This window comes from Anabas testudineus, chromosome 3 (assembly GCF_900324465.2).
Source record: "Anabas testudineus chromosome 3, fAnaTes1.2, whole genome shotgun sequence".
Lineage (NCBI taxonomy): Eukaryota > Metazoa > Chordata > Actinopteri > Anabantiformes > Anabantidae > Anabas > Anabas testudineus.
This window is the reverse complement of record NC_046612.1, coordinates 24,856,304-25,144,661: the sequence shown is the minus strand read 5'-3', so window position 1 is coordinate 25,144,661 and position 288,358 is coordinate 24,856,304. Positions and strand designations below refer to the sequence as shown.

Below are 288,358 nucleotides of genomic sequence, written 5' to 3'. Positions count from 1 at the left end.
GGTCAAACCTTGAACATGAATGCTGGGCTTCCATAAAAAGGCTCACCCAGCTTTTGGCACCTTTAACTATGTATGTATTGATTACTCCTATCATAATTCCAATTAACCTCTCTTGTTTGGCCAGCAAACAAATCAACATACTCTCTCAAAGCTTTATCAAGCTCCATAAATACAGTGAGTCTGTGTTTGAGTTAATAGACTTAAAGTAGTAATTCCCCATTCCTACAGGTAATATGAAGAGCAAATAATTGTGAATCGGTAGCTTTAACGTAAGTCTCCTTCTCTGTGGCCTCATTTTTTTTTACATCCAGTGTTCATCCCTTTCTACCAGTTTTCTCTGTGTAGGATGTTATATCAGATTGGCGGGGCTTCTTAATTGTATTTCATCTTTGGTGACACCTGAGCAGAATATGTATTAGAAATGCTGTTTGGAATTAAATCAGATTCATGCACCCACTCAATACAATCGCTCAATTGAAGTGTGCTTTTTTTTATGAACCAACAGTATCACATTTCAGAAAGAACAAAAGGCCTCTTCGATTATGTTCCGCTGAGCTGCATTGACACTCCTTTAAGCCTTCCTCTTATATCACCGTCTGCTGTCTCTGCTGCTTTATTCAGTTCTTCTGTAAAAATGTATGTCTCACACTTCTTCCTCCTCTTGCTACTTTTAAAGGGACGCTGTCCTACTTACCTACCTTTTACTACTTCAGCACTGTTTTGTAATGCCCCTGTTTTCTCCAAGGAGCTGCTCTGTTCTACCTTTAACCCTGATCTACTGTTTTACCACATTTTTGGAAATATAAAGCAGTAGCTGAAAAAAGATCAGTGTGGAACAGACAGCGGCGTCCTTACTTCATGGTGTTCTGCATTCAGTGTGGATTATATTCGTGGCTTAGTGTCTCAACTACCTTCTTATCTTAATAATGTTACTGTTAATAATGTTGGAGGCAAAGACACTGGTTACAGGAGTCCTTCTTAAACTTTGACTTCTGAAGTAAACTAAGTTAGTTTGTGATATCACTTAGATTGGTTGATGTATAGAAATCGTAAACTTTTACCAAATAACTCAAAGGCAAGCGTTTTATAGATGCTCAGAATAACTGTAACTCCATTTCCATTCAAAACTAATAGCATCTGTGCTATTACATGCAAAAGACAGGACCTCCCCAGAGAGGAAGACTGGAGTGGTGCATGAGACAGCTGTAGGGCAAGGCTGAATTAACTGTTCAAAGGGTTTCATTTGGTGAGATGCACCACTGACGCACAATTAAAAACTGAAATGTTTAGGGCTCTACTTGTAGCGCTTGTAGGTGGAGCCCCAGTTCTAATTTCAATACCTTTAACTGTTCAGCCAACAATGTGATCACATTGTACAGTACATAGTACATGCTCTATCCCAAACCTTAAACAGCTTAGGATTAGGGTTAACTAATAAATACATCAAATGGCAGGGGATATTTCATTACAATTCTAGTGTGTGAAAACTTAATATCCAGGTGGCCCAGTGGGTTTGTAGTAGATCGCTATTATAGCTTAGAAAGAAGTCTAGCAGGCGTCATTTCATTGTCATTTACAATCTCTCCTCTGAACATGTCTTAACCCCCTCAATCTGGCCTCTCTGGCTTTATCTCCAAAACATCTGACCTGGTCTGTCCCTCTCATGGACTCATTCCTGATCTTCTCCATCCTCGTCACTCCCAAAGAGAAACTCAACGTCTTCATCTCTGCTACCTTCAGCTCTGCCTCCTGTCTTTTCCTCAGTGCCACTCTCTCTAAGCCGTACAACATCGCTGGTCTCACCACCGTCTTGAACACCTTTCCTTTCATTCTTGCTGATACTCTGTTTTTTCACACTCCAGCATTTTACTCCACCTGTTTCCATCCTGATTACAAACGCCTCTTCACCTCTTTTCCACACTCTCTGTTGCTCGGAACCGTTGACCTCAGGTACTTAAAGTCCTGCACTTTCCTTAACTCTGTCCCTTGTAACCTCACCGTTTCACTTGGTTCCATCTCATTCACACACATGTATTCTGTGTTCCTGCGGCTAACCTTCATTCCTCTGCTTTCCAGAGCATACCTCCACCTTTCTAGATTTTCCTTCACCTGCTCCCTGCTCTCGTCACATATCACACTTTCATCCGCGAACATCATAGTCCATGGAGGTGCCTGTCTAATCTCATCTGTCAGCCTGTCTATTACCAGAGCAAACAAGAAGGTGATCAGAGCCGATCCTTGATGCAGACCCACCTCCACCTTGAACTCCTTGGTTGTTTCTGATACATCCTTATATTTATTATATGTAAAGAAGTCAAAGCTATGAGAAATTGAAATTTTGTTTTTTTTTCACTACACACCAATTGCATGTGTTCTGGATTTGGTTTTCATTTCATTGCTAATATGTGTGTAAAAGCTTGTCTGTCTAAGCATTGCACCCTAGTCTCTGCTGCCTTTATCCTGGATGCACATCTCCTGGTTGTGAACCAGACACCCACTGGCTGTGGGATACTGTCCACTGGTCTTTGGGTCATCAAAGTTCTACTGAATTTATTTTTAGGTATGGTAGTGTTTTTACTGTGTCATGAATAAGTTTATAATCTGTGGTTGTAAAGATTTTCTCACTGTCAAACAAAGAGATGGGACATTAAATAAAAATATTAATACAAAATACCTGTAGGTTAATTCAGTCTTGCCAAAATACTTGGTAGTGAACAGGGTATACATGTATAAGATGCTTGTATACTTGTAAACAATGCTGCGTCACTATGTAGCAACATAGTTTTTCATTTTTTGCAATAAATATACTGTAGGACACTGCTCAGCTGAGTGGTACTATCAGGGACAGGAAGGTACATTGAAGGTGTAAGTCCAAATATGGATGGTGTGCAGCCTGTGTAAGCTGGAAAATTTGGAAATCCAATCCAGGATCAACAGAATAATCATGTGCGACAAGACATTACATGTTTCTGTGTTGATATATATTTATCAACATACTTTTCCCATCATTAAGACAAGAGGAAACAAGATAAAACCAATGTCTACATTTTCTAAATTTAGAGGCAGAAAGTTTCATGGCGAGGGGGTCAGAGTGGATTGTTGGGTAAACAAAACCCACAGGATGACTTCCTACCACTGGGGTCCACTAATTATGAAGACAGTATGTGTGTGATGTACAGTATGTGACATCAGGATGTCTGTAAGCAGACTTGATGTACTTCCCATTATCCTTCCACCTCTGATGTAATTCCCTCAATCCTCTAACAATTTTTGCAGAGTTGCTTGGACGGTATTGTTTTCATGGTGTAGTTTTTGACCAGGATACCGATTCACCAGTAACTGGCTCTTCCAGATCCAGGTGTATTCATACTAGATTCACTTGAAACACATTCACTGCATTGACTGCATTAAGTCAACCATGATTAAGTATTATTATTATTATTATTATTATAAATAAACGACAACATTTAAATACTATTTTTAGGCACTCCACCTACCACTTTAATGGTATGTCTGTAGGATCTTGGAGAACAGGAAATGAACATGATGATACATGATATTAAACAGTGATATGACCACTAGGGAAACAGTCAGTGTATATAACTAAAAAAAGGCAAATGTTCACTTTATGATCAGCCAGAACTACCTAGTGTAAGACATTTTAACCAGCTTTTCACATTTTCGAGCAAAGGTTTGGTATTTTCTAATATTTGGATGAAGCAAAGATAATTCCCCACAACAAGGACAATAAGCATCTACCCTAAACTAACACAACATTCCTTTTCATCATTTGAGAACAACAAACAGAGAAATCAGTATTTATTGTTGTGTATTCTTCCCCAGTTACAATTTTGTGCCTATGTAGTTTAACATCATTATCCTCACTTTAGTTTCCCGTTATTCCTTCCACAGATTCATCAGTCTTCACCGTCCTCTCTTACAGCATTATAAAATGTAATATCTCTTTTGTTGCCCTCTTTTAATGTTTTCCCTCGCTCTGCCCCTCACCCAACCCAGATTCTTCCCCGACCCTCCCTGCCCTAAGAGCTCTGAAGGGCACCCAGGTGCCCAAGAGGTCGCTGTAATGAGCGCTAATGAGCCCATTGACAGCCTCAGTACAGGCTGATTGGTGCTGCAGGCTCTCACCATGTGCTTTACAGAGCACTTCCTGGCACAGGCCACCAGCCTGCTGGATCTCTGCCCTGCCATGCCCTCCATATGAGCCTAATGTAGTTACAAGAGAGTAGGTGGTGAATCTTTGATGATCACACTGTAAGGGTCATGGATCTTTTGCTGCAAATATCAAATATCCTGTTCAATAATGTTTTTTTGCATTATATATCAAATTACTACTGTATGCACATAAAACAAGGATAGGTACAGGAATTAGAAACAAGACTATTGATTGCATTTTGCTTCCATTTGCTCTTATTTTTATGTGTCCACTTTTTGATTTTTAGAAACCAACCAATATCTATACTATAAAAGACGTCAAACTAAAAAAAACACATACAGAGGACCAAAAACTATCACATTTGTTTGTCACATAATTTTTTGTTTTGTTTTATTTTGGTCCAAATATTATGAGTTAAAATGTTAAATAAGCAATTAGGGAAGAGATTAGTTATTTGTATTTTAAATGGAGATTTCCAGCATGACCTAAATAAAACAGTACATTGTATATTTCCTAATTTAAATTTGCTTCTGTGAGTGTTTACTTACTTTGGTTTTAAGTAGGTAGATGAAAAATTGTCCGGTGCCAACTCTAGCTCATATGGCACACAAGGTGAGATCTGATGGTACTAAAGGCCACTCACATTACATCAGTTCCTCTTTAACCCCTTACACATTCAGACAAAAATATTCAAGCTGTCTTTCTGGAGAAATTTGTTTTGCTCTGGGGGTCAAAACTGTACTGAAGTCTAAAATTAATACACAGCGATAGGCTTTGTCAACAGAACATGAAGAATCCATTCTGAAAGTTACTGTACATTTTAGAAGAGACTGGAACTCTGTCACACTACTCCAAAAGCTACCTAGCTATTACTTTTTGTTAACTATATATTTGAATAGTTCAATTAAAAAGCTTGATACTAATGTAAGTACTAATAAAAAATAGAAAAGCAACCACCTAAAGCTCTCAACCCTTTCCTTTGTCTATAGTAATGCAATAATCTAACATAAGGGAGGTCTCGAACCATTCCCCTGTATCTCTAAATCCTACACTGTGACACCGTGTAGTGCAGCCGTGGACAGGCTTTTCACCCTGACAAATTAATGACATTCACATTAAGTGGACCCCTCTGTATGATGGCTTTGCCTATTTACACTGAACAAACAAAAAAGTAATATTGCTGCACCGACACTGCCTTGATCTCGGTAATAGAGGTGATGTGTTTAACATGATGCTTAAAATGCCCGGCATGAGAGAATAACACATACATCGTGGAAACACTATGCATATCAGTGCTAGTTTCAGAACAACAGTGGCAGATGAACCTAGTATTAATAATCTTTTGCTACTCTTGCACATCTACAAGATGATGTAGACTCAAGCAAAGTTTTTGTACATGTTAATTTACTGACGATCAATGAGAGGTCGGCACAGTGCTGATGTCCCTGAGGCAGAAAGATCGGTGGTTATGAAACTATTTTAAAAAAGGAGAAATCTTCTTCTGTAATCTGAAATACAGTACTACAAGGTAACAAAAAATGAAATAAGAAAATAAAAACTGAAGCAGCTGTTGAATAATTTTCCTGAATTTGGTCAGAATGAAAGAGATCATAAAACAGGGTCCATATGCAAAAAATCTTCAAGTTATGCTTCAACAGGTAAGCTGACCAACAGGCCAATGTCTTACAAATTTGGTGTATTCCCTGAAGTCTCACAAGCAAGGAATCCACTTTATTAGTACTTGTCAACGAGTCTAGTTCTGTGCTCTGAATCTGATTGCTCATGGATGTCCCACTGTAGTGCTTGTCAGATAAGGGATATTCCTCTCTCTCTCTGTCCCTCCACTCCTCCTCTCCTCCTGTCCTTCCTGTCATCTTTATGGCAGCAGGAGACATCTGGACGACTGTCACGGTTGACACGGTTGGATGACGAGCACTGACAAATCCCCACGGACCGCAGAAAACAGGAGGAGAAGACACTCATTGGTGATGATGGACTGTGTGTCTGTGTGTGCGCACTGGGACTACTGTATATGAGTTTGCAAGATGATGGTAAGATTAATGGTCCCTGTTAAAAGAATTTAAACAACCTTTAAATGTATATATGATCAAAGAAGCGTTATGGACACACTGTTGCAAACTGATTTCATGTGACGTTTTTGTAGTTTGAAGTTTTTACTTTTGGCAGAACCCACCTTGTTTCATGGGATGACTGGCACAGCTGGTGTTTCCCTGATTGACTCCTCTCCCTGCAGAAGTCCTTTCAGATTGAACTGGCTCAGTTTGCAGCACTCTGTTGGTGAAGCATACCTACCTATGCAACCTTAAAATAATGTTAAAGTTTCACTTGGTTCAAGTAGTGCAGGTGGTAACTGACTGTCATGTTTTCTCCTTAGGACTTACTGTAGCTGTATGTGCTACCTCCAGACACCATTCAGCATTACTGTATGAATTCATGCAAACTCAGTCCAGCTCAATTGTTGCTGACACCAGGTACATGAAGTGACAAGGGCACGCAGAAGATATATTCCAAAGAAAACAGCAAGACCACTTAAAAATTCACCAGATTTGTTTTTTGTACCAGTGGCAATAGGTTCAGAGCTGTCTGTGAATCAATATTCCTGGCTGCGAGTGTGGTTCCTGGACTTCGTACAGCGTGATTTTGTTAGTGTTTAGTGTACGGTTTATTCCTACTTTTCTTTTTTATTCTTCCACATTTATCTTGGTCAGGTTTGCTACAGAGGACCATGGTCTGCAAATGAATTTAACACAGGTTTTATCCCCAGAAGCAACAGAAACAACCATCTTCAGTTTTGCACCAAGCTTGGGACCAACACCTAGAGTGAACTTGGCTTTTGAAACCTCAGTGGCTGAAAATATTTTGGACAGTCTTGGGGTACAGGGTCAGGGTAGGTATAGGGTTAACCCTAACTCCAACCCATATAGTCAGGATAAGCTTAGCCTCTAAACACCAATCCTAGAGTTGGGTTTGTGTGTACTGAATTACAAACAAACTTGATAACACTTGCAAAAAAAAGTCCCCGGTTGATCTAGTAAGAGTGCACACTGAGGACTGTGTCTTTGAAATGAGCATCAAAGCGCACACTGTGGATTTTGCACGTTTGCTTTCATAAGTAGGCAAAGTAAAGCATTTTTTCCCAAGATTATTTGTGAAATACATGGAGAAAAAAATTGCAGATACACACGCAATGTGATTTATTAAACCTGAAAGCGATTTGCAGTGGCTGGGATTGTGTCTGAATTTAATACCTTTGAAAGGTCGGTGCAATCACCCCACACCAAATACTGTGCAAATGAGTTCCTGTGACCCTCGACCACAGGCTGAGCATTTAGCGCTGTACTTTTATTAATTACAGCAGATCACCGTGCCTTAAAATTTGGTGCATTCACAGTAAAATACAAAAACGTTTTTCCCACAGACAAACTTTTTGCGCCATAGATATGCTATATGCTCAACAAAACAAAATACAGTTGGTTCGGCTAGTGCTTGAGAGGGACTTAGTCCAAAAACCAATAAACAACTGCATTAAATAATACAATTTTTATCTATTTGTATCTATTCCAACTGTAAGCCATACTGTTTTTTAATTAACTTGATATGAGAGAGGATGTGTACATATGTGTGTTTGCGCTCACATTATGTCCCTGAAATGATCTGTCGACTCTGCTTTCTGTGCACCCAGGAAGCGCTGAATGAGGTCAAACATCACTTATGCGGTTGGTAGTTTGCTGAGCTAACTTTATATGAAGACTTTCTTCCTGTAATACTGAGATTTTGTTGCTGTAGCTCATCAAAGTGATTATTAGCCTCTGTCATTAACAGCTTTAATTCCTCTCGATTGAATTTCCTCTTGCTCTTAGACTGGTAACTCTCCAAACTCCCGGTGGTGGACAGCATTGCGTCAGAATACTGAATCCTCATTTGAATATTTTTGTCTACAGGACCTAAGGGCTGATTTACTAAAGGTTTGCATGTAAACTTGATACCATCTGCAAAAAAGCTTCAAACTAATCTACCAAGGTTAGGGTCTACTGGCTATAAATGGCACACACTGTGGATAGGACACAATGCAAATAGATAAACTGAGCACATGCAACCAGATTTATCATGCCTGAAAGTGATCTTGGTGGCTGTGATTGCCTCTGTATCTGCTTGTGAACAGTTAGTTGCTGTTATTCAGACAAGCAGGAGGCAAAGCAGAAATAAAAGAATGCATCAAATGTGTGTTTACCACCATCCATGTTTAAAATGATGTGTCATGCTACCTGAACCACTCTTTCACAATTTGAGTCACACGAGTCCTGGCATTGTAATCTTGGAATAGGATCGTGTCATCAGGGAAGAAAAAATCAATTAATGCAATAACCTGGTCAGTATATTCAGGTAGTCTGCTGACCTCACTCTTTGGAAACATAACATTGCTGAACGTGACTAACTGCAGCAGCCCCAGATCATAGCATTGCCCCCACAGGATTTTACGGTAAATACCAGGCATGATAAGGGCATTATTTCACCCACCTCTCTTCTGGCCCATCATGCTGAAACTGGACTCATCAGACCACATGACCTTCTTCCATTGGACAGTTCTTAACCCAGTTTTAGTAGTTTCAACAATCTCCTTAGATGTTTTCTTTGTTTGATTCATGCCAATAATTTGACCCTTCTGAAACAGATTAACATCTTTTCCATGACCACAGGATGTGTCTTCTGACATGGTTGTTTAAGAAATTAGAAGCTACTAACTGCATCAGTTAGGGTTAAATAACTTGTTGCCAACTGAAAAATAATTATCCATGGAGTAATTATTCAGTGGGAGGTTCTTACCTATTTGCTTAGTTAAATCCAGGACGTGACTTTCTTTTTAGATGGACAGTAACTGGTAACTAAATGTGTCAAAGAAATGCAGTGGAGTAAAATGTACATTATTTCCCTCTGAAATGTAGTCAAGTTAAAAGAAAAGTAACATATTCAAGTAGAATACAAATTCTTAAAAGTCAAATGAACTAGCAAGCATTAGTGACCAAGAGCTTTAGCTGCCATTGTGTTCTACTTAGGGTTAGGGTTAGGGCTAACCCTAGTTTTATCAAATTATCTCCCCAGACTGGCACAAATTTGACAATCCTACAACAATATATTAGCAGATAGTCATTTTTTATTGATCATTAAATTTAGTAAATATGTTTATATGTTGACAATGCACACTTTCATAGAGATTTACAGTTTGTTTGTACTCTGCGGTAAACAAACTATTTAAAAAAAAACTACTACTATTTCAATTCTAATGCTTTCTTTATTTACTGGCATACAGTTTGTGTTGTACATGAAGATTTTGTAATATCTGCAACAGGCTATTTTTTTTGTTTAGGCTGATCTATCAATTTATCAGCTGTTTTACTCTGATTACATTTTCTGTCTGCCATTAAATGTTAAATACCACTCCATGACATTGCAAGGTTGTCTTGCATTATAGTTTATTATGGTGCTTAATGTGACACATATTTATTCTTCTTCATTTTTTAGTCAAATGATATTTAAAATCTTATTCATGTAATTTTGTTTAAAAGCAAGAGTAAATGTAAAAACAAAATGATCCCAACTATAACAGTTCAGATAAAGTACTGAATAGGATATATGACTTTACACAGTGCATCTCTAAAATTGTGCTGTGTGTTGCTCTGGAGAGTTTGGCCTACATGAAAATCTGTTCTTACTAAACCCTGGTTAGGACCTGATTGCATTACGTGAATAAAGAAAATATTGCCATCCACAGTTTATTTTGTCTCTAGTCATATTTTGGTATGCGGGATGGGAGAGAGTTGTTAAATTTGCAAATATGTATTTTTATTGCTCAACCCGGTGGGAATAATGTGAATTCAGAAATAAAGTGGTGGAGGTGGAGCTGCTTTAGTGTGTCTGAATTAAAGCCTCCCCTTGTGGATTTACTGAAATACCCCTCAAAGAAACAGTGTTAGTCATTTATAGCTCTAGGCACAGAGTAATGCTGTATAAAGTTGCATTGTAATGACATATAGAAACAGTGATTACAGCCTAATTCAATTGCTCCCTAATCTCATTTCCATAATGGCCTTTATTTGGAACCTCAATTTATTGTTTTCCCAGAAATCATTATACAATTTAGCCCTTAAATCCATTTTGAATATGCGTGCCCACTGTAACAGCAGGCAAAGGAAAAGACGCACAAATAAATATCACACACACCGATATACAAAACAGCACCAGCACGTGTGAACATACAATATATACAGACAGACACACAGCAGAATCTCATTCAAGAAACTGCACATAGCCAGACACAGTCACAGAATCACACACACACACACACACACTGATGGCATTATGGTAATGGATAGGCGGGCCCAGCTGGTATATCTGGTGGCAGCAGTGTGAGAAAAGAGGAGGGTTATAATGTGCAAATATTAATGATCCTGGGTTTGGGACTTTGGACACGCATGCATCTTTGTGTGTGTATGTGTGTGTGCATGTACTGTATGTGGTCAAGTGCCAGAGGGTGGGATCCAACAGCCTGGATTTATTCACTGGGACCCCTCTCCCTAAGATGACTATCATGATCTGCCAGCTTCACTGAGCTCCTCTGATATGTCTATCCCTGGTGACACAGCTCGATCTGGGCTGCAGTGTTTGGCCAAGTCACCAAGATCACCATAAGTCCATGGCAGGCATCGGACCAACCCCGGTCTTAGAGCTCGAACGCTGCCTGTAACCCTGTAAAAAGCTTTATTTCACCATAACCCTCAGTCCCTGTGCGGGGGCTGAGCTGCTCTTCGAAGGGTATGTGTTGGGGATTTTCAGTGACTCTGGGATGAAAGATCATCTTGGTACTTTTTCCAGCGTCTTTGTGCATGACAGAGCTTGGAGTATGATATCTGCTGTGCAATGTCTACATGGATAACCTGCTCTCTCCTGCTCCGGGAGGTACTATGAGGCGCAATCATGCACGACTGATTCCTGTGCTTTCTTAAGAGGATATATAATACAGTTAACCTCTGCATACTTCTGCTGCTGAGAACCTTTTGAAAAAATTCTTCAACAGCAGCCACCAAGAAGGTACAGAATCAAGCAGAAACAAAAAGATAAAAAACAAGCTGAACAAAATGAAATAAAATAGAAACTGAAGCAAAAAGAACAGAAATAAAGTAGATATTATTAAAGTGAACTGTCATTAATTTCTATTAATGACGGTTCCCTTTAATATCTATTTCTTATCTTAGTATTTTACAATGATACAGGCAGAAATCCAATAAAAGAATCAAAGCCAGGTGATAAATAACGGGCTGTAACTTACAGTGGGAACATTTACTATTGTAGAAGACGTTTGATTTGTTCAGTATTTATTTTTATATGTTTGATTATGACGACTGTTGAAGTGCAAGCTTTGGAGGGCCCCAGGCTTAAACTAAGCTTACTTTCTCACCTCATGTGTATTGTTGTTTTACATCATAGCTATATTTTCAGCCTTATCTGGAAAAGGTCTGTGACCTTAGTCCGTGTGGTATGTCCCGCACCGGTGGTACCAGCCAAGTGCTGATTCCATTTCAGCTTACAAAGGGCATGCACTTAACAACTGTCCAGCCAAATGTGATTTGATCTGTTCCCGTCTCGGTCAATCTGAGAGAGAAAATCATTGTGTCTCAAAAAGATTCTAGTCTTAAATCGCAGTTGCTGCCAGTCAGTCTTTCTCACAAAGATTTATTGGAGCATGTTTGATATTCGGAACTCACATCGGCGACATGTGCTGTGACAACTAAGAGAGACGTACAGTAACTACAGCTTTATGTGAAATTTGCTTTATTTTACTAAGGTATTTCACCTCCAATTCCCTCTGCTGGCTCTGCAATCCACATTATTTGTGTCTCTCCATCCAGGAAATCCATCTCCATCTACACTGTTTTCATCTTTTTGTTCTTTTGCACTGTACAAGCTGCCAGTTGCTATTCGTGTTTGCTTTGTCACAAAGACATGCTTTTATGGCTTTTGCAGGCATGTCTACTGGCAGAACTTGTTACCAGCCACTCATTAAGTGAGTCTCCTCACTTAGTGTGAACTGTCCAGTCCTTGAAAGCCTCAGCTGGCTTTGTCTTAGGTGCCTCTGACTTTGGAAGTAGCAAAAAACTATTTGTAATGAGCGAGAGAGGTGTGAAAGTAATAAACGAATGCAGCCTTGATTACACTTTGTTTACCTGCAGTCTCTGTTTTTTGAATCACAAATATAGATGACTGCCCCCTGCTGGCATGGAGATTTCCCGTCATGTTGCAGAATGTTGGCTGTAGTCTTTGTACTGTGTTTAAATGCCACTTTCTCACCTATACAAAGACAACACCACAGTTGGCCTTCATCACCACCAGATCGCTGATGTCTGCTTGCTGTGTCTCTGCCCTTAAAGATGAACAGCAGAGCTGTACTGAAAAATAATAATTAAAAGAAAGGACAAATGCAGACCATTTTCAGGTCTGGTATGGACCCCTAAACATAACCCTGAAATGTAAAGTGATGTTACAATACACACACATTTGCGATGTTTAATGAATACCATTCAAGGTAAAATAGAGTGCGTTCACATTGTCCTCCAGCGTATTTGATCAGAGATGCTTACAATTAAACATCCTGGCACCTTGCACAGACACACTCACACACACACACACACACACACGGCACAGTGTCACAGACTCAGGCACCGCTTGGCCACCAGACGTGGGCCACAGTTGCTGCCGATTGGTTGGAGTTCTGTCAGATAGCCAAGCTCTAATGGAAACGCTACAATGCAGCCAAAGTATGGGAATCATTTCAGTGATAAAGTTATATGTTCAGCCTAGAACAACCAGTGGAGATAATGTTTGGCCTCATTATAATTCTCACCATGTTTAAACAGGCGGCCGCAGAACGCAAACAAAAGCAGATGAAATTTGAAAAGTATTATCAATATTGCAGATAGTGGATGCCCTTTCCAATCACAAGCTGCATATCTCTCACAGCAAATATATGGTTGAGTAGTTCATTCATTTCTATTAGGCCCCTTGTATGTTTCCCTGTGGCTCATATATATTTATGCAGAATTGATGAAAAGGCCAAACAAGCTGCCATTAGATATGGGTTGAATTCACTAGCCTGGCCACGCTAAAGGTACATTTAAAAGGCATTACTTTGCAGTGACGGATCTCTCTCTTTGTACTGCTCTTTTCCTGTGATCATTCCTCATGCAGTCCCTGCCACAAGCCAGCTTTTTGTTGCTTTATAGTGGTATGTGTATGCATAGATGTGAGTGTATGTGTAAGAAAAGGCAAAGAGGGGGGAAAAAGAAAAGAAAACTGCGTGGTAGCTGCATGAAGGCCTGCATATTCATCTGGTTTGGGTCATATATGTGTATCTGTATGCAGTATTTACCTATATACTGTACATCTGTGATTCTTTGCATATCCATTCATGTTTGTGTGTGTGTGTGTATGCATGCATGCATCTTGCTCTCCGCGCCACTCCATGTATTCTTCAGCTCTGTTAATAGCTGGCTGCTGGAGCAAAATAATTGTCATTTTCCAGCCAGTGGGTCTAAAGTCATACAACATAATGAAATGTATAAAAAAGAGGGGGAAATGGCAGACAGGAGGCATGCTAAATCAAATGTAGAGAGATCTGAATAATTTAGGGCACAGGAAGGCGAGAGAAGGAGGAGGAGGTGCAAATGGAAAGATGGTGAAAAGTATCATTTAGGTTGACAGCGCTATGTGCTAATGTGTGTGCATCTATGAGGGCAGTGCAATATCCAGGGTAATGGTGAATAGAGAAATAAAGAGTGATCACCGCTGGCTGTTAAGCAAGTACAAATTTTATTTGATGACTCTGTTCTCTGATTGATTGATCGACCTGTTCAGTCAACTGCCCTCCGTTACCCAGCTTATGTCGCCAGTGGTGCTCGCGTTTCACTGGCAGGTGTATCTGTAACTAACACATTAACTAACCAGGCCAGAGCACTCTCAGTGTCCTCTGACAGCCTGTCATTTAAGCTCCACAGCCAGAGAAAGGTAGAAAATAGTGGGGTGGGGAGGGAAAACAGAGGGAGGGAGAGGTGGGGATTAAGATGTGAAAGAGAAGATTAAGAAAGAGCCAAAGAGGAGGTGAAGAGGAAGAGTATGGGTAATGAAGGAGGCGTGGAGGGCCAGCGAGGACAGGGGAGGTTGACCTTGTGGGAGATGGCCCACACACACACACACACACACACACACACTCTCTCACTCTTTCTCTCTCTCTATCCCTTTACTGTAACCCTAAACATCACATCTATTCTAGCCCAAATCCTAAAATCAAGTCTTAATACTTCAACAACCCTATTCAAGTTGTGAGGACCGGCAAAAATGTCCTCACAACAATGGTATTGGAAAAAAAGAAACACACAATGTAATAAAGACATGTGTACACACACGCGCGCACACACTCCTAAATCCCTGATTACCATGTTGTACACCTGTCCAACATAATGATGGTATCTGGCACAAACTGCAGTTGTCTCTAGAAGAGGCACAAAGCACACTCGCACACACACACACACACACACACACACACACACACACACACACACACACACACACACACAATATGACCACGTATCAGTGCCCCACCTCCTCACTTTTTCAGCAAGGACATTGTCTGAATGTGTGTCCGTCTGAGTGCGTGTGCAGCGTGTTTAAATGTTACGTGTGTTTGTGTCTGTAGGGCCTGCAGAGGCCCGTCTAATGGAGACACAGTTTTATTGTGTATCAAGCGGGCAGGCAGACAAACGCTTGCCAGCTTTTCTGGAGCTGAGGTGGGCTGCAGCTGGTGATGAAGTGGAGCCAGCGTGTAGTCAAGGCTGACATATACCATCTACCGGTGACAGCAGCATCAGGGATACAGAGGCAGATACACGCACAGACACACACGCGCGATCACACTGAGGCGTACGTGGTCAGGCACGTGACCAACACAGAAGTCCTAAACACCAGAAAATAACGGGCAAGTTACGAAAGGTAGTCAGCTGATTGGTTGGTTCTCTCTCACGTCATTTAAATGGACCAAACTGAGTTTTTAGGAATATAACAAAAGCTGCTATATCTTATAACTTCATGATGGTACGGTAAATCTTAGAGAAAATATAGAGCTCAAATGTCCAGGCTGACACTGTATCATAATGATAAAGTGCTGTGCTGTGCATTAGTACTTGGTACTAACTGTATTATTGTATTCACTGGCTATAGGGACAGCTCACAGCACAGTAAATTTGCATTCAGTAAGTATTAGTAAGTTGTACTGGATATGGTTTTGGTTGCTTTCATCAATCCTACTGATCATACAGACCAAGAATAGATTGATTCCTAAAGCCAGTTACAAACTCCTGTGTTCTTTGAGTCCTGTGCTAAATGTATTCAAATGTGTATTACATGCAAATACAAGGCTTTAGCTGTCTGTGTTAATCAAGTGGCTTCTTCCTCAGTTAAAGCCTTTCAGAATAAAATGTTTCATAAAATGTTTCCCTGTTGAGTTACAGTACAAGATAAAGTTTTATTTAAAATACATGTAAATATATGCAATCATGGTATGGTTAAAAAAAACAAAAAAAACATAACCAGTGAAAAAAACACAACTAGCTTTAGATATTTAAATGATAATGTTGATACTAAATATATACTGTATGTATCTTGTTAAACCCAGAAAAACAACATTTCAATCATTTCTCAAAAATAAGAGTTCACTGAAATCATGTTTTTAAGATTGCTAGATAATTATTTTATGTACATTATCCTGATACATGATTAATCTGCTTCACTCAAACAACCCTTAACACAACAGAAGCCGTGCGTGCAAATTATAGTAACTTTTCAACATGAGGTTATTAATGGGATCAACAGTGTAAATAGCAGAGAAGGGAAGTTCCTCTAGTAAGGAGGAATTCAATATGATCATATGGATGCCATATCTCCAGGCCATCTGTCAAGCATGCCTACAGTACGACCATATACTGTACTCTACATTCAGCTCCTGCAGAGCTGCAGCCCACGTGCATGCTGTATCGCTACGAGACTGTAGCGCACACACACACAATTTAGTTCGGTTTTGGCGCAAACTCATTCTGAAATCACATTTGCTGCCACCTTGTAGACAAAAATGGAGCGATGCAGCTGGACCACAAAATCTGGTTTTGGTCCAATACCAAGTAATTCCAGGCTACAGTCAGTGACATTTTTTACTCTTGGAAGTAGCTAATGTGCAATGATATAAAAGAGAGGATGATGATTTATCAAGTTAAAGCATTATTAATAGGGTTTGTCTGAATATATTTTAATCACGACCTTTCTTTTTCCTATTCTCTGTTAATTATTCAATTATTCAATCAAAGGGTGTTAAAATAAAGTAAAGTACTACTGTACCTCACCGTGGCTTAGTGGTGCCTCTGGAATAATTTCCATTGGGTGGCTGCCATGTTTTACTAATTTAAGTTTATTTATTACATTTATCAGGTAGATCCAATTAAGGTTGCAACTTTTTTTTTTTTTTTATGTCAAGGAGACCTGGCCAAGATGGCAGCTGAAAACATGCACTGTATAAAACAGACACACACTAAGAGTGCTAATAAGTTATTTATAGTTACTGCTTTTCTTTGTCTGGTTTGTCTCAGTTTGAACAGCTTATTGACATATTTGTTTTGTTTATTGTCCAATTGCAGCTGTAGGAACTGAACTGTTTGGGTGGGACTGGTTGGAAGTGTAGTACTCCCTTAAAAAGTATCAGTGATCAGTGCATCCAGCAGTACTTGCACAGTGTTAATTGCAGTAGCTTTAGATTAAGTTAATTAAGTTATTGTGTGAATACAGTGGGGGGTATCTAATAATGATACAGCGAGTGGTTAAAACAACATCATATAAATATAACTTAACACCTCGGGACTCACTCTGTGGTCAGATGGACAGTGTTGCATCTTTCCACTGAACCCCTGCAGTCTTTACAGGTGGTGATAAATGAATATGTGCTGTACTCCCACACACAGGAGGCACTCTGTGTTAGGTGGTTCAACCCCCAGTGTTGTTGAGCAAGACGCTGGACCTCAAGTTGTTCCTGTGTGTGTGTGTGTGTCCTTTACTCGTAAGTTGCTTTATTTAAAAGCGTGTGCTGTAAATATAAAAATCCAACTCAAGTAAGCACATGTATTATAAACCTAGAAAAACTACAGGGGAATTGCACTCACAAGCTTCTCCGCTAAGTTCAAATTCACATTAGATAACTTGTTAAGACTTATCTTGAGAGCACTTTTATGCCCCAGATGCAATCTGGCAGCATTGTAACACGGCCAATGTCACCCACTGGGAATATCTAACAAGACAAACCAGTAATCAGCTTCACTATAAGGCAAACTGTCATTAGAAGCTACAGAGGTATCGGTTGGCTAAATTAAACAATAAAATTCATGTGATTGCGATTTGAATGTAGATGTGAAGAGTGTGGTTGCCTGTCATCCACTGCTCCTTGGGTGTTCCTGCAGATCAGTGAGAGGGAGAGAGAGAGGGAGGAGGAGAGGGAGAGGAGGGGGGAAGAGCAAAGCAAAGTCCTGTCCAAGAAGACGTATTATTGTCCAAGAAGTATTAGTTCTCTTTTTAATTTTAGCAAGACTAGGAAGTCGGAATTCAAATGAAAGAATCGGTTTCCATCCAGCTAATAGTAATCCATAATCCCACCGACGTGTCTAAAGCACAATGTGGTCGCTGTGATTAACGTTAATGCCTCCCCTACTCAATTTACTGAAATGTTGGAATGAACACATTTGGTTTGGAACCAATGCGCTGGCTTGTGTTTAAAAATGTGGATGGGTGGGGGTGGGGGGGTAGAGGGGTGGGGTGGTTGGACGGATGAGACAAAAGTGATGGAAACACTGTAAAAAAAAAAGTGAGAGAGGGGAAAGGAAAAGAGGAAGTTAGAAGAGAGAATACCGAGGATACAGAGGAGCTAGTGATGATATTGAGGTCGGGGGGGAGGAGGAAAGGAGAATGAAGATGAGATGGCTGAGAAGAAACAAAACAACTTCCTGGGTGAAAATTGGTCCACCCTGCTCTCATTTTAAAGCTATAGGCTGATGATTTTAATTTCTTCAAATGGCACACTTTGCGGACAGACAAGAAAAAAAAAAAAAGAGAGGGAGAGAATGAGAGCAAAAAAGAAAAGTGGTATTAGAATAATTAAACGCGAGAAGAGGGGTCGCAGTTTCATTTTCAGCAACACTTCAAATGAATTCCTGTAATGATCCTGAAACCTTGAAAAGGCAAAATCCAATCAAACAATATCTACTGGGCTTCATTTTCTGTGTTGGGGGAATGACCCCTCTTTGTCAAAGGGCGAGTCATGCAGAACGTGGGTCGCCGTAGACATACAAATGAAGCACGGACAATTTGGTCTAGTTAAAGCTATTATGCCTACAAGTGTGTGTGTATGTGTGTGTGTGTGTGTGTGTGTGTGTGATAATGTCAAATGTGTGTGCACATGCATAGGAGCGCAACATTGTGCGTGTGTGTGTGTGCCCGCTTGCATGTGTGGGAAAGAAAAGCGAACGATTATATGTGTGTTTGAGAGGGTTCGTGTGTGTGTGTGTGTGTATGTGTGTGTGAGCGCGCCCGCACACACCAAGTGCGCTGCAGCTTTAACACTTTGCGGCTTTGATATGACTCATTGTAAATGATGCCATGGAAGGTCAATTGTGGAGATCAAAATGGCTGTTGATGGAGGGGAAGGGAGAAAATGTGTCATGTTTTTCCCCCTCACTGCATACTGCTGCGGAGGCATTTTGATTTAAAACAATAAATGGATCTGCTCAGGGTTATTTCTCTCTGACTGGCGCCATCCAAAATAACACCCCTGGCCCATATTTCTTGGAGAAGCCTCATGCTTTGCACCCATTGTTTTTACTCCCTCCCCTACCTTTTGACCATTGGAGAGGTAATCAGGCATGAGTGCCGTGGATTAGGGCACGAGTGGATGAGCAGCTGCAATGCTCCAATGACCTTTTGTTACTCATTACTGGACCTCCAAAAAATAAGAAAGAAAAAAGAAAAGATGGGAAAGAGAGAGATGGAGAGAGAGATAAAAAGGAATCATAAAGGGAAATGCAAAAGAAGAGACCTCCTTCAAAATCTTGAGAGATATTCAGTTCAGTGACCATGATGTGTTATTGTCTGCCTCACCTAACCCAGAGCAGATGTTAAATGGACTGATTGACAGACAGACGTAATCTGCTCTAAGGGGAAATATTGGATGGTGATGGAACAGGAGAAGGAGCGTAAAAATTAGGAGAGAAGGTGAGGAAGTGAGAGAAGGTGACGTGAAAGAATGGTTCGGACAAAGTGGAAGGAAGGTAAAAAGTGGAGGGAGGGGAAGAGAGAGAGGAGAAGGAGTGTGGGGAAGGTATTTATGCATGTTTGACCTGCAGATCCTGCAGGTGTCTAGGCCCTGTACACACACACACACACACACACACTTACACACACACACATTACAACTGTGTGCACTCCTCAGTGCAAGGGAACAGTGCAAACATTACATGCGTTTGGCGAGACTCTCACGCCTGTTGTAAAGTGCAGCGGCAAGGCCAACTCTGGCACATACAGTCCATGCACATGAAAAGGACACACGCTGACACGCTCTCCAGGACTTCTGCCAAACATTAAAAAACAACTACTTAAAAATAGGGTGGCACTCTTCCTCTGATATCCATGCAGATGCTTTGAAACCTTAAAGCCCTCAATGCTAAAAGCAATTCAGATGTGAATATTGAGTGATTGAATGCATGCCAGAGAAGAGGAGGCGGAGGAGGTGGTGGTGGTGGTGGTGGAGGAGGAGGACCTCCGCACCACCACCACCGCCGCCGCTGCCACCACCACCACCGCCACCCCACCCCTCTCCCAATGAAATGATTTCTCCCACAATTAATGCAGTGCACCTGTGATGCTCGATAAAGAGTGCCGCGCTGTGCACAGGTGTGGAACATTAGTTCTGGGGGTGTTCCTTGAAAAAGACAAGCTTCTCCCTCTCTCCTCTGTAATAACACACTATGACACACACATTCACCAGTAGGCGTGCGCACACATCCGCACACACACACTCACACACACACAAACTTTCAGCATAGGAAAATATGTAAGGAGGGGTGATCAGGGAATAAGTGTGCTGATGCTGTGAGAAAAGTAAAAATATGTAAATGAACTTGGTGCCAAAGAATTAATCCTGTCATTCACAGTACTGCACCCATCAAAGCTGAAGTAACCAACTTTGAATGCGTACACGCATGTCTTCATGCAAGTCTACATCGCTGCCTGCGTCTGCATCCGTTTGGTTGTGCTGCTGTGAGCGTCTGGAAGCCTGTGTCTCTGAGATCTGCACTTAAACAACCTGACTCTTTGTCCAAAGAGAAAACGAAAAGCTAAGAACTCGCTCAGATGGCAGGAGATGAGAAAACTTAAAAGCAGACCCTTGAGATGAACTGAGTAACAGGCATATTAAACAAGTGCGTGCGAGTTAGAGGAGCAGCAATAAGACATGTAATAATAAGTAATCTGTTTGTCTTGCTAATGTCTGTTTTGATGCTCTTAGCTTAACCCAGTGTCAACAAGGTCATTAAGTAGCCAAACACAGTCCCAGATAATCCGTTAGAATTAACTATGTCTGCGTGTTCATGTTGAATATTCAACACAGAGTAAATAAAGCTTCAATGCACTGTGCTGCTGCAGTTCAGAACTGTAAAGCAGTGACAGACATATGTTGTTTGTAATGAATGCTGCTCACATAGATGAGGCAGCAGAGCTGAGTGGACATTGGCCAATGCCCACAAACTGGAGGAGATGCTATATGTCATGTGGAGGGTAGTGTCATTCTTGTGCCATTGGACCTGCCAGTGGACAGATATGACACCATGGATATAGATAATGTACTGTAACCCTTTGGGTACCTGGGTGCTTTAGGTAAAGTATAATTGGAGCCAAAAACTACACCACTACTAGTTTAACTGGATTTCTCACCGCTCAGCCGCTTGTGTTTTTGCACTGCTCTCACTCTATGGAGTTATGGCGTCATGTTCATGCCTAATTGCCTAATGTTTCATTTTTGCTATCTTTACCTTCATTGTAGACATTAAAAGAAGTGTGTTATACCACACTTCAACCAGTCTCCTTCAATGGACAGTTCTCATTTAGTGTGTTCATAGACAACACTGCTGGTCGGGACAAGTGAAAAATCAACAATATGATGAACTTGAGCCTTAACCCCAGCTGCATTAGTGTCAGGCCTCACAGATCAGACTGTGCCACACTGTGTGCACAGCCTTTCAGTGAATGTACCTTGAGTAAATAAATAAATAAATAAAGTGACAGCTTGTTATGCCAGCAAAATGTCCATGCTCTCTTTCAGTTTTTTATTCTGTTATATATATATGTGAGTGGTTTGGAACATATTTAGTGTAGATCAAATAGTAGTGTAGTAAATAGAGACTATTTGGTACAGAACCTAGTCCACTCCAGACTTCAATAACATTGCATAATGTGATGTACTTTCAAACTTGCAGTCATTTTGAAATCAGGGTTTTCACTGATAAGATCGCCTACGTTAAGACTGGGTCTGGGTGCAGCTGGTTCCTCATTTACCTGGAACCTAATTAATCCATTAATCGCTGGGATTGGTCACAAGTGAAGACACCTGCTACCCCACCTGGGTTTCTGTCAAATGCGACCATGTTTAGATACAAATCCACCAATGTCATTTCCAAAAGTCTTTCTGTTCCATGTTTTGATGTCTGAAGGGCTGAATTTCAGGGTGATTGCTTGTTAGACAGCCAAGTAAAAGAACATCTGAAGCCATTATGAGGAATTAAATGTGTTAACACCGTAGTGCAGCGAAGGCTGTCGCATCCCTTATTGAAATAATCAGTTAGAAAGCATTTGATGCTTTTATGTACGTTAAGCAAAGTACTATAACATTCTCTTTGGAGTTCTACTCTAAATTCAAGCAATCATTTTTAGAGCAGGTGTCACATTTTTCAAATGGAGAAATATCTCATTTGGGTATAAAACGCTTTATGTTTTCATAGCTGAAAATGAGTTTGGTGCCTCAGAGCTACATCATTAATTACGTACTTGACTCGAATCTGGATAAGTCACACTCTGACCTTGGGCTGTGGCAGTCCTGTTGTGACCTTTTTACCTCTCTGTGAGAACAAGGACCCACATACAGTCTTCCCACACTCATCTGGAAACATCATTGTCCTGTCCTCGCTTTTAGTTCCTAAGAAGAATGAGTGTATTGTTGCAGTCACGTCACATGGAAATAACCTGGAACAGCCTGACAGTTGAAAGAGAGACATTTACATTGTTCATATACTGAAAATGGTGACTAAATGCCAAGTTTTGGGCTTGTACAATGGCAAGATAAAGTATGTGAACCCTTTGGAATGTAATGCCTTTCTGCATTAATTTGTCATAAAATGTGATCTGATCTTCATCTAAGTCAAGAGTATTAACAAATATAATGTGACTAAAATAATAACACAAAAGAAATTCAGATCTTGCATGTGTTTGCTGAGAACAACTATAAAAATCTTATAGTAGTCACTTTTCAATTAGCATAATTGCAGTCTTGTTAAGGAAATTAGTTTGGAGGTGTGGACAAGAGCTACTTTTACAAAAAACACTGAAACCTTTTGAGTTTTCTCTGCAGAAGAAAATGCTTATGTGAGCCATGTCTCACCAAAAGAAGCTTTCATAGGATCTGTGACCAAGAATTGTTGATTTACATAAAGCTGGAAAGGGTTACAAAGTGATGTCAAAGACTCCAGTCTACAGTTAGGTAAACAATCTACAAATGGAGACACTTTGGGACGTTGGCTACTCTACCAAGAAGTGGGTGGCCAGTCAAAATGACCTTAAGAGCACAACAAACACTCATTAATGAGGTAAAGAAGCAACCCTGAGTGACAGCCAAAGATTTGAAGGCATCATTGGAACTGGCTGAAATCTGTGTTTATGAGTCTACAGTAGATAAAACATTGAACAGGGTGTCTATTGCAGGACACCATGAAGGAAGCTGCTGCTTACTAAAAAAATATTGCTGCATGCCTTAAGTGGACTGACAAAACTAAGATTGAACTATTTGGAAAGAACCCACAGCACTTCATCTGGCGTAAAAAGGGCACTGCATATGATCATAAAAACATAATCTCGATCATAAGTGTAGTGGAGGAAACATCATGATTTGGACCTGCTTTGCTGGATGAGGACCTAACCAGCTTGCAGTGATTGAGGGGAAGATGAATTTCCAAGTGTTTAAAAATTCTTCAGGATAATGTCTGTACGTCAGCTATGTAGAAGTTGTAGAAGTAGAGATCCTGTAGAACGACTTGATGTAATGCATGTCATGTGACAAGAAAGTTAAGTGTAACCATTTTTATGTAGTGCCTAAACCAAATCCAGGCATTTCTGGTCCTTATTCCAACCAAATCCCTCTCTTTCCACATTTTTAGGAACTTGCCTTTACACATGATTATTTGATCCAATGGAAATCCAAAATGATTTATTAGTGCTGCTTTAAATCTCTTGATACAGGTGCATTTGACATGCCTTCATCTCAACTAATGTCTACCGTACTTGCCCTTACTTTACAGAATTGTGTAGTTTCATGTAATACAAATTAAATAGTTAAATTGTCATGTCCTTTTCGAAAATTCTAAAAATCTAAAATTCACAAAGTAGCAGTTTCTTGGTAGGGAGACAAAATGTCTTGTTTTGTGGTCACAAAATCTTTCCAGTGGTGAGTGGTAATCTACCATCTTGAATCTCATTTTTAGAGTCACACGCCGAGTCGTGGCCTTCCTGTTAAGCATTATTGTCCTAAATTTTTCCATTTGAAATTTATGTAAAAGTTACAAGTGTGTTTACAATACAATCTATACATTAAAGGCTGCGTGTTGTAGCACATGCAAACATGTCTTTGATGTTCCCGCATCCTCCGATGGCACAAATAGAAAAAAAACACACAAAAAAAAAACCCAAACTTGAACCTGCGTCTCAGTTTTCTCGAGCTGTCTGATACATTTAAAATGCTAATATAAGTCTAAACTGATTAATAATTAAACAATTACGGTCATGAATCAATAACTTCTGCACATATTTTTCATTAGTAAATTGCACAGAGTAAACAAAGAAGCAGTATTACCAATTCAAATGTGGATAAGAAGGGGGTGGAGGGGGGGCATTCTAATCGTCCTAACTTTGATGAAAAATAAACATTCGAGACAGTCACTCAAACAGTAAGGCCTCTGGTACAATTTTCCAAAGTAGATCATGTTGTTGCTTTTGATACAGTTAGTTGGTTGATTATTCACGTAAACATGGCTGGAACATTTCTAATGAAGTAGTCCAATATGAGAAATGCATGATAAATCTGGTGTGTGTAGTCAATGTACAGAACATTTGGACAGATTTGATGCCCATCTGAGCCTCTTTAAAGTTGAACTGCTTTCCGTGGCAATCTGTCTCTAGTTTGAGGAACTCAGATACTGCAGTACAAAGGAGGGACTTCGACAGCAAGCTCAGGCACAACTGTTAATGCATCACATTAATGCCGTGACGGCTTGATTGACTTTTTTTTATTTTTGTTTTTGCTATGTTCTGTCCAAGGCTGCGTTCGCCGTAGTGAACATATATTTCTCTCTGCACTGCAAAATAAATAAATAAAAAAGAAAGGAAGGGCTGCTGTGCTCTTGTCTGTTTTGTCCATTAATGTCAAAGTGACACATTCATGGATTTTTTTTTTTTTTTGTTGTTGTCTGTGGTTCATCATGCACATGCATGTTAGTGTCTCTCGCTCTCTCTTTCTCTCCCAAATGCCAGCGTGGTAATAGCTAATGCCATGGCAGTAAGTGTAAAGCTGAGAAACAAGGATAAAAGCATAAACAAATCTGTGATAAGAAATATGACATGGCTATCAGCATGCAGAATAAGCCCAGCCCTGCGAGCACAGGCACCCAGATTAATGATAAATTACGAGGACCTAGGCTTGTTTATAGCACTCATTTTCCCTGCTGCACCTGCTCATATTCTCTTGGCCTAAAGCAGCCCCCTCTCTCTTTTTCTATTTTCTCTCTCCATCTCTCATACTCCTTCACCCCCCCCACCACCAACACACACACACATATTCCCCTTCCTTCCCCCCTTTTCTTTTTCTCTGAGTAGGTGCTTATTTAAAATGATCCTGTGTTTCTAAAGCACTCTGCCGAAACCGGTGGGACACCCCATGAAAACATAATCTGTGGGTGTATAATTGATGTCTTAAAGGAGTGGGGAGGGCAAGGAGAGAAAATATTAGGAGGGGATAAGTAAAAAAAAAAGGGGTAAGTAAAAGAGAAAAGGGGGGACGACAGAAGAGAGGCGGCAAGAGAGGTTTACTGTAAACGAGAGACAGAGAAAAATGTGAGCTAGAGTGAGCCGGAGATGGAATAAAAGGTGAGCAGAGAGAAATATGTTGATGCATAACAAAAGAGAGAGAGAGAGAGAGAGAGAAAGAGAAAGATAAAGCCAGAATGAGATGAGAGCAGTGGACAAGCACAGCAGGCTCCTGGTAGCAGCTCTTGTAATAATACACCACCCGGCATCAACGCAATGCTTAATTTTAATATTAATTACAAATATCTCTCCGCACAACAAGGAAATAATATGACAATCACTTTGGCCCCGAGTACTGTATTAAATGCAAAGTGGGGCTAAGGGTGAGAACAGTCAATATGGAGAACTAAAGTCTAAACCCCCCCCCCCCCCCACACACACACACCCTTTCCCACTGTCTCCCTCCCTCCTTCCTCCCTCACCTCATTACATGAAGTGTGAATGTTAATTCTAGTGGGTTTATTAGTTAGAATCAAGGAGGGAAAAAATGAGAAGAGGTTAGCATTTTTATTGTTCATTATAAGTGGCTCTCTGGTGATACCTGGGAATTTTTTATTTTTATTTTTTGGAGCAGGGTGTGTGTGTGTTTGAGGGTAGGGTGGGGTGGCACTGCTGTTAGGCCATTGCAGTGTGTGCGACTGTGTGTGTGTGTGTGTGTGTGCGTGTGAAGGTGGGGTGATAAAGGGGCACTGGGTGGGTGGTTTGGGAGAGGGGATACTACGAGTGGCTATTGTCTGATTCATAATTATATTTTTATTATGACTGAGCTTGGGGGCCCCTTCACACTGTACAAAGCAATTTCTGGTAGAGAGTGCTATGAGGGCAAAGTGTTTACATACCAAATTATAAGAATATACTGACAGCGTTTGGTTGTTAATAAGCCGTAATCACTTCCCCTAATTTAATCTGGTTGCTATGGTAAACAAATGACACTTGAGGCTGATGGTGGTGAAGGAGGAGGAGGAGGAGAGGAAGATGTGTGCCCAGCTGAAGGAGGAAGAGAAAAATAGCTGATGAAAGAAAACTGACATGCACACACACACACACACACACTCGTCTGACAAGACACCTGCTGTCCTCGGCGCACCGTTCCGAAGGTTGTGTGTGTGATCTAAGCATGAGAGGAGCGAGACTGTTCTTGTACATGCATGCATGTGTGTGTTGGTCGGAGACAGCTGCCTGTGTAGTCAGCAGAGCTGCTCTCCTCAGAAAGCAGAAAATTGAGCGGGAATTGGGCTAATTGTATGGAATGATTGATGCTAGCGGAAACTACAGTACATTAAAAAACACAAAAGCGCACGCATAAGTGTGCAGGCACACATAACGGGCGCACTCATGCAATCATGTACCCTTCGCACACGTGTGCAGACACAAGAGTGCGCACACACACACACACACACACATACACACACACACACGCTTCCTGTCTGCTGCTCATACCCATTCTTGCAAATCCTTTAAGAATCAGTTTTTCAGACATGCAGTAGTTAAGAGAGTGGTTGTTAGATACCCTTGCTTAATTTTATTTCCATGTCATTTTTATTTTGTTTTTCTGAAGGTATTGATGCCCCTGTAAAAAGTCTTCCTAAGTTTAAACATGGCCTCACTGATGGAGGGAGAAAGTGAGGATTGTCTTTCCAACAGCTTCTCCTATCTTTAGCTTTTATACCCTTGACCTGATCTATACATCTCCATAAACTTGTATCACAGAGGTCTACACGGACCTCATGGTTTGGTTTTAGTGAATTGTAGAACATTATGAACACAGACCAACACCTTTCTAAAGTCCAGTCTAGATGGTTTGCCACAGGTTGTTCTAGATATGCAATGAGGATATTTAAAGCAACCCTAATACTGTATACTCAATCACAATTTGAAATAGTGTAACTGAAAGATTTCACAAAATAAAATGTACAGTATAAATAAACCAAAGTCTTTCAAATCTTTCACTTCTTCATTATGAATTATGACAAATTGATAGTGGGCAGCAATGGCAGATGCATTAATTTCATAATTACAAAGAGCTATGAACTCAACTGTTTCTGCCGAATGAAAGTAAAACTCACTGTATTTTAGGTGTGAAGCACCTAAGTAAAAAAAAAAAACAAATGATGAAGTTATGTTACAATAGCCTGAGTGTCATCAAGATCATCGTAGGCACTAAATAAATGTACAAAGAAGCAGTATTACCAATGTAAATGTCTTTTGTAAAAATGATTGTTTTTCTTTGCAGGAACAGTGTGAAGGATCTTGGGTATGTTCCATGTGTGTTATTCATTAGAGCGGCCTGGTGACAAAAATGTAAATCGGGGTTTTTTGTTCCACCTGTGGAAGGTTTCATTTTGTGACAGCCAGGATTTAACAAACAGGTATGACAAAGAAAAAACTCTGTGGCCCTCAAACATTAGTGACCAAGAAATCCTCACTAAAGGCCCTATTCCACCAGAAGGTTCCTGGTATTTTTTCTTAACAGGAACTTGTCCACACAGAAACTGTGGTTAGAATTTCCACAACGGGGACCAAAGCCCCAGCAACACAAACCAAGTCAGGCTGCTGATGTTTGGTGCGATGTGTGAAATGATGTGCTGTAAAATCTGTGGCATTTAGTGCTGTAGAACCTGTCCCTTCAAAGAGCACTACCCCAAACTGGGAACTTACAGGTGGAGGAACTAAATTCCTCAAAATATTCCTGGTCTCCACGAAAAGTTCCTGCAGTCGAAGTGAACGTAACAGATGGTAGACCTTTTTTGGGTGAGTCCGGTAGTAGGAGTACATACATATCTATTGAAATATGGTGTGTGAAAATATATAAAGGGAAATTGTACTAAAAATTCACTGAGGTATATGAGGTGAAATAGTGTAACTGTGGCAAACTATGTGTAAACTGTACAAACATTAAACTATAATAGTATGAAAAGTTTTTTTTTTTATCACTGCACCAATCATCTATTAAATTCCCACAGTAAAGCACAACCTGAGAAGATATCCACTCATTTAACAATCAAATAAAAGGATACAGTATTTGTTTTTGATTAATGGCTGGATGAGTAAGAATCATAAGTTAAGATGACGTTTTGTTTAATATAGACAAGCAGTCAGCAAACACTGAGTTTAATTTAAACCGTTTTACAATATAATGACTATTTGTGTTAAACTGAGCATCACTGTATGATGCTGGCACACTAAGCAGTTGTTAATATGAATCCAAAGAAAAAATCTTTACACTTACAGCATGAGCACAGCAAAATGAAGACCTTAATTTGTCTGAGATCACGATCAGAAACGAGCACTTACCCAAGCATCAGTGAGCGGAGGTGCAGGTCAGCCAGGTGCAGGTCAGCCAGAGGAGAGACAGACAGGAAACAAAGGCCCCCAGCTGAACCGTGGATGTTACAATTATTGTATGTGGCATGTACACAAACCATTTGGTCACCAGTGTGCTCCTGTGATTGTTTTTCAGCCAGAAGCAGAGAGATATTTTAACATAGCGAAGGCAAAGTTCAATATCATTCATAAACTGTACTAACATGTACTACCCAAACTAGAAACTTTAGAAGTAAGTAAAAAATTGGTGAAGTTGCCCTTTAAAGGCTGTTAACAATTGTTTGTTGTTGACAGCTTTGGTATAGTTGCAGCTTTAAAATACATGATACATTGTCTGAGGTATTTATAGTTATTTTAACTGTAGAGCCAAGAGTTAACTATTGTTCTGTTTATGATATTAGAACTTTTATTTGCATCTTTTCTAGTCCTGTTTTATTGCTGAATCAGTTTTAACATGAGGAGTCCTCACTAGAAAGATTAATTTAGTGACACACACACACACACATTATTGTGGAGTTATTGTATTAGTTAATGTTTCAGCTAAGCTTCTGTAAATTCTTGTTTGTTCACTTTTAATCCATTTAAGGCGTTCTTAAATCAATTCATAGTTTTATAGTTACATAGTTCTTTTTTAAAGTTGTGTCTGAGAGATCTAATAACTTCTTATTGATAGAAAATTCAGTGGATTCAATTAGACAGTTTGTGGACAAATAAATGGAGCGCTGCTGCTTCGAGGTGTTTCCTAATGTGACTTTTTTCAGGGACAAACAGGCTTTAAAATCCTGGCGCAAAGAGATTTCAAGGCCAGTGATTAACAGGAGAAAGAAGACATGCAGTTAAATTTGACTTCACACATTGGTCCGACCTGATGAACAGTTTTATTTCTAAGACACAATATATCTCTCGGTGAAGACGTTGGGACGGCGATGACAACGAGCGTGGAGGAGGAAGATTGTGATTCCAGCCGCGTGCAGACCAGGAGTCACACACGCTAATAAGTAATCACACACACACCTAATGTGCACTATCTTTTGTCACCTCTCAAACTCGCTAACAGCACAACATGCTGGGCTGTTTACATTACACGAGACGCTGATTACTTAGAAATTCATCTCCATGCCGAATGATTGTTTATTAGGATGCGTGTTCACTGCCGTCAGATGGGCTGTCTGCTTGTGCATTCAGATATTAACACTTCACATTTTCGGCAAAAGTCCTAGTGGCCATGAATCAGGACCCTGTTTCTTCGTGGGGCTCTGCTACGCATGGCAGTAGAATCCATGTGATCTGCTCCAGTGGCTTTATCTCTTCAGTGGCGTCTCTCGCTGATGAAATTTGAAAACTCCACTTCTGCAGTCTAATCCAGCAAATAACACCGACCAAAGAGAAAAGGGTTGAATGGTTGACAATGGCTTTTAATTCAAAACCCTTTCAGAGGAGAAAATCCTTACCTGTCATTCTTTAGTCCGCGTTGCTACAGTACAGATGATTGCATGGCAGTAGTGTCTGTTGTTTACCATGATGTAAATCCACCCTTCTGCAAGCTATTTAATCAGTCAGTCTTTAATATTGCCTAACAAGATTCAACTTTTCTTGCAATAGGCACCGGTAGCCGGGATTTTAAAAAATAGTTTAATGGTACCTGCATGATTTGGGAATAAGGCTCGACACTTTACCGCCTTAGCAAGTTTGGCTCTATTGAAGAAGAGAGAGTGAAAGAGGAAAAACAGGGAGAAAGAGGGGACAGTCATCCTCGTGGCTCTGGTAATGGTTTTCTTATTCTCTCTATCTTCTCTTATAGATGCATATCAATACATATCGTAGCGTCTGCATTGAGCCTGCCACATCCAATATCGCCTGGACATTTTACATAATTATTATTTTCAGGAGTCACCGGGGTCTCATAGAAGGGAATGTAAGTGACAGGCATTTAAAATGGTTTTTAAATCATGCGGGATAACCAGGGCCTTTCAGAAATAATTGTGTCAAACTGCTTTTCACCTTTTTCGCCAATCAATATGCACACTTATTCATAGGCAGACGACTATCCATCAGAAGCCAGCGCTGCTCTTTAATATACATGCTTGCATTTTAATGGGCTACTTTCACAACAATATGGGAGACAACAATGAGTTCCTGTGTAACGTTCCCTGTAAAAAAAAAAAAAAAAAAAAAAATGATGATACAGCCTCTTTCACGTTAAGGCACAGCACAGGCTCACTTCTTCTTACGTGCATATGTGCTAAATACTCTCTCTCTCTGTCTCTCTCTCTCTCTCTCTTACACACACACACACATTTGCGTGTGCATGAGGTGTGCGCACACCCAGTCAGTTTGTTAAGTGGTGGCCCAAAGTCGATGTAATCACATTCACTTTGTTACACGGATCGGAAGTGATTTAAAACTAGATTTCATGCATGCTTTCATACTAATTCACTGGCTGGGATTTTTCATTTTGGCCTTAAAAAAGCTGAGAACAATCAAGAATTACTCCATTCTCCAATTAAGCTTCTAAACAGGACCAAGAGAGGGGGAATCTATTCATTTTCTTTTGATTAAAATTATCGCCACTTGCAAGGAGCTTTGGGGTTTATATATTAAATAATGCATCATTTCATAATTATATAGAATATATAGATTTTTTAAATAGGATACTGGGCAAAATGGTGACTTTAATTAGATCGGTGTGTAAGATATCTCGGGGGTATGATAAAACAATGTTAAATATCTCACAATGACTGTAAAATATGTTTCAACAGATAATGAAACACAAATAGGGTCTCGCTTTGCCATGGCTCCTATTTGTCGAAACATCCCCACATGCATTTTCAGAAAATTTCATAATTATATTGAAAAAAAAAATGATCAGGGGATAACGCAGCTAGGTGCTAAATATGATGCTGCCACCGCCCCCATCCACCACCTATTCTGAGGCATATATTATCATTCTATTACTATAAGAGCAAATTACTACAGAGAGTCGACCAAATCATGCACCGGGCGGGTGAGAAGAAAGCAAATTCGTAGTAGGAGACTCCCTTAAGATGCTGTGTTTAGTCTCCTGTCGCACAAACACACTCTCACACACACTCGCGCACTCCACGTTGTGAGCAAACAAACAGGCCTAGAAGGTCACGAGCAGAGTAATATCCACACAAACGTGAGATAAGGCCTAAGATTAGTAAAAGACCTAAAGAGCACTTGGCAGAGCGAGGGGGCGGGGGTGGAGGGGGGGGCAGAGGCACTATTACAATTAAAGCAGAATTAAAGATGCAGTAAAACAGCAACACTTTGCCAAGCAAACAATGCCTGCAGCCTCTTTCAAAATTACAGTGGGCTAATTTGAAATGAAGGACAAACAGTGGCTGTGTGTGTGTGTGTGTGTGTGTGTTTCCAGAACCTTCTATTATGACTGCAGCCGTACAGACCCCTTGTTTTGGTCTATATATAAAGTATGTAAATGTTGTCTGGCTGCAACAGTCAGAAGCCTCAATAGAAGTTGACAGCTGAATTATAACCACAGCCGAATCCATCAGTCTTTTGTTTTAACCGGAGAATGGAGCGTTTTTAAAACTCAACAAAGGCCTTTAATCAAATTCTCAAGGTTGTTGGCTTTAGCATTGTATTAGTTTAATAGTTTCTGCTGCACCATTGACGTTAATGACACATTCCTATGTAAATATAATGTGGCTCCCAGAAGCCATCAAAACATTTTAAGGTCCAATGAATACAGTTGCAGTATTTCTCTCCCCCCTTCTTCCCCATACAGAAATGTCTTTTTATTTAGCAATCTCCGCACAGTGCATGGTGATACAATAAAAGGAGGGGAGATTGATTAATGGAGACTTTAAGGTAGTGATGCGCAGCACTGATACAAATAACTGTGGAGAGACAGAGAGGGGAGAAGATTGTGCCTCCCTCCTTCTTCTTTCCTCATCCCCCTCACACACACACACACACACCCTTATCTACACATGACACACAAGCGAGCGCACACATGCACACACACACACACACACACACACACACACACACACACATTTTTAAAGAATTCACAAGTGCAAATCTAAATGTACAGTTTAGAGGCCTGTGGCACAGATTCATCACCCACAATGGAAAGATAATGAAACTGCTTATTTTCCCACTGTTTAGAGATATGTGGAAGCATTTAAGAGTAATATAGCAGAATACATTAAAAGCAGTATCACATTTTCAGAAGCCTCATAACATGTTACTGTCTACAGAGAAAAAAAAAAAAATCAGGACATCTCGGCCCATATCTTAAGTACAGGAGATTGGCCGCCTTTTGTATGTATAAATTGCTTAATCAACTCTTTGGTGGATCTGCTGTATTTAAGTGGTTGTTGGCAATTTTAAAAAAAAGGGGGAAAAAAAATCTGATATGTGCTTGAGTGCTGGCATTGAGATCACACCATGTATGCAAATATGCCTACATTCACAAAACTGAGCGAGAGAGAGAGATGTAGTGGAGATTTTTCATGCTAGACGTGTACATATTAGCTGAGAATCAGCATTTAATCACGACTTCATGTTTTGTTTTCTGGATTTTTGTGTTTTCCTTCATCCATTGTTTAATAGTTTCACAGACTAAAATTAACATTTGTATGTCACCTGTAATTGGTCCACACAACAACTCTGTTTCAAAGAGGCAACGCTGATGCTTCCATAGGATGAAATGTGCTTCATTTAGAGGTTTTCTACACAGCTGCCAAACTTTAAACAAATTTTTTTTATGCATAATATTCAATGTGTTTTTTGAAGTAGTTACGCAGCTGACTGTGAACTTACTGGTATTATTATAACATGTAAGCAGGATTTAATTATGTAGCTGGCAATTATTGTCATTTACATAAATCTATAACTGTTCTATGAAGTTAAAGACTTTGTAACTAGGAGTGTGTTGAAATATATATTCTATTTTCATCTGACATGGAGCGCAGTAGGAGAGGTAGAAAAGGGTAAGTAAATATATCTTATATGCATTACTTAGTGAGTTTAACATCAAAGATCATGACTGTTGTTTTGACTGTGGTTGAAGATGAGCTCACACACGCAAACAGTTCACTTACTTTTGTAAGACAGCGCAACAGTTTATGTATTCTAATTATATCAAACCTTTCAGCGTTTGAAACATCACATTTTGCATGAAAACACTGCACAAATAAAAGCCTCCTGTGCCTGTACGGTGAAGTAATTTGATCCTCACACGTGAGTCATTTTGTTAAAGCGCATGTAAACAGGAAAACGTAAATAATAATATGCGAAAATCACATACGCATCGACTGTAAACACATATGAAAAACGAAAACCATGTGTTAATGTTTTTAACATGTAAAGAAAAAAAATGTAGCATTGCATTCACTGTATCAGATAGGTACCGTGTTCTGAAAGTTGCCAGCCCTGAAAAAAAGTTCTTTATTGTTCAGCATGTAAAGCAGTTTAGATTATGTACAGATCATCGTGAATACAATTTGCTCATAATCCATTTAGAAAGTGCCTTATAATAGCATGTGAGCACCACTTGAAGGAAAGCACAACCAAATAAAAGATCAAGTGCATTTGAGCATTTCCATTACACACACACCCACACACACACACACACACACACACACACACTGACTCGTACACACATTGCACAGATTTCTCATGCATCGTCTTCCTGTGTGCTCTGGGCTGTAACATTTGCTTTCTTAGTCAAGGAGAACAATCTCATTTGCAGGGAAACAAATAAGAAAAAAAAAAAAGATGTAGCTGCGACAATACCTCAAATTCCTTCCTACTTATTTTTTCCACCCTTTTTTCTTCTTCTTTTTTAATTTACAATACAAAGTGTAAAAATAAACATTGAGGGCTCAATTTAGTGTGGTTTTCAGCCGTGGCACTTAATCCCCCCCCACCCCACCCCTCGTCATAACGTGCTGGAGGTTTTAGATTTTCCCCGGGGAAGTGGTTCTCATCTCGAGAGAGATAGGTGGGCAAAGGAGAAGGTTCTTTCGCATTTCACACTTTCACACAAACACACGCAGACGTTCAGTCTAACAGATTCTTATTAGCTATAAAGGTGTTGCAGAAACAAAACTGTGCACACGGAAACACACACAAACACAAGCCTGCCACACACCACCGTGGAGAAAGTGGGAAACGAGCAAAACTTTTACACGCAGACAAAAAAAAAAAAAAAAAAAGAGTTTGTTTGTTTGACAAGGATCTCCAACCCCAAAACAAGGCATTAAAAAGAAGAAAGCGGGACAAGAATAGGTGAAAGGGAGGAAGATGGAGCGCTGCTGCGCCGTGCCCCTGAGCCATGTGCGAGTCTTTAACCCTGTGCTTGCTGTCAGTCACTCTGCGAGGCGTTTAGATGGAGATGTTTTTTTCAGTTAGTGGGACCTCACAGATCAATTGCACAACTGAATTTCCCTGGTTTGTCTCTCCTGCTTTTAAAGAGGAAAGATTACAGTGAAGTCGGCGTTAGCGAGATCTAAATATGTTTATGTGCAATCACTAACCCTTGCGATTATGGTTCTTTACTTGTGACAAGCCTCCCACACTCACCTGAACGCAACACATCCCCACTGCGTAAGGGACGAGGTCCTCCTCGTCAGGCAGGTAGCTCGATGACGCTCGGCAGGAGGCACGGCAAGATTAAATCAACTGTCCCCGGCAGACGGGCCGAGAGGAAGAGCGAAGCAAAGACGGAGCAAAGTTATAGATAATCTTTTTACTTGCTGTTGAGTAAACATACAGTGTTTGTTAAGTCTGTTGCCACGGCCGAGCCAAGCAGCGAATGACGGATGCAACAGCGTTAGCTGGCTGATTAGAGCCCTATCTTCTTCAAAGTAGGGGGATTTTCACTGTGACATTTAAAGAACAAACACAATGCTCAGTTGGGTGGCATATTTGCCTATTGTTCCTCTTTAAGATAAAACTTCTGTCCATGTGGAAGTTTAAATCTTCTGTAGCTGTTGTATCTGAGTGGTTTTCTTTATGTCTGGGCGGCTCAGCGCCTCTATTTGTGTGCATGTGTTTCTATATAGCTCTCCACGACTGTACGTGTGTGTGTGTGCACGTGTGTGTGTGTGCCCATGTGTGTTCCTGCATATAAACCCTCATTCAGATAGACCTCGGTCCAACTTCAGCGGTGGCCCGTGGCCACATGGAGTGGTCTGATAGAGCACTGGAGTCTACGGGAGTCACACACACTGCTGTTGTATGGCGGGGCCTCTCTTATCGGAGCCGCCAGCACGGTAAGCTAGGATTAGCATCTAGATCTGCGAAGACTGGACGTCAGCACGGGGGGACAGTGTTGACAGAATGGAGGAGGGCGCAGGATGAGAAGTTGGAGATAGATGGGGCGGGTAGAATAGGTATAGCAGATAGAAGCAACGTTGTACTCACCAGCAGAGCAAGGAGCAACATTTGTGCTGTTCCCCTCTCACTAGTGTAAGCGCTTGATTTCTTTGCTCTTCCTGCTCTTTTAAGTCGCATTGTTCCCTTTCCTAGCACTTCTTTTGTCCCTGTGGACAAAGTGCATGCGAGCAGCATGCTTACTTGGACTGTTTTGGTGGTCTGATGTGGCGGATGCACTTCAAAACCACAGAAACATCACACTCATGAAGCAGGCTAAGTGGGCCCTGTTTTTGAAGTCTTTCTTTGAAATAAGCAAGGCAATCCCTTGGCCCAGGGATCATATTCTATTTACGTTCCGTTTGCCAATGACACAGGCAGTGCTGGCCAAATTCACAAAAGAAGATCCACATTGGAAAATCCGGCTAATCCCTGATTGAAAGTTCATGTGTTGGCTTCGATGGATAAGCTCTGGCAGATTTTCCCAGGAAAGAGGAGTAAAGGAAAAAAAAAAAAAAAAAAAAAAAAAAAAACGTTAACAAAACTAGGATCCTCTTTGGTTAAAAAGTGGACTCAGTGTCAGTGGCAGGCGAGCAAAGCTCATGTCCGCTTGTCAAGCGCTGCCTTTCATGTTCAAGGCCCGGTTGGTTCTCTTTTCTCGCCCTAAAGGGAGAGGTTATGTCGTTGTCTTCAGAAGTGGCCGGGGTTAGTTGGTTGTTCCAAAGGTTGACAAAGCAGACCAAGCAGTCAGGAATGATGGTACCTTTATTAAGCTCTTCTTTGTCTTCTTATTTTCCATTTATTGCTTCCTCAAATTCTCACCCACTTCTTTCATCTCTCGTGTTCCCAGTCTGTCTCTCCCTCTTTTCCTCTATCCTTCCCTCCCTCCTTCTTTCCCTGGCTGCCTCTAGCCTGCTGCCTCTCTCCTCTCTCTCTTCCAGGGGTGGTGGCTATGGCTAGAGAGCCTGCACAGATGGCAGGCCAGCTTGCCTTCAGGGGAAGGGCTCCACAGCTTAAACTTCTTCCATTTTTCCTCTTTTCTTCTTCTCTTTTCTTCAGCTCAAACTTTTGGCCTGCAACTTTTCACGTCTGGCGAGCCTTTATCTTGTGGTGCATGATGTGAGGGGGAAGGCAGGTTCGTTGGAAGGGGTGTGCGGATTTTGGGAATGTAGTGTTCAAAGATCAATGGGGGGGCATCAGTATCAGTGGAAACCCGACAGAGAGGCCAGTAGAGTGGCAGCAGTGGCCACTCTCTAGATGACAATCTGACAGTTGAAATTGACACATTTCAAACCTACAGTAAATCCCATCAGTCTCAGGAAAGTGATGCAGCTGACTGATAAACAGGAGGTGCTCGTAAAGGCTTCCTGCCCAGATTTCCACACCTACTGTTTTTTTGCTGCTTCTTAACCTGCTAAAGCTTCACTTAGACAACGGAACAAGCACAAGAATTATCTCAAGTCAGAGTTTCCTACTTTGTGTTAACAAGAATCCCAGGGCTCAGTGTCTTCTTGAGATGACCACTGTGATAATGGTGATATTACCTCTCGTTATCTCTCCACACGTGTCATTTCACACTTGAGTCAGTCTTAACAATGTTCCTCTAATAGCTTGCTCTACTTAAAGCCGTCACTGCCATAAGTGGTCTTGTTAGCAGTGGCCCTTTGCCTCTTCATGATATCAGCCCAACAACTTGACCCGCGTCAAGTGATCACCTGATAGCCACCGCTCTGCTTTAGGCCTCCTCCACATAAGCACAGCAGGACTCTTTAGACTCTCAGAACTTCTCACAGTGTACAGCAAATAATTTCAAAGTAATCCTACCTAAGATACTGTAATACTCCAGTAATTATATATCCTGAAATACGTAGAAGGGCATGTCAGAGAAATCAGAGTTTCCTGTTTGCTTGTAGGCCAAAGTTATTACCAGCTTTACCTACTCTAGCATGCATCCACCCATCTTTTTCCACTTATCTTCCTATTATTTCAATGTATAATATAATTACATTTCATCAATCACTACTTCACCACTAAAAAAATAAAGTGTAAACCTTTACACTACACTGAGATAGAATTTAAAATGTAGTTAAACATACAGAAATGTCACAGCTAAGACTAGTGATGACAGCTCACCGTTGAAGTCACAGTTACTTAAATCACACTTTCTAGCACTCACAAGTTTTATTTAGGTCTGCAGCAGTTGCACATAGCAGCTGTCAGAAGATACCATGGGAAGAAGTGTCAAGTAGAACATCTGACCCTTAATTAGAGGTCTTAAGGGGTCCAGAAGGCCACAGCTGAACCCAACCTGTAAAGGCCTAAATACAGTTTGAGCCAATCCTAAACAACCTGAACAAAGTCAACCTAAACCTGATAACATGAATTCAGTGGCAGGAAGGCAGGAGGCTCTATGTATTATTTAGATAAATTAGCAATCAGCCGTGATGGAACCGAGTCCTATGGCAGTAAAACTAGATTCAACCCAGTTAGATAGAGTAAACTGGAACCTAATCCAACTCTGGTACTAGGTAGCACACAAAAACGTACACTGTATATATGTAAGTAAATTAGATAGAAGTATACATGCCATACTCGTTTGAGTCCATGACTTGTTCTTCTCACCATCTGATTTGGTATTATTTCTGATCTATGGAAGGCATTATGAAGGTTTTCTATTTCATATGTTTTTCAGAGCTGTTTTGATCAATACAGCAGCTGTGTAAAAATGGATGCTTAGAGCCATTAGCTGTGGGGTGAATGTGAGAAAAAAGCCCTGCAGAGGAAGCCAACATAGAGTATAAGGAGATTTTGTTTCAGTTGTCCTGCTTTTGCAGGGGGAACATCTTAGGCCTAATAATAACAATCACACTTTTTTAGCAGTTTTCATTAATCTAACAGTGGTGAGCGTTGTCATTGTGCTGCAGATGAGGTTTTGTGTGAGAATTAACACTCACCTTGACCTGTGACTTGCACTCTCAATTACGCATAAAATCCTAATTATATAGAGAGATTATAACATTTTTAAATATGATTGCAGCATTTAATACACTTTAAAAGTTGTACATGCCGGTAGACGGGCTGTTTTATTTATTTATTTATTTTTTTTTTTTACAACGTTTCTAATTAAAGCTTAGAGAGGATTTGTCATCAGTGTGCTTTAAGCATGTCCTAATTCTCATTTTCATAAAACATCTGTGAAATAGTCTATATTTAACGCATGTGATGGCTATTTTATTTCACTTTTTCTGCCTGTCTTACAGACATCTTCATGCGCTGAATGTGTGTCGTCGGCACAGCCGTGGGACTCGAGAGCCCTTTTTCAGCATCGATGAGAGCAGGGAGGAAGCGAGCGCCCTGATATATGAGGGAAAGACAGACGTAGAGACAGAGATAAAGAAAGAGACAGACAGGGAAGAGGAGAGGAAAGGGGATGAAGGAGAGTTGAAAAATGAATCCGGACTATGTCGGAGAAATCAATTGAGAAACACACAGACGGGCAGCAAATTGGGTGTTAAGGCCCCTGTGTCCTCCTTCTTCTTAACAAGGAGCACTGAAGCATGAGGGTAAATAAAAGAGACATCTCTCACTTTGTATCTTTCTTAAGTTTTCTCACTTACACACACTCTTGCTCTTCCGGCTGCTCTGCTCCCACGTCTCACACTTCTGTGCATCTGTTAGTTTCCTGTGTTTTCCGTCTATTTCTCGCACAGCATCAATACGTTTATGCGCGATGATGTCAGCTGACAGGATGACAGGATGCTGCTATTGTTTGACTCCAGTCTCTACATGTGCACACATTACGCGTTGGTGCTATAGGGATATAATGTAATCTGAAAAGCATATCGTGTGTTTGTAGTTTTGGGCAAAGGCGACCACAGGTTGCGGCGGCGTAGGCCGCGTACTGTGTAGAACAATGCAAGCAGGCGAGCAGTCGGAGCTCGGAGGTATTCTGCAGGTGTCGCAGAGAAGGACCCTTCTGTAGCAGTGTGTCTTGGACCCGATCTCCACAAAGCTGCCTCTCCTGCTGCCAGATGGACCCATGCTTTTCCCCACACTCTTGCTCTCACAGCTAAGACCTAGGCTTTTCTCCCTCCTTTTTTTTTTCCCTCCCCCCTCCCTACAAAAGAAAAGCGCTTTGGCTGAAAGAAAACCACAGCTGAATTTTATGGTGCCGCTTCTTTTGCCAAGCTGATTTTACAATTCAAAGGGACAGAGTGCATGGAAATGCTGTTTTCGAGCTGTCGTCGCTATGCCTTTTTAGATGTAAGTTTGCATTGGCGGATATGTTTGCCACACTAATATTTCCCATCCCAGTGCAAAATCTTGATAATATCCGGAGCTGCGGAGAAACACAGCTCAGAGTGTGTTTGGAGTGTGCTTGGAGCAGATCTTCTGAAGTCTAATTCCTACAAGGCCTCAATAAGGTGACAACAGTGTCAGCGCTAAATGTGATCGCACTGTCTATAGACATCATGAGTTACACAACAGCGTGTGTGTGTCGTTGGTGGTAATGTGTATGCAAGTGAACGTGCCAACGCACACACAAATACTGGCACGCGTTCTTTGGCACATATATCACCAAGCACAAAATCCATTAAGTTTTAACAGCGCCCCGCACTTACCTTAAATAACTGAACGAGGTGCAACACAACTTCAGTCGCATGACCCTGATACCGCTACACCTCGCACTAAGCAGAGGGAGCGCTTACTTACTCCGGGGACAGAATTAACATCCAATTTCCCACTTCTCATTACAATTCAATAAAGGCAATCTGCTTTTACCTTTAGAGCAGTGTTTTGGGTGGATGCTTTCAGGGGGCCCCACTCCACTCTGAGCCCAATTAAGAACATTTAAACATATTAAAATCTCCCAAGCTCTTCACTGTCCTGATTACTGCTTAAATATAATCTGCTTTTATATCCTCTCTCTGCCTCTTTGACTCATTTTTCCTCTAAAATTATATCCATCAGTGATGATTTTTTTCTACAGGGGATTCAGGGTCGAGCGAGTAAGTGTCTCTACCTTTCACACAAAGACATTGAACTGCCTCTCACTCTCTCCCACACATTCTGCATGTTCTTTACAGTCAGTGACTTACTACAGAGGACACAAATACACCCATATACGTGACGGAGCCTCAGTTGTCCAACCTCAGCCTCTCAGACTTTTATTCTTACTCTGTATCAGCCCTTGTGAGGAGATATAGTGTGTCTAGAGATGTGCATGGATGATTATTGATGTGTGTACACGTTTCTAATGGAAAGGCTCCACCATTGCTGTTCTGTCACATCTATCACAACAAATCCACTTTGCTCATCTTCGTCCGATGGGAATGGCGATTGTAAAGTCCTGCTAAGTGCTGACACAAATGCACGTTAACCTCCATTTACATGATATTGAGAACATCCACTACCTTTTCGTCATTTTTTTGTTATTTGTTGCTTCTCATGACCTAGCAAACTTTGTTATCTACTGCATCTCACACCCCTTTGTTATTATCACTATTATGCTATTGATCTATTCCGTATTTTGGCACTGCGAATTGTATTCTACTGCTGAGACATCAAGAAGGTGTTATCTTACCTCTTATCTTATCTTAAGACATTCACTGAATCAGTGCTTGGAAGCCTCTTAGACTGGCAGTGCTGAGAAAGTGTGATCTTGTTAAACTCTGTGGCGATGTTTCTAGATCTTGTTTTCTTTGCATCGTTTGAATTTGCATTTGTGGCAGTGATCGTGTTCACTATCAGTGGTTTTCAGAGTTGTTCCTAAGCTTACGCAGTTATTATTATCATCATTATGTACAGTAGATTGAGGAATTGGCACCCAACCCAGTCCACTAGAGATTTTTGTCTCTTTTCAATGCAGTGCTGACTGAGGGCCATCAGGGCCATTCAGTGTTGGTTTTCAGCCTTGTTCCTTGGTATAACACATTTTTCTAAATTCTCTGAATGCTTTACTGATATTATGCACCATTGATAATGGAATCTCCAGATGCTTTGCAATTTTACACTGGGAAATCTTTTTCTCAATTCGTTCTACTATGAACTAGCATTTGCTGTCATAGTTTTTCATACAGTGCTGAAGCATCCTTACTTCTGAAAGACCTCTCTTTTATAACCATTCATGATGATGACCTGTTGCTATTTAACTTAATTCGCTGTAAGATGTTTTACACTTCGTTATTACATAACCTTTGAACTCTTTTCTCTCCCGTGTTACATGTTGCTCAGTCACAGTCACAACATCTCTCTGAGAATTTGTCTTGTTTCTATGTACTGTGCTGTTTATTGCCTACAAGCACTTAGCATTAAAAATTCTATATTATATTTTCATCCACAAAAGTAAAAAGTTATCAGAGCTAATGAGGGACAGCTTGTTGGCATGGCTGCTTTACACAATGTATTAAAAACACACTTTTAGGTAATAAGCCATGGTGGCGCAGTACCACTGAAAAAATCCAACAGCTCCTTCGATTTTGAATTCTGTGGCTCCCTCAAAGGTCAGAACTGTTAAGACAAATTGTTATTGGGTAATGTCATGAATTTGAAAAAAAATTGCACAGAAGTACTTTACTCCTGTGAATCCACTGATCACAGTTGTTGTTTTGAAAATGCCTTCAGACCTTTCTCTAAACATGCATGTAAGTGCAACATGTATATATGAATTCAGACTTTTGCAGGCATCCTATTATATCTCCTTTGATATCTTATTTTTAATTAAAACACTGAAATGTAGGACAATAGGGGTTTATAAACAACCAAAAACATTAAGGTACAGCAAATAAAACAAACTTTTGACTTACAATATGATCTACATGAATCAGATGAAAACAAATAGAGTTGATCATGATTGCATTTTAAACTGAGCTTTTCAAAGGTCACATTTACTCTAGAAACACTTACTAGGAAATTAGCCATTACTGTAACCCCACTGAGACCAAAAAGCACATTGTGCAGGTACATCTGCTCACTTAACGGCAGACGAAGTTCAGATTATGCACGTATAATTCAGAGCAGTGTGTAAGTCAGGCCTGTAAAAGGGGCATCTTAAATTAAACCATGCAAACTCCTGTGTCTCATTAATATTACAGGAACTATTCTTTGACTTCATTTCATTTCACTTGTCCGTCTGAGTGGGAACAAACATTGCAGGAAGGAAGAATTATGAGGTGTGCAAATCACATTTTAAGGTTCATTGTACCAAAGAACTCCTGAATTGTTTTAATCTTTCCTTCGCCGCTTCTTTTCGTGCCTTCCCTGAGCTTTGTAGAAGTATTTAATTTTTTCATGACCGTGCCTCTTTTATATGGTTTCAATTGTTTAGGCTTTTCAGGATTGCTTGCTAACAGGACAAGATTCAGCTTTGGTATCTGACTTAAAAAATCTGACAGTCAGAATTAAAATTAAATTGCTTTTTGCCACAGCATACAAGTCTACAGTGTAAATCGTTGGTTTCATGTTCTCTTTTGATAATTTTGTATTTTTTATATATATTTACACGAGGATTCAAATGTTTGGATTCACTTAGAACTGTCTTTGCTCAGAAGTTTATTTTATAACCCTTAAATTGTATCAGAAATACAGTGTAGAGATTCATGGTGTTGTAAATGGCTGCTGTAGTTTTTATTTCTTTATTTATTTTGTTATGTAGGCTACACACACATACAGATGTCCATCATCAGCAGTGCTCCTGTCCCACGTTGTGTTTGCTCAGGTAATTTAATAAATTTAAAAGGGAATTTAATCATTAGCAACCACTTTAGAAATTATATTAACAGCTGCAAATCTGAAATGTCTAAGTGACCCCAAATTCTTGACCAGTAGTGTATTTTTTATTTTTTTGCATGTGACATTTAACCTGTAACTCTGTTTTCTGGTGGCACTGTTGATGCAAAGTTAATAAAATAAGAAGACGAGAAGCTCAAACATATAATCAGTTGACTTTAGTTTGACATAAAAAGGACAATGTTGTAGACCGTGATGATTTATTCTGCATGCACTTCAACAATTGCAGGTTCATAAAAACCTGACTCCACACACTCTGGTACAGTGGGTGGTGGCAGCACCACCTGTAACACCTGTGGCAGTGGAAGGAGGAGAAGAAGTAGATCACGTTGCAGATTAAAGCCATGATTCTTCACAAAAAGGTTCAAGAAACATTACACCGCTATATTATACTGTAAAATATAGGAAGGTAGAAGAGTGAGGTTTGTTTCATGTTGTTAAAACTGCCAAAAAAATATTAGCTATCTGATAGTTGTTAGTTAGCTGACTTGTTTGCTAGCTTGTCAGCTAATGTTAGCCCTCCAAGCTAACTAGTTAGTAGCTAGTTGGCTTGTTGATGACTGGTACTGTACAATTCCATCAGCCAACATTAGCTGTATTTATGCTGGGATGATACAAGTTCAAATACATGTTCAATGTCATTTGATGTCACCATTTAAGTTAAATCACTGTGTCTGTCAAGCTTAAAGCTTCAAGTGAGATGTGGTGGCGCTTAAATTGGTATCACACTGTTTTTAATGGGAGCCACTTGCTTGGGGTTGTAGAGCTTTGCATTGTTTGTGCTCTAAAAGATGATAATAGATACTAGAAAAGGTACTAAAGAAATGAATGCTATTACACATATGTAGTAATTGAATAATGGAGTAATAGAGTTTCTGTTCATATTTTCTATTGTCATTTTCTCCTGCTCCAGACATACTGCTGTGCACGGCTACAGTAGCCAAAACAGGACAAGAAGCTCCCACTGGAGGTAGGAGTCAAACCCCGGTCCCTCACATGGAGGACGCTGATGTCCCCACTACACTATCCAGCCACTCTATACTTCTTCACAGAACTACTGTTTGCTGTATGGGTTTAGCTGACAGTCATATTTTAGCGTGCAATGAAGAAGAAGAAGTTTTGAAAGTTGGCTGCCGACATTTATCCATAATAATGTAAAATTCATAAACAAGGCTAATTTGACACTAATGTCCGATGAGATTTTGGTGATCAACGGTTAAGGTTACTGTGACCTTACACCCTTTGTGTGACCTTTTTTTTCATAATCTAATATTACCTATTATTATTTTTATATATTCGTTTTTTAACAACATTGAAAACATTTAAATCAATGTTCAAGCATCACACTTAATCAGTTAACTCAGCTCTGACTAGCCGTCAATCGACCTGCTTAACTTTGCTCTTCTGTTTTCTGCTATGCTTTGCCAAACAAGTATTCATTCAGTCATTATCAAATTACAGTAAATAAAAAGCTGTAAAATGTTCTAATCAAAATAAAATCATTGTAGTGAGGGTTTTGGTGGTAAGGGTGGTGATTATCACTCAGAAACTTTTAGAAATAAATATTTCACTGCCTGACTGTTGGGTGAGTCAAATTCATGGGAGGCGCCAATATGTCTCCATAAAAAGGTACATTATGAGGCATATTTCCTCCAAACTTACATACTGTAGCTATAATTCCATTTATTTTTTATTTGTTCATTTTCAAGTTTTAATATTTTATATACAGAATAGATCATGCATTTATTAGGGCATAGACAGAAAAGATGAAAGGACACCAACTGTGTAGCCACTTCGCCGTTACTCTCTGAATGTGGGATTTCCCAATCCTGACAGCATTTGCTCCTTCCTTCACCTCTCTGGGACCCATAATGGTCACAGTTGTGCTCCAAGCCCTCTAGTCTGTCGCTGTTCGACGCACTATCAGCACTCTGGTAACAAGATGCATTGTGTGTAGTGTCTGTGTGGAAAACTGATTATGTCTGCGTCTCTGCCTGTGTGAGCGTGATGCCACAGAACTTGCCGTGTTGTATTATCAAACTAATGCAAGTGTGATGTGTAATGTAAAGCCAGCTAGACACACTTATCCCCAACTGGACAGTGGTGTGGATTACTTAAAGTTACAGTAGATTGCTCTGAATGTTACAGTATGTCTAAACGACAATCAGGCCTCAGATTTTCCATCATTATTAAAAAAACTCTGTTAATGATGGAGATTCTCAATGAACTCCACCGCTGTTCCCGCCCTTCCCATCCATTTATCAAATGGGTTGAAGGAGGCAAGTAACCATGATTCGGTAATTTAAATTCTCTATCAGAGCGTTTGTTGACAACATTAACACTGGTAGGCATGTATGGTAGCTGGGATGTCATTGGAGATACTTAATACGTTTTCCCTTTTGGCAAACAAACAAATCTGTATATATCCCATAAGAAAAAAACCTGTAAAAATTATCACAAAAGCCAATGAGTTGACTAATGACACCAAGGAGGCAGCTTGTGTTTAAACATTTTACTCATCGTTATTAAAGACTTTTATTTCCTTGTGGCTTTTACTCTATATATCAAGACTGAGGTCATTGGCTCTCACATTAAAGATTCATAAAACCAGTTCTAGGGATATGGAGAATTTATGAAACACTCACTCTGCCTGCTTATTACTGTAAAATTGCTGATATGCCGGTGGGTGACGGTATACGAAAACAATGATACATTTTCCTGCATACAGAAGCCACTGAAGATGCAAAAGAGTTGCGCGGAGCACTCTGTAATGGAGGGCATCAGAGTAAGCGAATACGTATTTTGATGCTAATATCGCCAACCTGATGATGTCTCACACATAATACCAGTTTTACACTCCCTCTACCACCACTGCCTATGGTGGATCATTATGCATGGAAATGACTGGCATCTGAGAGAGCTTGTTTAAACTGGGAGAAAACAGAGAAGAGGCTATGCTGAAAAGACAGGAAAGGAAGGATGGCTTACATATATCTATATATATATTCTATATATATAAGGCTCAACTGTTTACTGTCAATGTGGTGTCGGAGGTGGGATATTCTGTCCTCTCACCGATATGGGAAATCTCTATTTCTAGTGATATTAAGATGGCCTGCTGCTGCTGCTGCTGTGTGTGTGTCCATTCCTGTGTCCTCCTACACACTTGTGTGTCAATGCATACTTTAGGTGTGTGTTCATCTTTGTTTCTGAGCATATTTGTGCCCATTGTGTGCGCGTGTGTGTAAAAATTAATCAAAGCGGGGGCGATGATGAACAGTTTCTGTAGAATTCTGTCAAAGGTTAAGAGCTAGTTATTTTTAAGAATGACATGAATCTCGGGGAGACAGTGATTGCCTAAATGACCACTGTAATTACCAATTACTTCTTGAAGCAGAGAATATATTCACGGCATGTAGCCAGCTAAATACAGACAGGCATTAGCCCATTTACGTACTAATGCACATAATTTAGATCCTGAAAAGGGCAGATGGGAACACAATGGAAGATATAATAGATACCATCTAATATCGTTCCAAAAAGAATATTGGATTCATAGGAGATGAATATTACTTTGTGTCAGATTGTTTTTCCATAAAACATTCAAAATACATTTCATCTTTCTTCGCTCTTGTTCTTGCTTTTCTCCCTCTCTCGTTCCCTTTTGTACGCTGCCACCGTCATGCTGTGATCGTTAACGAAGGGTACTGCAAAGGAGACTTTGTGTGGAGACACTTGCCTGTCTGGCAGGCTATTATCCCCCTTCTGCATTAAATGACAATGAGGGCTTGACACGTTTCACACAACTAGCCTGGCATCACACACTAGTTACCTGGCCTTGTCTGTGGCACATGGTTCAAAAGTTAAACTTTCACAGACTCCCCCCCCCCCACCCCTTACACACAAACAACAAAAGGGTCTCGAATCAGAGAGAATATACTGTATATTGTTCAGATTCAAACTTGATTTTTCTCTGTCACCCGAGACGAGGGAAGTCGGGGAGGTGATGGGGATGGGAAGAAAATAGGGAAGAGAGAAAAACAATGGCTGACAGGCCTGACTGGCGAAAGGATATTTACTAAATTAGACATAAACTGCAACACTCTGCATCTCCGCCAAGGAACTTGTAAAGTCTCATAAATAAGTAAAGCAAAATGACAGAGAGAGAGAGAGCGAGAGAGAGAGAGAGAGCACGCAAACAAAAGTGGTGTATGAGTTCTGACCGAAAGTGGTAGAGTACATACTGCATGTGTGCGCTTGTATGTGCTTCGGATGTTTTTGGGTTTGGAGGATAATGAGTTGTCGTTTTGCCGCTTTTCTCCACTCAACAACAACCTTTCCCCCTCTCTCTTACACTACATACTGCTTTCTTCCTCTCCACCCCCTAATTTCTAACTGTCACTCTTGTCACCTCTGCTCCTGTCAGTCTTACGAGTCCCTCCTTCGCAGCATAATAGGGGACACATATTTGCTCTGGATGTAATCTTGTCTGCGTTCTATCTGATAAATACTTGGAGGAGAAGCTGATTATTAGAGTTGGCGGTGGAGATCAAAGGGAGATGTGCCAAGAGAGGGGCAAGTGTTTTGAATTGAAACTTGGATCATATGAGTTCACCCTCTTCCCTCCTGCTCCCCCTCACCGCATTGCTCAATCGTTGCAAAGTCATGTCCGCGCCGGCCACGACCCGTTTGAAAGGGATTAGCTTATTCCATGTGGGGTTTTTCTTTAGCGCGTGCTGGCACTACATAGAAAGCAGATCCATGGAGGGGTGGGGGGGCCTTGGATTCACATTGTAATGATAGTAATAGCAATGGGGAAAAAACACACTCTCAGTTCTGAGCCACTGGAAAAGTGAGGCCCCTTCTCCACCAGTATATTATCCCACCCCCTTCATCCATGCACAGCCCCATCACAGAATGTGTCAGGATTTAAAACGGGACAGGATATTTTTAAGTAGCAAAAACAAAGTGTGTTGACTGTTTCTTTTTTTTTTCCTCCACTTGCTTCCTGTCATCTCTTGCCAAAGCTGTTTAGCGGCAGCATTGTCACTCCTCTCTTTGCCACTGGTTCCATACTCTCACTTCTTCTTCCTCATCTTTATCTTTAAACAATACCTGCGTTTTACAGTAGCAGCACTTTTTTAGCTGTGTCTTTATTTTCACTCCTCTATTTTTTTTTGGCATCATCACTTTTGTTGGCAGTTGTCGTCAATAGTTAATGCCTCAGTGAAAAGGGGTGACAAACAGCAAACCATTGAAAAACAGAGGTTTATTTGTTGGTGTTTATGCAGTGAAATTGTCTTTCTAAACCATGTGCACTAACCTTAAACTACAGTAGATGCCCTTTGGCGTGCAAAGTTCCAACGCAGCTGAATCTGAAGTCATCATTACCATGTTAAGTCAGGAGATTTTCTTTGTATCTTTTAAGGGCTCAATTGCACATTTCCATAGTCTGGACTGGTCCTTTTTGTTCTTTCAAGTCGTAAGCAAAACATTGGCTTTTAGATTAAAAGAAGTCAAAATTATAATCAGTAATCATATTTGTCACTATTATTCACCTTTTATCACTTTAACACTATTCACATCTGTAAACTTTCCTCATGCCAATAGAAAATTTGCATAGAATGCAAATACTGTGAGGAATGATATGATGACAAAAATGGTCAGTTCTCTGCTCCTTCTGGGAGGATTTTGTACTTTTACATTTTAAAACAATCCTACAAACTCTAATTTAGGAGCAAGTCACGTTCACTCACTCTTTTGTTCTTATTTTCAGGTTAGCTCCATAACATAAAAAAGTTTGATGTGATGTCAGTAACGATGCGGGTCCTCTTGCACACAAGTGCAACAGGTTCATTTCTGAATTTTAAAAAAGGAGATGTGCCATATTTGCTAGATTAGCTCATTAATGATAATTGATGGTAATTGATTAATGATAATTGATGATAATTGATTAATGATAATTGATTAACTGTTAAAGTATTTTTAAAGCAAAAATTCACGAGTTTTATCTGTGAATATTTTTTCACATTTCATATTATATCATATTATATTATATATGAATATTATATTAAGTATATATATATATATATATATATATATATATATATATATATATATATATATATATATATATATATATATAGATCTAATTGTAGATCAAATAAAACAATACTAATAACAATTCCAATCCAAAGAATGTTTTTTTTTTACACATTTTTGATTTTTTATAGACCACATACTGTATATTTTCCTCAAAGAAAATAATTGTTACATCCCTGGTGTGCTACTATGTTATGTTATGACACGTGACTATAGAGACTCCATTCAAAATAAACCATTAAAAATGAGTTGACTTATTATGAAAAAAACAAAACAAAAAGAAGGGCCTTTACATAAAGTATTTAAAAAATGAATCTAACCTTAACAGGGCTTCGGCTTTGTTAGTATCAACACAAATCCTTTGTGCCCTTTGTCCTGACCATAAATTGTTTTAATATGCATTTCTAATAATCCAGTAATTATAATGTGTGATTACATCACACATGTGACCTTTGCATTTGTACTTCTACACTTATCTGTGATGTTGGTGATCTAGGATTAGAGGCAGAATCTCTTTCTTATGACACCAGACAAGATAATGTCTAAGAAATACATGGAATATGCCTGAAAATGAATTAAAAACATCATTTTATTGCATTTTATCTACAAATCAGTAAAAAGTGAGAACACTGTTACCACTCAAATGCCATGGCTGTGAAGCCATGGCATTTGAATGACACATTGATGGCCACGGCTTGTACGTGGCATGCCAAGAGTCCAGAAGATAGAACCAGTCTGGATCGGTGCGGGCCAAGAGCTTAGTGGGGAGTCCACAAACTGCTCAAAGCTGACATTTGTGCCTCCAGGAGGTACACAAACAGGGATAGACAGACAGTCAGATCCAACTGGAGAGGAGGAGGGGGGGCAGCTGTCTTCATCTCTCCATCACTCTGATTTAATTGTTTTTCCATTGGAGATGTTGTACATAGATAACTCACTGTACATTATTTCTCCTCTGTTCTCTTCAGCAGAAGTCACATTTTGAGAGCAGGCCTTGTCTTCGGCTTTCTGGGGGGGGGGGGCGGGGGCAGCAGGTAAACTGCTGATGTGCTGTAGATGTTTGTTTTTTTGTTTTTCCTCCAGTAGCACTGCAGTTCATTTAATGGGCTCAGGTTCTTGTTAAATCATGCAGGCTGATTGCTTTTATGTACTATTGCACTGACTTTTCTATTCCACTACAAAATAAACAAAGTGTTTAAATATGGAGAGCGCAGGAAGAAGCGAAAGTTTTGCCTGAATGTTTGAACACGTACAATACTGAACGAGAACAAAAGGAGTGTATATTCCTCCAACCCCGAACCAATATCTTTAATGAGACCAGGAAACAGGGATTAATGAAGGAGTTTATGTTGTACTCTGGATCCTCAAGGTGTCTGATGTTACTTCAAACGTGGTTTTACTGAACGGGTTTAATACATGAACAAAGGAAGAGATATTAAAGCTGTAGTAGCTTTATTACGCAGTCATAAAAACTCATTCATACGTGCTGATTCGAAGAACTGACTAAATCTGTTCCTTAAGTGGACATTTGTTTCGCTGTTTTATCTGTTGGCATCCTGATGTCGTGAGTTAAATAAACGCCACTGTTGAAACAAATAAAAATATACGAACTCCTGCAATGCAGATTACCGTATGAACTAGCCTCAGCTCAAGACAGTGCTAAATGTCCACATGCTGTGTATAGCAGCACATGGCAACTGTTCCTAACTCATAGAGTCATTCTTAAAACATTCACTTAGATTCTGAAGGTATTTTTGAATCTTCATAGGCTCTACTATGTGGTTTAAAACAATTATTTCAAAATATAGTTTTAGTCTTAAGACAGGAAAAAAAAAACATCTCACTTTCTTTACGAAGCACAGCTGGACAATAGTATCAGTAAGTGATGAAGGAAGAGTAGCTGTGATAGACTGCTTAAAATTACAAGTAGCTGTAAGGACAAATGCACTGTAAACCATAAAACACATTTTCCAGCTTTGAAAGATGATATAATTTCCTGTTGCCAACTTTGTTTTTGTGGAGAAGAATTTGACATCCCTCATTGGCACTGGAACGCTCCTAGTGTTTAGGAAAGTGGAGAGATGTGTAAACATAAATGGCAATAAATTAATACTTTAAAATATTTTTTTAACTTCATACTTTACTGCCTGTCCAAAAAAAAAAGTCAACACCTAGATCTAACTAACCAAAAAGGTAAGAGCCTCCCATTAGAAAATAAAGACTGCATAGATGATTATTTTTTCAGCTGCCCAACAAGTTATTTGACCCTAACTGATGCAGTGAATAGCTTCTTATTTCTTAAGCAACATTATCTGAAGAAACATCCTGTCGTCGTGGAAAAGATTAATCTGTGATTACCCATCATGCCTAGTGTCTACCGTACAAGCCTGTGGGGGCAGTGCTATAATCTGGGGTTGCTGCAGTTGGTCAGGTCTAGATTCAGCATCGTTATGTGTCCAAAGAATGAGGTCAGCTGAATATACTGAATTATCAGGTTATTCCATCAATGGAGTTTTTCTTCCCTGGTGACACGGGTATATTCCAAGACGACAATGTCAGGATTCATCGTGTTCAAATTGTGAAAGAGTGGTTCAGTTAGCATGACTCATCATTTTCACATATGGATTGGCCACCACAGACCAGACCCTAACCCCACTGAGAATCTTTGGTATGTGCTGGGGAAGACTTTGGCCCGACTCTCCCATCATCATTACAAGATCTTAGTGAAAAATGTATGCAACTCTAGATGGGAATAAATGTGGTGACATTGCAGAAACTTATAGAAATGATGCCACGGTAAATGCGTGCTATAATCAAAGCTAAAGGCGAAATATTAGAGTGTGTGACATTTATTTGGACGGGCAGTGTATATATGGTATGTGCTACAAAAACAAATTTACGGGCCGTTCTTGTCGAAATCCTGTGTTCTCTTATGATGTCTCTTTGCTAAACGTAATAATCAGTTTAATATATTTTAAAAGTTCAGTAAATATTAAACTGCAACAGAGCTGAAGTGAATTCCCTAATATAGCTAAGAATCGTGCATGTCCACTGTGCTGGCTTAATGCGGTCTAACTGTGGACTGAGGGCTCAACAGAGTAAGATCTGTGAGATCAACAAAACTGTTCTGCATGGTGCCAACCAGCACTGATGACTTTCATGAGGATGCTTTCCAGCAAAATTAATGCAGTGCGCCATGCAAGTGATATGCATTCACTCGAACAAGGACTCTTTGTTTTATGATTTTGCTCACCATGTGTCACTGACTTTAATGCCTTATAAATACCATATATATAATAAATTGGTATTGTGCTGCCATATTTTTTATCATCTCTGAGCTTGTTTCTGGAACTTTTATCGTAAGAGGAAACGAGAGAAATGAAGAAAAGATGAAAAAGGCTTTTTTAGAGTAGGCTGATGGTAAATTCTGTTCATTTCACTCAGGGCACTTTGTGTTGATAGCTTACTGTGCACATAAGAAGCGTGCGGTGCTAGAAATAATTGTTCTTTTCATGGCAAGAAAGGCCATATCAATTAAGGGTAAATAGTCTCCTTAGTTATTACAGTACAGCTCAGTGGTGTTCTGTCAATTGTATGTGTCTCTGTTCTCCCTCTTTTCCCACTCTATGTGTGCAAACTGTATTTAAATGAAAAATACTCACAATGTATGCTTACTTGTGATTTTGTAATGGTAGTAGTGCATGCAAAAGGACGAGATGACGAATTTGAAAGCAGGAAAGTGCTCAAAGAAACAATTCATTTTCTACTTAAAACAGTTCTTTGTAGCTGGAATGCTTTAACCAATTATACAACAGCCTATTGAGGGTTGACTCTGAATCTTTATTTTCATTTTGCTCTGAAGCTTAGGCGTATACACTGTAGGCCTATTATTTCTCATTGCCTGGGGACTTGATCTTAAAAGGAAGCCGACATATTGTATAGAAAATAAGTAGCTGGAAATCACCAGGGAATAAAGCGATATGTTTGAAATAGCCACAAGTAGGTTTTGTCGTTGACCCAATGTGATCGGATTACATTCTCAAACATTTCCTGTAAAAATACATGTCACTTAGTAGATCATTTTTTTAATATTGAATGTGGGACCAAACATTGTTCTCTAAACATATTCTAATATATGCGCCACCACAATGCCACAGGCTCATTGTTTGATAGTCTACACTCTGTTTAATGTACATGCAACTAACTGTGTATCATAACTAGGACGTCAGCAACCTCAACTCAATCCACTGTATAATTGAGTCTCTGTACATGTAGCTTTAAACAAGTAGAAAAAGACGCAACTCATCTCTAAGCTCTCAGATAATTGTTAGCATCACTCAGAGCTGGGAGAACATTATTACCTGCATTAACGGATGAAGAGGAGTGATAGTGTTTCATGATGATAATGGCCTTTGACCCCACTTGGGTGCTGCTTTGTGGAGCTGGATCAAGATGAGTGTCTTTGATGACCAAGGAGGTGGATCTGAGAGATAATTAGATGAGACATGAAGAGGGTAGTTCTAAAATGCCACATGATGCACACGTGCCATTTTATAAAAAAAAAAAATGATTCATTGGGTTCAGTAAAAATAACAAATCACTGTGGACAGAACAAAAAACACAAGTTGAATTCATAAGCAATAAAACACACATGCTCAGTCCAGTGCACTCAAGGGTTTAAGTGGTGTAAAGTAACTAAGTATGTCTAATGATCACATTAAATCATCAGTATATAGATTACTTTTATCTTTGATACGTAAATATTTTTTTTAAAATTTACATTTGTACTTCACTTCATTGCTGAACCTTTACTTGAATCAGAGTATTTCTGTGCTGTGTTACTGCTTTTTACTTAAGTTAACAATCTGAGTGCTTCTTCCACCACTGCCTCCTTCAGTTATATCGGTACATAATATTTTGTGTATGAAGCATGAAGGAGAATTTAAAACATTTCAGCTATGCCATTCTCACTGTATTTAGTGAACTAAAATCTGAGATACAAGAACAGTGCATTACTTTGAAGGTCTACAACTGTATATACATTTCTAACTTTCTAGTCACTGCTATTCTGCTAGTAGGACACTGCAAAATATCAATTTGCTGAAATAATTGAGTAATTTTAAATCATCTTGCCTTTCAAAGATCGAGATCTGTTGAACACCTTCCATACACATCAGCCCTGCACTAGTATGTGCAAAGATGAGACAGTGACTGAAGTGTCCTGTGAAAAAGAAGGTCAGGGATTACAAGTGAACAAGACCTTGGTCTCATCACCACATTTCCGTCCTACTACGCACGCTGTAAGCATATGATTGACTGGTGCCAAATGTGGCCTTATGCTATTTGTCACTGTGCCAGCAGCAACATCCCCTGGTAGGCCCCAGAATGATGCATCGTCTTTGATACATTCTTAAGTACACATCAGACACAGTCAAATATTAATCTGTCATGCTTGCCAGCCAAACAACATCTGTCTCAAAACATGAACTAACATTCTTAGTTTTTCCTTTTTTTGGCTTGCAGGAATATACCCCTCCAACTTCAGAACATTCATCCACACAGCCATGCGTGAGTTTGTGCAGTTATTTACCAATTCATAAAAATTCAAATACTCAGAATAAAATGTATCAAACAGAAGAGCAACCATAAGCATGAAAACACATCAGATTTATTCTGCCTGCCTTGTTTACCGGTTCATGGAACACTGCATGCAAACAGAATGCAAATGCATTTGATTGAATCAGGTGATGCCGAGGTAATTGTATTTGGAGAAATGTCCAAGATTTTTTTTTTTCCATCATCAGTGGGGGGTTTTCTTTATGAAATCCATCTTAAACAAAAGCTATCATCGCTCCAGAGCTGTGTGATCTTCCTTTGTCACATGCGAATGTGGATGCGTCTTTAATTTCCTTTCAATTAAAAGTAAATATTCGCCTTTATTTTTTTCCTCCCACTGTGAAATCCAAACAAGAGGAGTCAACATGAGCAGACAGGTGAGGAATATTCATTTATATCTGCCTGCCGCTTTTTTTTTCCCTTTTTTTCATCGTTGATGCTGATGATGGGATTCAACAGGCAACACTGTGCCTATCAAACACACACACACACACACACACAAGCTTGTAACAAAAAAACAAAAACAAAAAAAAAACACAGAAAGCCTCCCTGCCGGCTTGTCTTGTTCAGAGTTGGATGAGGAAGACAAACAAACACCAAGTACAACACAACACAAACTTTACTTCATCATTAAACGACTGTTAATCCGCGTCTCCTGTAGCTACAGTTGCTTTGATCACAGCAAAATTGTTATGAAGACACAACTTTTTCCTTTCCTTCTTATTGTCTAGTTGCTCCTCCTTACTGATATCAATGCAGTGACAGAAGTATTGCTTATTGAGTGCCACTGCTGTGAATTCATTTATCTGTATCCATCTGCCCAGTGTGGTGGATGATAGCCACCACAAACTCACGTATTGGGAAGAAAACTCTACTTCCATTACGCTAAAAATGCAGTAATAAAGTGCAACAGTAATAAAGCTGAAACGTCTACCAAGACTGTCCTGAGTTGATACCAGTCTGTGCATTCAGCCAAGACTGGGTCAGATCAGGTCCCGAGTCTGCCCAGTCTGAGCAGATGGTCCGGTTTTGTTGCCACGGGTATTGTGTCCCACTACGCTCAATGGACTCTAAGTATAAGGGGAATCAGCTGTGTTTTGATGCAAGGACTGTTAACACAGCTCACCTGAGCTTCGTTCTGATGAAGGAACCGAAGCCAGGTTTATGTTTCCAAAGACTCTCGAAAAGTTGTATGATCACAACTTCCTGATTTTGGACTAATGTTCTGGGACAAAGGTTTGTTGTTGGATGTGCTGGATTCAAAGAACTGTACTTTTATGAGCTGCAGTCACAGCTCAGCAAAGCGGAGACAGTTGGGTGTTACTGTTTGTAATGCTGCTGACCACTGCTAATGCTGTTAAAGCTACTATTTTTCCTGCTGGGAATATTGCAACTTCATTGCTGCTGAACAAAATCCACTTCTTCAAAACCGAGTACAGATAATTTGTGTTTGTTTGTGTGTGTGTGTGTTTTTGTCACAAAAGCTGCTTCCAAAGTTGAAGCTGTAAGTAAAACAACATTACCTTCAATATTCTTATTCCCCATCAGGAAGGGCACTGGTTTACCTTAAGTAATACCGAGTGAAGGACTTGATTGAGTTTCACTGATGTCATTACTGGTGTCATTACGAGGTCACATTTCAGTGTGTAATATGATATAAATTTCGTTATCCCACTCCCTCTGTCTCTCTCTCCCTACCCTGTGCAAGGGGACTCCTATTTGTGCTTTTAAGCTACCCTGGTTCCTTGTGCTCCACACAACATGATGGATGGTGCCATCCTTTACAAATGTTTTATTGCGCCTGTCATTAGCCAAAAGTGGCACAGGCACACTGTAAGAATATGCATCTGTGTGAAACCACACACAATTCAATCTCATCATTTCCCCTCTCTTTCTTGCACTTACAGAGGTATGCAGCTGTTTGTGCAGACACACTCAAAGCTATACCATTAATCTATGCAATGCACCAGAGCAGTGCACCCAGCTGCCAAGAGATGGAGGGCTTCTATGTATGTATGTGCATTATAAAAGGTGCTGTATGATTAATCTGGGTGCACGCAGATGTTCACCTCCTTCTTCATGGATAAGTCACTGGGGTGTCCTATCTGTTCTTTAACAGGGAACTCTGACATTGACTTTACATAGGATATTCGGTACACTATTCATGGCGGCTACCCCACTGATGTCATCACTGGCCCAAAAATGCTTTCTCTTCATACTTGCTTTATTGCAAGTTGAACCATCTAATCTAATAAAACTTTAAAATATAAAGAGTGCACAGCTCTGAGTTGCAGTTCCATTATAATGTGAACCATCTTCTCCTTCTTAGTTTAGTGTCTTAGCATGTTGAAATGTACAACTGAGCTATTTCACTAGATAAATGAAAAATCTGACCCACTTGTGGCATTAGAAGTCACTTTGGCTAAAAGCCAAATCACTAAATGTAAATGTACTAGAAGAAAAGCCAAGGGATCACCAAAGTCGTTAGCCTTTATGCTCTGGAGGCTATAAATGTCCATCCAGTATTTGTTGAGATATTTCAGTCTTGACCAAAGTGTTGGACTTACTGACTGAATGTCCGGCACTGCTTAAAAGGTGACTCAGACAAAAACAGAAGTGCTAGAAAATATTTGCTAAACACAGATTAATGAAGTTTTTTATCCTTAATCTTGAATCTTAATTAATGCTTTATGACTTTTCCTTGGAACTTGATAAAAAGACAAACTTGAAGCAACATGAAAATGTCAGTCCAACGATGAAGAATGGTGGAGGGAAGCATTTTTATTTGGGGCTGCTTTGCTACCTCTAGACCTAAAGAGCTTGAATTCTCTAGTTTATCAGGTTGTCCAACAGGATAATTTCAGGGTGTCTGTCTGCATGCTGAAGCTCAGACGTTGGGTGATGCAGCAGGGCAATGACGCTAAACATTTAAAGAAATGTTCTACGCACTGGCTTCAGAGATAAAAAAGCCACCTTTTGGTGTGAGCCATTCAAAGCCCTGACCTCCATTTAGAGCTCCTGTGGAATAACTTCTTGTGACTTGTAATGATCAGATTACATTTCATGACCATTTTATGCAGTTAACCAGGAAATTGCGAATAGTTTATATTTGCCGCTGTATTTATTTGTATTTTTCACAAGGTGGTTTTATTCAGTTAAAATCAAAAACACCAAATTTTAATCATGGTTAATTATTAAGCTTAACCTTTTAAACTTGATAATTGTCAGCCACATTGTGTCATTCTCTAAAAGGTGTCATGCCACCTTTTGCAGACCTTTTCTTATGTTTTCTTGCAGGATGGCTGTTTATTGCAGATGCAGGCCACGGGGAAACTGGGAGAAAAGGTGAGTGGTGGTGCTGTTTTCTATATTTCTGTATCTCATAGTACATCTGTGCAGCTGCTAGTGCTATTGTCTTCATGGCTGTCTCCGCAAAGCCACACAACCCAGCCCCTCGCATGCCGCAACTTTCCCTCGAGTTTCCCCGTTGCCTATAGCTGTGCATCGTCATCCACCGTCTTGTTGCAGTAGCCCGAGGTGAGTTATAGAGTTAAAGTAGCCACCGCTTCTTCCTTTCAACTGCTTTGTTGTTTTGACCCTGCACCCTGAAGAATTTTTGGATAACAGATGTTTCCGTCCTGGATGTTTTTCAGGGAGTCCTCATGCAAAATGAATAAGGGCGGCACATTTTATTGAAGTATGATTTAAGAGGAGGGGGTTAGAAAATGGAGGACAAAGAGAAAAAAATGCATGCGAGAAAGAGAAGGGTCTTAAATCATAAATTATTTTACTCATATTCAGCCCTGCTGATGTACGTTGGAATGGTAAATAATGCATCAGTCTGGTGCATAATTAGGACAACAACGCTATTATTTTTCCTGACTCACACTCCCAGATAACTATGTAGCTGTTGTTTGATTCCCTTTCCACTTTAATGGTTGAAAAGGCCACCTGATTGATTGGTTAAAAAAAGCTCACTAAATGGCCTTTAAATGTGCTGTTGAATACGCGTATGCACCCTTTTCTTTTTTTTAGACTCATGCTCAGAACTAAACGATATAGGTTATCATGTGAATGCTCATTATCATTTAGACACCAAATAAGCAAAGTTAATGTGTCCTAGAACACAGGAGGCGCCCAGGTAATGTCTATAACCAGTGATGTACATGCACGTTGGCTTCACAGATTCATTATGGCCTGAACACCACCGCCACTGATACTAATGCAATGTGACAAAATGCAAAACACAGTTAAAAGTAAGGCGGGAAAAATAGGCAGAAAGAAAGAAGAGGATATTATTTAATATATGTGTCTGGAGTATGTGTGTGTGTATATATGCGCGTGTGTGTCTTCCTCTCTCGTCTTTCTTCACCAGGAGATAACACCTTTTGGAGAAACTGCCTTGAAGCATTATCCTCTAGACAGGATACATGGCTAATCTTCGGCTTTGAGCCATTACACTACATTTATCTGTGACCCCCTCTCTCTTTATATCATTACAGTTAAAGTCCATAAAAGTGTGTTTAGACAAAGATGAAGGCATTACCTGCTCAGAAACCCCAAGTGCTATTAGAGACTTAGGCCCCTGCCGATGTGCGCTGGATATTAAATATCCTTTATCTTAAACTCTCCCTCTCTCACACAGCTCTCTGGGTAAGCTGATATCTTACTCTGCCCTGCCTTATATTGCCATAGACGTAATAAATACACAGATATCAATGGGCCAAGTTTGTCCCAGTCCCAAACGATTATGTGAGGCATGCCCCCCGCCTCACCCCCCCCCCGCACCCTTTATGTAGTGGGAATAGCAGAAGAGGTTTTATTTATTTCTGTAGGAGGGTAAGAACAGATATAGTTACAGAGTCAGGCAGAGTGGAGAGTAGGTTATCTGCTAAACTGAAGTGGCAGGCCAAACCACCCAGACCTTCAGGCACACACACACACAGACAAGGACATACACATGCAGAAGGCGCACTGACACCTAGAAGATGCACATAATATTGTTTGTGATAAAAAGGTGCATAAGTGTGCATATGTGTACACATACATATTGCATGTCAGGAAAATGTGTGCACACACTTGCCATTGTGACCTTTGTGTAACATGCTGAATACACGTACAACCAAACCAAATTTTAGAAAAGGGAGGGACACGGGGTATGATGTCACTACAAAAGGACAAAGAGTTTAGTTTATTGTCTTAAGGACACTTGTGATGTACACTAAATTTTCCCCAGGAATGTGAGACTCTGAACAGGAAACTTCTCTCCAGGGCAGAGAAACTTGAGGATCAAATCTTTAACCTGTGATGTTATCACACTGGAGCACTTAAATTAAGGTTGTAGTTTGAGGATAGTTAATCAGGTTTAACTGAGCTGTTCAACACATTTTTGTCTGACCTTCCCATGCATTCATAAGTATACATTTGCTGTGGATGGGGAGTACTTTATGTGGGAAGGTTTTATGATTCACATTATTTACAATGAAAATGAACCCTAGGTTAATACGGTGTGTTTTGTACAAAAATCCTTCTGTAACTTTCTATGGAATACCTTGCATCTTGGGTTCATTGTGTCATTGTAAGATGTACATTTGCCCTATTGCCTAAACTTTTGGAATTGTATTGTTTTCTGCATTAATTTGTCATAAAGTGTGATCTGATCTTCATCTAAGAGAAGCGTATTAACAAATATAATGTGCTTGAATTAAAAAAGATTCTGATCATTCATGTCTTTACATATCAACCATCTTTTCATGTCAAAAACCTCATAGTGATGTGATAGTGATAGTGAGTGGAAAAAGTATGTGAACCCTTGGCAGCAATAACCTCAACCAGGCGCTTCCTGTAGTTGTGATGTAGTCATGTAATCATGATGTCTCCTCCACTATACTTTAAAGTTGAGATGATGTTTTAATGATGACATGCTGCGCCCTTTTTACACCAAATGTAGTGCTGTGTGTTCTTTCCAAATGGTTCAGTATAGTTTTTATCAGTCCACAAAAATTTAGCAAATTAAAAATCTCTTAGGCAAACTTCAGGTGTGCAGCATGTTCTTTTTAGTATGAGTGTTTGTTGTGCTCTTGGGGTCATTTTGACTGGCCTCCTACTTCTTAATAGAGTAGCACGGTCCCAAAGTGTGTCCATTTGTAGATTGATTGCCTAACTGTAGACTAGTGAATTTGTAAATTCTTTGACATCACTTTGTAACCCTTTCCAGTTTTATGTAAATCAACAGTTCTTGATCGTAGATCCCATGAAAGCTCTTTTTAGCCAGGCATGGTTGCTTAAGCATATTCTTCTTGTATGAAGTAAACTCAAAAAGTTTGGTTTTTGTCAGACATATTTACTTTGATCTGATCTCTACTTCGATCAGATCACATTTTATGACAAATCAATGCAGAAAATCATGAAATTCCACAAGGTTCCCGTTCGTTTTCTTGCTACTTTGTGTGACTCTTATTACATGCCTTCCTGTACTTAAATCTTCTATCTGCATTGTGCTGGCTTTGGGAAATAACAATATTCAAAAGGGGAAAGCAGATTTTTATAACATCAAATTGGTCAGAAACAGTGCAAATATTGTTAATGTTGTAGATGATTATCATAGCTTAAGTATCTACATAGATGAATAGAAGCCCATCATCAGCAAACCGCACTTTGATGGCATGTTGTGTTTGCTAATGCCTGTTTCTTCATTTAAAAGGTCAGCTGATCATTAGAAAGCCCTTAACAGTTATGTTACCATGGCTGACAACATGTATGTTTTCACAGAAGACGAGGACAGTTTCTAAGTGACTTCTATTGAACAGTAGTTTGCCTTGTTTCCAACTATTGCAGTGCTACTCAGTATCATATTTATAACTGGTAAACCGTGGCTGCAAGTTGATTTACTTAAACAGTCCTCTGATGAGCCCACCTGAGAGTCATTCAACATGTGATAATACCATACTGAAATTTGAAAAGATTTGCAGTCTTAATGACCCTTATAATATTTTCTCAATTAGCTTCTTACAAGGAGTGATTGTATTCTGCATAAAGTTTTATACCAGAATTAAAAGCCAGTCATTTCACATCAGATATTTCTGTATTTTAGTTTTTGGCTTTTCACTGGTTTTGTGGAGGCTGAGTCGGAAAAAAATAATGTCACATACTTTTATCCACCAATCAGGATTTAGCTATCGGGATTTACCACACAGTCCTGATGCAGCAGATTATCTGGGATTGTGAATGTTTAACTACTAATGAATAATACCTAAATATGTCTTTATCTGATTGTAGCTTCATAGGTTATGAAAATGTTGTGCAATAGAGGAATACTGAAGATTTGCTTGTAGGCTTCAGCATGCTTGGAATGACTTGCAGTAAGACATAAAGCATTTAATCCGAGGTTGAAAGCTGAAAGTGTTAATGCCTGTGCTCAATGGCCACGCTCAAAGGTGGTTCAAAAAGTCTGCCATCATAACCTCCTCCTGGCTGCATTCCACTACCTCTCTGATCTCTCTCCAAGATTTGTGTTTTTTTTTCTCAACAGTGCATATTTCTGGACAGCCCCTGCTCTAATGCATTCATATACACAAATAGTAAAGGAAATACAGGAAGGAAGTACTTTCACATCTCTGCACACCTGGCCAGTCGGACTCCCCTCAGATTCCTCTTGTTGTGAAGGGGGTGTCAGATGAATCATACTGTGGTATTGAATGTAGGAAGATTCATATAGATTTATTTTGTGAGAATTACATAATTGTGGATGGATCAACTCCAGACATTTGCTAACTGCAGTTAATAGGGATGTCCTGATCAACTGGTCTTGAGTACTCAAATAGTGGGTATCTCAATCACAAAGTCCACAAAAGCTAATTTTTATATACATAAGTAATCAATCTCAACCATTACATGAATTTATTGTTCGTTGTTGACTTGTATTTTTAATAAAATTAAGCTTTGTGCAAACATTCACTTATACTGGTTTAGGTGAGTAAAGGTGACTTCAGCAAGTTAATCGTATGGAAAGCAGCAAAAATGCAGCATAAACACAGAGGTTTATACATTACTGTAAAAGTACAGTATTCAATCTGATATTTTAGGTGATACTAAAATATGCCCAGATATGTGGACTGGACTTCTACAAGTAATATATTATCCAAGGTAGTTATGTAAAATATGTTTTTTTGTGTAAGGTGGGGGTTCATTGTGCACTAACACTGTCTTTCTTTTACCCTAATAAAACAGACAAAGCAGGCCCACTTTCTTCAGGTTTCCCATTCTTTTTCTCTTTAAGTGTTCACGTATGCTCCCACTCCCCCTTGCGCACCGAGTCACTTTCACAACTTTCATTACCTCTCTGAGGTCAGGCTGAGCTAGCTGGCAGGGGAGATGAGTGTCTATCTCCTAACTATAACCCGTCGTTCCCCAGAGTTTGGAGGTCAATGAGATTAACCTATAGCTCCTTTTTTCCTTCATTACGCACTCCAAATTACACCCACTTACAGACGGGAGAAAGAAAGAGGGACTCATATATGGGCTGATATCTATTTAAAATCTAATCCCTTTGGGTGAATTGCTCAGCCTTTCTATTTTTCTTATGTTTCTGCCTATTGCCTCCGGGCTCCACTGTGCCATAGTGCGTTGCGGCGCCATTCAGGAAGGTGCTATAACCTCGCCTCTGTTCATATTAACTTTAGATTCATCTGCAGTAATACAAAAGACACTTAAGATTATAACTCCCTATTTTCTGTTGTTATTGCTCAGTTAGGCATTAGAGCCTATTGCTCTGTTGCCACAAAGCTAACCATCCAATATGCCCTGAATATTTACTGTGGGTTCCTTTGGTTGTAGGAAGATGTTTTTTTTCTAAAGGAGAGATTGTATTCAGTGCATCGGTTCCATTTTTTTCATACTGAAATCCATCCATTCAGTTTCTTAACCGCTTGTCCACTCAAAGTGCTGGAGCCTGTCCCAGCTGTCACCGTGGGGGGGCGGGGTACACCCTGGACAGATCACCATTCCTTTGCAGGACAGACATATAGAGACAAGCAGTCACACATACAGCTATGGGCAATTTAGAGTCACCAAATAACCTAACATGCATGTCTCTGGAGGTGGGAGGATGCCTGAGTACCCAGAGAGAACCCACACAGACATGGGGAGAACATGCAAACTCCACACAGAAAGGCACCCTGTCGACCCGCGGATTTGGATCAGGGTCCTTCTTGCTGTAAGGTGACCTTTTGGAGGTTTGCCAACCACCAAATCACCATGGCGTATTTAATAATTTCTTAATTACCAAAATAGTTAGAAATGCACAGACTTCAGAGAAAACGATGTCCAGACCAAGGTGATTAAGACATAGTTTTGTGTTTCCTCTCTTTGTCTGGAGAACATCATTTGTTCCTTGTAGTCAACCACACAGAGACATTTCGTTATTGTTGACCTATTCTCTGTATACATGTGCTATAGCGTGCGGAACATCTGGACCTCACCGCTTTTTCACCACGCTATTTCTTGCTCTGTTTAATATTATGTATACAGTGGGTGGGGGAATGATGACTACTGCTAGTTGATGTATAATCTACCTTTGTTGCAGTTGCCTGTCATGATGATTCACATTCTTCAAAGTAATTTTTTACATTAAATTGTCCAACCCCTGTAGTTTAGTTTAAAACATATTTATTGAATGTATTTGACTGTACTCACAGACAGAACAGTCACAATACCATGCCCGTTAGTAGCAAGTCCAGCTGTGATGTGGTGAAGTGCATTTTGAAGTGCCCATATTAAACCCTTTTTGGGCTTTAAAACATGTCTCCAAAACATGCCTTTCCACTGTCATGCTGAAAAACTGTAGATTTTACTGAGTGGCAATGTGTGTGAACAGGCCCTCTCAAAAACCACCGGTCTTGCTGTGCAGCTAATGTGGCTACATTCAACAAGCTTACCCAGTAAACAATGAAGACAAAACCCTCTGTGTTAGTAACACTTACAGCTTCAAACTTTGAATGTGACCAAGGTGTGGGTCACAGAATGAGTTTATATTTGAGCTTCAGTCCTGAAATTAATCCAGCAGCCACAAACTGGTCACAACCGGACATACAGGCACAAGCACTGGACCTCTCCATGTAACACAAATAAATTCAGAGTTGGTCCGGAACCCGTCAGGATGGAGGAAAAAATGCTAAATTCAATTGTATCATCATCAGCAACCATACTGTTTGCCAGATCAACTAGAACAGACATTTTACGAATTGTAACTTTCAAGTGGACGTTAAAATTAAACATTATAGACCAAAGACAAATTTGATTATAGCAGCTAAGGGAAAAAGTTCTACCATGAGCTGTGGCACATTGCACACCTCGACTTAAATTGATCTTGTAGTTTTAATTATGTTAGGACCTTATCTATTCCTCTAAGCTGATAGTTTGGGGACCTATTATTATAAAATTTTCACTCTGGCCGAATATCTTGTCCTTGATCAGTCATTGCTTAAATTGCAGGGATTTTTCAGTAGTTTTTTTTTTTTTAGATATGTCTATTAAGACAGTGGCTTCCACCAACATGACTTATCATTACTAATATGGTTTAGGGATCAACCCAAATTGGAGGCTTCTATGAAATAAAACGAAGCAATGTTCATTATTATCTAACCAAAAAAATGTGTTTGTTGGTCAGCAAGTCTTGAGGTTGGTCAGCTGGAGGATAGTGTGACCGATAGAGCATCATTGTGGTGGGTGTGACAAAGTAGGCAGCAACCAGGCACATGTAACTTCCTGGTTATGAATAGCCTCTGTGGAAAGGTCAATGCCATGACAACCCCGTGATGGATGTCACCGATGTCCAATTAAATTCTTCTAAAAAAAGTGCCTTGGAGGCTCTTGTGTGTACTTATTAAATATAAAACAGCTAAATCAAAAGTCTGAGGGCCCGCTTCGCCATGCTTAATGCCGCCTAGGACAACCAAGAGCATTTTTTTCCCTCAATTATTCATGTTTTTGATGAGAGGGTCAATAAGGGGAAGAGCACTCGTTATGAATGTTTGGAACTAAGCACAAAGGTCACAACACACAAATACACACGCACACACAAAAAAAACACATCTTTACAGGCAACTTTTTCGCTCTTGTTTTCTCTTCGGATAAATAGAAGAGAGCAAAGAACAATCCTCCTGTGCTTTGAAGAATGCAAATATTTGTCACCAGGTTGTTGAAGCTTTCCGCGATCTATCTCTCTTTCTAGCTTGGTCGCCCGCTCTCTTACACACACACTTGCGCTCGTGCAAACACACAGGCCACTTTGAGGAAACTAGGACAGACAGTCAAGCCATGAATAAAAAGACGCACTTGTATTTGTTGTATTATTTGGGCTTTCTGAAAACTTCCAGTGCGTCCACGTGTGCATGTGCATATGCGGGTAGACATACACATGCCCACACATTTGCACCGGATATCCAGCTTTCTGATACCTTCCTTCAGTCCAAGAGTGAAAGTCTCTCACTTTTAAGCCTACCTTTGGTTGAACTTATGCTTCTCTTTTTTTCCCTATGTCTTGTGTATCCACTCTGAAATTATAGATGGGGATAATAATAATAATGTCATTTTGTACCGGAATCTTAGTCATTACCTGCAGTAAAGTGCTTCTAATTGATACCACCAGAGAGGTAATGATTACAATGCCCTCCAGGAACATATTATTGCAATATTAACCTTTGTATATACTTTTATGCAGAAGACTCTGGCACATTAAGGGATCTCTAAATCTTACTTGTGCGGTGTAATGCCATTACAAAAGAATGGATACTCGGAGGTGTGCCCTTTTCCTGATTAAGTGTGTCCAGGGGTTTGCAGCCATCTTCAGGAAATGGATGACATGGAAGTGCAATTTCCAATGTATCTCTCTACTCTTTTCTTTCTTTCACGTTTTCCTTTATAGTTCTGCACCACAACTAAGTCTTTCTTTCCCGTTACTTTGCCACGAGTGCATGAGCACCCAAGCATGTTTGTTTGTGTCTCATGTAACTATGTGCAAAACAGTAAGTGCTTGCATGTCATCATAGCTTGCATGCATTTGCCTGACGCATCCGACTGGTCATGAGTGTGCGCATTCCAGCGCGCATCCCAAACACTTGACCGGCACACTGCACAGCTGCTGTGCCACACTCGACTGGACTCCCCTCAAAAACAAGACTGCATCTTAAACCACAGGCTATTTTTGGACACAATGCGTTCACCATCAGAATTGGGCCACGCTGAAGTCTTGATCCTTACCATCAACCACACTGCTACATTCATCTCTTATAACATCATTACATGTAGTACTACTGTACATATGTGTAATCGTGCCCAAAGAGAAATAGAGAAAAGTGCCTACTATTACACCTCAGTGTGGTTTTTGGCTGTTAACCTGATGTTCATAAAAGAAAGGCTAGAAAAGCAGCAGCAGCAGTGAGCTGATATCTTGTGACCAAACCCTGTGAGCAGATAAATGAATCTTGGGTTAAAAGATCTTTCCGCAGCAAAGACCAGATTACTGCTGACAGAGGGCAAATGAAAACAAATTAATTCAGTGAGGAGTGTGGTTATGTGTCTGTTTGTGTGCATGCGTGTCTAAACTTATGACACAGACCTGGTGAAATTAGGATATGTGAATGCTCTGGCTTGGCCTCACACAGGATCCCACCCCCACACTCCACCCACATGCAGGGACAGGCTTCAGCCTCTAGTGGGTACTGTACAGATCACAGGTCTGATCATGTCAGGATTGCAGTGATGTAGTTGATCGTCTTTGAGACTTTGTAGGAGTTATTCCAGACATCGTGACAATTTGAAGTCATGATATAGTGAAAAAGTAAGTACAGTTGTGGATATTCAGATACCACCAGTTTGATTTTTGGGCCAACAGAGAACTTCATGGACAGTGGACACTTTACCATCAAGTAAAAGTAGATACGAGCACTTACAGCTGATAAACAGAAACAGTGAACTCAAAAGAGCAACAGCATATTTAGCAATTGTGCAAAATTTCCAACAATCCCACTGAAGACTGGTGCAGACTGTGTGTAGCCTTGTTTATTTTGTTTTCCTTTCTCAGACCTGTTGCTATCTCCTACAGTGTCTATTTTTTCATACTGCAACCAGATGGCTTGTGCACCAGAAATAGCTTAAATAATAGTTCAATATTAGTACAGGCCTTGAGAAACACACACGGTTTTGAAGGATTTCCCTGTCAGATTCCTTACCTGTTTAGAGGTTATAAACACCAGACTACTCCATACATCTTAAGGGATGTCAGCTATTAGTGTAATGGAGCAACATGGGCATGTTGAATATATCTATATTAAAAAGTGGTGAATGATATTATTGTAGGTACATACTGGGAAAAATGTTGCTGTAGGCTTTTTATAGTAATAGATTACGTATACCGGCATCAGATATCCCAACATCCAATGGATGTTGAAGATCGTGATTTGGGGTAAAGCCTGTTTTTGTGAGCCTGTTTCATTCATACCTCTCTTTGGTCCACTCTCTCCACTTTTATACTGGTGTCTCTCTTTTGGATGTCTTGTATTTTGTATTTACACCCATTCACCCTGACCTCCACCCGACACAGACTTTGTCACTTCTGTCACATTTACTACAGCTGCTAGATGTCGCCAAATTACCTTACCTTGACTTATTGATGATAACCACCTACTGGCCTGCTGGTAGGTAGTAGGTGCTCGACAAACCCATGTGCATGTGCATAACGGCCATTTAGAGACTTGATGACGCTTGAATCAACCAGCGTGTTATGTGACAGGTGAAGCATAAAGTGATGAACCCACCTTTGCTTTTACTGTTAGCTCCATTGTGTGTTTCAGCATTTCTCGGCTCATTCTGCATTGAAGTCATCTCTTAACAATGTTTTCCAGTTTCAACATGGATTTATTTGAGCCACTACCTTCTTGCACCAAATGACAGACTGACAAAGTTAGTAACTCACTCGTTCTTGACCTGTTTTGCATCGACAGGCCCAGTTAGCTCCTTCGATTGAACAATATGTTAAAGTCTGTCCAGCACTGTTGACCAGCTCATGTGAACGCAGTTTACCTGCTTTTTTATGTCTCTGTCTAAGAGATGGCCTGGAAAGATAGATAGTTGGCCAGGATTTTTTGTGTTTAGTATTCATCCCATAGTTGTAACACAAGGCCCACTTGTCCTTGACTGCTTGTTACAAATAACCCACATAATTCCCACAGGCTCAGAGATAATTCACTGATAATTTAAGGCACTGGTACTGTGTTGCATTTCCTCACACACACACTAAATTCTGCACATTCTTTTGTTGTTTTCTCATTGTTTTTCCGCTGCTCCTGAGCTGACACTAACCTAGTAAAGCGTCTCTTTTGTTCTGGGTAACAGGAGACTGTTGCTGAAGTGTATACAGAGGTTAGTGTGACTGAGCCCTTTTGTGGTGTGGCAGCACCTTGCACTTTCTCTGCAGTTCAGCTTCTCTTTTTACTGCAGAGCCACATTATCTACTGATTTAAGGAAGTGCTGCTGAATCAGGTCAAGGAGGTGCTGGCAATTGTCACAAGTTAAAAAGGGCCTTAAGTGCCAGTGCTCAGTGGTAAGCTCTGACACCGAAACCGTTTTTATGCCACTTTGTACGACTGGAGCGATGAATATTCTCTCTTAATGCAGTTTCCCACGACCTGCTGTATGGTGGAGTATTTTTGTACTGGGGCACCATAAAGAGATTAATTTAGTGGTAGTCTTCCCACCGGGGAATCAGTGTAATCCTACAGCGCATTAGAGAGAAGACGAGAGAGACGAGAAGGAGGAGAATGGACGGGAATGTAGTGGAGAGAGGAGGATAGGGGAGAAGAGAAAAGGAAAGGAGGAGAGAGCAGGAGAGTATGGGAGAACACAGGTGGAGAGAAGTAATCACGTGTGTCCGGCGGAGGTCACCACTGGTCTGCAGGTTCTAATTATGTGCTAATAGCCACTGAGGAGGTCATTTGGAGCCATTAGCCAGCGCCTGTAGGTAGTTAACGGCCCACAGCATAACCCGGCCTCCTTAATGTTCCCTGCGAGGCCGTTAGCGCTCTGTCACCAGCCAGCTAGCTGCCTCGTTACTGCTATTAGAAACCAATTGATAGGTAATAGTAAAATATGATAGCACACTATCCAGGAAATATGGACTGTGGTGGAAAGGTGAGAGGACAAGAGACAGCAAGTGGCACAACGAGGGGAGACGAAAAGCAAACTCAGCTCTAAAGCTAAGGGCAACAACTAACCGCTAAACTGACTGGGAAGTTGAGCCAAATGTGGGGATACACTTAGATCATCCACAGGAAGGGAATGTTCAGATGTGCCACTGTGGATCATTGGGATGTATGGTGGTCGGGTGAGTGCATGTGAAGACGAAGCATGACGTGTTACTGTTGTTGGGGCTTTGAGTGCTGTTGTCAACACATGACAGTAACTAAGGAGTTAATCTCTTATCTCTCCTCTCCTATCTCTTATTTACTTGCATGCACATACTGTAGGTAACAACCAGCCTTCGTTTGTGCCTCCCGTGTGTCACTGTTACAGACATCCCACCCTTCCAAAAGTCCTGTCAGGGAGATCTGTGGTCAGCTGCCAGGAGAGGTGGCGACACGGGCCGCTGAGAGTTTCACAAACTGTGTGCTGCACGCGTTCTCAGCTCCGCTTCTGTGAGGCTTTGTCATTTGTTACATGCAGTGTAGTCTTATTTGTGAGCGATAGGACCACTTAGGACAACAACAGAGGAAATATCAGCTATCTGGGAGACTGTCTGCTGGTAAGTGAAACAGTTAAGCATCTGTAACCCCTCCTATTAAATCCCCCAGTAGAAGGTACTTAGTTACTGCTGTTCTGAAGCTGTTTGAAGAATCTCCCGTGAGTAACTACTGTCTGGATTTTCAAAGGTCAAAGGTCAATTTTTCGCTCCCTAGCACATGAGCACATAGGCTGTGTGCCTTTCTCTCCCTCTTTTCTTCTCCCTCCCTCTCCTGTACCTTCTGTCCTTCTTCTAGGTCCTCATCATGGGAGGAGGCTGAATGTTCTGGGTCCCACTGGCTAGATGCACCAGGACGCTGCTGGCATGCTCTCTGACTGTGCCCTATCAGTTCCTTCATATTGTATACTGTCCCATTGTCTTTCTACTGTCCCCTCACTCCAACCGGTCAAGGCCGATCTATATGGGTTTATAAAGGTTATTTCTTATTTTGTAAAGTACCTTGAGATAATTCTGTTATGATTTCCAGTATATAAATAAATGTGAATAAATAAAAAAAAGAAGAAAAAAGTGTGTGTGTATATTTGTATATTGAGGAAAATCAGATGTGTACTGCTTCTCATGTGTTATCAGTACACGAGAGGGCTAATAAAGACATACTGTATGAACACGCTTACACACACACAGCAGTTCCTTTTCTCTTAGTCATGGATAGAAAAGAAATCAAATTAGTATCAAAACAAGGATATTCTAGACCTACTATGCAGAACATTGTTCTTAATCAATTAGAGTCAGATGTTTTCATTTAGATATATTTTATTTCTGCTCTGGGCAGACATCGATTCATATGATTTAAATTAAAATCACACTGGTTATCAGTCAAAGGCAGTATACTTCCTGCTCCTCCACATTCATCAAGCCCAGACAAGTTTGATCTTGAGTATACGCTCCATCCTGGCAAATAAAGAAATACAGCGCTCCCTGAAGAATCACAGATTTGTCCGTGATGAAATCTCCAGGCTGGGCTCTAAATATTTGCCTGCGCTGTATTTGTGCGAGCGTTTCATTAACGATCAGAGCTGACAAACATACACACTCGTTGACCCCAGTCATCGTGGGAGAGCCTGAGACAGTAGTGTGTATTTAGTGTGTATTTGTTGAAAACATAAATGCCTCACATGAGGGATTGATGTCACCAATAGAGGAGACGACTGCAGTGGAAATGAATCTGGCATAGTGAAGGCTTTCTATAACCAGCGCCTCTGGCTCTTATTTAAGGCCCTGTCAGAACTTGAAAGTGTAATTGATACAAATTCTAAAGTTTAATTTTTAAAGTTTACAGTCACAGAGGGTTCAGAGCTTCAGATTGTTTAAAAGTGCACTCACTCCCTTTTCATTAAAGCAGGATAGTCTGAAAACATTTGTTCATCAAAGAGTTGCTACAAATTAGACTTTGAAAACCTCAATTTGAAGTAAAGAGAAGCATTTCTTTTCCTCTGGGGGAAAAGCCAGAGTCTTCGCCTGTGTTTGCATTTTAAATATAAACTGGCACAATATCTGGCTTTAAAGATGCGTGCAGCCGTTACGCAGACACATACACATAGGCACGCACTTAATTTGCCATATTCGCCTGCCCTCCAAACTGGTAAAGACAACAGCATGAAAACCTTTCTGTCATGTTGTCTCTTAGATTGTTGTGTCTACTCCCTAATAGTTGAAATTAGCAATAAGGCCTTTGGAGGGACAGACGGGCATGTTGTAAATCTGGCTCTGGCGAGGAGGGGAAAACAGAGAGTCAGATAGAGATGGCCAGAGCAGTGGAATAACATCTTAATCTATCCGAGAACTGAACAGTGGCTGGTCTGTTTTTTTGGAGCGCGCTGTCTTGGATGACTCCCAAGCAGAGGGGCAGGGAGCAGAGCCATCTTCAGCTGCTAGTCACTAACATGGCAGTAATAAGGCAGTGATGACCCTCCCAGGACTGCTGGCCAACACTCCCTCTGCCTCCTTTCCCTTCAGCACAAACACACATGCACAAGCACAGGCCATGCACTTGAGCAAGATACGCGGCACAGCACCACATTTCTCTCTCTGGGATATATTGACTTCCCTGCTTGTGTACCAATTTCCATTTATTTTAAATTAAACTTAACAGTGCACTGAAAAAGCACAGCAAGGCAATCGGTAGGTTAAAACAGGGGCCTGCTACTGTTGTGTTTCTTCACGACGCTGTACACACCTGAATCTGAAAGAAACATTACACAACATTAAAACGTGTGACTTTTATTTTTTCAGTCAAGTATAATCGATGAGAGTAACACTGAAACAAGAGCTGAAGTACTAGTTAATAAACGATAATGTGAACGGAGAAGTAAAACAGTACTGAGGGCTACAGGCAGTGAATGTTGCACCTGTTGCAGAAGCAAATGAAAACACTGTGAAACCTTTCACTGTCTGTCTTTGCAACCATCACTCACTAACACTACTATGAAATTAAATATGTCTCAAATGTGCTTTATTGCAATTAGGTTTCATGCATGAAATGGCAGCTTCGAAAACTAATTATTTTGTATCAAACTAATGTGAAAAACAATTTATATATATCATAAATAGAAATGTGGGTGACCATTAGAAGCCAGTGATTTAAAAATATTCATCAGTTAAACATTCCCACTGTGCATCACTTTAAAAACACATAGCTGAACTGAGTTTCTTACTGCTTAGTGGCTTCCATTAATTGTAAGCAGAAGGAGGTCTGTGTCATCCTGCACAATCTGACGGGCAAACTGGTTTAGCTTGGCCACTTACATGTATATGGTGGCGTGCCTTTGAGAGTACAACCCTCACTGCTATGTATTGTTAGAAATTTGCATGCTTAAGTCCATATGGCAACTTCCTTTTGACCTGCTTTCCCATCCCCGATGCATTGTCAGGCCTGTCAGCCGATAAAGAATCACTTGACTTGCTATAACAAGTTCAAAAGGAGCTGATGACGCGCTGTTGATCCATGGAGAATCGGCAAAAGGAACACCCCTACTGCTCGCTGCTATCACTCCCATAGAGATAGCCATATTATTGATGGGGAATGGTTATGCAAATTACTTAGGGGAGGATAACTTTTTTTTATTATTTTGGAAAATGCTCAAAAAGAAAAAAAAAAAAAAGAAGGAAAGAAAAAAAAGAAGAATTTCATACAAATCAAAGTGAATTCCATAAAACCGTTTAAAGGAGCAGCATGAGAATCTGATTTTCATAGTGCATAATGAATGTGGGGTGTCTTTTAAAGAGGAAGACGTGTTTTGTCTGGGAAGAGGAAGAAAGCAGATATTTAGGCTATCTATTAATGTGTCATAACACACACACACACACACACACACACACACACACCATTGAGGAAAATATCTTTAAAAAAGCGTTTAAGACTGAGTGGAGCCAAAAGTTTGTTAAATAAAAGTGACAGATACCGTAATGTACTGGATCATATTTATCTGTGCACAAAAACAAATGTAAAAGAACGTTTTCTCAGAAGATCCTTTTTGGAGTTTGGTGCCATTTTTTTTTTTTTGGAGCAGTAAATTCCCAAATGTGATTAAAATGACATTTGTAACATGGTGTAAGGTGCCCCCCTGTCAGAGTGACCACTTAAACGTGTGTATCCCTCTCTCTCTCTCTCTCTCTGACACACACAGCATGGCTCAAGTGGCGTGGATGAGGGATGGGAGGAGGAGGGGGGAGGGGGGGTGATGGCGGACGGGAGGGGGGGGGGGGGGGCAGTTATGAATATGACCCTGAGATATTCCATTGTGGGCCCATGTCCGGTTCCGAGGACATTTGATAGCATCTCAGTCAGTGGTATAAATGTGTCTCTCGGTTCGACATTTTGAATAATCGGGGCTGTCTGCCGTCATCCTGCCACTAGCTGTCAGCAGCACCGTCTGTCTGTCTGTCTGTCTGTCTTATCACACTCCTCTACTCATGCACTTACATTATAGAAAACAAGCTGTCCGTGCAAGAGAGCACTTGATACTTTTTTATTATTACCAAACCGTTCCCATAATTACCCCATAATCATTATATAATCCTATAACAAAGCCTCTATTGAAGCCCTGTCTTTTGTCAGGGCTGGGATACTGAATCTATAATTGCATTATTCAGTCTCTTCCACCCCTCTATAGAAAGCACAATATATCAAAACCATCATGCGAGGCAGGTTTTAGTAGCGAGAAACACTTCGGCCTATGCGGGACGTCTCTTTGTCATGCGGCTTTTTACGCATCGCCAAAAGTTGTGCCAACTTCAAGTTCAGGGTTCATGCTGGAAATATACACACTCATGCAAACACATATAGGTAGATGCATTAAAAAAAAAAAGGAAAGTATTTGCTTCTTTGCAGTCAGAGTGGGCGCTTTGAAACATCTCCAGTGATGTGTGTAGAAATGCTTGTAATTGGACCAGTCGCGTTATCGATATATAATTTCAAATAATGATTCCGTATTGTGCTTCCAGGCAGTAAGAATAAATCGTCAATACATTGAGAGAAAGAGAGAGAGAGAGACAAAAAAAAAAAGCGAGTTCATGAGAAGCGTTTGTATGCATGGGGACCGGCAACACAACGGGGCTTATTTACATTAAATACGCCACAAGGTTACAGTGCAGATAGATGAGCGTCATTTTTATCACTCATTACTTCTCTTAAGCGGTGACTGACGCTCAGGACGCGCGGGAGGCAACGCTCATTTATCCTGGAGTTTAGTCTTTATGTTTTTTTTATTCCAACGCGAGGAGAAGAGGAGAAACACTCGAGACAGTTGACTTTAAAGGTAAGGAATTCTACTTTTTGTTTTTTTCCTGGAGTCATTTAGTGACCTGGGGTGTCTTTCCACGGGGCTGAAGGGGGTTTGTTATCCGAGCCGGTGCTCAACGCGCAGTGCCTACGCGGCGAGGCTGCCCGTGTGTGAATGCTTGTGTACAAGGGGGGCAGATTTTTTTTTTTTTTTTTTTTTTTAAATAAAACAGTTTGTGGGCAGTTCAAGGTCAGAAACAAACTAAAGGTGGTCGCGAACAGGCGTTTTTAATCCAGACGAGGCACCAGAGGGGGGGAAATGTAACGTAGAGGGGGGATTATTGCTTTAAACGAGGTTCCGCTCACCGCTGGGCTCATCAGCTGCTTTTTATCCCCGTGAACGGCGAGTACCGCAAGACCCGGGCTGTATCCAGCCAGTCGTCTCCGCTTTCTACAATGGAGTGCCTTCTTCTTAACGGTACAATGCATTTCACCTACCAGATAGGGGGAGTCCAAGCTGAAAGATGAAGGGAATACGCTGATGCCTGGGCGATCGACATCAATGCAAACGTTTCCCCATTTAGCAGAGCGCCGGCTTGCAAAGGGACAGAAAAGCGACAAGAGAGACAAGTATTAAAAGCGCTATTTCTCCCCAAATTCAAACTCGGGATGCGCGGCAGGGAGCAGCTATAGGGACAGGATCGAGGAGTGGACAGAATTGAACAGGTCCGAAGCGCACTTTCCAACAACCCCCCCGTCATCTGAAAAGAATATGATCTGGTCAAATCATATGGACATGCCTCATTATTCAATGAGCACTATCCCCAACAACGCACCGTTTACGCGCAGGAGTTAGCCGGCGCCTCGCCAAATATTTAAAAGGTAAGAAGTGGGATGCTTGTGGCACATGAGTGGGGTTTTACGGGAGGCTTTGGAGTATGTTACTCGCTGGGAAGTCAGTTTTTTGGGGGGGTAGGATTTCGGGGTTGTTTGTGTGGGAGCATCGCAGCAGGGGCTCCTGATGTCTCCCCAATCATGATTAGAAAATAACAGAGCAATTATCCGTAGCGAGTGATGATCGTAAAAAAAAAAAAAAAAAACACACGGAGACAAAATAGCAGCTGGGACCAAACGCATGGACTGCGGTGCTCGACACCTTGCAACTCAACGTGTTACAAACTCTTCTTTTAATCCAGCAGGAGACTACATTAATTCTAATATGTGCTGTTTACCCAGTCCCTGCGTGTTTTACACGGTTCTATTAAGTGTGCGTAAAGGGCGATCGGGCGCACAGCTTTTGCAAATAAAACTGCGCATTCGGATCAGCGACACATTCACAGGACTTTCCCCCCCCCTCAAAAAAAAAAAAAAAAAAAAAACTCCAGCCGTGTTCCCGTTAGGGAGTGTGCGTGAACAAACTTTTTCTTTTTTTTTTTTTTTTTGTTGCCCTGACTCACAGACAAGTGTGCGTGAGGGCGATTGAAGTTGAGCGAAACGTTCGCCAGCGTGTGTCAAAAAAAAAAAAAAAAAGTTGTGAGATGGAAGAAGAGCCGGTGAGACCTGCCATTTTGTGCAGTGATCGACCTCTTATGAATAAGCAGTCCCCGCATTATGCTTTGTGGAGACGTTATGATGGCATTCAGACGTGTGGAGTGTGTGCATGTACGTGTGTGTACGGGCAGAGAGGAGGAGGAGGAGTGGGGGGTGGGGGGGGTAAATGTCATATGTGCAGGCTTGCGCGCATATTAGCGGCGGCGAACTTGACATTTTTAGTGAACCGGTGTCACTTGATGGAGGGGATGGGAGTTTCTGTTGCTTCTATTTGTAACAGGGTTTGTAGAAAGTTAGAGCGCGTCGGTACGAGGCTGCACAGGACTGAACACAGAGCCCACACGCTAATAATCCTATTTTTCCAGGGCATGGAACAGGTCGCATGTCATTGCACTCCTGCTTTCTGAAGTTTAGAATTGAACATCCTGCAGGTTGAAGGCGCTCCGTGCGCTGAGAACCCTCCAACCCGCTGACTGATTGAATTCCTACGTCCGAGGCTCAAATGTCTGAATTTTGTGCTTGTGTGTGACGGGGTTGCGGTGAATTATCAGTTAATATGTGGCACTGAGGGGGGGGGGGGGGGGGGGGGGGGGGGGGGGGTTGAGGCTTGTGCTCCCATTTTCAAGCCTCTTCCTCACCGTGCGTCTTGGGTGGGGAGGACCCTTTTCTTAGAACTCGAGTTTGACCCCTGAGTGATCTGACTTGAGTTATTCAGCCACTTCCAACAACAGCTTCCAGCGCTGCACAATGGCTGTGAAGACACATGACATCCTTCTTAAAATACTCAACAATGTCTATCACGTTGTTTCCCCCTGTTTCTCTAACCTTCCCTAAAGTCGTCTTGAGCCAAAAAAAAAAAAAAAAGAAAAGAAAAGAAAAAGTTGCCTCTTCCTCAGATTCATTGTGAAAGGAAAATGGATAAATAGATGTACTGTGCGAGTTGAGATGCTGTCATTGTTTAATGGTATGCACAGGGCGGATATTATGTCTGAAATAGTGTCTGGGCGTAAACCCTTTTTGTCAGCTCCTTTCATTCTCTTATTAGAGATGAAATAGCAAATGGATAACTGTCCCCCCCTCACCCACAGCCGCTCCTCTTGACAGTTCTTGACTGCCTTACAGACCTGTTTGCATTTACTGTGCATCTCTGCTGCTGCTGCTGCTGCTGCTACAAGTTGAAATGTTGTCATTCTTTCCAGCTGAAAATATCTGGGAAGAGACGGTGTTTGAGTAAAGGCCTTGCTTTGCAGACTGGCCTCTTATAAGAATTCCTGTAGTGAATTTGTTCTCAAGGCCTCAGTGGTTTGTAATTTATTTAATATCAATTTGGCATACTTCGGATTTTTTTTGCATTCATCTCCAAGTCAGGTTACATTTTAATATTACATGTGACTCACTAATGAACTGTCTGTATTGTTGCCATTAAGATAATTATTATTATGAAATGTGCATCATGTATTTACATTTCATGGCAAGTCAAATAGATAAATTCACAGTTTGTGGATGTTTTATTTTAGAGTCAGTGTGAGATTTATTACAGCAAAACACAAACATAAGCGTTTGGAGATTTTCTTGTGCTGCAACTTTCCGTCCGACAGAGCTCGAAATCTTTTCTCGGGGAGCCGGCTTCATGTTAGTTACTTTCTCACCTGTGCCCGTGTCAGCATTGCTGAGGGGGCTCGCTGGTTGTGACTGGCTGCGTCGGTGCACATCTCTCAGCTGCAAACGAGGGAGAAGGGAGTGATGAGAGAGACGGGAGAGAGAGAGAGGGAGAGAGAGAGAGAGTGTGTGGCATGCAAAGGATGGCATCAAATGAGTCCTCTTTTCACCAGGCTGTCAGTCAGTCAGTCAGCCACTCGGTTCACCATGGAGTAGACCCACTCGACTGAAGCCGCCGCCGTTGTCAGCCCCAACGCACGGTGAATTTTTTTCACATTGATGTGTACATGATCAGATTTTTGAAAAAAATAAAATAAAAATAAGAAAAAGGAAAACGAAACACGGTTTTGAAAAGTCACACACACTCGTTTAACAAATGCGCATAAAGAAGCAGCACATGAGAAGTCACCCCAGTGCACCGCAGTAAGAAACCGAAACAAGAAACAAAGCCACACAAATCCAGAGTGAAGTGGTCGTACGCAGTGCATAATGTGGCGGTACAGAAAATAAGGACGTGTAATCAAGTGGACAAAACATGATTCAAATGATCCGGGATCCTGTGATATGTGCATCTGCAACACAGTGCAGTCCACAGCGAGACAGGAGGCCTCACTGTGGCTAGTTGATCCCCTTCTCATGTAATTATAAAGGAGAGGGCTCCAGCTGTACACACTGTGAGGCCAGGACTCCCGGTCCGCTGGGATCAGGGCGGTGGTGGGCAGGCCAGATCAGGCCAGCTCAGCTCATCAGCCAGCCATTAATTTATATGTGCAGTCATTGTGAAAGCGCTCTTCACCTACCGGGTAAAGGCTGCGCATTACTGGCTGTGTCATTCTTTCATTTCCATTCTGGTTCTGATGTGCTCTCCCTCTCTCTCTCTGTCAGGCAGCAGGGTGAGGCGAGCAGCGTGCATTTATCCCGGTTTGTCTGCTACATGGAGAACGTGGGGTGGAGGGGGGGGTGGGTGTAACACACCGGCGTTAAGTCTGGATTGTGCCTTGTTGCTCCATGACCTTGATTTTCAGAGTTCAAGCCGGGGAGGGGAAGATGCTTAGGCGAGCTGGGCTTGTAGTTTCTGTGTGAGGCAGCAAGCTCCCACACACACACACACACACACACACACACACACACACACACACACACACTCACACATTCATATAATGGAAAGCACTGAATCACATGTGGGATGTGAAGTCGAGAAGGGCTCGCCCTGATCGTGAAACATCACACGCTAGATTACACACATCAGATACAAATCTCAATGAGACTTGTATCATATTTGTCTGAATTTCTGTCGTCGAAAAATGCCTTCTGATTACGCTTTCACCACCAGCAGCCCACAGCGTGTGACGGCCAACTTCTCTAAAGGCGAGTCGGATTTATTCCACTGTGGTGATGAACCAAAAGGGACATGTATGACCTGAGTTTTAGGAAGTTTTTGTTCATTATTAGGCCTTTTTTCAGGATTCTATTTTGTGAAATGAATCACATTATCATGTTCCAGTTATTTCTTATCGAAGCTTATACTTAACATGTTGCATGTGACATATGGACAACGTCATTAGCTATGAATGAGTCTCTATCAAGGAAACAGTAGCTGTATGAATTTTTGATTTTTGATTTTTTTTTGTGAACGGCTCCCTCTCCACTTGGGAGTATGAGTGCATGTTTTTCGCACCCCAATATGTTCTTTTGCTGTGAGAGCTCGATAAAGACTTGGGGAGGGTTGGAGGAACAGTAGGGTGGTGGTGGTGGGGTAATCACGGACGTCAGTTAGATCTAAGAATAAAGAGTGTGGGGCAGATGAGGCGCTGACAGATACAGACTTGACTAAGTCCTCTCATGCCGGGGTGCCATCACAAGGAGCGCCTGCCTGTCTGGGCAGCCGAGGGGGAGCTGCTGGGGTGGCGGGTGGGTTGTGTGTGATGGTAAGAGAGGTAAAGCGGCGGCGTCCGAGAGAGAGAGGTGGGCACGGGTGCAAAAGGGGTCTGAATTTAGAAAAGGCTTTTTTTCTCCACTTAAATGTGCAGTGGTGTGTGTACAGTATGTACACATGTGGACCATGGACTGTGTGTGTCAGGGCGATTCTCCGGCCTTGCCCGTGTGTAATCATTTAGACCTCTCATAACACCAAAAAGGAATGCGTCCTAAACAAAAAAAGAAGTAAAACACCTTCTCCTCACAAACTCTGTGACATTTCCCCCAAGCTGAGCTCCCTTAGCATTAAGTTATTATTGCGTTTGGCTTCAGTTTTGTGTCTTTTATTCTCCCCCCCTCCTCCCGAAGTTCGTTATCGTTTGGGATTTAAGGATGCATCATGCAATGTCAGGTTTTCTCTTTTGATGTGTCGAACGGAGCGGCATTTTCAGCCGTGTCATTTCCGCAGAAAACAGCTTAACACAAACAGGCAAGCACACATCAATCAGAGGTCCTGAAGCAGAGAATTGTTACTGCTTAGCATTCAGCCATGCTCAGCTAACACAGTGGTAAATACCTCCAGTGTTCATGAGAGGTTATATGTGTGTGCGTGTGTGTGTGTGTGTTTTAGACAGGTTGACTGGTCTTTTACCCACTTCACATATCATCACTGACTGAATCGCACATGTCATTCCTGCTCTTTAGCTGCCCTACCTCTGGGATGTGACCTCTGTAAACTTCCCAGACCTCCGCTAATGAGCACGCCAAAGTAGCACAAGATGGAAAGAGAGACGGAGAGGAAAAAGAGGGAAAGAGTAGAGTAAAATAGAAGAAGGGGGGGGGGGTGATGATGCTGGAGAGAACTCCTGCACCTTTAATTATGATCAAGAGGTTTTCACCAAAGGACTGAGCCGTTGCAGTTCTGTTGCGCTCGTAAATCTGGCCCCGAATGCCGTATATTGTGTCGAACGATTACTGTACACCATTATAGTGCATATTCAACTGCCTCTCCAGCACCTGATTTGCATAATTGGATCTTTAATGAAACTTGCCTTGTGGAACAAAAAATACAAAAAGAGAGATGGAAAAAAAAAAAAAAAAAGTGGTTTGGCGTGAGGGTAGATAGAGGGGGGTGGCAAGAGAAAAGAGAGAAAAATAAGACAATATAGATGAATGCACGCTCAAATATTTGCTGGACTGGTTTTGAAAAAAAGAGGAGCGAAAAGGAGAGAGGTGGTGGTTATTGAAAGTAAAACAAAAAAAAATAAAAATAAAGGGGTGGAAAATTGACCTGCTCTGGCCCAGGCGCCCACACGTCAGCAGCAGTGCTACAAATAGGATGAGAAGTGACTGTGAAAGCTGTACATTCCCCGCCAGGTCTCGCGGGTTAAGACTACAATAGTGGGATATTCTCTATCCCGGGGGGGATTTCAGCTCCTCTTCTGTCGACACTCATTGCACCAACTTGTTACTCAGGGAAGATGGCTCTTTTGTAGAAGAGCCGATTCCGTGCTCGCCTGGTGGAATTCCTCCCTTGCAAATATTTTGACAATGCCTAATCAGCAGCCCCTGTTTTTTCTTTCTTTCTTTTTTTTTTTTTTTTAATTCTCCATTTTCTCAGTTTTTGTTTTGCACTGAGAGGTCAGAGCTTCGCTTTCTAGTAATAATTTGTCTAATTCAGTGTTTTAGTGGTTGCACTTTCCTTGCCACGTTTGTTTGTGTTTGAGTCATGGCATCCATCTAATCACTTAATTAAATTCCAACGTGTCCAGTTTTCCCCTGCCGGGCCTTCAGGAGGTGGAGGTTCAAATCCTTCTAGTGCCACTTGCGTGCCAACGTGAGGGCCGTAGATAATAGCGAGTTATTTGTCTTATTTTCCTGAAGGATCGATTGCTTAAAACAGAAAAAAAAAAGTATTTTTTTCAACAAACATGTCAGATAGACTATTAGGTTGCTCTCTTGTTTCTGCCGTGAGTGCCCCTTCATTGAAAAGTGGGACAGCTAGTTGTTAATCGAGTGCTGATAAACAACCAAATGCTGGTGGTTTGTGAAGCTGCTTGCAAGCAGTGGTTTCTGTGTGTGTGTGTGTGTGTGTGTGTCTCCAATCCACATCCGTGGGAGTGGATCATGTGTCAAAGCGGTTTACAGGTGGCCTGCAGGGCAACAGCTCTACAGAGAGGTGGAGGCGAGGCAGGCAAGGTTCAAGTACCTCAGAGGCTTTGACAGAGCTGAACTGAGCAATCCCAGCTCCTCAGAGGACCCTTCAGAAGCCTCCTTATCACAGTCCTCGTTCCACCGCTTCACTCCTCTTTCTTCTGTCTCTTCTACCATGACCTCTGTCATCTCCACACCTCCTTTCTCTCTCTCTCTCTCTCTCTTCACTCTTATCTCTCATTTTTCATATCGCCTCAATTTGTGCATCGCTCTCTCTCGTTTACGTCGCCTAACGTCTCCGTCCACGAGTCCTTTATCGTCGCCGGACTTGCAGCTGAAACTGAACAGCAAGTTCCTGAATAGTCCTGAACCGTCCTGCAAGCAAGTGATTTTCAGGAAACCGAAGCCTAATTGTCACGGTGTAGTAATGGGCGTAGATATAAACTCTACTTTAAGCAGGAAACTGGCGAGTCCTTTCCTTGTGCCAGCGTCTCTATCTAGCACAAGCACAGTGCAGGTAACTGAGAACAGATCCAGAGCTTTTTGTTCAAAATCACACAATCCAGACGCCTTTTTGACCCAGCATGACACTTAAGTTTCAATAGCCTCAGTCTCAAAACAAAACTGTTACACCTTGACATACTCTTCTAACTCTTTTGGGAATTCTGGATGCTTTTTTTTTTAATCATTTCCTTTTTTTTTTTTTGACGATTGCCAATCAGAAAACATTCCCATTAGCCTGCGAAATACCCCATCCACGGAATGTTAGACCCAAGAGAGCAAAGAGATAAATAAAGAGTAGGCAGAGCGATGACAGAACAGAGTTGGGGGGGGGGGGGTACTTAGAGAGAAAGGCAGGGAACAGAGTGAGAGAAGGAGCGCGACAGCGAGGAGGAATGATGTACTTAACGGTATCTGTAGGCTTCCTTCTGAACAGGCTGCTGCCACAGATCCTGGGAGCCGGTGTTGATAAATTCAGTTTGATAAAAGTCACTGAAATGCCGGCCTGTCTGCACACCTCTATTAAGCGCTGGTACATTTGTCACAGCTAGTGGAAGTCAACCAAAGGGTTTTAATGTCACATCAGGCTGAATTAAAGAATCAATCGAAAGCTCTGAAAGGTTTAGGTTTTTATTCCAAGTGACAGTAGTGGTGGCGCAGCTGCGGCTGATGCTAAATATTACTGAGCTCCGGTTATCAGAGCAGTCGTTTTACACTTTGTGTTTGGTTATGTGGGAATTTGCTGATTATTTGTTGCTCCTTTTAGCCTGGATGAGCATTTTGTATCTGATGACTTTGAGTGAAGGAAGGATTGTATGTGTGTGTGTGTGTGTGTGTGTGTGTGTGTGTGTGTGTGTATTTTGATTGGGGGGGGGGGCTGTTTTGGGGTTGAGCTCGTCTCACTTCTGGCATTATTTGTCTTTTTTTTTTTTTTTTAATCAAGAGAAATTAGATCTATGCTACATTAATCATCCAGTCTTCCTTAATATAGCAAACTGAGGGAGCAGTTTAAAGAAGGCTGCATTTTAAAAACACACAACCTTCCCCCTGAGAAGCCCCTTAATACCGTATTACTGTTCTTCATTTATGCAAAAGTAAATAAGTAAACCCAAAAGGCAAATGAGCATTCCAGGCATTTAAACACACAGCCTTCTGTAAAAGCCTGGCACAGCCGTGACCGCGTCTCTGAGGCGTAGCTTTAAAAAGGTAAATACATGTCTCCTTATTTATTCGTGCCCTTATTTGAGGACAGGTTATCCAAGACCGGTCATTTTTTTTTATTTGCTGGAACATCACAACACTAACACAGCAAGCAGCCTGTGCTAAATATCACAGAAGATTAGACGAGCTTAGGGACTGTACGAAAATGATTGGGGTGTGGAGGGGGTTAAGGTTCAATCAATCCTTTGAGATACAATCCCTTAATGTTTCGGAACCTAAACCAGCCGTCAAGTGCCGATGAAAACACTAATGACAAGTGCGAACTTAATGAAATTCATCCAAAATATTTGATCATTCCTTCTCTTCCTTGTCTCTCCTTTTTCCGTCCATGCCCACAATCAGTCAATCCCACCTGGTGTTTTATTTAATTAGGTAAAATACACGGGCTCACACATGTGCGAGTGTGTGTTCGCGTAAGTGCGTTTGCTCGCCAAGAGCTGTCAGTCTTTCATGAACTACTTTAAAAAGTGTTGTTCAAGGTGGGAGGTAGATACTATTTATCTATTATTTATCAGTGTTATTACCAGGGTTGAATTTAAAAAGAGAGCTGCGAGATGTGGGAGAATTCCCCTGGCGCCTGGCTCTTTCCTTTAATACCTCTTTTTAAGTCATAAGATGCGCTTCCACCCATGCTGAAAAAGAAACCTTTAACAGATCACCCGCAATTTCCGACAATTTTCTTAAATCATCTTTTTTTTTTTTTTATTTCTATTTTCAAACAGCCCACCTCATCATGTTCTCTCTCCCCCAGCCCCCCTACCGCCTCATCCTCGCCTTCTTCTAACTCTTTTGTTTTCATCCGTGTCTTTTTTGTTATTATTATTATTCTTGATCGTGAGCTGCGGTTGTTTTCTTCGCCTCAGAACTGCATTTTATCTCTTTTGTTGTGTCGTTCACACCAATCGTAGTAATGGGGAGAGAGTTAAGTGGAAGTGCTGGGGCCCGGGGCCTTGTTCGGCTTGTCTGTCGGCTGCTTTAGTAAACAGGACTGTCAGATCTGCAGAGAGAGAGGGAAAGAGAGAGAGAGCGAAAAGGAGAGGGGGGGGACAGACATTTGAAGCATTTGCATCCATGGTGTGGTTGATGACACTGATATGCTTGAAGGATGGGAGTGAGTTCTCACTTCAAGTTTGCTCATCCGTTCACAATGTGTCTCCCAAAAACTGAGGGGTCATATTAAACAGATTCACTATTCCAACCTTCTGTCACTCTGTGGCATCCAATAAAGAAAGACTAGGAAAAGACATGGAAGTCTTAGGCCGTGTTCAGACAGACTTGGACTGGGTGTGAAAAAACACAATTCTTCCCATTCATTTGAACGAGGAAGTGCAGTTAACTTAGCGGGATCCGGCACCATAGGTGGCTCCGACAAATCGAGTTGGATCTGGTTCATGATGGATTGTGATGTCATCTGGCAAGCTGCTTTGTTGGCCAATCATATCCATGCGAGCATGTCTGTGGGTTACTTTGTAACATGAATTGTCACAAGTGCTGGGTCCCAGGGCCCCACCACTTGTTGTATTATAAAACCACTGTACTGTGCTGTAGAATCGAATGCGTTGTTGAAACACACTCTCTTTTCCTCCATCCCAACCCATGCCCCACAAGGAAAGAGTCAAAACAGTTTGTTTGAATGTAGCCTGTCTATATTTCTCATTTTAGACTCAATAGTGTAACAGAGGTCTTTTACCAACCACCCACTTCAGTTGTTATCACACGTAACGCCTGTTATATGTTGTTAACACCACCATGGATGTGAGCTAGTAGGTGCCTGTTTTATACTAGTAGACTCAGTAGGTCATTATCATGCAATACTATGCACTAGAGCTTCATTTTTATGTTACAGTAATAAATGCAATGTGACAACTTGATTAGATTTCAGCAGAAAAGCTCCATGCTTATGTTTAAGCAGAGAAGTTAGTAAGTTGGGTTAAAGATGTGGTTTGGGATAAAATTATCTTGCGGCATTGATTGATTGAGTTATGACATGGATTAAGTTACACTGTGTTACAATTTGAAATAAGAAATAAGCTGGTTTCTGTCATTTGAAGGTCTGGGTTTACCCAGCCTTCCAGTTCAGTGGGTGTGAACACCCAGGTGGACTTTGATGCTTTTAGGTTATATTACCAGCTGCCTCCTGCCTACTGGTAGGTCGTTATGCACACTATCCCACCATAACCATGGATGTGATAACTATTCAAATGCTTGTTTACACTTCAATCAACTATTCCAGCTCACAGGCAGGTAGATTACCGTTAAAAGGTTGTTTAGGTTTGTTACATCTTTAGGATATGGAAACATGGTGCTCATCAAAGTAATTGCTGAGATCTTGGATGTGGTGAAGCCACAAGTCACAAAAGGAAGGAAACACTAGGAATTAGGTGACTGGTCAGATTTTTAAATAATACACTGAGCTGTAGTGGATCAGCAAATTAGGATTATGTGCATGTTAGTGTGCTTATGTTAGCATTTGGGCTAAATACATCTAAGCCTTTAGCAAAATTAAATCATAAAAGTTCTAACGTTTTCCTGAGCCTTTCATTGGAGTGTAAAGGAACCATCTTAGAGCTTTCATGTGCCCCATACTAGTTTTGTGGCTATTATTTCAGATGGCGTCAGTTCTATGTATAATTAAAATAATTTAGTTTCTGGCTAAACCTTTGACTTATTTACAATCTTTTTGATCACGCTTGTGAGTAACATATTTACTTATCTAATATTAAGTCCCAAACTGTAAAAGTAAGATCCAGGTTGGAATAAAATAAATATAACATTTTCATCTACAAACTGATCTTTGTTTAGGAGTTCCTCTGTGATCAGCAGCCAGGCTCACAGCACAGTTACTTACACCCTTTCTTGTTCTAGCTGAGCTTCACCCTGCCTGTGACCGCACTGACCAGAACTTACTCTTCCACAGGAAGTCCTTCAACTGTTTGCTCATATCCTCCCAAACACCCCTCATCTCGCCCACCCACCAACAGGACAATCTCATGGCAGAGCTGCTTCGGATTAGGGATCTGTGAGGTTTGCGTCACATATCCGAAGTTGCGGTTGAGTTTATTTTTCTCTCCTTGCTTCGTAGCCTCCATCTCTCTGATTGCCGATCGGCCCCTGAGGGCTTTGAGGCGTTCTTGCTAGATCCCTGTGATTAGAGTAAAAGGCTTCCCCCCTGTGTGCCGGAGATCAGGCTCGGTTTGTGGGGTGGGAGTGTGGTGGACTGAGGAGGGCAAGGTGAACAGTGAAGAACACTGCGGGTGAGGGTGTGGAAATTAGTGGAGGGAACGCAATGAGTACAGAGTGAAAGTAGAATGAAAGAATTATGGTTACGTTTTAGTTTGACCAATGGGGAAGCCCCTGAGTGACAGGATCCTGGGTTTTTGCGTCATATTGGATTTACAATAAAGACATCAAACCAGCTTCCTAGTAGTAATTTTAAATAGGACACTTGGGGATTTGTGTAACTTCACTGTGTCCCATTTACTCTGACAAATGTTTTGTTCCCAAGGAATCAGACGTGCCAGTGAATGCACCAATTTTAAGGTAAAAGGTGTCGCTGCGAGTTGTTAAACATTCAAATAAATTGTAACTCATAGCTGATTGGTATTTTGCCAATCAGTCTGTTTCAAAGCGATGTGAAGGTGGCGTCGTCACACTCAGGAAAGATTTTTTCAGGCAAATTCGGCTTAGGGGGAATGCTGGTCTGCACCGGTGGAGGGACCACCTCTCCAGGCAGAGCTGCAGACATGTGTAAGCCCTCAGGTGCAGAATCCTCAATCAGTGCGTCTGACTGTAAGAAGTGTGCGCCTCCTCAGTTTGCTATCTCTTTGACTCTGCAGTAAGTACATGTGTGTGTCTTTCTTTCCTTTTTTTGGGAGGGGTGGGGGGTGCGGGTAGGTGGCAGTTGAGGTCAGTCTCCTTCTCAACACCCCTTTTTCATCCAATTTCTGTGGCTGCGGGCGGCCGCTCGCCGCGCTTTTGTTGCCGGAGGTAATCTGTGAAGTGATCTTAATTATGGAGGTTCGGCCTGTTCCTCTCCCCCCCACCCTCCAACACCCACTCTCCCCCTCCACCTCTTCCTCTCTCTTGCTCTCTCTCTCTCTTCGTTCTTTCTCCCTCTCTCTTTCTCTCTGTACATGCTTTTAATCAAACAGCGTAGTTAGCTCGTAATGAGGGCGAGGGGAGCACGTGCGCTTCTGCTTACACATGCTGCGAGGCTTCGAGGAGGAGGAGAAGGAGGAGGATAAAGTGAGCGAGGAAGGATGGGAAAGGGTGGAAAGACAAATGATTATACAGTCTCCATGACAGGTTTGTCAAGAAAATTATACGGCAGACCAGAAATCTCAAATTTATTTTGAATCCTGCCATAACCAAAACTGAGTGGTATGAAAAGTAGGATTTGACTTTAACAAAAACAATAATAACTATATCAATATTTCTGGTTTAAGCCCATTAACATATAAATAAAGTATCTATACTTTTTACATATCATTGACAAATATAATTAAATCTGTCTGACCTTTCTACGTGGATTTATTCAAGTGGAAACCATCTCTAACCACATCTAGATCCTCTGTTGAATTTTTCATTATTCTTCAACAGATAATGATAATATATATAATACTGCAAAACATACACTGACTACTGGAGAGAAACTAATGGTTTTGTTTTGTTTTTTTTGTCATATTTATAACTACATAGTGTTCTTCCTTTCAGGCCACTGACATCAAATCTAATATTGAATTCTGAGTATGTAAGGAAACAAAAAGTTGTGTGTAAGTCATGTTTTTGAGGAGCAGTTAGAAAAGCTGAGTGAGTTGAGACTTGAGTGCACATCTACACACACATATAGAAACGTGTGTTTGTAAGTAACAGAATAGCGTATGCCTCATGGCGTCATGATTATACCACCCTACTTACCCACCTCCATTACTCCTCCTCCACCTCCTCCTCCTCGCAGTGCTGCCATCACTCTTTAAGATTGCGTTCTGAGCCATTTCCAGGTCATGGCAAAGCAAAAAAGGGCAGCACCTGGGACTCGAATGCCAAGTCACAGCCACATCGCTTTTTGATGTTCCTGTTTTCCATCTATGGAATGCGTTATTTCTATTAGTAACTGTAGCTAACCAGTTTGGTCCATGCTTTTTAATGTGTCATAAGGAAATGACACATTGTGTTGAAATTTAAGAGCAGAATTCCAACAGGCATTTATCTTTGAACAACAACTAAAACTAATACCGATGCATTAAAATCAAAAAGTTGCGAACTTAAGGATTAATTAAGAATGCACGAATTATTTGAGGACGGCAATTTGAAGATCATCGCATTTGGTCCTTATTAATAGCATTTTTAATACTTTCTGTTGTTTAAAGACTAAGAGAGAGATTAATCAATAATTAGAATAATAACAATAATTTAAGAAAATTTAAATAAATAGTTTATTAATTGATGAGTTGATTGTCAGAAAGTTCATCTCCTTCAACTCTAATGATTAATCATTGAAGTCGTATTTGAAACAAATGCCATAAAGTCACTGGTTTCCTAGAGTTTATTGATAGCAACCTGGAGAAATGTTGTTGGACTGTTGCTTGGTCTTTGAATATGTCAGCAGTGATTCTCGAAACTTGTCACACTGAATTTATTTTGGGACTGTGGACATTTTATAGACCAGGAGTTATATACTTCTTGTATATGGTTCCCTGTCAGTTTATGTGAAGGTTTGTGTGTGTGTGAGTGTGTGAGTGTGTTACAGTGAGGCTGCTAATTCCTTCAGGGTCAGTGGGAGGGGCTGGGGGTTAAACGCTGTGAGAGGGGAGGTCAACAGTGATTAGCTGGCATCTGAACTAATGGCTGAACGCTGCCGAGACGAGACAGGAAGAAGAAAAGGGAGAGAGGGAGAGGGGTAACCAGTTTGTTGAATTTGTCGAAATCTCTGTATGTGTGTGTCTTTGTGTTGAACCCAGCCTATCCCCCGCCCGCCTCGCCCCCCCCCCCATCTCTCATGTCCTTATATTATTAAAGGTTGCCTCCGTGCTTAAGTAAGGCAAAGCAGATGGCCCTTTTCATAAATCATGCTTATAAGATGATTATAGGCATCGCCGCCCAGCATTCTCTCCTTCTCTTACAGTACAAGGCCTAATAGTCTGGCTTTATTTTAAAAACCACAAGCTTTTACTGACCAGAGATGCCACAGTTTGAACCCTGAAGGTGGCAAAAAACTTCCTCTGCCAGCGCCACCTTCTCTCTCTCAGTGCACCCCCCCCTATTTCTTATGTTCCTAAGCCTGGCGCAAAGTTACTCAGAATAAGGAGCGAGAGAGAAATAGAGATGGAAAAGGAGTAAAAGGAGGGGTATGAGTTGCTTGTGTGTGTGTGTGTGTGTGTGTTGGATTGTGCCTGTGCTGTTGCACTATTCCTTGATGTATGTACCATGTCAGGCAGTCATTGTCTCCTGGGTAAAGAATGATAGTTCAAATACCTAGCATCTCTCCCCTGGTGCTCCAAATGCTCGCCTTTGAAGTTTTTATAATCCATCTGTCATCTGCGAGCAGGGAGGGCACATGTTCTGTACCACTCAATTACCAAATTCTCTTTTTGCCAGCTACAATGAGACAGGAAGCAAATAATATGGGTGACCCTGAAAAAAAAAAAAAAAAAAAAAAAAGAGCGAGGTGGGGTAAAGGGGATGAGGGGAAGGAGAGAGGAGGAGGGGTGTTGTGTATAGAAAGAGAGTAAGAGAAAGAGGGAGGAATTGCTTGAAATCCTGTGTTTCTGGCTTTCTCACGCACTTGATTGTGTCCCCTCGCTGCCTCTCATAACAGGAGAACAAAGCCTGTTTGTTGTGGGTGGAATGCCTAAAATGCTTCCTACTGTTACAATTATGAAGAATTTGATTGAATGTGTATTGTTTCAAGGGCTTGGTGATTTTGATCATTTTTTTTTTTAAAGGGTGTTAGATTGTTATTCAGCTTCCCCCACTAGCAATAATAACCAGTCACCTAATCAAATCCCATTTGATATAAACATTTCATTTGCTTATGAGGGCTTCTAGATGTTGTGAATGGCTAGTGTGAGAAAAAAAAAAGAATTGGTGTTTTGATTATACATTATTCATTACGGACGTTTAAAGATGCATTCTGAATGGCTTTTTGTCAGCAGCTGGATGGAGTATCTAATGAAGTTTGCTGCAGTTCTTGGTGTTAAAATCATCTTTAATTGGTGAAGGCTTTGTTGTGCGTCGCTTTAAAGCTGCGCTGAGGCGACCAGAAAAACTTCTGATAACCGTCTGAAAAATAACAACAGCAGCAGTGGCAAATTATGGCTCCCAAACATATTTCATTTCCATACACCACAGGCCTCTTTTAAGGTGTCTACCTTTTAATTCTTCCTCATATTTAACACTCAATACAAAACAATAAAAGTCTCAGATCTCTGTGCCTGTATCCTCATTTACATCGAAATCCCCCCCCCCCACCTCTCTTTTCCGCAAACCGCCCCCCCCCCACCCTCCTCGGCCCCCATCTGAAAGCATCCTCACTGTGAAGATGAAAAGATTGTTTTGAGAAACTCAAAAGGAAATTTGACATTCTTTGGTTGCTTCTGAAACTTCCAATATTCTGCTGTAATTGCTTCATACACGTTATATATCTTCATTTGGGGGAACGGGGGAGATGAAGAACACGTCGGCTTCTTTCTTCCTGAATAAAAGGCAGCAGAACCCATCTGGTTGGGTGATCCACGGCTGGCCCTCTCGCGCTCATCGCTGAAATAATACTCCCTCTAATGACTCCCACATATTCTGAAATCTCCCTTTTGAAATTGGTCTTGGCAGATTATTTGCAGGTACTTGAGCTGCATCTGTTTGCAATTTTGCAAATGTGGAAGACTTTAATGCTGGGCAGGGGCGAGTACCAGAGAAGAGGCTATTTTAATCCCTGGGATAACACCGGCTGTCAGTATGAACGGGCCGGGGCGGCTGACTGCACCTTAACCCAAATTCTGACTTGTCCTCACACTGGTGACCGTACGTTTGTCAATAGTGACGGTACTTTTTTCTTCCATAATTGTGCACTGTCTATCCATATATGGGTTTAAGGTCATTTTATTTCAAGCCCTTTAGTTGGTTGCCGATGATGTTTATGATGTTAATTTAAAAGTGTGGGTGACATACTGTACACGAGACTCCAAAAAAGTTCAAATGTAAGTGTAAATGTATTGGATTGGATTGAAGTTAAAGTAACTAAGTACATTTAATCATCCAAACAGTGGAGTTATTTCTTCTCCATTCGAAAACTAAATAAAATTAAGAAGAAGATAATTTTGCATAGTAAAATGATTTTCATTCATATTAATTTAAATTATGAACCTACTCGGCAGGGCTGTGTATAAAGTACTTCAAATGAGTCTCTATGACCGAATAAAACAATAGCATATTTACCAAAGTGTGGCTCTAGAAGCAACAATAATCCAATAATATTAATGCAATTAATACTTTGAATAGCACGTGTCTGGAGTCTTATTTTACACAACGATGTTGCTTTAAAGCAATTACCTAGTTAGAAATTCTAAAAATGATATATACGATTCCTCCATCAATCATTGAAAAACTTGTCGTCTATGAGTGTTATTTGTAAAAAGTGTAACTTCTGATGCAGGATTCCCCCTAAATCACTGAATGGACAATCTCAATACAGATACACATAGGGTTTTAAGCTTCAGGTGGAAGTTGTGTACTCAAAAAAAAATCAGGTGAGCACAGATAAACTCTACTTACTATCAACTTTCAGTCGATACAAAACCAATGTCAGTATGTGAACATACGTAAATCTGCACAGTTCAGTCATGTAGCTCTCGTGTGGCAGATGATGCGGCTCAGACATCCCTGGATGCCCAGGAGTCTGTCAGGTGTTTGTGTTGTCCAGTGTAAAGTGCAGTGACCACTGAAGCTGAACTAAAACCCAAATGATTGTGACTTCAGTCCTTATTATTTCAACCATGTGGTGAGCAGCTGACCAGCTTAAACCCTTCCCTTTTTTTCACCCCCCCACCCCCCCTTTAAAACTGTAATAAGGTGCCCTTTGTCCCATGGTAAATTGTAGCGGCGCTACAGTCAAGCCCACCCAGCTGACTGTAATTGCATAGGTGGTTACAATTACATTAATTACATATTTCATCAATGCTGTTTATCCTGCGCACGGTAGATGAAGGAGCCAAACTTTTAACTCTCTCTTTTGTTTTTGCATTTCTTGTCTCTTCTCCCCCCCTGCTTCCCACCACCCCTAACCCCCGTTCCCTACCCTACCCTTTTTTTTTTTTTTTTTTTTTGTGGTTGTTTTATTAGGAGTGAGGGGAGGGGAGGTGCCAGAGGAGGAATTATGCTGAAAGTGTATGCCTTGCAACTTTCCCCCTCCCTGTTGGAAATGTTTATTTGAACAGTAAGCTCATGATTTGAATATTTGTAATCCATGCTTAAATTTACAGGCCAGATGAACTTTTTGGCACAGAATGGCAACCATAAGTAGGATTTTGAGAAAAGCTTTACAAAATTTTAAGCCATGTGCAAGGCTTATATAATTTAGAAGGGGGGAAATATGCACAAATAAAACAGGCTCTGTCTTACTTACTTTACACACGCAGAAAAAAACAGCATCATATGGCGCCGGATGTATATATGCATTGGTTGTGTCCTTCTGTCCTTTTAAAAAACACAGTCTAAAGTTAACAAGGAGTCATCTGTGGATACCTAGAGCAATAAAATAGCCCCAGAGGCACGGGTACTTTAGGTGTTCTGCTGTGTTGGATGTAAATTAGTGTACTCCATATTGACTTATGCTGGTGGGGATGCCACCCATCTTGTAGGCTGGAAGGTGGGAGGGTTGCCCCAATGAGTGGCAGAGAGTGATAGAGAGAGAAAGAAGGAGAGACAGAGAGGTAGAGAAAGGTCGCTGAGGCGGGCAGAAAGCGAAAAGGAAGGCTTTCTTAAATGATGCTAATCAGTCCGGAGGGGCCTGGCCCTCTCTCCCTCATCAGCCTGCTGTAATTCAGATGTGCTGAGAACCTGGAATTAAATGTGTCACTGGGAGATGCTTGTGTATGTGTGTGTGTGTGTGTGTGTGTGTGTGTGTTGGTGTGCATGTGCACCAGCCTCTACTTGCCTTGCATCAACTTCTCTATGTGTATGTGTGTGTGTGTGTGTGTGTGTGCAGGGTGTTAAGGGGTTAAGTAGAACCAAATTAGTCAATGGGAGAACTAACAGCAGCAGTAGCTTTCTGTGTGGCTACTTCTCAGTGAATGTCAAGATGATTTAGCAGCTCTTCTGCTCGCCGTCTGTCTCCGAGCACTGGCCCTCCAATCACCGCTCTGGGCTGTCTGTTTTGTCGACTTCCATGCAACAAATGAATATTAAATCTGCACTGGGCATCTTCACACACGCTAGAGGTTGCAGTGTGAAATATGAGGAATGTGGAGCCCAAAATCCTGTAAGGTAACTTTGGCAGATGGCGGAGCAGGCACTGGACAGCCGCTGTACACACCATTATAAACAGTATGTCATCACCATCACGTAGCTTTAACTCATGCGAGCAACGAAAGAACTCTGCTGACCAGTGCTGGATTGAATGCTGTCCATACTACTGCTGCTATGATACCAACAAAAAAAAACTTTTTGATCCCTCAACTCCTTACGTGTTGCCAGCTTTTTATACTGTTCAACACATTTTTAAATTTTTACAAAAAAAAAAAAAAAGTATTGAGGTTCCATACCCAGTTCTAGTGTTGATGAGTGTGTCCCTTTGTGAGCTCACAAAGGTGTCTGCGTTGGATTTCTTGCCAGCGAAGGGTGTATGTGTGCACTCTTGCTAACATATTGTGTGTGTGTGTGGTGAGGGGTGTGGGAGTGGTGAGGGGGAGTGAGTGTGTATGTGTATGGGTGTGTGTGTGTGTGCGTGCGCGCAGGGACGCCAGTTGGGCTAACAGCTGAATCATGGCTCAGCCGCTGCCCCTCGTAGTCCTTGGCAGTTAGCGGTGTGAAAAAGCCTTCTCTTTGAGGGCATTATATAGATTAATGTGCTGCGCCTCGGGCAGAGACACACACACACCTCGCCAGGGAGGGATCCTGACTGCGTGTGTGTGTGTGTGTGTGAGTGTGTGTGTACAGAAGAGAATCACAGGACTACAGCAGCATAGCACGGTTTATGTGTGTGTGTGTGTGTGTACATGTGAACCTGCACGTGTGTGTGTGTGTGTGTGTGTGCATATGTGTGTGCGGAGATGTGAGAAGGGACAGTTTGAGGGGTGTTAACGAGAGACTAGGAGAAGGTACTGTGAGTAAGCTGTGGAGAGAAAGAGACACAGAAAGAGGCTTGGGTGGCATTAAGATGGATTCTTAGTGAAGTTTGTTGTATTTTTTTTTTTCCTTTTGATATTTTTTGTACAGATTTTATAATTTGCTACTTTCATTCAGATATACTACAAACCATGCACCAAAGTTCTGTCACTTGATCACAAATAAGCAGTTAATACTCATGTGCATCCTTGATTTATGCTTCATTAGCTATGAGTCTGTGTGCAGTGAATACACTGGAATATATTATAGTAGCTGAAAAGCCATTTCACCTAAACTTTAAGTATTCCATTGTATTCACACAAGGGTGCCTGCAGGGGGTCCTAGGGAGTTGACAGCTCTTTATCTAGGTATCTTCAGGTGAATGAGAGGGGCCTGGCTGACCCGGGAGGGACATTGTCTGGCCCAGCGACTTGTCTCTCTTGTCTTTCCTTTGCCTTTCTTCTTTATTCCATACTGTGTTGCCTCTTAGTTGAATTTACTCTGGGTTAAGATCACAGTGTAGAAAAGCTGAAATATGGTATCACAACAAACACACACACACACACACATGGTGCAGCTGCTGGGAGCGAATGGAAAAGTACAGCACAGTTCCAGCTGAGGTGAAAGCAGAAACCATGTAGGGGTAAACAGGGTACCTTTAAGACGTCTCCGTTTCTTCCGCTCTCCTTGGGTTTGCTCACATTTTGTATGTTTCCATTTGCTTATTTTATTTTTGCTTATTCGAAAAATACGGGGGAGATCTCCTTTATCAAGGATTTTAGCACATTCCATTCAAGATTGTGCACATCTGTTGTTTTGTGTATGTGTTGGCACATGTGCTTTAAAGTGTCTGCATGTGACTGTGAGTTCTGAGATTATTCATGAGATTTTTCTTTTTTTTTCCCCCCTTCCTCTGGCTTGTTGACATGCACTGTGGCTGCACAGTCTTGGGACAGAAACGTATACGCGCACGTGAACGCACATGTATGCACATGCATGTTGGTAGTATGTGCGCGCGTGTATGCCTGCAATTTGCCGTTCTCTCCAGCCAGCGGTCTAAATAACCTACTTTTGTCTGACAATGGCATCAAGTCGTGGAGGTGCACATATGCAGAAAGCTATTTGGAAAGGCCTCCTCGTAGCTGTCAGCTTTTATTATGCGCTGAGGTGTCATGTTTGTTAGGAAGCTGAGTGCAGATGGCAGAGTGGAAGAAATGGATCACTAATTTTAACAATGATTAATGAACAGAGATGGAAAATGAATTACACTGGACTATTGGAGGCAAGGAATATTTTCTCTGAAAATGTTAACTTCGACTGCCAGGCAGCCGGCCGTGTTGTGGGAGTATATTGAGGAGGGGGAGGGAATGCGTGTATGTGTGTGTGTATATGAATGCATGATCGTGTGTGTGTTTGTGTGTGTGTGTGTGTGCACTAAGGTGCAATTTCCCCCCACATCTTTTGTAGAATCAACACTTCACTGCTCTTGCCTATTACTTTACTGTTCGCCTGCTTAAACACTGCCGGCTTTATACACATTGTTTCCCCCTCGTGTGTATTGCACTACCAGTTAAGGTACACACTCTTTAATAAGGTAAACACAGGAAAGGTTAGACTGTCTTAAAATGTTAGCTGTTTTCATTACTTTGCAGTGTGCTTTGATATCAAGTCATAGATTAGCAGATTCGATCAACGAGTTGGTAGCTTAGCTGTGGTATTTCACTCAGGTACAACAATAACCTGTCCACATCTGCCTTTGGATATACTAGCAGTTTGCAAGCTGTGTTCTTAAATCCTTTCCTGGTTTTGATCATGAAAACATCAATAATGTATCATGTGGAAAAAAACATTTATTAGATTTTTCAAGGCAACTCAGTCCTTGAAGTCCAGAAGATGGACCTAATTTGCAGGATTCTAATTGGCCGGTGGACAACTTATCAATCCCATTTTAAGCACACATCAGATCAGTGTGTTTAAATGTCATGCAATAGTATTGAAATATCACTTGACAATATAAAAATGAGTGATCCGAGAGACTTTCTCTCTAAGTCGTTCTTTATGTGAGACTTCATAAAAGACACAGAGTCACCCCGTCCCATCGCTCTGCCTTGTATTTGTACCGCTTTTGAGGTTTGTCTGTCTGGGTGGCTGGTGCAACGTGATTTAATAGTTAGAGTGAACTATTTTGAATTTAATTAAGGGCCTGATGGGAAATACGTTAAGGGAGAAAACAAAGCAACTTCTGGAAACATTGTGTGTTTATGCATGTGTGTGTGTGTGTGTGCATGCAAAGGAGACAGAGAGAAACAGAGAGAGGGAGAGAAAAGAGAGAGAGAGAGAGAGAGATCTCAGGTTACGGTAGCATATGCTAAACACTGAAAAAACATACACAATGCCTTTGGTGAACAAGGTAGTTGGAATGCCCTTGGGAGCCAATTTAGATTGTGACTTAAGGCAACATTGTGGCTTTGTGTGCGAGCATGTGTGTGTCCCCTGTTCTGCACGTGAGCGTGAGTCTAACACATACAGATTCAAAAAGCTGGGCAAGGGACATCTGCTCGTTGGGAATGAGACCTGGCTTTGTGGCCCTGCGCCCACACCACCCGGAGCACACGGCAACCACTACAGGACAAAAGTTGGGGAAGCTGGTGTCCTAACCCTACCCCTCTCTGCATACTTCCTAAAGCAGTACATGCTGACTGTTCCTAACACAGCTCATTTCTGAAGGTGTTTCCCCAAACTCTAGATGTTAAAAAACAATCCAGCTCAGCCCTGGAAAAGTAGAATTGTAGTTTGTATGTGGTGGATGATAATTTGTTCTCAGCTAAGATGCTGACAGGAAATTAATTTGTCTTAGTAGCTGTACAAAAGTGCCTTAGCGATGATGACATTGAAAACATGACTTTATTGATAATAACCAAATGTTTTCTTTCTTTGAACATGATCTTTGTCATCTCTGAGAACCCAACTAAAATTCTACTTTTCCAGGACAACAACCAATTGTTTTTCACTCTGACCACCTCTGATCGCAGTGTACTACTTTATGGAATATCCGGAGAGTTCGCACGGTGACTCAAATGTTCAGTATGTGATTCATGAGTGGCACAGACTGGGGGCTTGATGTCCACCCACTGTTACTTTTGATTAGCTTCACTGAAACAGTAGTGTTGGTTAGATCTGCACGGTTCTCCCGCAGACTCTCCACATCTGTGGAGGGGAACACAGAGCAGAGTCAGTTTCTCCATGCGTGAATTTCTCTCCACTTCCAGGATAGCCATGAGAAGAGTTTGTTAAACCCATTTCCATAGTAATCAATCACAGAAATGAGCAGCACCTACTGTAGGTACACTGAAGAAAAAAAATAAGGTGACAGGTGATAAATGGGGCACCCCAATGAACATAGAGTACAGCATCGAGCATTTAGCACTTAAGTTTGAAGTAAATACGCAAAACCAAGATCTCCCAGATTACCATCTAGGCAAACTTCAACAGATTTAAGCACACATTTGAAATGTCACAAAAAATGAAATGTAAATCAGGAGCAGTTTATTCAGCTGTGTAGAAATAGATAAATTAGCTTCTTCAACAAAGAACAAAGCCATACAACTTTTGCAGGTTTTCCACCTCAGCTGAGCATGAAAACTTCTTTTGCAGCGTTTAGGAATACACAGTATATCGTGTGTAATGTCATAAATCGTGGCTCCTATCAGAAGCCGCGAGCAGCTTGCATTTGCACACAGTTTCATGCTCCTTTAAAGGGGAGTGGCAGTCCTAAACTTCACATACTTCGTGTTGGCTTGATTATTTTTCTGATGTCAAGCGGCAGCTTCAAAGCCGGATCAGATAACGTCCACTGCTGTGCTGCACAGGCTCCTTTCACAGGTTTCCACTTCTGCCATTTTTTTTTTTACATATTTTAACTCCCAGACCTTGTATGTATCTGTATGATTCCCTCATCTTCTGCTGGATATTACAGTGTCACACTAAAAACTAATAATACAATGACAATGAAAAAGTGAACCAGTGATATACATAAGCAATTACAGTTCATATATTTGTTTTTGATTACTCAATGATGTGTAGATGACATCACATTGCAGGAGGTCCTGAGCAAAACTAAAGCTGTGGGGTAGAGGGGGGGTGGTGTGGGAGAAGAGGGTGATCAACACACAATATTTTAATGGGTATTTCTCTGTCGACAGTGTTGCAAACTTGTCAAGCTTCACATGTGGATGACTGTGAATTTCCTGGTGTGTGTGCTTTGTTTACAGGCTCTTGTCGTCCCACCTTCCGCGGAGCTGTCGGCGCTCTTCCTGACATCCGGCGTTCGTTGGAGAGGCGGCAGTCACCCAGGTACGATCACACCCATTGATCACAGGGGAAAAAGGGAGGATATTAAAGGTGTCTGTCACGCTAACGTGCCTTGTGCACACATGTTTTTTGTTTCTTTCAAATCTTTGTTTATATGGGAAAAGTCATTTGAGCACACACAGAACTCAGGCAGCAACATGCTTCTCAGGCACATTGCTGGGTGATTCGTACCTTAGAGCTGCCAAGTACAGCATCTGTTGGTGGTTCAGTGGTTTTGCTTTGGAGTGTATTAATATATGTTATCATGTTAAACTTTAAATTGTTTAGGCCAGCTTCCATTCAAGACCCTACTTCCAGTAGGTTCAGTGTCTTTTCAAGCAAGTGAACTACTGACCCTGCAGTTTGTGGTTAATCAATAGCACTACCTATACAAGCAACATGCATTAATTCCATACAGTCTCTTCAGACTCATATTGTTTCTTGTGCTAGTTATGGCTGAGGGTTATCAAATCCTCTACTGAATTTAATCAGGTTTATTTGTTGTGTCTACACACCTCGTGTCAGCTAAAAAGGTAACAGTTAAGTTTTAAGTAGCAGCTTTATTAATGTTCACACAACCTATGCTACGAACTGAAAAAGAGACGAGCAGCACAAGATATGAAATGTTGATTCAATGTATTCAACACAGTGAAATAACAGCTGCTGCCTACTTAGTTTTGTAACCTTATTTTCACAAGCTGCTTGCTCTAAATACTGGATTCCCACATTCTACTGAGATGATTAGCTTTGAATAAAAATTTCATATCAATCAAGTGAGTTCTGTAAAATGTCATTTTAAATGTAGAAGCAACACCTAATACTGACTGAAATAGAAAGCTTGTTGGTTATTCGTTATATTCATCATTAAATGACAACAGCATGAACAAATATACGTACTTACCCTTTTTCACCACAATATAAATTCAAATAAAAAAGAAATAGGATGTAGGTTCACTGTCTCTTTATTGAAGTGTTAGAGGAGTTTTGCATTGACATTTAATCATGTGTCAGACACTTTTATCCAAAGCGACTTACAAGTGAGTTTTGGCCTACACACACACACACACACACACACACACGCACACACACACACACACACACCTACGCACACAACTGGCCTGTCAAAAAGCCACAATGCCGTCAGTTCCTCTCTCTGTAGCTCAAGGAGACAATTAGCAAACAGAGGTGACATGGTAAACAGGTGCAAGCCATTATTCCCGGAGCTGGAGGAGCGTGGCCACCCCATCTTTTATAGTGATGGGCTGTTATGGTGTGCGTACTGTATGTGTGTCAGTGAGTGATTAGAGATGGAGTGACAAGTACCAGTGAGGGATATGCCTGCTTTGGGTTAGGATGCTTAATCCCACCTGGTTGTCTGTAATCATCACCATCACCATCACCATCCTCATCGCAGCCATCATTGCGCTCATACAACAGAAATGAGACGTTCTCAGGTACCTCACATTCATCTTGGCTTGCCTTACATCTATACATGTCTCTCCAACATTCCTTCCCTTCCTTTCCTCTTCTCTCCAATAATTACTCACATGCTTTCACGTCTCCATATTCTTTTAATTTTGGGGGTGGGGGGGTGGGAGCGGTCAGCCCAGTTTGTAAATATCGACTGCTTGTGAAGTGCTAATCAATTGAACCCTTTTCTCTTGAAGCAATTCATGTTCTAACATTTACTACAAGATTTGGATTCAGCAGGGTTTGAACATGTGTGGCTGTTGTCCTCTTTGGGACAAGCTGAGAAAACAGCCTGTCCCAATTGTCACCTTGCATTCACATGCACCTCGAAAGTGAAATAAAGACATATTTGTCCTTCTAACTTAATAATAATAAGATTGTGATCCTGCAGTTCTCCGCTCTGGCCAGGCCCTGGTAATGGTCTGTTTTGGATTCCATTTATTAATTAAATATAGCATGGGTGAGTCATGGCATTTTGGCTTGTGTCATATCAGAGGTATGTGCCACAGATTTCCCTCATATTGGAAGCAGAGCTAACACATGCTCCCTTTGACGTATTCTCACACCATTTCTCACACAAAGAGCAAGCACACACACAGTTTCTGACACATACACACACACACACACACACACACACACACACACACACACACAGACGACTTATATAGAAAGAGATTCGTAAACAGAACTGCAAACACACACACACACACACACACACACACACACACACACACACACACACACACACGAGTGAGCATTCACAGATACACACATTAAACGTTGACATACTGTACTAGAACATGCTGCTGATAAAAAGGGAATGCCAGTTGCTACCAATTAATGTAAATCTATAGCAAAGGTGTAAAGTAAAATGTTTCTGAAGCTACTGACGCACTGTATATATTCTAGTTTAACTTAGCTTCTTTATTTTATAGCTAGAGTTAGATTGATGTGAAGGTTTTACATGACATGATACGTTTAAAATGTGATTAGTTTCAAAAATACAGATTTTATTGATAAAATAAGTCTAAAATTTAGTTAGAGGAAAAATGAGCTCATATTGACTAATATTCAATGTCACATAAAGGTAAGTACATTTTCTCAATTTCTGAAATAAAGTATAATTTCAGTTAATTGTACTTAATAAAAGAAAAACTATTTACTCTCCTTTCCCTTTTAATCCACTACAATTCAGAGGTAATTATGATTCTTGTTACTCCATTACATTTATCTGACTAGTTACTTTGCAGATTCAGATTGTTAAATGAATGTTATCAACTAATAAATGAAGAGGTATTATTATGGATTAACCAGCTGTCAGTACATATTACGCACGCCCCAGCTGCTGTTTTTGTTCCACACCAAGTCACCATAGTAACACAGACCTTTGACCCAATTGTTGTATTAATTCATATGCCATCATATTCACGTTTGAGAGTTTGTCCAACAAACCTGCAGACAGCAGCATCAAATTCAGAAAAAAAGCTGTTTAAAATATGTTGTTTTGTTAGTGGAGAATGGTACAATAACTGCATCAGCTTGAATATCAGCTTGAATGAAGAATGTGCAGTTGCAGGTATTTAGACTTTTACTTTTAATTAGTAATATTGGGTTTGTGCACTTTTATGACACTACACAATACTGCATCAGCAACAATACTTAACTAATATAATACAATATGACACAACACTGGGGTCATTCTGCTGCATTATGTGCAGTTGTAGTACTTTTAGCAGACACTGATTTTTAATAATATCTTTTGATAATTTCAATTAGGTATCCAGAACTTTAATTTGTAATAAATTACTTTTATAATCTGTTATTACTACTTAGAATAATCTGAATGATTTTTTTTTCCATTTATAAAAAAGCTATTCCATATTCTATCTTTACATATCAAAAGGTTTGTTGCAATCATGCACTAGATAAAAGATATTTAGACACTTCTCCATTCTTTTCATGCTGTGTACTATCAAATTATAACATTTTTATGTGCATTCCAGGAATGATAAAGTATAATTTACTTTTCTGGTGCACCCACACATCACCAGCCTGGCTTCTAGTTCTTGATAGTGATTTTCTACATTTGCCAGCATGCCTTTTATTAGCCCCCAGAGAAAGGGTGTGAATTTCTTGCTTCTTGCATTTCTAGTATTATAATAGGTATAGGTGTGTAGCCTGCTAATTTGTGAACACTGGGTTGTGTTTCTTATTGCAGCTTTTACTCAAACCCAAATTCAATTCTTGGCGATGCTGCACCAAAACCTGACACTGATTCCACCGCTGAAAGTATCAAGCTGATCGCAGGCAGTATGTTTGCGTTAGGATGTTTTTTTCCCTTAAGAGAACAGAAAAAAAAAAAACAAAAAAAAAACACAAGGTGCATGGGTGGTGGGTGAAGAGGGGTCAATTTCCCCACAGTTTCCTCTTGAATGTTGCTGGGTTAAGATTGTCACTGCTGTGTGGTGCTCTGCCCTGCTGGTATAAATAGGATATGATTGGCATCACAGCAGAAAAAAAAACTCTCTCTCACTCTGTCTCTCTCTTTATCTCTCTCTTTCTCTGACAGCCTTCATTTGCTGGAGGAGTGGCAGACTTGGTGGGAGTTAATGATTATAATTATTTAGCTTTTTTTTTTACATTGTGGGATAATTATTTAAGAGGTTCGTGTAGTCATTGTTGTAATCAGTAAAGAGAGATTACAGAAAATCCGCATGCCAACAGATGGCACTTGGCTGTTGTTGTTGCTTCATATTAAACCCAGTGCGGTACAGTCGGTAGCAGACAGACAGGAGTGAAGGGACAATCAAAAAGGGGCCAAATTATAAAACAGTTATTTCCGTCATCATAAATCAATTTATCATATCACTTGAACCCAAAGAAGAAATCAAAAGTAGTTTGAATTGTGTGTGTCAGCTATCACTGACACACTCTTGTTCCCAAAGTGGTGTTTTATTTTGGTGGGGTATATAGTGGATTTACAAAAAAAAAAAAAAAAGTTCTTCAACAAAGCAAACTCATCAAACAGAATTTCATAAAAGAAGCTGTGACCCTGTGACTTTATCTATTAAAACCACAGCGGAGGATCATGGTTGTTCACACGCAACCTAATTCACAAAGAAGGTCAGTGTTTGCTAGCTCCGCTCCTCTGGGACACCGGCCGCTCTAGCCACCTCCTGCCTGGACTGTGAGCTGACGCCACTTTCACTTTGACTCCACAGTTGTGGATTACTTCTGTTGTTTTTCTTGTTTGTTTGTTTTTGTTCGATCTACATCTATTTATGTATTCCTTGACAAGTGAGAAAGAAACAGATAAATACAAAGTGAGGCGTGGGCACTTGCTATCCGAGGTCGGGAGCAAGACGAACACCAAGGCTGCTGGCCTACATTCCTGACTAATTGTATAATTGGAAAAGCTCTCCAAATGAGCAAGCAAGCCCCCCCAACCCCACCACCCCTCTCACCCCCCTTTCACTAACCATCTCCCCCCTTACTCACTTAACAAACCCCCACCCACTCACACACCCACACTCACACACACACACACATGCACGCCCTTCAAAGCAAATCACAAAAGAGCATTTTGGGAATAATAATAATTTCAAAAAGCGTCCATTATTAATCCCACACAGTGGCATCCCTGGCAGCAGCAGCTAGGCTGGTTACCACACGATGCACACATACACAAATTTAAAGAGTACAAGTATTAAATAAAGTTAAAACTATTATGTCCAAAATGAAACATCGCAAATTCTTTCTCATATGTTGGATACGAGACCACCTGTAACGTTTTGATTCTATCAATCCGTTAGCTGTACCTGCTTATCTTGGTGGAGTTGTAAAAGGGTGGGTGTCCTAGCTGACATGGCCCATGACATGGGCGGGGTGCGCCCTGGATAGCCCACCAGTCTATCACAGGGCTGCCACATGGTTGTCACGCTCAGGTACAAGCCCTGAAACCTTCTTGCTGTGAAGTGACAGCGCTGAGCCCTACATCAGTGTGCTGCCCGTCATTAGTGCTTTGATAGATTTGGGGCCATGTGGGCAAAATCCAGGCTGAAGAGGGTAAGATATACTTATATTGCAGTGCCTCAAATGGGGTATACTCTTTTATGAATTTGAAGTCTTAAGTCTAAAATGAAAATTGTATTTTCTGGTTATGACTTGATCAACGTTTCTTCAGGCAGCTCCTCGAGAGCCATGAATAACAAACAAACTGAACTTCAGGTGTAAAATGTCCCTTTAAAAAAGTTCAACAAATGTTGAGAAAGTTGAAAAGCATTCATGTGAACTTTTTTGTTGTCACAAGAAAATAGTATAATGGCCAATGAGGGCTGAACTACCTGTGTACTTTGTTGGTGCTCGTATTTTACAGTTAGCACTGGAGCTCATGGTCAAATTGGATTTCCTGATTTATGGTCCCTGCCACGCGCCATTCATTTCCATGGCTACTGAGAGAGGGATGGACACAGGGGGGAGGATTTCTGAGGTTGACAGCAGTGTCTAACGGGATTGCGGGGTGCCGTTAAAACGAAGCTGTTAATTAATGCTATTGATCAGAAAAAAAGCCAAATGTGATTTGCATACAGCCCAACTGATCAATGCATTAACCGATTTTTTTTCCTCTCCCTCCACTGAAATCTGATTTCCTGAGTTTTAAAAGTGAGAGAGAGAGTTCAGACTAATGTGGATCGATTGGGCCTCTCTCAGACAAGAATACAAAGCATTTTATTAGCTGTTGAAGGGTGAAACATAGCAGGGCAGAAGACACGGTCGCACGTTGGATTATGTATTTATGTCTCATTTTGACAACTGCCATGTTCTGCCTTTACGTATTTCGTAAAACTGTTATCGACATTGTCACATCCCACTTCTTATAGTGAACAGAAAACATGGTAATAAGGTGATATTTCCGCAGGGCCAAACAAAATCTGTTTTTATAAAAGGCAACAACGTAGAAAACATAACACCTATGACAATAACAACAGGGGCATGAAAAGAGAAAACAAAAAAAACAAAAACAGGTGTTAAAAAAGCAATATGTTGTTTCTTTTTTTTCCCCCCCAGCTTTTTCTTTCCCTCGCTGTCAAGAGCAGCTTATTATAGTGTATTGATTTATAAAGCTTTAAATGTGATCCTCCATGTCCAAGTCAAGGGCATGGAGCGAAAGAGAAAGAAAGCGAAGAAGAAAGGAGGAGGCAGGAGCGGTGCAAGAGAAGGGAGAAGGAGCAACGAAAGAACGAAACAGGCGTCTGGAGACGGATAGAGATAGAAAGAGTGTCCACGACATGGGGAAGTGGCAGCGAGGCATTTTTAGAGCTGCTCTGGAACACAAAAGGGTAATTGTTTTAGCCCAGATGTTGCTTTCGCACAACAAGCAGGATACAATGTTCCTACTGAGCTGATGAGCCCAATCAGTGAAATGATTAAAAATTGATTTTGTCCCTGTAATTACAGTATGTAAACTACTTAGCCGGGATTGCAAAGGAAGTGATTTTCTAATTACGTATATACTCTGGTGTCTAATGATTGGTTTTTTGAAGTAATGAAGAGAGGGTCCTAACGACTCCACTGTGTTCTGTTGTTGAAGGGAGAAGGCAAGGGAAGGGGAGTGTGTGTGTGTGTGTGTATGTGTGTGATGGGGGTGTGGGGTGGGGGATGAGAGAGAGCATCGTTAGGGCAAGACAGCAGGCTTGGATACAAAAGGGGGATAAAAATTGAACTTTTGCCAGCCAGTTGCTAGCACGCTAACACGGGGCCCTGTGTTCGTTTGCATGGGATCTGGAAAGCTAAATGGAGGCTGTGACTTCTCATGGGGGTCGCCAGGCCTTAACCAGCCCTGGCAATCTGGACCCTGCAATTAAAACCTCATGGGGGTTAGGGGATTCAGGACATCGCACATGCATAGAAGAATTAACATCCGCACAGGCCACAAGCACATCCACAGAAACAGGGCCTTGTGCTCTGTCTCTGCACGTATTTCACCAAGAAAAAAAAACTATTTCCCACAATGTTGAACTGGTCCTACATTTTACCCATGCCCAAAAATTACTCTCAGGGGCTCTGGTCTTCAATAACCATCAGCATCATAAAGTCTCCGCTCTCTCTGGTGATCTACATTTACGCTACACTCAACTGGCAGTTTCTTAGCCACAACAGCTAAAATTGTAATATCATGTTTGTCCACTCTTTGTGCTGAATCATCTCTTTGTATAATTTAACAACAGAACAGAGATATTGCTGGTATTGAGCCTTTACACTTATTGCTATAAGTGGGATGGACAAAGCAATAGAGATACCTGTCAATATAAAAACACTTGTATCTTCTAACACAATTATACAGTTGAGTTAGGACCTCTAGACAGCACTCTGAGCTGAGTCTATGCTATAGCATTTACTCTTCCATACCTCTTGTCCGTATCGAAGAACAAAAACCGTCATGTTTCCACATTGCAATTGATCAGTTATGACTGTTGTTATGATGAGAGGTCTGACAGACTGCCATACCCATGGAACCAAGCAGTGACACACCCAGTGCATCAGTAAGTGACGCCAAAGGGGTATCTTAAAGTCGGAAGTGTCATTATGTGCCGCTGTGGAATGAGAACATGTTGGACAGCCGTATTCATGCCCCGCTGGAACATTTCATTGAGTCTGGATCAAAGAAATCGTAGATTGCTTTTAAAATAATTGCAACAAATTTAACTCATATGCAAAAACAAGGTGGCAGCAGGGCTCTGTAAAGATACAGTATATCTGCATTATTAGATAATCATCAACCCAAACACGAGTGATGTGGGATGGCATCTGGTCCAATCTTCACTTAGTTCTGCCAAATCATACATTGTTTGAAAGCACAATCTCATGCTGTTTTCTATCTAATCCTCTTCTCGTTCTATTTTCAGGCTAGTGCACATAAAAAAGTGTATTTTTGTCAGATCCACTTGTGGGGAAGCATCTCATTCCCTGTCCGTCCTCTCTGTCCTCTCTTCTTCGTCTCTTTTCCCGTCAACCGTGACTTGATGAGGCATCAAAGACACAACCTTTGACTTGAGTCGTAAATTAGAGTCAACCATTGAGTCCGGTACACAGTGTTATTGTGGCGAGGCATCGAGACAACCAAAGAGTCACTCTATAAGGCAGGGAATATAGAGATAAACTTACAGGGTCGCAGAGCACATAAAGAGCACATAAATCATACCACACAGAATGAGTCACCGCCTCAACAGCGACTCTGCTCTCCCCTTCTTCTTCTCCTCTTAACATATCTACCAAAGCTAAACATATTCTCCTTATCTTCTGTTCAATATTCAATATTTAATTATGACTTTATTCAATTATTTTTTCAAATATTTTTTTTTTTCTTGAGAAATAAAAGGACGTGAGTTAAGCCTCTGATTATTGGGAGGGAAAGATCTGTGGTTTTTAGTTCCTTGGGAACATTAATAAGTGACAGAAAGCTAGATTAAGAAAGCTGGGATGCAGCTAGAAAGAAAAACGACAAAGCTTTGAAATTCTGCCAGTATCACCAACTGCACTCTTCTGACACAGCTGATTGTAAGAGAAGCTGATAGCGCAGCCGGCGTATGCCTTTAATAATTCATTTAGTTAGGCTATGATCTATCATTTTGTACCTTTTGACATGCGATATTGAAATTTAATATTGCATCAATACAAATGATGTATTGCCAGTCGTCGGGAGAAAGGATCTGGATTGCAAAAAGATCTCTGCAAATGTCTTTTCACTCCCCTCTCTCTCTCATGGCTTTTCAAAGCTTCATTGTACTCAAGTAGAAAGGCATAAGAGAAACATCTGTCTTTTTCCCCCCCTTTACTCCCAGCTTTGATACGTGTGTTTTAAAAACTGACAACTTAAAACACTCAGGGAGAAAGTCTCCTGCTCAAACCAGAGTCAAGAGAGGCTTGGAAAGAAAAAAAACGGGTGGGGTGTTGGGGGGTGGAAGTAAGTAGAAGAGGAAACATGACAGCAGTGGCTGAGGGAGACGTCACGCGTTGTAGAGATCTCTGACATGACTCTGTAGTGCGGTGAAATCCCACAGGCGATATTAGGGCTATGAGAGGGAGCACTGAGGGAACTAAAGGCTGCTGTTGTGGTGTCAGTCTAGCCTGGCTCCCAGACTGCATCATGTATGCAGTCTGCTCAGTGAGATAGGGATGCACCGATAGCAACCCTGGCTCATGTCAGTCTGAAGTAGATTATATGTGTCAGAGGATTTCCCCACCACTAAACACTGCTACTAAAGGAGACAAGCCAAAAAATAAAATAATAATCATAATAAAAAAAAGAAAAAGAAGAGGAGATTTTTTACATTCTCACAAATGAATGATGAAGACAGATGAACTCAATACAGAATTTGGTCTCAGGCACTTCTTACTGTAATACGCACCATTTGTGAAAGCAAAAGTTTGTACACGTGACTGCAAATCTTTATTCTGAATCCAAAGTCACTGGTTAGGTTCACCCTCTTTGATGTTATCACTCCATTCAGTGGTCTCTAGCTGTTGTCATCAGCGCTGTAGGAAAGCAAGTAGGTCCCTGCTGTGCCTGCCAGTAGGTTCAGTAGGTCATTATCATGCGATATCATGTGTCAAACATCCAATGTCATGGTTACAATGTTAAATGCAGAGTAACAGTTTGCTTAGCTTTAGCGACAAAACGACTTGAGACACAAAAGGGTTGGGTAGATTTAGGGAGCAGATTGTGGTTTGAATTACAGTAACGTTTTGACTACACTGACCAATAGTTTAACACAGGAAACAAACCGTCTCTCCCACCCCGACCTCCACCCTACACAGAGACTGTTGCTTTTATATCAAGTGTCACTCTCGCTTCTGTCACATTTAGCATGGCCTCTAGCTTTAGATAGATAATTACCACATTGATGATAACTGCCTTCTGGAATACTGGTAGAGGTCAGGTATCCCACTGAACCATCACTGGGGGTATGATAATGACTGATAATGACCACTCAGTGGATGGATTACACTTTTTGTGTTTCTTTGGTTAAGGTTAGGGAGAGGTTGTGGTTTTGGTTAAATGTAAATAAACATGTTGTATCTGGGCCTTCTGAATTCAAATCTCAGTATTTACTATAAAAACTTCTAACCTGTTGACACTAAATAATCTTCCAGTAGTTGTTTGTTCCGATCAGACGTAGGAATTAATTTGGAATTAATCTTGGTAAAAAGCATATGGCTTGATGATTGCAGATGATAGATGATGATGCTGGTGATGCTGACAGCGACAAAAATGATTACAACAGTATAAAGCACGTTCGTTACGGTCACAAAAGTGAATTCAAACATATTTGGCTAAGAAATCCAAACGTTTACAGCTCTGACGTGCTTCCACTATAGGTGTAAAATATATTTCAACAGACAGATCAAAGTGACCCAGTGTGTCTCAGCATTGACTATGACATCTTTTTTCACAGGACTTTGGGTGAATCAGAGATGCTGACCTGCTATTTTGTGTGCACATCCGTGTCACTCTTGTTCCAGAGAACTGATGAGTGTGTGCGCCTGTGTCATTAACGACACGTTTGTGTCTGTGTATTTGCATTTTTACCACTGATATACGGATGTCAATTAAACAGGGGAAGGAAAAAACAGCTTAGGTGACGATCCCTGCATGCATTTGTGGGCTATTTATAACAGCCCCTCTCTCTGATTTCCTCATGGCCTCATGCTCCTCTAAAACAACACTTTCACGCACAGCATTTGATTTGCTGATTGCATTGTTTTATGTATTTCTTTAACCATTTCTAATGTAAAAACAGAATATTCCCGCTAATTCTTTCATCACTTCCGAGAATGTCGACCTTTAGCTGTGCCCTGCTTTGAACATCTAGAAAATCTGCCATGCATGTAGGTGTCTGGATATGTTAACAGTGGGAAAGAGAGACACGGTGAGAGAGAGAATTAGGTTCAGTTGGGAGGTGCCTTGGGTTGCGCTGGGTCATGGTGCGCCTCCCTGCTCTCTGCCTTATGTCAAGGCTTTATTATTTCACCTGCCAAGGTCCTGACCTGCTATACCCGGAATTTACCTTTCTTACACTTTCCACAAAACAGATTTGGATCAAACAGCCTGTTGAAAATCTGTGTAACTGACCGCTACATGCATTGTCGCGTTGAAAGGATTAATTGATTGGTCTAACAACAGAGGTGATTGATTAATTGTTAAAGTGTTTGTCATTCATCAAGAAAAAAAAAAAAAGAATCTTAAACCTTCAAAATTGAAGCTTTTGTTTGTAGAGCACCTTTTAAATACAGAAACAATCCAAAGTGGTTTGAACAATTAGAACTTTAAATGTGCTAAACTTTACAAAGTCAATATAAAAACACACACTGGGGGCCAAAATATGATCTTAAATTATTATTACTGAATATTGAAATTATTTACAGATGATTGTCAATAATGATTTTCATTGTTTTGTGAATAGTAGTAAGACATTACACTCAGGCAGCTTTTCTGCTCATTCTGGTTAACTCTTAGCTGCCACCTCAGTTTGTCTTTGGTCGCTTGCAGACCATTTCTTCCTTCATCTTTTCTTTCCTTCATTCCCTCATCCCTTCCTTTCCTTGCCTCAGGGGTGCGTTTGGCAGGTCAACACCTCAGCGTGTGGGGCACCATGGGCCAGATGACCTTTGTCTGTCATTGTTTTGCTCCTCACACCTCACCCAGGGAGAAGGGGAAGGAGCTTAGTGCCTTACACCTGCCACTGCTTTACTGTGCTGGATGTTGGCATGGGGTGATTTTAGTGGAAGAAAGACATTGAGTCTTAGATAGTTTGCGTGTATAGCCAACAGTTGGTAAATATTACACAGCCTTGAGAGTGGGTGCACACCGCATCATGTGCGCTGTGTTTACAGTGGATTGAACCTCTGATGGCCCTCATAGTAGCGTCTGCTCTGAGCTACACTCAACCAGGTTGAAAGGAACCCAAACAAGCAGCTGCAATGAAGCAAAAGTGATGTTAGATTCCAAATGTGATTTGCATTCTCACATGCGGCATTGAAAGATAAATCAAACACACCTCGAGTGAATGAGGGGACGAAGATGAAATGAAATACCCAAATACTGCCTCCACCGGGGCCTGATTGAGTTCAGGTGGCTGGAAAGTGTCTCACCCAGGGCTAGTTGTCAGTGAAGGATCTGCTGTCTTCTCATCTCTGTGTGCTGCAGGGCTAACTTGTGAACATCGGGTGTGTCGCTTTGACGGATGTTTGTGTGCCTCCTGTGTTGTGGGGGGACGGGCCGTTGACACACTTCATATTTCAACAGCAAGGTCTAAGGAAGAAATGAAGATTGATGTGGAAAAATGGCGTGGCAACCCATCGCCCCTTCGATACATATATTATCATTTACACGAGTGTGACACCTTTGTGCATGCCTTTATATCTGTATATATGCATGCATGGGCATGATTCAAGGCGCCGCACATATTCTTGTGTAAACGTGTGTGTATTTTTTGAGGAGGGGGGGGTCATTATAGACATGTGATATAATTGCATTTGATCTCCAAATAAACAGAGAATCAGTCCATCTCCTTGGTGGAGATGGCAGATGTGATGGACGAGCGCATTAGTGGCGAGGACAACATTAGATTTGCTCAAAATTATTGATCTTTTGTTTGTGAGCCAAGTCGGCGATAAATAACAGTGCATGGGAGATGTGACTCATTATCACCATGCCAAAAGCCCGACAGACCTCTGTCAAAACACCCCCCCACCCACCCCTTCCTTCTTCCTTTCATCTCCGTCACTACAAACCAATTTAATCTGTTTTTAATCCTTCCCTCTTTTCTGTTGCCGGTGCCTTTAATACGAGGCCTCACTGTCACTATCTGATTCGCTTAAAATTTTAATCCCACACTGATAACCCTGTATTATTACATATTCCCACACACACACACATACTCACACAGAGGCAGCAGGACACTCACACATAAATACACATATACACACACAAATATGTACACACACACACACACACGTTTAGTGGCTCTCTCAGTGTTTTATTCCTTTTTACCTTCTTAGTGAAGAAAAAATCCTGTTATCACACAATGGGTAATTTATATCCATTACCAGCGTTTTCAATCCTTTTCAGTGCGGCTGTCACTGCCTTTGGCACACTCGTGATTAATGTGATCTAATAATAGTCTGCCATTATATTTCCTTTAGTAAAACATGTACCAACATCCTATTCAGCTCCACGAAATTCATTGCCCCTTAAAATATTTTTCCCCTTTTTCGTTTGAAAGACAAGATTGCTGTTTTTTTTTCCCTCCATCTCGTTGCCTCCCAGGAGGTGATTATTTGTTGGGTGGTGGGGTCGGTGTGTGTGTGTGGTGTGGAAGGCAGAGGGTTAGCGATGGCACTTCCCCTATGCTATTTTCAGACACTTATGAGGATGATGAAAGATGCTGTGATTGAATGCGGTTGTACGCGTTTATGTCTGCAGGTTGGTTATGGGTGTACGGGGTCATCACGGTGGTGGGATACGATGGCAGGATACGATGGCAGCAGCGTTGTTGTTGGCCATGTAGAGGTTGAACAGCTTCAGTTTGTTCTAGAAACAGTAAAACATGCACAAGTTTCGCACATTATTTCTAATTCATAAAAATTCGATACAGTCTGGTTTAGTAGTAAAAGCAATACATGTTCAGAATGATTACTGTATCTGCCCCCTCATCAAACCCCCCTCATCAAAAATATGTTCTGTTATTTCCCTTTTGTCTAAGTAGTAAGAAGGTAGTGTGGGATGGGTGATGGAGAGGGAAGATGCTCTCCAAGGAATGTGCATAGGATTAGGTGTGTGTGTGTGTGTGTGTGTGTTACTGGGGAGGTGGTCCAGCAGTGGGCTCTGTTCCCTCCCAGCCGGACACCCTGAGCCAGTCTGCCACTTATGGGGCACGTTTCAGACGGGGCGGTGCCAACGCTTGCACACACACACACACACACACACAAACACACACATACTGAAGTTGGGCGTGCACATACACACTCGCACACACACATGGTCCTGGCTCCTTCCCACAAAGAGGGTTAACCCTTACTGGGTACTTAGACTTGTATCCAGGATGAACAGGTGGTCCCACAAAACATGGGCATCTATTTCCTCCTGACTTATCCCAGTGTGTGTGTGTTTGTGTGTGTGTGTGTGTGTGTGTGCGACGAGGGAGGGGTAAACAGAGAGAGATGGGGCTAGAGAGAAAAAAGAGTTCACATGACGTGTGTGGCGTTAGTACACCTTTTGTATGTGTGGTGGCTGGTGTACAGAGCAGCTTGTGGAGGATCCCACTGCTGTGTGGAATTGACATCAGATGGCTGTCCTTACAAGAACGATATTACATCCAACTTCCATTTAGCAAGGGACGTCTAATATATCTGTGCCGTGTCAACATTTGTTTGTGTGTGTGTTCATCGGCACCTGACCCAAGAATCTGACCACATCAAACACAGCTGTCAACACTTTTCTTCTCCTGCTTTTCTCCCTGTTTTATTATTTTTTTTCCCTCTTGAATCCCTTCATCCGGGATACTTCCATTAAAGATAACTTGTATTGAGCCACATCTTATTCCCCTCCATCTGCCTTTCCCCTTCTGTCTCAAGTGATCCCTTCCCAGAAGAGAAAATCGAAGGTAAACCACTTCTATGGCAAAAAACGTTGCGCTCCACTTTGAATGTTTTAAATATCACCCTCTGATGGATGCAAGGTCGTGATGTAGCTGCTTGGGTATAACACATCAGACTCGCAAAGTGACACATTTATCACCTGACCACTCTTATAATGAAAGTTACACTGAACATCTGGCTGTCAAAACACGTGGCTGAGACCTTTTTCACATCAGAGCAGCACTTTTTTATTCTTTCCTTTCCGTTTATTCTTTTATGAGTATTCTGTGGCTCAGCCCCTCCCTGACCGAGAGACACGTGAAATAGACATTTAGGAAAATATGAGTAAATAAGCAAAGAGAGAGGAAAAAGGAGCAGAGGAGATAAACATAAACAGAGCAGAGAAAAGAGAAGTTTCTCTCTGACTCAGCGGGTTTTAGTAAAGTCTGATTAAACGAGGTGGGAAACCGCTTGGGCTAGTAAATAACAGAGGTGTCAAAATATTGCTTAATGACCTGGATGTCTACTGCATTAAATAATGTAGCTGTACATTTATGCAGCTGTTTTTTTTCTTTTTGTTGTTGTTCTTTAAAAAAAAAAAAGATATATTTAAATGTATAATAATTACCACCAGTATATGAAGTACAGTTTAACAGAAACAGGATTTGAATGTGTGTGAGGAGCCTTTATTGATCCTTAAGAGTGTGTTATATAGTCTACTTCTTTGAATTTAACAAAAAAAAAGTGTTGGACTTAAACATATCATTTTCCATATATGATTAGCCAGAATTATTTTCTTTATCCATTTGTAAAATCTAATTGAAAATACTGGGCTGGACAATAACGCTTTTCTTCACAGTTAAATCACGATGGTATATTGTGATGAGTTTGTACAGTTTTGATAATCTTATTTATTACATTGGAATAGACGCTTTTTATTGTCCAAAACCATGTGTGAGTCAGACCACTGGCTGACATCTTTATTCATTAACATAAAATACTCTAGGCCACAGTTTTTTTTTTTTTTTGCATCTCACTGCAGGACTAAACTGAATAAATATCTGTTCATCTGTGACAGTTCCACAGTGCACAATGCAACAACTGTTTGACTCAGTGTAGCCAGAAAAGTAGAGTATGAAGCCTTCTATATAGTTAGCTTTTTTAAAACGTGTTTTTGTGTCATTTCCAATTTGAAAAAGGCTCAGACTGAGAAAAAATTAAAATGGCAAATAGATACGCACACAAAAAATGTATTGAAAGGTTTAAAGCGCAAAATAAAGACAAGTTGGTGGACAAACAGGAAGAGCATGAGAGAGTGAGCTGGAAGTAATCAGAGGTTACAGTCAGGTGCTCAGCAGTCGATTTACTTTCCCCATCTCTTTCCAGGAGGGAAACCCCTTCTTGAGGAGGCGATGCTAGAAGCACGGGGATGAGGGAGGGAAGGGGAGCAGTGGTGGTGAACTCAGCGCATTCCTTATTTTCTCTCTCTGGTTCTCTCTTTCAGGGCTCCCTGATCAGTGCTGACCAGAAGAGGGACTGAAGCTGATGCTGGCGTAACGGGGCTAAGCACACCGTCACGCTGTCTGAGAAACGATCCCCACCCATTGTCTGAGGTGACTCAGGGCTTTGAGGGGAAAAGGAAGTGTGTGTGGGAGGGGACAGGGTGCGGGAATATGTGGTGGGATTGAGAGGTTGAGAGCAAGCGAAATTAGATTTGGGGTTGAAAGGAAGGTAGATGGTATAATTAGTTGTAAAAGTACTCAAGGAGAAGGAAAAGGAAGGAAGGACACTAGGAAGCAAGGCAGGAAGGGAGAAAAGAAAGCAGAAATATGGGCCTCTGAACGAGCCAGTGCCGCAGGTTAGCAGCTCATGAGGCTCATCAGCTATGATACAATCTGTGTGGGGTGATGATGACGATCACTGTGATAACAAGGATGATCATGATAATGACACACACACACACACACACACACATACACACAGCAGTTTTGCTTGGACATCCATTATATGTGGACGCACAGAGGGCCTGCATTGGCATATCAACAGATAATTCCTGTTTAATCCCATCAGTTATCTGTTTTAGCAGGGTTACTCTGTCTATCTTTAAGTCCAAGCCGTCTGCCTCTTGTGTCATTCTTCTGTCTCTTCGTTTACCGCACAGAAGCTGTGTAGTGAACATGATCTATATACAATAGATACGCATGTGCATGACTAAACCTACACTTGAGGGCTGCAGGGACAGGAGGAGAAGAGGAGTGCAAAAGGTGCAACAGAGGCCTCGGTAGGCATGATGTACGATTAGAACTTCAGAAACCTCTGCAGCAATGTCTGTTAGGACAGACTGGAAAGAAAATCCTGCAGGCTTGTGTGACCGAGGCCTGATGCTCTGACATGCTCCAAAGCTGCAAGGTTAGTTCACATGGTAGCTATTTCTTGTCCTGATGTGGAAATGCCTTTAACATCATATCAGGAATATCTAGCCAAGGTGCGGATGAACATGTTACAATCGTCTGTTAATGGCAGGGTTTAATACATGTAGCCAAGATAGTGATTTATTTCAGTTGATATTAAAGTGTGGATTGACTGTGATGCCGGAGTCGGTGAGTGCTTCTTTTCTCAGAGCACCTTCTCTCATCCTTTCCATCACCAAATTTGGATGCAGACACTAAATGGTAATACAGATGTAAGTGGAAGGATACATGTATGTATCTTCTGTATGTAGAAGTGTGTGTGTGGTTGTAAAGTAAGGCATTATGGCAGAAAAATGTCTGAATAATTTAGCGCTCACATTATTTTCTAATGACATTCTTTGGAATCTGACTGCGTCACTCTAACAAATGCATATGTCAGAAAGTTCAGGGGATTTTGTAGGGCGCCTGTGAACAGTGAGTGATGGCAACCAGCCGACTCACAGCTCCCTCTTGTCTACCAACAGCTCCATGTGAGCCCAGTGCACCATCTTCCTTCTCAGAACTAACGCCGCGGTGAATCGAAACAAAAAGGCCACATATTTTATTTATGTGTCAAAAGTGCGGTTAAAGGAGCGTAGGAAGGAGGGAGCGGGGCGTATCACTCTATCCGTCGGTTGATATCATTCCATCCATGCGGATCAATTCTCCCAGACAGAGGCAGATGAGAAAGGAGCGTGCACAAGGAGGAGGAGGGAGGGAAATAAGGAGAGCTGAAATGGTGGTCGTATTGATTTGTCAAAGAAATACAGCGTTGCGTGTTTTGCTTAAATGTTCACATAAACCTGAGCTGTCAGAGGTGGGCAAGCATATACTGACATTTTGCCAAATGTGGATTGTGGATTTTCTGCTTGGCTTAGCTGTACATAGTCTTATCCATCAACTTCATGTGGAAACAAGCAAAGTGGCCCCTCTCTGCTCAAACCTGTGTGCCACACTGTGCATCAAAGTCCCTAGTGTAGTATAAAAAAACTTTCTCAATTGTCCACTTACTAGCATTTTCTGTAAGTTTCAACTGCATGAATGTATGTTTCCTTAGCTGTTTCGTTGCTCTCTCTCTTTTATGATATCATGTTTGTAGCCTACCATCACTATAGGAAATCTATACTAATGCAACATACATGGTTTGTGAGAAGAATGGAGCACAGAGCAATGTTCTTCCAGGGAACTGTACTATACAACAAGCACATTCACTGGTAGGTGAAATCAGAGTCCTGCACTAGGCTGGGTACCCTCAAATGTTGAATAACAGCTAAAAAAACAACTGATAGGAAATTGCACCAATTATTCCATAACCTTTACCTTTTGTTAGGGGTAATAAGGGGTTGGGTTGTATGAGTAGTACCATAACCATAGTGGACCTTGAAAGTCAACCAAACCTGTTGCATTCTTTCAGCTTTTAAACTTTACTTAAAGCAGAACTGCAGAACATGACACATACTAACCATATGTTTCCACAATATCCAGGCCAAATCCCTCCTTATTCTGTTTTTTAAACATTGCATGTGCTCTTTAGACTCATCGCGATCCTGTGTTGTGAAGACATGCTGCAGCCTCGAGTGGAAAGAAAAACTAGATATAACCTCAATTAAGACCACCCACGCAAATTTAGCTGACCGTGGTGAAACTCTCACATCTTAGAAATGACTAAGACAGCAACTTTGTGTTTAATTGGTTCAAGGAATCTGCCAGAGATCCTGTCATGTCTATCCACTATCAAAAAATGTAGCGAGTCCCATATTTGACCATGATAGAATAGAGAAAAGCCCTCTACCACTCTGTAACTGCATACCTGGCACAAGGACAAGAGATGAAGGAGGTAGGGGGTTGAAATTAAAGAGCATTTAAAGAAAACTGAAGAAAAGAACAGAGAGTGTGCACAGAGCCATAAAAGGGATAGTTTAACCATTGATCGAGAGCAGTGGTGGAAAAGGCAGCTGTAAATCAATTTTATCTTGGAGCAGCTAAAGAGTGTTTTCTAATGAGGTTAATGCCACATAATGGCTAAATTCCTCTGCTTAAAAGATGCCCTCAAGGTGGTGGCTAGAGATAGATGTCACTGTGGAAAGCTTAACACCTCAATATTCAACACCAAGCAGAGGGATGACTTCTTCTGTCAAGGAGTTTGTATGTGTAATAGTATTAAACCTTTTCCTTAGAAGGTTTCCAGGGCTTATTATATCATCCATTAAACCTTTGTCTAGACAGTCTTATCTCTAAACAGATACATTTGTGCCCAAGACTGGGCATTTTTCAAATGTATTTTAATTCATTCTGTAGTTGTGGGCGATCATATTACACTTAAACACTCATGTTCAAGAAAGCCAACAATCCTATTCGAACCACGTTAGCAGGTTTTGGAACATCTGTTAACTATGCAGCAGACAGGGTAGCATGTCGAGTCAGAATGGTCTGGGTCCTGCCATTAAAAAGACAAACTGACCCAGCACTAATAGATTATGAATCAAGTTGACCTCTGGCAAATAGTAGTGTTTATGAAATCCATTATGTTATGGGAGATGAGGCCTGAGTGGTGGAGAGCAGAGGGTTTAGCAGTGGCAGCAAAACAAACACCCCTCTCTGCACGACATCCACAGTCACACAGGTTTTTCCAAATACACATGTTCTGTTGCCAAATCATGTAGCGTGTGCACAAGGGTTTAACTAAAATGGGCTTCTAAAGGCCAGTGTAGTTTATTCCTTATAGAGTAGCTAATAAGCAATTCTGTTCCACTCTTTCGACATGTCTGTTATCCAAAGCTCACACAAGTCTGGGTTATCATGACAACAGGGTAAGTAAAGTACCTTGTTGTCCCTATTCCCAGACAAATGATTCAGATCTTCTTGGGGTTACCTGCATTATTCCCAGTCCAGATAGAAATATGTAATCATATCTATCCAATCCTATTTTTTTGGTCTGCCCTGGGGTCCCTACCAGTGTGAATCTCCTCCACAAAGAGGTGGTCAACAGACAACCTGATTAGACATCAGAAAAAGCCTCCAGTCAGGGGGTAATGAAACCAAAAAAAAAAAAAAACCCCAAAACAAAACAGATACAAAATCCTGAGGTCAGTAAACTGGATTATTCACTGCTCAGCTCTATCAATACAGTTTTCATAGTGAACATTTTCAAGAATCCAATTGTACATTTGTAGAAGTAAAAGTAACTACAATTGCAACTCTGGTTTTTGAGGCCCACAGTTACCAACCCATGCTTTTGACTGTGAGAGATGTCACATTAGAATTACATTAGTTTCTGTAACGTTATAGAACAGCAGAATTTCAAAAAGCAGTTGGAATTATGTAATTGTCACGAAATCAAGATCTGAGGTTTTTTTTAAAGACCGTCATTCTTCTTTGTCTCGACCAGGCACAGATATGAGGAGTCGAGTAGCTTAAGAGTAGTCCGCTGTGGAATGAACTGTGTGGATGGGTTAGGATTAGGTCTAGAACGTTGTTTCCAAACCAGAGCTTGTCCAAACGATGTGCAAAACATAATACAGCACAATCAAACATCAATTACTGGTGATTCATCAGCTTACATCTTTGTTTTTACAGTTTCCTCTCTGGAAAATGTAGAAAGGAAGAAGTAGATGTTACAAATAACAACCTCAACTGATACGAGCAGGGATTCCCAAAGCATCCAGTATCAAGTCTTATCACAAGTTAGCTAGCTAGCATGTCATCAGATGCAGACATGCTGGAATATTATATTACACAAATTACATTAGATAGTAATGGAAGCAAAAGGAATCCTCTTTGTCTTTAGCAGGAGTGATCTGAGGAGTCCGTAAGCTGTAAACTAGACTCCACCGTAATGTTGTTGACGGAAAGCAGCTCGCAATCAGCAAGTGTCTCCCCGTGATGTGGAGACACTTTGGGGCATTACATTATAGCAGAGCCTTGGAGGTCTCTGGTGATGTCAAATAGAGTTTATGATTTTACCATATTAAGGGGTTGTGAATCATATCCATCATGGTGGTGATGGATATCGCACTGATGCCGGCTATCTTAAATTGCAATTTGTCCAACATTGACAATATGTATATCAATACTAACTGTGCTCACTCACTACCAACAGTGGAACGGCAATTATGTACTGTAATACAGTGCCTTCAAATGACTCTGATGTGTGTGTGAAAGAATTGAGTACAACCAGCGTGCAGCATGAAACTTAAGGAAAGTTCATCTCCACAGACATCTAGCATTGATCACTGGGGCCCTAAAGCTATTATCATGATCTAATTAGGTTTAACATAAGTCTGTGTCACGGCCCGGTGCAAGGCTGCCTTGTCCCCAATTCCACACTTTCACAGCATCCCTATTTAAAAATAGCACACAAGTGCCACACATACATGCAGTGAATACTAATAATTTTTTTTCCCACTTACACTTTAATGTCAGGGAGCGGTCTAAACAGGGAGAGATGATGTAATTCACAGGACATGAACCTGAAGTGTGTTTGTAACATCCAAGGTTTCCCTCTTCATCTTAGTGCTCTGACAATCCGTCACAAAGAAATTGGCATAGTTTGTTGAGGAAATACAATACGTGTTGGTGTTTTGCACGCCTCACTGTGTACACACAGTTTTTACTGAAAAGAAACTGCTGCAAAATACACCTCTTTAGTATTATTGGTAGTCCTGAAATAGCCTCTGGGCTGTTGTAATTTTTATAGTGTAATATCTGCTCTCCCTTCTGTTGTGTCTGTAATGTAATGTTTAAATGCTTAAAATGATGCAACATAAAGACTACACTAATTTCAGAGCATTAATCCATTTCTCTTTATTTCTTTGCTGGATATTGCTACATGTATTTATTTGAATCCATAGAGATCTGTATTTGAAAAAGAAAACAAAAAACAAAAAAACAAAACATTGAGGGTGTAACATTGTTAAGGTCTCACAATTCAAAACTTGATCACCAAAACCGACTCCGTAGAATCTCCTCCCCTCTACTCTGTCTAAATGCATTCTCATGAGTTATGGGTCAGAGATGATCTGAATACCCAAGAATTAGAAAGTGTAGAAGGTGAAACATGCAGCCAGTATTAAGAAGACCTTTGAGGTGTCCCCATTAATGCAGCTGTCCAAAAATATTCTATAACAGAATATTATATCATCATATTATAATATATTTTATGTAGCTTATATCTGGGCTAAGGTGCTTTAATACAACTCTGAATTACCTACACTGACACCTTATTCATTTTCAACATGATTAGCGGCAGAGGATGGCTGGCACAGTGGGTGGCTGTGGCCCAGTGCACACACTCATGGGCTCATTACACTACATGCAGGTGTAATGGAATGATCCCCCCCCAACACATACACACATACAAGCTCTTGCATGTACAAACTCAAGAACACGAAAGCTTGCACACACACTGAATACAGTGGGCCCTCTTGGCCTCTTCACAAAGCAACTTTTTTTTTTCAGTGTTGTACAATCTCAGCATCCACTATAGTCTTATTATTTCAGAGCCTGGCTTCAGTCCCCATATAAGGGAAGACAAGTCTAAAAAAAGGTGTTAAGAGGACTCCCCTCCCTCTCCGCTACTCCTGTGTCCTCTGTTATTATGAATAGTAGCGGTAAGAGAGAAAAGCATATACTCATTCGAATCTGTTCATGGTTTCTGAAGGACCACTCTCGCTAGACGAGGGCCATTCCACCCCCCCACCCCCCCCCCTCTTTTGATTGATATGTGAAATCCGTCTCTCCGCAGCTCTAAAGGCAGTCCCTGTGTGCGTCTGAAAGGTGCTCATTGTTGAGTAGAGACCACTTTGTCAAGAAACAATCCTGTTCCCAAGGAAGCTGAGAATGTCTTAAAAAAGATACAGGCCCTTATTGTGTACATTGGGGAACTTTAATTTTGTGTGTGAGGTCATTTTAATCCTGATGATTTTTTTTTTTTTTTTTTTTTTAGTAGCGGTTGTAATTCAATAGATGGTTGCCCTAATGCTCTAAAGAAGGAGCAAAATAAAGGAAGAATAGGAAAAGAATGAAAAACCCACCCACAGGCCCGCTGAACAATCCTAAACTTAAAGTGTCACGGAGAGCAAGGAGGAAGGGTAGAGGCCTTTGTTGATGGACACATTGGGATGTATTTAAGTTCTACAAAGGCGACTCGCTGAATGGAGGGTTGATTTCTGCTACAAGGTTTAAAATGCCTGCTCTAAGGATAGATTGGCATGGGATAAAGTTTGTGTAGGGTAATCTCTTAGGCCACAGACGTTGATATGACTGAACCGCCCAAGACATTGCCTCTGAACTTGTGCCAAAATGGAAAGGCTACAAGCTCCTACACAAACATTCATCATTGACACTGCTAATGTGTATGAATGGTGTCATTTTATAGTTTTCCAACCAAATTTGATCACATTTGACCAATGGCAGATTTGTCAGAAACGTGTTCCTTATCATAACAGACCTCTCAGGCTTATTTGTATTTCCATCTGCACTGCCCGGTTGTTTTGTTGCTGGTTCGCCCTCTGGCCTCTTGTAGGTTTAGACTGGATGTGAGCCTATTAGGCAGACAAGATGAAATGCAAACAGCAACCAGCTGAAAATGTGACCTTCTAAACTGGATACAGTTAATGGATTTGGGCACATTTTTTAGCAAATTAAAACACTAGATAAGCACCGAACTTGTTTTATTTTGTTGCTTTCTTCCAAATGGTATGCTATTGCAGGAGGCTCGCTCAACACCATTGTAGCTAAATGGAAACTGGATCTTGTTTGAGAAACGGCAGGCTGAGACCAAACAGCGTGATTCATAATGGTTATTTATGTACCATGTAGCTGAGACTCAGCGGGGGGCAAAGGCATGGTCTTTACTAAGTACATCTCTTTCTGCTTAGTTTCTCCTCAGTTGGGCTTTCGGCCTGTCTTCCTGATAAATATTGCTCATATGGGTACTGAAAATACATCATCTCTGTGTTTTTGATCATCCCCAAAATAACAAGTGTAGGAGTTTGCTGTTGTCGAGCAAAGAAACGAGGTGCATTCAAACAAGTTTCACTGGTGCGTCGTGTCAGAGGCAGAGAGATGAACATGCAGTTGCTTGGGTTACCTCGAAGTTTGGTGACAGATCCAAATTCCACCAGCTAGCAAACATACAAATAGATATGCCACAGACACGTGCTGCATTCAAATACAACAGTTACAAAAATACGTTGTCCTTCCTTTCCCTCAAGCTGCCCTTTATTTCTTTTCAAACTATCCTCTCCTCCCTCTTTTCCCTCTGTGCTAAGATGCAGAGATCCAAGTGCGCAATGGTGCATTACTAAGGACACCTGCTCTGTTGGTGTGGCCAGGCCGACTATCAGTGGACTTGTGTGTGTGTGTGTGTGTGTGTGTGCGTGCATGCTTTTATTCATTCATCAATTTTTAGGCTGAGCTTGGGACCAGACTTATCAGAAGTGAATCTGTCCATTTATGCATAATGGGCTTTTAATTTTTGTGCCCTGCAACCAGCCTTTGGGCCAAACCTTTCTCACGACTTAAGAAAAGAAACCCATGTCGTCACACTGATTTGAATACTGAAGGAGATCAGATCACAAATGACATTAGCTTTGGAAAATATGAAAGACACAAAGAATTTGCAGCGCTTACCCTCTGGCCTGAAACAGTTCTTTAACCTCTTGTATCACATGACACTCCCTACACCCCCCTGCTCGCCCCCAAAAAAACGAAAAAATATTGCTCAGGGAGAGTTTAAAGCCTATGAGGGCACAATGTTTTCTGTTACATTATAGTGTGTGGCTCTGGAGAGAGAGTCTGAGTGGAAGCGAAAGAAGCAAATGGGGAAAAGGAAAGCTTTGACATTTGAATGAGTTCTGTTCTGTTCACATCCTCTTCTAAACTCCCACCCATGTGCCCTGCACCCCAAACCAACATACAAAAAAAATCTTTTTCACTTAGTATGTAGGTCACATTACAGTGGTGTCTAGCTATTGGACATGGGCTTAGATAACTGTTTGTCGAGTATTAAATGCTTTCGCTGCCTCAGCAGCCTCTGCCACTGGTATTTCTCACACAGTTGTGCAACTGAAAGGAGGCAGTGCCACAGCAGAAATCATGTCGCACACACACACTCACACACACTTTTGAAGCTTTTTATGTATATGTAAGAAAAAAATGAAAAAAAAAAAAAATCTTTTGCATAAAACATTTCACTTTTCTCGTATAAAAGTGCCTTATGTGAAGTTGGCTTCGAAGGCGAGTTAGAGCACCATTTGTAAATGAGGACTGTGGTTGAATAGGAGGTAAACCCATTGACCTGAGGTGCTAACTCAAGCAGATGAATCTTTGCTTTTCTTTCCTCTTATCCCTGTTTGCTTTGGGTGACCTTGCACACCAGCCCTGATGCGATGTGTTCACATAGCCCCAGCCTAATGGCTTAGATAGGCCCCATCGTGGCTAGTACTTTCCACTGAAAACACCCCTCCATGTTCGACCCTTTCCTCCTCAACTGTGCAACCTCCTATTTAAAAAAAAAGAAATGTCCAAACAGAAGCGCGGGGCATGGGAGGACATTACACCTGCTTTTATATCAGCAGGATTCAGACGAGGAGTGAAGTGTTCACTTTAAGCAGAAAGGCAGGAGACAAGAGGGGCTGTACATTTTGTGCCCTCTGTTGTCTTTGCATGAAATGAAAGATGCAAGAAGTGTGTGTGTGTGTGTGTTTGTGAGTTATCCTCCCCTTCCACCGTCCTTTGTATGAAATGAGCCCAGATGGTGATTGATTTTTCAAGTGCTGACATCCCTGCTTGAGAAGCACCCCTCCTTTCCACACACACACACACACACACACACACACACACACACACACACACATACCCTTCTTTGTGCCGAGCAAGTGAGGCACACTAATATCTCAGTGCCATCATCATCTTTGTGACTGCCAGCAACCACCATGGATTGACAAAAGTATGCATGCAAACAAACAGACACACGCACACACACACACACACACACACACAAATGTTGGTATTTCTGTAGTCGTGAGGACCCTCATTGACATAAGACATTTCTCAGCTCTGGAACCTACTTTTAACCACGACTAAAGGCTTGGCCCTGACCCTAACCCGAGCCTGAATAATTCACCATACCTGCAAAATAACTGAAAAACTGAAGTACAGTTGAGAATGAAACAAAAACACTGTGTAGTAATGGTCACATATAGAGTGACCTTGTGAAAGAACAATAAAAAAAAAATACACAACACCACAAAGATAGTGATTGAGGGGAAGAAAATATTTCCATGGCGAAAGATAGAGATTGAAGCACACAGAGCGACGGTAGACAGGGGCAGAGTACACCACAGCAGCCCTATTGAGCTAAAGTGGCTGTGTGGCTAAATGATGTCATTGGCTAACTAGGCATTCTCAGGCCATTGCCTCTGTTTGCGTGACTAAATACATACAATTAAGGCCTCGGCACTTCTCAATCTCTGTGAACTCATTGTTATCCCCGGGTTCAAGTGCACTGATAATGGGGGCCAGAGGAAAACAGGCGTAGCAGCAAAAGAGACAGAGAGCTGGTGGGTAAAATAGACATCTCATTATTAGTGGCATTCTCTTTCACCCCAACAGCACTACTAAAGCCTTGCTCACTCATCCGGCTCTTTATTTCTGCATGTTTTCTTTTTTTCCTCTCTAGTTCTTCCTCTTTGTCTCACTTTTTATTGTTATTTTTTTTACCTTTTTTTATTATTTGCAAACAGTTCTTTCCTCTGTTCTTTCCATCCCTCTCTGTTTCATTTTCTCTCTCCACTGTTCTCCTTTGTTATGTGAGGACGCTTTGTGTAAACAGTGTTCACTCTCATACATGGAGCCTGAGTGTGACACACACCTTTTACAATTGTAACCAGTTCCACACTGTGAATGGACTGCTTTTTTTGCCCACTCCCATCCCCATTCTCTCTCTCTGCTGCTTAATGCCACCTCTAAATGCATCATTAGACAGTTAGGCTGCTGTGAAAGTGGTGGGATAGTGGACGGGCGGACAAACCAAGAGAAAATCACTTCTTCCAAACTGAGTAAAATAGCTTTACTTTTTCTGTTCTAGATTTTTTTCCTATACACATGCATGCACATTTGTCTACCTAGAGTTGAGGCCACTCACAAACATATTGTATGGAGATAGAATGAAGGACATAATGCATTTCTCATCCCTTTACCCTAACCTTAACAATTACTAATATCTATGGTTAGGTATTAGTTATGTCTCTGCCTAATCATACAGTGGCAAGAAAAAGCTACGTGAATCTGATCTTCATCTAGGTCAAGAGTATTAACAACTAAAAAACCCCATAGTTATAGTTACTAAATGTAACTAACCCTAAGTAATGCTCTACAACAGCAGTGGAGGTCACATTGTGGTTCCCCTCCCATGACACACACATACTGTGCAAACACACACAAACCAGATCAAGTGTAATCGTCTAAAGTGAGACTTCCCTGATGGCCTCGACACTTGACAGTGATGCCCTCATGTCTCGCAGAAAACTCTGTAACTGGAGAACGATTGCTTCTGTCTGTCTTGAGTAACTGGATCGCCACGCTTTCCTCCCTGGCCACAGGCACACACACACGCACACACGCACACACACCTGTTATACATTAATGTACACACACACACATGAACACAGTGAGATATTCTTTCACTAAGACAGACACAGGCAGATTTACAGATTTACAGATAAACACTACTAACCGGAGAGAAGCGGAAGCAAGCTCACACACACAGGGCAAGCCAGTATGCATAAGTGTGTATGACAAAGGTATGTCTGAGGTGAATGGGAGTGGGGGGGATGAGGGGTGTTCTCCAGACATCGGCGGAGCGCGGCGGCGGTAGCCTAGGTAAATGGATCTTATTTAGTGGCGCGTCAACACGTGTAAGGGAGCTTACGGCTCATTACTCTGGGCCCCGATCCTCTCTACTCACCCACTGATGGATGGCAAGGGCTGCTGGGAGGAGGTGCAGGTGGAGGAGGTGGGGTGGCAGGCAGGGGAAGGAAAGCAGGATGGACAATCAACCCTACCCTCCTTCCTGCCTCTTTCCTTTCATCCCTCTCTGCCCCCTTGCTATCACACTTCCTCTCCTCAACTTTGCTTCATGTACTTTTTTCACTCGCTTTGTAGATAATTCACTTATAGTAAATGTCCCTATGATCTCTTCTATCTGAAACCAACGCACGAAAAACACACTGCCAGTCACTGCGAGCCTTTTTTCATTTGCAGATCTAAGCATGCGTCGAGTCTTTCTTGGAAAAATATCAGTTGCACATTTTTATTTTTACTAACTGCTGAAGGAACTTCGTCAACTAAGACATGAAGGAAAAATAGATCAAACAGACGATACCACTAAGTTGATAAGTCGCACTACTCGTTAGTTTTTATTATTGTTGTATTCCATTTCGGACTTGTGAGCGTGTATTAAGGAGTTGACATCCTCTTACACTATGTCACCATTATTGAACAGGGTGAATGCAGGTGAGCGTCACGTGTGTGTTGTCCGCACTTCTCACTTGCTACAGCTTCACTCTCGTTTCTAACTTTCTTTTCTTTTCTATCTGCTGCTTCATTTGTGCAATTTATCGACAGGCAATGCTTTAACCTAACCTGTAAACAAAATGTCAAAAACCAAACACGCAATTAAGGACATTTAGAGAACTTTTTGGAAGTGTTAGGTTTGAATGCCACAACATACAACAGGTCACTGAGTCACTAGAGCGCAGGTCGACTTTGCACTGGATTTCAGAACATACTGATGCATTAAAACTTTTACCCTCAATACCTGTTGTTCTTCAGAGGTTTGGGGATCTCTGATTGGAACAGTAGATGGTAAGGATTGGGTCAGGCCTCTTGCTTTCAAGCTTCGTGTTCAGTTCAGAATAAGTCTCTGTATGTGCTGAACTTTTAAACCCTTGCATTAGCTCCCTCACTTAATTGTTACCAGCACACAAACCTGCACTGTAAACGTCTCAACCATGATGACACACAGCTACCACACTCGCCCTCACACACACACACACACACACGCAGCACGCTGCTTCCAAAGCACCGAGTCCCTCTCTCTTAAGCTCGTAGAGCATTCCTCTCATTCATGGAAGCAGGGCGCTCCTAGTGAAGCGCTTAATTGGCTGCAGATTGCTCTTTAACCTCAGGGTTACACGGCGCGCACACACACACACACACACACACACACACAAACATGACGTGCACATGTAGATAGAGGCAAACACGTGCACACTCACAGAGCCTCCACCACTTGTGCAGGCGGTTAAAGTCTTAAGGGAAATGGAGTGTGTTTTTTAAAACTCAGTGGGGAGGTCAAAGGGCAACAGATTTGTAACAGACAATCTCTAAGGACCTGTCAGTCAAGGCTAAAATGCCATGGCGACCACCACACAGACAGACACACACACACACACAAACACAAACACACATATTTGGATGCTTACTGCATCGTCTTCTTCAGCGATGGGAGAATTTCTTTCTTTTTTGATGACGTCTGGTCAAACATGCTGGGATTGGATCGGCCCTTGTTACATTTGCTCCCGTCTCTTATCGTCTCGTCAGTGATCCCTGTGTTTCGCCCCCCAAAAAAGGCGTTTCTGTCTCAGAGCTATCCGTTTTAGCCCTTAGCCCACGTTCGCTGCCCAGGATAAACGTGACTGTCTGCCTACCGTATGGGACGACAACTCCTCAAAACAGAAGCACTGACTGCCATCAAGATTAAACTCTGGCTTTTTCAGGCTTCTTTTAATCTTAATGCAGATTCTCAGCTTTGTTTGGACACATAATTACATTTTGCATTTGCATATTAAAATGCTAACAGCAGCAGACATTTCTGACATATGTCATTCTTTACAATGCAATTTAGATTTTTTTTTTTTGTACTTTGTCTTAGTATGTATGTATGCGTGTGTGGGTGCGTTAGTCTCTCCTCTCCTTATTTTTACATGATGAATATGCTCTTCTGCATGACTTACTCACCACTTCCAACAGAATTAAGATCTGTGTTTTTCTCCCAAATTAGCTTTTACATTTTGTATCCTGGTGCATGAGGGAACTTACTGCTGTGATGGTGTTTGACAGAGATGGAATAAGGGGGAAGACAGAGGGGAAAGTGAAGGTGTATGAGAGAGAAAGGGCATTATTTTTGAAGCAGTTTTTTTGGGGTATGATACAAAAGCTATTTTTAAATGAGCTTATATTGCTGTAGAAAAAAAAAAAAAAACAACACACAACATTCAGATGTCTGATTTAATGAATGATATGTTTCACATATAACCAGTTAAGAATACATTTTAAAGAGAAACGAAGAACCCTGTTAGAGACTCAGTAACGCCTGCCAGTCCTCCCATTGAACAGGCTTATGAATGATTAAGCTACTGTAGCAACAAGGGCAGATCATATTACAGACGCCATTTTGTTAGTTCCCCCTACAATCTTTCATATCTCCACCAGTCGTGTACCAGATTTATTCCAAACAGGATGATGGTGGTGTGTGTATTTATGTGTGTGTGTGTGAGAGAGAGAGAGAGAGAGAGAGAGGGAGAGAGAGAGGCAGGGGGTGCAGACAGGGTGGCATGCATGTTAATGCCACAAATTGTTGTTAGATGCAGGTCTCCCTCTGCCATGCGTTTTGGACAGGAAGGCAACGTGATTGGCTTTGTTCAGTCTTCCTGGCAGCCGACACCAGCTGACATCTGTTCCCTCCTAACCACTCAGACTTATCTCCATCAGGGAACACACACTCTCACACACATACACATATATACAAACAGGCACACACTGTCGCAACAGAACAAACACTCGCATACACTGATTCACACTGTGATACACACACAGCCGTACTAAGGGGAGGAAAAGTGCACAGTTAAAAACTGTAGCCTCACACAGAACTACTTTCACTTTTACACACATGAGCTCATTTTGTGATGATGGACAGTCCAGTGGTCCAGTTGTGTGGGGGTAACAAATATGCACGTTCACATGTATCAAATGCTGCAAATTGTCTAAGAACAGACTGCAAAAAAGACAAAAAATGGTGGTATACACTCATACACCCAGCACAATATTTATTTATAAAAAGCATGCCTATATTACCATATATACTACATCTCCATTGCATTGAAATGATTAAGTAAAAAGCTTGACATGTAATGTAAAAGAGGGGGAAAAGCGGCTGATTTGCTTATGCATTCAGAGCTGGTTATGGCGGCGTTGCAAATCTTATTGCATTGCTAATTTATATCATTGGCGGCTGAGTCCCTGGCACGGAGGCCTGGGCGTATATCTTAGACATGTGGAATCTGAAGGCAGAGTGGCATGAACACTCTCTGGGTAGACAAATAAAGGATTTCACTCAGTTTTGCCTCTCTTAAGCAAATAACCGTCTGCAAAACTGGCTTGTGTATAAAAGACTGCCCTTTTTTTTTTCTCTGAGATGAGAGGACATAAAAAAAAAAAAAAAAGAAGAGCGGGCGTAGAAAAAAGGACAGAGGTCTGCAGAGTGAGAGGGGGAGGCTGTTTGAAATTAGCCCTCCACTCTGGGGTCCTGGGAAATGAACGTGACACGTCCAGATTTGGTGTTTTTGTTGCAATTACAAGAAAACACCAGATGAATTCTTTGCAAGCCATGTGTGCTGGTTTGCGTATGCATGAGCATGTGTGTGTGTAGGGTGAGTGTGCACACATATGGATGCGTGTGCAGTTGTGTTTGTGCACACGTGTGTGTGTGTGTGTGAGCAGGTGGCAGGCATATTTGAAGATGACAGTAGGGGTCTGACCCATGCCAGGCCCAATAAAGCAGCCTTGTGATGGAGCTTATGTGACACACTATCCCTAGGGCTCGGAGGTCTTTCTCTCACTAACACACGTGCACAACACACAAACCTACTGACACACACACACACACACACACACACACACACAGAGCCTCATTTCCCTAGTGGTGCTCCCTGTCAGATACTAAAAGCTGCACTCTGATTGCTGCGGGTGCATGTGAGGTCTGTGTGTGGTCTAATGACAACACACTATACACTCAGCACTAGCGCTAACGCTATTAATCCACGTTGTCACCTGCGTGTAATAACGATATCTGAAGCTGTCTCTGAAGTTTACCCCAACTTATATCCTTAAATCAGCCACCCACATAAAATCATTAACTATTGCTTACACTATATTACTGAATTATAAGGCTAGACGATGAAAGAGATTCCATCTGTCTGTATATATTCATCTCAGGATAACATTTTTCTAAACATCCAATCTGAAAACCAGTGAAAAATATCCTTGCTTTGATACTTTGCTCACAGCGTTTATAGCCTGAACTACTGTGCAACACTTGTCCCTCGAACTGAAACAGGTTTAAAAATGAGCCTCTTCCAAGTGTTGAACATACTGTCTGTGAATATAGCCATAAGGCGAACACGAAGAAGGGAAGTTAGAGTGGTTCCATCATAGATCAGCTTGACAGTAATGCTGTGAGGCAGACACAACTGTCTCTGAGATAGAGAAGAAAACAGGTTGGATGTTACCTGTCAGACAGACAAAAATCCATCTCATCTCGCAACTTGTACGTTCTCTCTCTGATGCTCTGCTTTGCTTCCTCCCTCTGCTCCCTCTGTGCTGTTGGGAGATTGAAGCACCTTGTATGTATTTCATCCGGCAGGGACAGAGGGTTGGCTTTTTTTGCCACTGTGTCGTTCCAGAAAATAGAGATCTCGACACCTTACGGGTGCATGAGGCAACTTCACACTTCTGCATCTAAAAGTGGTAAAAGAGGAAATTATCTGAGAACTGCTTCAGCACCCAGTAAGTCTGTAATCTGATGTCAGTAAATTCAATGTAATTACGTTTATGTGCAAAACAGGAATGCCAAAGGACACAAAAACTTGAATATGCTGTGTGCTTACTGCTGTTTCGGACACTAGTTTACATTTGCCACTTAAAGCTGCAGTATGTAGTTTTGTTATGTTCAAAAACGTATCTAAACGTGAAGAGGTGTTGTCCACACCTCCCATGAACTCACAGAAGAACCTGGCAGCGGTAAACAGAGACTCGTCCTTCTTAGAAATCACAGAATGTCAGTGACTTCTGCTTGATCAGTACGCTTTTCAGCTTCTATTTGTTGTAATTTGATAATGACTAATACTTAAAATGCTGCCCAGAGTGTGGTGGAGTGTAGCAGATGGTAGAAGAGCATAGAGCAGGGAGCGTGAGGGCTTGGCATAGCAGAGCAGACTGATTCTCAGTCTCACACTAGCACTAGCTTAACTTACTTTTTGTAGCTTTAACGATCCAACGACTGACATTTTCAATACTATTTTTGCTGTTTGCTTTTTGGCTAATACCTACAAAATGACTCAAACTCCTTCTGTAAGCAAATTAGGTCTTGTATGTAAATACTGATGCACAGTTTCAGAAGTTCTAGAAAAGATTTTATAAGAAAAGATAAGAAAGAAGAAAGGAAGAAAGAAAGGGAGGAAGTATTTTTTTTGTAGATTTCCAGTTGCGCAGTTGCCAGATATTCCACATCTCATTTGCTGCCACAATAAACCTGACTAAAACGAGTGTCCTGGTGTATTTGCACACATTTGTTTCAGTAGTGCAACTTGCTGGAAATGAAGACCTGCAAGATAACATCTGCTGACTGTGTGTGGTATGTATGCATGCAAACATTGCTGTTACAGTCATCCATTTTCGTTATTTCGAGAATGGCAGTCGTAGTTCAGGGTGCGCTATGTACAGCAGGTTAAAAGCTTTCATTAACAGATGAGATATCAGACAAAGATTAAAATAAAAGTATTCTCCATCAAAACGACAATTAATGCTGCACTAATTGGCATCCAAACTACTGAAACACATCCCATTTCTTTTATGTATTCTTAGGAATGAAAGAATACATTAAACATAAAATCTATATTAATCTTCACTGAGAAGCCTTGCCCCAGTTTGAGTTTCCTTTTTGATATCCATTTCAAGCAGAACGCTCACACTCAGCATGCTTAAAGTTATATTAACAGCTCTCAAGAGGATTTTTTGGCAGTTTGTTCTCCTCCCTCGTGTGAGTATTTGGACAGCAATTTAACATTTTAATATTACCTAAAGGCACACGCACACAAAAAGACAATTTGACCTCAGCTCATTTCACCTTAAGGTCTTTAGAGAGGATTCTATCACTGACAATATTAAATCTACCTGGTGGTGTTAATGTTGTGGTGGACAAGAGGTCAGCATGGTAAAAATGTAAAGCTGGCCCTGATCGACAGGTGTCAGAACACGCAGTGCATTACAGCCTGCTGTGTATTAGGCTGTACAGCTACCAACCAGTGCCCTCGCTGACCCATGTCTGCCAAAACATTAGAACCACCAGGTGCCGTGAATATTGTGAGCAACAACATTGGTTCTAATGTTGTGGCTGTTTTGCGTAAAATTAGAGTCACACTTTGAAATGTATGAAAAAAAAAAAAAAAAAAAGCCCAAGGTGATAAAGTCTAAACGTCTATCGTCTATTCTCCCCCGTCGAAACTCTCTGTGAAAAAGTGTGAACTAACAAGCATCCAGCAGCTTCTAACACAAAGGGCCATCTACACATGTTATTCAAGAGAAGCAGTGGAGTCTGGCCAGGCATTGCTGTTAAAAAGAGTGAGAGGGAGAGAGTGAATGAGCAATGCTGTATAGTGATTTGCCATTTATAATTGGCCTGCGATGGTAGATGGTGGCTGGCAATTGCTGAATTTTTTTTTTTTTTTTTTTTTAAACACAATCTGTGCCTGCGGTCGGGGCGATGCATCGCTAATGACAGAAAGCCAGAGTAGTGTGGAAGCACAACAGCGCCTGGTGGCTACGAGGCCAGTACTTGCAAATATGTTCACAATCAGATCTCAGATAGATGATGTTTCGTGGTAACAGATCGTACAATTGTTGGGACTTTTTAAGTGCTTATTTTCATAAGTGAAAAATCATGGGCAAAAGTCACATTAAAATGTTAAAGAGATTAAATACATTGCCAAGTGGCACATTTCTTTTTTTTCCATCCTTAGAAACACATCTATTTCTCTTTGTTCTTTTTCTTCACTTTAAACTGAGCTTAAATCGGAGATTGTTATAGTAGCGTTGTAGTGTGTACAGGGAAAACTGAGCGTTTTAAGCAGTTCTATATACATAATCAAACAGATGGGAGCCGTAGCATGGCTTTTCACCCTTAATAGTTGCTGGATTTTGAAGTCTTTTATCCCCAGTCCTGTTTCTCTCAAAACCTGCACTGAAATTCTCGACTTGTCTGTGTGGAGACGAAAGAGAAAATAAAATATTCTGTCTTTATCGCTATTTTCTTCTTCACATGCTTTCTGTGACCGATTTGCTCATATGTCCTCTGTGTATGCTCAGTAGGAGGAGAATCGCAGAATTTGATGTTGGACAGAGGGAATTTAGCGTGGAAACAGTGTTTTTCAGAATTTATCTAAAAATAAAGTAGTCATTCCATAACACTATGCCTATTATCAAACTTAACAGTGTTTGACACACGGGGAAGTACCCAGGGGAACTTGAAGAATTGGGGAAACCATCTTGAGATCTCAAATGAAAGTAACCTGAAGAACAGTCACAGCCATGTACATAATAGATCAGAAAATAGCATGTCTATAGTTAACCTCAGCCGTCCTACGATATGCAACTGTTTACAAAGCAATCAACAGAATTTGTAAGAGTCATACAGCTACTAGGCAAATGACTACTACGAATGTGTGGGCTCTCTCAGTCCGACACTAGCTCGACGAAGTCAACCCCAGTGATGTTATGCATGAGAAACTACACATGCAAATACATCTGGATCTCATCTGGAGTAAATTGGTAAGCCTCAATCAGTACCAAACCAACCAAAAGAAAGGAGGAATATGATAATGTAAACCTATTAATATTAGCCTCTGGATAAAAGGGAACGACAATTACTTTGTTGTACTGGGGCATAATTGCAGTTATTATCAATCACGTTGACGAACGAATGATAAACATGACAAACATCTCTGTCCGTCTGTTTGATTGACCCCCTCCGTCCACGCTAACCCTTCTCCATCGACATTTCTACTTCTGCTCCTGTGACAGAGAGTCATAATTCCAACTGCAGATGGAGTGAATTGAACGTAAACACGAGTGCCTATTTTTGGGCCACTTTGCTAAAACAAAAGATGCTGTTGTTTTTTTTTTTTTTGTGGGAAGACGGTTCTGAGCAGCACACATCGTACAAATCAAGATCGCAGTAAACAGAATTTTCCCTCCGCTGATAACAGTGCACCATGTGATCCAAGATGCGTATTAATAGAACAGGACACTAGCCAATCTTAAATAGGATACCTGCACAGTGGTCCACGCTTGACCTGTATAACGGGTGTTAGTGTGGTAGTTACTAAATCTACAGTAAATGGACAAATGAATGGACTTCCACTTAGGGTTTGAGCACCATGCTTAAAGGCACTACACCAGCATGTGTAGGATTCTCCACCCATTTCCCCAAAAATCATTAACCTTCCAAAAAGAAACCCCAGAGTAAACCTTCGTCTCACTGCAGAGGGAGGTATGCTTAGGCATGCTGAACAGGACCCAGATGCCCTGTCATGGATAAGGTCTTTTTCTTTTTCTTTCTTTCTCTTTTTTTTTTGGGGGGGGTAGGGGTGGGGGGAGTAGAGAGAGAGAGAGAGAGCCCCCTCCACCACTTCACCCCTATCTCTTCTCCTTCCCAATGCCTCCTCCATAAACAATGAAAAGTTAATGAAGAGGTAACTTAATGATGTAATGAATATGGCGGAGCCCAAGGTCACAACTGGCTACAGTCTGGGACTGGGCACAACACAGGGCCAGGTGATAACACATGGTTTTATGTGCCTCTCTCTCTCTCTTTCTCGCTCTCTCTCTCTCCCTCACACACAGACACACACACGTACAGAACATCACAGAAACGCCGTGTGTTTAGATTTTAATGTTATTTGTCATGTGGAATTGAGAGAGAGAACAATCCCTGGGTTTTCAGTTGTCTGCAGAAATGTGCTTATTTGCTTATACGTGTGCATCTGTATCATATTGTGCTTGGTGGAATGAAGTGTGTATGTGTGTGTATAGACAGATGGATAAGTGTGTTTGAAGCACTGTGGGCTGTAAGAGTAGAGAGGTGTTTATGCATATGTTTTTGTGTGCATGCACAGCTGTGTGTGTGTGTGTGTGTGTGTGTGTGTGTGTGTGTGTGTGTGTGTGTTTGTGTGTTTGTGGCTTTAGCATTCCTTTTTGTGCGTGTACCCAATAAACCCATGTGTTGGTGGATGTGTGTGGGTTTGCCAGTACAGGGACTTGTTCTGATGTTGGAGCTGGTGATTAAAAATTGAAAAGGTCTGAATGACATAGTAGAGCATTTGGCGGAGCCAGGTACGATCAATAGAACTCTGGTGAATGGCCACTACCTCTACTTGTTGGGCTGGAGAGCACTTGGGAAATTGTGAGTGAAGCAGAGGGAGTGTTTCCTGACTTTAAATAGTCAGGAAACAAATTACTCTTTGCAGTGCAGCACCTTTACCTTGAGTTAAGGTAAAGAAGCAGCAGCATGGACGCTATGTAAAAGGAAAGATGATAAGAAAGGAACAAGAGGATAGGAGTTGTTAGTGTGCGGCTTACCCAGCAGCTAGGTGCTCTCTGTCTTCGATCTGTTTGGCCTCCGCTGAGCTAAAGAAGTGTCTACACTTCACTTTATCCCCTTAAGACTCTTGCACTGAACATATGGAGGAGGGGTGGAGGAGGCTGAATGGAGAAGGATAGGAAGGGAGGAAAGACAAGGCAAGGAAAATGACGGCAAGCAGGAAAGATGGAGGAAAGAGACTAAACCAGGAACAACAGAAAAATAGTTTCACTAATATGCATACATCTATAAATACATCTATAAATAGAGGTCAAAGAACCTCTTGCTGGTCTCTCAAGTCAAATAATGTTTCTCCAGGACAACCTGTTGACTTTAACCTCCACAAATGATGCTATTTCTGCATCCCTAGCTCCACTTACAGTAAGCAGTTGTTTAACTACAACACATATTTTCCACCTGCTCTCACACTCTCTGGCCAGAGGCGATGTTTAAGTAAAGTGTAGCACCGCAGTGAATAGACATACTGTAGCCTGTTGCAGCAGCAAAGTGAGCATACGGGAAAGCTCGGGTCGCACCGGTGGCTCTCCTTCAGAACGAAATGGTTTTGCAGATTCCTCCTTTCTCACTGGAATCCACTGGGGAAAATAAGAATGTTTTTGCATATGTGTTTCTCATTGAGGTGATATCACCCAGCATTTAATACAAAGCAGTCATGTCACTTCACAAACCATAAAATGTTGGTTTCATGAGGAGATCCTGTGGCTTTTAACATTTTAAAAAACATATTTCTGTTTTTTTTATGCTTTTTAGTTTTCTACACTCGTTTACATAGTAACCACGGGTGCCACCAAATTAACTAACAGTGAAAAAGATAGAAGAAATGATTATTTTTAACATACTGTATGTTTTGTTCAAACTGCTAATTCATTGTCAACTTTTTCCACATATGGTTATTTTAAAAATGCTTATATATTGAGGTATTTTAATCCAAGAAGAACCTGGTTTAGGATTGGTTTGCAAAGCTGGCAAGGTCATATTTTATGCTCCCACATAAAACAGACACAAATCTTTATGGTATGTCCAACCTTTCAGATGCTGCTGCTTAAAAACACCAACCTATCGTCCAACATTTAAACATGCCATTGTTCGAGAGATTGCTCTTAAAAACCGACGACTGGAACCAGTAGTTTAAAACACGAGATTTTATGTAATGAGAATTACATTTGTACGCATCAGCAAATAAGAATCTGCCAACAGTTTCAACAGCCTCAATGATCCTGTAGGATCTGCATGTTAGAAAAAAGAAAAAAGAAAGAGGTAAAAGTTATACAGCTAAAACCACCTGGATAAGGTTTGTAATTATGGTTGTACTCTTTAACTACTGTTATGAGATGTGGCATATGAGTGCAATTTGTTAGAATCAACATCAACATATTTTACATCTTAAGTTAGTCTAGAATGTTTTTCTTTTTATGTAGAAATATTTGTTCGTCCGCAGATGCCCCAGATAACACGGGAAATAAGCTACAGATGCTGTTTGGTTAGTGTATGTAGCACAGTCAGACCTCTGCAGTCCCTTTTTTTCTGTAGGTATTTAAAAAAAAAAAAGAAAAAAGTGGACATTTTGGTTTAAAGAGTGCATGCCTTTGTGAACTTGTGTTATGTTGCATTGGCAATGTCTCCACGACTGGTGGAGTGTGACCAACTCCTCCAATGTGACTCATTGAATCTAGGGCTTCATTTTTCCTGGATGTATTAAAAGGAAAATAGTAGCCGGATGCTCTATTATTATATGATAAGAATAGAATATGTGCTGAATTATGACGGCCGATGACTTGAATTTGAAATATTTCAATGCTGACCTAAATTGTTTTGCATATTATATAGAATTATCACATGGGTTGCATTCTCATTTTAAAACCCCTATTGTAGCTTCAATGTGGTTTTAATATGCATTTACGCTTTGTGTTTATGGGCCACACTTTAACTAAAATGTGCGAGACCTCACAGTAAAGATAAAGTTAAACATGCTTTGCTGTGTGGTTTCAATAGAATGTAGTCTTGCATCCAGTGTCCAGCTGGGGAGTTGCAGTCACACACACACAGGGCAACCAAGGCACATCAAATGTGCAGCTAATGTGCCGACAGCTTACACCATGTTAGCTGTTCACACTCAAAGCTCAAACGTGGCTTCCTGTCTGGCAAGCTATCAAATCAGTGTCTGTGTAAGGAGTGGTTAAATACTTTGAAACTGCCATAGAGTAGAGATTCATGCTGTGTGCTCAACACAAGAGATCTTGCAACGCATGATCAGAAAATGCAGCGGCATGCTCAGCACATGTGGGTTTAGAGAGGATGCCCGTGTGATAAAGTCAGGAATTCTGAAGTTGCACCAAAAGGCAGCGAGGAACACCTGCGCGTGTCCAGTTCCGTGTTAACTCTGGGTCATTTTGACGAAGCGTAAACACGCGATCCATTCCATTAAACCCTGTAAGAACACAAACACACACGCCAAAAAGAAGCCCCCAAGCAGCGGCGTTAAGCAAGTGCTCTCATTTGGACATAAATAGTGTGATCTTACTCTCATAAATCACACTAAGATTGTACATTTGGCCCCGGCAAAGGCTTCAGGTTTGCACACCCCTTCTGTAAACAGGCTCTACTTCAGCCTCTCACAACTTCAGTATGAGGTGGTAGATGTATGAGTCTCTGCGTGTGTGTGTGTGTGTGTGTGTGTGTGTTTGTGCAAGGTTACCGGGCTTGATCCATTTTAAAAAGAGTCTTTCTGTAATCAAAAACAATAACCGCTCAAAGCATAAACTCTTCCAAAGCCCCCGCTATACACTTCCCCACCCGCCCCTTGAAGTATGAAATAATATTCTGTGTGTGGGCTCTGGCCGAATGCTGAGAACGCAAACATTTCACAATAAAGTTGTTTAAATAAAGGCCTTGGCATAGATGGCTGGGAGATAGAGGACATGCTGCGTTAATTACAAGCGCCCGTTAAAATAAACCACCGGTATAAAATATGACTCTCTCCCTCTCCCATTCTTGAACCTATAAAATGTCAGTGAGGTGTGTACTTCACATGTGCTGTTTGGAGACCAAACACAACAGCAGTTCTTGTAGTTGGAGACTGGAAAAGAGTGATAGATGGACAAAGAAAGAGAAGGGGGGGGGGGGGGTTCTGCAAGATCTGCAAAAAAACACAACAGAGCTCTACAATCAACAAAGAAAGCAGTGTTTACTCTGCATTTAAAGACTTATGAATTCTTCTTGCCCCCGCCTTGGCGTTGCGTGGTATTAGCTGAAAGGGAAAATAGCCCCAGTTAAGCACCCGGTTTATTATTCTTCAAACTCTTGTCTGAAAAGTAATATGCTTTAAAGGCAGAGTAAATGTACTGGTGTTCTCCCCGTGTATCTATTTCACCCTTTCCCTTACCAAGCGGTATCTGTGCGTGTGTGTGTGTGTGTGTGTGTGTTTAAGTGAGTAAAGTTACATCGCAAAGAGAGGCAGAGAGATGGATTATTTTTCCTGAAGCATGGATTTAAGTTTCTGCTCTCTGCTGCTGGGTGGCCCACTCCTCTTTAACCGTGTTAACATAAGAATAGAGTGGTGGCCGGGAGGGGGTGAGGCAGGAGGAAAGAGGGGTGGGGTGGCTGGGTAGCTGGTTTAAATTATTCTGTGCCTCCGCTGCTGCATAGCAGGAGCTGTTGTTATCCACTTAGAACATCAGACGATTTGTTCCTTGTCCCTCGCTCCTCTCTCTCTCTCAACCCCGTGGGCGTCTTTATTCTGGACCCTTTATACCAGTGTTATGTTATAACGCCTGTCCGGGCCAGGGTGTAACTCATTCCATGCCACTTGTAGGCCCTTCACGTCCTGTGCTTTCTGACGTGATCTGGTTTTGCCCTGCAAAAAAAAAAAAAAAAAAAAAACGCTCCATACTCAATTTTGACCTCTTTAAAAAAAAATAATAATTTGAGTTGTTTAGTTGATTGACAGGATGATGTGTTTCACCTCACACTGAACCAAACTAATCAAACCCCCACTCAAGCAGCGGATTCTGTCCCCGTGAGGATTACCAAAGAAAAAAAAAAAAAATTAAAATTTTAAATGTTAACTCTCTGTACCGTGGGCTGTCATCCAAGCTCTGTGACGAGCACCATGACGCTCGCAGGCCCAGATGAGGAATGCAGTTATGAGGAGATGTTTGTATACATTCAGCCTGCGCCTTGGAAAGCAGCGATGGTGGTTGAGCACAGCTTAAAGACATCTGGATGCGATGAAATGCCATTAGTCTAAACAAAGAGCCTTACCAAAGCCACCCAACGTGTGCTGTGCTCTTAGTACATACTTGTGCAATGTGCTTCAACAGAAACTGTTATTGACAAATATTTCATTGCGACAGCCTTATGAGATCTCAAAAAGAGGGTTTTTTTTTTTTTTTTTGCATCATTCCAGCTCTTTGCTGTAAACACAAAGCATTTGTGATGAGTGTGTTCTTGAGGATGGATGCGGTCAAGTTCATTTTGAAGGGAGGATGGGCAGGTTGGAAATAAAGAGACACATAAAACCATGGTGGCGTTTGATGATGGATACGACAAATCAGCGAGACTTTCATCTTTATGCTTAAAGCTCTGTTTCACTGGTTCTCAACTTGCCACCTATAGTTGTAGTTTGGGGACTAGATGTATATGAATGGTATTAAACATATCTGTATTTTCCCAATATTATCATCTGGAGTAGTTGAGGAGGAGCAAGTCCAAGACTACAACCTCTGGAGTGTGAGGAACAAGAGACATCAACTGAACTGAAAAACTCCTGTAGATATTTTAATATTGAAAAGGTAGAGAACAGAGCATGATGAATAATAACCGCTCATATTTTCTGGTCGACCACCAGCCACGTCTGCAGCAAAGCATTCGACAACATGTTGAATGAAAGTGTTTGCTTTTTGTTTTGTTTTTTCAAAAGAGACTATATCAGTGTGTTGGCATGGCTTTGTGTGCAATCTAAAGTCACAGCATCACAAGATAAACACCCAGACAGAGAATGAGGCATCATCTGTCAGAAGAAATGCCACACCTATAGATTTATTTTCTCCTTAATTCCATTTAAACAAATGGCCTGGGCAGTCACGGAAGCCAGTGCTTTGACTATGCCAATAGTAGTGTGTGTGTGTGTGTGTGTGTGTGTGTGGTGGTGGTGGTAGTGAAAGGGGGCAGGCAGACATGACTAGGATAATAAGCGTCATGGAATCTAATCAGATTTCTAAGAGGAATTGATTGTTGTGAGGCAGCCGGTGCAGGAGTGGGGTTGACAATAAGCTGAAATTTAAGTGTTAATTTTTATGCTAATCCTCTGGCATCTCCGTGTGATGCAATTTGGTCCAGCAGCCCCTCGACTTTGCGGCGCAGATATAAAATTGTCCCGCGCACAGAGAAAATGTCAGCTTGCCAGACCCTGAAAGCTTGTAATTTATTAGGTATGTTTCTATTAGTATGTGTCACAGTTGTTAGAGAGCCACATGCGCAGGCAGGCAGCCACACCACCTCGTTCTCTCCCTCTCTTCCCGTCTCTTTCTCTGTCTTTCTCTATCTCACTCTTTCGATTCTGCTTTCTCCAACCTTTTTGCTTTTTTATTCCCCGCCTTGCCATCCACTTCTTTAGCACACACGCACATGCATACACACACACACACACACACACACACACACAATGGGACACACTATGCTTGTTCTTGAGATGGTTTCGGCTCAGTGGCTGCTACACTGGGGCCTTAATGTATTATCATATATCGGGTGGTCCTTGCCCCCTGGACAAAAGGCTATTTAATACAATTTAATGACATTCCCAAGAATTGCAAGGTGGGGGTGGGGGGGTGCAGGCAGTGCGTGTGTGTGTGTGTGCACGCGCCTGCACGTGTGTGTGTGTGTGTGTGTGAGTGGAGGGAATGGGGGATGAAAATAGCATCTGTGTTTTTCATGGCTCACCCATGCAAACATTGCAGTGTAAAATGCGTGACTCTCCCTCCTCTTTCTCTCTGGTTTTGTCTCTCTTTTGTCTCCACCTGCAGAATCAAATGTAGTTTGGGGTTGGGGTTGAGGGGGCGGATGAAGGGGGTGATCTAAAAATGAGTAGGCTTTCAAAAATCACATTCTCTCTGGGCCTTCGACAGACTGAGGTGCCAAATACAAGTTGCAATATCATATCATATTATGAATCTTATTAAACCCTATTTTGATTCTATTAATGTTTTTTTTTTTCAGCAATAGCTGAAAGATTTCAACGCTTGTCCTTACTGTACAGCATACTTACACACACTTTCACATTTTACAGTGAATATGTAGTTTACAGAGATAAACTCAAAGGTCGAGTCGGCAAAGTTTGAACATTACTGCCAAAGTGCTCCTGGAAAGTGGGATTAACATTTTTATGGGAATCACTAGAGTTTGGTCAGTGGAAGGTGCACACCTTAACTCAGCAGGCTTAGTAATTAGAATTAGATATTTCAGATGATCAAATGAAATAGTTGTTACTCCAGCTTTCATCTAACCTAAATGGGTTCAGATGACGGTTTGAGACATAGAGTAGCTTCGAAGGCCTTAAAAAAAACAACAAGCTTTAGCTGAAGCCGTAGTTTTGGGAAAAATATATAGAGCTATATTAAATGTCAGTTAACAATTAATTCATTAAAATATTTGTGTGAAAATTAATAAAAAAAAATAATAATATCTAATACAAATTAAATTTCTTTGACAGTTAAATTAAAACAGTGGCATTATGTACTACATATTTACATTTAATGTCATCTGTAATCTATTACAGTTCAAAAGTAATGTTCCCAATGCCGATGTCCAATGAAATCGTGTGTTAGTTACATTTATGTGATCTTGGAAAAAGTGCATTCACAGAAGACAAGAAGACAGACATATCAAATGCTCACCAATGTTCGATGTCGTATTGCTCCCTAACCTTAAATGAAAGTGTTTTTTAAGACTCAACCTAAACGTAACCGCTAACCGAGGAGACCAGTTGCTGGGGTTTTGGGAGACAAATGTTTGTCCCATTCTTGCCTGATATAGGATTCCAACAAGTTAACGAACCTGGGTCTTCTCTGTCGTATTTTGCATTTCAAGATGCACCAGTTTTTCAGTTGGTGAAAGGTCAACACTGCAGGCAGGTCAGTGCAGCATCCGGCCTCTACTGCTACGAAGCCTTGCTGTTGTCATAGATGCAGTATGTGGTTTAGCGTTGTCCTGCTGAAATATGCAAAGCCTTGTTTTGCTCTGACAAAGACATTGTCTAGACGGCATTATGTATGTGTTATTCCAGATGTGCAAGCTGTCCATTCCATTGGTAGTAATCCAACCCCATACCATCAGCTGTGCAGGCTTTTGAACTGAACGCTGACAACAGGCTAACTTACTTTGAATGTCAAATCTGACCCGGAACAGTTTTCCACTTTGCCATTGGCCATCTTAAATGAGCTTTGAAGACAGCAGTGTTGTTGGATCTTGTTCCTTTAATGGCTTCTTCGTTGCATGACAGAGCTTTAACTTTCTTTTCAAACTGTGTTATATCTTCAAGATGCTTCAAGAAACTCTTCAAGATGTTCTTTTCTACCCAATCATGTTGCTAACCTGTTGCCTAATCAACCTAATCAGTTACAAAATGTTCCTCCAGTTCTTCTTTGTTAGTACAACTTACTTTTCCAGCCTGTTGTCGCCGCTGTTCCAACTTTTTTCAGACGTGTTGCCCTCAAATATAAGGCAAGTGGGCAAATAGAAGGCAGGGGTGCTGCTGAGATCTGAAATCACTGTAAAAAGCACACAACAAAAACTGTTTTTTATTTTATAATTTTAATGATTTTATACACACTGTTGGGTAGTTTATTATGACATAAGCTGTACTTTTTTAGTTTATCATCTGATTTTTCTCAGTAACTGTTAAAACAATGTTGAAATATATTACTTATATTACTTATTACTATCAAGCAACTCAACTTAAATACCTCAAATGTACAATGTAGTACTTAAGTAAGTGTTCTTTGTCAGTTCCCACCACCACCTGCCTGTCAGCACAATCCAGTCAGTTTAGTCAGATGTTTCAGCTATGACGGAAAAAAACCCAATGAGTTTTCAGTATTTTTACTGAATACACTTATTTTCCCAAGAATTAGATTTTTCCATCATCATCATCATCATCTCCCTCTATGTTTAAACACTGCTAAAATCACTGTGCTCCCTGCTCATATATTGAGTGGTACTAGAAAGCTAGTCAAAACTGTACTCAGTGGGCCCAGAAAACACAGTGAAAGGTTTGGATGCAATTCACATATAGGTCAATTAAATGCAACAACATCTGCTCTCTCCCTACCATTTGCATATAGCATTCATATGTTAATGATGTCCCTTGTTTTTTTTTTCTTCTTCTTCTGCATGTGTGTATGCGCATGTGTGTTTATGTGAGCTATTTGTTGCTCTCTCTCTCTCTCTGTGTATTATTTTTTCTGTACTTCCTCCCCATCCTCCCGGTCTCTTTGTATCACCAAACAAAAAAAGGAGATGCAGAAAATTTGGATTCATATTTGCCTTTAAAAAAAAAAAAAAAAAAAAAAAAACAGATATGCCCGTCCTATTTTCACTTCCTCTTGCCTGGTGATTAAAGGGGAGGTTAGACGACTGCCACAGTTGTTCCATAGCTGTGCCCCTGATTTCGACAAGAAGCCCCTTTAACAGCAGAGAAAGCAAGGCCCTATCTCTTCCCCAAGCAGCTTAATGCCTTATAAATCAATGATGACACAGATGGACTAGCGATAATCTATTTAGAATGCCTCACAGCAAATATTGTTGTGCAGATGATTAGACAGCCAGTTATTTTAACTCAGAACCCTAAACCCAATCTTCCGCTTCTCATAATGCTCCTCAGATTTATAGTGGTAATTTGGGATTTGATATTTTTTACTGTGTGAAACAAATTTGGCAAAAAAAAAAAAAAGAAAAAAATGATTAGAGGTTAAAAGAAGATAACAGATTTACAAAATGGCAGAAATAGAAAGTTGTGGCAGTTCATGTTTGTTTGTCGCTGTGCTTGTGTCTGTTTGTGCTGAGCGCGTGTGTGTTTGTGTGTGTGTGTGTGTGTGTGTCTTGGGTGGCATGGGCAGCTTGAGGAACAAAAGACATGAAGAGGTGCTGGTGTCTGTGCCAAGGCCATAATGATAAGGCATGTTTCGTTAAAGAAGGGGGAGACAGACTTTTAGCACAATTGTATCTCCAGGGCGTGCGTCTGTGTGTGTGTGTGTGTGTGTGTGTGTGTGTGTGTGTTTTAGACAGTCTAGTGACACAAGGGGGGCTAATGGCAATCCAGGGTCTCTGCCCCTTTTCATGGTCGATGGGTCTCAATTTGGCATGCGGGGGTGAGGAGGAGGAGGAGGAGGAAAGGAAGAAAAGGAGGAGGAGAAACGAGCAGAGGAGGAGTGCAAAAATGAAGTGGAGGTTGTCAGACGTGGCAGCTGCTCGAAGGCCCTGATAAATATAAGCCCTTATTGATCGGTTGAAAATGAAAGATCCCCGAGTGGCGTGCAGTATTTAGCTTCTTGTCTGCCTCGCGTCAGCGGTGGCCTTGGCTTGGAGGGATAGATTTTCAGCTGTGCCTCCGGGCACCACAGTGCGCTGGCTTTGATTTCATCTTTAACCTTTTTCGGCTGCGTTTCCTTGACCTCTGCAGCGCTGTCCGCTGAAATTGTTAGATTTTCATTTTGACATCGACCCCCCCCCCCCTCCGTCCCCTCCCCACCTCTTCTTCTTCCTCTCCACTTATCACTGTCTGCTTCTTCAGGGCGACTTCCCTGTCTATCTTCAGCTCTATATTTCATCACCTCCTCTTCTAATCTAAACCCCCTTTGCTGTTTCTCTCCCTCTAGGTGGCCATTCCGGTAAGCAGTACTCAGTCAAGAGTGACAGAGAGAGCACACTTGATCCTAACTGACAGGTTGCATTCCAGCATGCAGTTGGTTTGTTAAGGTAAGCTCACACACAATTCATACCTTAGCCTGTAGCCAAAAAAAAAAAAAAGAAATGTCCTCGACTTGAAGCTTTGTCACATTTTTCTAAACCCTGTATATTTGCTTCTCACACTGTACGGATAAAAGAACAAGACACATACACACACACACACACACATGCACACACGCACTCACACACTCCAACTGTTCGTCATTCACTCACCATTTAGTCTTATCCCCAAAGGCACTCTGTCTTAAACTAAAACACACACACACACACACACACAGGCAGTCACACAGCTACAGTACACTGCTGCTATGTGCGCAGACAGAACTTGTAACAATCTGGATTGTGATAATCTATGATAATCATCCACCACATGCCACCTAAAAACGCACATGGGTGGCATTCAACACCCACACTGGCACATTGCTTCAGTGCATCTCGCCTCCCTCTCCTGCTCTCCCCAATGTCACTACCTCCAGCGTCAATGTCACCACTTTGCTCCTTATTTCTCTTTTATGTATGAGAAGGCTTGCGCTGTAACGCACGGCAAAGGGGGGCAAAAGGAACGAATCTTGAACAATTTATGTTTGGCATTAGTGTAATTGAATCCCACTCGTATATCAAAGAAAGAAACTTGCACGGTGTGGATGATATAAATGCAAGCTAGGGATCCATGAAAACAGGGATCTGTCCCTCCCCTTTTTCCTTGTCTTATGAACAATGTCTCCCATCTCTCTCTCTTTTTTTTTTTAATTCTCTCCCTCTCTCCCCTCCTTTAGCTAGATGGATGATAAATTCCCAGCCAGAGAGCCAGCAACAGCTGTTGGCAGACAGGCCTGATATGAGAATAGCAGCATAGGATGAGCAGGCATTAAAAATTAATATGCTATTTAGCCTAGGTGTATTTTAGGTATTTGACATTTTCATGTCCGGGACAGACTAAATTTATTCATAGTACAGAAAAAAAATAAAAATAAGTAGAGAGGAATAGGTGTAGGAAGTGGGAGGAGGGTTAGAGGAGATAGAAAGGGGGTGCAGAGAGCACTAAGTGAAGGCCATTCTGGTTTTATGGTCACCCTGTTTCACCTTCCCTCCCTGTGTGCTTCACAGCAGAACATGACAAGGCTGGAAACTGTCGTCCAGCCAACTCACGGTCCTATTAGTGCATGTGCAAACATGAAGAGATGTTGATACAGCATCGTGTCTTCCACTTCGCTGAGCCCATGTTTTTTTGAAACAGTGCTTAAATTACATATACTTTCCAGATTGTTTACAGAACGTTGTGTGTTTTCCACTTAATGCACCATTCTTTTAAATATAATCAAGTTTGTGAACCCTTGTTTGTCTTTATTTCAGTATAAATATGACCCAAGTTACAGTAGGATTGGATCATTTTCCATAATTAATACATTAACAATTGTAATTTATTTGTCTCATTTGTTCAGTTGGGTTCCCTTTATCTAGTTTTGGAATTTGTATAAATTATATTATAGGTCATATTTATGAAGACAAACTTTCACGCTACACTATAATTAGATTTATTTAAAAAAACTTTTTAGTATTGCAGACAGACCTCCCCAGAAAAATCACAGTACCATTTAAGCTACAAACAGCAGTTCAATAAAAAATTATCATCACAAGGTCAGAAGGTTCACTTTTGTGTTTCTGAAGCTTCCAGACATTTTTAATGCCCTCTTACGGTGGATGGAGTTGCTCAGGTGTCATGGAGATCGTTTAGTGGTCATCAAGTGATGTTCAGCGTGCAGTGTAGCCAGCAGGTCGTTGTAAAGAGAGTGCAACCTTAAACCTTGTTAAGGTCGGAACAGAAACCCGGCCCAAGGTCACAGGGTCAAAATTTCATACTTTGGCAAGTGTTAAGAAGTAAAACTTGCTGATAATTACTTTTCAAACTTACATTTTACAGACAAGCAGTAAATGGTTTGCCCAGCCAAGTATTTGACTACGACACACTGCTTGTTGGTTAAACATAATTACATTCTTTAACTAACCTCAAGCTAGATTTTAGTCTTTACGTCATTACCACGGACGATCATGCCATGTTTTTGAAGCTCAGTTGGAAGGTGATCCAGATAAGAAAACACTGATTGATTTAGGTAATGACATAGTTAATAGCTGGGTGTTGAATATTGTGAAAAAAAATGGCCTGTTCAATTGAGACAGTTTATCTTTAGACTTTTTTTGGAACATTATTGGTAGGAGGGTATTAGACTCTCTGTGCAGAGTTGACATTTCAATTCCAGGAGGAGGACACCATGTAGACAGGTTATAGTATACATGTTTGGGTTGACTGAATGAACGTCTTGAAAGTTAACAAAATGGTTGCTTCTGTAGTTCTAACAATTCTTTGACTCATTTACAGTTGTCTGTCAAAATGACTGAGAACCCAACACAACAAATTTGGACTTTTGTGTTCAATCTGGCTTTATTTATTTATTTTCCTTTTTTATGACTCAAACTTTAGGAAAAAAAATAGAAAAATTAAGATGCTGAACAGTTTGCATGTTGATGACGAAAAAAAAAAAAAAAGAGTTCTGTATATGTGGAGTAGCAAGATGCAATATTCACATTTATCCAGATTAGAAACCTAAACGCCAGCTGTCATTACAGACAGAATAGGCAGCTATGTCATGCAGCAGTGTCAACTTTACATTTTGTTCAATTACAAACATGATTAAATACACCATGCATACAGAAATGTTGTCGATTGTACCAATAAAGTGATACCATTTATTTATTTTTTTTGTCTATGACACCCTTTCTAGTGGCCCAGGATTAAGAAGCTCCTGGATGGCTGAGCCACTATTCTGAGCCCTTAAGGTCCAGACAGCAAAAGTACAAGTCCCATGCTAAACTACCCTAGGACAGTCCTCTCTTTTTTATCTCTCTCTCTCTCTCTCTCTATCTGTCTTCTCCTTCCTTGGTGATTAATAGCTAATGCTGCTCTAGTACATATCCTTCCTCATCCCTTCCTCACTAATCGTTGTGAAATCTTAGACATGGCCTGGATATGGCCTCCTGGAGAAAAAAAGAGTGAATTGGAATGAGGAGGGAAACGGGAGGGCAGTTTCTACATCCCGCAGCATCCATACTGTATGTTGAGTTTTTTTATCTTAATTTTACACCTTTACTCATTGACTCATTGTTTATTAAAAGAAAAAATGTACTTGGAAATAGGTGAAATCCAATCTATTACTGTCTAGTCAGAGACAGAAGCAGTTTTCAACAAATCACAGTTCATGTTGTCTGTTTATGCCAGCTGGACTCTTTTTGAGTTTGTGTTGTTATGTTTTTCTAGAATATATATATAAAGAAAGTGGTGTCACTGTATTACAATCTCACAAAAACTAGGTGTTAAGGACATATGGCTGGGCATGTAAAAAAGTGGTTTGCGTCCTGTCTCCAAACAAAAGTCAAGGCTATTTTTTTAACCTTGACCTCAAGCTTTCTTAACCAAACAGATTAAGTTGCCCAAACCTAACCAAACTTATTAATGTTAACATGTTAACCCTTTCCCAAAAGTTTCCAAAAAGTTTGAGACCTCTCATCTGGCCAGGATTATAGAAAGATTAGCATAAATAAATAAGGGTAAGGCAGGATACAATTCAGATAGAAGAGGAAGAGACTACTACAGTCCAATTATTGATTCTAAGGTCAAGAATTAATTTTTACTCTCACCTTGACATCTGTACATCACAGATTCTTAAGCATCTGTCAAGGATCTAAGAAGTGAAAATATCTGATAAATTAAACTAACCTGAGTAACAGCTAGCTTTAAGCGCAAGTGATTATAAGGACATTTCCTCAACAACCAATTCCTTTTCACAATTTCAACTCTGTCAGATACTTACTTACCTTTTCTTTTCCTTCACATTCTTCCCCCTAACTCTTGCCTTGTCATTACATTTCTACTGCTTCAACTCATGGCAGCAACTTCTCGTTGTCGCACAGTACTGTACTGTATATACACTGACTCTTATTACCTTGGGGAACGTTTAGCAGCTCTGTGTTTAACACCATAACCCCTGCTACATCAGCAGCGGCAACGGAGAAAAAAAAAAACCTGGGAGGTGGAATACACAGACAGCTCGTGTTAGGTGAACGTTTGACTGATCACCACGATAAATACGACAAAAGAGAGACAGACAGACAGAAAGACAGACAGAGAGAAAAAAAAGAACATGTGACATGCCCACTTTATTTCAACCTATTGGATGATCAGTGATTCTTAAGGAGAAGAATAATTTCTTGCGATATCTCTCACTACAAAGTAAACAGAAATCAAAGCCCTTCACGCTCTGAGACAGAAGCACTATATGAAAGAAACCATCTTCACAACTCCTTCATTTCTGCTCTTTTTTCCTTCTGTACTTCCCATTGATTTCATGTAACCAGTGTTAAGTGAAGCTATTTGAGAGACAATGGATCCACTTGACTCCATGTCTCAGAGGTAGGTGGTGATTGGCTCCCAGTATGGTCAAATAAAGCCTCTAGTAAATTTATCCTTGGTAGTACATGTGTTTTATTTAATTATTCCTAATTATGCGATCGGACTTTGTTTGATATCCATTCAACAAATTAAAAGTTCAATAAAGGCATCAAGTGGGTGAGTTAGCAGTTTGTGTAGTGGTGTGCTTTTCAAAGTGTCACAATAGCCAATGTGCCTTTGAGTCTTGCAGCCTCTTGGCAGATTCCTGTCTTCCCCTATCATTGAAATACCCCCCACCCTCTCCTTCCTAGCATATTGTACACATCAAACAAACCCCTGTTCACAGCCCCCACCTTACCCAGCAGCCGTCACTTTCACCCCAATCATTCCTATTCTGCCTCATAGGGATCTGTGGACATTGATGACTGTCTCATAGGAGGTTTAGAGGGGTTAGGCACGCAACTTGACAGATAACAGCGCCCAACACAGGAGTCAAAATCAAGTTGACCATTGTGCTTGAACACCACAGTGATGAGGGGGTGCCGGGAAAAGGGAAAGTGTGTGCATGTTGGTCAAATATTGACAGCAAATCAGAGAGTGATAGGGAGGTGACTGACAGGTGATTATAAAAGAAAACAAAACAACCAAAGAACGATTTCTAGAGTATTCGGGGGGTGGGGAGCGGGTTGAGCTCAGAGACAGAAGCTCATACGCACACATCCACTCGGGGGGCGCTAAAGCCGTCCCATCATCCTCCCAAGATATCAAGTCGTAATTGATATATGGGCTTGGCTGCCTCTCCCCACCTCGCTCACTAATGCGTGTGTGCCTGTGTGTTATGGTCGGCTTATGTTGATTTCACCTGTGATTCTTCCTATTGCCCTCTCTATGGCTGACCCGTCACTTCCCCCCTCGTGTCTTGGACAGAGATGGATGAGCAGATGAGAAAAAAGAAAAAAGGAAAAGGCCCGTCTTTTCACAATGCCACAAAATACTTAATGTGTTAAAGTAACTTCCAGAATATTAGCAACAAGAAGCCTTAACTTCCTCATATCCTCTGTATCCCTCCCACCCCCACTTACTCTCAGCACCCACCACCTCCCTCTCCTCCTTTGTGGCATTGCTCGCTCGCCTCGGCAAGCTTCCTGAATTAAACTGCCGGCTTCCTGTTCTTTTATATGCACGGCCACATCTGGGGCGCCCGCTCGCAGGGCCCCGCCGCTTAATAACAATCACCTTCCCTTTCACTCGGCCCTGATTGTTTCTAATTCGCCCTGACAGATAGTAGCTGACAAGCCGCCCGCGCCTCCCTCCCTCCGTGACCCGAGCTCACTCAGCACACTTATAAGGCCTGTCATTTTTAATATTTGATTTTCACTTCGTAAAAAGTTATGTGTTTTAGAGCTGCCACAGCCACAGCCATCGTATGATGAAATCAGTATTTAACTGAAACCACATCGAATGGCTATCCCCCCCCCTTCCCTCCCCCCTTCCTCACCCTTTCACTTCATCCTTTTTTTAATCCTCCTGCTCCCAATCTCTTCTTCCTCCTCTTTTATTAATTGTCTTTCTCTCTTTGTGCCCTCATAATTTCCAACTCCTCCTTTCATTCTGTCGCTTTCGCTCAATCTCTTTCTTTCTCTTAGTTTTTAAAGACAAGGCCGGTGGATGAATGTAGCAGCGGGATTGTATAGACTTGCATATAAGCCACTCTCTAACCCACAGTGAGCCACCTTTGCAGCCACATTCATCCAGGCGTATACAGCACAAAGCCACACGGCTAAGAAAAGAGCCGTGCGTATTGACAAATAACCAGCGTCCACATCCGTCCGTCAGACATGCAGCTTACTAGCTTCCAGTGTTATTTGCTTTCCATTGATTCCCATTATAAGTGTATGGAGCCATGTAAAATGCATATCAGGTAGGCTGATCATTAAATGAAAGGATGGATTCATTGACAGCTTGATGGATGACATTTTGCAGAGCAATCCATATAGGCCTTCAATAAAAACACAATTTGAAGCTTAAGACAAAGACATAGGAAGAAAAGTGAAGATGGAGAAAGAGAGAAAGACAATGATTAAAGGATGGTTGCCCATTGTCCCTGCTATTGTGCATTAACACAACATTGACAAAAACACTTTTTTCCATCATTTTGACTGGCATCTGGCAAATGACTAGAGGAAGTAGCACATTTAAGTGATTTTTTTAAAATGTGCATAAACAAATTGTCAAATGTTATTAGGGATCACTTTTTGTCATTTTGCCAATCTCTGACAGTTAATGTTAGAAATAGGATTCAGAAAGACTTTGTGTGACTAGGTAGAAATAAGGTAGGGAGGTCAAGGTGAAGGATTGGCCTGTAAGCCTGTGAGGTCACTTTCAGGTCGAGACATGAGCTTAATGTTTATTTGTTGCTTAGCCCGAACCACACCTTAACCACAGCTTAAATATTTGACATAAGAAACAGAATCGGTTTGCCAAGTATGAAAGCAAGTGGCGTAACGTAGAAGAAGAAGAGTAAAAATATAGCAAAATAATGAAGAATCAAAGGGATAAAATTCTTTAACACAGAATGGGTTGTGATTATAAAACAAAAGTTAAAGACTGTTTACTTTTGCAAGTGATAATGAAATTAAATACAATTTCTACGTAATTCTTATGTATTATAACTTTATCCCCATTCTGTTGTATTTCACTACTACCCTAACTTTGTCCTGATCCAATATTCATGTATTAACTTGGGTGTAAAACCAGATGTAGAGTAGAGGACCTTGCAACGAGTTACTTTCTAGCAGTATTAATAAGTGTAGCTGGTATAGTAGCTTCATAAACACACTCAAATCCCACTCTTTTAAGAAGGAACATAATAATTTAGATACTTTATGGTTAGGGTTAAAGATCATTCTAAATATAGCAAAAACATTTGGTAACTTGGTTCCTTGCGTAAGTGAGAGATAGTGGTACAACCAGGGTGACAACAACTTGGATTGGTGAGCAGTAGTAGAGTTTATTGAACCGGCCTTTCCTCACTCTAGCAGTAGGTCCTTAGTAAGGGCCCACAAAGGTGCCCAAACCTACTCAGTCACAAGGATACTCCTACGTAGTTTTTGATGATGAGCTATCAAACATATCACAGATAACTAATTCGTCCACCAACTCTAAAAGCGCTTTTTTTGTGTGTAATTGCAGTCAGCTTTGTGCACCCAAACACTGTCTAACAAACACACTGCCTCCCCCTCTGTCCTAACCCCTACCCACCCACCAAGAAGTACTTCCATTTCGGGACACCGAGGTGCCCGGGGCGCACCCACTGCCATTCTCCGTCTTTACCCGACGACAAAAACACAACTAATTGGAGTACCACTGCATGTTTTCACTAAAGGCACAATTTAATTACATTTGAGCTGGGAATGAGTATTTTGGGAATGTCTGTATGTTCATTCAAACAAATGGAGCGAATGAAAAGCAATATTTGTTTTGCTTTGATTAGCAAACGGGCAGGGTAATTTGTTAAGAAGAAAAAAGAGTGAGGGCAGAAAATCTCTGTTTAACCCCCAGCTTTCCAGTGGAAGACTGCTCTCACTCTGTTGCACTCACACATAGACACGCACACATATGTAAACGCGCCCCTTCCGTCCTTATCATTAATGAACTTTTGCTCCTGGCTTTGCGACTCTGACCTCCATCTTCTGTTCTCTTTTTTTGATTCTCGCTTCTTCCCCCTTTTTTTGTGTGTGTGTGAGTGTGTCTGCCTTTCTTTTTCCATGATCCCCAGTCTCTGTCCTGTGGTCCTCCTGTTCATAAATCCTTTATTAATAACTCAGTGAATAATGTAAAGAGTATTGTTTTCTCCAAGGTTGTATTAATAAACATGAATGAATTTATTTGTCTTCACCAAAGCATGATTAATGCACATTGATGCCTGGATATTGCTCACTCTGCCCTGCATCACCAAGCACATATTACCCCACCCCCATGCTGTCACTCCCACCCCATACACACACACACTCAAAAAAAAAGACCTATCAACATTAAATATTTATGGCATAATATTAATGGTTTTGTAAAGAAAATAACAAGTTATTAATCCTCTGATTAACAACTGATTAACCTTTTTTATTAAACATGTGATCCGTGCATCATCGACTCAGGATATGTTGACTGACTGCTCTGCAGAATAATTATTTTTGTGTCTTTTCTAATTGCAAAAATCGCATGGCTGAACTATATATGTGTGTGTGTGTGCTTTTCTTTCTTTTGCCTTGACACATGCACAGATTCTCACACTTGTTCAAACAACATGAGATGTATGTAGCCCGAGATGACGGCGAGGGATAAAGGAAAAGACAAAAACGAAGCACGCAAACATAACATAACTGGCACATTCTTTCACACTGAGGGAGAACAAGAGCAGCGGCTAAATTTAGCCGCAGATCTTTCTTAAAACAATGGGGTTTAATTCACATATCCGTTTATTCTGCAGTCACTGGCACAGGGTGGAAAAGTGGAGTGAAAACATGGCTGAAGGACAAAACATTTTCTCCTTCTTTTTTGCTTCCGCTCATCTCAAAGCCATTGTCTGTGTATTTTTAGTTCTCGTCAACTGAAAGACAATTATGTTATGTTTTCTGACATAATGGCACTGACTTTAGATTGGAGAAGACTGAATTAGACACAATATAAACCTCCAGTTCAAATCCACCTAGTGGATTAAAAAATAAAATCTCTTTTGGAGGCTGTTCAGAGTTTGTGCAGTTGTCATTATGCAGATTTCTTTAGATAAAATATTTTATAAGTTGTGTATTACCGCATTATTTTTTCGCAAATCAATGAAGAAGTGATGCAAGTAGTACATGATTTTAGCAAATTAAGGGAGTTTTGCAATAAAACACTTTGGACAAGTATTTTATTATGATACATTAGCATTATTGAGCAGGTTTCAAGACTTTGAGGCAAAAGCATTTGGAAGTTACTGTAGCACGTCTAAGACACATGGGATTTACTGGGCTTACTGTGCAAAACCACTGGTGTGGTCCTTTAAGTGCAGTACTTGGGCAAATGTTTTGAATTTCTTGCTACCATTCACATTTTCTACCCAAGTTGTTGTCATTTAGAAGTGAGTTTAGAAAGATCTACATGCACAAAATCAGATCTGTAGACTCAGTTTCTACAGTTATCAATGACAAGCAATTGGCAAGTGCACCTGTGAAACAGAGGTGCTATCAGGTCCCTTACAGCTCCTTGTCCTGAGGATTGCTAGATATCCCATGTGTAGATGATGAAAGGGTGGACATTCTCCAAAGCTGTGTTAAAGCAGGCCAGGATGGTGAAATGGACCCTGGTTCTCTCCGTAGGATTGTTTCACCTGTCTTGAGTCCGGCTGTAAGCCTGGCCTGCTAGATTTGACTCAGATCTTCCTTGACCTATGCTTCTCCTTGCTTATTCATAATTACATCCAGTCACCTCTTCAACTTAAATCTGTGTTTTAGCTTTTCTTAATGTTGTGTTCATGCTTTTCCTCACTTGCAACCTTGTTTGCTATATTTCCAAGCCAAACTAGGCTTTTCTTTGCCAGTTGTCAGATCCATTTAATGTCAGATCCATTAAAGGCCCCAGCATTGTATAATATTGTGACAACAAAGATCTTTTATTTCTGTGCCGTATGTAGGGATATGTGTGTTAGAGAACACTTGTTGTGTGTTCATGACTTGCCTTATGATGTCTTGCCTCACTCAGTCTCCCTTAAAGTCTTTCCATCCCCTATTCTTTCTTACTTTTGTTCTCCCTTTAAACTCCTGCCATCCTGGGAATCCATACAAACCAGTCATGCACCCAAATGAAAATAAAATTTAAAAACTATATGTCTCTGAACTAGCTTTTAGTGATGCGTATACTAATTACAGATCATTTCATTTGCGTCAAAAAATAAATCAAATCTATTTTTATTTCAATGTTGCCCTGGATGCTGGTCCTGTACAAGTTTACTATCTTGGAACTCCCCCTAAGATCTGGATTCATCACATGGCCCTCCCTTCTGTGGTCACTTTACTCTGTTTATTCTGTTCTTGCTGTCTCCTAATTTTACCCCTCCTCTCCCTTTCTCTTCTTTCTTTTTATTTTTTCTTTGAAGATATCATTTTTTATGCTGTCATCAAAATGAATTAGTCTGATCCCAAAATATGCTGAAGGACGTATCGTTTGGCCTAGTTTCTGAAGAGTGCTAGGTTCAGTTTTTGGTCATTCTGTGGTGAGTGTGTGTGTGTGTGTGTATGTGTGTGTGTGTGTTCGTTCATTCATTTGCAAGTTGGATTTTTCAGAGCCTCTTGGGTGTCCGAGGGTATTTATAGTGCTGCTTGCACAGAGGTGGACTTCACAGTAATTAAGAAAACAGTAAAGGTGGTTAATTCTCCTTTTCTGATCACTTTCTTAATCTTCTGTCTGTCTGTTCTTTGAAAGACACACACAGTGGCAGGTACATGAGCCTTAAGCCTCTTATAACTCCTTGTCTCCATGCTGTGCAGACACAACACTGTGTCAGGGAGAGGTTTAGGCATGGTGCGGGCCTTCCTTAATTACTGGGGGATTGCTAAGCAGATATGACTGTGCTTTCATTGCAGTAGGTGCTGGGTCAGTGGTGTCCTATAGGATTAGTTGTACACAGTAGCTTCAATCCAAAAAAGGAAGAAACAAGTTGCAAAAGAAGTTGAACAGCTTCAGGCCATGAAAGGTGTGAATGTGTGTAAAGGGCCATGGTTTAATAGGGTTTTATTTAGCAAAAAAATATTTCTTGTAATAAACAAAAGAAACAAAAAATAAAACAATTTGTTACAAGTAAGTGAATAAAAATAGTTGAAGAAATGCAATAAATGCAGGAGCATTCATACAAGGGGTCACTGAAAGGTTTGATGTGTATGAAAGTGTGAAATGTGAATCATATGCTTGAGTCATACCTTTTGAATTACACATCCCCTCTAAGAAAGTCGGCAGGGTGAACACACACACACACACACACACACACTTCTCCTCTCCTCTCCGTGGAGCGCAGTGGTCTGTCACTCCACTGTACACACATTAGATTTGTCACAGAACAAATAGAGACACGTTGAGCGCAGTCAAAACACTCCAAACTGCCGTGAGTTTCAGTGGGCGGGAGACATTTTCGCCTCCTTGTCACCAGCGTGAGTTTGGACGTACCATCACAGGAGTTTCGGTGACAGCCCAGTGAAGGCTGCTTTGTTTGCCTAAGTCGTCTCCATTCCCTTTAATGAGCCATTATGGTTATGTTTTGTCTCAGTTCTGTTCATTGGCTGGCTGAGTTTCTGAGACAACTAGACAGAGGAGGAATGGGTAGGGGGCTTCAGACCTCTTCAGAGTGTTTGAGAGACACATAGTCAGTGAGAAAGTCAAAAGAGTTTCTACCAATAAATTGCAGTTTGATCAAAAACTGAAACCAATTAATGCAGTTTGCATATTATATAGTAGACTTTTTGTAGATTTCATGACAACGTTGATGCAAAAATCGCTGTAAGATGCAGTGCTGTGAAATGAAAAACACCTATTCCTGATATACTCCTAAAATAATAGCAATTATAGTTTCAGACTTTGACTTGACAGTTCAGAGGTCGACGTATTCTTGTTAGCATTGTCTTGCTGCAAAACCCAGTTGTGCTTGAGCTACAACTGACAGAGTCCTGACTCCCTCAGGATTCGCTGTTAGACAGCAGACTCTACATCGCCTTCAATTATTGCAAGTCACCTTGGCACTGAAGCAGCAAAGCATGCCCACAAAATTACGCTGCTACCTCTGCGCCTCTGTGCTTGACCATAGGTATGATGTCCTTTTTGTGGAAGTTTGTGTTTGGATGTAACAGCGCCCCTGTCTTCCAAACAGTTCCACCTTTTGACTCATCAGTGCACAGCACAGACTCCCAAAAAGGTTTGAGGGTCATTTCGATGTGTTGTGGAAATATTCAGAAGAGCCTAAACGTTTGTCTGGGTTTGTAATCAGCTAGTTTGTACTTTGCTGCTCTCCCATGGTAAATCCATACCATGATAATAGTAGTCGTGATAACTGACCTTTACTGAGGTGAGAGAGGTCTGGTTTTCTTAGATATTTTGTAAATGGTAAACCTTCTGCAGGAGAACAGTAGCTTGCTCCTTCATCTCCTCACTGAAATGGTTCCCAAATCAAAGGCTGTGTCTCGAAGCTGGCCTCTCCACCATGTTTCACTATATATTTCTTCATTTTCCTTTTCTTCTGTCTTCACCATGCTTGGAAGTGCGAGGTGCCTCCTTTCAGCACTACATGGTAAACACAGTAGGATGGAAAATGATGGGGATGCTTAAGGGGGAAGGTGAGGGGAGTTGGGTGGCTAAGCAGACACAGTGACAACCCACCTGTCAGCAGATACTCAGTATAATTGTCAAATGAAGGCCGCGGGATAGTAGGAGTGCCCCTTCTCTTCTCACTGTCTTCTGCTCTTTTCTTTGTTGATGAGTATTTGAAGTTGCCAGGCAGTTGCTGGAAGCTTGTTCCCTCTTGTCTGACTCAGAAAAAGAGAGAGGGTAGGGTGGAAAAGAGGTGAAAAGAACACATGTTAAATATGAATCGCTGCCCTGGTGAGTTAGCCAAGGAATGGACAGTTATGCCTGTACATTTCATTGTAGACTGTGAATGGATAAATGTATTTTTCATCCATGTTAGACTCTTCCTCCTCTCTCAATGCCAATTCCAGCCATCAGGCTCTGTTTGCCCTCTAATGAAACATATTCATCTTCATCTCACTCTCTCGCGGCTCTCAAACTCACTTTACAGCATAGTCAATTAAACCCTTAGGGGCCACTCTGTGCGTAAAAGGATATATAATGCTTTGACATTTCAGTGAGTCCACATTAGGCACACCCATAGAGCATTGTGCTTTGAGCTGGATGGGAAGGAGTCATAGCGCCAAGCCTAGAGGTACAGTAGAGCCAGTCAGAGGGATTGAGTCTCTTATAAGCTAGTTAGCTCTTTGGATTCAGTTACTTATGCTGATGTAATAGGGCAACTGTAAGCTGATACTGAAGTCTCTCTGTGACCCCTACACTGGCTCTTGTTCTGATATTAGGCTACCTAATATATACTAATGCGTATATAGTGTAATGATACACTAACTAATACATAACTAAAATGGACTTCACCCAATAAAGGAGTGTATTAGTGTTGTAGATATCCATTTAGACTTCTTAAATTGTCAGGATGTCCTTCTAGGGACTTTCTCTATGTTCTGTGTTATCTAAATCAGTGATTGTCTGCTATGTGTGCTTGAGCTGGTTCCTCTCTAGACAGCCACGCACTCATAGGAACAACTGGGGTCAGCAGCACAACGATGCAAAGTCTCATAACAAGCCGACTGCCCCGGGGTTCTGTGTGTGTCTGTATGTGTGTGTGTGTGTGTCTGTAAGGCTTGTAGTTGATTCTTCATCTCCATGGCATGAAACAGCTTGACAGGGCCAACTTCTTTTAAGGGCAAGCCTCACACCTCTCCCCTGTCAATTATGTTTATGTGTTTATATATATATATATATACATATATATATATATATATATATATATATATATATATATATATATATATATATATATATATATATATATATATATATATATATACATATATATATATAGATATGTGTGTGTGTGTGTGTGTGTGTGTGTGTGTGCCTGTTCATATATATATATATATTATAGCTTTTCCATAGCTAAACCACTACACTACAAATTACGCTCATGTTGATCATTTCACAACCCATGATTGATGTTGCAGGCAGCCATTGGTATGAATGAAGCTCTACATCTAGGTATGATTATGTGGCTAGATTTAGGTATGAATAGGTAGGATTTAGTTTTTTTTTGTATATTTAAATGAGACCGCAGTCTTCGAGTGGGTGTTGTAAAGTTTGGCAGAAAATGAAAATGTTAGAAATATTTACAATGACAATAACCTGGTGTTTTGCAGGACCATGAATTATGATCATTCTTTCTGGCCTACTCTATATCGTGTTTTCACTCAACTCTAGCAGCTATGCTACAGAGGCCTGAGAATTATCTTGTGCCAGCAGACTTTTATACTTTATTAATTAGGCCAAATAAAACCCAAATCAATGCAGTTTTGATCCATTTTGAGAAATCAAGAAAAGTGTGTCAGACTTGTTTTAAGTTTTTGGTTTAATGGTTTATCGTTAAAACTTAAGACGTGTGACTTCTAGAAAAGTTTGAAGACTTGTAATGCTGGGATCTAAGCCATGGTTCTTAACTTTGCTAATATTGTGTTCCTTCAATTATGTCCTGCTGTCACGTCCGACGGATCAAGCTTTTAATTCATAACAAGCCATCTCAGATTTCCTATTGAAAGAGGGATAATACAGTTGTGTTTTTGACTAGGATACTAATGTTGACTGTTTTATAGCGGATTGCACGTGATTCCTACATATTTGATTATGTTTGTTTGTATCAATAGATCTCAGTGTGTGAGAGTGTCTGTAAGATGAGTAAACTCTATTTGGTATGCCCAGCCACCAATATGTAGAACAACAGTGCTAGGCTTCTATTGTCTTGCGCTGCTCTATAGGGGTTAGTTGGCACTGCATATGAACAGATGTGTTTCAAATCATTGTTGTTATTTACCAGTGTTAGGCTAGAGCTCAAGAACATGTCCCCCTGTTCTGATTTATTCATTCGGACAGTGAATTTATGCTGAGATGCTGAAAACCTGGATCTTTTCTGCATGGAACGACAGGCAAATGTATTATTCATAAAAGCTAATGCATTGTTTCTGTTGCTTTATATCTGTTTTTTGTTCTCTCATTCCCCATCACCCCCCCCCCCCCCCCAACGGCTGAAGTCTCTTAGGCAAAGGTTGGCAGTTAAATGTCTGTGTTGAAATGAGAAGTTTGAAAGACGAAGTGCTATCTCTGTATATATATGTGTGTGTGTGTAAACTGATTTAAATCGCTCTTTGAGCCCTACAGAATAGCGCTTTAAATGTTAAATGGGGGTTGAAGCCTGCCTGAACTAATTTGTAGGGCTTTGCACCGTGTTGACATTTAAATGTGATAAGAATAGCAAACTGTACCGCCGACCTATTTTGAAGATGCTTTCGGAATACATTCACATCAGCTGCGACCTATAATTAATAAAAAAAGACAGGCCTCCCTCGCTCCAGATTTGATTATAATACAACCTTATAAACACACCAGGGATAGATGAGAGAAGACGAAGAAGAAGAACTAGGGGAGGGCAGAAAAGAGAAGAATAACGGGAAAAAAAACAAGAGAAATGATGGGGGCAGGAATTAAGAGGGAGGTGGATTGCGAACACCTGGTCTTTGAGGCAGATTGCGTTGGCTGGCTGCTGTGCTATCACATTACTCTGATCCTGCCTCTCTTGTTTGTCAGAGAATTGAGGAGAAAGAAAGAGAGAGACAGTGGCAGAGAGAGAGAGAGAGAGAGAGAGAGAGAGAGAGCTGGTGGTGGTGCGGGGCGGGGTGGGGGTCTGCGAAATCAGCATGCAAATAACACCACATTGTTAACTTAATCAGATGCAGGGGGAGAAAATATGGAGAGGGATGGGAGAAGTAGTGGTGGTGGTGAGGGAGGAGGGAAGAAGGGGAGGGGGGGGGGGGGCCAGGGAGGTGAGGCAGAGAGAAAGAAGGGTTTTGTGGTGATGCAAGATGGCAGAGGGCACAGCAGATTATACCCACCCACACTCCTGCACCACCACAGCCTGCAACCAACACAGCGAGGTTGCTGTGGGACTTACGGAGGACACAACGCTGCAAATGTTTTTTGCAGTCTCTTGAGCGCTCCACTAAGTGGCAAGCAGAAATCATCCGGCTACTGGGCTAGCTTGTCTTGCCCCGAATATCGGTGTCAGACGTTTCCATAAAGCTACTGTTAATGTCAAGACATTTCTATTATAAACAATAGTTTCAAAAAGACAATGCCCTCTATGAATCTACACTTACAGTCCACAGCTTAGGTTAGCACCTGATATTACAAAAGCAGAAATCATGTGGATGTGATATTCACCTTGATATGCGCAGTATAGCAACTCATTACAGTACAACATCATCCACTTACACAGGAGTCTAGGACCCTTTTTTTACACACACAGTTTTCAGTTGCATCTTGAGTAATCATACCATAAATGGAGATCCAAGACTTGTTGCTATGTCTGTATACTTTTGTCTCCAAGATGGCTTTTTGCGTTGGGATTTTGTTACTGCTCTATCACTTTCGCTAACACACAGATACGTTAGTAGAAGAATATTTAGATATTTTTATGTAATTTTGTATTTTATGGTGGCGGAGATCTGTTCTGGTTGTAGATCCTTTTCTTTCTGTCTGAATGGAGACTGTAACAAAACAGCAAAACAATTTCCCTCTGGCTGGTTAGTTGGCCCCCTGCGCCCATCGAGGGATTGGGCAGGCCACTAGACAAGAGGGTTGGTTTGAGTGACCCGATCACAATCTATATCAGTAGTGTTTACCATTTGTACTTACTGCTATCCACTTGTGACACATTTTAAATCAAAGTGTAAATGTGATCGAAGTATACTGCACGTGTATGTGGGACGGTTACAGTTTAAATAAATAAGGTGTGTTGCATGTGTGCTGTAAAATTTGTGTCTGAGAAGTTCATCCAGTGCACTACAGTGAGGTCATTTTTCACTGTAAACATCCATGGCCTTAATGAACTTAGTGCACCACCCGAGCACACACATGCAAAAATGTGTGTGTGTGTGTGTGTGTGTCTTCCTAATAAGTGTGTGCACTGTAGCCCTTGTTGTGGAAGATAAGTCAGCGTCGATGCTGAAGGTCAGGCAGCGCAGAGAAGAATGAGCAAAATGCAGAGTTGGCTGGGACAAACACCTCCGAACTGAAGCTCTGGTGCAGACAGACGCAAGGAATCTTGGGACTCAGCCAGAGCGCACCTTCAGAGACGGACGCGTACGCACCCGTCAGTAGCGCTGCTCCCTCCTAATCTGCACCTTGAAGTGACACGCCATCGGGCTTTCTGGTGTACCTTTCGACATATATGAATTACGTGTGTGGGCATTTTGTGTCCGGTTCACACAGGACGCGGTGCTGAGGAAAAGCGGAGCTCCTCTGAGGTTTCACCACCTTTTCGCTTTCCTGCTTTAATCATGGCTGCCTTCCGCTAAGTTGCTGGCATCGACGCAAACGCTCCCTTCACTGCCACGTCTTTTCCTTCCTTCGTTTTTTTTTTTCTCTCTTTATCATCTGTCATTTTTTTTTATTTCATCCTGCAAACCTTTTCATCCCCTGCCACCCGCCCCCCCTCGAAAACTCCATCTCTGATCTTAAGAGCAGTCACCACAGTGTTTTTCTGATAAAGTCTGATAGATAAACATGCTCTCTTATGTCCCTGAGGCCCTCCACCCTCTCTCCTGAGAGCACACCCCTCTAAAGCACTTCCTCTCCTACAATTAGCCTGTAATAAATACACCCTGGCCTTAAAGTAGATAATGCTCTCACTCTCTTCCTTTCCTTTTATATTAAGTGCCACATTAGCACGACGTACATACGTGACTTAGAAGCGAAAGAAGTGAAACTACAGACTGTGGTGATTTTTTTTTTTGTTCTTTTTTTTTTTTTCTCTTCTTCCCCGATCACACCAAAAGCGCATGAGAACAATAGCAGTTATAAGGCCTCTAAGAGATATTGTAACATATGCAGAGAATTGCAAGCATTTCCACTCAAGTCTCAGTTTCCTGATGGCTTTGATAAGATTAGTTTGCTTTCTTAAACAGGAAGTGTGCTGCTTAAAGAAAAGAAGACACAACATGGTTACATAATAAGTTTAAACTACTTCTCAAAGAGCTGAAGTTCCCTTCAAACTCTTCAGATTAACAAAAAAAAAAAAAAAGAAAAGAAAGAAAGAAGAGACGCAGAAAGTGGGAGAGGAGAGAGATAGAAAGGGGGGAGTTTATCAAAGTGATGGAATAAAGAGAGATTTAACACGGTCATATTAAAAAGACATGCGGCAGTTTCAATATTTAAAAATCCCATTTGCTTCGACAGAAGAGCTTTTTCATTCAAGAGCATATGGCAGCAGTACCTGTATCCAGCTTCTCTCTTATCTCTCTCAAAGACACAGAAAGAAGGATTAAGCGAGGTGGTGGTGGGGGGGTGGGGTGGGGGGGGTGGGGGGAAGAGAAACAGATACTTTCAAACAGACATTCAGACATTGAAGAATCATTCAATTATCGGCAGCATGATGTAAAATAATTACCTGACTCGCTTCCTGTAATGAGTGCTGCTAATTAGCCATAGACTTTTGTTTTAGTTGAAAAAAGAAAGAGGAAGTCCCAAACTCCCAACAGCAGAGAAAGCTGTGAAAAGATATGTTGTATGTTGAGGTAGCACCCCGTCCTTTCTCTAAATACTCACACACACACACACACACACAACTCTTTACTATAGGCTCACTTGGCTTGAAGGCACAATTTACCTCGCAATGTATGCACACACAGCTCTCAGTAAATAGTCGAGAGTGCAAAAAAGATCCTTCTTCTCTTAATTAGCTGTGTAACAATTAAAGTCTCCTGTTAGTAAATTGAACCTTTGTCTCCCTTGCCTCTCTAGTTTGATTTTAGCACCTGTCACAACAACCCCTCCCTTTGCCACCACCTCCACCGCTGCCACACACCCACCACTATTACCTCCACCACCACCACCACCACCCCGCCTCAACTGTAGTCATTATGCAAAACTCTACCAGAATGCGCCCAGCATGTGCGTAAGAAAACAGCAATTATTTCTGATATTCTGTTATTTAGGCCGCACTGACATTCAGCGACTTTCTCTTCCTCTCTGTTTGTCTCGTTCTCGCTGCCGCCACCTGAGAAGCGGAGTGAGACTCGACTTGACTTTGTTTTAGTCTCGGGTTTGGATCCTGACGTGTCGTCACTGCAGTCACTCCGCAGAAGGCGCAGAGGCAGCGTCGCCCCATAACGTGACCTACAAATTCCTTTGTGTGTGTGTGTACATGTGTCTGTTTGCAGGACGGACATGCAGCACACAGGGTGACCAGTGATGTAAGCTGTGGCAGATACACAGTGGTCATTGTCTCCGTGGCCTCTTTCTTCGCTGCAGCCTAACCATGCGTGAGCGCTCCACACTGCCATGTTTGTTGTCTAACACACACATACAGTACACAAAGCATTGTGTCCTGCTTTTCTGAGTGATTTCACAGAGAGAAGAGTTAAGTCATCAGACAAAAAGCGGAGCAAAGTTGTACATATGTACATCGGGGTTTCAGTTTGAGTTGAGAAGACGCCACGCTCTGCCACTATATGTGTATCTTGTAGGTAGGTGTAGGACTCTTTGAGCCCTTTTAGCATTTCTTTGTCTTGGGACCCACTAGCAAGGCCCCTAAGCCTGTGCCTGCCAGGCCCGTTCAGTAATCCGCCTGTGATTCTCTTTCTTTTGGTAAATATTTTTTCCATTTGCTGCCCATGTTAAAGAAACATGCTCATGTTTCACTTTGGCATGATTTCCTACTTGTGATTCACTGCTAGTATACCTGTATCTTATATCATGAGGCCTGAGGGCCATGAAACTCCAAGCCAAAAGTCATCATCGGTCAATCCTGGGCCTTCTGCGAGCATCCGATGGCCTAGTTTTTGTGGTGTATCCTGCTCCGTTTTAGCTGTTTTAGTATATTGAGTTGGATGCAGACCCCTCAGTGAGAGAAACCACTCTGACTGGCTGTTCAGCTTAGCGAATCACTGCGCGAGAAGAGACATGGATCCTGGTGCCTTTTACAACTTCTTATCAGACATATTGATTAGAAGTAGCTAGAAACTGTCTGTGGCGAACAAGAATGGTGTGAAAATAGTATGCGAACGCTGCCAAGTGCTACATATCTGCGGTGCTTGGTCCTCTTCTGCTTTCCCTTTTCCAATGACAAAAACAGACCATTGCCACCTGCTGATATAAAGAGTTATTACTGCCACGTTTTGGCCCAGATGAAATGGGACGCAAGGTTTACTCAGTCTAAATTATGGCCTTTAAGGTGATTTTTACTTTTATTACACTGTTAATGTCCAGATATATGCATGTTATGTTAAAATATTAAAAGTGTGCATGTCCATGTTCTGTGTTTTGTCCTATCCTATCCTAAAAGAAAAAAAAAAGGCAGTAGATGCAGCATTTAAGCAGGACGGATGCATTGAAGCCTGTTCACTATCATTATCATGTCAGTATAGTATAATTTTTATTTATTTTTTTGGCTCCTGTCACTGTACTTCACTAAACAAGAGACTGCTTAACAAATATTTGGCACTGTTAATCCTGTGCTCATCGCTCTGCTTTATTCACTGCTGCAGGGGTCTGTCCACGCCACTGTGACCGCTATTGTAGTGCACTCGGGAGGGGAGAGGTGTTCACAGATGTACATGCACACACACACTCATGCGCACACATGGAGACAGAGACATCTGCAGGTCATCATCATCATAGTGGGAATAATACCAGGGATGGTTATCATAAAGGGAAGCTTTGAGCTCCCGGCTGTCTTGGGAAGATGATTTGGCTGGCCCGGAACAATGAACTGTGGGAATCCGCTTGTCCTGCATTGATCTTCCTCCCATGGCATCCCCTGCAAGGCTGTCAGAGCGACGGACGGATAAAAAGACCAAAAACATTTTTCTTTCTCTCTCTCCTGCTCCCTCCCGGTGTCTTTCTTTTCTCGCTGTCAGGAGGGCTCCCACTGATCAGCGGGGATGAGCTGAAAGTTGAACTACCTGTTGACAGGACCTCTTAAACAGCCCTCAAAGACATATTGTTTGAGAGAAAGAGGGAGAGGCACGGGCTCCTGTTCATTCATATTTGTCACTTATCTATTGAGTCCGCGCTCTCATCAAATCCTCTCTTCCTCGCCGTTATGTTCTCTGCGTTACAGCAGGGGTTCATATTAATCCAATGTGATTCGCAAGTTTTAAATTGTTCGCCGTTCTCTGATCGGGCACAACATTATGCCTCATTTTTGTCTTTGCAGAGTCGTGTTTTTAGAAGGTATTCACTGCATATCAGTCTATAGGAATGTGGTTAATGTGTGAATGCTGTTTCTAGCCATCCACTTGGAGCTCTGGCTCCTTCAGCTCCCTGGAATGTCCCCCTAAAGATCCAGCCGCCCTTCGCGAGAGTAAAAACTTCTTATTCTTATTATTTTTGTCATGCTGTCGCTCGTGTTGTTGTTGGTAATACCGCACTGTATACGCATCTGATCTCGGTCACGTGCACAACTCGGCTCCCCCCCCCCACTTTAAAATAGAACAATCAATTTTTGAAGCTTCACATCTTTTTTGATAGCACAAAGTCTTATGAGTTTTGATCAAGAGGCTTCAGGCATGGGATGGAGTCTGGATTGAATCTGGCAGGGGTTGTGTGACTATCTTCCATGTGCAGTTCAGAGTGTTTTTCGCCTCATTACAGAAAGTAATAATGCAGTGAAGTCAAAGAGCGAGAGACAGAAAGAGAAAGATGGAAAGAGAGAGGGAGAGAGGGGAAGAAAAACAAGGCCGCTTTTTTTTATTGGATTAATTAGATGCCTTTCAAAGACCACCTGCAATAGAACAAAACACAAGCCAGGAAGAAACTCATATGTGTTCTGTTCTACCTACCAAGGCACTAACTCGAACTCAACCAACTTTTACCAAGAGGTAATTGATCTTTGAAATGATGAGGGAGCTCTGTTTGTACTTTGAAAACATATTTACAGCTTTTGAATGGATCCAAAAAGCCCCTGCTGCTTGTGCAATCACTAAATATTTAGCATTCAGCTCTCAGTACATGCAACATATGGTAAATACCCACATTGTCCCTTCAACATCAGAACGCTGTAGCTGCAACCCAGTCGTCTCATTAATGATTTGGTGCAAATATGATGGAATTCAGCACATTGTTAATAATGATTGATTTGTTTAACGCAATGAGTTTGTTCATTAGGACTTAATGAGGTATTGCATTGTGATTAGTCGATGGCTTTTTGTGTCGATACATGCCAAAATAACAAAGTAAAGTCCAACTAATGGTTTTTCGATCCTTTAGTTTCCCTACATCTTGTCTTAAATGTCAGAGGAAAGTTTTATGACAAAACTCTGCAAATTCAAGTAAAGCAAATTAGCTCTGATTTTTTTTTTTTTTTTTTTGGAAATTGTTGATTTTATACTATTGAAACAACCTTTCTTATACTTCAATAATTTATATGGTTACAATTAGAGAGGAGCACATACAGTATAAATCCCTTATGCATTTATGATGCATGCTACTATTGATAAGACAGAAATTAACTGAGCACATTCAAATGCCGAGTGAAATGCAGTGCCATTGTGTTACAGACACCACTTATAATTAAGCTGAGGCTTGAAGAGAAAAAGAGCAGCGAAGAAAAATGCAATAAGAGAAACGACGTGAAATCTGTTTCTATGTCTGTGTGCTTGTGTGCCGTGGATTTGATGTGTTTACGGCTGCACGTGGTGCTTTACTGAATAATAAACCTCAAACTATAAAGACAACAACTGAACCATCGTGAGAAAATGCTAAAGGAAGTCTTTGTGGTTTTAGAGGTATCAGAGGAGCCAATAGTTTTAATGAGGCAGCAATGCTGTACATGCCAGGAAATGATAAGGTTATACAGGTTAGAATAACGGCAGATAGATACTGTAACAGTCTACAGAGTAGATGTGTTGTTCTTAAAGGAGTCTACACAGGCTACACAGCCATGGCAGAGACGGAGAGACATAACAGGGACAAAGTGGCCCCAGATCTTTCTTTACTACAACTGGTAAGAATGAGGAGCCTTGTCTTGATGCTCTGAAGGCATTTTGTTATTACTTTAACATTTAGTTGTTTTCTTCTGTACATATTTTACCTGAGGTTTGTAACGAAGAGCTGCGATGACGTCAAAATAGAAAGTCTTGTTGATTTCTGTGGGCAGTCATTTGATAGCGCTGGGTGAGTTGAAACATTGTCATCATGTCTTTTAGAGGGCACTCGCATACTGAATTGTTGTCTGTAGTCAAAGGTTTGTGTTCGACTGTGTGGTTTCTGCCTGTGTGTATGTGTTGCTACTCGTGCACCACCCTCAAATTCCCTCGCATGTGTGTGTTGATATGAGCAGAGGGGGGATGTCACATAAGAAATGTCCTTTTTAATCAGGGGAAAAAATATAAAATGACTCGGGAGCAAGGCAAGCATATTAATGTGCCTCATTTGCATACGCTCGTCAGCCAGGATACGTTTATAAAAAACACAAACTGGATTCGTCAGTTCATTTCACATTATTCCATTGTCTATCTGCCTTTGTTATATGTTAAAGATAAAGGCGGAAATCAAATTGAAGAAAAGGGCAAGCTGCTATCTCCCCAAATGAGCAACAGCTCATCAGCCTAGTTTAAATCACAGATTTCTATTCCAAAAGGCAGCCGCCTCTGTAAAAAGGGCCCATTCAAATAAGGTCTTCTCTGATATAAGCATGCCTGGTGATGGAAGCTGGGGTGTCACATAAATACAATTTAAAAGCTTAGTTATTTTAAACAGTCTAACAAAGTTTTATCTGTCCTAGCAATTCTCTCTTAATATTGTTCTGGTAATAAATGTACACATATAACCTACAGTATCTATATATTTTTTACATAAAAGTATAAACTTTTTATGATTAGGCTTTTTAAAATGCTTTCTTTCTCAGATGAACACCACATTATTCAAGTCACATGAGAACACAATTATAAGATCTGTTGTAAATTTAAGTAGGCTTTGACAGAAACATATAACACAGGCCTGCGGAACATAGCATGGCCATTATATTCTTGATGAATTCAGTAGAACTGCTTTATGTTACGTGTGGGGAGAAATAAGGAGAATTCAAAGGGCAGCCCACAAGTGTCACATTCCTTTAAACACAAGTAGAAACTGGTCACAGTCTCTAATTCATGTCCACAAGATAAGAATCCGCCATCAGCAGTGTGTTGGAGAGGCGACTGGCTAAAAGAACAGTCAACCCTTATGTCTACTAACCTCCTACTGGTGAGAGAGAGGGGGGGGGACAGAAACAATTCAAATGAATGAGAACACAAATGAGCCAGGCACAATGTGGAGTCTTCTCTGCCTTAGAAACATACTGTAGGTGGAGGGAGAGAAACAGAAAGACAGAGTGTGGCAGAACCTTAGTTGCCCTCCGTGCCTGTAAAGTGTATGCTGAACATGTGTGCACATATTTAATGTGGGTGTGCTCCGCTGCTGCCAGATTGGGCCCATAAGCTACCTAAAATAATACCACTTTCTCTTAAAAGTGAACTCACCTAATGCTAGTGCTTTACATTGCCTCTCAATGAAAGGATTTTTTGATGATTATAATCATGCGTTACTGTACAGTTGCCACCACTGCCACCAGGCAGCATACTAATCAGCATAATGAGATATTATACAATATTTTGTTGACCAAAGCAGAACTGTGGTTATTGTTTCAGAGGGTTTGACCTCTGCCAGCAGCTAGAGGAAGTGTGGAGATAGATGTTTATACCTCTCCATCTGGAGAGCAGATGGATCTGCATTAAAACCAATGTTCTTCTTGGCTTTATTTTATTATTTATTTACTAATGCTACACATATGAAAATGATAACACTGCCAATGATGCTCAAAAAATGTGGACATACAGTATTTCTGTAACATTACAGCAACATAGGACAATATTGTTCTGTTACATGTGGTAGGAAGAACAAATACAATAAAACAACTGTTACCTGTATGTTCATTTAAGACTGGAGCTTGTGCTTATTTACTTTTTGTTTCTTTTTTTTTTTTTGTGTGTGTCACGAGTGTATCTCAGAATGCACTGGGAATCCTTTCAACACAGTCATTCACTGTTTTCTCTCTCCTGGAAACTGTAAAAGAGTTAGGTAGAAAGAAGAAGAAGAAGACAGGCACTGAGAGAATTGGGGAATAGAAAGAAGCAGAGGGAGAGCAAAGTGATTCACATCAAATGTAGTGTGGCTCTTTAATGGAATATTGCACCAAGACAAGTGTCATGGCACCGAGATAAGAGTGTTGTGTTTACTGGAGTAACCCCTTGGTTTTAAGTGCTATTGTTAATATCATAATTGTAGTATTGCGGTGGCTTCCCGACAATGCCGTTGCTTCGTTTCATTAAGGCGTGTAATTGGAGGAATTCTGATAGGATGGGCACAAGTAGCTTAATTATACACTGCTCACTGTGTTTACAGAGTAATTATTCCATCCAAAATGGTGTTACATTTCGAAAAAGTTCTAAGGAGTCACAGCTTTTTCCAAGCCCTTGGTGCTGACTATTCATGCAGTGCTCTGTGCATCAAAGATAATACATTTTACAGTACTTCCCTGTACTGGGCGATGCAGCACAGGTGTTGTTTCCCTAAATTAAGTAACATATTCTTTTTTGAATCTGGAAAGCAAACACAAAGAGCACATCAGCACTCACCATAGCTAACGAGGCGTCCAAGCAAACGACCCACAAAGGTCCTTTGTCCCTACTCTCTGATAGGAGGATCTGCTTTAATATATGTTTATTTTCTACACTATATCTAAACTTACAATTTTATGATTTCTAATACGGTTCATTCTTTCTGTCTTCTATTACAGGATGGAGGACTCTAGTTTGTGTCTTGGTGTGTCGTCAGCAGTGCCTGATACTGATGCCCATCTGAGCAGTGCAGTCTTAAATGGACGCTACCCTATAAGTCAAAAGCTTCATCAGCTAACTGCCCAACTAGGACACGCCTTTCCTGACCTACACCGGCCACAACAGATCCCTGAGGAAAAGGCAGCCACACCTTTGGATGAGAAGACCCACCACGCAGCCCTGGCCAGTCAGCCTATTAGCAGTCAGATGGCCTTGCTAGCCAATCAGCTCAACCGAGACATTGATGCAGGGGCACTAAGTGGGTTGAATGGGCGTGTTGACCTTCAGCAGTTTCTTAATGGCCAGAACTTGGGCATCATGTCCCAAATGAATGATATTGAAGATGATGCCCGCAAGAATAGGAAGTATCCCTGTCCATTGTGTGGCAAGCGATTCCGTTTTAATAGTATCCTTTCACTTCACATGCGCACACACACAGGAGAGAAGCCCTTCAAGTGTCCCTACTGTGACCACCGAGCAGCTCAAAAGGGCAATCTCAAGATCCACCTTCGCACCCATAAGCTGGGGAATCTTGGCAAAGGCCGTGGCCGTGTCAGAGAAGAGAACAGGCTGCTGCATGAGTTGGAGGAGAGGGCCATTCTGAGGGACAAGCAGATGAGAGGGAGTGGCAGCCTCCTCCAGGCAGCTCAAACACCCCATCTAAGCCTGAACAGCAGTTCAAATACCCATCAGCAGCCACTAGGCTCAGCATGTGGTCTCCTCCCTTCCTCTGGCCTTGCCACTCCAGACACAATTTCCCAGCCTTCTTCTTCACCTAAGCCAACTGGTACCCAAGATGAACAGTCCCTGAATCCAACTACGGGCTTCCGCTGTACCTTCTGCAAAGGGAAGTTCAAGAAGCGTGAAGAGCTGGACCGGCACATCCGCATACTCCACAAGCCCTACAAGTGTACTCTGTGTGAGTTTGCTGCCTCCCATGAAGAAGAGCTGATAAGTCACGTGGAAAAGGCCCACATCACAGCTGAGACAACACAGGGTCAGGGTGGTGGTGGTTCAGGAGGCATGCAGATTGCCACTGAATTCCGTTGTGATGTCTGTGGCCAGGTGTTCAGCCAAGCTTGGTTTCTCAAGGGCCACATGCGCAAGCACAAAGACTCATTTGAACACTGCTGCCAAATTTGTGGCCGTCGGTTCAAGGAACCGTGGTTCCTCAAGAACCATATGAAGGTGCATCTCAACAAGCTGGCCATCAAAAGTAAGCCGCCCCAGTCCAGTGAGCAGGACATGGCTGCCCTCAATAGCATGAGCAATTTGGCTCAGGAAGCTCATGCTAACCTGTATTCGCGCTACATTTCCTGTCTTCAAGGAGGCTTCCTTTCACCAGACAAACAGGGCCTGAGTGAGCAGCACCAGCTGTTGGCTAAAGCAGGGATAGCCATGAAGGAAAAGGAGATGTTAGGAAAGCTGCTGGGGCCAATGGCAGGAGGTATGGGCCATGGGCTGGGTGAAAATGAGAAGCGTTCACTCCTGGGCTGTCTCAACCTTGTTCCACCACTCAAGTCAAGCTGCATGGAGCGCCTCCAGGCGGCTGCAAAAGTGGCAGAGATGGATTCCCTCAACAGCTACCAAGCTTGGCAGATAATGGCTCGTGGTATGGCTATGGACAGGGCTTTTATTCCGAAGGAACCACAGCAGCACCATATACCCACAGGGCAGGAAGATGAGATGGGTGGTGCTGGGGCCTTGGCATCCTTCTCAAAGGACAAACAAGACTACTCTTTGATTTCTTCCAATGATAGTTCAAAGCAGAAGCAGCTCTCAGAAGCCTTGCAGGGATCCAAGGCTTCTACTGGAGCCATGATGTCAATGAAGGAGGATGGAAGGAGCTTTGACAGTCATCGTGACTTAATGTCTCACCATGGTAATGCTGAGGTTCCTGGAGCTCTGGCTGGCCTGGGTAGCCCAAACATTGACTTCAGCCTCTCCAGCCTGAAGGAGAAGCCTTCAGAGTGCCCTGACTGTGGCCAGGTCTTCAGAACCTACCATCAGATGGTGGTTCACTCCCGCATCCATGGCAAAGACAGGAGAGGCACTGAGGAAGCACTCCAGCAACAAGGTCTAGATGAACGCCGGGGATCAGCAAGTGACCCCGAGTCCCAGTCCATCAGCCGTTCCACCACTCCTGGTTCATCCAACATAACAGAGGAGAGTGGAGTTGGAGGAGCACATTCCCAGACAGGAAGTGTCCAGGATGACAGCCCACATCCCTCCTCTCCATCTTCAGGTAAGAAAAATAAAATCAGAGAATGAAAGCAACTTGTATTTTATAGACTATAACTTATTTTATATACTCCCATACACTGGGGATCAATGTTTCTTTCTTTTATTCCCTGACTTGGTCTAAAATTTCACATAGTTCTAGATTGCTAACAATCGTTTAGTATATGGTATCCAAGAAATCTAAGCCAAAACCTGTGCTAATGGAAACATAATGTTAAATTATTCTGTGCTTTTGTTGTTTTTAACACATCATGGCTATACATTATAAAGAATAGCTTGAAAAAGCAGCTTCAATGATCAAAGAATGAACACTTGAGTATCAGGTGGCTGCTCAACAAAAACTGAAACACAGTTATAGTTAGAACCTTTAGTACACACTCTGGCTCCTACAGCCCCTAACAGAAACCACAAAGCTATGCTGTAAAAATGATGCACAGGTTATTATTTTTACAAGTTGTTATTGACAGGTGAGTGCTTTAGATTTGACACAAAGATTGTCTTTGGAAGGGGGTGATGACTAATTCAGTGACTGATCAAACAGTCACTAAATGATTTTGGATAAAGTCTAACTCTACCAACAATATCCAAGTGTAAACTATAAACAGGCCAAGTACATTGCCTGACTTGAATCCAGTACAGCACTTCTAATCATGTTTTAAAGTGGATGGTAGAGCCACAAAACCCCTCCAACAAAGAGGCGTACTCCACAGATCATCCAGGTCATCATCATCAGTCATCCACTTCTGTTCTTTGGATTAGTGGACTTTGTTCTCTTACAAACAAATTCTATTGTATTGAGGGGACAGAATTTGTAATGTACTAACACTTAAGTCAGATTGACGAAGGGTCTTCTCAGTTTTATTGGATACTATACAATAGATGTACACAATGGTTATGCAGTGTTCTGACACCTATCAATCATGGTCAGTATTTCCCATCCTCAACCCTGTCTGTACAGGAACATGAAAACCACCAGGTGGATTTAATAATGTAGTTTATTAGTGTATACAAATAGAGATGTGTTGTCCTGTGTACACATTTGACTGTACAAGTATCAGGGATATACAGGTATACAGTGCTGTGCCAAGGGCTGTGTGTAGGCCACCAATAGATGTGCTGTTATGAATGAAAAAATGGAATTACATGTTTTTTTGGGTTAATTTTTAATTAATATAATGTGATCCGATCTTCATCTAAGTCAGGAGTATTAACAAATACAATGTTCCTAAAGTAACAACACAAAAAATGTCATGTCTTTATTGAGAACAACCATAAAACCTCACAATGCTAGTGGAAAAAGTATATTAACCCTTTGAATAATGACCGTAATTTAAGTCAATTTATGTGTTAGGATAAGTTAGGAAAATTAGTTTGGAGGTGTGGACTAGAGGTACTTTGACTGACAAAAAAAAACACTTATGTGAGCCATGCCTCGCCAAAAGGAGCTTTTAGAGGATCTATCAATAATTGTTGATTTACATAAAGCTGGAAAGGGTTACAAAGAGATGTCAAAGACTAGAAATTCACCAGTCTACAGTTGGCAAACAATCTACAAATGGAGACACTTTGGTGTTTTTCGGTGGCTACCAATAAGTGGGTTGCTAGCCAAAATGACCCTAGGAGCACAACAAACACTCATCAATGAGGTAAAGAAACAACCCCAATTGAAAGCCAAAGATTTTAAGGCATAATTGGAACTGGCTAACATTCATGAGTCTACAGTGCATAAAGCATTGAACAAGCAGGGTGTCTATGGCAGGACACCACAAAGGAAGCTGCTGCTTACTAAAAAGAACATTGCTGCATGCCTGAAGTTTTCCAAAGAGCACATTGACAATATACAGCAGCATTGGCAAAATGTTTTGTGGACTGAAAAAACTAAGATTGAACTATTTGGAAAGAACTCACAACACTACATCTGGCGAAAAAAAGGCACTGCATATCATCATGATTACATCATCCCAATCATAAAGTATGGTGGAGGTAAACCAGTAATTAATTCCAAGGATTCATAGACTTTTTGCATTATCACTTTGAGGTTTTTATGGTTGTTAAGATTTTTTTCTTGTATTATTATATGATATTATATGAATTCTAATAGTTCTAGTACAAAGACTGACAAATTATATATATATATATATATATATATATATATATATATATATATATATATATATATATATATATATCCATCAAAGAATGGGAACAAAAAAAAAAAAGAAGAAAATAATGGCAGGCTTTACACAGTACCGTATGTCTCTCTTGCACGTTGTTACACTGGACATAGTAACAACTGTCCCCTGATATAGCTGTGTTGTTGCTACATCTGACAATAAGCCAACCACAAGACTCCAGAGAATACAATTCAGAAAGAGACTTGCTTCACTATTGCATTCACGTTTGCAGGTTAGCAGACCAGATCCCTGTGGAACATGAGTAAAGACTAGGAGCGCAGGGATGAACTCATTTTAACCACAGCGATTAATAAATGTCTTTAATAAACACGTTGGAGACAACCATACCCCTCCCCTCTCCCCACCCAGCAAACACAGGCCGGCCGGGGCTAGATAAGTGTATGTTTAGTGGGATTAAGGGAGGCTCGTTGCTAATGATTACACAAGTTTTTAAAGGTAACTTTCACTTGTTCCTCAGGGCACTGTGCTGGCGTTAAGAAGTGTGCGCGGTAATTAGGTCATGACTGTGCGATAATCAGTCGGTTTAAGCTAAACAAGACACTAATTAAAGATATACATATAAAGCAGGTCAAAAAAAAAATGGTGAACTTTATTTGCAAAAGCGAGGATGTGCTTTTAAGTCTTTTGAGAAAAAAATATAAATAAATATAAATATAAATCAGAGTAGCTTAGCTTAAGGCTGTAAGCAACTTAATTCCACCAGTTGAGACGAAATTGTTTATTTATTCACAGAGGCATGAAGTCCTTATCATGCCCGTGTAGTGTGATGGGTTTGAACATGGGATAGGCTATGTTTATTTTAATCTAAGAAATAATAACAGACAACCCCCCACCCCAATTAGGAATTAATGAAAATGAGAGTGAGATAAAAACCTATTTTCTTTATAGAGACTATTAAACATAACACTTTCTCAACAGGGTGGGGGTGTAGCGGATGTAATTATCTTCTGAATTTTAATGCTGGAAGTTTCTCTCTCCATCTGTCTCTCTCTCTGTCTCCGTCTCTCTTTCTCTCTCTCTGTGTGTCTCTCTCTACCTCTGTCTGCATCTCTCTCTCTCTCTCTCTCTGTCTCTTTTGACTCAAGTACTTTAAATCTGATGGATATAGCTTGTGGCATTTCAACAATTTCAGAAGTACTGTATTAACTGTGAGTGTGCAGTGTACAAAAAAAGTGAATTAAAATAATAATTGACAACCAAAAAAAAAAAAAAAAAAAAAAAAAAAACAGTATTTACCACCAAATGCTAACAAATCACAAAGAAATGCATTACCGTTAGTTGAGTGGTTAAATCTCACCCCCAGGGTGTTATCTTCGGAAAAGTACGGTAGGATTGAAGACAAAAACATAAGCGCAAAAAGAAATGAATATAGTCTAGTGGTAAGTTTGCACAAGAACAATAAAAAGCCTACTGGTTTCTGCAAAGCCTTAATTTAGCCTGCCCTGCTGTCTTTGTCTAACAGTTTGGTAATGTGTGGTCTGTGAGCAGGTAGCGTGTCACACGATGAGCACTACTATGAGACACTAATGAAACTCTTTGTCAGTCTTCTACTGTCATATCTGAAAAGCTGTCCCGCACAGTTATTGTAGTTCTTTGGTGAGCATATGTGCAAAACAGGATGTCAACCTGAAGCAAAGTGCTAGAAAACATGGCAAAGCTGGGAAATATAGATGTAGAAGAGGCTGTAGAATAAAAATGGTTAAGCATGCACTGACCTGCATGAACAGGAATACAGTTTTGTTGAGAGCAAAAAACAAAAGCAATGAAAAGAGGAGTAAATGGATTAAACGTAAATAAAAAAGGGGTCGTTTTTGCTGCTTCCTGTGTTTTAATCTGAAGTGAAACTCGTCTTTCTTCACAACTTACACATTGTGATTCACATTTGGAGATGAGGGACTCTTAAATTAGAAGCTTTGATGTGTGAGAAAAAAAATGTGTCTGAGTCTCATGTGGAGAAAGGTGTCATGCTTCTCCTCCACATGCATGTTTGTTGTGTGTGTGTGTGTGTGTGTGCGTGTGTATGGGTGTGTGTGAGGTGGAGTGGTGATGGGGCATATGCTTTACAGTATTTGTGCATATCGTTTTCTCCTGTAGTGAACAGGATGTGGCTACTGTACCATTGTCTTTATCTTAATATCTTACATTTAAGAAGAAGAGCTCGCAATTCTGTGTGTGCGTGTGTGCACCTGTGAGCGTGCGCCGGTGTACATGTCAGCCTCTGCCCCGCCACCTACCCACAGCAATTTTGAGTTAAACTTAAATTATAGTAATCAACAATAACATCTCAACTGTGAAAGAAGGTCAACTCCGCCGCTTTTGTCTTTGAGACGGCACTTGTTTAAAAGCAGTGAAAGAAAAAGGGAGAAGTTGGGAGGGGAGGCAGAAAAACAAAGGGCTCTGTCAAAGATGTCCTTTAAAGACATTCCTTATTACAACATAGCTTAGCAGCTAACCTTGAGCATATTCCTTATTCAACGCAGTCCTTTATTTTTTTCACAAAAACAAAGTGATAATTACATTTACGCCGATCACCGTCTTTTTGTTTGTTTGGCTATCCTTGAACTGACTTCCCTTTATCATTTATTTTTTTTCTGTGATAATCAGGCGTCAAAGAAGCAGCATTGTAAGAAAATGCAAGCAAGCGTTGTCACGATAGGGAGGTTCAGCAACAGGTAGACACAATGCGAATGCGACTTGTCACACCTGCATTGGAAAGCTTCTTCTTTTTTTTTTTTTTTTTGACAGTGCTTACATGCAAATAAGCTACCATTGAAAATCCTCATTTTGCATGATAGTATCTCCCAATTCTGCTGCTGTGGTAGAGGCAAAATGTAACTGAATATGTATAAAATAGGCTTTGCTGCACACATGTAAGGCCTAAAGCAGCAGAAGGCCTCCTTACATGTACCTCCACAACCTTCCCACAACCCTTAAATCCCACTCCCACATATTGGCTCCAGGCAATATAAGACTGTATATTCTCTCTCTGTCTCTCTCTCCCTGTCTCACTCTTTCTCTCTCTCTCTCCCTAGAGAATCCCCCATGTCTACATTTTTTTAAGAGGAACAGCGTTTTAACACGGTGAGGATTAGCCTGCATATCCCTGGTCTTTACTGCGGCTCAAACAAGCAGGCAAAATGCTCGCTTCATACAAATTGAAATTGGATTTGCCAACTTGATGCCTTAGGTTATAAAGCATGGATATTCATCTAATTGCGATGGAACAATGGGGGCGTAATTACACATGCAGACAAAGTGTAACAGTGTAATTACTGTGTCATTAAAACAGGAATAAAGTAGAGTTGAACAAGATCCAGACTACTATGACTGTGCAAGTTCACTAACCTGATATAGCTAGTTATTATCAGCTAGAATTGTGACCTGGTAAATGCTGACAATGATAAAGAGAAATTATATTAATGATTACATTTCAAGAAAGTCCACAAACATTGAAGATACAACAATTAAACCAAAACAACCCAACTGAAATTTGGTAATGATGAATGATATGGTACCACATTCTAAAGCTTCTGTGCTTTCAAATGATATACAATTGGCATATTATTACCTAATGCTGTTAGCATACGCCATGGTAAAATTGGCTAGAAGCCCCCTGGCTGACCCCTCCCACTGGGAGAATTGGGATAACATTCATTTTCTTGTATTTAGGTACTTAGGCTCTTGAGTGGCTTCATTTGAATGAACTTAAAGTCTAAATATTGTATATATTATATCTGTTCACCATATCACCACTCAGTTTCCTTCTGGCATTAATACAGTTTTAGGATGTTGGATCTTGAATGAAACCATCATCATGGTTTATCAGTTTATTGTGAGGTACATTATCATTGTCTTTGTATTTGCATAGCAGCAGTAGCATCACCTACTGTGGATAGGAAAAAAAAAGTGACATTTCAAGTAAAATTAATATGTAATCCCATTTGTTTGTCTGTATCGTTGGCTGCAGTGGCAGCGCAGCGCACGTAACAGTCGGAAGGCCCCAAGTTCACTTTGTGGTGATTAATTTTAGGCCCTAATACTTCTATGAGACATTCTGTTTAAAGGTAAGTGGTATTGTAAGGTCACAAAATCTCTCTAACATTTCATACAATATTATATCTACATCATGCATAGTTTTAAACAAAGGTTTTGCCCATTTGCACAGAACATTACGGTGTAGAACTACTAGTTGCGCTGTGAGGCTTTGGACATAATGAGCTAAAGGAATGGGGGTGTTGGGGCTTAATGGGAGACTCCACTTGGTTTAATCTGGCTCAACAACACAATGTGAACTCTGAAACCTTAGGGACTGTACAGGATGACCAAAGAGAGTAGAGCTGGGCTGTTTTCAGCTGTGGTATCAATGAAAGGACTTGTACCTGTTTACTGTACACTCAGTGCTTTGAATTGAGGTCTCTGTCAGAGTGCAAGCTATAGCATACTGTAAAACTATGTGCACTAGAAAATAACAAGAACAGTAAACAAACAAAAAAAAAAAATATTTTCAATTCTTCCCTCTGCATAAATTACTTTCTCTTTGTAATTGACATCCATTTCTCTTCTAACCCCCCAGATCCCCCCTCACACTATTCTTCTATTCTCTATAATCAGAGAACTCATTGGTTACAAAACCTGAGCTTTCTATCCCCACTCATTTGAAGGAGTCTGGCCTGTCATATCTGTATGTTTTATGTGTCACCAAACTTAAATAGACAGTCATTGTGTTACAGGCACATTCATTCCCAGAGCTGTATTTTTGTACAGTAGGTCAGGACTCTGGTGTCTGGTAAATGATAAAAGTTCTATTCAAATGCACTAATTGTCAGTGTGCAGTGCTGATTGACATGTCTCGGATAAATGCAGACTTAGTATTTTTGTACACGCTTGCACAATATAAAAGGCCAATTTATTTCTCTGTTCTTCTTTTCTCTTTTTTCTTGCACAGTTCATTTGATTTCTTTCTTCCTTTCTTGCTCTCTCCCTCTCTCTCTCCTACCCTGTCTCTCAGACTCAATTTGTAAATATTACCCATGGTGGGAATTAACCCAGGCTTTTTAGATATTTTAAAATTCCAATTGTATTCAGACAAGTGTGTTTGAACGAGAGGAAGGACTGCGACACTCGGTTTGCTCCTCAGTATTCCTGGGTGGCTATCAGTGGCTAGTCTTGTCCTTATGAAACATTTATCAGGCCGTTTTATGTCTTAATGATCACGTTAGGATTCCCCCGCTTGGTTATGAAGCTTGGATGGAAAGGAGAAAAAAATATGAACTGTTGAAAGAGTGAAGAAGGGGTGATGAAAAAATGACACAGGCAATCCAGAAGGGAGAGACTGAATGGAGTGAGAAGAAGGTAGAGATGACAGGGCATCACATTCCTCGGTAAACAGCATCGCATTATGCTATCCACTCTTTTCAACTCCAAGTCATTGCCAAAACATGGCTTACCTTTCTCCTGGAACAAGCTTTCTTGGTGCTCACACACATACACACACACACACACACACACTCACACACACACACACACCTTCTCCCGCTTCTTCTGTCTTCCCCATTCTGTTTTATGTTTTTATAATTAAAACACAATATTTATCTTTCCATAACAGAAGGCTGCCTTACTCCGTCAGGTAGACTGTTTGCATATTAATATTCGTAATACATCAACAAGCTATCTGCTCTGGTGTCATTGCTAAAACTGAGCAAGTTGACTCACAAATGCAGCTCCCTTTACTACCGTTTTGAAATGCAGAGGAAAGTCAACTCCAGTGAACGTGCACCAGAAGAGACTCAGAAGTAATGGAGGCAAAGTCTAAGAAAAGAAAGAAAGACATAAATTAACACCACAGCCACGACTTGTACTAGTACTGCAGTTTGTTTTCTGGGTTTCCACCATGTGCACATACCGTACATGCACAGATTCACACTAAATGTTTGTTCCCCCATCAAAAGTGCTAACTGACACTACACTGAACGAAAAATAACTTTCTCTTCTTTAGATTGCTTATGTGTGTGCTTAACGGAGGTTGGGTCTGAGGGATGGAGGGGAGAGCAAGGCTGAGCGAGGGCGAACGCCAAGTTCCTTTTCTGTGGCCGGTGACAGCTGTCTGACTCCGTCAATGTGGGATTCCTGTGAAATGAGGCAGGGTTCTCGGTCGAGGAATGCAAATGGACAGCGCAGGATGGTTAGGCGGCGGGAGCCAGAGTGGGGTGTGGGTGGTGGGCTGAGGGGGAGCTTTGTTTGAACAAGTTAACTTGGGCATGATTGGGGTTCCTCCTGTGAGTGAAAGAGCAAGAGAATACATTGACCTTTGCCTCATTAAAAATGGAGGGCCAGGCATGTGATACCATGACTGAGGAATCTCTTGCTTGCTCTTCCTTTTTCATTCTTTCATTTTGGTTCTACCTCTTTCTCTTCTTCTTCTCTGTCTTTTTTTTCCCGTTCTTTGCTCTGTCATTTCCTAATTTCGCCCGCCCTCCCCCCCTCCCCATCCCCTCTCAATCTCCTCCTCTTAACCCCATTGACAGGTCACATAAAAAGCCTTTTGTGTCAACATCAGGGTGCTGACATGAGAGCAGAATGCGACATGAAAAATGTGCTTTTTTTTTTTTTTTTCCTTAGTTGTAGCTATCTACTTATCACAAAAGAGTAAGAGAAAGAAGGAGAGGGAGAAGGGAAAAGGGGAGGAGAGAAGGAGAAGCAAAGAAGGGTGGAAAAGTGAGGGAGGAATTAAGTCCAGGGATTAAGATCTCTGGGTTTTCATTTTTTTCACTCTCTCCCCCTGCCACATTCCAATTGTTCTTAAAATATTTGGCAATGTCAATTAGTAAGTGAGCAGAGCTAGCTGATGAACACAATTTTCCAGGCGACTGAGCACCCTATTGTTGTGGAGCGAACAGCAGATTTCTGAGGTCATTATCATTCCCTGTTAGCCGTGCCCAGCTGCTCTCCTCTTGGCTCCAGCCATCTCTGATCTCTCTCTCTCTCCTTTTCCCTCCTACTCTTGTCCAACTCATCTCCTCTCCTCTCGTCTCTTGCCCTCTTGTCTCTTCTTCTATCCTTCCTCTTCCTCTCCCTCTTCTCACCATGGTCACCAGTTCAGTGCTGGTTGATGGCAGGCAGCAATAGGGGGCCTTCAGCAAGAGGAGAGATGGGAGGAGCTGGCTGGTGGAAAGAAAGGAGAGAATGAGATGAATATAGCACAAGGGTGGGTTGTGGGGAGTTGGGGGGGGTTTGGGGTACAGTATAGGCAAATGAGTAAGGGGAGGAGGAGGTGAGGGAGAACAAGGGAGAAAAAACTGAGGAGGGCATGGGGGGCAAGCAGTACAAAGGCAAAGGGCAGGCTTGGATCAGGTGGCGACTCAACACGAGAGAGAATGAGAATGAAGAAGAAGACAAGGAGATTACCTGATAGTTTGGACGTGCAGTCTGAAAGATTGCTTTTGATCGCTGGAGAACATGGTGAGCGTGACAGAAGGTGGAAAGACAGGATCAAACTTAGTGGAAAAGGGCAGCCCCTCTTTTAAAAGGAGGAAAATGACCGCTGTCACTTTAAATAACATTATCATACCCACTCGAGGTTTTATGCTAACACATACATTTACATTGTGTTTTACCCTTTTGTGCGGTACTTAGTGTAAGCTGATGGTTTTGTAACCAGAGTGATTTAAAACATATTGCCAGTACTGCAGAGAAAAGCTGCTATAAACAGTTATTGTGCTAACAAAAGGTTCATTCTCTCAAAGAGAGACATTACTAAAGCTTGAGTGACATCAGTTAAAAAACATCATACTGTATTTAAATGTAGTTTCCTTTAAAGAACTATTGCATATTGCGTACAAATTGCAACACTTTGGTGCAGATGAGGTTTAAGATTAAAAACAGAAACACCTGCTGTTGCACTTTCATGTGAAAGAATGTTGATTTCTTTCGGGCTGCGTAAAGCATGCAGGTATCTGCATCTAAACATCCAAAGGAGTCTCAGTTTCTTTTCTTCTTCTTTTTTTTTTCATAAGAAATGATGAAAGATCCTTTTGAGTCAAAAAGGAAAAAAAATAACAAAAAAGAAAATCAAAAATCTCAAGAGTTTTTTGTACTTGCCAGTTGTACATCTTAATGTGTTCCCAGAGGCCTTTTCAACCCTACCCCTTTTTCCTCCACTTCTCTCTCCTCTGCCACTACCACCATCATCATCACCACCCTCCCTCCCTTCCTCCCCTATTCCTCGCGCTGTCATCTTTTCGACAGCAGAATTCCACGTCTTGGAAAGTGATTTTTCATCATCCTTTGTCTGCTACAGTGTACAAGTGAGGCATCCATGACCAGATTCGGGATTCAGTCATAACTATTTACTACACGCTCCCTTCCACCTCTTTTTTCCTCTTGTCTCTCTTGTCCAACCTGTAGAAAGTTTGAATAAGTTAACACTGGCTGGTATTGGGTGTGTGGGTTCTTTTGAGTGTGTGTGTGTGTGTGTGTGTGTGTACGAGAGAGAGAGAGAGAGAGAGAGAGGGAGAGAGAGAGTGAAAGAGGGTGAGCGGCATCAAAGCGTTGCTCTCAGCTGCAGCTGCCAAGCTTCCTCGTCCCCAGTTAGCAGCCATCCAGCTGTCAGGCTGCGCAAAGAGGAAGAGAGGGGGGAAATCTCTCACCAGCCATATGGTCCCTAGTTCTGTCGGAGACACTCCACGCTCTGTGGGCAAATGGCAAACTCATATATCTAATCAACACTCTTAATATCCAGACCTGAGACCAAGGATATTTTCAGTCTTGCCTTTCAACAATATGGCAAAAGGGAGTATACGGGATATGACCAGGCAATTAAAGTATGTGTTTGCGGTATCATGCGAGCTTCACTAAGCACTGCACACACATTACAATGTATAGAAAGACCTCTTAGAGGATCACTCTGAGAGGATAATGCTGGTATCGTTTTCTATTCTGCCCTGCGCTCCACGAAACCCACTGAACGAGTGTGTATTTGGTGTGTGTGAGCAGGTTGAGCAGACTTACATCATAGTTTTTAGACTAATTTCTCCAATTTTCCCAAATCCTGTATTATTGTTCTCTGCTCTGCACGGTTGGGCTAGTAGATGTTTCCCATGACTCCACATCCTTCCACCGTCTGAGTATTTTCTTTTTTTCAAGTATTATTTATCCTGACTGAGTAAATCTTAGTTACAGATGCTGTGTTGTTGTTTCAACATTCAAGTCATATGTCTGCACATGTACTTAACCACACACAATTTATAGCACTGCCATCACCCTGCAACTTTAAAGTTCATTCAGTGTCACTCTGTAGGTAAGTCTACTGTATAGTTGCAGGGCCTCATAGACATTACCAGTGACTGTGCCCATATTCATGGCAGTGAATGAATATGTAATGTGTTGCAACCCTCTGGGTCGTTAGTGTGTTCTTAGTCGCTTTGGACAAGAATACAATACGATGTAGAAAATAAACAGAAATACCCAACAAACTCTTCTGATGCTACATCTGAAACATCATCATGACATCAATTTGTGCAGTGGATTGACTTGAAACCTCTTTTTAGTTGAGCAGAAGCTTTTAGCTTTAGCATAGCTAGCCCCAGGAGAATGGGCTTGAATATGGCTTTGTGCTGTATCTGTTAGCGGGATGCTACACCTGCTCATCTAATCCTGGCAGGCCTCTTTCCCTCTAGTCTCTTCAGCTGCTGAGTAACGGGTGCCTTATGGCAGGGCAAGCCGCACTGAATCGCGGAGAGGTTTGTCGGTATTACAGCGACATCGCTGTGTAAAGCTTGGGAACAACCGTCACCTCCTCCTCCCCCAACCCCTACCCTCGCCGCCTCCTTGCTATGACTAAAGAGCACAAATCCCCCCCCCCCCCCCCGATTTCTTTTCAGCAAACAGCTATTAGTGTTTGGGTGGAACATGTAGCCTGGACTAGAGATGGTGGATGCGGGAGAGCAAGATAGAGACAAAGAGATATAAAGTGAGTGACATGAAGGAAGAGAGGCAGCGGTGAGAAGGAGAAGCGGAGATTTAAATAGAAATCAAGAGATATGGACGTGGGTGTCTGGGGGAACAGGGGGAAGAAAGCAGAGTGATCCAAGTCCCACAAATCTTTGCTCAACCCAACAACCTGAAGCAGAGGCCATTAAAAGCAGGGGGAGCAGGGTGAGATAGCAGCCTAGATGGATATGGTGGCAGCAATGGTTTGGAGGGACGGTAACTTTAATGGCCCCACTGGGTTTTTAATGAGTGTTGTGCCCCAAACAAAACGAGCTAATTAGTGTTATCATCCATATATCAGACCCTACACACACCCATGCGTTCTCAGGCAGACACATACACACTCAGCTATACTCAATCACAAAGGCCAGCTCAAAAAATTCTGAGCCGTTTTCCTTCCACCTAGTTTCTTCACATCTTAGGATGGTACCTGTACATGGATTTAATATGGTTGAGATACCACTTCTTAACAAAGGACACACTTTTTTACTCTTTCCGCTTGAATTGATTATTAAGTATATAGTTGAAAAAGAAAAAAAGAAAAAACCTCTGAAGCCGTGCCCTGTTTGTGAGTGGAGAGATTATGTCTACCCTGGTTAGAAAGCAGGATAACATTGCCATGAACGGGCATTTGGAGAAACTAGGAAAAGCGCTCAAGCCAATATCCCGGCATTTGGACTCAAGCTGCTGTTACCTGCGTGTAAGCCTCGTGTTTGTCACGCCATCACCTCTGGTTGACCACAACGGCTCACCCGCCCCCCACTTTATTTCTCTTGCACTAAGCCTATTATAAAATCAATAAACAATTGAGCTTTTTTTTCTCGCCCCACTCCTTTTAAATCTTTTTTCTCCTCTATATATCCTCTGAGATGAAGGGGAGGCATGCAGGCAGCAGCAGTGTGGAGAGAGCATGTGGGTAAAAAGAAAAGACTGAGGGAAGCAAAAAAAAAAAAAAAAGAAAACGAGTATAAAACAGCTCAGCAACTCCATGGTTTCACAGTGGTGAAGTCAGTTATTATCCGATTGTGTTTATCAAAGAATGGGCTTTATAGACCTGGTTCTGACCCTCAGATCTATCATTTGCACCTAAACAAAGTCATTGGAAAAAGCAGTTGTGATGTGCACTTTTGTTTAACCAAAAGAAGCCTTGTGTACAGACAAGGAATGATCAGATAATTTGTCGCGTGCAATATGTTTTAACTGAGAAACTGAATCAAATTCACTTCTGTCATTTGTATTTTGACCCCGTGGTACCAGATCACATTTGAAAATGTTCTACTGAAGTTCCGTCTACCGTTCACATCATCGCTTTATATCGCTTTTCAAGTTTGGACGTGGTTGTAGAAAGCTCATGGGAATGATTGAGGGATTTTTAATTGTCAGTCTTGAAATGTAATAACCCTTGAGTTGATAAAAATCAACAAACACCAAGCCTGACAGCTGATTTTCGAATTAGGCCTCAAAAAGTGTGGCGTTTACAGATTTTAATTCCCTCTGTCAGTTTAAAACTCGTGTTACAAACTCAGCGGTGGGGAGATGACAATATAAACTTCTTTTTAGTCCACCAGCAGAGAAGTTGGAAATTAGAATGTCTGCTACAAAGCTCAACCCCCCATCAGCCCACCCGCCCCCCATCCTCACTTTGTTTACTCCTCGAGTCTTCTTCGAGTGCAGATACAGTAATTATCAGTGATCAAAAACAGGACAGGTTTGTCTGCTGATGCTTTTGATGTATGCAAAATATTGTGTCACTACATCATCAGTCACACAGAAAGCAAGCAATTTGTGAGAAATATGCTTTTGTCTAACATACTTAACTAGATTGTTTGTAGACTGTATATCCCCGGCATTGTAACTTAAAGTAATGATCGCTGTTAGAGCTGCAGATGATGACATATTGACTCAGCACTGCTTTAGTAACACAAGATAACAAACTATGTTTAAACATTCAAGCTCAGTTTGTTGATTTTTAGGCATCAGGCTTACAATCATCCTCCGTGCCTGCTGTACAGTCCAGTGGCCGGACTTTTGACTGTAACAGATTTCAGCAAGCTGTTGATTACGTCGTCTTGGACTTTATTCTTCTAGCTAGCCTCTATTTTGGCTCTATTACTGACCCGCCCCTCAACACGCCTGCTATTGGCTGACCCTTTGCTTAACCATGTTCTCATTGGCCAACAACCCCAATCCCCCCCTCCTTGAGCCAAGTCTTGATTGGATGACTCAAAGGATCTCTGGAAAGCTCTTATCAGGATGGTTTAAATGAGTGTGGATGTGGACTATCATGGTCAACTGTCCACGCTTATCCTGGCTGCCATTTGGTCCTCAGAGAGAGGGGCGGCGATGCACCCAGAGTGTGTCGATGCTGGACGAACAGTTGGCCGGCTCAGTGCTATTCCCAGGGTTTGTCCCCCACAGAAACCCTGTGTGGGCCGCTGGTGGTGACTGTGCTTCAGGCAGCATGGTGTGGCCATGTGTGTCACATCCCCCCTTGTCATCCCACCAGACGGAGGGCTGTATCATGGCTATCGTCCTGTCACACTTGGATGATGCTTCTTCGCCTTGGAGTTTGACAGTGACTTGCCTTAGTGACAATTACCATCAGAACCAGCTTTCTTATCCTCCTGGTTCAAAAGGTCCGTGTGCTGGAGATTGGCAGGCATTTAATTTTCCCTCTTTCACTGCTGTCATGCTGTGCTATTTATTTCACTGCTCCGTTTATGTTTCTATCTTCTCTTCTTTCATTATGGCATGTAAACCATTCAGTCCTTTTGACATCATGATACCTCTGCGCATGTACTTATTGCTGTACAGATGGCAGGCAACTCCACTCCCTGTTTGCAGGGCCTCTTGCCACCGTATCACACCTCTATTCACCAGGAGAGCTGCAGAGAAAGAAATCCACTCTGTAAGCATTCGTGGGCCCTCCCTTCACTCCCTGTGTATTGCTCCTTCTTCCCCTTATTTCCACTGGGAGGAACACTGACCTCATTTGTGAGGACAATAACCCCCTTGACTTTGGGGATTAAGACATGAAACCTTTGTGGATTAATTAGGTTCAGAGCTGAATTCATTTTGTCGCCATAGAAGGCAAAGAGGCAAGAGGAAGATATGGGCTGTAGGCTCTATTATGAATTTGCTGTTTGCCCAGATAGATATATTAAAAACAAATGTTGGGGCTGATCACATTTAAATCCTCCAACAGAATGGAACTGCATTTGTTCACTTGGGCTAAGGATTAGCAAGGGAAGTAAGAGTAACTAAACTGTCAAATCACAGCAAGCATTATAGAGTCTTATACATCAATGCTAACTTCAAACCAGGGTTTTGCAAGCATGGAGACAATGTTAGCCCGCTGAGCTTAAATCTTTGGCAAGGTTACACATGCAAATATGGTTTGCCGGACTATCTTCAATCCACAATAGGCTGGAGCCTGAATCTGTGCATTCACGCCTCTAGATCTACTCTTAAGCTTGTCACACATAATGTAGCAAGTAGCAGTCCTCACAATGCCGCAGGAATCACATTAGCTCAGTTGTCTTGGTAACAAAGCAAAGTGTTTGTTTTCCAAGATGCGGTGCAATTGCAATTTAGATGGTTTACACCTATTGTTTTTTTTTTTTTTGTGTGTGTGTGTGTTTTTTTTTTTTTCAGTCAAGAGCATATGTTACTTGAACGTATCTTTAGCTCACAAAAGGGGTTGTTAGTTAGATGTTTTGTTTACAAAATAACAAAGGTGTTTGTTTCACCAAAGGCACAACAGAAGATGTGTTAATGCATGTTTCATGTCATCTTGTGTTCGCTGTAAATAAAAGCGACTGTTGTCTTATTAGAGTAACACCTTCTGAACGCGACAGCCCCAGGTATAGCTCCCTTATGGACCAAGTGTTGAATATGTGCTTGATGAGGTGCCTTCCTCACTTTCATTTACAGCTGTTCTAATGAACCTAACTCTCATCATCTCTGCACACTCTCTTATATTATTTTATCTGCCCTCAAGTTAACATCACCACCAACGGCCCACACATTGAGCATATGTTTATGTAAGGTTGTTAAAGGTAGTAAACGTCTCTCTTACTCTCAACACAACACAGTCATTCCTAGACTTAGATTAGGCCTTGAATTCCTGAACACTCTGCTGGCTCAGAGGCTACAGAATTAGTTTTTGAAAATGTTGCAAATTGTGTCTAGACAACTTTCTTCCAAAATGTACTAAGCGACGACACAAAAGTTCTTTAGGTAAAACTTCATGGAGACTTCGGCGTAACCACATTTCAGGGTTTCATCTTATAACCCCTGGGCGTCCATCCAGCTCGCAGAAGTCACAGTAGCGTCTTTTCTCCAGAGGACATAGGTTTATCCTGGGAAAGACTCACATTCCTCCCCAGTGGTCCTCTTCATTCCTCCTATCTTCTGTCTTAAGACATGGAGCTAAGACTAGGCTAAGCCACAAGCCACCCTCATGGGGGGACGGATCGACCAAATGCCACCTCTCTTGGCAGGGCCTGTATGTAAGGTGTAATTGTGCCGGTGCAGTACTGGGCCAGAATCAGGTATTTCCTATTAGACACAGAGATGAGGAGTGGATTTTTGGGAGGAGGATAGGAAAGCTGTCTTGGTCAATCCTCCCTCCCTCTGTCTATCTCAGTTCTTTCCGCTCATGCTCTCTACATATTTTGTCCCTCCTCCGTTGCCTCCTGATCCTTGAGCCCCCCCCTCCTACACACCCCCGTCCTCCTTCTCACTTCACATTTCTACCTGTTTAGCTGGTACTTGACAAGACAGGATTTTGTCTTTTTGTCTTCCCTGGCATTCCCTCTTTTCATCTTTTGGAGAGAAGGGCAAAAAGAGGATGAGGGATTGAAAGTTTGTGGAGGAAAAGTTTTTGGAGGACGTTTCTGGATTATGTTCACAAGGCACAAGCTGCTCACAGTGTGAACATGGCATGTTGTCAATGAGATCTATTTCCATGACGATTATTTTTATACTCCAACAATCAGGGAGCCGACAGCACAGTACCACAGGAGAAAAAAAAGTCCTTCTTCCAATTCGATACACCCTCTGTAACATTTTAGCTGTAAATACTAACAAAGCCATGAGGGAAAAGATAATGACAAGATATCACCCCTTTTTCCTGGCTTCCAAATTCCCATTCTAGCTTAACTAAGTATCCTGTTGAGTTGTCAAGTGTAAGTGCACCGAACCTCAGGCTGCGTACATCTTCTGATCGGATGCTCTCCACTGCTCAGTGTTGCGGTAAATGCAACATCTGATGGCTTTCTGAAATCCAGCGTGTTGGACAGGTGAGATGCTGCAGCGAGCGTCACTTTTGAGATGTGAGTTAGCACCATGTCACCCTTCCCCATCTGTACGCTTTCAAAATTGTATGTTTGGTGTGTGAGTGTGTGTGTGTGTGTGTTACAGGGAGTCTGAAGTAATCAAACTGGTTTTATACACTGTGTGCCCAAGAATTGTAATAAAAAAAAAAAAAAAAAAAAAAACTCTTGTAAAAAAAAGAACATTTGTGCAGTCTATCAAGAATATGGCAACTAAACAACTGATTTGGAATTCACTGCCATATTCAGTGTCACTATTTGACTTGGTGTTTGGCAGACTAAAACAGGGTGCAGATTGAGAGACAGTGTCACAGGGAGAAGTGAATGTCTTGCCTCCTTCATCTGCCATTTAGATTGATTCCACTCATTGCGTCGCTAAGCTTTCTTTTTTTATTCAAACCAGAAAGAAATAATCAGTCACCTTTACCTCCTCATTTGCATGAAGTCAATGACAACTGACAGGACACGTCAGTATGTCTCAGTGCGCATATATGTCTCCTCTGCCGTATCTTGCGTGCTCAGTGGGCTTTTGGAGGACTTTCTGCTAGACAGAAGGGCCCGGCTGCAGAGTGGGGCTCGAGCCAGGCATCTTGATGATTTTTTTTTTCGGGGTGCATCACCATCTCTCTGGAAGCGCCAAGTGTGCACCAAGGCCATGCCATTCTCTGTAGAGAGTGTGTGATAGGGGCACACCATCTCCCATCTCTTCCAGGCATGTCTGAAACAAAGATGAATCTGGTTGCCACATTAAAGACAAACACTGTGATTTCTGCAAGCAATAAAATTGTAATTCAGTGAAGCTGTAATGAATGCAGTGAAATGGTTGTCTAGTGAAACATTTTGTGAACTCGATTAGAGGTGCTAAAGCATTTATTTGTGAAGTCTGTTATTGCAGACATAATTTGTGGTGGCAGCACAGTTTACCTAATTTTATTTATGTATTCCCTTGGTCAATGTAGTTTCTAAATGAATGTGAGATTTTTCTCTTATTGTCAAGCACTAATGCTAGGATTGTGTTTGTAACCAAATAAAGAGTTGCAGCTGTCTGATCTGTATTAACTAATTCATTCAGTTTACTACTTCCATGAATACAAGTCAAATAAAATCATGCACAAATATTAACAAATGAAGCAACATGCTCTGATAAGTTGTCAGAAAATTCACCATCTCCATTTGAAACCTCTTAACATAAAACGCTGTTTTTTTGACCTGTAAAACACAAGTAAAGCTTCTTTCACCTCTCTCTCTCTCTCTCCCCCTCCTTCCTCGTCTCACCAGTCTAAATTAATGTCACATAACACGATCGATGGATCCCTGCTAATCGCGTTAGACGTTTTGTTTTAAAATACCAGCACCCAGCTGGTGACTCCTAGTTCTCATCTGTTTGTCTCTGTTGTGTCTCTCGTTCTCCCTTCTCTTTCCTCCATCTCTCTGTTTTTTTTTTTTTTTACCTCTGTCCGTCCATCTTTCATTCTATTTCTCTCCCTGCATCTCTATCTTGCCACATTATGTTTGTTTTCCAGGCTCGAGGCAGGGGTGGAGGAAAAATTTGGCCCAAATCCTAGGTATCACATATCTGACCATATTTCAAGCCCAAATGAAGAATCTTTAAAAAGAAAAATCCCTTTTTCGCTTTAAAGGTCAGACATTAGTGCTGGTAAAAACCGATCTGTGGATTTATGAATTTAGTCCCGTTGTTGGGGCTCCTTTGTAATGGAAGATTCAGTGGGGGAAGCTTAACATTGCATTGTTTTGCTTTGACAACACAGCCACGAGAGCCTGTGCAGCTGTTCCCCATGCTCACAATGGCAGATTAATTAACACAATCATGTGGCGCTGGCTTGGGCTCAACAGACAGGTCTGCTCAGGGATAGATAGGTAAATCCTATACATGCATTTCCAGACTACCACTGAACATTCTTGTGATGCTGCGCCATAACTAGATAGATTTGGTCACTGACTGGTCAGCTGTAGGCATAAAATTAAGGTTGAACAGGGGGATCTTTTGCTAATTGCACTGATGTTAAAATCACAGTGTGTCTATTGAATTAGCAGTGTGCCAATAAACCTGTGAGTAAATTGTGCACATATATTTGTTTATTTCAGAGTGAATACTTGCACACATGTGCATGTCTGCGTGTTGCTGCTAGACACTCTTCCCATCATCAGCCAGCCTGGAAAGCCATCGCCATTAGACAGAGCTCCTCTAATTAAGATTCCACCGGTCGACCCGTCTCTCTTACTTACTTAGTTCCCTGACATTTTAAACTGTCTATTATGCCGCCTGGCTTTCAGGTGCAATGCTGTGTAAATGGCAAGTAAAAAATTATGTATCTTTTACATACAGTTATCCATCAGGGACGAGGAGGGGGTGGTGGGTGACGGATCATACCTGGTGTTTAAATTATTACAGGACTCTGTGATCTTTCTCAATTGATCATATCACTTTACGTCCTTTCTGTCACTCTATTAGCACCTTTCTTTCCTCCTTGCTCCTCACCCATGCTTTCTACTCATTATCCCTCGTCTCCTCTCCTTGCCCATACCATTGTGTTTCTTTTCATTTTTAATACTTCATCACCCTGAACCACACACAAACACAAACCTCTTCTCTATGTTTTGCATGAACGTGACCGCAGTTTGTCAATATTTTACCCTTGGCCCATCCCCTGTGTTGATATAATGATCACTTAACAGTCAAGAGTAAGGCAAGGAGGAAATTAGGGCGTCGGCAGCAGAGAGGACAACAACACTGAAGCAATTATGTTTCTTTCAGCCCAAGCATTCTCACGTTAATGAAATCCCTTATCATTAGGGGAAGGAGAAGGTGGGGAGGGGAGGACAGGTGCACGAAATGTACGTTGTTCATTTATCTTATTCTCTGAAATGAACGGAAGGAGCGGCACGAATAATGTAGAGATAAAGTCTGGGCAACAAGTGTGTGTAGGGTTTTTTTCTTCTTCCTCTTCTTCTTCATATCGCCGCCCGTGCATTTTGCAGTAACAGAGGAAGAAAAGGCAGAAAGGGAGAGGACTTTGATAGGCTGATGACTTAGAGAGGACGACGGGAGGGGAGAAAGGGATGGCGTGGTGTATCACACGTTAACATCTTCCTAAAGGACAAATCGAAGAAACTCCCCATGCTAACATTTGAAGTATTTACCTTCCCTCAAAATGTCTGCCCTTTTCCTTTGTAGATGAGATCAGTCAGTCTTCAAAAGTCACAGAGATCCAGCTGAAGACCTTGTCAAAATGGGAGCTATCAGGAACTGTGTAGTTGTTTTTTTGTTGTTGTTGTTTATTCTTGCTGTGACTGTCCGAGAATTTATAGCAGGGATGGTAGTATTAAGACACCAATGGTATCATGTGCCTAAACCTCTGTCTTTATATACTAATTTTCTCGAGCATGTCATTTCAACATTAAATAAATGTGCAGAAGTCCCATAATACATAAAGATGGATACAGTAATATATAATGAATGTACTTGATATTGAAGAAAGTGTTCACAGTAATTACATCTAAAGCAGTTAAACTGATGTTTTTCATTACATTGATTCTGGATTGAATTTACACAGATCCTATGCCATTGGCAAGTGGCCTACGCTCTTTTGAGCATTTATAGTTGGTTACACAATCCGCTAGGTGGCAATAGGGTTTCTGTGTGACTGTGCTGAAAAGTTGAAGCTAATAGATGTTTAGTAGCAAATATTATTACAGCAACACAGAGGAGAGAGAAGATGTCGGCATACACGGCGTGTATATCCACTGAAATGCTGGTGGACCAGTCACAATTGTTGCAGTCGGCGTCATCACATTTTTGGAGAGGTGCGCATTAGACTATGATGTAGGCTACCGTTTAGGGTAAACAGCTAGGCAATGCTTACACTGAAGGATTCAGTGCAGAAACATAATTCAAGCTTTTGCACCCCAAATCAACAGTTCCTGCACTCTGTAGAGTGCGAAAGGTCAACCTATTAGTGGTGTTATAAGAAATCATGGGATCTCCAAAGTTACTAGAAAACATCCTCTGGGGATAATGACTTATTTTACCAATGTTTCAGATCAAATAGAGCTATTTCACTGTACAGATGAAATTTGACCTGTTTGATGGTGGCACCAGAAGAAAGGTACAGGGACAACCAGTCAGTAGGTTTCATCCTCTAGGGACTATTAATACCAGTACAAAATATTAAACTCACCTTTACATCTAGTCATTTAGCAGACACTTTTATTCAAAGCGACTTTAAAGTCGGGGATTAGGCAAGCAAATCCTCCCAGTCGTTGTTAAGATTTTTATGTCTGGACCAACAAAACATACCAACATCACCATCTCTAAAGTAGTTTATCAAAATTAAATATACCTAATGTGGACCATAATAATCTCATACATGGATGGAACAACTAAACACATACTTTAGATAGCCTATATGGTGGACTTTTCCACTGCAATTAATTTGTGTGTGACTCGTGGTCAAGTGCTTACTTGCATACACACATTTTCAGGGACTGTGTGTGAAAGCAGGTGTGCAGTGAATTTTCCATGAAATCCACAGAGGGACTAGGACTGATCTCACCAATAAGATACCTTTGGGATGACAATACATAAATAAATAAATGCCTCAGTCCTTGTTAGCTGCTGCTATTAGTAGTGTCGGGCTGCAATGACACTAATGTCTGCCTTGGGCTGCTGTGCTGGGCTTCGTTCTGTCTCTCCTGTAAAAGAAGGCTATCTGATTGGAAACAGATCTGGGGCACTGGAGGGGCTGGCCCCAGCTCGTTGGATTTAATGACCCATTTCCTCAGCTGCCTCGTGCCACAAGCAGTTAAACGACAGTCAAGGTGCCCAGGGGTTCCCTACCATGGGACCAGGGGGAGTACAGAGTACACTAGCTGTAGAGACAGAGTGAGTAATAGAGAGAGAAATACCCCGGCTACCAGACAGCAAGTCAAAGCCCATTTCCCCAGCAGGAAGCTAACTAGCACCCACCACAGTATCAAGTCACATGTTTGCAGCATTCCAGGAGTTTTTTCTTTGTGATCAAGTGCTGGAATTTACTCCTTTTAGTGTAGCCACACTTTTGACAGTCACCCAAAAGAGTAGATGCACATGCATCCAGTGCATGAATAATGAGTTAGAAGACCAATAGCCATTTGTTCTGGCCAGGAAACACAAAATAAAACATTATAAACTGGTAAATTGCCTCGAGTGATCTAACCTGTGTAGCTGCAAAAGTCTCTATACATCTTTTATTTTTATTTTACATATGAATTGTTCATATTGTATACAGTTCATTACCAAAGGAACTAGACTTTGATATATTTATTATAATGTTTTAATGTTATCACAAGTTCATGCCTCTCACTGGGTTTGTATTTCAAACCTTTCCTGCACATAAAAGAAACAAAATGAGAAATTTATAGATGTAAAATTGAACAACACAATGCAGTTATACACAGATTATGTTGATATGACCTACTTTTTTTTATTTTTATTTTTTTAGGGCAATTGCATCTGATTTACAAAAATGAGCCCACTTGACCTTCTCTACAAGTATAGCAACAGTGCTTGAGAACCTGCAGAGAGACCTAACACAACCATCAAACTTCCATTGCTGAAAACTTGAGCACGCTTTGCCCTATCAAGCTAATGATCAATTATTAATATCCACAATCCTCAGCCTTGATGTGGCTGCTTGAATATAGAAAAGCAGGCAATTATGTGCTACTCTCTCTTTTGGGTTTTGGCTGCCTCCATCTCCGGCCTGCCTCTCCCCCCCTCAATGCGTTGAGCTCCCCCTATAAATATATAACAGATAGGTCCTCTTAGCACACCACAAGTTCTTATTGGGGCCCTCTCATTGCAGATATCCAGATCCAGATTAATTTGTAATTAGTCTTGAGTTGTTGAGCCTCTGAAAGATAAAGGATTCCAAGTTCCATTCTATTTGCCCCAAACGCTGACGATCACTTAAAAAGAACAAACGCTCTTGCGCTTGATAAAAATAGCTTAAGCTCGGACTTATTTGTTTGGCGACAAATGCCAGACACATATGTCTGAATGGCTTGGGTGATGCTAAAGCAAGGGAATAAATGAGTTGGTCTATAATAAAACTTGTCATTGTGTCTCTCTGCGTGTTTGTTTGTAAAAAGGGAGGAAGGAAAAAAAATCGCTTAACAATTCATCAGCTCAGCGCAAGCAGCTCTGGCGATTTGTCCAAGAAACAAGCAAGAAACAAAATCGAGAATTAAATCTTTTAGATTTTTACAATGCAAGGCGCCTCTTTTCAGGAGGTATCCCTGTCAGCTGGTTTGTGTTAACCTTCCCATTAATTTGCCCCCGAATGTCATATATCCCTCCACAGATAACAAAAGAAAAAAGACATATGGGCTGTGTGTGCCTAGGAGTGAAAAAAAAAAATATAACACTGCAATAGTTTTTAGTCATTTAAGAGGACAGGGGGTGTAGAGGCAGGGGGCAAGGGTGGGTGGGTGTGGGGGTGCTTCAGTCTATTAATAGTTGAGTCATCAGTGCCTCAATGTTCTGAAATGGCAAATTGTTAGATCCCCAATGGTGATTATTACTTTCTGTCAATGACCTTCATAACAAATTAAAATTATGCGACTGGGACAGAGTGTGCTCTTTAATAGGCGTTATGCATGGGATTGTGTGTGTGTGTGTGTGTGTGTGTGTGTGTGTGTGTGTGTGCATGTTACTGTGTGCATGTAATTGTGAGTGTGTGTTTATATGCGGGCCAGTGGGTAAAGGCACTTCCCTCCACTCGCTGAAATCGCTGAAATCTGGGCCTTTTGCTCATTTGCTCCTAAAGCATGGCCCTATCTCCTGTGGTCTCAACACACACACACACACACACACACACACACAGAGGGAGGATGTTTGCAGCTACTGTATAAATCTTTTTATTTCATTTTCCAAGTCAAGTTCATGGAAGAGGAAAACGGGACACGTCCTTGGTCTCTGGATTTACTGTCTGACCAGGCTATGGTGGGAGCGATAGTCGCTCTTTTATACACACACACACTAACACACACACACAGAGACACACAAATGCGCACAGGATGTATTCATGAAGTGAAGCAGATTTACCCACTTTAGCTCCCCCTCCACAGTGGCCTTGTTAAAAGTATTCATCGCCCCATGTGGTAATATATGTCTTTAAGTGCATATTTATGCTCCCAAGCTATCGATCACTGTACATTCCCCTCCAGATAATTACTCCACCTTAATATGCACCCTTAATGAGGCTTAATTGATTCATTTTCATTGATGGAGAATAACGCCACTAATGGCTGCGGTGTGCAGAGCATCGATGCCATGTACAGTAAAGCCTCCGACCAGTGTCAGGTGGATTGAGGGTGGGATAGAAGTGGTGGGACTGTAGCTGAGTTTGATGATTGGCCTATTGTGCTTGCTGTTGATTTAGCATGCACGGGAATGAATAGGAAATCAATGGCGGCTTAAAGAGGAGCTCGACTTTATTCAGCGTTAAACATGCAGGGCAACAGGGCGGTTGTCATTTTTTAGGTGACACTCCGTGGACACACGGCAGCTGGAGAGGATTTGGCAGCATGGCCTTTGCTCTTTTTATTTCCCCTTCTCTTCCATTCACTTCATTTGCTCATAGTGCCAAATTGAATTTTCTCCATTTTTGTCATCTACTGTATGATGTTGTTGGTTATAGATTGCTATATTTCTTCCTCATTTTCCTCTTTTATTTAACTTTCACATCTTTCTCCACATTATCAAATCCTTCACCTATTTTGTTTTTACTTTTCTCTAAATACAGGTATTTTCATACTACTACCCAATGTTCCACTGCCCTGATGTGTCATATCATCTTTATTGTCTTTTCTTTCTTCCTTTCTCTGTGTTTTTCCTTTAGTTTCTTTTCACTTTATTTGTTTTCCTTCCCAATATCATGGCACATCTCTGTCACCTTTGCCCTTCCCTTAGACCCTTTCGTTCCTTTCCTTGTTCTATCCATAGAAAGCCAAGAGTATCCCAGTAAAATAGACAGCAACCTAGTCATCCTTCACTAATGGTAACCACACCACTTCCTGCCAACACAGACTGAGAGGGGGCATGATGAATATACACCCTGATTATTATAGCACTACACATTTACACACACACACACAGACAACAGACACACACACACGCACATGCACACACTTTGGCAAGTGTGTGTATACAAATGCACAGACAAACACATTAGTAATTGCTCTTGTCTTTGTGTCCTAAAAGACACCCACCTCTGTCCCCATCTGCCTTTTGTGCTGCCATGCAGACAGTGGTGGACAACACACACACCCATACGCTCTCTCTCTCTCTCTCTCACATCACACACACACACACACACACACACACACACACTCATACACCCTCAAGCATCATCCACAGCCTCTCAACGGGGCTATGATCACCCTGCTAGAATGATAAAGTTAGTGAGACATCAGTGCTCCCTCAGACATTTGTAGTATGTGCATGTGTGTATGTGTTTCTGTGTGTGTGTGTTTGTGTGTGTGTGTGTGTGTGTGTGTGTGTGTGTGTGTATGTCTTTTTCCAATGCTCTTTGAAGCCTGAAACAGACTTGAGGAGGGGGGGAAACAAAGGTGGGCTGGTGCCAGGGAGAAACTTATGGCACCATTCCTCTTCCCCTAGCTGGGCAGAGGCATAGCCTTTACTGAGGGAGAGAGCCACCTTCTGTCAGTATGTGGGGAGGAAGGAGGAGGTGGGTGGGGGCACGGGGAGTGAGGGATGGAGGGAGAGATGAGAGAAAGGAGAAGTGGAGAAAAGCATGTTAAACTGAAAAGGCGTTTGTCCAGGCTGCTCATCACTTCCACCTGTGCAGTGATGGAGCCCCTTCAGAAATGAAATCATTTCTAAGAAGGCTTTACTCCACCCGTTTAGAAGAAGCACTGTCTAGCAGCAAGGCCCTTCACTGAGAGTTTGGGGAAATATTCTTTACAGTGACGATCGTGCACTTTCAATCAACAAAGTGTTTCAAACAAATGGCTTTAACAGTATCCTTCACTACAGCCACCACCCTGTCATCACCCAGGTTGAAAAAAGGGGAACTTCCTCCTCCTCCTCCCCTTTCTCTTTCTCCTCTTCTTCTTCTTCTTCTATTTTTTTTTTCTCCTTCACAACTCCAGTTTTGGTGCGGGCGTTCACTAATAAATATAAATGTTTGTGATTAGCATCTCTGCAGCACAGGTGCATGTTTGTTGCGAGGGGAGGCTTGTTCATTAATTTTCAGCCATGAAAAGTGCAGCGCGCCATGAACGGAGAGTCCAAATCGCACACACTGATAAATGAACGCACAGATTGTTAATGTACCATTGTAAGGCTGCTGCCTCCACCAGCTTTGGAAAAAAAAAAAAAAGAAAAAAAAAAAACGAAGGCCTGCTGCCAATAGCGGGGCTATGAGCGAACACACACACATAAACACACACTGGGTCCTAGAGGTGTGGCAGGACCCTATTCAGAGATCTAGATTAAACTGAATAGAGCTGTAGAATGGGTGTTTTTTTATCCTTACACATATAGCTAGGGATTATTTAGATTATATAGATAAGACACCCCCTGGTGTGAGGCTTCTGGCTTGTGCTGCCTAATGAGATTTTGCAGAATTGGTATCTGCTGGTAATGACGGCACTGGGAACCTCGCGTCCCGGTGAAGGGTGTGTTGCTAACTCCGTGGATCGGGCCTCGCTGATAACACATTTGGCGCTCAAAGTGAATTTGCTTGGGTTTGTCTCAAGAACGCGCACAGCCTTTTCTCACGAAGCGGCCATTTGGGAAACCGCAGTCAGTCATTCGCCGTGTATTCTTTTTATTGTTATTATCATCATGATGGTCATAATCATGACTCCATATCTGGATTAACCCTCTAGCGCCAAAACCCTCAGCTCAGTCCGGGGTGGGCACGTTTTGGCTCGGGGAGCGCCGGCCACCACAACGTGCACGCGCGCCGCCACCATCTCCACGTCAAGTGTATTTTAATTAGATAATGTGTGCTAAATCTAGAACCAATCCCTCAATATGTTTTATTTGAGATACGGGATAGCGCTCACGACAGTAGAGAGAAATGCTGAGGAAGAGTAAACAAAGAGAACATTTAAAAAAAAAAATAAACAAAATCAGCCTGAAAATGGGTTGTTTTTCAGGAGCTGCAAAAATGTTTTATTAGGGGACCGCAGAACACCTGCCTTAAAATGTCGTTTCAACATCTCCCGAATGCCATTTTGCTTAATTGACTTGGAAATGGCCCAAATGTATTGCTGAATGCGGTCTAATTAATATTAATAATAAATGCCATTATTAACATCAAAGAACATCTGGTGCCCCTGTTTACCCCACCGCCTTATATGTAACACATTCTGCTGCTGTTTTCATCTCACAAACATTGCGAGGATAAACAACAACTTGCATTTCCCTTATTTTTTTACCATTTCTTTTTTTCCCCGTCACCGTTCTCGCTATTTATTTGGTCTTTGGTCTTGTGTCTGCTGCTGCTCTGCAGGGTCAGCAGCTAAAACAAGTACAAGGTGAGGATGTTGTGTAAAAATTTGGAGCACAGTTGCTCTCATCCCCCCCCCCCCCCCCTTTTCTTTTTCTTCTTCTTCCTCTTCTTCTTCTTGGTCTAGACCTGGTTGTTGTAATACCTCAGAGACTTCTCAGATCCCTGGTGTACTGGTGTACAAAAAATATTAAAAAAACAAAACAAAAGCATCTGCACACTAAGAGAGTCTTGCATTAGGACTTTCTCAATGGCCATAAATCATGGACCAAATAACTTTAATCTGAATTTTCATTAAGTAGTCCTTGTCAGGTAGTAAAAGGAGGGGGATAATGCAGTGGTGTTTAATGATAATTGGTGTTTGGTTAATAAATTCTGCAAGTTCAGATTACGTTCTAGCACTGGCTGGAATGCTAGCATCAGCAGTGTAACTAAACCTCAAATTGATTAACTCGCATGAACCAGACGCTCACAAAGATGGCAGTGGTCCAAATCAAAAAAAAAAAAAAAAGAAGAAAAAAAAGAGAGAGAGAGAGAGAGGAAAGGGGGGTGCAGGGAGGTGTGTGAGTGTGTGTGTGTTTATGAGAGAAAGACAGAGAGCCAGCGAGCGAGCGAGCATCAGGCCGGATGGTGTTGTGTTGCTCTGGTGTAAGGAAATCAAGTCCCCCCGGGTGCATTTTTAAAAGCCTAATGCCTTTCAAATGATGTCATCACATTTTACTCTTTCTCTCTTTCTCCTCCCGCCCTCCCTGCTCACCCCAATCTCTCTTAATATCTTTCCCCTTTTTCAAACTGTTTCCGTCGCTTTGCGCCCTCCCTACCACCCCCCCCCTCAAGCCACCAACACCACCATCCCACCCACCTCTCCTTTACCCCTCGCCCCAACAACTCTCCCCAATCGCTTATTTGGGGGGTGGCGGAGGGGGGTGGACCAGTGGGCTTTGTGTCACGTGACGCATTAGAATAATGGCTGAGCAAGACGCAAAACATCTTGTGTTTTTATGACTGATGTGCTTTTTTTTTTTTTTTTTCTTCCCCTCTAGTTTTATTTCCTGAAAGTGATATCATACTAATCAAAACCACAGAATGTTTAGAGTGCAAAGAGTGATTGAAAGAGCACCATTAAGGAACTGGCAAGCCTTCCTTTCCACCACCAGCCCTCACCCCGGGCACCATATATATATACACACACACACACACAATCACTGGTTTTACTGTTTATTTTTGCTATTGTTGTTTTTGCTTTTTTTTTTTTTTGTCATCCATTAAGAACTGGGTGTGGCCACTGTAAAGGAGTAGGCAGCATGCCCTGTCCCAGGGGTACCCTTGTGAGCACTAACACACACTCTCACACACACAGATCCCTATCAATTTATGTGTTTGTCAGTCAGTTGTTGAGGCTGCCCCGGTGGCTTATCCCCGCTGTGGCGATGCATCGCTTGCTTCGTTGCAAGATCCTGGTGACGTGCAGTGTGAATTGAGTGAGGTGTCTTCTGCACACACACACACACACGCACACACACACACACACACACACACACAATTGCACTCTCACACACAGTTAGTCAGAGGGGAAGTGTGTGTACATGAGTGTGAGTGCAGCAGACAGCAGGCAGAGTGACTGATACTCAGCCTGCCTCCCAGATGGCCTGCTCAACTCTGCTCCAATCTGATCTCAGAGCCTTTGTTCTGGCATGTTCCATTACGCTGCCGTGACACCAGTAAAGGCAGAGGGGAGAGGAGCTGGTCTCAGATCAGATACAGCTGAATTATACATGTATTTCTCTTTTTTTCCCCCCTCTGTGATATTCTTGTAGCAACACAGTCACAGTTTGTCATGTTTTTGGGTTTTTTTTTTTTTTTTCCTGGGAAAGAGAGACGAGCGATAGATTAAAACTGTTTGAATGTTTGAGTTCGACGGGAGAATTTGGGAGCGAAACAAGTAGTAGTGGCTTGAATGTTTAATTAAAAGACGAGTGGTTTTATTCTTGATATGGATTATGATCTGTTGTGGGAATTAATGCCAGAAAATGAGGTTTGGCTAAAATAAAACATGTGAACTCAGCAGGGGCCTCTGACACTTGCTACAAAGTTAGACGGGAGAGAGAGAAACGCACTGGCTTGTAAATACTTCTATTTTTATTTAATATCAGATATTTATATTTAAATAAATTATTTTAGACCTTCAGTATAATGGAAAACCAGCTATTGCCAAACTTACAGAGCCACAAAAAGCAATGATTGTCTTTGTTTAATGTGAAATGTATTCATCAGAAAATCAGTTTAATAATGCTCATTATAACAATCTTCTTCATTTATAGAGCATTTTTCAAAAGTGGTGTTACACATTAAAACAGGCAGTGTTCACAAGTGACAGGTCAGATTATATTAAAAGAATAACACAATTTAACTTATAGTTACTAATAGTCAAGCAATGGTCCGCCCAGGTCTTTGTAGCCTCTCGAGTACAAATGAAAACTAAATGTTAGTATGTTTTTGGTGTTCTACATCACTTTTAATGGACTGTGTGTTTTCTTCTCATATTAAGTGCAAAATTGTACAGATTTGAAAAAGGTTTTTATAAGCCATTTTTAATTACTAGGATATTTGCTGTTTGATGGTATAAGGAAAATGAAAGACTAATAGTAGCTTGCCTTTACAGGCGTGTATATAAAAGCCCAAAGCTCACCTGTGACAATCACTTTAATGTTATGTCTCCTGCAGTGAATCTCCTTTGCATAAAAAATGGGAAGATGGGGAGAGAAAAATCAATAGTCGCAGGATGGTTACAGCTGGGTGTCAACATGCGATGATGCCTAATATACAGGGTGACCTTCAAAATGTTATAAATGTGTTGTGCAATAAAGTGTCAATATTTGTGGTTATATGGAGCAGGATGACTTTTACAGTAATTGGAACAGCCACATTAAAAGCTGTGGATCAGTCAACTGATGAAAGGCAAGTATGCCGGACACCCCCAGCTAGTGCTCGGGGAATGATGTGCATGTGTACATCGCATGTATACACACTCACGAGAAGAGCATAGAGCACAAAGTTCTGTTTTACCTTTCTTTGTAGTGTGTACTGTGTATGTGTGTGTGTGTGTGTGTGTGTGTGTGTAGGAATGTGTGAGGCCCATTTATTATTGAAGGGCTGTTATATGCCAGGAGAGCACACTCTCATCCTCTCAGTAGTGTGTCTTCCTCTTACAGGTGCACTATTAACCCTGACACACAAGGATGCATGTGTGTGTGTGTGTGTGTGTGTGACAGAGAGAGACAGACACACAGAGCTGGTGTGTGTGTGTGTGTGTGTGTGTGTGTGTTTGGAAGTGTGGTCTGGTGTTTGTCCTGCTTCTAATCTGTGTTTTGGATTTTTTAATTTTAGCCCCATCTGGGGTGGGCAGGTGGGCCAGTGTCTGTTACATGATCTGGGGAATCTTTGCCAAAAAGGGATCTGTACAGTAGACGGCTCAAAATATGTTTATGAGCAGGCAACTATGGCTACAGTATGGTGCAGTCCTGGACTAAACACTGAGGGAATTGCTTTTATTTAATTATTTTCTATTTATCGCATGTGTTTTTTTCTTGTTTTGTTTTTTCCATGCAAAACAATAGGGTGAAAATATATCTCACATCGTACTGGAAAACAGGAACGATATCTTACATCTAATTTGTGGTTTGTGTAAGTTGCAACCAGTGTCACATTTTCTTATAAAGAATAAAAATATAGTTTTTTTTAAGTGGATTTAATATCTTTTGCTCTAATGAACATGCTACAGTTTTCACTTCAATTGTACATCTTAACAATTGTCCTTTTATTTACTTATTGGAGGGCCAATGATCCTCAGTCTTTATCGCTGTACTGGTGGAAATATTGGACAACCTTGTTGATCTGTTGCACAGGATTTCGTTTGTGTCTCTTTCCGCTTTTCTTGCTCTCTCTGTCACGTATTGGTTCAAATGATGTGAAAATCGAGATCATTTTAAACCAAGATGCACCGTTAAACATCTGCTTTTAAACCCGAACTGTCTCCCAGCTTCTGTCTCCTCGTTTGTACACAGAATTAAACCTCGCAGTTGCCAAACCCGAGTAGAAGCATCTGGTATTTAGTATCTGTGTATTGTCACAGACTTACATTTAGGTTGCCTTTCAGTTTCAGTTGTGATAAATAGCCTTCAGCCTGATAGCAGTGTTGCTGAATGGAGTTGTGTGTTTAGTGTCAGTGTGGAAGAGGACTTGCTGACTTGGGTCTTTCCATTCTGTAAACCTTATTTGACTCCCCGACAGAGGAGGGGTGGAATGGGGTGGGGAACGACAGAAAAGAGAAAAAGATTAGGCTACTGTTAAAAAACGCTCCTTATTGTGCGGCGTGGTTGCCTAAGTGGGTTGCTCGATTTTGATTCTTTTCTTTCTTTGTGGCTTCCCCCTCTCCTCCCTACACACATACCAAATCATGTGCCAGATTGGAAAATAAATAACATTTTTAACCGTATTTGTGCTTCTTTGGGTCACACACATATTGACATGCTACTTTTTTTTTTTTACCATGAAGGCCGCAGACTCTGTTTATGCGAGTTTATGATGAAATATGACTAGAGCCAGACACATGCAGAAGGGGGAGCTTTGGAGGCTCAAGCCCCTGCCCTTTTCCTTAATTGATTAGTGATTAGTGCCCCTTTAACACTGATTAATCCTCAGGGGTCAAACAAAGAACAAATGCTGGTCAAATGCTACACAATTAAAATACTAAGTTAGCTTATTCTTACCTTGCTTCACTGTCTCCAAAAATCTGAGAACTTATCAAAAACAACAGACGGAGACTCTCAAAATAATGCATCTGTTGTTTCCTACAGTAATAAAACACCAAACAAAATGAAACACATTGCATTGTTCAAAACTATACAGTTTATTCCATTTCCTGTTTATATTTTCACATTCCTGACTGACACAGGCTGAGCTTTGTCTGTGGGCTCTTTCTTTTAACCTCTGCGTTAAGAGATCGGTGTCGCTCCTGATTGTGACCACAGAGTTCCTTTGCCTACAAGTGCATATATTTCAGATGCATCAACACTGGTAAAGAGACGCCGGCCTGCACAAAACAAAGAAAAGGCGAAAAAACAAAAAGAAAGAACCAAAAATCAAAAATGAAAATGGATTTTTACCTTGCCATGAAATCTGCGACTCCGTCGTGACAGCTGCGAGACTGCGCGAGTTGATGTTGAATCTCTTGCACTGTAACATCCATCAAATGCTATTGGAACTAGTACAGATATTTTTAATTTAACAGCTTCAAGATACAGGACTTATCAAACATCTGTTGTGTGTTTTGTTGCTTTCAAGTCTTTTTTTTTTAAACTTATCTGTGTTCCTGAGGCCTTTAAACTTCTAGTTGTCAGCACATCACAGGCTCCTAACCTTCCGTACAACAAGGCCAGTGTGTACAATCTGATGATGACACCCTCACCTCAGATTATGCTGCTGTCAACACATTTCCAGGTTGTCGCAGCGCATCTTTAGATTCGTGTTCAGTAGGTGATTGTGTTGATAACAGATGGCTGTTGCACTAAACTGTGCATCATCATTTTTTATTGCGCTGAGGAAGTGGCGGAGGGCGGGGTCAAAACCGTTATCACCCTATCATATCTCTGACAGCTACCTGTCAAAATCAGGTCGCAGGAAGAGATGTGAGGAGATCCTGCGATGCTGACATAGCTCGATTTAACTCTCTCTCTTTTCTTCTTCTTTCTTTCTTTCTGTCTCATTTAGCATTGTTAATTTTTCACTGCAATCCAGCATATGCTCGGTAGGAATGATGATGATAGCAAGGGTAAAATAAGAAAAGAAAAAAAAAAAAAAGGAGGAGTAAGAGAGGCGGCGGTGGTGCAGGTGGCGGTGTTGAGTGAGTGTATGTGTGTGTGTTTGAGTTGAGGGGGTGTATCTCAGGACTATGGTGTTTCTAAAGAAACTGAAAAGCTTATGAACTGTCAGCGTTCTGTCAGCGAGGAAAATAGCGCGGCCCGTGAACCCGTTTGATGAATTTGACTTTGCATGGCGTTCGCACATTTGAGCAAGGGAAACGAGGGACAATGAGAGACAGACAGAGGAAAAAGAGAGCGAAAAAAAAAGTGTGTTGTAATGTATGGAGGGCTGGTTTGAAGTGGCACTCAACACACCTTCCATTTGTCTCTCTTTCTTTGTGCTGTTTGTGTGTGTGTGTGTGTGTGTGTGTGTGTGTGCTCCAGATGTTGGGGAGGACTTGGGGAAGGCAGCTGGGAGCATTCAACCGCCTCTGTCCCAGCATCGTGAGCGGAGTCTGGCCTCATCCTCCAAGGATTGTCCCTACTGTGGCAAGTCCTTCCGCACCTCTCATCATCTCAAAGTCCATCTACGGATACACACAGGTCAGTAAATGCAACGACTTCACTTCTCCAGCCAAATGCATAGAGTGCATTTCTGCAGCAATTAAACATTTATTGTACTTCATACAAAATTTAGTTTACTACTTGTACTGACAATCCTTCTGGGGTTAGAGTGACATATTGGTTTCTGAATATTGGTTTCATCAGATATTGCAGTCAATCTGAGGATCTGATGATATATTGCAGATTAATTGATAGTGGATTAGAAATAGTACTGCATTAGTTGTCTTTTGCAAGCCTTCAAGAAAGAAAGAAACTTCCTACTGTACAGTTACTGTTTTAGTGTAGGATTTGGGGGTTAGGGTTTTGTGTTACAGGTTAGGTTTAATCAAAATCACACACAATCACAATTTACAGTATCAGTGCCATAATAACCAACTGATCCCAGTTCTTCAGCACATACTAAGAGTCATATTAATACATAATTCTTAGTATTTTTATTCAAACTGACATAAAAACAAAGAAAACTATTCACAAGAAGGAATACATGTTTCCTCACAGTGTCCCTCAATGAGGCTTAAGGCCATTGTTATTCTGATTTTTTCATACTCATCATTTCATTGAGCTCTAATTAACACAACAAGGGTTCAGTGTCCCCTGATGACATCACTCGGAGGGCAATTTCACACTCGCTAACTCTGAACAACTTTCGAGAGAAAACAAAGGCGGCCTGTCCACAGTTTAGGGATATGCGTGAGATGATGTGCCTAATAGATTTAGCTTGACTTTTTTCCTTCAGTCAAGCATCCTAACTACTCTGAGCTGTGTGCATGTGCTCAGGCAGTTGTTGCTGTGAAGTTGAGGCTGCAGTCAGAGTAATGATGTGGACTATGGACAGTAGCCAGGGTTGTAACCCTCTGCAAGGTATGAACGCCCCACTGGCTATCCAGGTTAAAGTCGCAATTAGACCACACAGAGGACACCTTACAACAAGGACACCTGGTTCTAGCTGGTGGGCAGTTAGTTCATCTCACATGAAGTTTCCAAACTGGACAAAGTAGATATTTAGACAGCTTACCAAAGGCCCCAACAAAATAATGTTATTTCCTGACTCAGAGTAATTCATCATTGTGTGAATCCTTAGCTCCTTCTTCTTGAAAAGCTGCGACAGGCCATCCTGACCTTTGTTAGTTCCTACACTTTACTAGCAAGTAATCCTTGGGTACCAGTAGAGACACAGAGGCTAAAACACTCACAGCTGAAAATGGAAATCCCTTACAGCTGAGCAAAATCAATGCCTGGATATTTTCTTATTCTCCTTTTCTGTCTCCTGTTCCTTTTTTTTCCCCTCCTTCCCCATGTACTTAAAAGGCTGAATGAGAGACCACCCATGCTTTGACCCCCTTTTGCTTTGCTTATTAACAGGCACATACTGTACCTCCGCTCTGGAAAGGAATTAGATGAAAAGCTTTATACTGTAGCATGCTAACACGTCTGCTGTACACTCACATAATTAGGATTCCTAAGTTAAAGAGTGCATCCAGGTCACACTCTTTTCTTTTGGAGGGGTGAGGGGGGTGATACCCATGAGGGCCGTATTTTATCGCGGAGAAGGCGTAAATCTTAACCCAGACCTGGCATTAATTTATTTGCCAAACACACACAGGGACAAGTATCGCCATTAAATTTCATCCACACATTTATTTATTGTATACATTGAACCAGAGTCAAGTAAAATGCTTAATTTGAAGCACTTCTGCATCATAGGTTAGGAAGGATGTTCTCTTTTGGATAGGAATGTATATTTGGACATGGGCCTATCTAAACACAGCTTTAGTGTTCTACATGTGGAGATTAAAAAAAAATCAGCTTGAAGCCTCGGCTGAATGTGGCCTTTAAATCATCCCAATAACCTAATCATATTGGCTCCACTGTGAAATTGTGATTACATCCACAAGATGACTTTTACAGCAGCTAAATATCCTTTCTTGCTTTATGGTGACAATGTGGAGAAACTCACAGATGACAGACAAACGCGTCCCCCCCCCCACCCATCCCCTTCATCCTAAGGCAATGTGAGTGACACAAAGGAGTTGCTTACCGAGCTGGTCGAGGCAGCATTGTGCGACGCAAACGCTAAGATTAATGAGCGACTAACATCAGCTTGAAAGGAATGAAGTGAATTTAAATTTCTCCAAAAGTTAAAGAGCTAATGTTACAGTATTAATTTCCTCTTGAACAGTGAGTGGGAAAATATCCATTAGCAAAATTAACCACAGTTTTCTAGGTAGCTAACATTGTGCGGCTGTGGCGCTACAGTGTGGGGCCACAGCTAATGAACACACTGCAGAGGGTGATATTTCATTATACAAATTAATGCTCACATTTTAATGGGAAAGTCACATAATGAATCTAGGCTTCAGTGACAGCAATTAGAGGCCCAGATTGTCCCCTTCTGGACAAGGCACTATTTAGCAGTAAGCAGCTGTGTGTAAAAAATAAAAAGGTCCTCGCTCTTGACAATAGCCACACATAACTTCAGGCAGGGGCCGCATAACCAATAGGAATCCCTGCTCACCTTTAAATGAGGAGGGGTGAGGGTGGGGGTAGGGGGTGGGGGACAAAGAGAGGGAGACGGAGCAGGGAGACAGGACTTGCCAGTGTCACTTAACCTTAACCTAACCTTGTAATCAGGATGAATCAAGTGGGACCTGTGATCTCCCTCTCCATTCCTCTCAACCCCCCCACCTCCTCTTTTCTCTTTTTTCTTTGAGTGACTCCCTCCAAATACATTATTTCTCACTGCTCGGTTTTCTCTTCCACTGTGTTCAATATTAAATTTAATATACTGTTTTACGGACATTTGGCAACTAAGGTTGGCAACAACATATGTAAGACCCGACCTGAAGACTTGATCATGTTTTTTAGCTCTGATCCTGATCCAGTTCCTTAGACCTTGATTATATATTGGGTCTTTAGCCTACTCATCACAGCACATCATATTTCTCACAAGCTACTTATTCCAAGTATAAGTAATATGTTTTAAAGCTTAAATTGCCGATACACTTGGTTATGAATGAAAGACTTTGTGGAGAGAATAGTCCCTGAAAGTGACTTGAAGGTATCTGAAAAAGAGAAGATGTCTCACTCTGTTATAGTTGTCTGAACGTCAGATGCACTAGGTCCACTCTAATTGTACAGTGGAGCTTCTCACCTCACGAACAATCTTGCAGGCTCTTGCTTGTTATCTCGACAACAGGCAAGTTTAATTTTGGCCTGTTGTCAGGTTACACACAGAATTAACATTAATTAGCAAACAGCTTGGACCGTCTGCGATCACGGAGAGGAGCACTCTCGCAGACTGAGGTCGGACGAAAAAGTTCAGCAAAGTACAGACCAGATTCATTTTAGCTGAAACCAACCCATCAACCCATTAACCCATTAGCACCGGTGCTAATCTGTAGATCAACTCTGAACAGCTCTTTTACACTAAATATATGTATTTTTCTATTGTCATCAAACCCCATGAAAAAGCAGAGAACTGAAGCTGCTATGAACTACAGTATGCACAACCTGCCTTTAATCCTGTGCGCTGCAGAGCTCCATTGTTTTCTCAAAAACACTATTAAAAACACATCAATGAGACAGTGTTGCACTGGGTGACACTTTCATTCATTACAATGAACACAGCCACCGCAATATGTTTTGAGTCACATACACTATCCTGGTGCTGTAAATACTTAATAGAGCAACAAATTTGTAGTAATCCAGAGATAAAATAGCTGCCAACAAATGTACCATTTACTCTTGTTTCGGTAATATTTGCCAGAAACTACAGACAAGATTTATTTCTTCAGGAATGAATGGGCTTGAGTCTGACTGGCAGGCAGACAGGATCGCACTGAGAGATGGACATTGTTGGCTTTGTCCTATTTATGGAAGTTATTGACAGCAAGAGAAAGATATTGCCCTTTCCAGCAGTGAGCACATTTAACCAACGTTCTTGACTGTGCATCTACGGTGTCACCTTCCCCTCTGAGGCTATTGAACTGTTAACCCCGACAGTATAAGAGGCTCTCTCAACTCACCACCAACCACTAACTTAAGCAGACATACTTAAAACAGATGTAAAACAGCTTCTATCCATTATTCAGTCTCTCAAACGTCCCACTGGTGTTTTCCCCTCATCCTTCTCTGGCCAAATGGAAATTCATCCTCCAGTATGTTGTTTCTATTAAGGACTATTTTAATTGCCCCCCTGTACAGGTTTGGGATATTTATCTTAGCTTGTTTCTATGGTGCTGCCACAAATGACACGTACAACATGAAGTACAGACACACTGTGGACGAGCAGGTCCCAGCAGTCAGGAGAAGGATCATTTATAGCCAAAGAGGTGTCGCTGAAGCATTTATGAAGCTAAGAAAGGTTCACTTTCTTCACTGTCTGTCGGTCTGTCGTTCACGTTTGTCGGGAACAAAATGTCCAAAGTAGTTCAACAAAGTGAAGAAGGACAACAGCAAAAACAAAAAAAAGAAAAAAAAGAAAGTTTACTGTTCTATTTTTAACTCCCGAATAGCAATTTCCTGGTTTTGTGGCGGCAGTGATCTGTCATGTGGCTGGGAGGTTGTGCTGTTTGCGCTGATATCAATTAAAAGTGGATTAACGGGTACATAATGACCTTTAGCAGTAAATTGTGTGTAATGTTGCAAGGCAGGATACAGTATATTCCCCAGATGTCACACCAGGCCCCTGACGTATGATGGAGCAGATGTCTTAGCCAGTCCAAATGGCCCTCTAAGACACAAACACACACACACACACACACACACACACAAATACACACACACACAGGCTCAAGCCGACACGCATCCATGAACATGTGTTCGCACACATTCCAAATGGTGCGCACGCTCACATACGTAAACACGAGTACATTCAGAAATGCACTTGTCATCTGTCTCACTTGCTCCTGATATATTTAAATACTTAATTTTAATGGAAATCTGGAATAAAATAATCACTCTCCGAGGGCATTTGTATTTATTTCCAGTTTACCCAGCTCTACAGACATCAGAGGAGAGTTTCAAACGTACAATTCTTTTGGTGCTTTTCATTCTCATTTTAGATATGTAGATGCTACATTAATCTTTATTTTCCTCCCATGAACATTAACAACCTCTTATAAGGAAAGAAAAAGACAGAGGAAGAAAAAAAAAAAGATCTGATCAGTCTAATTTCTGTCTAATTTGGCTCCTAGAATATCATTTTGTCCAGTTAGAGGAATTGAGAATGATCATTTGCATCAGGGACGTTTCCTTATTAAATCAGCAGTGAGCCTCTGTTCGGCAGCTCACAGGAGAAGCACTTATTGGGTTAAAAGCTCATCTCGTATGGTTTATTTTAAATATACTCTGTGCTTCATAGCCACTGTAGTGTAAGAGAAAAAATATCTGTCTTTCTATCTTTAGTCAGGGTTATCTGTCTCCCTCTTTTTTGTCTCCCTCATTCTTTCTCCCTCCTCTTCTTAGCATTTCCACCTTCAATTTTCTTTTGTATGCCCTCCTATTCTTTTCTCTCTTGTATCAATATTGTATTGAGTTGGTGTTTGTGGCCCTTTATTTGAGAACTCTGCAGTAGGTCTGCAGATTGCAGAGTCTTTTCTGGAATGGTGCCCTCTAAATAATGATAAATTACTTGAGCAGTATGCCATTTGCTAATTATATCCATGATTTACTACACAGCCCGACTTAAATCATTCAAGCCAGCCTTGCGTAACAATGCCTTTTTTCTTTTATAAAATGGTTTCCATGTGTATAATGTAAATATTTTATGGACATATATTTTATATATGATAATATATGTACACAAAAACATTAAAAACATGATGTTTTCATTTCTTTTCCACTGATCTTCTTGTCTTTTGACACCCTGTCACTGTTGTCCCTCCAACAGAAATTCCACTCTGGGAACTTTTTATATGTATATATTAAAAAAAAAAAAAAATCAAGCTTAGCATTTTTCCCCTCTCTGTTCATTGTTTAATGACTCCAAATCTGGCTCAGACTCCAAGCCTATTATAATTGCTAGCAGGATGTGTTCTATTTCAACATAAGTATAATTCCAATGGAAGATCCACTTCTGGCAGAATAATGCTGCTGTTTTACCATTATCAAGAATATTCATGAATATGGATGTGCAGCATAAATAAATATATGTAAATGTTACACAGCATATTCACCCCTCTTTTTCCGTAACATAAATCACTTTAATCTGTGCATCATGTAGTGATTCTTATTGTTCTTTATCATAGGGCTTCACTGCAACAACCATGTGGTTCACATATGTTCTCTGCATATTTCTTTTCAATTTTTCTTTCTTTTTTTTTAATACTCATTGACTTGTGTGTGTGTGTGTGTGTGTGTGTTTCTTTTCCCTCACTGCGATGCGGTGTGGAGATCTTATGGCTGATTTATGTTTCTTAAGATAAACTGCAAATAGGGAATGTCTAAGAAATTGAACTCTCATCATGAAGGCACAGGCCTGACAGCAAGCAAGGCCAGAACAGAGGTGTGATGACCCCACTGTAGGCACACACACACACACACACACACACACACTGTGCAGACACAAATACACAAATAGACACCCAGCCGCACCGCTCGGTCCTTGCTTGTGCACACACAGATAGCATCGAGACAGTTTTGTTGTCAGTTGAAAATATTATCTCTTTTAGTGCACTGAAAGCACCATATGGTGAAATGTTTTTTATGGTGTTGATGTGAGTGATGGCTCACTTGGCGGGGCTGGATCGAGCTGGATCGACCCATATTCAGATGCCTACTCTACACACCCATCCCAATACACGCACATGCAATAACACAAACACACACGCACATCTAGTGAAGCAGCCGATGTCTATGGAAGGAGAGAGAGAGAAGAGAGAGAGAGTTAAAAACGTGATTGTCGGTTGAATGCAGGGTCTTGTTCATTATCACTTTGTTTTGTAGTTGATTTCATTCAGTGCTTTGTTTTCCTCCTAAACTGCTGATTCCTCTATTTTATTTTATTTTCTCACTTTCTTTCCTCAACCCATTTGTAGAAAGTAGAAATCGCATGTGTTTTTGATGCCATAGTTTGCAACTGCAAAATATTCTCTTTCACAGTAGTTAATGAAATGCATATCTTTTTTGTGAGCTCTACTCTTTTGACCTAATTTTCTTGACCCTAGGGTCCACGTTCCCAGCTCCAATAAATAGATTTTGATATCCAGTCAGTCTGATAATCAGGTCAATTATTCACTGTTTTCCCTGTTGTTCTCTTTCTGTTTCTCTGTCTCTATCTTTGTCTCTCAGGAGAGAAACCCTATCGGTGCCCTCATTGCGACTACGCTGGCACCCAGTCTGCCAGTCTGAAGTACCACCTTGAGCGCCACCATCGTGAGCGTCAAAATGGCTCCACCACCTCAGGCCCGTCCTCTGGCCACGCCCCTTCTTCTGACCATAAAGAGGATCATGGGAAGACAGCCGGCAGTGGCATCTTTGCCCGACCAGATGTTCTCCGTAATGTTTTCAAGGGAATGCCTCCCAGCCTAGACTTCAGGGCAGGTCCATTGCTGCCACATCAGTGGGCGTCGGCTGGCATGATGTCACCACAAGACCGAGATCGTGAACGTGGAGACCGTCGTTTTGACTCCTCAGCTGAGAACATGAAGACTGCTGATGGCCCATCCTCCTTGGTCTCAACAGCTACAGATAGTCCTGCCAGTTTCTCTGACCTAAGCAGGGCTTATCAAAGCATGATGGGAAACGGTGTCCACTTTCAAGGTTCTCTTCAGGCCTTCATGGACAACTTTGTTTTCAGCTCCATGAAGAAGGATATGAAGGACAACCAGAGTGTAGCTCAGCTCCAGGCACAGCGCTACCATGATAACGGTGAGCCCAAAGCCAAGCGGGCTGTCTGTGCTAACCAGGATAGAGAGGAAAAGACTGAAGCCAAACCAAACTCAGAGCCAGGCAAACCTGGGTCACAGTATGAACCACTCGATCTGTCTGTTTCCGTTCGGCCTGAGTCTGCATCTGGATCTCTCCCTGGCTCTTCAGTAACCATCCATGATAATGTGGCATGGCACGGGTGTCTGTTCTGCTCCTTCTCCACCTCCTCATTAGAGCTGATGGCTCTGCACCTCCAGGCTAACCACCTGGGTAAAGCCCAACTGCAGCGACCTGATGCAGCGAAGGAACTTCGTGGAGATGGTTCTCCCACCACCTCCACCATTCACTACTCCAACACAAAGACCTCTGGTATGGCTCTCGACAAAGGTGGTGACAGAGATGGAGAGAAAAGCCAGGGAAGCTGGAACAACCACACGGACCAGCCTTATAATCCCTTCCAGAGCGAATTCTACAGACGATTTGGTGGCTTGTATGATGGATCCCAAGTGGTCAAGGGCTTTCAAGGCTATGTAGGCGTACCAGAACAGGGACTTGACCCATCTAGCCAGGCTGGGGATGTCCAGATTGGTGAGAGTGGCTCCTGTGGAGATGTTGAAGAGGACCAGGTTGGATCAGATGATGACATTGTCAAGGCTGGTGTGCAAAGTGCCAGTGAGACACCCTCAACTACCCCCAAAAGACAGCAGCAACAGAATAACTCTGATGAAGAGGAAGAGGATGGAGGAGTGGCTGAAGAGGAGGAGGAAAGAGACGAGGGCGGGCAAATGGACATGGACAGGGAGGTGGGAAGTCCAGATTCAGACCACCTTCAGAACCACACCAAACACCTCCAAGATGACTCTTCTTTGACCCCAAGGAGTGGGGCTGGTTTAGCAGCATCGTCCTCCGCCATGAGTCCACTTTCCCTTGTTCCCCGACCCCAGAACCAAGCCTTGCCACTGGAGAAGCAATGGCAGCAGGGCCTGAGCCTCCTGTCTCCTGGAGGTCCTCCAGGACTGTTGAAGGCAGAGCAGCAGACCAACCTTGAGCAGCAGATAAACATGTTGTCTGTCCTCAGAGCCTACAGCAATGACAACCTCTCCGCATTCAACGGCCTGGGAAGCGGAGCGGGAGGCGCACCCACAGGGGCCATGAAGAGGCCAGACATGCCTGGTAAGTGTGTTTAACCCCTACTGGCACTGTAACATGCTGTAATGCTCACACAAGGTTCAAGTCATGAATACACACACACATTTGAAACCCTAATTCGATTTTTCCATCACATAAACACACAAGACAAACACATATACATTTTTCCCTGACGCCCACAAAGGCATCTCAGAGACTCACTGAAGGTCTCCAGATTGGCTCTGAAGTGATTTCAGCCTTATTTCTAGCAAGTTTAGAAGCTATCAGCCTGGCGACTAGCAACAGATTAATCTTTATTACACATTGATATTACTGGGAGTGCAGCGCCTCCCTCCCACCCCACAGCATGGAGGGAATAACCCTGGATGAGTCAGAGCAGGACCTCAGCTCCCTGTGCCATCTCCTCCTCATGTCTCTTAACTATCTTAGCTCTCATAAAGCCAGCTCCCAAAAGCCCATTACTTTATAAGACTCGTCGATCTATGACCCTGTGAAAAATGAACTGTCAACTTTCATGATTCTGCTAAGGTTACAGCCAATCCTTGAGAGTGAAGAAGGAAGTCCTTTTTTTTTTTACAATGCTCTTTTGGTGTTTAGGGCTGGTTGCTAAAGTGTCTCTATAGGAAGAAAGTAAAAACCAAAGTTGGCATTGAGCTTAGAAAGGCTGGTTTATACACACCAAAGAGATTGGAAATGACTAAAAGACAATGGAGTTAGCAATAGTAGTGTATATTTTAATAGTATTTTGAAAAACTTGATTTTTATCCCCCTTGTTGCCTATCGTTAATATGGAAAACAAACAAAAGTGTGCTCATGAAATGTAGAGCTGTCATATTCCTAAACATATAGTAAAGGTTTTTCTTTCCTAATAAGAAAGCAATGCAGCTACATCTGTTCATCTAACCTTTCTGACAAAATTCTATCTATAGCCATGGAATCAGGTTGTCTGCGTGGCATGAAAAACATTTTAACGATACAAGACTTGTATATAAATACATACATCTGTATGTGTTAATAGAACAGTGCCTCTGTGTGAGCATGCCCTACTTATTGTCTAATCAGAAAGCTTGAGAAAGCAAAGCTATGCCGTGTGGGCAGTCCCCTTTGCAACTAGGAATGCCTGACCTTTGTTTTCTGTAGATAAGATTTTCTCGAATGTTTTTCTTATGTTGGTAGTTTGCCCCAATCTGACTCAAGTCATTCACTGTTATTGAAAAACTCAATAGGTTACTGTGCTGACTATATGTATGACATCCTGGAAATTCACTGTTCAGATCTTTGTAATGGCACAGAAAATATAAAATTAAAAGAAAAACAGGTGATCTTGTGGCGTGGCTTAGATATGAATATGACATTTAGTTAAGTGACTCCTGTCCCACCCCAGTCACAAGCTATTTTCTTTTGTATCGTAACAGTGATGTGTATATCAGATAATATAACACTGTATTCTAGATTATGCTGTATTTTATGTAAACCAAAGCTCTTACAAATATTCTAAGATATCCAAAGCTTTGTATGTTCATATCCATGTAGTAAACCAGAATGATATTTTGAAAGGACAATGCTTCAGTGGTATGAGGACTCATTCCTAAATAATAATAACTAAAAAAAAAAGATTTAGAGAACTTCTTACCACAAATTTCACATAGCTCATATCTCTCTACATGCTTAATGCAAGTACACAAACTGGAGGTTCTTGGTTACCTGTAGACATGAATATAAGAGTATCTGTAAGCCATTGCTGACCTGACCTGTTAACCTGTAATGGACTCAATGCTACAACCCTCATGTACACCGACGGCAAGTGGTGCTAGTATTGACATGATATGTTAACTAGTGCTTTTACAGTCTCTCACCTATATCCACAAATGCTATTACTATAATGCCTTTTTTTGCCTATGACAGCAAGGAGTATTGCTATTTAGCTGTCCCTAATGTAGCTTCAAATTCTTTACTCGATGTGAATTTTTAGGTACATTGAAAACATACTTCCAAATATATTACAAATACAAAGAAATAAAAAGCACAGCACTCCACTAAGAAAATACATATGTCTGTTAAACAATGTTGAATTGTTGATGACATGAAAGATCGAGTCTAGCCCAGATTGTGAAAGTTATGGTACAGAAAATGTATAGTAGTGAGAGTTGGTGTGAAACAAAATCAGAGCAGCTGGTAAATGTGGAGCTTGTACTGACAGATGGTTAATCCATAATAATACATCATCATTTATTAGTTGATTATTTTTATATTAAAAATCTGTTTATAACTGGTAGCTAAGGCTGTCAGATAAATGTAGTGGAGTAAAATGACAGTATTTCTGTTTAAATTATAATAGTAATAGTTATTATAAAATAGAAGTGTAATAGTTTAATAGTTGTATTGTTAGTAAGTACTGTACCTCAAATGTGTAATTAAGTAAATTAACTTTATTTAAGATGTTAAATCAGCAAAATAATAATACAATGGTCAAATAAATGTAGCGAGGTTAAGAGCAGGAGTATAAAATTAAAACGTACATTGTCTTCCATTGTTGATAGCAGCGTTGTTACTGCTGTTACTACTTACTGTATACTACTGCTCACTACAGTTATATGATAATGCTTAGATGACTCACTTGTTTGACAGTAAAATGCACTAGTACAGTCCGTCTTTATGTGTCCACTTGTAAACCGCTTGTTTTGGGGTTTATGCAGCAGCTTAAAGAGCAACAGTCACACATCCCACTGGTGGGTGGAGAAGGTGGGGGTGGCAACGACGTCCATAAAACTCAATTCAGACCTGGCAAAATGTGATTATCTGGAGTGGGTTTGCATTAGGTTTGTATGCAAATACAGCATAAATCATTAATATTGAAATTCTCCTCTGAATCTACGGTAGCTGTTGTAGGGCACGCGCTGCACGTCTGGAGTGGCCGTCTCTTCATTAGTATGCCCAGAGGAAGGGGAAAGGGATACAATGCACATGAACCTACTTGCACTATGACACATAACAGATCCACACAGATCCACATATTCACACATCTGTAGTAATAAACCACACCTCTTTAAATTGGCCCAGGTATTGGATTTATCAATAAATGTCATTAACAGCAGCAGTGGCCCTGAGGGCTCTGTAATCAGACAAGGTATCTGGTTACTGAGGTACAATATGCTGTGTAAAGATTGATATGCACCCCCACCATTTGCTGCACTGTAGATGTGCTTAACACAATCAATACTTGGCTGGAGTGGAGACCTATCTATAGCCATGCATTATCAAACATGAAGTATTACATTATTCAAACAGTGCTGCACATGCCATGACTGCTTGCGAACATTGCTTCTTACATCGTATTACTTACATTACCTCAACCACCTTGTTCATTTAATATGTGAAATGTGGGCCGGGGTTTTAGAAGGTTCAGATTGACAAGCCGGAGAGGAAGTGTTGATAGGAGTGTATGACTCGGATGAGTGTGACGAAAACTTCAGAGGAGAAAACGGCAGAGCTTGTAGCTGAGCACCTATCGCGATTGGAGAAGTCGACTACACAAACAGAGGGTTAGTGGGCAGGATGAAGAAAATGAGAGAGGGGAATGCAGTGTATTCTCGCATCAATAAGATCCCATCACTCCCACTTTACAAGTGCTCTCACATTGTGCTGTATAGTTCTCCTCATAAGTGGCGCTGTTTGTTGCTGATAAAAACTCTGAGAGTCACCTCCTCAACGCTCTGTAGTCGACACTAAAAAGAGTCTATTTTTGTAGATGTGAGCGGAAAACCATGTGGCAGTGCCTCAGTGTCGCCATATAACATCAAGAAGCACAGTATGTACAGTACGCACGGTATGACCATGTTGAGCTGGTAGTTTCAAGCATTAAATTAGGTCCGTGTTTTAGTTTAACAGCTCTGACCACTGATGATTTTTGCTGTTTGACATTTATTCAACCATTCATGTGTATACAATTTTAATTTATTTTCATATTTTTATAAACTCTGTCTCCAAAAATCCCTCTTTTATACAACTAAACTGCGATGACAACAGTTTTTCTTTTCTGTTAACATGACGATATGTTGACAAAATGACAAATGACAAATGAATGACAAAATACATTCATACTGAACTGATTTTTTTTTTTCTGCTAAACTATCCAAAGTACATCATCCAGTTTTACTAGAACAGTGCCATTAAACATTTTTATGCTCACACAGTACTTGATTGAGGTTAGAGCATCTGGACAAAGGTAACAGTCACTTCATAAACACATCGTCTCACTGTGTAAAGTACTTCTAGCACTTTCGTTAATAAGTCTAAACCTAACCACTCGTGGGACTCTGGAATTGAACTCGGGTCCGTCATGTGTTTTTTTCATTAAAACGATTAGTTGTATCACAACATAGCCATATTGCGATTACATTTCCCACAAAAATTATTTGTGATGCAGTTTATTTGCAGAGAAATTTCATTTTTTGAAGACAGGGTTCAATTTAGAATACATTTTATCACAATAAAATAACAACAGGACAACATCACCTCACAACACAGCTCTTGATGACATAAAGCCAACATACAACACCAGCCTATGTCAAAGTGTCAAAGGGGACATGTTTGAAGCAGGACACTGAGCAAAGTCTTTATGCTGATGAAGGCCATGACATGTCATTGAAAACAGTGAAAGAAGTCCAGTAGAAGTCCAGTTACATGTTTGTTTTTTCTTAATCAAAAAGACATACAAATGTAAAAAACAACTGTTACTGTAAGAAAGACAATTATATATAGGGAAACATATAGGGAAATAAACATAGCAAATTAATTGAAAAATAAGGAAAATTACACATTGCACATTCCTGACATGTACTAAAGAAGTAATAGAATGAATTCTATAATTGTGCATGTGTCTGCATTTGTTTGTGTGTGTGTGTGAGAGTGAAACAGGTTAAGGAAGTTTGGTTTTCAGCCTAAATGCCGCATTGGTTGTGTCACTAGTGGCCAGTTACCTATGCCAGAGTGAGTGCACTCTAGTCAGTCTTCACTGTGAGGGATTTCCTCCATGAGTGCAGAGGTCACATTAGAGCAACGTGCAAGAACACACAGACACACACACCTATACATTTAGATTCCCATGGTGGATGAGACAAATGTTCAACCGCATGCTTGCAGACGGGAGTGCAGGACACTGCAAAAAAAAAAGAAAAAAACAGCTGATAATGCGTGTGTGAGTGTATATGTGTGTGTGTTTGTGAATGTGAGAGAGAGGGAGTGTGTTTGTGTGTGAAACAGGTCTTGTAAAGCACTGATGGTAATTAAAGACATATGGTGGGATTGGTGGGCTCGCTGTGAAGCGCAGATGTAGTGGATCACAGTTGGCATTACTGGTGTAATTTTCACTTTCTCTGGTTTAAGTGTAAGAAAGGTAGGAATAACAAATAACACTCTCAAGACGCACACACAAACACATACGCACAAGTGCTACTAGATGCACATATGCTGGTTTCGAAAAAACAGATACAGTAACTGAAATTTTGTTTACACATAATTACTACATCGCTGAGTTCTAAACCTGCATTTATAGGCCTTTAGAAAGTCTTTATTCTACACCGTGCAAAAACTTTACATTAAATTTCTTTGCATGACACAGTTTGAAATATCATTTCATGGACATGATGCATGAAATGGGAAGCATGAAGGACTTGTTGCTGCGGCCTCGTGTATACGTAGTAAAAGGAAAAATACTCAGACGTAGCACACCTTTAGATGCTAATTGCTTTAGCAATACTGACCACCGGTTTTCACTACACAACCTGGCTTAAGTAATTCTCTCCCTCCTGTCTGATGTAAGCTCACACACCTGCACACACACTTTGTACACACACATGAACACATTTAGAACTTGTGATAATGCAAAACCCAGTAATTGCCAATAATACTGTCCTCATCAGGTGGTTAATTACCATGAATTTGGTTGCTGTTTGTCTCTAGCAAACATGTGCACACACACACACACTCATAAACACTCACACAAAATGCGTTGAGTGGAAAAGGGCTCAGGTACTTATTGCTCCCAGACACCCCTGTGTTTACTAATGAGCTAGACAGATAGCTTACCTGTGTAGCAGTAATTATTCTGTGCACTTAAAAGTAGCTCTGAAAGTTCATAAAGGTGACACCGTGAGAATCCTAGTGGGGGTAGGTGGTGTTGATGGTGTAATTCACATGGTGGTTTCCATTTTGGGGATACATTAAGGCTATATCGATAGATACAGAGTTGACATCATTCATTTAGCCTGAAGACCGAAGTGAAATGGTTTGATACACAAACTGTATTTGAAATACGCTGCAAACATAACCAGTTAAAGTTGTATAGGTCTGTTCTAGCATCTGTTCGGCATCATTATTTCTAGTGCCTTCATACATTCAGCTTGGCCACTACAGCATTATATCAACATTAACAAGAATATACAACATTGTATGATTTATATCATTAAATCATTGGAAACATCAGACAGCTTCTTGATGCACACTGAACTATCTTGTGAGGATAAATGATATTTCTCAATAAACGACCAGTAGAACAACTTGAGAAAAGTGAGGAAATGAGAAAACTTACCTAGTCTAATGTTCCATTGGCATTAGCAACTCAATGCAATCCACCTTTGAGCATTTCTTTTGTTACATTCCTGAGATTGTTTTTTTATTGTATATATTTAATATACATTTTAAAACAACTTGAAATCTTTGTGAATTTAGGAACGTTCAACAGTTTATATTTTTTTATAAAAAAAATTGAATTTACATCATCATACTAACATATATTTTTATTAAGAATATGCTCCAAAATGTATTTTATTGTGTAAAACGTGAAAGTTTGGCCTCTTAACAATTAATTATTTCTTGTAACTAGCCTGGGTTGCATATCGTAGCTTTAACGCACCAAGTAAGTCACATGACTGACAGCATATAAAATGAAGCATTAGCATCCAGTCATATACCTGCTCAAGTAAGTAAACCCCCCATGTCTATTAATCTAAGCAACACTGTTTGTTGTTTTCTGTTTTTTCTTGTGAATTTATCTGTTAATGTCCAAGAGGAACATTACCTTATTTAGCAAATTTCAATCACCTCACCATGGGTTTATTGTCCAGTCGGACTTTTTTAGTAATGAACGCTGCTGTTTTAATAAATTGAGTGAATCTAATCCTATTGCTATATAATGAAATAATGGCTGTAAGTACATGACCTAAATTGTCCTGTATTATTTGTTCCTTAAAATATGTCAAGTTAAATCATTTATTCATAGAAGATTTGATTGCAGGCTTGCAGGAGGTTCTTGTAAACAGCTTAACCCAATTAAATTTTCAACTAGAGTTTGACCAATATCTGACTGACTGTGGAGGGAACCTCAATCACTCTCTGTTTAGGCCAAAGCGAGTCCACCAGCACTCCTTTCTCCTTCATAGATCTTTGCTTTTTTCACTTTCCCACACTCTGGTATTCTCCCTTCTTCTTTATCTATTGCTCTCTCTGTCTTTCTTTTCCTCCGTGTTGCTGGAGGGCTCCTCTGGCGATTAAGCCGTCTGGAGGCCTGACTGTCTGTCTTATACTGAGAAAAAAAGAAGACGACTTGGTTGGTAAAACACTTCAGCTCTCATTGTGTGCCTTCTGCCACGCCGATGTGACAGCTCTGACGGCTGGTGAAGGCGAGGTGATATTTCACGTGCGCAACAATATTACCACTTTAACTTGTGCAGAGGTGAATTATCACCTTGTCACCCAAAAGTGCAAATAGTGTAGTTTTCAAAGCGCAATTAAGTGTAATAGCTGCTGTCAAGCCCTAAGGAGGGTACCTGTTGCTCAGTCTCTCGGCAGATGTGATAGATCTAAAAATATTTTCTCCTCGCTAATTCCCCAGATATCAACTGCTGTGCCTGCTGAAAGGCCCTTTCTGGGAAAAAAAAAAGCCTTCATATTCTTCCCATGATCCTCTCTCAGCCATCTTCAATAATGCAGCTGATGATAGTGGCCACATCACGTTTCCTGGAAGTGTAGTACAGTGAATGAAGGCCAGTATCGAGTTGCCCTTGATAAGGAAACGGAGACAAATGCTGGATGATTGCAAAGTTACATGACAATTATTCTATTCATTATTTGTGTAACAGGATGGGGAAACAGGAGTGAAGACAGCGTGGGAGCTGGGAGGTTACATTCATACACTAGTGTGTGTGTGTGTGTGTGTGTGTGTTTACGTGCAAATAAAGTGCTTTTATGCATATAAGCAAGCCTGAAAACCCTTTTCCCCCCGCGCACTCATAACGTTAGAGCACATTGTATTCAGTATTGCAGAACATGAAACAATGGGTTATAAATTGGCCTTCCAACCCGATATATTTGACATGATCTCTACTTCCCATCTCGTTAGTTTGCTGTTTGTTTTTATTCTTCCCTGACTCCTGTAGACTTTGTTCAGTTTGAGTTGCTCCTCTAAAGAATGCAACGTTCCCTTCCCCAGGCGCCCTGGAGATGTGAAGAGGACCCTCTGAGGAGTTGTACTCATAAAGCTCCTCATCCTCAGAGGGAGAGACAGAGAGAGAGGGAGAGAGAGAGAGAGAGGGAGCGAGAGAGAGAGAGAGAGAGAGCAGTACCACCAGGCAAAGGCACCAGGCATAATAACACTTACACAGATAGTCGACACATAATGAGACAATGCTGCAGTAACTTCAAGGAAAACACAGATATATAAAAAACAACAGAGAGCAAGGCAGAGGGAGAGGGAAACTAGGGGTTTGGGGTGGGGAGGGGGTAAAAATGAAGAAACTATGTCAACTTTTATTTCCACTGTTATTCCACATCAATGATGGCATGCAGTGATACTAATAAAAACAAAACAAAACAAAAAAAAAACATACACAGGTATAGACACATAGGCGCAGCGAGTTGGCGTGTTTGAAAAGCTCAGTGGCAATTAAGGACAAATAACTTGCATTATTTCCTGTAGTGAACGATGATCCCGACCACTCGCTAAAAACGTGTTTGATTTAAACATCAAAAAAACAAAAAAAAAAAAAAGGCGCAGCAGAGAAAAGCAAATAAATAAGTCTCAAATAAACAAAGTTGCACTAGGAACACAGAAAGAGATAGAAAGATGGAGATAGAGAGGGAGAGAGAGAGAGAGAACACAATCCGCAGGGGGAATAAGAATAGCGAGCGTCGAGACAAATAAGCCGGCAACATTATAACATTAGCAGTTAGAAAATATACTTAATTCCTCGGCAGAGATGGATATAAACTGCATTGTTGCGTTGCAAATCCCAGCGACCGGATTTAAACTGCTGCATTGTTTTATTAGGGAAATATGGGGGTGGAGGAACACTGCTTGTTCTAATTACAGTGATTTAATCAGGATTAGAGAGGTTACCTGGATGAAGCCAGGGGGCATCCACGGCAAGGGCACATGCTTTTAGACACACTGGTATTACACGCGCTGTAGCTTATCGAAACTCATCTGCGACAGTGACTTCATCTCCTAAAACAAAGACTTTCTTTGCTCTTTGCATGAGTAAACACTGGCCTATTGTCCTGCCTCTCTTTCCCTCCTCTCTCTGTCTGCATTACTTTCCTCCAACCACCCCCCCCCCCCCCCCCCCCCCCCCCCACCTAGTTAAACAGCAGGCAGAGGGAATCCATTTTAATCTGATTAATAACTTAGTTGATCACATATAACCCAATTTTCATTCAGCGCTGCCCTCGTCTGCCCGGACACACCCGCGCTGACCTTTGGCAGTTGCCACAGCGACCGTAAGTCACAATACGCTGCATTGTCCTGTCGGAAAAGCTGAAGATGTTTTACATCATTACGAAAATTTCATGTCGCCATCTTTTTAAATGCTTTCCACAAAAGGCCAGGACTGCAATTGAATGTGTGTGTGTGTGTGTGTGTGTACAGAGGAGGGTTATTTCAAGTGGGATTCCAGTTTCCCGGGACGCTGGGATGGGAACAACTTTTCTCATCCATTCACAGTAATATGAATCGTCCTTTTAAAACAGATATGGTTACATATTAGTTTTGAAAGGTACAGTAACTGGCTCAGTGTTAAGCTGCCCTCCAACACTGGGACTCTTTGTTCCCGGGGCCGAGCTAATAACTGGCCCCTTATCCTCATCTCTTACTGGTTGCGGAAGAACACTCTCAACTTTTTTTTGTCCTTTCCTTATCTCTCCCCCCCCCCCCCCCCCAACCCCATAAATTTATCTTTGATTCCACTGTTATATGAGCTTCGTTTTGTCATTTCAATTTCACTCACCGTGTTGAGCTCTGAGAGATTTGTATTCAGGATTGGCAATTATGATTAGAATGCCACAAAGTAAGTCTTGTGAGTAATTTTTTTTTTTTTTTTTTTTTAGCAATGACAAGTGAAAGAAGGAGAAAAGATGGAGAGAAAGGGAGGAACAGTTGTTTTTTTTTCCCCCCCCTGTCTTACACACAGACACACACACACGCACAGGAAATATGAATCAAATATTCATGAAGTGGGCTGAGGTTCTCGTACACACATATGCTTCCTCGTCGAAGCAGCTTGCAGTGGACAGAGGCATCCATCCAGCTTGTATGACACAGCCGAGTGTGACAGAGAGCACATGACAACACCCTCCACCACCTATCACCACAGCCACGGCTGTGATCACCGAATAGGTCATAGCAAACATGCGCTCCTCTCCTCTCCTCTCCTCTCCTCTCCTCTCCTCTCCTCTCCTCTTACATCTTTCAAAAAATGTTTTTTTTTTTTTTTTTTCCTCTTGTCCTTGTTGCCCTCGGCCATACCCCGCGACTTCCTCTTTCGTTTAATAATCTGTTGTGAGAGAGACGAGTCCTCCGAGCTCTGTGATTCACTGGCCAGGAATCCTTATAAAATCAGGCCGCCGTGCATGTGCCAGTTTCCAGAAATTGTAAGAACTTTATGGTTTATAGTTTTTTATTATGCCTTGGCAGGAATGAAAAGGGTGCTGCGTGGGGAGGGGAGGGGTGCTGGTGGTGGATTAAAACTGGGGAGGTGGGGTTGGGGGGGGGGGGGGGGATTAGCACCATACTTTAAGATAAATCTTTTTTAATGTGAAACCTCATCCCCGCTCATTCTGGAGTAACCACTCTTATTAACTGCTTTTCTTTCCCTCCCCTTTATGTGGCCTGCGTGTTGTGTTTTTTTTTTTTTCTTCTTCTTCTTCTTTCACTCTTAACTCTTAACCACTTTAAGTACAGGCTTTCTGGACACGGCCCGCGCGCGCGTGCTGCTAACTCTGCCAGTTACACAAACAACGTCCCTTTTTAAGCTTTTAAACACAGAACAATAGCAAAGCACATAGCTGCGCACATTAATGCTTTTGTATATGGGCGGGAGAAGAGGAAAAAAAAAAAAAAAAACAGCAGGAAAAGCTAGAGGAGAAGAAAAGAGATAAGCAGAGCTTGGCTGCGCTGTCCCTCCATCTCTCTCGGTTTTCTTTTTCTCCCTCACCCTCTCTCTCTCTCTCCATCTCTCCTTCCATCATCAAATCCAGGCTGATCTGCATGCATCAGGGGCTAAACAGACAAACATCATATTCTCAGTCTCTAGACTCTAATTGACTGAACAAGGATTGGTCACACTTTTAAGAAGCGTTCCATAATGGATTTCCATGTTTGTGCCTCTTTTAACTGGCAGCGCGAATGGAAGGCATAAATGTTGTCTTTATTACCAAAACAACAGCCTCTCTCTCTCTCTCTCTTTCTGTCTCCTTCCATCTCTCGGTTTTCTCGCCATCAAAAAAAAAAAAAAAGAAAAAGAAAAGATGATGATATCAGTGGAACCGTCGGCGTTCGTCGCAAGGTCAACGGCGGCCGACAGATGACAAACGATCTCAAGATGGCCGCATCATCTGTCCTGTAGTTGTTGGCCACGAAATGAGATGAAAGCACACATGCATTTTGTCTTCTTTATCCCCCCCCCCCCCCCCACATCCTCACTTCTTTTAATTTTATTATCGCATCATGGTGCACGTGGAGGTGTGGGGGGGTTGAGGCAGGGGGCAGAGTGACAAAAAAAGAAAGAGGAGCCACCTGATTATCCCCAGTGTCGGCGAGAAGCGCTTTAAGGCCAAAAACAAACGAGGAGTACGGGAAAAAGGGGAGGGCTGGGCTGGGGGGGGGGGGGGGGGGCGTGAAGGAGAAAGGGAATCTTCTCAAAAAATAAAAAAAACTGCACTTATCGTGTTTCTGTATCAGGAAGCACACTTGGCAAGAGACGGGGATTCAGTATTATGGACAAGCTGCTCATCAGATGGGAGTTTGGGTTTATTTCTGTGGCCCACCCTCCCTCCCCCACCCCCCAACACCCAACTCCCCTCTTTCCATCCATCCCCTCCTTCCCATCCTCTGCCACCTCTTCTTGTTTGCTTTCTCTCCAAGACGCGTCTTCCATTCTCCCTGACTGGACTGGACAGCTACATCACAAATCGCCCGAAAACAACTTGGCTTTGTCTCTGTGTGGACAGAACACAACTTTTTATTTCAATTATTGGATTCCTTTTCTCTTTTTTTTTTTCTTTATGGCTTCATACTTTTTCCTTTTCTTTTTTTTTTGTTTCTAGTCTCATTATCTGCAGGGTAAACACACCCATACACACACACACACACACACACACACACACACACAGAGCTAAACTCCATCTCCGGCAGTGACGGCCACTTTTGACAAAACACTAAGTGCATTTCTTAATTATCTGACTTCTGTCTAATACCGTTGTCATCTCGCAGACAATCCCTCTGCTTGCTTTGTGATGTTGTTATTATGTTCTCATTTGGATGCTGGGCTCTCTGCAGGTAGTCGTCACCCCCTCCTCACACACACACAGACACACACAACCATCCCTTCACTGTAATCCTCCTCCTCTTCCTCACAACTCTAGAGCTCTTCACTCGCTCGTCCTGCGACTTCAACCCTTATGGATCCAAATGATCATTGGTATCATTTAGTCTAGAGATATAGTTACAATTCTTTTTGTTTGGTGCACACACACACATTGTTGTATGGCAGTCGGTGTAAGCAAACTCATTGACATAATGCATTCCCTAGGCCTCCCCTGTCACGTCCTGCCTTACGCTAACCCTAACCATAACAACTAACTGCCTCACCCTAAGCTTTACCCCTAACCCTAACCAGAACCTCATTCTTACCTTAACCCCGTCATTACTCTCACTACACCTTTCTCATTGAGAAATTCATGCTGGTCCTCAAAATGACAACCATACAAACACAGACACACACACATATGACCACAGGAAGCAGTGAATAGACTGAAGGATTCAATGTGGATTAGCAAAGTGTGCAACAGATAGAGGAAGATGAGGAGAAGAAAAGGGTGGTAGTGATGGTGTGTGTGTGTGTGTGTGTGGGGGGGGGGTACCTATCTCCTCCTTTGCTAATGAATCCATCCTGTGATCAACACTATCCGTCCATCACTGAACGCCCCACTACCACCACCAAACTTCCTCCACCTCCTCTTCCTCCTCATCATCTGACAAAATAACAAACAAACAAACAAAAAAAAAACACCAAGAAGACGAAAGCTGAAGCTCAGCTTGTTAAGAAAACAAATATTCAGCAACTTCATCAGACATGAAGTTGTTGCACACAAAACTATTTTTCCCATTTTTCGCTCGTTGCTTTTTGTTTTTTTTTTTTTCTTCTCCCTCTCTTTGTGAAAGAGTGCCGTCAGCTTACCTGAAGTTTCAGAAGAACATGTCTTTCTTCCAGGCTGTTAACTTGAACACAATGCTTTTTCTTTTTTTTTTTTTTTTTTTCTTGCAGGGAGGGGAACGGCTTCTCATTCCCATTAAGTATTAAAGATTCACAAAGACAATGCAAATTGCATGCCACACCATTACGCACCGTTTTTTGTGTGTTTTCACGGATTTAAATGAGTTGAACCTACACACAGTGGACCTGCACAGTACAGTGCAGATTCCTAAATAAAGTCAGCCAAACTAGTCTATTGCCTTTTTTTTTTTTTTTTTTTTTTTTTTTTTTTTTTTTTTGCGGGGCATGAATGCAGAGGTTGCAGTATTGGATCTTACACCTATTGAAGCTGACACAGTGTAACAAAGCTTGCAGGGCCAAACATAATGATCATATACAAATATCAATATGAGAAAGAATGTGTGAAAGACGCATGGCTATTGATGTTTAAATAACTGTAGCGTCAGAAAGATGGAGCGAGAAGGGGTTGGGGGGGTGTGGGGGGGATTGCGAATCATATTATCTCACTGTGTCTTGTGGAAAAAGAAGAAGGGGAAAAAAACAAACGCACACACGGAGCATCGAACACACCCCGAGAGGTGCAAACAGTCAAGCTGAGGGCAAGATAAAAACAGCACCTCTATGTCGTTCCTCTTTCTCCCTGCCAGGTGAACATAACTGCAAATAAATATATAATCAGTTAATATGCCTTTTTTTTTCTTCTTTTGCCGTGAGCTGCATTATCTGCTCGCGTTGCTGCGCTCTCTGCAAAGAGGAAAAGAAGTGTTTGACAATGCAAACTCCACCGATAAAAAAAGTGAAAAGATATGTCTTCAAAAGTGGTTTTATACTTTCCTGCTTGTGTGCGCGCGCGCGTGTGTGTGTGTCTTTTAATTTGTCTGGGCATACGCAGCTGTATTTGCATTTCAAATACTCATATTTGAAGAGGGTGGTTTAAATGCCAAGACATGAATTGATGACAATCACCTCGACTCAAAAGCATCGGTGAAAACCCCTCTCTCCTCGCCGCTGACATTAAAACTAAAGCAACGGCCACAGCGCAAACACAATACAAATATATATTTATCTCCCCTGTCTCTTCGTCCTCTTCCTACATCAACTACTCTCTCCATCTGTCTCATTATTTTAGTATCACTTTACATTTCAACATGTTTATTGCATTTCTATACTCGGTGTTTGAGCCGCCTTTATTTAAACTAAAAGTAAGACAATAATCACCGGGGTTCTGAATAGGGAGGAATTGATTTAGCGACAGTCAGGGTGCATGCATGTGCACTTTCTCTCTCACACACACAATCATGTGCGCAGCCTCCTCCCCTTCCGCTACCTTTTCATCACTTTTCCATATTCATTTCTGTAATTTACAGTAAATCCAATAGCTGTCAGTCACACACACACACACACTCACACACACACATACACATACACACGCACAAAAGAATAAAAAAAGAAACGCTGTAAATTTACAGCATTGGGAAACAGCTGCTGCAACATTTACAGCAAAGACCACTCTAAAATATTAAAGATGTGTCATCACCAGCTCTCGGCCCTTTGCATCTGTAACCATCTGCTTTCTATTAAAACATTACACCCAAAAAAGCACATCCAGCCCGCTCGCTCTCGCTCTGCGATGCTATTTCCAGCCTTTTTTTTTTTTTTCCTCTTTTCCTTTTTTTTTTCTTGTTCGTTTTCTGATCTGCTGCTGCACTGGTACAGACAAACAACTTTTTGAGTCCTGCCAAACTCCCCCAGCTGACTTGAAAACAAGTTCCCGAATGTCTGCTGGAAGTTGTTGTACAACCTGCGCTATCAAGCAGTTGATTAAATACCACAGGATACTGACATATCAAAAAACTAATTTGTTACCGTGCAGGTCACAGGTTCAGTGTGAGGCGGCTTCTGTTGCAGAGCTGCAGTTCACAGAACACACTTTACTTCTCCACACTGACATAAATCTTCCTTTCCAAAATCAATACTGTATTGCACTGATGTTTGTTATCATGTTTTAAGGGCTTTTTAATCTGAAATTATCTTTTTTTGTTGTTTTTGCGTTCACAATTGTATTTTCCTTCTGATGAATAATAACCGCAGGTCACACACACAACCCCTACTTTTGATTTATTTTATTACATTACTGGTTCTGCCTGCATGTCCTTAAGCAAGACACCAAACAAGTTCAAGTTGCCATGACTAAGAGCATCAGCTAAATGTCTAAAATGTAAAATTACAGTTCTCCTCTTCGCCTGATGTCCTTGGGTTACTCAAGGGTGAGGAGGCGTACAATGACTCAAACTGTTTGGGGCGATGACATCTGTCCTGTTAGAACAGATAGAGTGAGAAAGAGTGAGAGAGAGAGAGAGAGAGAGAGGAGAGTGAGAGTCGGGCCCTTGAAAGCAGCACCGCAAAAAAGAAAAAGAAAAAAAAAAAGATTATGTTACAACTGAACAGAGAAAGATGGGAGGGGAGACTTATGGGCCGAGTCAAAGGTAAACAATTACAACATCGTGAGTCACTTTTTTGGAGTGCAGCTAAAGGAAGATCATCTCTCCCACTTAATAGGTAATTTCCTTTGTCTTCTGAGGATCATATCACATGTTGTTGCCTTCGACGGGGTGGTCTGCCGAGGCAAACGAGAGAGAGAGAGAGAGAGAGAGAGAAAATTACAGATTGAAACTTGGCTGGAAAACTTTCACAACAGTGTTCTTTGAGAAACATTCTGTTCAAATTAAACAAGCGCCTGTTTGTGCGGAATGCAGCGACAGATTTGAACGGTCATTTCCCAGTTTATGTCTTTTTTATTTTTTCCTTTTTCTTTTTTCTTTTTTTTTTCTGAAATGTCATGCTTTCTGTCATCTTGTTTGTGCAAAACCACTGTCATCTCCTCGCTCGCTTCTCTTTCGCTATGTTTCTCCATCACTCTCCATTGTGATGTCACTATCTCGGCGTGAATCATTAGGATATCAGTGTTCAGCCGGTGACAGAAAGCGCCTGATTAACAAGCTCTCTTGTTTTTCCTCTCCTCTTTATCCTCCTCCCTTTTTCTGAAACGAGGACTCCCGCTGCTCCCAACGACATTTCTCCTCATTCCACAAACCCCCACCCTCCACCCTCCTCATCATCCCTCCTTCCCTTCTCTTCTTCCCTGTCATGGATGGCAGGGAGTCACAGGTGTGTGACAATAATTACACATACACTCAGAAAAAAATAATGTCGTTTCCTCCATTTAATAAGTTTGCAGTAAAATAGGCAGCGAGATAGAGAGAGAGACAGAGAGCTCAAATCTTATCGGATACCCCAACCTCTAACTTAATCATATGGCTCTTAAGAGCAGACCGCCACCAGCTGGGGCTCCGTAATATGCATGCAATATGTGTGTAAAACGATACGCTTTAATTTTGAGCCCACTTTAAGCAGCAACAAAATCTGTTTATATGGGAGACATTTAAAAAGAAGAGAGGAGTGGAGGGAGGGTGAGCAGAGGATTGGGTTAACTCTTGATCTCCAGGCCTGACAAAAGCCATCTGTTGGGTGTCAACTAGTATCACTGTACACACTGTAATGCACAGACACCAGGGAGCAAATCCGAGCGAAAAAAGTGTATGTATTCATTCTTTCTTTAACGTTGTATATGAAATGTATCAACAGTGACTCAGTCCACTGTTTGGAAATCCCACATAATAGTCACACATGATCTGTTTTCCACTAACTTGGAACTAGGCGCTATGTTTTAATTCATGCTTAACATAGGCTGTTCGTGCTTGCCTTTCTTAGCTTTACCCTTTAGGAAGCTGTGCTTACCTGCATAATTTAATTGTGATTGATAAAACATAGTAGATGCTAATTAGCTAGCTAAGGCTTAAGTTTTCAAAGGCCAACATTAATTTTCTACAGTCAGTTTTAACAATTGTATGAAGTGTAATTTCGATCCATAGCAATCACATTGATCAGTGGAACTGTGTGGTACAGAGATATTAGTGATCGTTGTTATGAAGGGAAACATGTATGCAGACAAATAGAGACGTAATGACATGGATGTGTGGAGTCTCTCTAGCCTGTGGAAAAGCAAACCGGAAGAAGTTTTGCAAGTTGAACTAACTCTGAATCATCACTAGCCTTTGGGACAAAATGTATCTTTTCAGAGTAGTACTCATACAATTTCCGCTTCTACAACTTTCTTGATCTTCTACAACCAGACCCATATTGTGCTTAATGTTAGATTGCTGCATAACTGACTAACTGTGTGGTGCTCTGGTTTCCGCCAACAGTCCATAGACAAGCAGGTAACTTTAATTGGTGTTAGGTGGTGTGAATAGACAGGCATGAAAAGAAAGAAAAACAAAAGAAACCAAGAGCAAGAGTGTCAGGAGGCCTTTGCAAAGAAGGAAGGAAGAAGTGGAAGGGGAGAAAAGAGGGGGAAATGGTTGTCTGTCTTAGATTTATGATTAACTAGCAAATTATCCAGGGTGTACCTACCTCTTGCCCCCTTGCTGCCTGAGATCAGTTCTTTTATTCTTGTTCTGCTCTCAACCCATTCTGTAAGCTGTTGGTCTTCCAAATTTAATGGCTAAACCATCTGTATGATGCACTTAGGAATTGCCCATATTAGTATATTTATGATTTTTTTAATCAATAAAGGTTATGCAAGAGTGCCATGTTGCAAATGCAACAGTTAAAAGCCAGATTTGCTGTAGCATTAGCACATCAAAGAAGTTAAAGAAGGTTAGTTATCTATTATTTTGAAGGGTTGGTTATTAACAGTAATTTATCAGGGTTATTATCACTTTTCTAATCAGCTGATCTTTTGAAACAGTCCATGTGTCATATCAGGGGACAGACCCTGTTATGTATAGTTCGGAGGGATTGTTGGAAGACTTGTACTCATGTTGATTAGAGGGTTTGCATCAGAGTTATAAATGTTAGACAGAAGCTCGCCTGGCTGTTTGTACTCAAAGCTCACTTTAAATCAAGTTGATGGCGGTTAATGATTGCAGTACCATGGCTTTTAGGAATCTCCAAGGGATGGAAGCAGTATAGACAAACTGATCTGCTGTTTGCTTGAGACACACCATCTAGTGTGTAGACCCCGGGTATCACCAGAGGGAAGGAAAGAGAGGAGGACAGAAGAAAGCATGAGCGAGAGAATCAGGAGGCTCGCGAGGAAGGAAGGAAGAAGTGGGAAGGGGGAGAAAAGAGAGAGAAAAGAAATAAAGGGGAGGGCCGTGTGTAAACTTCAAAAAGCCTCTGCTGCTGCGGCTGCTGCCGGCAGCCCTGACCACTCTACAGATGCTTTTGTTTCACCACTCACTCTCGCTTTCTTTTGCAACCTCTCCTCCTTAGCCCCCCCACCCACCCACCCCCTCCTCATCTTCTCCTCTCTTTGCGCCTGGTGTCTTTAGTGATCCAGTGTGAGAGGTGCGGGGGCTATCAAAGCCACTGCTGTCTGTTACAAACTTCAAAACCTGGGGCCTCAGTCCGTCTGTCAGCCCCAATCATCATATCCGCGAGGCCCCAACGGAAAGCCTCATGCACTGCAGGAGAAATATTTGATCTGTCCTCTTTGCGAGGATCAACAGTCGCACAAATGACAGGGGTGCCCCAGTATTGCAAAAGGATGGAAGGAAGAGGCAGTGGGAGGACTGGAAGAGGGCGGCGTAGGGCAAGGAAGTGCGGATGGGTATCCTAAGGGACAGGGAAAGACACACACACACACACACACACACACACACACACACACACACACACACACACACACACACACACACACACACACACACACACAAACCCTCAATACAACAGCTCCCTTATTCTCATCCTTAAAATCACTAAAATCACAGCTGAAGGACTGGAATATATTTCATATTAGGTGCTTTAATATAATTAACATCAGAGGCAAGCGACATGTTGGACACAGACTTTACTGTTCTTCTTGATCCTCTTTCATTAATCATAGTATGTCTCTAATAGAAAACTCAGTGGGACATAGTCCGTGAAGTGAATCTACCTGATGTTATTTTTAATTTCTGGGTGCGAGTACATGGGTGATTCAAAGATTACTACTTCCACCTGCCAAAACCACCATTCTTTCTACAGTTGCAATTTTCAAACTGATGAAATTTAAACAAAACGCGTAATAAAGTACTTTTTAACAACTTTCCCTTTAAAACCTCCAAATGCAGCAGAATTTATACATAAATTCTATGAGTGAACACTGCTGTCTAACTTTGATTAATAATTAACATTTTATAAAACAATGCAAATTTATCATCCACAAATGCTCAAACACTTCAGATTGGATGTGCAGTGTATTTGAATACAAAACTGTTAATTGAAAACAATCAACAGATAATGGAAATACCTGATAACGTAGAACCTGATAATGGAAATAACTATCACACAGTTACAGTTATGTGTATAGAGTAAGTATGGGATGCCACATCATTTTAATATCTGCCTGCCTACTGGTATGTTTATGAGTAAGGTCACGGTTTGCCCAGCTTTTTATTTATCACTACGTCGTGGCTTAGTAGATCTCAAAATAGGCTAATAGACCTTTATCTGTCCATGTATCTATCAATCTGTTGAGCCATCTATCTGTTTGTCTTACTGTCATATGACAGTTATTTATAGGCATCACCGTGTGTGTCTCCAGGAGACGGCTGGTATACTTAGCTCTTAAATCCTGTATGTGAGATCAGACTACATAATTACCTATCACATTAAGCCCTTTATGTCCACCAGACTTAGGCCGCTCACTCTCTCTGTCTCTCTCGTGCTGTCTGTCTGTCTCTCTCTCTCTCACACGCACACACACACACACACACACACACACACATACGCAGAGCAGCAGTGGAGCAGCTGGTAGCATTATTGACACACAGTGCGCCTGGGGTGGGTGGGGGGGGGGGGGGGCGCAGTGGGCTGGGAGTGAGAACGAGATAGAAAACCAAATAGGTAGAAAATGAACATGTGACTGGAAGGAGAGTCTACATTAGTTGGAGACCACGAACTTCAAAGAATTTAGCATGTGTGCATGTAATTGACCCAAACACACACACAAACACACCGGGGCCCTTTGGCACGAATCTGTTCTATGTACACTGACTGCAATCAGCAATGCAGGCATGTCACTCATCACCTCATTGCATCTAACAGAAGAATCAACAGGACATCATTTCAGGTTTTTTGGAACACACACACACACACACACGCAGCACCAGAGATCCATGCACGTGCCAAGCTGTAGTCCGGGGTTCATGAGGTTGAATGTTTCCAGAGATAATCAGTGTACGTCTTACGTCTTAGTAAGGTACATAGTGTGATGGAAGATTGTACCGGAGTGGACATCGCTAATCTGGCACTATACTGTGCGTGTGTGTGTGTGTGTGTGTGTGTGTGAGGGGGGTTTACCTGTCTGTGTCTTATTCCACGGATCAAGAACACAAGGGATGATTATTGTAGATGCGCGCTCACACACAGAGAAAAGGTTTCACATTGTTGCATTCACATCAGTTTTAAAACTAAATGCTCGTTCTGCTCTATTGTATTATCATGTGAGCCTCAAGTTCCAAGGTTATGAATTCACGATGTTTTACTAGAAGCTAATTTTGGCATTGAGATCTCCCCCGTAATATAAAAAATGCATGTCCATACCGTTGGAATATCATAACAACTGTTATGCTTCTTTTATTGATGTAATTATGCATCCAAATTAAAATCCATTATAAAGAAAGTAGCTGAGAAATTCAGGAACATGTAAAGGCTGTTTTAGGACTCTTTGATGATTTGCTGCTTGTCATATCGGATCTCTAATCAGATGGGGAGCGGGGGGGAATCGGGTTAATGTTAAAGGGTTGGAAAAGTCAAGTTTTACTGCTCGGCTGCAGGGATGCAACAAAAGAAGAAGGAGAAAAAAAAAAAAAACATGTTAATTTTGACAAGCAGAGACAAGTCCAACTCTGAGTGCTAAAGTCTCGAGGGAAGCGGGTAAAGATGGCAGGTGATCTGCACCGGGTGTGCGTATACATGGGAATGTGAGCACCACTGTCATCGCTTTCAGCAACAAAACAAATTAATTATTTTCTTTCTTTTTGAACAGAGAAATTTGGGGTGTCACTCCGATGTGCATGCGTGTATGTGTGTGTGTGTGTGTGTGTGTGTGTGTGTGTGTGCATAGCCATGTTTGTATGTGTGTGTGGTAACAGATGTCCACCCAGTGGCTGCTGGGAAGGCACTTCACATTCTACATGTGTTAAGTGACAGTGATGGACAGCAGGTAGTCCTTTAAATAATTCAATGTATTTTAATCTTCTTTCTCTCTCTCTCTCTCTCTCTCTCTCTCTCTGATGTGTCTTTTTGTCAGAAGCCAAATAACACTGTTGACAAGGATATGATTACACAAATTGGTATCAAAAATATAATTTGATTTGGGGCAAATATGAAAACACAGACACTTTTTTTTTTCCACTTTTTTTCTCACATATTTTCACATTTTTTTTGATCATTTTCATTTTTTGATTAGATTATCTCAGAACGCATAATGGAAATGATACAAAATAAATAGAAGCATGCACACACAAAATTTTCTGGTCTCCCCACATGTATTATAAATGTCACTCTGTTTTAGAAAAGGCTAAAAAAGAAATAAAAAAAAAAAAAAAATGCAGTGGCAGAGAGAATGAGCCAGATCCAGTTAGCCAGCCACTCAGACAGCCAGTCAGTCAGTCAGCTAGAGACATAGACATTTCCCCAACACCAGGATGCGGGTAAGTGAGCCTCAACTGACCAGAAATGATTTGCCTCTGTCTGTTAGACACGTAATGGAGTCATTTAACTAGTCAAATTAGGAGCCGGCGAGATGCCGCATGCTTCATTACTGGGTTCCAATGGGCACCGCTCTACATTTACGTCAGAAATGATTTCAGGGCAAATTAATGTTTTTATTGTCCTGCAGAAAGGAAAAAAAAAAAAAAAAAAAAAAGAGCACCCACATACACAACACAGACACAGGATGACTCTTACACATGTATGTCTACATTCTTGTGCACACATGGCTCGGAGCTCCAAATGCAACACGACAGCACAACACAGGTTGTTTGCACACACTCACGGCTCTGTCGCACATCTGAGAGTCACACATCTAAAAGATCAGCACCATCTAGAGGTCAAAATCAGATATTGTCCGTGCCTCGCTTAAATGTTAAAAGCTCCTATTTGTCTCCTTTCTTTGTGCAAGCGGTGAGAAATGTGCCCCGCGATGTTTGCTGCGCGCCGAGCGCTTGTTTTTCTTTAAAGCCATTCAGTGAGAAAAGAGGGCACTCATGCAGCCCGTGGATTATGAGTTGGTCGAACAATCACCAACTCAAACAAACACGCTTCTTTTTTTGTAGTATAGGTGGAGAAATGAGCTGGAGAGGAAAAGAAGGGGGTGTTTAAAACACATTTCAGCAGCAGAGAGGCAGATAGGTAGCTGTGCTGATGTTGTGAGTGACAGCTATTTAGCCGGGCTTGATCCAGCACTCCCTTCGCTGACCTCTAAAACGGAACCAGGTGATGACGGAAATAGGAAATAGAATATATCCACGGGGGACAGATCAAAGACCTGAGTGTGTGTGCGTATGTGAATGGAGGGGGGTGAGGGGGGGTAAAGGGTGTGCATGTAGATCTGCTCCTTGTCCACAGGGAGGTCTGACAACTGGGATTATTGATGAGAGGCAGAACTTTGTTAGACTCCGAGCAGAGCACGGACCTCTGGGACTTGGAGTGTTTACACGTCCAGCCTCCTCGCAAGACCACCGGCTCTCAAATCGAATGAGAAGCCGGACTGCAACTCAACCAGGCCCTTTCGTCAGCGTTCACGAACTTTACTTGCATATCGTTCTCAGCGCAGATGTGGCAAAGTCGTTTTTTTTTAATGGTCAGAAGAAGACCAGGTTCATTTCGAGCACATTTTTCCTCTTTTAGCTTTTCAGGCTTCCTGCAGCTGCTCGTATTTATGTTATCATAGATTACAGCTGCATTGTTTGAAGTTGACTGACAGCCAGTGATATTTATGCTTATGCGCAAGTGTGTGTTTAGATTCCTTTGTTTTCTTTTTTGACGAGGCACACACATGCACGTGAAACGCATGCACCGGTGTAATCATGCTGCACACATGCTGGGCAGCGCGCACACACACACACACACACACACACACACACACACACTCCCTGTCAGTTGCTGTTGTTCTTGACATTCTGTCGATATCGCTGCGTCCAAAAGCTCGGTGTGTTTGATGCAGCTTTCGACTGACGCTGGCCAGCACCCTTTGACGCTCACACAGACACTTTGTTCTAAGACCTATACAACCATCTCTCTGTCTCCCTCCCTCTGTCTCCCTCTCTCTCTCTCTCTCTCTCAATCTGTGTATGTTTGTTCGATCCCTCTTGTTCGTCATCCTCTTTCAGACTTCATTGCTGTCCCTCTGTGATAACCAGCAGCTCGTACACATGGGCAGATAGGTTTCAGTCAGAGAAGCGTGTCAACAAGGCACCGTCAGGCTGAAATGCAAACATCACGAAGAAAGTGAGGGGGTTGGTCGTGAAGAGTAAGGTGTAACCTGCCTGTTGGTAGTGCTAACGTGCTGGTGTTTCGTTTCTTACTTTTTGGAACAGTACTGCCAAAATAGTGTCTTTCCCAGTTGTCAGACAGACATGATGTCCTTGCAGATGCAAGTAAGACATGCATGTCTCATTTCTTGGAACGCAGAGACATCAGCGCATCCATCTTTGGTCAAGCAGCCTGTCCTAAGCCCTCCCATCCGACCCGACCACCCCTATCGAATAGACACGAGCATTTATAAATGTTGACTTCAATGCTGCAATATTATTTTCGACTCGCTCCGTTACATATTGATCACCTGCCCACCTGTTTATCTGCACAGGGTGGACACTAATAGATGAATGAACACACTGTCACACACACACACACACACGCATAGAGGCACGCACACTCTCTGCCTTTGACTCGGACAAGGCATGATTGTCGCCGCCACATTGCCTCGAAGGAGGAGTTGAGTGTGTGGACATGCAGACATTGACATCTGACTACTGATTCTTTGTCATCGTATTATTACCCCTCCGTTCCTACATGGAGGCACCACGTTGTTGTTGCATGTTTTTGTGCGTAGTTGAACTACTCAGCCAACGACTCCATCGCTAATTACAGCTTTCCACTTGAGCAGCGACACAGAGACACGGGTCCTAGTGTTAACTTCTCTGGAACTCAGCAATGTTGTGGTTTTCAGATACATACACATTAATGCAATCGTGTTTAACCTTGTAATTGTGTCCTTTATAGGGTATTTGTCATGTGCTCAGGTTTGAGACACACAGAGAGAGAGGGGAACCTTATATTGAACTTTGCAACTTGCACCCACCTGCGACTCACATCTAGATGTACAGCACTTGTCAAAACAGTTTTGTTATGCATTTGTACCACTCCCTATACTATGTTGCTTCCTGGAACAAGGAGGATACTTCCTCTTGTCTTCCTTCCTTTGTCTGTACATTTGTGCATTTTAGTTTTTGCATTTTGCACTATCTGCCTGCCAGAAACTCTGAAAAGTCTGCCTCAGTTTGTATTCAAAGACCAGCCCTTTAATTGCTATTTTGCATTTTAAAGTGTTTTTGCTGTAAAGGAATTTGGCACAGAACATAAAACACAATGTAAAACATATAGAAGCTGCCAGCCTGATAGGTTCTTTGTGGTAATTACAATTATGTGTTGAAATGCACTTAGTTAGGATTTACTGATGTTATGTTACATGTAGTACATTTATCAATCACAGGTTTAGGAGTACTTATTACAATATGATATAGAACCTCCACGACTTCCAAAGAACATTTGAAGATCCCTCTTTTTTTTCTGGGTCTAGAAGTGGCTGAATACACGATTGAGTCCGAGCACTGATCGAGTCCTGGCTCAGTTGTCTGCTCTGTCCAGAAGGCAACTCCGCATGACGTTAGTCAGCTCAGCATTCTGGGATAGCTGCCCAGGGGTCCCGGATGACCTCAAGAGTTAAAAGCAAACAGCGGGAGAGATAGACGAAGGCATGGAGGAAGTATGAAAACTGACAGAGAGATAGAGAAAGGAAGGATGGAGGTATAAGGATGAAGGCAGGGAGGGGGAAGGAGATGGGGGGGGTTGAGGGTGGGGGTGGGGGGCAGAAAGGTAGACAAACTGGGGAGAGGGAGGAAAAAAGGGTTGGTCGACTCAAGGAGGATAAAATGATTTTAATGTTTAAAAGACACCACTTTCTCCCTTGTTTGGCTCGTTCCAGCGAAGGGAGACTCTTAATGCTACAGTGTGCAGTAAGATTTAGAGCATCCCAAAGTGTGGCAACAGTTTGTGCACGTGCTTTCCATGTTTCACTATGACAAATGTGCAACAGTACGCCAAGTTTAGTGTGGTGGAACCGCACAGAGCCCCTTTCTCCAAGTTCATTCATACCCTGTTGGTACAACATGTTTTCGAAGTCTTATTATTAGTTGAAGCTGAGCTAAAAGGCCTGTCAACATGGAGAGGTAATACACAGTGTGCACTTAAATATATCAATGCTGATGTTGGAACAGTGAACAGGTGCCAAAATTTCAGATGTTTGCCTTTTGATCACCTTTTGAACATCATCAAACTCGTTAACTGCCATGTGGTTTAATGGAAACAAATCACTGCAGACAACTTTAAAAAGTTGAGTGTGAGAAAGAATGGAGACTGTTAAGCACATATTTTCTGTATTCTACAATAAAACAAGAGACAAAAAAGTATGTTTGTCTCTTTCAGGTCTAATCCATGAAGAGACATTTAATATGTAAAAAATGAGTATAAGATGAAAGAAATAATTAAAGTTAAATAAGTGAACTAGAGGTTTACAAAAGCCAGACAGGGAGAAGAAATGAGAATATCATCCTTCAGATGACCAGATGAGTGACACGTCATATCTGTCATTCCCCTCAATGGCGGCCCCACCTGCTTTCCCACAGTCCTCCTCTCCTCTTGGCCTGATAATGACGCTTAAGAAGGTAATGGTGTAAATGAAAGCTGCTCCCTATCTGCATGTCTCTCTACCTCGCTCTCTCTGGGGAACAAAGAGGCCTTATTATACCTCCCTGTCAGTGTCGCTCTGTGTCTCACCACTGTACAATCACTGTTTTCAGCAGCACTAGCAGCATGTGGTAAATGGAGAGAGAGGGAGAGACTGAGAGAGTGGGCGAGACAGGTAGGGAGAGAATGGGGACGTCTCTCTCCAGTAGCAGTATTCAACACTAGTTATCTAGAAGTGCTTTGTGAGTTTGAATCGTGCTGTTCGTTTGTTGAAAATGTCTTTGTGTGGAGTTCTTTTTTTTTTTTTTTTTCTCTTAAAGCTAGAACAGGCAGTGTAATTTATTAGAGGCATGTGTTCACATGACACACATAGAAACACACACACACACACTCCTTAAGTCAAGCGATATCTTCTTATTGGGGAATCTTTCAATAAATCAATGTGACTTTAAACACATTTCCCAGGCGACGCGGCTGACCTGATAAGAAGTGAACTAATCTCTTTTGAGGCTGCCGGGAGAGCTTTGAACCAAATCTACTGTGCATCTATCACCAAGGTTATTTGTCAATGGCTGCTAATCCCAGGTAAATTTCCCTGGTTTTATATCAGGGGTTCTCATGTCTGAAGTTTCTCGGCCTTGGGAAAAATAAGAGAGCAGGCTTACAGAAAGTAGGGGAACAAAAGAAATGTTGTGGAGTTCAACAGCAAAACAATGGTTCAGGGAGAGAAGAAGAGCAGGTTCTTAATTATTCTGTACACATCAGAATCTGAAGTAGATGCTCATATGAGATCAATGTAGGGATGCTCCTTTTCCTCACACACCTTTATGCTGATGACTTTACTCTTTTTTAACCGCTTAACGCTTTGTTCACACTGTAATAGTCCCAGTCTTTATCCTTTTCATACCTTTGGACTTTTTAATTTCCCTTATCACACGTTTTTGTTGTGTTTTTTTATTATTTCTTCTTGTTTAATAATTCTCGACCAGATGTCCATCAACAGCTTGCATAGATTTTCTCCATTAAACATTTTCTGATCAACAACTTCTTTTTATGAACAAATGCAATTAGTAGAATTTTACTTTTAACACAAACATGAAACATTTTTTACACGGAGATGGATAAATGAGTAAATATACTTTTTTCCATCAGAGTTACTGTGTGTTTTAGTTTCCTCATGGTTTTCTAAAAACCTCGATTGATTCCAAATGCAACAAAACAGGATAAGGGTTAGGATATTTCCTATGCACTTTAATTTGGACAAACCCTGTGGGCAGACGTTATTACTGTATTTTCATTAATCACATCTACCTATATCTAGAAATTTTTACTAGAATAATATTTTCAGGGAATATATAATGTAATTATTTTAAGTTTTTTATAATTTGTAATGAGAGTTTTTTGGCCCCTGCAGAAATTCTGCAGTTCTTTTAAAATAATTGTTTGCAACATTACTTTAAAATTACTTTACTGATCTATTACACAATTACCTTCAAAGCCATATGCATTTCTGTGACATGAATATGAACCAGAAAAGCTCTGTTTGTGAAAACTCACAAGTCCTTTGGGAATATTTTGGGGGCCTATTATACATCGATTGTGCGCTGGAGGTGGCTCGCCGAGGTTAAATACAGCAAACGTTTCAACGAGATATCACAACTCAGAATGTGTTCTACCGCATGATGGAGAAGACCATTAAGGGGTCAAACACATCATCTCAGTATATGCTCACAAAGTCTTAATGTCATCTGTCATGTCTGCACCCACTCAAGGTCAAAGCACATAGCCAGAGAGCAGTGCTTTGGTTAGATCTGTGTAATTTATGAGCACCCAATTAGCAGAGCACACAAACTAATGATTGTGACCAATGTCTGGTCCGCAATATGAAAAATAATGTTCTGCTGTTGCCTATTACACACTGCATTGTCCCACCACACACACACTGTTTGGCAATAAATAATTGATTGGACACATTATTGAAAGTGGGAAGTTTTTGTCTTTGTCATTTCTTGTAATACACTACCTCATGTGGAAAGAAACCTTTCTTTGATTTCCTTTCTCTCTTTTTTTTTTTCATTTTTCATTTTCATCCTGCATTCCCACCCCCTACCTTTTTTTTTTTTTTTCCGTCCCTTGAAGTCCCCCCAATGTGCGCAGAAGATCATGGAAAATCTCTTGCCATATCTGTCATCTGTCACGCTCTCTGATGAACAGTTTTGATCTCCCGCTCCTCTGTTTATGGCCATTGTCAGGCGAAAAGAGTCGTAGCCGAAAGTGCTTACACCAGTGCGTAAATAGTTTGACGTGTGGCTCTGTAACAAAGTTGTGGGAGTAAATAAGGAACCAAACAACCACACAGAATTGCAATTAAGTTGTACGTCTGCATTATGAAATGTTTGGAACAGAGTGATTTCTGCTCATTCTTTTACATTTCTGAGTCTTGATATCAAGTGTGTATTTCTTTGTTCCAGAAAGACTCCTTGGCTGTGAGAGATCAAAGGCTAAGCACAGTATATTATGGATAGCACCCAGCTACACACACACACACACACACACACACACGGGCAGACAAGCTACACAGTGGGATAGTGGAAGAATATGTTAAATACATTGTGATGGCTCATTTTTTCCATTGCGAGGTCCAAGTGAGGTGGAGGATTTGCTAGAAAAGTAAGACATTCACAGCTAAACAGAACAAGCCTGAGAGACTACCAGTGTATACAGTCTTAACACTGAGTTAGGACAACTACCATTTAATTAAAACTAAAAGAAGACTGCCTTTTTACTCCCCATTTTGTTGCATTTGAGTATAAATAGTTCAGCATGTAAAATGTAATATAAATATAACTTGCTTCAACTTAAAAAAGAAAAAACACACTAACACTAAAGTTGTTTGTACTTCTACTTCTTCGCAACCAAATCCTATCTTCATTGCAGAACGCATCATGCGTAAACTCTTGTTTTAGTTTAGTTAGCGGTAACAGGTCAATAAAAATCATGTTACGCTGTTTGCAGTGACTTTGATAAGTATGGAGATATACTAAGGCTTGAAATCAACACTAACCCTCATCACTGTATCCATAACCTAATTACAGTGACATATATTGAAGAGACGCAGTTTCTATCATCAGTGTTTTTGCTCATTTTTTCAAATTAAAAGACAATAAAAAATAGTCAAAACAAGTAATGTTTAAAAGCTCTGACTGTAGAAAAAGAGATTTATGTCAAATGGAACTTTTAAAGAATTAGCCATGATTTCCTCTAATGTTTTAATCTCAAAGAGGCCTTTCGTATTGACTTAGTAATTGCATTGCTTCTAGTTAAGAATAATGTGAACCTAGTTCTTAAGACCTGACCTTTGAATAGATGTAGACACATTTGTTGCTTTGCTTGAAAAGTTAAATGTGTTGGAGATCATTTCTTTACCATAGTTAAAAAATGTTTTTTTTTTTTTAATTCTGCTGCATATTGTTTATTTTATATTTGATATATATAGATATTTTTTGTGGAACTACATTTTCAGTTTAAGGTAATAATACAACACATCATTTTTCCTATATTAAATAAATTACATAATAAGTCATTCTAAGATTCTAATGTTTTACTGACAGATAATGGAATATGAAGGCTTTTCTAAAATGAAAGGAATCACATTTTTCTGAGAATACTTTTAGCCTAAAAAATAGATTTTAAAACATACACGCATGCATTTCAAACCTAACAACAGTAGCATTGGTCAATGTCTACAGCCAGTGCGAGGTAAGTTTGCAGACCAATCAGTCTTGGTGTCCAGAAAAGACAGGAGAAGTACGGCAAAGGAAATCACAGAGAGTGAGAGACACGCAGAAAAAGAGAAATGGAGAGCTTCGGGGGGAAGCCAAAGACAAGAAGGAAGAGTAGGTGTGTGTGTGTGAGTGTGTACATGTCTGTGGGGGGGTGGGGGTTCGTATATCATAATTATCCCGTTAAGTAACGGCAGAGCGGCCTCCCCGGGGGAATTTGTCTTAAATGGAAGATTTGCAAGGAGAACGGGTCAGAGAGAGAGAGAGAGAGAGAGAAAAACGGCTTCCAGTCGGCAGGAAATCCTGTTTACATTTACATAATCATATCAACACTCACTCCTTCTTCTTCGTCGTCTCTTTCTTTCTGGGGCCTCTTCAAAAAAAAAAAAAAAAAAAAAGAAAGAAAGAGAAAGAAACAAACGAGGGAGGGCTTTAGGCTGCTGCTTGTCAAGGTTTGTTGATTTTTTTTCCTCTTATTTCCTTATAAGTGATGCCAATGTTGGCACAAATGCCTCTTTTTCTGAAATCTCTTGCCAGCACCTTCCACCTCCTCTCAGCGTTTCTGTCTTTCCACCTCAGAATGTCCTCTTTGAGTGGGGTTTGTCTGACCTTTTGGCCTCTTTCCCTCTTTTGGCCCAGACTAAAAATAAAAATCAAGGCAAGAAAACAAAAAGCTTAAGCATAAATAAGGTATGGCATGCACGGCTGTGTGAGTCTTAATTGAGATCTGCTAAGAGCAGGCAGCAGATGTTTGTAGCAGCAACTGTTGAATCATCAGAGACCACTGAAAGCCTGTGAAACCATGTTAAAAAGAAGCCAGGTGCTCTGCATTTTTTTATTTTTTTATTTTTTTGCTCTCTCTCTTTACATCATGGAAAAACTGAAGTACTGACGTGAACGTGTGCGTGCGGGGAGTTTGTAGGAGGAAGAAAAAAGAACTGAGAAACACAAATAAGTGTGTTATTAGCAATGCTAAACTACTGTAAAATGTTGGCATTTTCATGAATCTGCCAAAAAGATAAAAGGGAAAAGATGGGGAATGACTTGAATCTTAACTATGCACAGACAATATGGGATAAGAAAATGGACTGGCTATAAATGGTATACAGATCAGTCCCTCCAGGGATTTTTGGGGGATTGTTATGACCTCTGGTGCCTAAAGACAAAGACTGCAACTTTTCTAAAATGTTGCAATGTTTTTATGCTTCTTTTGACAAGGACGTTAATATTTCATCTAACTCACTTGATTCTTACAGCACTACAGATGTCATGATTTGTCGTGCCTGTTTTGTGGTTAAAAAAAAAAGGCTCTTTAGCAGGTACTGTATTTCACCTCCCCATGAGCTCCAGGGGTCTCATTAACTGGTGAAATCACATATTTCGTATATCTATTAACTTTTTTTGAAACACCATAGAGAATTTACACAGTGTAGGTCAAATTCAGAATTGTGGTGATTGGAGACATTTGCAAGATTCCACAGAATTCACATGTATTGAAAAACATGGTAATTTCAACACTTTTACTTTTTTATTGGGACATGGCTTCTTTTTCTTCCAAGGGGTCAAGATGAGAAAATGTTTGAGAACCCCTGGATTAACTGGTGGGTTTGGCCCTGGGGCAAATTTTGCCATTAAATCTTTATTGACTGCTATCCCTGCATCCTAATGTAATCCCCCACAGTGCTCAGCCACAGTGCACACGGAGACCAAGAAACAAGCTATGTTTTCCCGCTGGAGTAACACCTGCCTTGAGGTTTTTATGTGTATATTGGTTTAGAGTAATAGGAATAAAAACTTTTTTAATGGCCAATGTGAGCACCAAATGAAGTAGAATGAAATACCTAAAACAGATTTCGACACAGGGCTCCTTTAGTGTTCATTCTGGCCTAGAAAACAATCACATTATGCACTACCAATTGATCAACAGTCAACTTTGGTGATGCATAGGAAGTTAAGGCTCTGTAGTAGTTGTCCGCTTTGCCCTGTTATTGCTCTTGTTCATTCATTCCTTCTCTCGCAGTTTGCCATGCTCACCCCTAGTGGCTGTAAGGAGGCATGCCAGTGTCCACACACACTCAACCGGCATCAGTAGTTAGATTATTTTTTATCATGATCAAGTTTTTTCATGTTCTAAGATGATAATTAAAGACGAAGTACACGTGCAACATTACACGTCGATTAAAGCTGCTCCAGGAAACACTGGAAGTAAGGGGTAATTGAGAACTACTTCCATAAATCTTAACAGTCTGCCTATTAGAGCTTCAACATATGGCAAGTGCCCGCACCTTGATATAGTAAATTGATGCTCATGTTACAGTTGTTCACAGAGCCCATGTCTCCTACTCCGCTGCCTTTTTGCCGACTCCAGCTAACCACCAGGCCCTCGGAGGCTTTTCCATCTTCACATTCCAAATTGCTGTCATTTATTTATCTGTACAGAAGCTTGGGAAATCTCTCCCCATGCCATGGTAATGCTGGGAACCAGCGACAGGTTCTCTGTGATTATAAATGATAACTATAATAGCTGGGGCTGGGTAGCTATTACTCCGCTGTTTTTCTTGTTAATTTTCCAGACTTCTGTCGGGTCTCTGTCTTTAGGTTTAACTTCTTTGATTTTACTAAAGTCTAACCAATACAAATACCTAAAATGACACCATTGTACTGAAGTTACTGATTCATTTATAGAGTGACTCATCAGAATCCATATTAAATTAAATACCTGATATTTTAGCTTCATTATTTGAGGCCGAGATGCATCACTCTAGTCATAGCCTCTATTTTTCAGCCTTTGTCTTTGTGAGTGAATATTAGACTTTAGCAGGGCAACATACTTGCTGTTGTCCTATATATGCATATTGCCCTATATAATACTGCCCTATTTGCTGCAGTGTCTCTAATTCTCCTCTTTCTGCAGTACATACATTCTCTATACTGTGTCTCCTCTCCTTCTTTAACAGTCAAATGGATGAGTTCAGGGACACTTTTCAATGGCCGATCAACAGGCTCCTTCTTTCTTCCCATCTCCCACCTGACTTCATGCCACAACGAATTAGCAACCAGATATGTCACCGCCATCGTGCTGGTGCGGATAATGCCATACGCTTCTGGGAGGGCCGTGGCTTGCAGATTAGCACCTACAATTAATACAACTGGCTCACAGAAAGGCCGTCTGTTCTCCTGTGTTTGCTAGTTTAGTGGTGCCGCACTTCAAAACCAAGCAAGATTTGTCAGCGCAAAGCCCCTTGTGATGGAAATTGAATTTCAGATCTGAAAGGTCATGACAGGTCGTACATTTATTGGAAATAGAAGAGGCCATAATTTGTCTCCTTTTCCCTGCTGTTCAGTGTTAAAACAGGCATTAAACACTGAACGTCATGGAGAAGGAGACTGGTTATGACCTTTTTGGCTTTCCATATACACGGTTAGATAAAACTTCTCTAAAATGTCAACTCGTCCACATCTTTTCCAACTTAACAAAAAGACTGATTGTTGCATTAAACATTCATTTCACCATTTTCAATGTGCTAATGCTTTCTCTCGATCAACTTACACAGCTAATCTTCCCATTAAATCAGCATACATCTTCAATGTCATCTTTGTAGTGCAGGTAGTTCTACAATAACAATAGATTATTGAAGTTTTGTGTCTCTCTCTATTTTTTCCCGAACGCAGCTTTTAAAAAATGAAGTAGACATTTTAGAAATATAAGAAAGGTAGCACAGCTAAAAAAACCCAGAGTTAGAAAGTACTGTACTGTAAGTTGAAACACATTTAATAATATATAATCATGTTAAAGACACTCTGTGAAGTGAGATGTAAAAGCCGTTCAGTATGTGCTGCCCAGGCAGAGTATTTCAAATCCTACAAGGCCTTATGGAGAAGACAAACTCAATTACGGTCCACTTTTACATTCCAATACAGTCCAGTGCTTTAGTGCTCTGAGTCTGATACAGACTTCCATCAGCGTGGCCTTTAGCCTTTGTCCATATCCCACACGATGAGAAAAGAACGGTAGTTCATGCAGACACATGGCTTTCCAAAAAAAAAAAAAAAAAAGCTAATAGCTGCAATCTGAGGACATAAGATGACCTCACCTATCCCCGTCCCCGTAAGAACGTGAGAACATGATGGCGCACAAAGTTGCGAGTAGCCACACCCAGAAGAGAAGAAACTTAAAGAAAACAAGTAATGAAACAGCCTTCATTTGATCTTCAGAGAACCAGGGCACATGGATACTCTGGCAGAGTAATGATTTATGTCACTCTCTCTTTTTTTATTATTTTCCCCCTCTTTTACATTAGACTGGAGGCTTTTTCAAAGCACAGTGTGTCACACACATTTAAGATGTGGCCTTTTTTCCCCCTGCGCATTCCAACGCCATTATGTTACATTGTTGCTGAATAAAAGGCTGTATTATGTTCCAGCCCCCCCAGTAAAAGGGCAGAAGTGGACCAAGTTTTTATCTGCTGAACGAATCAATCAGGATTATGTCAGCTGAAAAGAATCACAGACAGCAGTCGCCAGGCACTGTGTCTCTGTGTGTCTGAGTGTGCGCTAGTGTGTATATCGGCCCTTCGCTGTGTGCAAAGGATGGGAAAGGGGGAATTTGAAGTGGAGGGAAGCAGTTCTTAGTTATGAACACACCCGGCTTGGTGACAGAGATGTCATTTAGGGTCTAAAAGCAAGACAATTTTTTTTTTTCCTTTTCTATTTATGTATTTACCCACTCCCCCCACACAACCCACCCCTTTCTCCTCCTCTGTGGGAGGATTGGAAGGGCACTAATTATCATTTCAGCAGAAATGATTAGGAGATCAAACAGGGATCGAATGCCATTTCCTTCCATTAATGCAGGGGGTTTAGAGTGCCTGTCATGGCTTGGCTTGTCCTAGGGCCTGTGGAGAGAAAAAAATAAGGGGGGGGTGGGGGGGATGGAGAAGAGGCTTAAGAGGAAAGGGAGTGAGGGAGGGACAGGACGGGACAGGGGTTTGGCAACAGAAAAGAAGAGCTGTTCTGTTAAAGTGTAAGTCCAGAAACTCATCATTTGAACAGGGAGAGACGCTTTTATTTTGTTATGTGATTCTGTGAAAATCTGTACAAAAGTGGTCGAAACATTCAAGTAAGACAAGGAGAAACATTCGTAATGTTCTGAGGGACGTGTCCACGTCACTGATCAGGGGTGGAACAGCCCCCCAAAACACTTCTTCTACTGCTTCTATTGACAAGTGAATGCAAAACCATCAGCACAAGAACTGATTGAATATGAGCCTGAAATAAATCAATAGATCACATTTATGATTTTTGTACTAAACACATTCATTATTAATAACACACAGTTTATTATATTGTGTGGCACCTTTTGAACTCTTTGGCCACCTGTTAAAAAAAGTTTCTAGACCCGGCCCTGGACTTTTTTCATAATGTGTTGGTACATCCTGTTAATTGATATCCTGTGATATTTCCTTGATTCTCTCATAAAGATTCAACTTTGAAAGTTTTGGGCTCAACGCAAAACCCGACCATAAGTGAGTGACACTTGAAAAGGCACCTAACAAAAGTTCAGTGTTTCCATTAGAAGATCAAAGAGACTCGAGGTTGATATCTGGAAGATTACCAAGAAACTGCGAAGCAAAAAGGGGGCAGAATGGAGAGTGCGGATGAGGTTGTGATTGTTTCAGCACGTCAGATGAGAGAAATGTCAAAGAGAATGTGAGAGATGACCTCTGTGTTCATAGCCCATTAATGACCCTGCAGCTCCCAGCTTCATTTTCCCTCTCATCAAAAACATTAAAAAAAAACATTTCCTCCTGTCTCCAATAGTCATTTCCCCCGCATTGTATTTATGTATTGAAAAAAAAGGTAATAGATCAAGCACATTCCATTATTCTCTTATAAGATCATTAGCAAATATAATTAGATATGAAAGAAAGTAATTTGGAGAGGAGAGGGGAGAAAAGCGCTATCAGGCAGAGAAGACAGATTGTAGCATCAGAGTGTTTGGGCTTAAATTGCTCAGCGGAGGTATTATCAAGCCAGCAATCTTTTAGCCTCAGAAATAGTTTTGGAGACAGAGAGCGAAAGATAGAAAGAGGCCACTAACATTCACTCCATTGTGTTTCCCAAACTGCAATCATTCATTTTTTTTTAATTTGAATTAGACTTTTCTTTTCTTTTTTCGTGTTTCCTCCTCCGAATCTTTCCATCCTGTCACACGCGTCACCTCATATTAAACCTGGGAGTTTGCAGCATAACAAAACTGAGTTTATAAAAAGAAAACAACTTGACACAGAGTCATCGCGCACAACAAAAACACATTATCACAGACAACAGGAAACAGGTAACCCTTTTTTTTTCTTGTTTTTACCCACTTCTTGCACATATTGATTTGGCTTTTGTATTATTTTTTGCAACTTTAAAAACACAGAAATAACACACAAATTGCGCTCCACCTTGAAGTCGCTTCGTGAGCAACCTCTTCGCTGCACAGCTTGTCTCGTCTCTCTTGCGCGCACCACCACCCCCCCCTCAAACGCCACCGCCTCCTCCTCCGCCCTCACAACAAAGGAGTTTGTCGTCACTCTTTGTTGCACCTTAACACCATTCTCTGTTTGTCTAATAGGGATCTGAGGCGAACGCAGACTGAGAGCACAACAATCCTGCTGTGTTTCACCACAAATTTGCTTTTTTTCCTCCCCCCCTCCTCCTCCTACCCCCCCACTTCACCCCATCTTTTTCTTTAGTAGTGCTTTGAGGGATTCGGTGGAGGGAGGGGGTGGAGGAGGGTGGGAAGGGTGCAGAGGAGGGTAGCAGGGTGGATGTGGATTTTTCTAGTCTTTTGTGCGAATCACAGGGAATGGTAACTATAAACATCCTGTATTCATTAAAACCATCTAAAAATACAATTTTGGAGAGTGGGGTTGGGTGAGGTGGTGGGGTGGATTGTGCGCTCACTTCCTCGTCGCTCCTCCTCGGTGTATACAAGCGGGCTGTGTTATGCCTGGTGCCGCTCATATTTACATATTTATAAATACTGGGCTGTACAATGAGCCGAGGCTATGCCAAGAACAACACTTTTCTGAGTGTAGGGCCCGGAAGCCTGGGAGAGGGAACAAAGGAGCCACAGCCACCTTCAGTGGCACAGGGAGGGTTCACACAGCTCGACTTTACACTCTGGGTGAAGTCCATATGGACACAGATGATGAGAGGCTACTTCTGTTTTTATATACTATAAATATACATATATACATATATATATAGTACTGTAGAACATGCATCACTCACTCGTCACAGGAAAAAGTGTGAATCAGAAAAAATATCTTCAATATTTTGTGTCCCTCACATGTAACCAGTGACGCTTTGTGGGGGTCCTGATCGGTGGGAATCATCATCTAATGTTCTCTAACCATAAATTTAGATTTGATAATCCTCTACAGCTAAACAGCAAACACGATGTGGTTTTTAGGGGGAACATGATCACTGACTGCATTAGAGCTACATCTGTTAATGGAAACCGTAGTTGGGATGGATGGTGTCAGGCTAGTGAACTGAGTTTGAGTCCAGAGTCCCGTGTGTGGTTTAGTTCAAGCAAAACAGCTCTTTGGAGATGGTAATAGGAAAGATCTTGTTTTGTTAATAAAAAATAATCATAACACTCAGATGACATGCGAGTGTTAAGTTTTTCTCTGTTAAACCAGACCACAGACTCTCCCTAACCCTAACCATATGCCACACTGAGCGTTAAACATATGCATATGACACTCTATTCAGACTGGAAATTGGAAATTAAAATAATTCTACATCCGTGTGTCCTTCCAAAAATAATATTCAACAGATAACCAGTAGAACTGGTTGTGAAAAGTTTTCACTATTCACTTTGTTAACTATTCTCTATTCATATTATCGGTATTATGTCTTTAATATCATGTGCAGTACAGATGTGCCACACTACCAGTCTCAAAAATCACAGAGTGTTAAACTACAAAATGGCAGCTTGTACGACGAGAGCCTGTTGTGTGATGCTTTCACAGACTGCTATTAATGCCGGGTGATACCTCTGAGACCACACACACACGCATACACACAGTCCACCGTGTCCCCAGGTGGTCTCTGACACATGCTCAGAGTGCAGTAGTATGCCATTGTTCCACCCCCGTTCCCATTTATCCATTCTGTTAAGCATGACACATGTATTAACAGTGGATGGATTCTGGAGCTGTGTGTTCTCACACCATATGTTTTGCTTTCCAAGGTCCTCTCCTACCCAGTAACCAGCCCCGTCTCCATTTGTCATCTCACAGCTCGCCACAAGAGGGCGTATTTGTTGTAATCCTTCACACCGTCGTTCCAGATAGTTGTGGGCATAGTGATCGATGCTTTACTGCTATTCATTGGCTTCAATATTGTAGAATAATTGCTGGATCATTTTTATTCGGATCATATTTTTTTATTCAATATCATGCCACCATCATGTTGCCATTGTGTACACACATGGCATCGACCAGCAAAGAAGGGCACTGTCTTTTAAGGAAACAAATAGATAAGCTTTGCATTCATGTGATAAATGAATTCCAGACAGGTTTGCTGTGTCTGTAAGGTGCATCTGCCGCCTGCCCGAACGGGAAATTAAAAACTGTGAGGGGAAGTTATGCTAAATCTATAAAGTTGGCCAGGAAATCTCTCCCCCTTCGCAGCAGCAGTTGTTTGGGGAGAAGGAGCACCATGCTTAAATAATAACATTCCAGGTGGCTTAGTTAATGAACAGTGAAAATCAAATATGGGACCTAATCTGGAGCTCGTTACAGGAAGTTTCTTTACAGGGAAGTCAAAATCAAGGAGTGCCCTTGGGGAGACACCAGACACTTTTTGAAGCTGCAAAACAAGAGAACTTCAGTTTTGTTAAACTATAGTGTTTAATATGTTTGCTTTATTTTATTTATGGTGGCTTTTGTACATTCGAGTTATGGCAGATGTTGGAAATATCAGGGACACTGACAAGTGGACAATATTAAATGATATATATTATTTTATTTTTAGAGTAAGTGTTTTTAGATGCATTAGCATCAAATTTTGTTCCCACTTTTAATACACAAATGTTGAAACTGAATTTCCATGGACTGGCTTGTCTAAACGTGAGCGTGCTTCAGTATGTTATTTACTGTCTTAGCTTGCCATCTTGTGGTGAAACACAGTTATGGCCTCTCATCCTGCACTAGTAAGAAATGCGAATGCGTGTTGCAGACCATAAAAGAGTCCAAGGCTTTGACTCACGGCTAGACATGTTGATGGTGTTTTGCATGATTTAGAATATTAGAAAGCGCTCTGAAGAGATTTAATCTCATCTTACATGTTCCAATTTTTCAATCAACCAATCAGTGTCTAGTATAAAAGCTATTTGTAATGATTCTTTTGTATTCACTGGGACCATCTCAGACTGGTAACATGGCGTATTAAAAGCTGAAACCCAAATGAGATATACAGTGAATGTTGGTTGCACAGTGATGTTAGGGTTGTTCACTCCATACACAGACACCCAGAGAGTTATTACTCTGTGCTGAATCTAAGAGATGTTTTATCATGTTATTAGCTCTTTATTTTCCCTCTGTTACTGCAGCACTTCCTTTCATTTTGATATCCATTTCCATCCTCGCAAAAGCACAGCTCAAATAAAGCCGTGTTTTAATTTGGTTTTGTCAGATTCATAACGCCACTTTAAAAGAACATGACATGCAAATGTGTTCAGCAGTGTTTTATTGCAAAATAATTTTCTAAGAAGTTGCTGAGGGAATGAAAGTGTAGAAAAGAAAGGAAGGGGCGGGGGGTTGGGTCGGGGACAAGTTGTATTATTTAGTAGCCTCTGCTGTGGGACCTAATTACAGTTATGCATTTCTTACTGTCTCACCGAGTCTTCAAACTTTTTTATTAGAATTATTCACTTCACTTCTCACCCAATGTCACACTTCTTGTCACACTTATTGCGCCAACCAAGTTGCTTGTAACAAGTATGAAACCACTCCAGTTGTCATAACCATAATGTGTTAGCATCTCGTATCATTTTAGAAATGATTATTTCACCGAGCACGCTATCACAGTCTCACAGTGTATGGCTGCTGTTTACAGAAGATGCAAAAATAAAATTAGAGAGGAATAAACAGTAGATTTGTACAGTGGATATAACAATCGAACAAAAGCTCTGCTGACGTGGCTGATGTAAGGAGCAGACCTCAGACCTTGATGCTTGGTTACAGCAATGTTTGTAGTTGGTAGCAAAAAAGTTTGAATAATAGAATTACACATCATCAGTATAAAAGTACACACAGTTTCACTTTAACAGATTGTGCACTGTGAGCTGTGTCCTAGTTGTCTATGTTTTACATATATACAGTATTATGGGTCTAGATCATGTACTGCATTTTTTAAAGGGTTATAGTGTATGATAATGTATGGTAATACACTTTAATTTGGTTTAATTTGTCTAGGACACCTTTCTTTAAAGATGTCAGCCACAATACTGATGCAATAGAACTGAATTTTGTTTGTGTGGAACTTTTACATTTACACATTTCTCCCAAAATGCTGTGAGCCCCATTACATGAATTCCATCCCGCTTCACTGCGCTGGGCTGCAGACCCAGACTCAGAATCTGATTAGATGAGACTATTTTTAAGACTAGCCATAAATGCAGTTTGTTTCTGTAATCTGTGTGAAATTAAGTCTTAAATGTTTGACACATTTGGCCGAGGTCAGTGCAAATACTGACTGAGTCTTAAATAACTATTCCATCCATTTGATTCATGCTGAGGGTGTGTGTGTCCTGCAGAGTGGGGTCGGTTTGTTGGGTCCTTGGTGCTAATCTGCCTCTTGTTCTCTCGTTGGCTGTAGTGCATCTGTGGGTGGGAGAGGAGGACCAGACCTTGACCCATGACCCCGCGCTGACCCACGACCCCAACCATCTTAACAACGACCTTAACCATCCTAACAACCATAACCTAGGCGACCCAGAGGGCCTGGACGCCCACGCTGTAAACAAAGACTAACGGGCCTCACCGGAGAAAGGCAGGATGATGATGATGATGATGATGATGATGAAGGCAATGATGAGAAGGAGGATGAAGGATAAATGAAGGAATACACTATAACAAAGACTTTATTTAAGATGAAAAAAAAAACAAAACACATACTACCGTCAGATTCAAGAGAAGGCGAGGACTAAATGAAGGAAAGTTTGGGAGGCCCCTTTGGGGGGCTGGATTTGCGAGATGGACCTAATGACTTTTGCAAGCGTCCTTGGACACTAAACAAAGTGACGGCAATTTTCCTGTTTTGTCTCCTGTGGTCTGAATGCCCCTTGTCTTTGTTGTCTTAACTCTTATACAATGTTTTTTCCCCTTTCTTTTATTTTGATGAGACTACCTGTCTGATTAGCACTTCCTGTAACTGGCCCTGTAATTTCTGATACATTCCTTGAGCTAGAAACATTTGTCTTTTTTTTTTTTTTTTTAAATTAGGACTGAATTATAGTGTTCAATTTAATGCTTTCAAAGACTTCACTCTTGTTAAATGAAGAAGACAGTTCTTTGACACGTCCAAGGACCACCATTATATTGTACCTGGAATGTATTTTACTGTAGTACAGGAACTCAATTTTACCGGACTGTTGACAGAGACCAAGAGCATTTCCTGTCAGACCAGCCACTCGTGGCTCTCCTATCAGCTGTCATGAAGTCAACTATGTATGTCCCATGGCCATGCATCACACTGATTATGGTTACCAGAGGACAGGGCACCAAATGACAATCTACAATACAAGCTTGTTTCCAGAACTTATATGGTATTGTTGGCAGAAATTTATACCTGTGGTTGACTTTTCATGAAGGTGGTGCTAATGAAAAATAAGAAGACTGACTATTCAAACTGCCCTTTCCATAACCAGTCTAGTACAGGCCTTCACCCTGCCGTACGGCTCCATTTGTCCATTTTTTTTTTTTCTTTTTCTGCATCATTCAACACAACCACATAGATGCTAAATGTACATAGAGAGATATACAGTAGTTAAAAAAAAAGTGAGACGTTTTAAAACATTTGTGACAAGGAAAAAGCAAAGAAGCAACAGTAGTTTGCACGGCCACACTCTCAACAGGTAGGCATTCTTCTAGAGTTTAACAGAGAAGAATAGAGAAAAAAAAAAAAAGATCTCAGAGTCAACAAAGGGGGAACCGTTTCTTTCTTTATCACCCTCCACCCTTTTTTCTTCATCTTCCATGTCAACCTCAAGGACTCTAGTGTTGCAGATGTTTGTAAAATACTACCACCAATCATTGTTGCACAGTGTTACTGACTACTGAAAATGGTTTGATGTATTTACTTTAAGATGAGAAAAAAAAAAAAAAAACGAACAAAAAACTGGAAAAAAAGACATATTGTGTATAGCCTTAGATACAAGTCATCTGTTCTTGCTTCTACAAAGCTATGTAGCTGTGCTAGACTGTAGGACGTAGGGTCGATTTTATTTTGATTTTTTATATGTACTGTACATTAATGCCTTCTCCATTTATTGATCGACAAAAAAGAAAAAAGAAAAAAGATGACAATCGTCTCCTGTGCTGCAAACATATTTGCCCCCATATATACAAAATCCATTATGAATAGAGGGACTTTATCCTTTCTTATTTCTTTTATTTGTTTTGGTTCTCAGAAGTATTTTGCACTGTGATAGTATTATAAATCCAACCTATACAGTACAAAACTAGCTAACTAACTAAACTGAAGGTGTGTGTTTGTGTGTCCCTTGGCATTGTGAAATGTTTCTACGTAATATTTTGTGAACCCAGAGAAAAATTAAAATGCGGTATGTACAGTCCAAATATAATACTTCCTTCTTCTTTTTTTTTTTTTAAGTTTGATCAACCTCTATACTGTATGTGGCTTTGACAGATTGTTCCCCACATTTCTTTTGTATGCAAATCCCCTGTTGACCCACGGCGTAGGCCCATTACTGCTTTAGCCTGGCTGATTATCAGTGCTCAGATTTCAACTTGAAGAGATTCTGCTGAAGTACAACCTCAGTATTTTAATTATTATTTTTTTTTTTTGTTCCATTTGAATTTCATTTATTTAGGTTACAATTAATCATCTTTCAATGTCAATATGCCAGGAAAATAGGGGATTACGAAAATAAGAAGAGTGAGAAGAGTATGAAAAATGGGAAGTGGTGGATGGAGGGAAATGTAACAGGGTGTTGGAAAGAGGGGATTCTGGAAATGAGGTCTGAGTGAACCAATCAGACGTATCCTGCTGGAGGCACTGACCGATGGCTTTGACCTCTGACCCTGTCTCTGTTTTCCAGTGGTGTAAAGATGAGAGATTAACGGCGAGAGTCTTCCTTGGGCTCTCTCCTTCTCTGAACCAGCTATAATAAGCATTCCACTCCACATTATTATGTATAAAACCTGTCTTGTGAGCTGAACACTCTTTCTGTTTTGCTGTATCCTCATGGCAGATGCTTCGTTTTGTAACTACTGAACTGTACTTATAATAAAAATAAAATGTATTCAAACTAAAAAAAAAAAAAAAAAAGATCTTTACCGAGCGACGGCCTGTTTCATGTTTTTAATTTCTTCATTCCTGACGTGGTAAGAATCAGGAGTGTGAGTGTGAGTGTGTGATCAAAAGTGGGTAAACTGTTGGGTGTGAGCAGTCCGTCACTTCCAACACAAGTTATTATCTGTCAGTCAATTGAAGCCTCACAGACAGTGGTCATCATGTCGAATACACACAACTGAATTACAGTCTGAAACGCTTTGTCTCCATGAGGTATTCGTAAAGCAGCCGTAGTGAAACAATATGGGGACGATAGGCTTCATGTGAGCATGCTCAGTACGCCCCGCATGGTACACGGTAAAGGGAAAATTCAGACATTTAAATTAGAAGAGCAAATAACTTTCAGATTCCATATTTGAGTATGCATTCATATCAGTTCTTCATGACTGCTCTCCACTCTTTGCCCACTCTGGTTCATACTGTATCTCTTGGTTTGATGATGTGGCTTTCAAAATGTATTGAAAAGAACAAAACCTATAAAATAATCTCTTGACATTTAAAACAAATGGTGTAGATAACATGACTGAATTTTAATCAGGAAACGTTGTGGAATCACCTAATAATTTATAGTTATGTTAATATAACTTATATAATATAACTAGAACTGCTTAAGTTTTAGTATTTTCAAGCTAATTCAATTTACAATTAATATTTTCATTGTCGGAACTTATGAAGAATTGTTTGGATATGAAGTCTTTAAATTTGAAATGATAAGGTTGATTGAACTAATTTCCAAGAGTAGATTCAACTCATTAAGTAAAAAACAATAGTACCATGTTGGCAGACATCAATTGAGACGTAAAGCTTTTCACAGGTTTTGTAGCTCAAAGAAAACAGTCATAGCGGAAACTATGTTTTTATAACATGTTAAATTAGGGTGTAGTTTTTGATTTTCACAACCATGTGACACGTCATGAGGAAGACTGTGTTGAATTTACACCCCGTACATTCACTGCAGGATTTTTGCACAATGTGGCTACAATAGGAGCCACGTTTTTGTGGATGCTTAAGTTTAACAAAGTACAAAAGTGTTTTACTAAATAAATTATTAATAATAAATCAAAGAAGACTGAGGTTTACACAGCAGACCATTTGTACATTTAAACAACACCTAACTTGTTCAATAAAATAACAAATAGGAGGACAAAAGTTTGCACCACATGTCGTATTTAATAACGATTCAAAATTATTAATTGACGATTGATGTTTCAAGAATTATCTGCATTCTTTGACACCAAATATACAAGGATATGACCGGGTGTGCATAGAGATTTATACAAAGTGCACACTGTAACACCGGAGCCTGGGGCTGGTATCCACAGTCCTGTCATTGGCCTGGTTTGGACAAAAGACAGGAGGATGTAATGTTTAATGTTAAATGTTACACTGAACTTTTGCTGTAATGAACAAGATCGTTTCCTCGACCCTTTCTTAGCCTTATCCAAGTTCACCACCAGGTGGGGGTAGTGTTGTGGGAGAGCTGTACTGTATATGTAAAGTCCAAACTGTCAATGAGGAATTTCAGAGTAACTGTATGATAGACATATCATGGTGATTAGTGGAAGAGTTGAAGAGTTAAAGAAAAAAATATAATAATAAATAGTGGTGATGATGATTATAATAATCATTTTATCAGTCATGTACATAGAATATCTCCCAGACAAACTCCAACGCAAAGTCTCCTCCCCACATAGTCCAGCTGACTCTGCTTTTTAAAAGGAAGAAATGTTTTACGACCCCCCACCCCCACCCCCCCTCCTGCCCCACCACCCAGCATCAGAACCCCAAAGGCTGCCGAGGTCAATGTCTGACTAATTTTTAAGCGGATCAGCTACACTGCACCAGATGTGGGGACGAGGAGGGGGTGTGGGGGTGAGGCGGGGGGGGGGCTCATGCCACGAAGCTCCCAGGTCTGTTCCCAATAAACCTCACATCCGGAGAAAGTAACCGTTTGACTGGTTTCTATCTACACACACTCAGACCAGCCTGAGCGTGAGCAAGAACAACCAGGATGTGTCTGGCTTTGCCTCTGCGTGTGTGTTTATGTGTTTACACGTTGTGTGTACATTTTTTCAGTGAGTGTGTGTTTGCATGTGTGTGTGTGTGTGTGTGTGTCTACTGTAGCACTGTACATTTGAGAAGGTGTGTGTCCCCATGTAACACCACACATGTGTCTGATTAAAGAACACATTAGGTCATCTTTCACTCCATCCGGCCTGTGTGTGTCTCTGTCTCTGTGTGTGTGTGTGTGTGTGTGTGCGTACGTGCATGTGTGTGTGTGTGTTGCTGTTTGTTGATCAGGCGACCTTTTTCACAGTATGATGAACACCACTCTTTGCCCTTGATTTAGCTTCATTTGCTCTGTCTCTCTCTTTGTCTTTAGCTCTCTCTCTCTCTCTCTCTCTCTCTCTCTTCAGTATCCATTTCCTCCTCGTTTTCCTCCATTGTTGTGCAGCCGTGTGTGTAAGCACATGTTTGTGCACGCACGCTGGCATGTTGTATAATTGACTCGTGTGCGTCTGTATGCAGATTGATGTGTTCGAGACGATGACGCTCTGCAGAGGTTGCAGTTGTGCCAGCGTTTGGTTGGTCGCTGGGCAGATGGTGACCTGCTGATGAACCCGTCTTTCTGCTCATTTGTTCAGCTGCTTCTAATTTCCCCTCGTCCTTTACATTAGAAGGACTCAAAGATCTCACAGTGGAGTTCTCTGCTTTGTCCACTAGAGGGCAGGGCAGACCAGGTTTTGCTGGAGAGATCTTGCTGCTGGTGTATTTTGCATGTTGCATTGCAGATGTAAACAGTAAATGTGTTCTGGGAATTGTATGTGATTTACTAACCGTGTGCTGTTAAAATGCAACTAATATTGCGCAATTTAAATTATAAATAGAATAAAATGATCAGAATTGAACTTGTGGCAGTGTGTAGAAGACTTTGAAGTCATATTAAAATTAGCATCTGCAGAAAAACAACAGTTTACTGGGTGATTACATTCTAGAAAAAAAAATAAGAAGTTTGAGATACGCAAACAATCCCCTACCTGAGAGTTAGGTAAGGGGTTTTTAGGGCTACAGTACAAATGACTTGGACTTCCTGGCTACAGTGCTGCCCTCCTCCTCAGTAGGAGGGTCAGAGAAGGACTCCTGCATAGTAGGGGTTCAGTATTTCAGGCATTTCAGCAAAAAGGACGCTATGTGTCATGCCACTGTTTCCCCTCACTTTGTCTGTTCAGAAATGTAATGTCCTCCCTGACTGGTCCAGGTAACATTAGTTAGTTAAGCTTTATTTATCAGAAGATATTGTTGAGATCATGATCTGTTTTGTAGCTGTAGAGTTGAGAACAAAATAAAATACAAAACAGCAAATAGCTGTTGCACATACAGTGCACATTCGTGTCATGTCCTTTATTTAAATGACAGCTAAAACTATTTTCATCTGTAAGTTAACTCCTGAATTTGTTACGTAGTGCGCTCTCAGGTTTGGTGACGACGAGAAAGTAAGATTGCAGCGTCCTTTTATGTTGCATATAGATGAACATGTGGGATTTGTTTGTGGCTCAGGCTCCTTTCTAGGGTCTCTTTCTTCTCAGGCTCCTTTACCTTTACAAGTTATTTTCTGAGTCCTACTTAGGAAGGAAAGTTTTGTTCTATTCAGTTCTTTGCTGTGGCCCTCATTCACATTATTTCCTCTTTATTTTAAGTACTACATTAACCAGATGAGCAGAAAGTCAGTAGTTCCCTCTACAAATACACCTCTAACATCCTAAAAATAAACTCTACATAACAATATGTTTATTTTATTGTTATAAAACATTAATGCAAATAAATATAGTGTGAAATTGCAGGACTTTATTGCAGAGCACTGCAAAGTCCCACAGTAAGTGTAAAACATTTCTCTGATTCCTCCTTCATAGGAGAAGCTCTTGTTTTTCTAACTTGTATATTTTGGCCTGTAAATGTGGTAAAGCATCTGTCCAGTCAGATTTTTTTTTTATAACCAAGCACTTCATTTAAAAAAAACGTGAGCAACAGTGAACAGTAAAGAAACATCACGGGGAGTTGCAGGCCTCATTTTTAAGCAGAACGTATACTGTACCAACAAATGCTAACGTGACAGCTTGTCCCTTCATTCACACGCATCCTTCTGTTTTCTTCGGAGCATCTGTGCTTACGTACGTGGGTGTGCCGGTGTGCGTGCGTTCGTGCGTGCCCGGGGAAAGTGTGGGTTTCAGTGTGTGTGTGTGTGTATGTGTGTGTGTGAGTGTGTGCAGGGCTCTCTCCTCTTTCTCTCTCCTCACCTCTTATGAATCGATGATCATGTGGTGTAAGGGAGATAGATGGCCCCCAGCTCCATCTTGTCTTCTCTAATTGTAAAATATTAGTTACATTAGACTCAGGCCCATGATTAATGGAAGTTATTTGGAAGGTGGACTCTCTCTCTTTCTCTCTCACACACACACACACACACATGCATGCACGCACTTTGTTTCTCTGTCTCTCCCTCCTCTCTTGGTTACCACAGGTCTCCAAAGTCTCTTCCTGAAAGAATTGAGTGATTTCACTTGAAGCAGACAGCAGGGAGAGAACGGAGGCGAAAGAAAAAAACACACAGGAAAGACAGAAGGAGGAGGAGGAGGAGAGGAAATGAGGAAGAGAGATAAGAAAGAGTGGAGACTTTATGAAGGGGGGTAGAGAACAGCTCTACTGGAAGAGGTTTTAGAAAAAGTTGTGGTGGTTGGATCTAAAACGATTTAAGCTCCTTGGTAGATAATTCAGAGTTAGATTACTCTGCGTGCACATTTCATAAATGCAGAACATGATCAAGCCTTGATCGTGTTTACAAGCTGATCTCTGTGAAGAAAGAGATATTTTCGGCTCACGCTAATGTTTCCTGGCCTCACAGAATGTATCCGAGGAAGAGTTGATAAGTTCAGACGGTGAAAATGATGAAGTGTGCTCTTCTTTTTTCCTGTTTCACTCAATCATACACGGAGAGAGAGAGAGAGAGAGAGAGAGACACAGATGCATGTACAGACACTCAGATGTAATGATTCACTTATTAATTTATAAATGAATCCACACACGCACACACACACTCACACACACACACTCAGACATGCTTCGCAACTGAATCTGGACGGTGGTGGTGTGGTTTTATTTAGCCATTCCCCTCTTCCTGTTGTGCACAAATTGCAAGTCCTTGAGGAGACACCTGGCCAGGGCAACATGACACACACACACACACACACACACACAGGCCCACTTCATTCTGAGTGTGATAACACTTGCTGTTCCTCAGCTGCAACTTGTCCGTTTTACCAATTCAAGCACAACTGATACACGAACTGTGTAAGTGCCGAAGTAAAACATTTCACCACTTATACCGTTTGTGTGTTTGTCTTTGTGTGTGTGTGTGTGTGTGTGTGTGTGTGTGTACATTACTTTGTTACAGAGTTTTTAGTGGTTTTGAAAAATCAAGCAGTGTTCTGTGTCTTTTTGCTCAGGCACATTTAAAGTGGACAATATCCACATGTTTCTCCAGCATAGATCAACAAACGTTCACACATTTCGCATCAGTGGTGCAGGAGTTGCCGAAACTTTGCAGGGGGTGATGATTTTAAAATCTGTTACAATTGTGCGTGTGTTTGTTTGTCTGACATGAATTTAAATGAATGACTTGGACGTTTATATATAAATGTATTTAAATAAAAAATAAAAAATCACAAATCTAAGCCTGGTCCTCTAACTAAGAATTTAGAACAGCATGCTGGCAAAAAAAGTCCAGTCCTCTTGGGAAAAGTGCCAAGTATTGGAGAGAATAGAGTAGAGTTCAAACCTGCAACTCTGTGTAGAGAAGAGAGAGAGATTGTTTGAGTGCTGTCTCCTAGTAACTATGAAAGTCAAAAAGCCACACAACATTAGTGATCCACAAATCAGGCTAACTTGCATAAAAAAATGACAGAAATGATGTGTGAACCTCAGGCAGCAAAAAAATTAATGACAGAGTGGCAGAAAAAGAGATAGAAGTAAATAAATCAAATCGAATTTGGCCTGGACAGTGATGAGGAAGCAGATCTTATTCTATATGTATTGTACAGTATATACTGAGCAAAGCAAAGTGCATTTTTCTTATGATTAACAGTTTTACAACCACCACATAAGAAGAAGAATATTTTAGTGGCATGATGCACAGCAGATACTTCACTCACGTGATTGCTGCAGAGACCTAAACCAAAAAAAACAAACAAAAAGGTTTGGTGTATTTGTGATTTCTGAACAGAACACAAAAAGTATTTTAGTTACTAAAACCAGCCCCGACAGAGGTCCACTGCTCTACTGTATGAATTTTCTACATTATGTGGATGTGTCATAACGACATCATTCATTGTCAGAAGGTGAGTGTTAATGAACTAACATTAGCAAGCAAGTTTCCGGGTCAGTACAGTCGGCGTTGGGGACACGGCACGGGCACCCCAACGTGTTCACTGCACGATACGCAGACAAGCACTAGCATGCAAAAGTTTAGATGAGGACCATACCACTATAATTCAAGATTTATTAAAGCTCATCTGGTCGTGTGAGGACGAGCTACATCAGACGCTTCTCCTCCACAGCATGGCGCACTGGCTGTCCCAGGGTAAAGTGCTGGCTTAGTTTATTGAGTTTCACAATCACATAAGGGACTACCTAACTCTCCATAATCAAAAATTATTAGAAGAAATGACAACGGGGTTTCTCATTAAGACATGATAGCTGGCAGAGAGATGACTAAGACTGTTTTCCTTTCTAATGAAACAGTCAAGGCGAAGGTTGAAGTTCCCAGATGTTAATGAACATTTTGCAAAAGATGCATGGGAGATGGACCCATCACCTGTAAGTTAAGGATGAGCTCATGGGTGTCAAATCAAATTCCATCATGGAGAGATTCTACGCTGCACATAGGTACAAGCTGTTTGGGCTTCTGAGCGGATGAGGAATCACTTTTTTTCACTTCACATTGTTTCAGAAACTTTGCCTGTGCATTACTTGTCATCACTCATCAGCTGCCATCACATGGGTCAAAAAGGAGTTCTGGAGAGAGAGAGAGAGAGAGAGAGATTGAGAGTGCTACTAACCTCTGTCGTGTGAGCAACAGTGACATCATCTGCACTGAAAACCTCCATCATCTGCGTATGTCTCGATGCAAGTAGACTTTTTAACACAGTTCATGTTTAATAACCCTTCACGTACATGTACTCCTCAAACTAGAAGCAAGTTGCAATTATGTGAAGTTTCCCTTAAAGTGTCAAAAACATAAAAGCAGAATGGCTGTTTGTAAAAACGTTCTTTTGGATAAAACTGAAATCAATAATGATTTTACAGTGGATGCTGCGTAGTTTAAGACAGTGTACATTAATTTACAAAGTGATGATATGTTTTGTACATAAGCTTAATCTGCAAAGTACACTGAATTTCCCATGTTTAGAAGATATAGTGGAATATAGAGGGGCAGATGTAAAACATAGCAGGAAGCTGAACCATTACTTCAATAACTGCGCACATATTACAAAATCTTGTGGAGCTTTGCTCAGAGGAAATATAACAGCACATATGAGCCAATGAGGATAGAATGTAAAACATTTAGTTTCATCACCCAGTTCTCCCAGCAGCTCTTGGCTCTTGAAACTGAAGATCTTCCAGTCACAATGTTGCTTTAACTCCTGGACCAATGCTGGGATCCTTGGAGACAAAGGGGCCCCTGAAGGGGGATGTTTCACTCAACATATTCAGATTTCTACTCATATAGTCTGAATACTGAACCAGGAATAACCAAACCTCACCCCTCCCTACAAAATGTGGTGTTGGTCTGTTGCTCTCTCAGTGATTTCCCACTGTTTCTCTAACTTTTAGCTGTTATCACTGTGTTTTGAGGTCAGAGGAAGTTCATGATGATTAATGCAGCAGAGTTCTTTGTGTCAGAATGTGAGTGAGAAGCAGGTGGCCGGCATATCTATCAACCCCCACTGGCCTCCATTTTTTTTTTTCTTTCTCTTTATTGGGGAGAAACATAGACACACACTTGAGCATGCACACGCAGAGGCGTGCACATACACACACACACACACACACACAGTGTTGGGCATCCATTATCTGTGTACAGTGACAGGTCAGCAGCAGATTGTGCCTCCCTCAGTCCACCAGGGACTCAGGGAAAATAAGGCAAGGTTGGGTGTCTGGTTTGCACACACGCGCGTACACACACACACACACACACACTCAACTAAACAGACATATTGTTACAGTGAATGAGAGAGTGAGGAAACAGAGGAGCAGGCCATGGCTGAAGAGTTTGTTTGATGGTTGGAGTGACAATGTGAGTGAATGTATGAATGAATGAGTAAAGAAGAAAGTGGAAAGTGTGAGTGAAAATGCTGAAAAAAGACACACACACACACACACACACACACACACACACACACACAACAAAATGTAAGTTAAAATAAATGCATGAATGAATGACTTTGTGAATAAATGAAAGCCACAATACCTCACAGGTTGTGACTATGAGTTAGTACGTGCAAAAAATAGTAAAAATAAAATATGAAAATACATCAGAAAACATATGTCACCAAGTTCATGAGTGAGGGAATGAGGAAGTGGGTGAAAAGGTTGAAAGGTCTGAGTGATACATCCAATGAGTGAGTGTGACTTATTGTGAATCAGTGACTGTGGGAGGAAGCAGATGAGTGAATGAGTGAATCAGCCAAACTTTGAGCACAAGCATGAAAAAACAACAGCCGCAGAGAAGAAGTAGAGAGAATAATAACAGACAGAAAGGAAGGCACTGCTATTCTGGGTTCTTATTAACAGGTCCTACTGGTACAGCAATTAATAATCTAGTTCAGTATTTAACATGGGACCTAGTCCCTGGTGGAGACATTTTAGCTGCCTTTGATGCTGAAAAAGCTCCTTCCCCTCCGCCCTGCTCCCCCCGACAGTTCCTCTCTTCTCCTTAAGTGCCTCCCCTGGTGTTATTTGTGTGTTGGTTTTCTCTAGTTAAGCTAGGAAACAGACCAAATCGTTATTCCCTAAACTTCAGGCCAATTTTCTATTAACACGCCAGCTCGTTGAGGGAAATGCTCTTAATTCATCAGAGGAAATCTGGAGAAAGATAAATTCCCTTCAGGCTGTTTGAAGTAAATGTAAATGTATTTATTTCTGGAAGTGGTTGGGGGTGTAACAATATATATATATGTAAGAAAAAAAAATCAATGGATGCAAACCCAGGTCACATTTATGAAGTCCCTGACAAACATGTAACACTCCTTAACTACGCCATGTTACTTTGTTGTTGCACTACTTCTATTTTACTTTGCCTGGTAGGATAGAATTGAGCTAATTGGCAAACACTCATTCGGTGTCTGCTTACTATTGTCACAGTAACCGAGCAAGGCTAGATAAGATGTGTAAAACCAGAAAAAAATGACCAGCCTGTTCTTATCCTACAATATAGTGGGACAGTCAGGTTCTGTGGTTTCTGTGGGGTTGGTTCAACCAAACAACTTCCAAACACTACTAGTCTAGTTCAACTTGCTTTGCACGTTGTGATGCTATGGAAAACAAAAACATTCAATATGTTTTGATTCTTGTTAAAACTGAGCATACGATGTTAATGTTAGCATTGCATGCAATATATGTCTGATTAGGTATAACAGCAGCAGTTCTTCAGATACAGAGACAAACACAATAGACATATGATTTGTGAAACACCTATGAATCTGTGTTGCATTCATGTGAGGGTGTAGCTGTGGTTTGCTGAGTAATCTGGGAGCCGCAGCATGCGTGCAGGTTATTGGACAGATGGTTTAGCACATTTAATTGCTCACACCTTCTGCGAGGCTCTGTATCTATGCCTACAAACTCTCCATACGTCTGTATCTTTGTCTGTCTCTTATACATACCTCACTCACACAACTGTTAACTTTTACACTCACACTTTCTTCTTCCACTTCATGGGCAAAATACACATTTGCATTTGTGTGTGTTTCGATACACGAAACCTGTTAAAAAGTCTCCCCTCCTGTGGAAAAACACATTCACATGCTGTAATTTATCTGATTGTGTTTCACCTGGTTCCTCCCTGTTTTTCTCTTTAATAACTTCTACAAAAAAAAAGAAAGAAAAGAAAACACACACACACACACACACACACACACACACACACACACACACACACACACAGACGGTATATAATCCCAAACATTTACCCAAACACATACTGCAGACAGACTGATGTACTTATATGAAAGAGTGTGTAAATGTGTACATATGCAAACCCGTGCACGCAGAAACACTTTGCCACACACATATAGAGAGACGCATAAAGACCAGAAACAGCGTGTTGGCACCCAACCAAACGCAACCATCCTTAAATGCCATTTGATGCCAGCACTGCCATCTGCTGCAGTCTTAAGATAGCTCTTCTCCCAAGACCCAGGCGAGATAACACTTTTCGAGAGCCATGGCGTATTTCTCAAATATGGCCACAAAGCATTCTATATAAGTGCACTGTGAGTAAGTTACAGCTTCAATGCAATAGCCGCATCTCCCCTGTCACTTCTTGCTGTCACTTCAAATAACAAGCCAAATAAAAGAGGGGTATTTTATTTTGAAAGCTACATGTATCAGAAATGATTGCAGAGGAAAAGGAGCAAGACCTATAGAGGGAATGCTGACAAGAAATTGAGAGGCCTATCTTTACCACCAGTAAAGTGTGTGTGTGGATAAGTGAGCACATTTTACCGGTCCTCACAATAAGAAGGGTGTTTAAAGAGCTAGGTTTTAAGGTTAGAGTTAGAATTAGGTTTTGGTTAGAATTAGGCCTAAGGTTTAGAGTGAACCAGTTAGTTGTTATGGTTAGGGCTAGGGTAAAGCAGTACACATGAGAAATTAAAGATCAATACAGAGTACATAAACATAGCCTACCTGACGATAGGGGGCTAGGGAATGCATTATGTCAATGAGTGTCCTCACAATGACTGCCACACAAAAATGTGTGTGTGTGTGTGTTCATGGGTGGATGAGATAATTACAGTGGGCTAGGGGGTGATTGAGGAAGTGTACGTGTGGCAGGTGAAACATGGGCACTTCTGTGGCAGAGGTGTACATCTTTGCTCCACACACACATAGCCACACATGCACACAAACACTGATCCAATCCCACACCCCCTCCCACCCCCACTTATTCACTCCTCCCCATTTCCTCACCCCATTTTCCTCTGATCTCCATGGAGAGGGCCTTGGGGGGTTAATTAACAGGCTTAGATAATGCACCACTATAAGAAAACAAGACCACTGTTTCTCTTCTCCCTCTTGCTCTCGCTTCGTTCTTCCATCAATGCATCTCTTTGACTACATCTACATTAAGCTGGCTAAATTCTAAAATGATGTTTTCTTGCCAAAACAACATGTGTCCACACCAGGCATTTAAGCTTGTTTCCGCAATTACCTCCGTCCACATTAAATCATCGAAACGGCTAATTCTCTTCACAACGAGCATGCACGGAGAAAGCCAGCCACAGAAAACAAGTGACGAAGGAACTGTATACAATTTCAACTTGTGCTCTCAGACTTTTGGGGGGCATTAATGAATTATTAACGAACACTAAATTAACAAATAACTTAAATAAAGCAAAAACACAGACTGTACTATGTAAGTACTATCACATATCAGACCCATGCTAAAATCCACATTCCAGTTAAGTTTAGGAAAGAAAAACACTTTGGTAAAGGTTAGAGAAAGGTTGTGGTTTTGTTTTAGGGTTTGAGTTTCACACTATATTAATATATTTGGTATTAGCACATTTCAGACTTGCCACTTATGTTACTTTGCCAATAGAAAATCATAACAACCACGTTAACAGTAGGTGTACAAATTTTAAGGCATTGAAGAGTGGGGCTTTTTGTGACTAGGCAACATCAGCTGTCCGTTGTAACTTTAGTCATGTTGTTATTTCATTTAAACAAAACCACAACTTTACCCTAATCCAAGTCAACATGTTTTAGTGCTGAAACACAAGTCTGTAGGGTTTGTGGCTAAATCTAAGCATACTGTTTCTCTGCTTTTATTATTTTAACCATAATACTGAGGTGCGTGGTGCTGCATGATAGCAACCTAACGGATCATGGCCCTACTGACCCACATCTATCTATAACACTGATAACAACAGATGATTGCCACTTACAAGAGGATGGCAACATTGGTTTTACGCAGTGTGACTGGGTAATAGCGATACGTGTGTGACAGACATCAACAAAAAAAGAAAGAGAGGTGTGGTCCTATCAGGTAGGAAAAGGGTTAATTTGGCAGAATCGTGGTTAGTGTTGGTGCTGCCAGGCCACAGTCAGCAAGTGGTCTGTTTTGGTTATTGGCACAGACCAGAGGACATGGATTAATAATGGCAACTTTGGCCCTTCACAGAAGCTGGGCATGTGTATGTGTGTGTTTGTGTGTGTTGGAGTGAGTAAAAGCCTCTCTTTAATTTTTAATCCATAACAAAGTATAGCCTGTGTGTCTCAAAGTTGCTCTGCAGAAGTCAATTTCAATCTCAGCACTAACTCAAGTTTATATATCCTATCCAAACTCTTTTTTTTTTTCTAGGCCATGCAATTCGAACTACAATCTCTCTCTCTTTTTATCTAAACATCTCCCTGGAGATAAAACCAAGCTTGATTTGTATTTATTTTTAAAGTCCATGGAGACAAACAGTAAGTAAGCAGAGAGAGAGAAAGAGGGGAAAAAAAAACAAGTTGAGTTGTTTGGGGGGCATAACTCGCTCTCCCTAAGTGTAAAATGGGATAAGATATTCTGCCTCTCGGACTTAACGTAATGTAAGAGAGTGTGAAATTAAACTGCGCACGAATAAAAGGGACCCTTCATTGTGTGCCGCCGACTAGCTTATCTGGAAATTCAGACAACTGGAACATCCAAAGCCTCCAAACTTGTAGCAATCCCCTTTGTCTGGCTCAGAAGCAAACAATGTAATATCAGAAAGCCAGAGAGGCTGCAAAGCCTGTGTCAGATTGCCAAACACAAAGTAGCTGCTTCCGCACATCCTGCATTGCCTCGTTGCATCCTCGCAACATTCCTCTGTGTGTGTGTGTGTGTGTGTGTGTGTGTGTGTGTGTACACTTTAGCATGCATGTGTCCATATAAGTGTACTGTGCACTCACTCGTGCTAACCCCATGTGTATGCCTGTGAGTGCTTCAAATAGATTGTTTCCTCTTTAATTCCTGGCCTTTTACCTATTTATATTCCCTGCACCTATCCCTGCGCCTCTTTTAAACCCCATATGTAATTTTATTTAGAGCATTTCAAATTGAATAACAGGAAAAAAAAAAAAAGCGAGAGTAACTGCAAATGTACTGTTATTAATAAGTGCTATAGAAGGTTGAAACTCTCCCTTCATCCGGCCCCTCCCTCGTCCTTCCTCCCTCCCTCTCCATTTTGTCCTCTCTGTCTGTCTGTGAGTGAGTGAGCTAAGTGAAGTGGGTTATGATGGCGGTGTAATCGGCATCCCTCAAACAAACGGCTGGTGCTATTAAGGGCCATTGTGTTTGCTGCAGTGATGATCAGATTCAATCTAGAGAGAACATTTTGTGCTGGAGCTGTGGCAACGGGGGGAGATAGAGAAAAATACCTCGCCTCGCTCCTGCTCTGCTATTGTGTTCAGGGGACTAGATGTATGCACGCACTTCAGAAGATGCATATCGACTCGGGGAGCTGCAAAAGTTTAGTTCAGATGAATTTGTGGGAGCCATCTGACTGCACAAAGTGAGGCGAGTTATTAAATGTTGGGTAATGTTTTCAGGATGTATTTGTATCAATAAAAAAAGCTCTGGCAGTGCTGCTGGGGTGGTGCAGAAAAGAAAATAGCTTTTCTTTTCCTCTTTGTCCTCAACTTTACCCTCTTTTCCCAGTCTGTTTCTCCCTCTAATCCTTCACATTGTTAACACACTTTTTAGAAGACTAAATTGCCTCTAGGTGTAAGAGTGAATGTTTATCCGTCTGTATTTCAGTCAGCCAACTCATGTGTAATGGACTATTATGTGTGTGTAGAATAAATTCAGTATTGATATTTATTCGTTTATAGGCTCTGTCCTTGTCAGGCCCCACAGGAAAACACCAAGTTCCCCAACAGTAGAGACTGGAGAGTGGATAGTGGATTATGCTTCTTTGAGGAAAGATTTTATCAGTCTGGAAAGTCATCACTGCAACGCAATTTATCAGGAATGTGCTCTTACTGTACTCTATTTCATTTCATAGGTCTGTTGCTATTTCTTGCGTGTGTCTGTGTGTGTGTGCGTGTTTAGACATTTTTTGCTCTATTGTTGATATCACTCTTATTGTGTCCTTTAAAGGTAATTAGATAAGTTGCCTATTCCATGTTCATTGTAGCATACTGACCCGTGGTGATTAGGAGGGTACATTGTCTTTACAGAATCAAACAATATTGGTATCAGATTATTGAAACTGTGGAGTTTTAACAATTCATAATGGGCTTTTAAACGAACAAAGAATAATTCTGCTCACTCATGAACCAAGTTCTGAGCATTTCCACCAAAAATAGTTTGGTCTGGAAACTTAAATTCTGATTCCCAGCAAGAGCCAGATTTAAGACTGATCTAAACAGGAAATCTTATGCGCTCTGCAACATAAGTGGGCGTGTACTAAACCCACCAAAGCAAAAATAAAGCAAAATGGAGCACACTCCAGTGAAGAGGGTGGCAGTAATCCACCTAAAACCTGTTTGCCAACCAGTATTAAACAAAAAGAAGTAGAAGCATAGTAGAGAAGATGTGTGTTGCTTGCTTAGTTCAAAGAAACATTTTTGAAACTGACTTCCCAGGCAGTGTTTCAGCCATTTGACATCCGTGATGTTTGGGTGGGACAACATCATCCACATGAGACCCCATAGCTAATATTTCCTCCAACTCGGGCATGTAACATCTGTTACTATAACTGAAGTAAAATTATTAGTTTGATACTAGTTCCCTTAGCTCCAGCAGCTGCTAAGCTTAGTTGTTGCTATAAATACTATTGTGTGAAGTTGTCTGTTTGTATCAGTGCTTCTGAGATGGTCTTATGTTACAGACCTACCACACAAACATATTATCCACCCAAATTATTGACCCAGTGGTCCCTGCATTGGAGGCGTTTGTTCTGCCTACACTGTACACAGACATGATTCTATGGTGAAAGACCATCTGATGGAAAAATTCACTCATACATCATCTGGGGTAAATCTCTAGCAAGTTCTTTCTGCATTGAGAAACATTGGTTTAGATTGGTACGATAACAGTATTTTCTTTCTCTGCTTCTTTCTTCAGGCCAGAGACCATTCAAGTGCAGTTACTGTCCTTACAGTGCCTCCCAGAAGGGCAACTTGAAGACTCACGTGCTCTGCGTCCATCGCATGCCCTTCGACAACAGCCAGTACCCTGACCGACGCTTCAAACGCTCCCGCCCTGAGTCCGAAGTCGCAGAGAAGAATGCTGAGGATGCCCTAAGCGGTGTTACATCTAATCAGCTGTCAACAGGAAGCAATGGGAGTACAATGGCAGACGAAAGCAATGGGAGTACATTTCTGCCATTTGCCAGGAAGGCTGCATCTTGTCACCAAGAGTGAAACTGCCATGAGCAGGACAGGTTAATGACATCCACGATAAAGGTTTTGGGCTGTGTTGGACTATGCATTATTTGAAATGCTATAGATGTGTATGAATAGACACATTGTCTATGTTGATCACTATGAAATGAATTTCCAACACATGTGTGCTGAAATCATCAATCAAACAATGAGATTAATGTCATCGACATGAGTACAGATGGGCTGTGGATAGATATCCACAGGCAGCCAGATCACTCTGGAAATTTCTAAAAACAAAGCAAGCAGACTTTATGTGTGCTATCAGAGGTCTTTGGACACTTATTAAGAAAACATCATAATCAATGTATTTGTGGTTCAATGATTAGGTTTTTTTTTTTTTTTAAGTGAGCACAGTGGATCATACGATCATAAGAGTGAAAGCGTAATGAAATAGAAGTTTTCAGACTAATCATGGAGGAAGGAGGCTATAAAGCAAGTGGGAAGCCAGATGAGGTAATCTAAAATCATTAGAGAGACATTTCTCCAAAAATAATGCTTTTATCAGAAAAATGATCCATGTAAACGATTTAGCAGAACAGTTACTGTATGGATGATGGAGGAGGAAGAGGAGGGCTGCTGAGCGGACACCACTACCACCACCGCTGCCCTAGAACATAACACCAGTGGCTGCCATTTTCCCAGTGCCAGTGATGAGCAGTGTGTGTGTGTGTTGCAGGGTCGGTGGTGGCGATGGTGGCATGTGTGTATGTGTGTGTATTGGGAATAGAAGGGAAAAGAGGGGGGCGAGGGGAGCCTTGGTGCCAGCCTGACTGGAGCTGTCATCACAGAGGAAATCAATTCAGCAATACACAAACACACACACACATACACTCAGGCTCCTGCAGTGGTAACTCGACTCTGGGCGGTACGCCGGGGGGTCAAGTTGAGGCTCATCAGCTGACCTGAGCACCTCAAGTCACCTCCTCATCTCCTTCTTCCTTTCCTTCCCTTTACTTTCACTCTGTCTAACACAAGCCCGGCATGATAGGAATGGTCCGGAAAATTCAACACAAATCAATCAGTGGCATATTTAAAGCATCCATTAGCCAGCGTTAAGGCTTGTTCTGCTCTGCTTTTGGCAATTCAGTGTCTGGAGGTCACCTTACAGGCTCCACATCAGAGACTGATGGGGAGTTTCAACCATTTTAGCTTGGGTGCTTTATGATGATGGATGGAAGATTGGTACTTTTACTAGAACTTGGGCCATGCTGAGGGGGGTTTTCTACATGTGACTCAGAAGCAAGGATCAGATATAAGCAGCTGTGTTCTGTATGTATAAAATGGTGTGTGACATCCTCCTAAAAGTATTCTTCACTTAAATGGTTTGACAGAGGCACTTTGGCATTAAATCAGACAAAAAGCAGGATTAATCTCATCCTTTGATAAGCTCTTGTGAAGTTGCTACATAGGGTGGGACGGAAAACTGATTATTCACTTTACCTTGCTTTATGTCTCTAATTATAAGATTAACCTTTTTTTTTTTGGTTTTCAAAGAAGACCGTCTCCTCTCTGTGTATAAGTAGCGTGCTATATTTTATTCATAGGGTTTTATTCTCATGGGGTAGAAACACAACATAAAACATTGAAAACTGAATGTTTTGATGTTGTAAAATCAAGCTAGATTGTTTAAAGGGCAAAGAAGTATCAATTTTGATTGTACTTTGTTGTGCTGGCGGTAGAATAAGAAAGTATGAAGCTTTGTGTTTTGTAGTTGGTAGGGCTAGAGGGCTGGGGGAGGTTGTTAATGTTTTTCTGATAAAGAGAAATGATCCGGACTTTAAGAAAGTCAATATCTTCCCTCACATGCAGTGGTGGGGTGGGAGGCCTAAACTCTTAAAACCCCAAGGCCTTAGTGCTACATATTTACCTAAAGGAGTTTACAGTCCACCACAATCCACACACACACACACACACACACACAAACAAATGCAGTGACCCAGTGTGCATAAAGAGATGGAGAAAAAAGAAGAGAGCTAAGTAGGAGAGTGGAAGTGTAGAGGGAAAAGTATGTCAAAGATTTAAATAGTATGTGTAGAAGGGTAATAGAGTAGGCTCAGTATTCACCTGGACTGCTGTAATTGTGATTTTATTGTGTCATTACGATTTACTTCAGCTCTACGAAAAAACTACACATGAAATACTGTTATAGTATTTTATTTATTATTCTTTTTTTCACTAGCCAGCAGGACATTAGTTCCCTCCAGAGAGATCCCGACATCTTAATGTAGTATAAGCTATAGGTTTCAGTGCACTACTGTGTTCTTGGTGGCTGTAGCTTGCTTTTCTGGACGTGTGTATAAGTGTGTGTGTATGCACTGAATTGTTAAGTATAAAAAAAAAAAAAAAAAAAAAAAAAGAAAGAATAAGAAAAAGAAAAAGACAAAAAAACTCCATAGTGATAAAAACTGCTTTTAAAAAAAGTACACATTCCACTGTTTTTGTACCCAGGCTTTTCCAGATTAGCAAAGCATGTCATTCAGTATGTTTTCATTATTTTGTTCCGATGAGGCAATAATTTTTGGTTTGTTTCGACACTGGATAACGCTGTTTGTTGTTATTCCTCTGTGACTTGTACTCTTTGTCCACCCCTGAGAATGATATTATTCATCCCTGCTGTAATCCCAAAATAATCCACTCCATCGTCCCCCAATGCAGTTTCATCCACATCGAGCTTCCTTTTGAAGTAGCACACAAGTATGCTCAAGTATAATCATTGGTGCCACAAAAAATATATATAATAATAATAATAAAAAAAAAAAAACATACCCAGTTACTTTAGCCTGCAATAGTTTCTAGTGGTATGCAATCCTTGCCCAAAAGCTGTCCACATTCCTTATTCCCATGAAGACAATGCCTATAGCCTGTGGGAGGAAAAGTGAGGAGAGGGGTTTTGTTGCAAACACAAGCTTATATGAAGAATAGATAATTTTGTATTTAAAAGAAAAAAACAATTATCCTTGGTCATTATTTATTACTGTACATCCATCTGACAAATGACCACAGCTTTCATAAAACGGGGTTTGTCAAGCATTTGACAGTTTACTCTTTCTGAATTCTGGACGTTCTCATGTACTTTAAAACAGTAAGATTTATCCCTGTGTTCTTTCTGCAATAAAACCTCTACCTCTGGGAAACACTGTCTCTGCACTGACTCCTGACAGCAAGTACTGAAATGTTTCACTCAGATTAAACTGATAATTCTTTAATATGATAAAATAAAAGGAGTAATAAAGGTGGTTTTCAGCCTGGGTCTTGTTCTACAGATAGGGACTGATCGGAGACTGACTGAGCAACTGCATAAGCATGTACTTCCAGGCAACTCAGCTGGCCACCCACTCAAAGAGCCGACCCACCAATGAGCTAATTCCATGAGAAAACGATCATGTTTATCTATAATAAGTTTCAACTGCTTGTTTTTCCAGGAGTTTGGTAATCTTCGGGTCACCAAGAGAATCTGAAGGTCTGTTAAACATTAACATTAAACAAAATGGAAAAATGTGGATTAATTTCTCAGAGCTGCTGCATGAAGATTGGAATTTACTACGAATACCTCAGACACATTCCACAAGTCGTGGACGTCCACATCGTTTGCAGTTTTAAGTGAGGGGAACGGTGGAAAAATAAAACTGCAATGTAGGAACAAAAAAAGGGAGAAAAAACCCAAACCAGCAGCTGAATTGGAAATGTTGTCCCCAGGATGAGTGCTTTTTACTGTTAATGGAGAAATAGAGAGCGTGGCATATTTAATGGATTTTGTTTTTATTGTACAGCACTGAATAATTAACTGGGAAGCAGCATGTCACATAGATTTATCTTTTAATTAAAATAACGTGGTTCACACATATTTGAGTGGTAGTCCAAATAAATGCAATATCCAAATTTATGTTTTGTTTATCTTCCTGTTAATTATCCGGAGATTGTTCATTGTACAGCCCTGCATTTTCCCCCTCTCTGCATCTGTCTCTCTCCTTCTCTCACTCTCTCTTTCTCCCAGTAATAACCAGTCAGGTTTTATTAATGTATGGATAATTGTGGCTACATGAGTAAGGTGGATGGCATGAAACCAGCTCGTTCTTATAAAGTGAGATGAATGTGTCAGACTGGCTGATGCTTCCACCTGACAGCAATAAAGACAGGAACATTTTTTCTTTTGTCCTTGTCCCTAGAATCAGACTAATTTCCAATATCTGTTTTCTCATTAGAGCCAAGGCGAGTGGAAAACAATCATGCATTGAAATAACCTCAACGAAAGACAATAAGAACAAGATTTAACATTTGTTAACATGTCTCAAGATGTTTCATGGCAACCTATAGTTGACATCATGAAGTCAAACACTGTAGCCTATTGGCTGGTGGAGAATCCAGGAGTAGAGTAAGTCTGTCTCTCCTTCTGTCCTTTATCTAAACTGCCGTGGGAGTGCTGGAGCTGATCCCAGCTGTTGTCAGGTGACAGAAGAGATACCCCCATGGACAGGTTCCTATGGTAAGTCTTAAGGATGAATTCCCTTGAACCAAATTTTGTGCCAGTTTATTTCTATGAATATGTGAAACTAGTGAGTCTGGAGGAAGTGATCAACAAAGACCTAATGATTCATGCGCTGCACGATGGCAGTTCACCCAAAAGTTATCACGGCATTGAACTTCACACCAAAATGATTAACCTCCTGCTGTTGTTGAAGAAAATATCAAGAGATCACCAAAGCGTTTAGGCCTCGACTTAAAGTTCAAACACTTGTTGAGTTATTTCAGTCTATTACAATACGACTTGAGAGAGGCCAGAAACATGACCCAGAAAGAGAAACAGCCGTACACCTGTTCTTGCATCTTTGTACCAGCTCTTTGTTAAATGCAGAACAGAATACAAAGTTTTTTAAGGCCCTAGTTTTAAGGCCGAGACCTAGTTCCTCTGTATATTTGTGATCTTATCTGCCACATTCCAGTTCTAGCTCTTAACCAAAGCGACAGAACTAGAAAAGAAATAAATAATATAATATAGTCATAAGTATAATATTACATCATGAAAAAAGTTCAACTTTTCTTATTATTATGTTAGTATTAGTAGTATTTGATTATTAACATACATAGACTAGGGCCTGGTTTGTCATGTGTTATGTGCCTACTGCTTGTGTTCAAATGAACATTTTAATAGTTTCTATTTTCACATTTGTGTTTACTTTAATTCTGTTTTTTGGAAAAGATGAAATGTTGAGAGCATCATTTAAAGAAACTGTTTCAACTTTATTCTTTTTGGATTTCTTGGACTCTATAATTTTATATCAGATAGATATTATATAGATAGACATCAACACAAACAGACATAAACATACACATAATCAAACTATTCAGCCAGACAGACATTTCCCCGACACAGTCTAATTCCAGATAAGACTATCAAAAGGCTGACTGGCCCTGAAAATTGAATCCATGAATGGGGATGACGCTCATCTAATACACTGGCAATGTGCATGCCAGGGTCTGCTTGTGTGTGTGTGTGTGTCCAGCTTCACTATATATGTATCTGTGAGTGTGGTTATCTATCTATCTATCTGTCTATCTATCTATCTATCTATCTATCTATCTATCTATCTATCTATCTATCTATCTATCTATCTATCTATCTATCTATCTATCTATCCATCTATCTATCCATCTATCTATCTATCTATCTATCTGTCTATCTATCTATCTATCTATCTATCTATCTATCCATCCATCTATCTATCTATCTATCTATCTATCTATCTATCTATCTATCTGTCTATCTATCTATCTATCTGTCTATCTATCTATCTATCTATCTATCTATCTATCTATCTATCTATCTATCTATCTATCTATCTGTCTGTCTATCTATCTATCTGTCTATCTATCTATCTATCTATCTATCTATCTATCTGTCTATCTATCTATCTATCTATCTATCTATCTATCTATCTATCTATCTATCTATCTATCTATCTATCTCAGTGAGACAGTGAAATACAGTTACAGCTGTAAGAACATATGTTCTTGTTTGAAGGCCTGTCCATTTTTTTAAAATTACAAATAAAGACCTTTAATTGCATGTTGAACCTGCTTGCATCCAAACACTCCCTCTTGATGCCCTCTTAATACTTTCACCACACTCTCCCAATTCCAGTGAATGAGAAAGTCGTTCTTATAAAGTGAGATGAAAAAAGAAAGCCCCCCCACACTCATGCCTTGGAGCTCCTGACTAACACTTTGAACTGCTTCCTGGCTCATTTCCTGTGTAACAATCAGGGAGGACGTGAGGTAACCTGAGTCTGTGAGAACAAGAGACACGGCTCAGATGTACGGTACAGTATGCGACTGTTTGTTGCTGAATAATGATACCACCCTCTGCAACACAATATAACTCCCTCACCCAGGTTTGTGTGTTTATTATTGTATTTCAGTTTTCATAAAGCATTATTATTCTTTTGATTTTTGGATTATGTATCATGAATCCAACAGTAAAATGTGGGGGCAGCTACAAAGTGGGCCACATGATCAAACAAGTTGTGTGTTTACACAGGGCAACAGTTTAATAAGAATATCTAGACCAGCTGTTATAGAGATAAAATCAAAAAGAGTGCATACTATATCACAACACTGATAGCTTTGCTGGCATTAGAGCACTATTTATTTTCTGTTCCTATTAAACCCATATTCATTCTACTTCCTAATTTTACTCCACTTTTATTTCCCTCCATCCACATTCCCCAAGTTGGAGAATCACAGCTTTAATGAATGCATATAGTAGAATGTATATATACTGTATTTAATTGATTAATAAATCAATAATTAACGAAACCCTCTACACACTTCACATGATAAGTGTGGAAAAACTTCAATTCACATTGGCTGGTGACTACAATACAACATGCACTTGCGTACATCAGCAGAGCTTAATCAACCTCAACTAACTGTTTTATTAGAAACTCATTGCTTTTACTAACATAATCACATCACGGCGGACCAATCAGCATGCTGCATAGTGGCACGTTACCATAATGGAAAAGATAGGGGACAAATGACAGTCCATACTGCCCTCATTGCCTTGTTTCTCTCCATGTTGCTTTGCCCTCGCTGTTATTACAGGCTGCACCAGGCCTGTCCCTGCAGCTTTTTTAGAACGTGTACAGTCCGACCATTGCGAGTTGGGAAAGTTCACCTCACCAGAAAAATTTCCTCACTCCCCTACGGCCATCAAGTGTGTTAAGTGTGTCACGTTTGATGTCCT

General features: G+C 41.1%; 1 protein-coding gene across 6 annotated transcripts; it reads left to right on the top strand.

The window, feature by feature from the left end:
* The first annotated feature begins 76,324 nt into the window (after positions 1-76,324).
* Positions 76,325-283,395, top strand: znf536 (zinc finger protein 536). Of its 6 annotated transcripts, none has more exons than XM_026378871.1 (8): positions 76,325-76,420; positions 100,977-101,058; positions 117,668-117,776; positions 149,202-149,301; positions 175,425-177,709; positions 212,010-212,168; positions 219,480-221,231; positions 280,796-283,395. In XM_026378871.1, the coding sequence occupies exons 5-8, from the start codon at positions 175,426-175,428 to the stop codon at positions 281,092-281,094; spliced, it is 4,494 nt and encodes a 1,497-aa protein (XP_026234656.1). In that variant the 5' UTR covers positions 76,325-76,420; positions 100,977-101,058; positions 117,668-117,776; positions 149,202-149,301; position 175,425; the 3' UTR covers positions 281,095-283,395. The 6 variants fall into 6 exon arrangements, with proteins under 6 accessions (XP_026234656.1, XP_026234655.1, XP_026234658.1 ...); XM_026378870.1 differs by lacking the exon at positions 76,325-76,420 and adding an exon at positions 76,738-77,265; XM_026378873.1 differs by lacking the exons at positions 76,325-76,420; positions 280,796-283,395 and adding exons at positions 76,740-77,265; positions 262,711-263,042.
* The last annotated feature ends 4,963 nt before the right edge of the window (positions 283,396-288,358 follow it).

What these genes read in the sequence shown, in the direction of transcription:
- znf536 (XM_026378871.1), top strand. Translation starts at nt 175,426, where the DNA reads ATGGAGGACTCTAGTTTGTGTCTTGGTGTGTCGTCAGCAGTGCCTGAT. An exon ending in TCCCTCCTCTCCATCTTCAG is followed by an intron (nt 177,710 to 212,009) that starts GTAAGAAAAATA and finishes TGTGTGCTCCAG; the next exon opens with ATGTTGGGGAGGACTTGGGG. An exon ending in GAAGAGGCCAGACATGCCTG is followed by an intron (nt 221,232 to 280,795) that starts GTAAGTGTGTTT and finishes TTCTTTCTTCAG; the next exon opens with GCCAGAGACCATTCAAGTGC.